The following is a 288,358-nucleotide window of genomic DNA, read 5'->3' on the forward strand; positions in this document are numbered from 1 at the left end:
CATTTCCTCCATCTTCGACAATCTGTCTGCCTTCTGAAGGTAGCAGTAGATATAGTGTTTCTTTTTGAGTTTTTTTAATCTCTCTCTTTTTTAATCGTTTTATTAGGGGCTCATATAACTCTTATCACAATCCATACATACATCAATTGCGTATAGCACATTCTATCTCTCTAAATATTCCCTGAATAGTTTTTTTGATTCACACCACACCAAAATGGCAGTTTGGGTGTCTCTGAGGGGCTCAAATTGTGTTTACTTTAAATAGTCTTTGAGGTTGGGGAACAAAAAGGACCTTGAAGGAGCAAAATCAGGGCTGTAGGGTGAATGGAGTAAGGTTTTCCAATGAAAATCTTGCAGATCAGTGTGTTAGATTAAGTTATCTAGGCAAGTGAAACCAGTGTTTCTTGCTTATGTAAGTATACAGAAAGAGATTTATTTCTATAGATAGCTCACATAGTTTTAGAATTGGGTAAGCTCAATCTAGTTCAGGTCTGTGGGTCTCATGTAAGCTATAAGTTTCTTCTGATTCATATAGCTGCAGAAGCTGATGAGCAGGAAGCTGGAAGATGAATCAGGAAGACCACAGGTTGCTGGATGCATAACTAGAGGCCAGAAGTCTGCTGATAGCTCCTTTGATCAGCAAGTGATATAAAAGGAGGTTGATGCAGGATCTGAATCCAGCAGAAGTGAGCTAACTTCTGCACACTATCTATACTGAATAGGCTACACCCTGAATGAAACTTCTGTCAATTTGTATCAAACCTATGATCAGATTAACTGTTAGACTGCTTAACTGAGGATCCCATCGTGGGGTTGACCACCCTATGTTAGATACTATCAAGGGAGAATACTGGCCCACCCAAGTTGACATAAATCCTATCACAGACAGCTCTTGTTACTCTTGAAAAATGAGCAGGTGCATTATTGTAATGGAAAACATTTCTTCTGTATAGCTTTCCTGAATTGTTTCTCACCAATGAAGTTTTCAACTTTCTTAAAACATAAGCATAATAAGCCTTAAGATAGGTCTATGCTTTTTGAGAAATATATCAATATTGTCTCTTTGCAGTCTCCACCCAACACAACACCCCCCAGCAAAAAACCAAACCAAACCCAGTCTCTATAACTTTATAAGTTGATCTGACACAGGTTACTCTTTTGAATGGATCTTAATTTGAAGATAACCTAATGATATTAAGACAGATGTATTACTGAGAGAACTTATTTACAGCCATCTTCTGACTGTAAAGTTATGTTTAAACATTTTTTTGTTTGGAACAAACCCATGCATATATGAACTGGGGCCTTAATAGCAATACTTTTTAAAACTTACCTCTCTCTCTCTTTCTGTCTCTCTCTCTCTCTCTCTCTCCTTATGAATTTCTTTCTCTAGAGGACCCAAAGACAGAATTTAGGACTACCTTTTCATCTCCACAACCCAAAATCTATAGGCTGTACAAAGGACTCAAAAACTTACTGCCATCAAGTCAATTCTGACTCATATCAAACCTATAGGATAGAAAAGAACTGTTCATGGGTTTCCAAGACGGTAACACTTTATGGGAGTAGAAAACCTCATATTTCTTCCAAGGAGAAGTTTGTGGTTTCAAACTGCTGGCCTTGTGCTTACCAGCCCAATGCATAACCCAAGGACAGGCAGACATAAATTGTATTTCTCCCTTTCCCAAGTGTTCATAGTCACAAAATTGCAGAGACCAAAAGGACTGTCACAATCATCGAGTTCAATTTCTCAGTGTTTCAACAAATACTTTAATGGAAAGGCTTGGCTGCATAAAATAAGAGGTTAGTCAACATTCCTTGCAGTGCCACTGTGCCAGGAATTTGGAGAATGACAAGCTTCAGTAGGAGCGTCTGGCCTCAGAAGTTGTAAGTACTTATGGCAACAATTACCGTTCTACTCACTTCTCTGAAAGAGTACACTTCCAAGTAGAATCAAAAAACAATTTGTATCTTCAATTCCCACCCTTATTCTTCATCATACCAACATTCTTAGTCCTTAGTTCAGATTTGACTTATCGTCTTTCCTCATTCAGTCTCAGATCAAGGTGAAGTTGCCCAGGTCCTGAAAAGGTAGTGGAAACCTAATCAATGAATTTCTTCTCTTGGTACTTCATTTGTGAAAAGGATCCAGACTTTTGATGTGTCTGTGGATGATATCTGACCCTCAAAGTCCAGGTTTTCAAATGAGAAAATTAGCAATGCAGGATCTTAGGAAACTCTTCTTGCTCCAGGTGCCCAAGAAACAAAAGGATAATGCATGAACATACCATTTCTATGTAAATAAATAAATGAAAATGTTTCCAGATATTTTTGATTCTCATGCATGCCCAATTTGATGTTGGAATCAGTCCATGGACTTCTGAGAGTGTATATGCTTCTTGGTTGGAGGTGGCGGCGCATCCCTAGGCCTGAGATGTTACTGCTTGAGGGACAGAAGCTTGAAGCTATCATCCAGGATTGACCTCCTGTTACGCCGGAGCTTTCTTTGTCTATGTTGGTAGCAGACCACTCCACCAAGACTAATAGCAATAAGTAGAAGGATGATACCTGTAGCAATCAAGGCAGAGGCCACCATCTCGATATCCTTTATGGGGATCTGCATGCCTAGCATTCTCACATTACCTTCTGCAATGTCTCCAGAAATTGCTGCTGAAATGGAGCAAGACAAAAATGGGCATTATGGACAAGGAAAATATTTTTAAATGCATCTATCCCTCACAAGAATAACTGGTAAATACATATTCAGATATTACAGGGAATCAGCCAAACAACATATTTTTGGATGGGTCTTTAGGGATTACTGCAGCCTCTTTGTGAATATGTATAAACATATTTTTAAGGACTATAACTGAGCTGTTTAGATTGAAGGAGACAAGGATATGATTCTTCACTCACTAAGCCTTATTTTATCTTTCCTTGTTAAAAGTTGAATTCTGTCCCATTTAAAGATAGTTTGAAGTTCTAACCTCTGTACCTATGAATGAGACCATTTGACAAGAGGGTTTTTCTTTTGTTAATCCACTTTGAATAGACACAGAGATACACAAACATGGGAAGATCCTACATGAGGAGCTATCTATAAATGAAAAACTTCCCTGAGGTACCAGAATCTGAAAGAGAAAAGGAATCATCTTCTAACCAGAGAGCTTAGCCCTGTTGACACCTTGAATTTGGACTGCTAATCCCTGAAACAATGATATATTAAATTTCTGCTTTTTAAAAAATCTACTCATGATATTTTTGTTATTGTAGCACTAGAAAAATAAGAAACTCTCATAAACCTGCTCCACCCCCAGACACATTCTAGTCCTCTGTAGGGCAGTTCATAAAATACTAAACCAAATCCTTATCTTCTCCAAGCACAGAAGAAAAACCTCTTAACTAAATTGATGACCTTTAGAATCTCTCCAAGTTCTCACAACTACCTGAATTTTCTTTGTCCAGGACAAATAGCATAGGGAGTGAAGCACTATTTGGACCCAGATTGTGTAGGATGAAAACTTCTATTTTCTTGCAGAGTCTAAATGACTCACCCCAAAGGTTAAGTAATTTGATACTCATAGGCAAAGGAGGAGTTTAGAATGTTTGTTCTAAGGTAACACTCTCCCTGTAGGGAATTGATAACTGTACTGTAGCTAATTAACCCACAACCTAGCAGGACCCATATATTTTTTCCTCTTGTACATTATATTGGAGGTGAAGACAACAGCTTCCAACTAGGAATGAGACTGCTTCCCCCAAACGTAGGTGATTGAGAGTATGTACACATCAGATAAAATAAACCAGCTGAGAGAAGTTCAGCTTTTTCCCTCTGGCTTCTGAAGTCTTACAGAAATTTCAGGATATAAGACTTGTGATATCAACTTTCTGGTAATGTGTGTTCTATTTTCTAGACACCCTACTCCCTCCCCCGACACATATACACCACATACTAATTAGTCTGTGCATCAATCTCCCTACCTTCTCCAATCTCTTTGGTGATAGTGGTTATAGTGTTTACGGATTCTGAAAAAGAAAAAAAAGGCATGATGTTAGTTTTTATTATTATTCATACATATTATGAGGCATGCTGTGGGAGATCAGTATTATTTGGGGAATTTTTTCTATGGTAAAGAAAATAAAATAAAGGTGCATAGAATTAACTATTTGTTAAAGTCAATATTTGTACACCGATTTGATTTTGAGAGGTGGCACAAAATATGAACAAGAATACAAGCTTGGGATTCCACAATGCAAGTTACACTTCTGCCATTATTTATGTATTTATTGGTATTTCCTTTATTCTTATTATTGCTGCCTTCTTTCTTTTTCAACTCTGACTTTAGGAAGCCTCTGTTCCTTATCAAACATACTCCCTACATATTTAATGTCTTCTCAGAATACGTCTTTGTCTTCTTGATTTATTGAGATTGGACTATTCTCTCAGGATTTTGTTTCTTTTACATATTTTCAGTAGTGTCTTAAGAGTATTGTTTCTCCATCTTTGTTGAAACACAAATTATTTGCCCAGATAAGCCACAACCATATCTTGTTACTTTTACCTAGCAGTTTCTATCATTCATAGAAGCCTTTGTTACTTCACTTAGAAACTTATCCTTTTCCTTTAATTCCCACCGTGAGCGTTGACTCATACAATCCTTATGCCTCACATATTCGAGAACCCAGAACACCAATTAATTTTATTTTTACCAACTATTCCATGGTTACATGGACTTTGCTACCCAGAATGGGTACATTTAAAATATATCATCTAACACCCACCTTCTATCCTTTATTCTATTACACCTTTCTTCCATTACCCCACATTAAGATCTTTAGCTTTTACCTCTTCAATTTTCCCCAATCTATTCTGGTCAGGCTAAACTCCAACTACTAACTAAATTTCACGTTTGTTTATTAATTGAACTACCAACTCTCCAGGAGTGTCACAACCATATACTTAAATATCAGTAACTGCTTTTCCTGTATTTTTGTCTGGTGTGTTGGTTGCTACTGTAGAAAAAACGCGTATAGAGTAGTATTCCTTGCACCCAACTACAATTAAGTCATTGATGCTGCCTAGAAATAATGTTTACTTACCATGATCCAGAGTGTAGTAGGTTAATAATTAGGGTGCTAATCACAAGGTTGGCAGTGCAAACCCACCAGTTGCTCCAAGGGAGAAAGATAAGGCTTATAATATCAAAAATCCTAAGGAGCAGTCATGTAGGGTCGCTATGGTTTGACTTAGCTCAATGGCAGTAAGTGATGGATAGAGTGACCATATGAAAACTTTGCTCCACTCATAGTCTCTTCCTCAAACTTTCACTCTTATCAGATGATGCTGTCTCCTCTATTACAGAGCAAATAGAGATCATAAAACAGCAACTCTCTTTTTGTCAAGTCTCCCACTCCAATCTAAACATTGATCTTTATATTTTCTGTCTTCTCTCTTCTACAGTAGAAAAGATTACCTCCTCTTGATGTTCACTAACAATTCATCTTAGCTCTTGTTCTCATCTGCTTCTGCCTCACCAGAAAGCCTATTAAACAATTAGTCTAATCCTTCTTATCTATCTTTAACACACCTCTATGATGGACTTGTTAGCACATATAAAATTGGAGTAGCGTCAAATTATACCACAACAAGGAATAAACAAATAAAAAGAAAATAGATAATATTTATAGGCTGGCTCATTTTAATTCATATGGAAGGAAGAGATCACTTATCTATGGGATGTTCCATATTTGGAATAACCCATTACATATGGAGATATCCTGATGTGTTGAATCTCTAGCATCTTGTTGTTATTAGGTGCTGCTGAGTTCATTCCAACTCATAGTGACCCTGTGTACAACAGAACAAAACACTGTTCAATCATATACCATCCTCACAATTGTTATGTTTGAGCCCATTGCTGCAGCTACTCTGTCAATCCATCTTGTCGAGGGTCTTCCTTGTCGAGGGTCTTTCCCAGGGATATGTCCTCCTGATAACATGCCCAGAGTATATGAGATGATGTTTTGTATGGAGCATTGTGGTTTCACTTTTTGCAAGATAGATTTATTTTCTTTTTGGCCATGCATGGTACTTTCAATATTCATTGCAAATACCATAATTCAAATACACCAATTCTTCTATGGTATTCTTTATTCAATGTCCAATTTTCATATGCATATGAGGCAATTGGTAATACGATGGCTTGGGTCAGGTGCACTAGTCCTCCAAGTAACATCCTTGTTTTCACCACTTTAATGGAGTCACATGCATCTCTTGATTGCTGTTTCCATGAGCATTAATTGTTAATCCAAGCAAGATGAAATCTTGATGTTACCTATTTGTCCAATTGTGACTAAAAGTACTTTTCCTTATATTAGGTTGTAATCCATTTTGGAGGCTGAAATTCTTGATCTTCATCAGTAAGTGCTTAAGGCTTCCTTGCTTTCAGCAAGCAAGGTTGTGCCATCTGCATATTGCAGTATGTTAGTATGCCTTCCTCAAATTCTAATGCTGCATTCTTCATCATGTAATCCAGCTTCACTGTTAGCATCGTGATGACATCTCAATTTATCTCTTTATTTTGGTTCTTCTGATTTAGAGAACACAAAAAGTAATTATGTGCAGCTATGCGGATTTTGGGAGCTCTGGTGGCATAACTGATTACATATTGGGCTACTAACCACAAGGCCAGCAATCTGAATAAATGAATAGCTCTGACAGATGAGGCTGCTGCTCCTATAAAAATTTACAACTTTTTAAACTCTAGGGAGACATTCTACTCTATTCTATGCGGTTCAAATTACCCAGAAGGAAACAAGTCCCTTTGTGTGTACCAGGAGATTCTAGTGGGTGTCTTACTAACAGAACTTAAGCTGGTGTCTAAAGAAATTGCTCCAACTCATCATTCTCCATAAAAAAAAATAAGGAAAAAGTTTTTTTCAATCTGATAACAACTTTTTCTGGGGTATCTATAAGTTGATAGTCATTTATCTCTTTCTTGTCTTTCCAGAACAGAAAGAACTATCATGCAAAATCCCTCCAAATTAAATCAATTTAGAGGAAATGCTAGAATTCTATTTATTCTCCTTAAGGAAAATAACTCATTGACAAAATTCTTGAAATAGTGTTTCTAACGAATTTCTAAAATAAATGTGTACATAAATGAAATGCATTTCAATGGAAGTAAATCTGAGCTAGGTATTGCTGAATAAAGCCCAGCCAGATTCAAGCTAGGTCAACTTATGTGAACCCAATAGCTATCTAAATGATTAGAGAAGAAAAAGATGGCAAAGATATAATATGATGGAAAATATTAGTGGAGGAATGCTAACTTTTGGAATCAGAAGGAGGAATACAAAAACATTCTTGGGATCTATTCTCTGGGTTAAAGTACTTGAAGATGGTCCATCTAAAGCAATATGACTTTACCTCGTGGCACAACAGTGAAGAGGGTCTCCATACCAGCATGAACATGGTCAGTCACGTGACAGTGCATCAGCCATGTCCCAGGGTTGCTGGCTACCATCTCTATAACCTCAAAGGTCCCTGGGAAGAGATCCACCACATCTGCCCGGTAGGTTTCTCCATTCTGTAAGAGAGATTGGGGGTAGAATAGATAAAATAAGCATAAGGACAATACTTCAGAGTTTATAAGACCTAAAATACTGGGTTGTCTACCTGATAGAGATAGAATTCAATATTCCTAGATGATACAGTAGTTTATGGAATTGTTTTACCTCCTATATTTTCTTAAAACCTCCAAAGTAAATGCTTTCAATTACCATTTATGAAGCTCAAAACTAATATTTCCAATCTTTTAAAAAGCCTAAAATCTAAGAATTTGTTTTAAACTTTGACTTATAAGAAAGAGTCACAGAGTATTTCTTTAAGAAGAGGGGTGGGGTGCTTCTTTTTTCCTCCTTCTTATCACATTTATCAGTACTTCTAGATTTCTAAATTTACATGAATGTATGCAACTCTTTCCCTTATGCAAAATGCTCTTTAAAACTTACATTGATCCTTTAATCAAGTAAGCATAAGTCTGATACCAAAGCCAGACAAAGACTCTACAAAAACAGAAAATCACAGACCAATATCACTCACGAAATATAGATGCAATATTTTTCAACAAAATTCTGGCCAAGAACATATTAAAAAAATTAATCATGACCAAGTAGAATCCTTACCAGGGATGGAAGGATGACTCAATTCTAAAACAATAATCAATTTAATCTACCACACAAAAATAGAAACCATATGATCATATCAAATAAATGCAGAAAAATCATTTGACAATATACAACACCCATTTACAATAAGAGCACTCAATAGGATAGGAATAGAAGGGAAATTCCACAACATAATAAAGACACTATATGAAAATCCAAAGGCTAATATCACATTCAATAGGGAAAAATGAAACCTTTCCCCTGAAAATGGGAACTTGACAAGGATACACTTTATCACCATTCTAATAAAACATCCTGCTGGAAGTCTTAGCCAGGACCATTTGAAAACAAAAAGAATACAAGGAAATATATGGTAATTGGACAAAGAAGTAAAGTTGTCGCTATTTTTAGACTATATGATTTTATATATAAAAAACTCCAAGACCTCCACTAAAAGACTGGTGGAAACAATTGAGTGATATGGGAAAGTAGCAGCATACAATATTAATAAGCAGAAATCAATTTATTTCCTATAACCACTTAAGAGAGCATGATAGCCTTGTTATCATGGAAAGTGTATTGGAAATAAGATTATTGCGTATGCGATTAAGTTAAAATTTGATATAGCACTATTTTTACCCATTTTACATTTGTTTTCCTTTTTATTATTCTCTGCCTTATTTTTGACTGAGGTTTTTTTCTCATTTTTTATTATTATTTTTTAGTATCTCTTTCTGTATATGAAATACAGGATAGGTAAATCTATAGATACAGTAATTGGATTAACGGTTTCTTGACAGGGAAGGTTGAAGAGAAATGGGGAGCTACAACAATAAATATAGGAAAGAAGATGATTGTGCAACACTTCTTAATATGAATTAACTATTGAGTTATATGATAGTGAATTATATGCCAATAAAACTATTAAATAAAAAAGAAAATAACATTTACATTAGCCACACAAAAAATGAAATGGCTGTGAACAAACCCAATCAAAGAAAACTACAGAAAATTATTACAAGAAACTAAAACAGATCTACACACATGGAAGAATATCCTGTGTTTATGAATAGAAAAGCTTAATATTGTGAAAATATCAATACTACCTAACACAGTTTACAAATACAACATAATTCCACTCCAAATGTCAATTTCATTATTTCAATAAGTGGAAAAATTACTTACCAACTTCATATAGAGAGGGAAGAAACCTAGAATAAGAACGAAGTAGGAGGCTTCACACTAACCTATCTCAAAACCTACCTACAGAGTCATAGTAGTCAAAGTAGCTGATATTGCTAGCCATAGTAGACAAGATAGGTGATATTGGTGCAATTGTTCGTAATACACTTATGGAACAAGATAGAAAGGTCAGAAATGAAAGCATCCACCCACAGGCAACTGTTTTTTTAAATATCAAAAGATCATTTTATTGGGGACTCTTACAACTCTTCATATATTGACTGCATCAGGCCTGTTTATACATATGTTCCCTTCATTCATTTCTAGCCTTTTACTTTCTACTGAACCCTTGGTGTCAGCTCCCTTTTCCCCCTTGCTCCCTACCACCACCCTCATACCCTCTTGATATATTGTTATTATTTTCATATCTTACACTGACCACTGTACTCTTCCCCCATATTTTCTGTTGCTCTTCCCCTTGGAGAGGAGTATATGGTTATGTGTCAAATGTTGTAATCCATTCCCCCATTCTCCCTTGCTTTCCCCTCGTTCTCCTTATCAATTCAGACTAGACTGGAGCATGTACACAGGTATAGAAAAGAGATGGGGGCTCACAACACACAGAATCCAGGAACAGGAGTGGGAATAGTGATACAGGAAACCAATTTTTTACAGAGCACCAAACAGTAACAACAAAAATTCAATAAGAAAGGGCCATCCTTTACAATAAATGGCACTGAAAAAACTGGATCTTCATCTACAGATAGAAGAATGAAAAAATATGCTTACCTCAGTCTCAAAACAAAATGAACTCCAGATGGATTAAAGACTTAAATGCAAACCCCAATGCTGAAAGGATTATCAATAAGAAAATTGGGACAAATTTATGGCCCTTTATTGCATGGCATAATAAGACTACCAAATGTAATAAAAGAAGCACAGAATAGAAGTCAAAATAGATGACTTGGACCTATTAAAATTAAACACTTATGTACATCAAAATACTTCATCAAAAAAGTAATGGACATGGGACTAATTATTAAAGTATATAGACTTCTGCAACCTCTCAATTATATAAACACCAACAAGTAAAATGTGTGAAAAGGACACTAACAGATGATTCAAAATAGACGATACTTGAATGGCTAAGAAGCACATGAAGAAATACAACAATTAGCCATCCAGGATATAAAAATCAAAACAACAATGAGATTTTACATTCATGATAGCCAAATTTAAAAAAGAGAATAACAAATGCAGGAGAGGTCGCAAACAGACTGGAACTGTTGCACACTGTCAGTGACTTTGTAAATATATACAACCAGTGTGGGAAGCAATATGGTGTCACCTGATATAACTGGGAATAGCAATACAATGCCACCCAGCAATACCTTGGCCGGGAATATTATCACCCCCCCCCCAAAAAAAAGAGAGACAGACACAAACAGCTAGCCCATGTTTACTGCAGTGCAGTTCACAATAGTAAGAACTTGGAAACAGCCTAAATGCCCATCAGTAGAAGAATGGATAAAGATGCTCTGGTACATATACACAATGGAATAATATGCATCACTAAAAACCAGCAATGCAATATTGAAACACCTCATGACATGGAAGGACCTGGAGTCCATTATGCTGGTTGAAGTTAGTCAATCAAAAAAAGATAAATATTGTATAATTCCCCTAATATAAGGACAAACACCAAGACAAATTCAGGGTTCTACTCTCAATTCATGTAATCTAATCAGATCTCACAAGCAATGAAGTAATGAGCTCACTTAGTGGCAATGAAACGTGTGTCACCTAATTTATATATACATAATAAAAATCAGCTCAACAGAGACTTCACTTCAACTAGTGTCTTTTTTTTTTGCATGGGGAGAGAGGCAGAAGATCATTCAGTTGCTGCCATACAACATTATGCAAAGGTCACCACAAACTAAGTTATACCTACAAAATTGATAAGCAGACTTTGCTAGATATTCATGTCAAGATGGAGGAGGAATGTATTTCTTAGAGACAGTGATTGCACTATTGGTGGGTAAATCAGGTGAAGCAACCTCCCATGGGGAAAAATGCACTTACTAACAATTATACAGGAACCAAGGGGAGAATATGATTCAAATTCTGCTCCTAATTGGACACTTTTGACTTAGTTTTATTACAGCACTTAGTGATCCATGTCATGTGCTGCTTGGATTTTAGACTCTGTCTTTTAGAGGTGTTCAAAATTTCATAGGTCACAACATAAAGTGTCATGGTGGAAATAACACTAAGTGAAACTGGCTTTATATCAAATTCACCTGTAGCAGATTTAAGGAACTGAAATGTTCCCTTGGACTTAAAGCTGAGATGTCCTAGCGGGAAAATAAGTAAATGATTGCTATCTCACACACCGTCCCCTAGAAAAAGAGGAAGGAAAATACCAATCACAAAAGAAACAAGATGACAGCAACCAATCAACATTCAGAATTGATAATACTGAATGTGAAAGGACTAACTACACCAATAAAAAACAAAGAGTTACAGACTGGATTAGGAAGCAAGATCCATCAATGAACTGCCGTTAGGAAGCACACTTTAAATTTACAGACTGGGAGTCAAAGAATGGTGAAAATTTTACCAAGTTAATAACAATTTTTAAAAGCAAGCATGGCAGTAGGAATTTCCAACAAATTATAATTCAAGGTAAATGACATAATGATAGGCAAAATATACATTATATATTGATCAAGGGATCAATAGACCAAGGACACATAGCCATAATAAACATATATGTGCCCAATGAATGACCCTCAAAATATTTCAACTAAATCCTAAAGGAAATGAAAAAATAAATCACTAGATCAACTATAATAGTAGGAGACTTCAAAGAAAGATCAACAGGAAAGAAACTCAACAAAGGCATAGGAGAGCAGAATAACACAATAAAAAATCTAAATCTCCTAGATATTTACAGAATTCCTATAGCAACAGTAAAAAATACAAGTTATTCCCTACCCATGGCTCCCATTCTAAAATAATCTTTATGCTAGGCCATAAAGCAAAACTTAACAAATTCAAGCACATAGAGATCATTCGAACCCTCTTTGCAGAACAGAGTGCTGTAAAACTGGAAATCAACAATAGAACCAATAGGAAAATAACACGGACAAACGTATGGAGAATCAACAAAATACTTTTCAAAAAAGACTGGATATTAGCCCAAGTAAGAGACAAAATTAGGAGACTCCTAGAAACAAATTAAAATGACAACACAACATACCAAAACCTATGGGACATACTAAAGACACTTATCAGAAGTCAGTTTATAGCAATTAATGCACAATATTGAGAAACCACTATCAAAATTAACAAAAAGAAAGATCTGGAATTACAGATGAAACAGCTGGCATCAAAACAAATCCAAATGAAACAAAAAGAATAATTACACAGTATTATGAAAGACTATTCTAAAAAATTAATAATCTAGAAGACATGGAAAAACACATAGAAATAAACACTCTTCCCAAATTGATGCAGATGTACACCAATAATATGAACAGGCCCATAGCAGAAGAAAAAATAGACAAGGTCATCAAGACACTCCCAACCAAAAAAAACCCAGGATCAAATGGCATCACAGGAGAATTCTACCAAGATTTATGAGAAAAGTTAAAACTAATTCTACCAAGCTACCATAACCCTGATAACAAAAGGAGGCAAAGACACCACTAAGACAGAATACACCAATATTCCTCGTGAAAAGAGACGCAAAAATTCTCAATAAAACCTTGGCCAATAGAATTCAACTACATATAAAAAAAAATACATCATGACCAAGCTAGATTCATACCAGAGATTCAAGGATGGTTAAATATTCAAAAAACAATGTAACCTACCACACAAAGAAGAAAAAGTATGAGAACTCTATGATTATATCAATTGATGGAGAAAAACATTTGAAAATATCCAACATCCATTCCTAATAAATACAGTTAAAATACAGGAATAGAAGGAAAATTCTTCATCACAATAAAGAAAAACCAACAGCCAATATCACACACAATGGGGAAATGTTAGAAATATTCCCACTGAATATTGGAACCCGACAAGGATGTCTCTTATTCCCACTCTTACTCAACATTTTGCTGGACATCCTGGAAAAACCATAAGACAACAAAAAGACATTAGTGGATTACAACTGGGAAAAGAAGAAGTGACAATTTTGCTATTTGCAGATGATATGATTCTATATAGAGAGAACCCCATGGTGTCCACAATATGATTGTTGGAAACATTTGAAGAATTTAGAAAAGAAAAAGACAAGATTTACAAGCAGAAATCAATTGGATTATTATGTATTAGGGATGAGAATCCTAAAAAATTCATCAAGAAAACAATATCATTAACAATAACCTCACAAAAGTTAAAACGTCTAAGAATAAACCTAACTAAAGAAACGAGACCTGAGGACTCAGGGGAAAATGGTGATTCAATAGGACTCACCCGTCGGGAGCTCCTGCTGCCAGACCAGAAAATAGGGAGGTAAGGTGAAGGAAAAGGGAGGTGGAATCCTGAAATAAAAACTAGAGTACTAGGGTTCCTCCTGAACCCCTTTTTGAGTGTGATTTTTCACTTACAAATCAAACCAAGCACGCTCTAACATGCTCTAGCTTTGGTGAGCCCATGGGTGCCAGCTGAATAGTTCCTTGTGCCCTTGCCGGGAACAGCGATTTCTCCAGGCTGACACTCTAAAGGGGACAGAATTCCAGACACGAGGAGAACCCCGGAGCTCTCCATGCTGTTGGCTACCTTGAGCTCACAGGCTGGGGAGTGGAGGAGGTGTGTAGCCATATTTTGGAGTAGGAGACAAAGCAGATTTTTACCTGAGGTAAATCACGGTGTGGGAGAAATAGGTGGATGGTGGGTGTCCAGGGAGTGAATTTAGTTCCAATTGGCCGAGAAGGAAACAGCCCCCCTGATAAGCTGGATCTCACCCTCTGGAAGTCAGCGTAACAGCCCCCAAATCAGAGCACATCACAAGCATAATATAAAAAGAGTGAAATATATATTATTGGTTAAAAACTCAAACCCGTCTTGTTGTTCAACTCCCAGGAGCACATAGACAGAAGTGAGGGAGGGCCTTAACATAAATCAGCATAAGAAGAAGCCTAGCTAAGGAATGCCAGCACTCAGCTGGGGGGGGGGGGATGAATGGAGGCTTTTTACATAACAAAGACCTGCTGTACCTAGTCTCAGCTTCAAACAGCACGGAGCTGCATCCCAGAGACTGTGGGAGACAATTTAATCTGATTCTATTTTAGCCAGGGGATAAAAAATAAAATCCTCTGATCTAGTATGACACCAGCAGTCTAGATAGGACAATAAGCACAGGTTCCCTCTCAGTCATTCTACACATAGCTGGGGAGGTCCTGCCTGTCTTGGGGCCCTAGACGGGGTTGTGGGAACACCCTGCTCACCGCCTCTGCTGCACTGCTACATACAACAAAATGCAGGTATAACAGTGAACTCTAGCACTCAGTACCACGGCAGGAACTGATGCCTGGCCACGAGTGTGGTCTCGCCTTTGAAAGTAATCCCACACAGCATCTGTGGAACCCTACATGAAACAGTTACACCACCCCACTATCTTGAGGAAGAGTGGGAATTCTTCCAGCCACACGGACAGGTAATCAAGTCTCAGTTATCTCCTCACCAGTCTATTTCTTCTCCCTTTATTCACTTGCCCTTCTATCTTTCCGACTGAAGTCAGTCTCAATGAGCTCAAATTTGAGTTGCTTTTTTTCTCTATCTCATCTTTTCCCCTCTTTTTCTCTCTTTCTCCTCTTCTCTCCCACTCTCTCCTATCATATGCCCCTAATGGCATCCAGGTTACTACCCTCCGCTTCAGGCAAATCAACCCAAATTGCAGGAGGAACTCCAGCCTACCTTTCGTGGGAGTGCTGTATACCACACAAGGCAACTGGGACAAAGATTTACACCGCACTATGCTGCTGAGGAAACCTCCGTCAGACCTCTACGACACTCTCATCAACTAGGGCAATTCTGCCCAGCACTACTGAGTCCTGGCATTAAAAGGGCACACCAAACTGCCATCATGGGGCAGGGTCTAAACCCCTCTGGCCCCACATTCAAGCAACCAGGATCACCTATCTCTTTATCTTTATTTCCTCCTTCTCTCTCTCCTCCCTCTTTACCATCACAGCCAATATTAGTGAACACAGTTGGGGTTTTCCCCCTTGTTTCTCTTTTTCCCTTTTTCTTTCTTTCCTCTTTCTGTCTTTCTTCTCTTCACTTTTCTCTCTGCTTGCATGATTCTCTCTGCTCCCTCTTATTCCTTTCACATGACACTGCTGGTTCCCAGACCCATGTACTCTGTCAAGGGAAAACCTTTCCTCCCAGTGGGCAGCCTGACCCCTAAGACAGTTTTTCACACAGGATGAGTCAGTATTACACACAGCACAGGGTCAGCTATTTCTGTGACTATTTTTAATATTCTCTCTTCTTCTCCTTCCTTTTCTCTTATTTTCTTTCTTTCTTTCTTTCTTTCTTTCTTTCTTTCTTTCTTTCTTTGTGTTCTTCTTTCAGGTTATTTCTTTTATCCTCTTCTTCTAGCTCTTCTCTATTTCCTACCACAGCCTCAGCAGATTTAGCTCTCCTTTTTAGTTGTATTCTTTTCGTTCTTTCTTTCTTTTATTTTTTTACTATTTAAAATTTTGCTTACTCTGTGAATTTTAGTTGTGTGTGTGAGTGGGTGTCAGTTTGCTTGATATTAATGCTCCGGTCTGTGTCTTCCTCTTTCTCTCCTTTTCCTCTCCCTTCACTCTCTTTCCTGTCACAAGCCATTAGCAGCTTCCAGGCCACTACCCTCTGCCTAGGGCTACTGTGAAGACCCAACTAGGGGAGCTCCCACTTGCATTTATTGGCTTGGGAAACATCTGGAAAATTCACGCTGGTCCTCGTCCACACAGCAAGCAGCAGGGGGTTCTCTAAAAAAAACAGTGGGGGCATCCCCAGCCTAAATCCTGAGGAGCTACAAGTGACTGGGGGAAACCCCTGACCACCACTTGTGGGGCTCCATGCTACTGTGGGAACATCCACCCAACCTCCAAGGCGATCTCTGTCTACGGTAATTCCCCTGCAAGCTACAGAACTCTACACCAAAGAGAGTATACCTGCACGCCCCCCTCAGCACTGCAGTTGCAGAGAAAAACACCACAGGCCAGCTGAGGTGCTCCAAGAACTACGAAGCCTACTTAGAGTTTGGCCAGGGAAAAAACGCCCCCGTGGGCCCACAACAACCCGATCAGTGTCACATGAGAGGAATATCCAACACACATTCTAAGTAGCAGAATACTGGATGGCTAGGATAAGAGTGAAATCACAGGAAGATATAGCGATAGCCTAACCCTCAGAACAGCTACCAGCAGGTAGTTTATAGGAGTACTCATACGAATCCCCCAAGAGAGAGCCCAGGGATTTTTGACTCAGGAAAATGGCCCCAGCCTCCTGTAAAACAACACCTAAACAGCAAGCAGTTCTAACAGCTTCAACAAAAAAAGCAGGAAAAACAGAAGACAATGCCACAAGAAGTCATGAACTTAATGATGGGCATAGAAGAAGCAGATATTGACCTGCCACAAAATAAATTTTCAAAATGCTTCTTGATGTCGTAAAGGATATGAGGGAAGCAATGCAGAAAAAATATGAAATGATAGAGGACATAAGGCAATGCACCAAAGGGAAATACAAGAGCTAAGGGACGAAATAACAAAATCAAGTCACAAATTGACAAACCTTGCCAATAGGCTTGAGGAGGCAGAGAACTGCATCAGTGACCTAGAGGATAACCAAGCCGACCCCAGAAAATGAGAAAATCAGTTAAATAAGACAATCAAAGAAGCTGACAAAAACTTGAGAGTCATGTCTGACGCTATGAAAAGAAACAATATTAGAATAATTGGACTACTGGAAAAAGACACAACACAGAAATCTAAATAAAAATAGCAAGGGAATACTTAAAGGAAAACTTCCCCAGCTTAAAAAAGGAAAATTAAGCAACCATACAAGAGGCTAAAAGAACACCAGCCAGACTGAATCTCAAGAATCACCAAGACATATAATTGTCAAATTATCCAACTATGAGGAAAAGGAGAAGATCATAAAAGCAGCTAGGGAAAAGCAAACAGTCACGCATAAAGATACCCCAGTGAGAGTATGTTCAGATCTATCAGTGGAAACGATGAAGAGGAGGGAGTGGAGTAACATATTCGAAAAATTGAAGGAAAATAACGCAACCTCCAAATACTTTATCCAGCCAAATTATCTATTAGGATAGATGGAGAAGTAAGAGTCTTCCCAGACAGGGACATACACAAATAATACATAAAAAGAATCCTAGCCCTACAAATGATCCTTGCCGATCCACTATGGGCAGAAGATCAATACTCACCGAGGGCAAATAAATGACCATCATTTAGAACAGCTCCACTCATAGGGCAACAAAGAGGAAACAGCCCCCAGGATAGCATCTGCTCAATAGTGGAAAGAAGGCAAACATAAGCCACACACACAGAACAAGCGGATAAGATAGGTAGATAGGAAAATATCCAACACAAAAGGTACAAGATGACATCACAGAGTCCACAGAATATCAATGGCCTGAACTCAGGCATGAAAAGGCAGAGGCTAACAGACTGGCTCAGGAAACATACCCATCGATCTTCTGCCTTCAGGGCACTCATCTAAAGCTTACAGACAAAAACATGTTGAGAATTAAAGGTGGGAGAAATATATACCAAGCATATGGTAATGCAAAAAAAAAGCAGGGTAGCGATCTTAATATCTGACAAAATTGACCTCAAGATACAGGCCATAACAAGAGACAAGGAGGGGCACTATATAATACTCAAGGGAACAATAGACCAAGAACCAGTGAGCATAAAAACATATATGCACCCAATGAGAGACCTGCAAAATTCCTAAATCACACACTCCAAAAGATGAAAAAGATTTTGCAGGCTCCACAGTTATAGTTGGCGACTTTAATACATCGGTCTCTGAAAAAGACAGATCATTGGGAAAGAATCTCAACAAGGAGGCTACAGATCTAAATAGCACAATTGGACGACTTGACTTGATAGATATTTTCAGAGTTTTCCACTCACATGCAAATAAAAACTCACATTCATTTCAAGCCCACGTGGCACATATTCGAAAATAGACCAAATGCTGGGACACAAGTTGAACTTGAGTAAATTGAAGAACATAGAGGTTATACAGACAGCTCTCTGATCATTGCACCATAAAGCTGGAAATTAACAGGACAGTGAAGAAATGAAGGGTAAAAAGTTGGAGGATGTACAATTTCCTATGCAAAAGGTGTGTGTATTGACCCAGATAAGAGATAAAATCAGGAAGTTTCTAGAAACCAATGAGAACGAAAATATGATGTACCAAAACCTGTGGGAAACAGCAAAGGCATTTATCAAAGGAAGACTGATAGCAATAAATGCACACATTAAAAAAGAAGAGAGACGTGTGGATGATATACTGACACAAAACTTACACGAATTAGAGCAAAGTCAATATAAAAACCCTACTAATATCATTAGGATAGATATAATAAAAATCAGAGCTGAGCTACAAGAGAGGGAAAACAAGAAAACTATGAAAAAAAAGTAATGCCGCTAAAAGGTGGTTCTTTGAAAGAATTAACAGAATAGATAGACCATTGGAAAACCTAACCAAAGAAAGGAACAAAACGGCATTTGTAAGGATGAGGGAGGAAACAGGGGATATTAAAACGGACCCCAATGAAATAAAAAGGATAATTACACAGTGCTATGAAGGTCTATAATCTAACAATTTCAACAATTTGGAAGTAATGGAAAAATATTTGGAAACACAATCCCTCCCTAGACTATCCAAGATCGATGTCAACAACGTAATCAAGGGATTACCAACAAAATAAATCCCCCAGGCCAGATGGCTTCACAGGAGAATTCTACCAAGCATTCAGGGAAGAACTGAAAGCAATCCTATACAAACTCTTTCAGAACATAGAAAAGGACAGAAAACTCCCAAACTCTTTCTACGATGCGTGTATAACTGTGATACCTAATGAACATTGACGCAAAAATCCTTAAGAAAATTCTGGCCAATAGAATACAAAAGCATATTAAAAAATAATTCACCATGACCAAGTGGGATTCATACCAGGGATGCAGGGATGGTTCAACAAATGACAGACCATCAGCCTTATTCACCACATTGGCAGGAAAAATGATAAGAACCACATGATAATATGGATAGACGTGGAAAAAGTATTCTACAACATTCAACACACATTCATATTTAAGACACTTAAGAAGATAGGAATAGAAGGAAAGTTCCTCAATATTATACAAGCTATATATGAAAAAACCAACAGCTAATATGGTACTTAACGGAGAAAATACTAAAACAATTCCACTGGAAAAGGGGACCAGACAAGGATGCCTCTTGTCCCCACTCATATTTAACATCGGACTGGAGGTCCTAGCTAACAACATAAGACAAAGGAAAGATATTAAAGGTATTCAGCTGCGGAAGGAAGAGGTGAAATTATCATCTTTCGCAGACTCCATGAGTCTATATATTGAAGATCCCTTAGGCTCCACAAGTGGAGTGTTGGAAGCAATAGAGGAATATGGCAGAATAGCAGGATACAACATCAACAAACAAAAGTTGATTGGACAGGCTACACAACAGGCAAGATGACAGAAGAGATAATTAAAAAGGTAGTACCCTTTACAATAGCCAAGCACAAATTGAAATACCTAGGGATATACCTGCCCCCCAAAAAAACAAAACGAAAGATTTGTATGAGGAAAATTATAAAATCTACTTCAAGAAATCAAGCGTGACCTCAACAAATGGAAGAATATTCCATATTTGTGGATTGGTAGACTGAATATAGTAAAGATGTCAGTTCTGCCCAAGGAACTACATAAGTTCAATCCTATCCCGATATAAAACCACCTTCCTTCTTCAAAGAATTGGAAAAACTGATTACCAACTTCATATGGAAGGGGAAGAAGCCCAGAATTAGCAGAGAACTCCTCAAGAAGAAGGACAAGTGGGAGGGCTTGCTCTACTAGATTTTAGCACGTACTGTATGGCCACAGTAGTCAAAACAGTGCGGTACAGGAGTAATGACAGATATTCAGACCAATGGAAAAGAGCTGAAGACCCAGAAAAAAAAACGTCAGCATACAGGCAACTGATCTTTGATATAGACCCCCCAAATATTAAATGGGAGGCAGATGCCATCTTCAATAAATGGTGCTGGAAAAAATGGATATCTACTTACAGAAAAATGAAGCAAGACCCTGACCTCACTTCATGCACTAGTATAAACTCAAGCTGGATCACAGACCTTGAGATAAAACCCCAAACAATTAGGGCCATTAATGAGGGAAGTGGAACAAACCTGAGAACATTGGCACAGGGAATATATAGGCTATTAGAAATAGGGAAGTATACAAATACAGAGGAGTCACAAATAGACAAGTGGAATATACTGAAGATAAGATACCTGTGTACATCAAAAGAATTCACCAAGAGAGTAATAAGAAAGTCCACAGACTGGAAAACATCTTTAGAAACGACACATCAGACAAAGGCCTTATTACTAAAATCTACAATACTTTGCAAGCTTACAATAAGAGAGAAAGTAATTGACCATGAGGAGGTGGGCAAAGGATCTGAACAGACGTTTCACAGAATCAGAAATCCTAAGGGCCAGTAAACACATGAGAAAATGTTCCCGATCATTAGCCATAAGATAAATGCAAATCAAAATAACTATGAGATACCACCTAACACCCTCATACAAACACTCCAGGGGTGAGGTCCAGGTAGTATGGCAGGGGACAGACCAAATCCAGCATTACATATGGTAGCCAACTAAAAAGGGGGTGGAAGGAGGAAAGGGGAAAAAAAAGGATGTGTGATGGGGGAATAGAGCGCTGACCCACCCAAGGGGAGGGTATTGTTTGTGTCTCCACAGGGAAAGAGGGACCAGACTTAAAGCCAGTGCCAGATATATGCATGCAGGGTGCCGGAAAGGAGTGGGGAGACAGAGGAGGGGTCTGAGGGTTGGCCCCCATACCAGCTACGTGGACAACTTCCCCTCACCCCAGAAGAATTTACTTGAGAGGACAGAACTGAAGCTGCATCTAGGGGAGAGGGGCATGTCTGATCAGAGCAAATGGGAGCAAATGAAGGGGGAGGAATAGAGAGTGTAGCACATCCTGGCCCATAAGGCCTGGAGGATGATATCCGTGCTCTTAACAGGCAAGGGACAGAGTGGACAATATGGCTGACCGCACTGCGAGACATGCTTTGTCCCTTGATGGCCCAGGGCCCTAAGGGGAACAACACTGGAGACTCAGTGTCGGGACTGGCCCAGACTGACCCTGTGACACTGAGGCAAACTCCTAAAAGCGCTCAGCAGAGCAAACGTGGGCGCAGAGCATGGAGACCCAAAGGGAGTAAAAAGACAGACTCGGGGGCCAAAGCATGGTACCCCATTGTTCCAAACTGAAGGACATGCCTAGAGATAAAAAATCAGACCCTGATCTTTTAAAATTTTTTAATTTTAATTAATTAATTCCTTTATTGGTAATTGATTTCCTTTTTTGTTGTCACCACTGTGTTCTCCCTCATCGCATATCTGGCTATGGCTTGATTTTTGGTGTGTATTATTGTCTCTACAGATCTTTCTAGATAAGATAAACTGGATGAATAGTCTGGAGGAGAAAACAACGGAACCAATGGTTATGGGGGGACACAGGAGAGGGGGAGGTGGGGGTAAGAGGGTGGTACTGACAAACCCAGGGACAGGGGAGAAACAAGTGATCCAAAGTAAGTGGCAACGAGGGTGTGAGAGGCTTGGTAGGGATTCAGCCAGGTCAAGGTAACCGAGAGAAATTACTGAAACGCAAATGAAGGCTGAGCATGATAGAGGGAAAAGTGGAAAGTAAAAGGAAATAGAGGAAAGAACTAGGTGCCAAAGGGTATTTATAGAGGTCTAAAGACTGGAATGTATATATGTAAATATATTTACATAAGAGTATGAGGAAATAGATCTATGTGCATATATTTAAAAGATTAGTATTAAGGCAGCAGATGGACATTGGACCTCCACTCAAACACTTATTCAATACAAGAACACGTGTTCTATTAAATTGTATTCCCGGATGCACACCTTTCCGACACAATTGCTGAGGAAAAATGTGTGCATAAGCAAATGTGGTGAAGAAAGCTAACGGTGCCCGGCTATCAAAAGATATAGCATCTGGGGTCTTAAAGGCTTGAAGATAAACAAGCGGCCATCTAGCTGAGAAGCATCAAAGCCCACATGGAAGAAGCACAACCGCCTGTGTGACCACGAGCTGTTGAAGAGGTCAGGTATCAAACATCTAAGAACAAAAGACCATATCATTATAAATGTGGGTGAGTGCAGAGTGGAGACTCAAAGCACATTGGTAGTCAAGTGGACATCCTCTTACTGAAGGGTTTTGGGGAGGAGGTGAGCCAGTCAGGGTACAGGGTAATAACGATGAAACATATTACTTTCATCTAGTTGTTATATGCCCCACCACTATCATGATCCCAATTCTACATTATAAATCTGGTTATACCAGAGGTTGTACATTGGTACAGATAACAACTGGAAGCACAGGGAATCCAGGACAGATGACCCCTTCAGAACCAGTGATGAGAGTGGCGATGCCTGGAGGGTGGAGGGAATGTGGGGTGGAACAAGGAAACTGATTACAAGAATCTACGTATGGCGTCCTTCCTGCGGGATGGACAGAAAAGAAGAGGGTGGGGGAAAACTTGGACAGTGTAACATATGACAAAATAATAATAACTTATGAATTGTGAAGGGTTCATGAGGTATGCTGGGAGTGGGGATTGAGGGGAAAATGAAGAGCCGATATTAAGGGCTCAAGTAGAAGGCAAATGTCTTGAGAATGATGATGGCAACAAATGTACATATGAGTTTGACACAATGGATGTATGCAAAGATTGTGATTAGAATTGTACAAGCCTCCAATAAAATGATTTTTTTAAAAAGAAAAGAAACAAGACCTGTGCTAAGAAAACTATAGAACATATTGCAAAAAACTAAGAGACCTACACAATTGGAGGAATATTCTGTGTTCATGGATTAGAAGACTTCATATTGTGAAAATGTCAACACTACCTAATGTACAAATTGAATGCAATCCAGATAAAAATCCCAACATCATTCTTTAAAAAAGGGAAAAGAAGCTCAGGATAAGCAAAGAATTTTTCAAAAAGAAGAACAAAGTAGGTTGTCTTATACTACTTGTCCTCAAAACTTAGTACATAACCACAGTAGTCAAAACAGCCTGGTACTGGTGTAATAATAGATACATAGACCAATGGAACAGGACAAAAATCCAAAAAATACAAGCATTTACCTACAGACAACTAATTTTTGACAAAGGCCCAATAAGCATGCTCCTCTCAATAAATAATGCTGGAAAAACTATATCCATTTGCAAAAGAATAAAACAAGACCCATACATCACCCTATGGTAGTTACATAATCTCATGTCAACTTGAGGATCCTATGAGTAAAAGTGTGGAATCTAATTTGTCAATCAGGTCACAGCCTGAGTATGCCTACTTTGGGGCATGGCCTTTTCATGAGGATTCTGTTGAATGTCCTCTTGCTCTCTGCCTTGGTCTTCCTGTTTATAAGCCATGGGAGACTTGCTGAGACCTGGAAGAGCTTGCTCTCTGCTTCACCTCCCTGTTGATGAGCCACTTCAAGTCACTCTGAAGGCAACCAGAGCCCTGGAGATGTGTCCACCACCACTGGATCTACAAGACTTTGCACCCACCACCCCACAGCCTGTGATATTCCTGCAACCATTGCATGAGATTTCTTGAGTCTTAAGAAGGATTTATGCTCGAGTATTGGACTTATGGACTAACTTCAGACTTATGGAACTGATTTGGACTGGGCTGGGGTGTTTTCTTAATATACAGTTATTCTTTGATATAAAGCTTTGGATTTGTTTCTGTAGTTAACCTGGTCTAACACATACACAAACAAATTCAAGGTAGATCAAAGACTTAAATGTATAACCCACAGCTATCAGGAGCTTCAGAGATAAAATTGGGACAAATCTAAGAGACCTAGTTCAGTGCATAAACTGACTACCAGATATAACAAAGGAAATACACACCATGTCCAGTGACATTCATATACGTGTAAAGCAGTATTTTATATCAATATGTAATTATTTGAGAGAAGACAAGTACATGGCTATTGGTAGAATAAAGGGGAGGACAACTTCCAAATAGAGTAACAAAATGACTAACAATGTTTTTAAGGGCCCTAAGTGGGAGTATCTCTGGCAATGTGCACCTAATAAACCATATTGGCCAGGGTTTCTGTACACACCCTTGGGACCCAGGCCAAGTGCCATAGAACATGGTAGGTGGACCAACAAACATTGTCTTAGTACATCAGTGTCCTACTTGCTGTATTGAGATTCGCATTATTCTCACAGTTCGGTGATTGACTTTGTCAGTGAAAATTATAAAAACATTTGCCTGACAACTAACTCCCATTGTGTGTTTAAATAGCATGTAAGGTTTTATTCTGTACAAGCAAGTAATTCAGGTATTGCAACATGTGGTTAGCCTACACTGATTCAATCTCCTTCTCTCAACAGTGTTTAAAAAATTTAGCCCCACGGGATAATCAATGACATTAATAAAAGAGGAGCCTTATGCACCAGGGAGATGCTTGATAAGATTTGATAACAAATTAACAATGAGGTCTCCAAGCAGAGCCAGAGACAGATTAAAAATATTGATACAGGAATAGATTTTGGGCTCTCAGTTAATTCTAGCTTCAGTTTAAGAACAATTTGTTCTTATGAGATGGCTCTGCTTGATACTCGCCCTTATGAATAAAATTCAGAAGATATGGTTGCTATAGCAAAGTGTGGTGAAGATATTACTTGGTTTCTTGGTGTCCAGCTATCTGATAGAATAGTGCCTGAGGTCTTAAAGGCTTTTTTTTTCTTGCAAAAAAACAAACAAACTACCATCTAAATGAGATGTCAAATAAGTCCACATGGAATAAGCCTATCAACACCTGTGACCTAAGTATTGTACATCTAAAACTGAAGGAGGGAATAGCATCAGAGCTTCAACTGACATTTGTTAAATCTACATGAGAAATAAATTTCTGGTGTTTTCTCTTTAACCATAACTGAGGAATGGAAATAAATTGGTTACCAAGCAGAATATTAGAGAGATGAGTATGGTAGAATAAAAATGACAAACATGAGAAGACAGTTCTGGAGCAAGATGCCGACCAAGCAGCACACATGGCAGGGACGCCAAAGAGACAAAAGAGAGGGTCTGCAGCGAGGGATATCCTACACTTCCAGACCTCAGGATTCTCAGCATAGAGATAAGTAGACACAAATATATTAAAATAAAAGAACAGCAACCTCTGATGATAGACTCCTACTTATCATCAGCCATCAACACTAGCCAGCTGAGAACAGATTCCCAAATCTCCTGACCAAATTTTCCTGGTCCAGGAACTAGCTAGGTTGGCAGAGTGGCTGAGCTGCAAGGGCATAGCTCTACAAAACCAGCAGGGGGCTGTCTCAGTCTAAGTCAAGCAAACTTCAATCTGATACCCTCACAACCCTAACTCCCCAATAACAGGCATAGCACATGTCAGGGGAGCTCCAGTTCCATTTGACAAAATTAATTCCTCTTACCTGATGTACAGTTTTGCATGCCTCACTTCACATCTTAAGACACTGAAAACGCTTAAAAAAACAAACCCCAAACCTTCTTTGGGTAACACTTCAAACATACCAGGGACATTTTAAAATCTATTTGCATAACAAGAAGAAAATTCAACAGCAGTGTTACAAAGCACAGGCATGGAGTTTGGGCCTGAGACAAATATACAAAAATGCTTGACACCATGGATGTATGTATCGATTTGGATCAGAGTGGTATGAGCCCCCAATAAAATGATTTTAAAAACTCTAACTCTCTCTTATATGCATATGAGTTTCTGAGGATTTGTTTCCTTAGCTTACCCAGACTAACACACTACCAGACACTGTACCCAACTGATTAAAAGACCTCTGCTTAACATAATCCTAACTTCCCCCCAAGACAGGGCTAGATCCCAGCAGTTATTTTGTTGGTATTGTTGTTCTATCATCCCTATACTCTCTTTAAAACAAAATTGTGCAGTGTTCTTATAATTCATCCTTAATTAGGACTTGCCCATATGTTAGTACATGGGAGGTCAAGAAAAAATTATTATTTACATTTTTTGCTGCCAGTGTAATCTGTTTGTTTTCCTGTCCCTCAACAAATTATCAATCCTGAAGTTAGCACTCACATCAGAAAAAAGCCCCTGGGCAACACTTAAAGCCAAAATAAACATACTTTCCTGTTTCTTACTCGAGCGTTATTATCCTATTTTTATTTTATCTTGACCTTTACTTACTTAATTTTAATATCTAAACTTTTATTTTATAGACTTTTACAACTGTTTTTGTTTTCTTTCTTTTGTCTTCATCAATTCTCTTCATTTTCATTCTCATAAAACCAACAGCTGACTTTTTCCCTTTCAAATATTATTGTCATTCCTCCTCATTTCAAAATAGGTATTTTTGTTTAATTTCCTTTCTTTTAACCTACCAAATAAAACAACCATATCCCTCCTTTATTTGTTTACCTTGCATTTCTTTCTCCCTCCTCTAAAACTTACTTGTTCCATTTTGGGACTTCCCTCCAACACTTAATCTAGCACTCAACCCCAGATGCTTAATATACATTGTCAACAAGATTGCTCCTGCACCACCTAACAGAGTTAACTACTCCCACATAACCCACCTCCCTAACACCCTGAGTAGCTACATAAAGATGTCAAGAAAATGACAGAAGATAAAATTTTACACACACACACACACACACACACACAAACGAGATAGATAGATAGATAGATAGATAGAGAGAGAGAGAGAGAGAGAGAGAGAGAGAGAGAGAGAGAGAGAGACATGACCTAACATAAATCAGACCTAAATGAAATGCCTGAAATTGACCAGGCTGTGGAATTACCCAAAATAATTTAAATGATTGACAATTGTGACCATACAATAAATGAAGGCTGAGTCTTAGAAGAAAAGTGAAATAATACAAAAGCTATAGAAGAAAAACTCCAAACAGAAACATAAAAGTCAAACACTATAACAGCAGAATTACACAATACTATAAAAGAACAGAAAAGTAGATTTGAAGAAACAAAAACATGAATTAGTGAGCTTGAAAACAATCTACAGATTCCAAACTAAAAGTAGAATAAAGAACAAAAAGTTAAAAGAGACTGACAGAACTTGAGAATAGTGTGGGACCAAATCAATAGGAACAACCAGTGCCATAGAGGGACTCCAGGAAAATAAAAACAACCCCCCAAAATCACACAGAGAATAGTCCAAGAACTCTTGCAAGAAAACTTTCCTCGATGTCTAAAGGAAGAAATATAATATTCAGGAAGTTGAAAGAAACCCAAATAGGAAAGCTACCGAAAGGAAAACTCCCCCTGAATATTGTAGTCAAAATATCTAACATTATTGACAAAGAAAAAATCCTAAGGGAAATGAGAGAAAAAAGAACAATTGCATACAAAGGTTCAGCCATTAGAATAACCTCCCATGTCTCAGCAGAAACTATGCAAGCAAAAAAATAAAAATGGAGAGTCCTATACAGCGTCCTGGAGAAAAACAATGGTAAACCTAGAATCTTGTACCCAGTACAAATGTCACTTAAATATGACGAAGAAATAAAAGTATTCCATGACCAGGAGAAATGACAAGAACTAACAAAACGAGACAAAAACTACAATAAATACTTAATAAAGTACTATGGCCAAACAACACACAAACCTGAAACCAACATCCAGGTCATTTATTCACAAAAAACAACACACACGGAGCAACATCAAAAACGACAAAGATGTAAATAGTGACACAATGGATGGATGTATATATTGTGATTAGAGCTATATGAGACCCCAATAAAATGATTTAAAAATTAATAAAAAGAAAACAATCACATGACAATAACCATACAAAAGGTAAAATTTGTAGGGAAAAACCTAACTAAAGAAACACGAGACCTATACAGAGAAAACTACAGAACATTACTACAAGAAACCAAAAGAGATCTACATAAATGGAAGAATATCCCATACTCATAAATAGACTGACTTAATATTGTGAAAATGTCAATCTATCCAAAACAATCTTCAGGCACAATGCAATCCCAATTTAAATCCCTAATACATAACTTAAAGAATAAATGTAAGAGCCTATTTCAGAGTATACATAGACTCCCAATTACAATGAAGGAAGCACACACAGGGATATGACAGGAACGTGCTAAAATTACATTGCTTATGCACATCAAAAGACTTCAAAATGAGATTAAATGGACAGCTGACAGATTGGGAATATTTTTTCCCAATAACACATCAGAGAAGTGGCTACTTTCTAAAATATACAGAACCCTACAAAAGCTCAATAAGAAAGCAATAAACAACCTTGTTAAGATATGGAAAAATGATATGAACACATAGTTCACTAAAAGGTAAATACAAATGACTAGCAAACACATGAAAAAATGCTCAGGATCACTAACCATCAGGGCGATGCAAATTAAAACCCAAATGAGATACTACTTTACACCCACAATGGTAACCCAAATCAGAAACAGAAAATGCAAATGCTGGAGAGAATATGGAGAGATTGGAATTTGTATAAACTGTTGGTAAACTTTAAATACATACAACCACTATGGAAAACCATATGGTGACACTTAAAGTAATTGGAAATTGAAATCTCATATGATTCAACAGCACCACTATTAGGCATATACCACAAAGAAATAAGACACACAATAAGAGTGGATGTATACTCTCCCATATTCATAGCACCACAGCAAACAATAACAAGAAACTGGAAGCAGCACAAATGCCCAACAGTGGAAGGATTAATGAAGAAATTCTGGAATGTACACATGATGAAATACTATGCATCCCTAAAAAACATTGATGTAAGCTTGAAACACCACGTGACATGGAAGATCCTGAAAACTTTTATGCTGAGTGAAGTTGATCACAAAAGGACAAATAATGTAGGAATCCATTACTATAAGGAGAAACGTCAATTAAACAAATATTAGAGACCAATTCCCAAGCAAAAGGGTACAAAAACTACCTACTGACCATAAACCATACATCACCCCTCCTATGCACACCTCGTAAGAATCACCTTGAAAGAGACGACTTCTCATTGGCTGTGGTCACTCCTTCATGATGGCTGTTACAAATCAACAGTACCCCCCAAGGAATGAGAAGAGAACCTTATTAGAAGATCTAAAGTTAAGACCAGGGAAGGGGAGCATCTACATTTGCATGTGGTGGATAAATGGGGCAAAGAAACCTGACATTGGGATGGGATGCTAAACTATAATTGTAGGGAACTCAAAGGGACAATAAACCCAATTTTATGTTCCTGGCTAAACACTACAAATATGTTTCTACCCAACCCTTGGTGAACCATGCCATGAACTGAGTACTATGACATTATAGGAAATCCCCAAGCGCCACACCAGAAGGACTCAATGTAGAAGCCCCACTGAAATGAACCCTACCTTAAAACTACCTTTACCCTTGGACTTAGGACTGAATTACTCTGATGGGAAAGGAAGCAAAGGATGGGCACCTCCAGACTGTGGAAATGGCAGTCATTGGACCTTGCGTGAGATCGCTTGCTTAGTGGTGTCCAATAAAACGAAACCAAGGACCACCATATATTTAATACCTCAATCATCCTCTCCTTTCATTACTATGACTGGTTTCAATATGATAGGCAATGATCTGTGCTTGTAAAAACTGATAGAAGAAATTTTCCCCTAGCACCAATCTCCATGCTCAATGTAAATTAAGCTCAAACAATTGAGAAGTCAATCTGTAAAAAGCAACAACTCATGTATCATGGCTCAGAGTTGGACTATATTCACATAAAATCCTCATATAAACAGTAACTTAAATTCTATGCCATTGGAAAAATTATTGATGTGATCAATGCAATTGCCTTATACCCCTGGGGGATGATTGACAATGTACTTTTTGTTGCATCAATGTATTTTTTGTTTACTTGATTTTTGTTTGTTTATTTTATTATTGTTATGTTGTTGGTGGTTTTTATTTTTTCTCATAATACAACCTCCAAAGTAAACCAGAATTTCATAACCCATGGTCAAGCAGATGGATTCTGGGCTCCCCATTTTTTCTAACCCCAATACAGGAACCCTTAGTTCTTATAACATAGCCCTGCTTGATATTTGTCCTCATAAAATGATCACTGAAGATAAGGGTACTTCAGCAAAGTGTGGTGGAGACAGCATATGGTGCCCGGCTACCAATTGGAATAGTTTCTGGGGTCTTAAAGGATTGTATTCAATCAAGCAGCCATTTAAATGAGGCGTCAACTAAGTCCACATCAAAGAAGCACATTAGCTAGTGTAGTGCAAAGATGACAATAATTTAATCAAAATATGATAAAGGGAAAAGTGTCAGAACTTAAATTGTGAACACCAATTTTTAGTAGATTATGGAGTACAGTGGGAGCTCAAAATCCATCTGCAGGCTACCCAGTCAGATTAAATTCTGGCAGATCCCTTCTAGTCACAGGCAAGGGACTTAAACAGCTTTACTATCAGACAGATTATTTTAAACTTGACATGGTAAATTGAACCATAATATAATGATACTTGACCAGTTGCCTTCCTCTTGACCTAACCTGAATTTGCTCTAGGCACAAGTATTTCTTGCATGTTCCATAACAGAAAATTCTCTAGCTTTTAAAATATTGATAGTAGTCTTTTCTTTCTTACTCTTTATATATTTTTTATCTGTATATTAGGATATCATTTTCTTGTTGCTGTTTTGTTTTTGCATCTTATTATTTTTGTTGAGTTTCCCAGTTTGTGAAGTTCAGGAAAAGTCAATATATAGAGACAATAACTGTTGCAATGGTTTATTGGGGATGTGAAGGGGGTTGGGGTGTAGAGGGTGAGGGAATTAGGGAGCAAAGTATGAATGTGGGGGGGAGGGAACATTAAAAGTGATTATGATAATGTGTATAAAACTTAAAAAAATTAATTTACCCATGGAAATAGATGATATGTGAAGACTATATCAAGAAAACTACTAAAGACAAAGAAAAGAAAGCAACCTTTACCAATTGTTACCATGGGTGAAGGAGAAAGAATTGTTGCTTAGGGAGCATTGAGTTTATTTTAATGGTAGTGGAATAATTTGGAAAATGACACCACTAATAGTTGTACAACACAAAGAGTATAATCAATGGCAGTGAATTATACATGTAGAGGTTGTTGAATTGGAGAATGTTTTCTTGTGTACAGTTGTGCCACAATTAGAAAAAATAAGTACATGGATAACAATGTGTACAAGAAAGATGAAAATGTTCTAGAATTGAATTTAGTAATAATTGTACAACTCTTCTTGATAAGATTGAAATTGTATGACATGTGGGTGAAGAGCTAATAAAACTTTTTTCAAAAATAAAATGATAAACCTGACTTGAACAGGTAAAATCTTGTCCCTTGATACATTATGTGTTCGATGTGGTGTTCTATATTTTCTCTGTGTGTGTGTGTTTCATATTGGTGTTTTCTCTGATGTATTTTGTCATTGTAGATATCCTTCTTTAATCTTTTAATTTTTTCCCTGTTTTTCTGTACATGAAACCCTGAATTGATGAACCTATAGAGACAATAATTAGATTGAGGGTTAAAGAGGAAGAAAATGTTTTTAAACTGATTGCGGTAGCAATTGTACACTAATACTTGATATGATTGAACTCTGGAATGGTATGATGTCTGGATTATCTCTTAATAAAATGATTTGGAAAAAAGAGAAAATAATATTATTTACAATTAAAAAAAAACAAAACTTACTGCTATGGAGTTTATTCTGACTCATAGTGACCCTATAAGACAGGGTAGATAACAGCCCTTTTGAGTTTCCAAGACTGTAAACCTTTGAGAGAAGAAAACCTGTTCTTTTTCCTGAGAGGCAGCTGGTGACTTCAACCTGCTGACCTTGTGGTTAGCAGTCCACTTCTATCCACTATGCCAAGAGTTGCCGCACTGAAAATGAAATATTTGGTAATAAACCTTCAAATGAAACCAAAGACCTGCACAAAGAATACTGCAGAACACTATTAGAAGTCAATAGGAGACTTACACAAATGGAAGAATATCCTATGTTCATGCATAAGATTAAATTTTGTGAAAATGTCAATAGTAGTCAAAACAATTTAATAATACAACACAATTCTGAGCCAAGACCCAATTATTGTTTAGAGAAATGGGAAACCCAATTACTAATTTCATTTGGAGAAAGAAGAGACCTAAGATGAGCAAAAAACTTAAAAAGAAGTGTAAAGTAGGATATCTCACGATGTAATATCTCAAAACAGCCACAATACTTAAGACATCCCAGTACTGTTACAATAATAGATACATAGACCAATGGAGCAGAATAGAAAGCCAGAAAATAAATCCATCCACCTACAGGCAACTGACTTTTTGACAAAGGGACAACAAAACAAAACCAAAAAAGCATTAAATGGGAAAGAAACAGCCTCTTCTACAAGTGGTACTGGCCAAATTGGATCTCCATCTGCAGATGGAGATACACCTTATCCCATGCACAAAAACAAACTGAGATGGGTCAGAGAACTCAACATAAATCCCAGATTATAGTGATCATCAATGAGAAAATTGGAACAACTCAGGGCATACACTTGCAGGGTATACATTTACTACAAAATATCATAAAGGAAGCATGACAGAAAAAAATAGATGCCTGGGATCTACTAAAAATAAGACACATAGGTAAATCAAAGAATTCATCAAAAGAACAAAAAGATCTGTGCCCTCTGTGCGAACTCAGGCTGTCGTCATGGTTTTCTCTGAGGCGGCCGGCTGTTGGAGCTCCCTGCTTTGGCCTCGGGTGTTGCTCTTTGGAGACTCCATCATCCAGGGTACAATACCAGATGGGTCAAAGTCATTCTCCCTAGAATCATTGGAAAGGGTAGTAGTCTGGACCGCCCAGAAGCAGTTACTGTTTTCTTTGGTGCCAATAACAGTGCTTTAAAAGATGAGAATCCTAAGCAACACATCCCTCTGGAGGAGTAACTGTACAATTTCAAGAGCATGGTGCAGTACCTGAAGTCTGTGGACATACCGGAGAACAGAATGATCCTCATCATCATGCCACCGCCTCTTTGTGAGACAGCGTGGGAAAAGGAGTGCATCCTACAAGGTTGCAAGTTAAATCGCCTAAACTTGGTTACTGGTGAATATGCCAAAGCCTGATTACAAGTAGCTGAAGACTGTGGGACTGATGCACTTGACATGTGGACCCTGATGCAGGAGCACAATCAGGATTTCTCATCCTTCTTATCAGATGGACTACATTTGTCACCAAAGGAGAATAAATTTCTCCTCTCACACCTGTGTTCTCTATTGGAGAAGAAACTTTCTCCCCTGACGTTGCTGATTCCTTACTGACGAGATGTAACAGAAGCAAATCATGAACCAAGTCTGCTCGTAGGTGGGGACCACTAGTTGGTCCCAGAACTGGCTAGTTAGGATGCCAGTCCCCAGGACTGCTGGTGCACAAACAGTCCCTGAGGACCAACCAAAAAACACTTTTCCCTCATGACTCTATATTTGCAACCAATATTAATAAAAGCACTAGGATCCCCCCCCCCCAGGGAAACTTTATACCTGGGGGGAAAAAGAACAAAAAGAGAGCCAACAGATTGGGGGAAACACTTTAGCAGAGACACAATGAACAAGCATTATTTCTAAAATATATAGACTTCTGAAACACCTCAATGAAAACCCCCCAAATAATCCAATGAAGCAGTGGGCCAAAGACCATGAATGGCAGTCCAGGACTACAATATATTGACTATTTTAATTCCCTCCTGGATTAATTATGACATGTATTAATCTGGTTCTGCCTTTATGTATGAATGCTATTGAAAGTTTTGCCCTACCATTAACTCCTATTGTTTTTGTAAATAGTGTCCAGTTCCGTAACAATTTAATGTGTACAAGTTAACAATTCATGTATTGCAGTTCATAGCTGGCCTATACTTGTAAAATTTCCGTTTCTCAACAGTGTTTTAAGTTCCATACAATCGGCTAAATTAGTGACAACATCAATAGAATTACCTTACGTTCCATTGGGGTAGTTCATAATGTTGTCTATCATAAAATAATAATGATGTCTTTAAGGTGAACCACAGAAATATACAAACCATAGATGGATTTGGGGATTACACCTAACTACAGCCCCAATCTAAGAAAAGTTAGTTCTCATGACATGACCCTGCTTGATGTTCACTGTCATGAGGAAGTCACTGAAGATATGGGTGCTACAGCAAATTGTGGTGAAGAAACCAGTTGGTGCTCAGCTATCAGAAAGAATAGGGTCTGGGGTCTTGAAGACTATTTTTAAAACAAGCAGCCACCTAAACTCACATGGACGAAGCACACAAACCTCTGTGACCCAAGGATTGTAAATATTAAAATCCAAGACCAGACAAAGGAACTATATTAGAGCTTAAATTCTGGTACCTAGTTTACAGAAGGTTATGGATGACAGCTAAAACAGACAATCCTTTTGCAGCATCCCCACGTGGAATAAGACTCTGATGAATACCTCCTCACCATTGATTAGAGATGTGAACAGCCTTGGTATCAGTCAGAGCACATTGGAAAGTGAGTTAATTCTGATAAACCTTGTAGTTAGGTTAAAATTGAACACCTTATCATGTGTTCTCCGTTTTGACCCATTTCAATTTGAATGAGTTTAATTGTTTTTCTGCTTTTTCTTGGATTGAGATTTTTCTGTGTTTTATTTGGCTATTGTTTGCGGAGTTGCGGGTAGGTGTATGTTTTTATTTATATGACATCCAGGTAGGAAAATAAATCTGTAGAGATAGTAACTGAATTTTTAGTTTCTTGGGATTATGAAAGGATAAGCTGGGGGAAATAAGGAGCTAATAATAATGATTATATAAATAAAGAAAATGTTTTAAAAATTGACTGTGGTAATGATTGGACAACTCTTTTTAATATGTTTAAACTATTGACTTATATAGCAAGTGAATTATATGTCAATAAAACTGTAAAAAATAGCCTACATTGGTCCTTGTAGCTCAACTGAAGCTCTTGTTATAATGGATTGAGTATTTTCAGAGATTCCACTTGTTCTTGAGATAACAACACATTAAATCTGGAGGTCTTGACTGAGTCGATTATGGCAGTTTCTTCAATCTCTCTCTTTCTCTCATATGTAAATAGTCATTGTTTTCTTCCTTCCATATAAGTGAAAGCTATGGTGTAATGGGAAATAACTGACCTATAAATATAGAGTTAAACTATAATCCACAGCTCAACTTTTCATGTATGGGGCTTGCTCTTTTACATATCCATCACCTCATTCTTTGTTATTCCTTTCCCCCTCAATGGCTATATTCTCCTCTAACCATCTCTGAGGAATTTGGCTCTCTTTTCAACTTACCCTATACAGGAAGCTCTCTGCATGGAAGTGTACAGTATGTAGGTCAATATCTTGGCCTATGGCCAACATATACCAGGCCACATGATCTCCTTGGTACATGGTAAGACCTCTGAGGTTGGCATAGAGCTTTCCATTGATAGCTGTAAAAAAAGAAAAGAAAACTCTTACATATCTTCTTTTGATTATCTATTGCCACTGTCCTGTCATCTCTCATGATAACAATGACCTCCTAACTTAACTTATCTGCCTGTCCCTTTCTAATCTATCTTCCTTGTGTTGGAACACCACTGACAAATGGTATTATCAGATATATCTTCCTAAGCAACAAATATGATCATGTCAGACTGCTGCTTGAAACATTTTAATACCTCCCTCCTGCTCAAAAGATCAGGTTTAGTTAACAAAGTTCTTTAAATATAAGTCCAAACCACCTTTTCATATTCATTTCCCTTCCCAAACATTCCAAACAGTGTGATCACTTTACCATGCTCCATATGTTGCAAGCATGTCATCTCAATCTATACTCATGTTTGTGAGCTTCACTCCCAGAAACCCTGCTTCTGTGTCACCATCTTTACAAAGCCTCGTCAAACATTCTCATTTCCCAAGAAACATTTTCTAATACCCTAGTTACTCTCAATCATTCTCATTTCTTTTGTCCTCCTCTATTTATGAACTCCTCCAGCCCTGTCTCTATCACTCTTGTATTTCACCAAAAGTTTCCTTCTACTTTCAGCTATATTACACTGTGTAGACACTTACATCTCCACTTAAACAATAGGATCTTACTATGTAGGAAATGAACACATATGCACTGTAATATTATCATTTCCTTACTATAATGTAGTATAATATTATTATAAAATTTTCTTCAGAATACCCAGCAGATAACTGAGTCTACAATAAATGTTCAAAACAGTTAGATACAGCCCTGGAATTCAAGTTGATATCAATACATAGGTCTATTACTATTCTTCCTTCAAGGTCACATATTATGCTTCAAAACAATCAAACCATTCACTAGCATGCGTTCATAAAGAAAAGTAATTTCCACTTTGCTCCTCAAGAGGATAAATAAAAAGGAAGTTTTCTAGTCTCTCATTGTAATTATCCCTACCAACTTGTGAATATGAGAAAAAGATAAACATGTTCAACTCAGCCCCTTTTAGATATTTTCTCTCCAAAGTAAAACAAAACAAAACAAAAAAACCACCTCAGGAAGAGGTGTCCCCTCGAAGTAGTTTACAAAGTAGTTTAAGGGTATGTATACCACTAAGCTTAAGGGACTTTCCTTTGCTGTGGTATAATGAAAAATGAAAGCAGCTGTAAATATCCATAAATAATTGGAATATTGATTGTATGGAGCATGAATCTAAGAAAATTGGAAGTTGTCAAAAATGAAATGAACTGCATAAAGATCAATATTCTAGGACTAGTATTTTGGCAGGTGCATTAGTCTGGGTTGACTAGAGAAACAATTTCATAGACACTCATATGTGTATAAGAAAGAGCTTTATATAAAGAGTAATTGTACATTAAGAAAACATCCCAGCCCAGTCCAGGTCAAGTTGATAAGTCTGATATTAACTCATATGTCCAGTACCAATCTATAAAGTCCTCTTCACACTAACAAAACACATGCAATGACACTGAATTCAGGGAGATCACAGACCAGTGGGTGGTACAGTGGATCCAGTGGTGTTGTAAGTATCTTAGTGCTGGCAGGGGTCTCCATGTGGCTCCATTGGCTACAGAGCTCTAGTGTAGCTCCATATGTCTTGTCCGCAGGAATGTCTCACAGGGAGCGAGCATGAATCTCGCCCCTAGCGAGCTGTTTATCACCTCAGTGCTTCCAAAGGAGGTCATAAAGCTGAAACCTGATTGACAGGCTAAACTCCACTCCTTCATTCGTAAGTGTCAAATTGACAACAGATTATGTAACTACTGCAGCAGGAATGAAAAACTTAAGCGGTATGGTGTCCAATCATCAGAAAGAATATATCATAATCTGTCTTGAAGTAAAACACTGTCTATGAAGGAAGGATAATCATATTTCTATAAAATAGCGCAGTGAGTACAACTATTCAAGTTTATGTAATAGCAATTCAGTCAATGATGGTGAATTTTAAGATTTCTACCAAATTCTTAAGTCAGAAGTGGAAATGTATTTCAATTTTAATTGAAATGCACTTCAATTAAAGTGCATTAATAATTACTAACAATTGGACTGTGAAATTTAAAGATAAAAAGGAAGGATCAGTAGTTGAAAATATGACATTGGTGATAGAAATAAAGCTAGAGACCACATGAGCAAATTTCGTAAGATTGAAGATGTATTCATTGCAAATATTTATTTTCAATGACATAAATGGCAACTATAAAAATGGAGCGCATCGGAAGGAATACACAGGAATCAAATTGACAATATGTACATATCTATGCAAGAGACTTTGTAAAGGTGTGATATCATTGACTAAAATAAAACTGGGTTCAATTTCAGAGCAGACAATCAATTGCTTTATAGTCCAGGTTGAAGCTAAAGAAAATGAAACAAGTCCAGGAGAGCAGAACTATGACCTTGAGTATAACCCACTTGAATTTAGAGCTAATACCAAGAAAGGATATAATGCATTTAACTCTAATGATCAAAGATCAGACAAGTTATGAGATAACATCAAGACATCATACATAAAGCAAAAAGTCAACAAAAAAGACGGGAAAAGAAAGAAATGATTAAAGCAAATTTCAGAAGAGACTCTCAAACTTTCTCTTGGAATACAGTAACCAAATAAATGAAAAACATTAATGAAGAGCTGACCAGAAAATGTCAAAGGAAGCTTGAGAAAAAAGAGTGAAGTCTATAATAAAATACTGAAAGACAAGAAGCATGAAAACCAAAGGGATGAGAGCGTGCTTAACATTTTCTCAAGCTGAGAGAAATGAAGAAAACATTCAAACCTCTAGTGATAATATTGAAGGATGCTATGGGCAAGTTTAGAAGATTTGGTGCCAGAGGTTCAGCTTGGATTCAGAAGAGGACATGGAAGAAGGGGTGTCATTGCCGATGTCAAATGGATATTGGATGGAAGCAGAGAATGCCAAAGATTGTGTTTCCTTGACTATGCAAAGGCATTTGACTCTGTGGACCATAACAAACTACTGATAGCTTTGAAAACAATGCAGAACATATTGACTGGCATTTCATCAACTCACAGAAATTTGTTTTTTACCTAGGACGTCAGTGCAGCCTATATTTATTCAATACCCCATTGTCAGGAGAGATCAGTCCCTGGAGAATGAGATCATGCTTGGTAAAGTAGAGGGGTAGCAAAAAAGACAAAGGTCCTCAACAAGATGGATGAACAATGAGATGTCTTCAACAATGGGCTCAAACATAAGAACAATTGTTAAGATGGTGTAGGACTGAGCAGTGTTTTGTTTTGTTGTGCATTAGGTCAGTATGGGTGAGAATTGACTTGATGGTACCTAACAACAACAGCATGGGCAAAATATTGAGCGTTATAAGAAGCATCAAAAGAAGATTGAAAGAATACACAGAGTCACTGATTCAAAAAGAATTGGTCAGTATTCAAACATATCAAGGGGTATCATACGATCAAGAAACAATAGCATTGAAGATAAATTACACACATTGTTGGAAAACAAGGCTCCAGAAATTGATGGAATATCTATTGAAATGTTTCAATAAATTGATACAGAATTGGAAGCACTCAATAGTTTATGCCAAGAAATTTGGAAGACAGCTACCTGCCCAACTGCGTAGAATGTGATGTTACGGATATTGTGTCCCTTCCAAATAAAGGTAACCGAAAAAATGTAGAAATTATCAAACAATATCCGTAACATCACATGTAACTAAAATTTTGCTGAAGACCATTCAACAACAGTTTCAACAGTACATTGATGGGGAGAGCCCAGAAATTCAAACCTGATTTAGAAAACTCAAGAAGGAGAAGTATCATTGTTGATGGCAGATGGAAAGTGACTGAGAGCAGAGAATATCAGAAAGATGTTTGCTTGTGTTTCAATGACTATGGAAAAGCATCCCACTGTGTTGTTTATAACAAATTATGAATAACATTATGAAAAATGAGAATTCCATAAAACTTTTATTGTACTCCTAAGAAACACGCACATAGACCAAGAGGCAGTAATTCAAATAGAGCAAGTGTATACTGAATAGTTTTAAATCAGGAGAGGCGTATTTCAGGGGTATACCTTTTAACCATACTTGTTTAATCTGTGTGCTGAGCAAATCCTCTGAGAAGAATAAAGAATGTGGATTAGGATCGGAGGATGGCTCATTAAAAACATAATGTACAGGTGGAATAAATTTGCTTGCTGAAAATGAAGAAGACTTGAAGCACTTACTGATGAAGATAAAAAACTACAGCTTTCAGTATGGATTACACCTCAACATAAAGAAAACTAATATTCTCACAACTGGGCCATTAAGCAGCACTATGATAGATGGAGAAGATTGAAGTCATGTAGAATTGAATTTTTCTTGGATCCACAATCAATCCTCATGGAAACAGCAAAGAAATCAACTGATGAATTGCATGGGGGCAAATCTGTTACAAAAAAACCCTTTTTTAAAATATGAAAGAGCAAATAGTCACTTTGAAGTGACCTAACCCAAGCCATGATATTTTCAATGGCTTCTTAAGCATGTGAAAACCGGGCAATAAATAATGAAGATCAGAAAAGATACATTTGAACTATGATGTTGGTGAAGAATATTGAAAATATTGTCAGAACAACAACAAAAAAACTGTCTTTGACCAAGTACAACCAGAAAGCTCCCAAGAACTTTAGATATATACCAGGAGAAACCAACCAGTCCCTCGAAAATGGCATGATGCTTGGAAAAATAGAGGACCAGCAAAAAAGAGTTTGGTAGTCACCTAACCTGGTGTCAATTTAAGGATTAAGAGTGTAGGGGTGGAGTTTAGGCTGTCAATCTGGAGATGGCCAATTAGACTTCTGCGCGGGCACGGCTTTCTCCTGAGAAATCTGGTACTTTCTTCTTGGAGGCAGAAGCCACCTCTTTCTCTGCTACTCCCTGGGAGACATTGCAGAAGACAAGCCATATGGATGCAACCAGACCTCAGAAGCCGGAGAAACCACAGCACTGAGATGCTTACAACACCACTGGACCCAAAGACTTTCTACCCACTGGCTTGTGATCATCTTGCATTTAGATTCATTGCATGTGTTTCATGAGTCAGAAGAGGATTTTATAGAGTGGTATAAGACATATGGGCTAATATCAGACTTATGGCCTTGGACTGGAATGGGTTGGGATGCTTTCTCAATGTTCAATTCCTCTTGTACATAAACCTCTCCCTTATATACATATGTGTGTTTATGAATTTGTTTCTCTAGTCTACTCAGACTAACACAGAGAGCAAGACCTTGAAGAAATAGATTTGGCATGGTAGCTGTAAGAGTTGACTCAAATATAACTACAATTGTTAGGATGGTGCAGGATTGGGCACTCTTTTGTTCTCTTGTACTTATGTACAAGGCCACTATGAATTGGTATTAACTCTATGGCATCTAACAACAAGAATAAGAACAACAACAACAACAGAGGTGTTTTCATTCCCTATTTGTCCTGAGCCAACTATGTGTGTGATTTGAGAAGAACCTAAAACTCATCCTGTGTAGTCTGTTCAGCATTTGTTCTAATGCTAATAACCCATATCTCTACCTTAGGGAAAAACTAACATCTGTGCGACATTGAGATACTACATTTTGAGTTTTACTAGAGTCATTATCACATATACAATTAATTGTCAGATAAATAATCTTAGGCTAGAAGGGATGGTGAAAGATCACTTCACACATTCCACTGCACGTAAATTATCCTTTGTATTTGTGTCTTCTCTTGCTTTTTATAAACTTCACAGATCAATTCATACAATCATAAAACAGTTATTCTTTGTATCTAGTATAAGTATATGCTGAGATTCTTTCCTCTAATTCTTTCATGTGTAAATTAAAGCTTTGATTTTAAAACAAACTAAAATAAGCTGGGTTCCATTGAAAAAGCAGATCTTAGATTCAGAATGGTAATGAAAAAGATAATGTGAGACTAAACTCAAGACTGAAATAGTGGGCCCTGTGGTAGCAGCTCAATATATAACTACTGTACTATATAAAAATATATGCCAGCAATTGGGCTGCTAACCACAAGATCAGCAGTTCAAAACCACCAGCCACTCCATGGGAGAAAGACAAGGCTTTCTATTCCTATAAAGAGTTACAGTCTTGGAAGCCCACAGGGTCCGTTCTATTCTGTCTTATAGGGTCAGTATGATTTGGAATCTCAATGGCAGTGGTATATAAATATAAATTTCTTCCAAAATGTTTATACAGGCTCTGAAACTTTCACAGAACTGAAACCCCAATAGCTGGGATGCTTCCCTCAGCCAAATACAGAAATGAATGTTTCAGGAGAAAACCAGCCTTCTTTCTGGTGTTTCTTTAAGTCTCTCTCTGCTATGACCTGAGAAGATGATGAATATATTGGAGTACTAGTTTCACTCTCTTTCAAATTTCCCACCTTGTAATCTTCTCTGGAAATTATGCTCCATTTGATAATAGTGGATCAATCAGATTCTATCCCAACCAAACAGTGAAAAATTCTTTGGAGAAAGGTAGGCTCTTGTCTACAGACCATGCATTTTGTTGCTCTCCAAGAAATCCTCATCTTGTAGGTTGACTTGGTCTGAATTCCTTGGCCCATGAGTTGCCACATTCTCTTCCAAATACCATGACTGGTTCTCATCAAAGATCAAGAACAACAAGGCAAATTCTCGATCCATGTCACTTCGTCTTCCATGGGACCCCAAGATGCCCCTTCGACAGATGGCCAAGGGTCCTATCAGGCCACTATACATGTCCTGGGGGAGAGAGAAAGAGCTTTGTTTTTGTCTCATGGATGGTAGTTCAATCCAGGAAGCCAGTCTCACATGCAAGCCCACTGGGCCTCTCAGCACTTCATCATAATGTAAGCATTTACATCATAATATAAGCATTATAAACACATTTACTCCTGAAGTTCATTGAAAAACTCATTTATTGCAATTCATGATGACACCAGGAATGTCAGAGAAGACTGTTCCAAAGCACAATGGCTAATTTTTTTCCCAAATCATTTTATTGGGGACCATTGCAGCTCTTATAACATTCCATACATCAATTGCATCAAGCATATTTGTACATACGCTGCCATCATCATTTCCAAAACATTTTCTACTTGAGCCCTTGGTATAAGCTACTCTTTTATCCCCTCCCTCCCCTACTCACCCACCCTCGTGAATCCTTGTTCAATTATATATTGTTATTGTTTCATATTTTACACTATTTTCTCCCTTTACTCACATGCCTGTTATTCATTCCCTTCAGGGGTGGTGGTAGTGGTGGCTATATATCCAATCTTGTGACGGGTTGCCCCTTTCTCACTTTTCCCCTCTCCTGACCTTCCCCCTACCCTCATGATATCACTACTCCCTCTACTGTTCCTGAGGGGTTTATCTGTTCTGAATTCCATGTGCAGAGAGCGCTTCTCTGTCCCAATGTATGTTCTCCGGTCTAGCCAGATTTGTAAAGATAGAACTGGTTGTGTGGTGGGGCAGTGGGGAGGAAGCATTCAGGTAGCTGGGCACCATCAGCTTTCTTCACCACATTTGCTTGTGAACCCATTGTCTTCAGTGATCATGCCGGGTAGGTGAGCATCTCAGACTGCTGAATTATTGGAATACAGTGTTCTTGTGTTAAGGGAGTACTTGTGCAGGGGCACCCATATGGGCTTTTTTTTGCTTCCCTTCTAGATGGCCACTTGGTTTAACTTCAAGCCTTTAAGACACCAAATGCTATATCTTTTAATAACTGGGCACCATCAGCTTTATTCAACACATTTGCTTATTATTTTTCTTCAGCAATTGCGATGGAAAGGTGATCATCACAGAATGCTAAGTTATTAGAACAAAGTGTTCTTGCACCATAGCATTTTTATTATAGCTTTATAGAACTACTAATATTTTTCTATATTTATCTATCTCTTTCAACTAGACCAAATTCTTTGAAGGTGGGAATTACATCCTACATTTGAATTCTTCAAATCACTAAGAAAAATGCTTAAACTATAGTATTTAATAAATTATTGCTGAATGAATGGCTAGGTAGAAAACCAATTTCAGATGAGGAAACAGTCTGGTAGACTTGTCTGAAGTCATTGGAAAGGCAAGATAGAAACAATTAGAGACTATAGCCTTAACCTCCTAACAGTCAATCTAAGGATTTTAAATACGAGATTATAATCCCTTAGGGGATCCAAAAAATAGCAGCAAGGAAGAGAATCCTCAGTACAAAAATATCTAGAGTCACTTCCTGAACCATTTAAATAAATATGATGTTTTCCCCCTGAACCCTGCACTCTATCTCTCTAGGATAGGTTTATTATACCTGTTTAATAACTTCTTGTCAGGAAACTTTCCTATCTCTGACATGCACCTACAGACATCACATTTTGTTTTTACCTTTATGGGATTTACTGCAGAATAATAAATCCAGGATACACATGCAGAGTCATTGGGTCCAGGTCCAGATCTCTCTGGTATGTTCCACTGGTAAGTGATCACCTCACCTAGGAAAGGTAACAAGGGACCTTTACTTGGATGGATCCAGAAAATGCTTCCAATCCCCAGGTTTCTTTAAGAGGTAGTAGTAGGTGTATCCAAGCAATTCTAGCTCTGTTACACATTATTCCTACACCAGTTTCCTTTTATTTTATTTTTGTGACCTTTCTATTCTTCTTCTGGAGACATCCTTAGCCTTTTTTGCTTACTCTATTCTTAGAGTTCTAGCTCCAGTTCTATAGGAAGGCAGCCCTGCTACTGTTTTCTCTGCTTTGAATGGCATCCCTCTTTTAGATATTTCTCCTGCTTCCTTCTAAAGATAACTCCTTTACCCAGAACCCTTAGGACCTCTGCTTTCTTTGCATACTCTCTTCATAGAATCTTTTAGTCACTTTTATCATGTCAGTTATAGTCTATGTATTGTGACTCATATTTGTATGTGATGTAAACATAATCATGGATAGAGTAAAGGGGGCAAAGAGTAAAAGGGGAGAGTAAAGGAGAGGGGACATAATTAAAAAAAATTTAAATGTAATTAAGCACCCTGAGGGAATCACTGGACTTTGGGAGCTTAGGACCAAAATCTTAGGTAACATCTGGGTCAATTGGCCCAATAGATTTAAAAACACACATTGTTATACACTGTTCTTTAGTGAGTAGTTACTGGGTTATTAAATACTTTGAGTGGCTATATAAGATGCAACTGTTTTTCTCTCGCTAGCTGTAGAAAACAAACAAACAAAAAGGAGTGAATAAAATCAATGGTGCATTGAAATGATTAGTCTAAAGGATCATGTGAATCTCATCCTTCATGAATGACTGAGATTAACAAACTAGATGCTTCCAGTCTACCACAACTGGCACCTCCTTCTGGGGTCCTGGATCCAGAAGATCCTGGACAAGTTGAAGAAAAAAATGTAGAATGAAATTAAAAATCATAAAAATATTAGACACATTGGTCTGATAGAGACTACTGAAATCCCCAAGAATATGGCCCTTAGATAATTTTGAAGCCTGGAGCTGAACACACCCTCAGTGATTATCTTTCAATCAAAATTATACAATAATAGCTTTGGGGACTGTATTGGCTATTTCAAGTCTGATAATCATGCTATGCTGAAAATTATATATTTAGGAGGAATGGCATCATATTAATAAAAAGACATTTCAAGATCTATCTTGAAGTACAATGCTGCAAGTGATTCATATAAGTTCACGTTGAAGTTGAAGAAAATAAAAACAAGTCCACAAGAGCTAAAATTGTTAGTAAATATAATTTCAGAACAAATATAAAGGCCCTTGGTATTGCATATTTGTCCTTACTTATTATGTCTGAAATGATTTAAAAGAAAACTAATATAAAAAATTTTATTGGGCACACCATGTACAATTAAGCAAGTGTTTCAACAACATAAAGGGAGGAAGGAATAGTGTAAAAAAGAGCTGCTAAAATTAGGTTTCCATAAATTTCAACCAGGCTGCTATAAATTTAAGATATTAAATGCAATCCTCACATTAAGCACAAAGAAAATATCTTTTAAAAAATAGAAATCGCTATGGTGCACCACAAGAAGTAAACTAAACCCAAAAGTAGGTGGTATTGGAGAAATAAAGAAAACATATAAAAGACAATATAACACACACAACAATGCAGAAGAAAGTCCTTCATTTTGAATAACTGCTTTAGTTATAAGTGAATTAAACTCACCAATTAAATGCACAGCTTGGCAAAATGCATAAAAAATTGTCCCCTAACAGTCAGTATTCTCTCTGCTTTCCCAGTCACCCACCTTGTGCCTGGAACTGGTGACCATGGGCAAGATGCTGACATAGCTCACCTGAGCCCGACTCAAGTCCTTGCTCCGGCCCCACCACAAAAATTGGGCCTAGGCACAGAAAAACCTAGCAGATTGGCTTTGATGAAACAGAGGAGGATGGGTCTAAACTACTTTACTCAGAAGATTGCCGACTTCTATGCTCGCAAACACCCTCAAATGCAATCTATTTTGAAATTCCCCCAACCCCAGGAGCCGGTGCTTATGAATGGCAACCCTTCACCTCCGCCCAGTCCATCTCAGCAAATCAACCTTGGCCCATCATCCAATCCTCATGCAAAACAGTCGGACTTCCACTTTTCAAAGTCATTGGGAAAGAAAGTTTTGGCAAGATTCTAGTAGTGAGACACGGCATAAGAAGCATTCTATGTCATCAAAGTTTTGCAGAATAAAAAAAGCAATCCTGAAAAAAGGAGAAGCACATTATGTCAGAGCAGAATGTTCTACTGAAGAACATTAAGCACTCTTTCCTTGTGGTCCTTCACTTCTCTTTCCAGACTGATGACAAGCTGTATTTTGTCCTGGACTACATCAGTGGTGGAGAGCTATAATACCATCTCCAGAAGGAGTGCTGCTTCCTGGAACCACGGTCTAATTTCTATGATGCTGAGATAGCCAGTGCCTTGGGTTACATGCACTTTCTGAATATCATTTATAAAGACTCTTAAAGCCAGAGAATATTTTGCTGGACTCACATAGTCTTGACTGACTTTGGGCTCTGCAAGGAGAATATTGAACACAATGGGGTGACATCCACCTTCTGTGTCAACCCAGAATATCTGGCTCTAGAAGTGCTTCATAAGCAACCTCACAACAGGGCCATGGACTGGTGGTGCCTGCGGACTGTTTCATATGAGATACTGTATGGCTTGTCTCCTTTTAACAGCTGAAACACTGCTGAGATGTGTATGACAACATTCTAAATAAGCCCCTCCAGTTGAAGGCAAATATCACAAATTCTGTGATACACCTCCTGGAAGGCCTTCTGAAGAAGGACAAGAAGAAGAGGCTGGGCAAAAAGGATGACTTCAAGGAGATTAATAATCATGTTTTCTTTTCTACAATTAACTGGGATGATCTCGTTAATAAGAAGATTATACCCCCCTTTAACCCAGTTCAGTGAAGAGACAGTCCCCAATTCCGTTGGTATGTCTTCCAGAAGCATTCTCATTATGGCCAGTGTAAAGGAGGCAGCTGAGGTGTTCCTGGGCTTCTCATATATGCACCCCCACCTGCATTGACTCCTTCACCTGAGCAGCCCTCAGTCACTTCTGAAAGATTCTCTGTGCTCATAAATGTTTCAGTTAGCATCACGGTAGAGCTGCCAGCTGACAGACCATCTTTAAGGAGAATTTGCACATCTTTGGAAGCTGGGAGATTGTCACTACACACTTTGCTGGAAGCTTTTTCGAAGAGTACACCTTCCAGAGAGAAGAGGTTTACATTCTCTCTCTCTCTTCCTTCCAACATCGCTCTCTGAGACAAGCAGTAGGGCAAGCACCCTGGCCAGGTAGCCCTGGAAGTACGTCAGAGGAAGGCTCTTCTGAAGGGTTATCTGGGCTGTGACACTGATAATTATAAACAGTGCCTTTTTGATGAGATCATGTTAGCTCCAAAGCTTTTCCTATCACAGAGTGTCCTTGTTCCTTATCTTTCCTCTTGGGATCTGCTGTGTGAGAGACACCATTGAGTGGTGTGTGTGATCACAGGTGGGTTGTGTTCTAAGCATCAATGTGACATTTATAAGACACTACAACGTGGGACATTGTTTCTTCCATATTTGGAAGCTTTATTTCATTTCGTTTTTGTAAGATATAAATACGTAAGTACAAAAATTTATGGAAACGGTCTTGCGATGATTTGTACTCAGATGCTTACAGAAAGCATTGCTGTTAACATTTCTTTTTTCAGAAAGGGATTTTATGGACTAATGCCTATCTATAGGTCAAAGACGTGGGTGTTTTCATTGTTTAAAATGTCACCTGTAAGATGGGAATTATTTATGGGGTTCTTTTGTTGTTGTATTTTTATTCCTGATCATTGTATGTGTTATATATATTAAAAATAGTTTGTACATTGGATTATAACATTAGGAAATTTAAACTTATAGGCTTATTTGGATTGTAACCCACCATTTTAATGTGCTGAAATTAACATGGCTATAATTTGTAAAATCCTCCCTTCCCCGCCACACAGCTATCTTTGTGTAAAATGAACCAATTTTGGTTTGCAATAAAACCTAGAAAAGTATTTACCAAAAAAAATGCCTTCTAACTCGATTTGCTAGTACTAGAAATACAATTTAGAAGCAGAAACTTAAGTATGCTGGAAGTTAAAGGGAGTAAAATACTTTATGAAAATAGCAATCGACTCTGGGGGACAGAAAAAAGAAAAGTGGGCGAAGGGAGACACTGGACAGTGCAAGATAATGACAAAGTAATAATTTATAAATTATAAAGGGTTCATGAGGATTTGGGGATCAGGGAGGGAGGGGAAAAATGAGGAGCTGATGCCAGGGGCTTAAGTGGAGAACAAATGTTTGAGAATGATGAGAGCAATGAATGTACAAATGTGCTTTACACAATTGATGTACGTATGGATTGTGATAAGAGTTGTATAAGCCCCTAATAAAATGATTAAAAAATCACAGATAAAAGAAGAAAATAGCAATCAAAAAAGAATTAGCACGACTAAATTAATATCAGACAGAATAGACTTTATATGAAAAGTTTTAACAGATTTAAAGAAGGGCATCAAAATTATAAAATTTTCAATTCATTAAGAATCTATCAAATAGGAGAGGAGTCAAGATGGGGTCCAGGTAGAATTACATATGTGGAGCTCCCGCTGCTAGACCAGAAAATTAAGAGGTAAAAAGGCTAATACTTGGAGGCTGGGTGCTAAAAATAGGCTCAATGTACTTGGTCCCCCTTTGACTTTCACACATGAAGTGATTCAAGAACACATAGAAATGCTCTAAGGTCACTGTGTCTGTCTGCGGGCTCTGCTAACCCCTCGCCAGTTCTAGAAGGACGGCGTCTGCATCCCCTTCCTGTGCACCAGTCCTACAGCCAGCAGTAATTTCCATTGACTGCTTTCTAAAAGTGTCCATAATCCCAGGTTTATAGAGAGCCTTTGAGAGCTAGCCACAAGACCTCACATCAGAGTTCCCCAAGCTGCTAGCCACCCTGCGCCTGCAGCCTAAGGCTTTTCAATTCCCCTCCCCAGCAAGGAATGGAGTTACTACATCTGCCATTCCCTTCCCACCTCTCCCCAGCTCCTCACCTGGCAGCATGGGTAATGATATATAATTAGACAATACTTTGCAGCAATCAAAGAGCTGCAGTTCCACTGAGCACAATCAGATAGAGGGAAGGGACCCAGGATGGCAGTCGGGGGCTAATTCAGATTCAGTTGGTCGCAAACTCTCCCTTTTAAGCTTGGCCCCCATCCCTAGGGGACAGTGCAGAACAGTCCTGATACCAGGGCACCTCACAAGTCCATTGTAAACAGGGGAAATAATTTTTCTTTTTAAAAAACGCTTTCAATTCCAGGATATGGTCCTGCAGAACTCTGTCCATTATCATCCATTAACAAAACAAGGTAGTGAAAGCAAAACTCCAGAGCTCAGCCTAGGGTCTTTAACATAACAAAACAGCAAAGACCAACAGGCAGTACAGCTCTTTGAAAGGCTGGAAATAGTGGACTGACAGACCAGCCAGACCCGTAGCAAGGCTTCAGGCCTTCCCAAACACAGTCCAGTGTTATACCTACAGTCACCAGCATTGCCCAGTCTCTGATGCCCCCCACTGCTGTTGGACACTGAGTCTCCATGGCACCCTGCCTACATAGTAGTTAGACCAACCACCTAGAAGGCCACAGGCAGCCCGTGAAAACATCCTTAACAATCACACAGAGCAAGAGCTAATGTCCCTTGCTCTCCTAGGAACATGGCACCTAATTCTTACAAAATGACACAGAAAAAGCAACATACTGCAAAATCCTCAACAAGAAAACAAGAATGACAAAATACAATGGCAGAGCTAATAACACTCATAGAAGAATCAGATGTGGATCTGCCACAAAAAGAAAACTTCAGAAGGCTGCTTGGAGTAATAAAGGAGATTATGGAAGCAAAGCAGAATAAGGAAGCAATGATAGAGGTGATGAAGTCCCGATAGATGGGATATAGTCCACAATAGAGGGAATAAAGTCCATGCACCAAAGGGAAACACAAGAGCTAATGGATGAGGTAACGGAAGCAAAACACAAGATCACAGATCTGACTAACAGACAGAAGAGGCAAAGAATCGTACCAATGATCTCGAGGACAATCAGGAAGACTTGAACAAATGGGACAGTCAAATAAGATAATCAAGGAGGTGGAAGAAAGCCTAAGATAAATGACAGATGCTATGAAGAGGCACAATATTTGAATAATTGCTCGCCCAGGACAAGACACAATGAAAAAGTCAAAGCTAAATTAGTGAGGGAATTTCTGGAAGCAAACTTTTCCACCTTAATGAATGAGAATCAGACACTCATACAGGAACCAGAGAGGACACAAATTAGATTAACTCCAGGACGAACACACCAAGGCATATAATAGTTAAATTATCCAACTTTGAGGAAAATGAAAATCTTAAGAGCAGTAAGAAAAAGAAAGCAGTCACAAACAATGGTACTCAGGTAAGAATATGCTCAGATATATGAGTAGAAAGCATGAAGAGGAGGAGAGAATGGAGTAACATCTTCTGAAAGCTGAAAAAATAAAATATCTGCCTGAGAATCCTCTATCCTGCTGAACTATCTATAAAGATAGATGGTGAGATAAGAGTTTTCCAGGATAAGGAAAAACTCTAAGAATATGCCATAAGACACCCAATACTGAGGAAAATACTTGCTGACTCACTATGGTCACAAGACCAACATTCTCTAAGCACACGCAGGAGACCACGATATAGCCCAACTTCACCCACAAGCCAATACACTGATAACAATTTCTAAGATAATATGGTCTCAGAGGGAAAAGAAAGCAAGAAGGAAGCCCCACCTACAAACACAGTATATTGCTATGAAGGGAGATAGGAAAACACCCAGCACAAAAGATACGAGATGACAGCAATGAATACACAGATTGTGATAATAACTCTGAATGTCAATGAACTCAATTTATCCATTAAACGACAAAGGCTAGCAAACTCAGAAAACATAATCCATAATTTTGTTGCCTGCAAGAGACACATTTTAAGCTAGCAAACAAAAATGGACCAAGAATTAAAAGCTGGCAGAAAATATACCAGGCAAAGAGCAACAGAAAAAAAGCAGGGGGGTGCAATCCTAAACTCTAACAAAATTGACCTCAAGGTGAAAACCGTAACAAGAGACAAGTAGGGGTACTATATAGTGCTCAAAGGATTAGTAAACCAAGAACTAGTGAGCATAATAAATATAAGCATGCCGAATGGGAGACCCACAAAATTCATTGAACAAACTATCCAAAAGATGAAAAAGAAATCACAAATTCAATAATCATAGTAGGTGACTTTAATACACTATTATCAGAGAAAGATAGATCACTGGAAAAGAAGCTCAGCAAGGAGGCTACAGGGGTAAACACTACAATTCGGCAATTGGACCTTATATACATTTATAGAGCTTTCCATCCAAATACAATAAAGAAACTTACTCCTTTTAAGTTTACATGGTTCATTTTAGAAAACAGACCACATGCCGGGGCACAAGCCGAGCCTGAGTAAATTCAAGCATATAGAGATTACTGAGATGTCCTTCTTGGATCACCACATCGTAAAGCTGGAGAGCAACTAGAGCAGAGAAAACTGAACAACCCCTCCAGTAGCAAAATAAAAAAAAATAATAAAAATCAGGGCAGAGTTAAATGAGATGGAAGACAAGAATCTGTATTATAATGGATTCAACAACGTGGAAGACATGGACATATACTTAGAAAAACTATCCCTTCTGATTATCCCCGATAGAGGTCAAGAACCTCATCAGACCAATAGCAGAGAATAAATAGATATGGCTATCAAGAAACTACCAATAAAAAAAGTTCCTGGACCAGACTGTTTCACATGAACATCCTACCAAACATTCAGGGAAGAGCTGACACCGATACTCCACAAATTGATCCAGAGCATAGAAAATTATGGCAAACTACTAAACTCATTCTATGAAGCCAGTTTAATTTTGATACCCAAACAGGGCAAGGATCCCCCAGGAATAGGGAACTACAGAACGATATCTCTAATGAACATAGATGCAAAAATCCTTAATAAAATATTAGTCAATAGAACACAAAAGTATATAAAGCATATCATCCACCATGATCAGGTGGGATTAATTCCAGGATGCAGGGATGGTTTAACAGCCGAAAATCCATCAATATTATACACCACCTTAATAAGAAAAAGTATGAGTCACATGATAATATCCATACATACAGAAAAAAGCATTTGACAACTTCCAACACCCATTGCTATTTAAGACACTCAAGTAGATAGGAACGGAAGGTAAATCCCTCAAGTTAATGCAAGCAATCTACGAAAAGTTAACAGCTTACAGCATAATCAATGGAGAAAAGACAAAAGCACTCTCACTGAAAGGGGGACCAAACAAGGAGGCCCCTGTCCTCTCTTCTGTTCAACATTGTACTGGAAGTCTTAGCTAACAACATAAGAAAACAGAAGGACATTGAAGATATCTAACTAGGAGATATTTTGAAATACTGCTATCTGCAGACCACATGATTCTGTACACTGAAAATCCTAAAAGCTCCACAACAGGAGTACTGAGAGCAATAGAGGAATATGGAAAAATTTCAGGGTACAGATCACCAAACAGATATATTTACATGAACCCCCCAAAATTATACAAGGAAAAGTACAGCACCCTACTATAGGTAACCAAAGGCGACCTCCACAAATTGAAGACTATCACATGCTCGTGGATCAGAAGACTCAATATAGTAAAGTTGTCAATCTTACCCTAGGCACTATATGTTTAATGTTATCCCGATTCAAATACCATTATCCTTCTTCAAAGATTCAGACACAAACACCACCAATTTCATATGGAGAGAGAAGAAAACAAGAATTAGCAGAGAACTCCTCAAGAAGAAGGACAAGATCAGAGGGCTCACTTTACCTGACTTTAACACCTACTACACAGCCACAGTGGTAAACACAGTGTGGTACTGGTATAATGACAGATACTCAGACCAATGGAAAAGAATAGAAAATCCACAAATAAAACCATCATCATATAGACAACTGATCTTCGACTAGGGCTCAAAAAGCATCAAGTGGGAGGTGGATGCCCTCTTTGACAACTGGTTCTGGAAATAATGGATATCTCCCTGTAGAAAAAAAGAAGCAAGATGTTTACTTCACCCCATGAGCAAGTACAAATTCAATGTAGATCACAGACCTGGAAGTAAAACCCTAAACTATCAGGACCACCAATGAAGAAATTGGGACAGACCTAAGAACCTTGGCTCAGTGAATACATAGGCTAAGTGCAATAAGGAAGGGTACACATATAGATATGTACAGCCTCTGTCGAAAGCGATCTGGTGATATCTACATGATCACCAGCAGTGGAGGAGAGTTCCTATCATGCCACATTCTCTCCAACATTGGAAACAATTTAATTTCCATCCATAGACGAGTGGATTGGCAAATTGGCACATACACACAATGGATTACTATGCTCCACTAAAAAGCCTCTGGTGATCATATGAAGCATGTCATTTCATGTGAAGATTTGGAGGAAATTATGCTAAGGGAAGTCATCCAATCACAAAAGGACAAGAACAACATGAGGTAAGTATAATCAGCACAGTAGGTATAGAAGAAAAGTCATTTATACAAGTTGAGGTACAGGCAGCCAGGTGGAGGTCAGACCAAATACAAAGAAGTGCATTATATTCTAACACAAAGAAGGGGAAAAGGGGGAAAGGGAATGATGAAAAGGAAGGGGACAGGGAGAAGATGGCATGAGGAGAACAGGACACTAACCCATGAAGGGGGAGAGTATTGCTTATGTCTCCACAGAACTGGGAATGGCAATACAAACCCCACCAAACCTTGAGGGCAACTTACATGGAGAAATGCATGAAAAGATTAAGCTATAGGGGCCAGCCCCAAATAGAACCAAACTTACCCCGTCCCAAGAAGTATGCAGATCAGAGAACAACACTAAAACTACAGGTTGGGGAGAGTGGCCAGCATACCACGCCCACACAGATGCAAACCAAGAAAGCAAAAGAGAAAGGGACGGTCTAGACTCCATATCAGCACACCAAACTCAGAGGATGACATGCCTACATGGAGCTACTGAAGACTGTGAGGCAGACAATAGCTCAAGGAATGTCACCTAACTGAAACATACCACAACAGAGGACAAAACTGGCGACATACAGAAGGGATTTAGTCTGGTCTGAATCCCCTTCATTGGGGCGGACCAAAAAGGGAACATATCAGATCAGCAACAGGAGCAATATCAAGCCACAAATCCTCTAAAGAGCCCCCACCCCCAAATAGACTTTAGGCTAGAGGGGAAGCTCCCAAAATTGCTCCAGAATCAGTGGTGAGACAGTCATAAAGGCTAGTGGACAGACCCGAAGTTATGTATGGTTTTTATTTTTTCTTTTAATCTTTTGTTTTCTTTTTGTTTGGTCTATGTTATTGTTCGCTTGCCTACATATATAAGATAGGCATGGAAGCAAGCTAGAGATCCTAGGGGCATTGGAACAACAGCGTTCTAGCTGAGAGGAATTACAAAGAGGTGGAAGTAGGGTGAGCATGATGGTGGGGCAGGAGCAAGGTAAAAGGAAACAGAGGAACGATCTAGGATGCAAAGCTATGGATAATGATATAAGCATATGTGTGTACATATGTAAATACATTAATCAATAAAAATAGAGGTATTGGCCTATGTGCATATATTTGGCAATACACTGAGGTACTGGACAGAGTTCATGCCCTCCTTCAATGGAAGAACACTTAATGGGTGCAAAAGCAAATGTGGTGAAGAAAGTGGGTGGTGCCCGGCTTTCAAAAGATATAGCATCTGAGATCTTAAAGGCTTGGAGTTAAACAAGCAGCCAACTAACAGAGAAGCAACAAGCCCACATGGAATAAGCACACTAGCCTGTGCAATCATGAGATATTGTCAGGATTGGGTAACGGGACTCAGAAGACCCATAACAAACAAACACAAACAAACAGACTAACAAAGAATTTATCAGACAATCTCATCTCTCTCCATCAGAACAGCTGCTAGATTTGAACTGCTAACCTGTGGTTAGCAGCCTGATGTTTAACTCACATGTCTCCTACATACAGTCTTTCTATATATCTGTATCTTATCTATCTATCTATCTATCTATCTATCTATCTATCTATCTATCTATCTATCTATCTATCTATCTATCTATGGAAGCAACTAACAAAAATAACCCAAGCAAACATTGATAGAACTAAAGGGAGAGTAGAGAGATTCATGTTAACACTTGGAGACATCAGTATGCCAATTTCTATAATGGACCTAACATTTAGGCAGACCATCAATAAAGAAATGAGAACTTGAGCAACTAAACCTAACATACATATATGGAATACTCCACCCCAAATCATATTCTTCTCTAACAAACCTGGATTATTACTCAGGAAATACCATATGTTAGGTCACAAAGCAAGCGTCAGTAAATAAACACACACATATATAGATGTAGATATACAAAAGTCCTTTTCAGACACATGAAAACAAACTAGAAACCAATAATAATAGTAAAATAGAAATTCCACAAAAATTCGGAGTGTGGAAATGTGGAAAATAAAAAAACACATTATTACACAACTAATAGGACAAAGATGATTTAACAAAGTGGATTATAAAAAACTTAGAGATGAATGAAAAGGAAATTCAATCCTATGAAAATTATGGAACTCTGTGAAGATAATGATCAGAGAGAATATTGCAGCTATGGGGGAAGGCTTTTAGTGGTATGTAACGCATGGGCCATGTTCACCTGGGATCCCGAGTACATTCTGGGGACCCAGGTTAGGTCCCAAGGTGCGAGGGGACAATGAATCCTGGATTTTCAAGGTGCACAGCTTACTATAGAGGTTGAGTCAGTGAGATACTATGATGGAACTTTTCTGGGTGAATTGGACTTTACCTCAGACACACCTGTTACTTGAGGACTTAAGTTGGAAAATACATGGTACCTGAGAAGATAGCTGTACCAAATTTGGTGAACTGATAGGAGGAAGACAAAGAATGTCTTCCTGCCCCATGGTCAGGTGATTTGGGCTCAGCTATTACTTTACTTCCCCCCTCTCTCTTCTCTCTTTCCTGCCACAGTCTCAGGGGGCTGTTTTTTTCTCTATCTGGGTTTTTTCCCCTTCTCTTTTCTTTCACATGATACTGCAGTCCTCTAGGCCACACCCCTCCACCTATGGGCAACTCCACCTGCCCTCCACCCACCTGGGGGAGCTTCTAACTTCCCATTGTGACCTTACACATGGCTTGGAAAATCCCGCCTACCTTCTACACATTCCAAATGGCTGGAGGATTTCTCCTTCAAACAACTAGGGGAACTCCTGCCTACCCTCTAAGGTTCTCTAAGTGGCTGAGAGAACACACACCCACCCTTTGTGGTGTTCTACTTGCCTGGGAGAATTTCTTCTCACCTTCCAAGGTGCTCCATGTGACCTGGAGATCTCATGCCTGTCCTCTGCGGCCCTACACGTGACTGAAAGAACTTCCTTCTGCCTGTCACTGTACTTTAAACAGCCTTAGGCAGCTCCACCAGCTCTCTCCAGTGCTCCACACTGCTGCTGGAACCTGCGTGGTGATTTTGCCAACTAGGGAAATTCCGCCCACAATACATGGTGCTCTACAACAAAGCAGCCACACCCATCCAAATTCTGTAGCACTCCAATTGCAGTGGAGACCCCCATGTGCCATCTGAGGTGCTCTAAGCCTCTGTGGGCCACACCACCAGGGTGTACTGTGAGATCATGCAGTGCAATGCCATCTTTGAACCCCACAACCACCAGACCAGAATCCCCTGAGAGGACCATCCAACTTGCCCTCCAAATAATAGACTATTCATTCACCAACAGATTTGAGGAGGCAAAGAATCGCACCAGTGACCTGGAAGATAACCAAGCAGACTTCAACAAATGGGTAAGACTCAGAGAAGCTGAAGAAAACCCGAGAGCCATGTCTGATGCTATGAAGGGGATCATTAGAATAATTAGACTACTGGAAAAGACACAACAAAGAAGTTAATGGCAAAAATAGCGAGGGAATTTTAGAGGAAAACTTACACAGTTTAATGAATGAAAACCCAGGTAACAATTCAGGTGACTGAAAGAACAACAGCTAGACTGAATCCAAAGAAGTCACCAAGCTATATGATAGTGAAACTAAGCAACTTTGAGAAAATGGAGAAAATCATAATAGCAGCCATGTAAAAAGAAGCTGTCACCCATAAAGGTACTCAAATAAGAACGTGCTCAGACCTGTCAGCAGACACCATGAAGAAGAGGAGAAAATGGAGGATGAAGAACTCTCTATGGAAAAAAGGAGTGGGAACATACCCAGATCAGACATGAAATTAAGAGAATGAGAATATGACATACAAAAGCCTTTGAGACACAACAAAGGAAGTTTGCTTCCTTTGCTGAGAAGTTTGACAGCAATACATGAGCACATAAATATGGAAGAGAAACTTATGCTTGACATACTGACACAAAACTTCCAGCAATTACAGCAGATTCAAAAGGACAATCTTACTAATAGCAACAACAAAAAAAGAAATAATAAAAATCAGGGCTGAGATTCATGAGAGGGAAAACAAGAAATCTATGAAAAAAATTAATGCAACTAAAAGTTGATTCTTTGAAAGGATTAACAGAATTGACAGAACAATGGAAAACCTAACCAAAGAAAGGAAGGAACAAATTTCAATAGCAAGGATGAGGGATAAAACATGGAGCATTACTATGGAACCTAATGAAATAAAAAAATATTAGTACATAGTGCCACGAAGACCTGTACTCCAATGAATTCAACAACTTGGAAGACATGGACAAATAATTGGGAAAACAATCCCTCCCTAGACTATCCCAGATGCATGTCAAGAATCTCAACAGATCCATAGCAATAGAAGAAATAGACAAGGTTTTCAAGGGATTACAAGCAAAAATTTCCCGGGGCCAGATGGCTTTACAAGAGAATTGTATCAAGCATTCCTGGAAGAATTGACACCAATCCTTTACAAACTCTACCAGAACAAAGAAAAGGACAGCAAACTTCCAAATATTTTCTATGCAGCTAGTATAACTCTGATACATAAAGCAGACAAAGATCCCACAAAATCAAGAACTACAGATCAATATCTGCAATGAACATACATGCAAAAATCCGTAACAAAATACTAGACAAAAGACTATAAAACTATATCATAGAGCAGGGATGGTTTAACATAGGAAAGACCATAAGTATTATTCACCAGATTGACATGAACAATTATAAGAACCACATGATAATATCGATAGATGTGGAAAACATTCGACAACATCCAACACCAATTCCTTTTTAAGCCAGTCAAGAAGATAGGAATGGAAGGAAATTTACTCAATATAATACAAAATATATATGAAAAAACCAACCACCAATTTGGTAGTCAATGGAAAAAAGACAAAACAACCCTATTGAAAAAGTGGACTAGAAAAGGATGCCCCTTATCCCCACTCTTATTTAACATTTTATTGGAGGTCCTAGCTAACAACATAAGGTAAAGAAAAGACATCAAAGGGGAAGAAAGAGGTGAAACTATCATTAAACGCAGATGATATTATTTTATATATGGAAAATCCCAGAAGCTCCACATGGGGAGTGCTGGAAGCGATAGAGGAATATGGCAGAGTGGCAGGATACAAGATCAGCAAACAGAAGTCTATCTGAATGCTATACACATTGGACAAGACCATGGAAGAGAAGATAAAAAAGACAGTACACTTCAAAATAGCCAATCACAAATTGAAATATCTAGGGATATACCTGACTAAAAGAACCAAAATATTTTTACAAGGAAAACTACAAAACACTATTACAAGAAACCAAAGTGACATCAACAAATGGAAAAGTATCCCCTACTTGTGATTTGGAAGACTAAATACAGCAAAAATGTCAGTTCTGCCCAACGCACTCTAAGTTTAATGCTATCCCGATAAAAATATCATCATCTACCTTTAAAGAATTAGAAAAACTGACTAACACTTTCATATGTAAAGAGAAGAAGGCCAGAATTAGCAGAGAACTCCTCAAAAAGGAGGATAATTTCTACGGTTTGCTTAAAGTGTGGCATTGGTTGTAATGACAGATACTCAAAACAATGGAAATGAAGTGAAACCCAGAAATAAAATCATCAGCATAGAGACAACTTAACTTTAATGAGGGCTCAAAAAAAAAAAAGAGGATGCCCTCTTCAACAAGTGGTGTTGGGGAAAAAAAAAGGATTTCTACCTGCAGAAAAATGAAGCAAGACCCTTACCTTGCGCCATGCACAAGAATAAACCTAACGTGGATCACAGACCTTGAGGTAAAACCCCAAACTATGAGAGTCATCAATGAGGTAATTGGGACAAGCCTGAGAACTTTGGCTCAGGGAATACATGGGCTATTAGAAATAGAGAAGGACACAAAAACTCGGAGAAATAACAAATTGGCAAGTGGAATATACTGAAGATAAAACACCTGTGTACATTGAAAGAATTCGCTGAGAGTAATAAGAGATCCCACGGACTGGGGAAACATCTTTCGCAAGCACACATCAGACAAAGGTCTTATTACTAAAATCTACACTACACTACAGTAACTTACAATAAGAAAATACCTAACTGCCCAATGAGGAGGTGGGCAAGGGGCCTGGACAGAAGTTTCGCAAGGCCAGAAATACGAATGGCCAATAAACATATGAGGACATTTCCCTGATCATGAGGCATAAGAGAATTGTGGACTATAACATCCAGCACCCTCAAAGGTAGCCCAATTCAAAAAAATCAGAAAGTAGAAGTCTTGGAGATTCTCTGCTGGTGGACTTCTAGGTATGTACAGCAATTATGGAAATCAATTTGGTGATATTAAAAACAGATGGAAATAGAGCTACCATTTTATCCAGCAATATTCGGCATATACCTAGAAAAGGCAAGAAATAAACCACAGCCAGACATCTATACACAATGTTCATATCAGCGCAGTTCACAATTGCAAAAAGTAGAAAACAACCCAAATTTACATCAATGGATGAATGGATTAAAAAACTGGGGTACATATAATCAATGGAGTACTATGCATCCCTAAAAAGCAGTGGTGAATGCATGAAGCACATCACCACATGGGTAGAATTGGAGGAAATTTTTCTAATTGAATTAAGCCAAGCAAAAAAGGATGAGTACAACATGGGTCCACTGAGGTAAGCTTAAAAATGCAAAAGGGGCATAGGGAAAAAGCTACTATAAACATACAGTCCTGTGGTAAGGTCCAGGTACTATGGCAGGGGCCAGACCAAATTCATGGTTACATATGGCAGCCAGTGAAAAAGAAGGGAAAAATAAAGAAAGAAAATACATAGATAGCAGGAGAACAGGGCACTAACCCACCCAAGGGGAGGGTACTCTTTATATCTCCACAAGGAGGAACCAGACTTCAACCCGGTATGCCAAGACGTGAATACAACATACCAGCATGAAGCAGGGAACCGATAGAGAGGTCTGCGGCACTGGCCCCAATCCCAACTACGTGAACACTCTCCCCCCACCACCCTCTGAGAAGAATGTACTTCAGAGGACAGCACTGAAGCTATTGCTGGGGAGATGGTGATAGGAGCACACAGGATCAAACGAAGAAGGAAGGACAGAGAGTGGAACACATCCTTGCCCACCAAGCCCCGGGGGCAATATTCCTGCTCAGAGTAGTCAATGCACAGAGAGGACCATAGTGCTGGCCCCACCATGAGACACGATGTCCCTCACTGAACCATAGAGCTACAGGGAACAACAATGAAGACACAGTGTGGATAATTGTGTCCATTCTGATCCCATCACACTTGGGTGAAACACTGTGTGTAACAGAGCAACAAGAATACAAAAGATATACTTGGGGTCAAGGTTTGGCATCCCATGAGATTCAACCATAATCCTCAAGGTCAAGAAACAGACCTGGAATTATTTAGACTTTTATTTATTGTTTTATTGTTGTGGTTGTTTTGTGGTTTTGTTTTCTTTTTTTTTGCTTTGTTTTTCTCTGTCTTCTTTTTATGCTTACTATTGTCTCTGCATGTCTCTCTAGATAACATAGGCAGGATAAAAATGCAGAGGAGAAAACTACGGGACCAACGGTTCTAGGGAGGCATAGTAGAGGGGGAGGCAGGAAACGGAAGGGGGGTGCTAACAAACCCAGGGACAAGGGAGCAACCAATGATCTAAACTTGATGTCGAGGAGGGCATAGGATGCCTGGTGGGGCTTGCTCAAGGGCATGTAGTGGAAAGGAATTACTGAAACACAAATGGAGGTCAAAGCTGATGGTTCCAGGCTATCAAAAGATAAAGCATCCTGGTTCTTAAATGCTTGGCGATAAACAAGTGGCCAACTAGCTGAGAAACAGCAAAGCCCACATGGATGAAGCACACCAGTCTGTGTGTGAGATATGGATGGGATCAGGTATCAGACATTAAAGACCCAGAACAAAGAATCATATCAATTTGAATGAGGGGGTGTGTGGAGTGGAGACCCAAAGTCCATCTGTAGACAACTGGACATCCTCTTACAGAAGGGTCATAAGGAAGAGAAGAGCCAGTCAGGGTCCAGTATAGAACAGATGAAACACATGACTTTCCTCTAGTTCTTTAATGCTTCCTCCCCCCACCTTGATCATGACCCCAATTCTATCTTACAAATCTGGCTAGATCAGAGCATGTGCACTGGAACAGATAAGAGCTCACAACACAGGCAATCCAGGACAGATAAACTCCTCAGGAGCAATAATGAAAGTAATGGTACAAGGAGGGGAGGAAGGGGAACGTCAAGGGAGGAAGAGGGAACCAATCACAATCATCTATATTTAACCCCTTCTCAGGGGGATGGACAACAGAAAAGTAGGTGAAGGGAGACAGCAGTTGATGTTAGACATTAAAAAAATTATAAATTATCAAGGGTTCATGGGGGAGGAGGAAAATGGACTGATACCAAGGGCTCAAGTAGAAAGAAAATGTTTTGAAAATGATGATGGCAACTTATGTACCAATGTGCTTGACACAATGGATGGATGGATGGATTGTGATAAGAGCGGTAAGAGTCCCCAATATAATGATTTAAGAAAAAAAAGATATGTATTATTCCAGCAAACCTGTCTCAATCACTCTGTTTTATTTGGTTTTTGTTTGCTCATATTAGGGGTGCCATAGAGGTGCTAGAATCTTGGGTGTTACCCTCTTAAAGTTATCGTACAGGTTTTTATGTTTTTCAGTAAATGAAACCCAGGATTGATGAACCGTTTTGTCTAGTAAGTAGAATAAAGTTATGGAGGGGGTGGGATTCAGGGGAGGGATAAAAGGGAGATGATGTCAAGGAGCACAGGAAGGAAAACATCTGTTTGGAAACTTATTTGGAAGCAAGGGTACAATTCTGCTTGATGTGATTGAACTATGGAATGACATGACGTTTTTTTTTAGCCCCCAAGTAATATTAAATGAAAAGGACTACAACAAAAAGTCATAGACCCAGGAATGTATTTTGGGCTTAAACTAAATCTTAGATCCAATTTAAGAACAATAAGTTTTTACATCATGCGCCTGCTCAATATTTACCCTCAGGAAGGGAACACAGAGAAAATTGGTGCTATAGCAAAATGTGAAGAAATTTGATGGTGCCCGGCCATTAGATAAGCTAGTAATTGGGATCTTGAAGACTTGTCTCCAAACAAGGAGCCATCTAAGTGAGATGTCCACTAAGTTCACATGGAAAAATCATAACATCATCAGTCACCCACATATTCAGAATCATATAATCATTAGTCAAAGGAGGGATTAGTATCCAAGCCTAATGTGTGAGAATCTGGCTTGCAGAAGGCTATGGATGACAGTGGGAGCCCAAGATTCATTTGTGGAAGCACATAGGAAATAAGCCTTGGATGAACTCTTTCTATCAACAATTGAGGGACAGGAGGGAAATGGTTACTAAACAGAGTGCATTAGAGAGTTGAATATATAAAATCTAAGGCATAAAATTTTATTATTAGTAGTATTAGATACTTTTATTGGGGGCTATTACATCTCTTATCACAATCCATATATTCATCCATTGTATCAAGCACATTTGCGCATATGCTGCCATCATCATTTTCAAAGCATTTTCTTTCCACTTGAGCCCTTGATATCATTTCCTCATTCCTCCTCCCTCCCCCCCCACCCTTCCTCATGAACCCTTGATAGGTTATAGATTATTATTTTCATATCTTACATAATCCTTTGTCACCCTTCACCCACTTTTCCATTGTTTGTCCCCCTGGAAGGGGGTTCTAGGTTGATCCTTGTGATCGATTTCCCCTTTCTCCCCCCACCTTCCCCTAATCCCCCCTGGGAACTATATTCTCATTGTTGGCCCTGAGAGGTTTCTCTATCCTGAACTCCCTCTTATCTATAGCAGTGTGCATTCTCTGGTCAAATCCAATTTATAAAGTAGAATTGAGGTCATGACAGTAGGAGTAAGGAAGCATTGAAGAACTAAAGGAAAGTCATGTGTTTCACTGGTGGTATACTGCACTCTGACTCACTCATCTCTTTCTTGTGACCCTTCTGTGAGAGGATGACCAATTGTCTGCAGATGGGCTTTGGGTCTCCTCTCCATGCCACCCCCTCAACCTCATTCACATTGGATATGATTTTGTTCTGGGTTTTAGATGCCTGATAGCTGATTCCATTGAAACCTTATGATCACACAGGCTGGTGTGCTTCTTCCATGTGGATGTTGTTGTTTCTTAGCTAGATGGCTGCTTGTTTCTCTTCAGGCCTTTAAGAACCCAGACACTATATCTTTTGATAACCAGGCAGCATCAGATTTCTTCACCACATTTGCTTATGCACCCATTTTGTCTTCAGTGATACTATCAGGATGATGAACATCACAGCATACTGGATTATTAGAACAAAGAGTTCTTGAATTGAGGGAAGACTTGAGTCAAAGCCCAGTGTCCATCTGCAACCTTAATTCTTAACATATAGATATAAGTACATAGATCTATTCCCCGCTTGTTATATAAAAATATATTTATATATGTACATACCTGTACTTAAACCTCTATCAAGGTCCTTTGCTTCCTAGTTCTTTCCTCTTTCCATTTACTTTCCTCTTGTTCCACCATCATATTCGGCCTTCATTCAGGTTTAGTAATTCCTCGCTGCTACATTGCCCTTGTGCCACAGTAGACATCCTATGCCTTTCTCTCCATTGATTTGAGCTCACTTGTGTTTACTTGTTCCTTGGTTGGTCTGCCTCCCCCCTTCCTTTCTCACACCTCCCCTTCTCCTGTATTCCCCTGGAACCATTAGTCCCATTCTTTCCATCTTCGAATTGTCTATCCCGCCTAACTTTCTAGATAGACATGCAGAGAAATCAATAAGCGCAAAAACCAGGCAAAGACAAACAAGACAAGAAAGGAAGTCAAATCCAACAAAACAATAACAACAAAACCAAAACCAAAATAGCAACAACAAAGAGAAAGCCAGTGACCTAGTTGGAAAAGCCTATAAATAGTTCGTCTGTTTGTTGGCCTTTATAAGTGTTTGCCAGTCGAGCCTGGTGGGGTGTCACACTGTGTCTCCAAAGTCTATTTTTGATATTCCCTTGGGATTTCATTACCTTGCTCCCCTTGCTGCTCTGTTGCATGTCCTTAGTGTTTCACCCCAGTGTGATTGGGTCAGATTGGGCACAATTCCCGCATTGTGTCTCCAGTGTCGTTCTCCCTAGCACTATGGTACAGTGAAGGATAGCGTGTCTCGTGGTGGGGCCAGACATATGGTTCTCTCTGTGCTTTGTCTGCTCTAAGCAGGAATATTGTTCTTGGGGCATGGTGGACCAGGATGTGTTCCCCTCCCTCTCCATCCATCTTTGTTTCTCCTGTGTGTTCTAATCAGACGTGCTCCTCTCCGCAAGCTGTAATTTCAGTGCTGTCCTCTGAAGTTCATTCTTCTGGGGAGCAGTGTCCACATAGTTGGGATTGGGGCTGGCCCCACAGACCTCTCCTTTGTTCCCTTGGTACATGCAAAGATTTAATTCTTAACTTGAATAGTTAAAATTTTGTCAGCAGATCCCCCCTAGGATGCATGCTGGACCTGATCTGGTTTCCAAAATTTTCTGTATAATTGGTTTGTATTGTTTTATTGGTTCATATTAGGGTGTATTTCAGAGGTATTATGTCATTGGGGGTCACCTCTTGAAGTTATATTATACCCCCAACTTTTCAGTATATGAAACCCAAGATTGATGAACCTATAGAGACAGCAAGTAGACAAAGGATTACTGGGGGAGAGGGAGCTCAGTGATGTTGGTGGGGTGAAGGTGAGATGATGTCAAGGAGTCCATGCAGAAAAAGAATGTTTGGAAACTAATAGTGGTAGCAATTGTACAATTTTGCTGGGCAAGATTGAACTATGAAGTGATATGATATCCGTATTAAATCCCAATTAACACAAAATTGAAATAAAACACAACAGGAAAAATGAATAACTCAAATGAGTAGCCTGACTTTAAACCCTGAGAAAATAGAGAAAACTAATTCCAAATTCACCAAAATAACAAAAATTAGAGTGAAGATAAGTTATATGATAATTGAAAACTTGATCAATAAAACAAAAAGTGGATTCTCTGAAAAGTTCAATGAAGTCTACAAACGTTTAGGTAGACTGACAATGAAAAATAAAACAGGGCAGATACAAGAAAATAATTAAAATTAGAAATTAAAGTCGCAATCTTACTAGAATCTAAAAGAATAAAATACTTAGGAATAAACTTATCTTGAATCTATAGGACTTGTGTGATGGAAAATAATGAAACATTCCTAAAAGAAACTAGTGAGGCATAAATAAATAAATGGAGAGATAACCCATGTTTGTATGTTAGAAGATGATGTCATTAGAATGTCCATATCATACAAAGTTATCTACAGATTCAATGATTTCCATTTCAATATTTCATCAGTATCTTTTGTAGCACTGGGAATGACTCAAATTTATAAAGAATTGCAAATAACATATTGAAGATTTTTTTTTTGAAAAAAAGAAGTAAAATAATCATAACATCTGATTCCAAAACATACTATAATGGTAATCAAGAGTGTGGTACTGGCATAAGAATAGACAAATGTATCCCTGGAATATAATTGAAACTCCTGAAATAATCTCATATATTTATAGCCAGTCTATATGCCAGGTCTACTACATAGAAAATAAGAGTCTATGAACAAATGGTATTGAAATTACTGGATCTCCATGTGCAAAACAATGAAGTTGAACATGTACCTAAAATCATATGAAAAATAACTCAAAAGATATCAGTGACATGCACTAAAATCATAAAATTGTGAGAAGAAACAGAAGGAAAGTTTTAAGACCATTTTTTTGGACAGTGGATTCTAAAATATGAAACCAAAATCATGAGTAACAAGATATAAGAGATGAATTAGACATAATCAACATGAAACATTCTTTGTGTGCAAAAAAATTGACTTTATCAACAAAATGAAGAGATAGCCTATGTAAAGAACTCCAAACCTCTAAACTCAGAGTCATCAAATCTATTCTGACTCATAGTGACTCTATAGGATCTACAGGTGGAACTTCCTGTGTAAGTTTCCAATGCTGTAAGTCTTTATGGGAGTAGAAAATCTCATTTTTCTTTAGCAGATCAGCTGGTGGTTTTGAATTGGAGACCTTGCAGTTAGCAGATCAACATGTTATCAGTACACCATCAGCGATCCTAAAGAACTACAAAAACACACAAAAACTGACTGCGATTGAGTCAATTCTGACTCATAACCACCCTATAAAACAGTAGAACTAGTCCTGTGGATTTCAGAGAATGTAAATCTTTACAGGAGGAGGAAGCCTTGTCTTTCTCCCACAGAATGACTGGTGGGTTTGAACTGTGGGTCATGTGATTAGCAGCCAAAGAGTAACACGCTATGCCACCAGGTATCCTAAACGCCTACAAATCAACAATAAAAGGCAAAAACTCAATTAAAAATAGGCACAGGTTTGAATAGACATTTATCTAAATATAATACTAGAAAATTGGACTTGCACATGCAGAAAAAACATAATTTATTCCACACATCATACACAAAATGAATTAAGAACATAAATGTGCAAACTAAAACTATAAAAGTCTTAGAAGAGAATACAGGGACAACACTCTAGGGCACTCCGTTTAACAATGAATTATCCAGTTATATATCTATATCTATATATATAGATACAGATATATATTCAAACAGAAAAAGACAAAAGAATCAAATAGCACCTGATAATTCTTTAAAACTTTTAAAAGTAAAGTGTTCATCAAAACAATGAAAAGAATAGTGACAGAGGAAAACTACCTACAGAAACTATATCTGGTAAGAATCTAATACCCAAAATATTTATGAAACTTTGACAACTTAACAAAAAGGAAAATAACTCAATCATCAATAGAGCACAGGAATTGGATATCAAACTGCAGCCCAAGAAGACAAAATACTATAATTAAATATATAAAGACCTGGAGTTAACAAACCAAAAATGAAGAACACACTCAGCACATATTAAGCTGAAAGAATTTAGGGGAAAAAAAATCAAGCCACAAGTTGCTGTATTGAAAGATTCTATGAGCAAAATAATGAACGACAAAGGAACCATCAAAAAAAGTGCAATGAATCCGCAAAGTAACTATACTAAAAGGAACTAGATGGCATTCAGTCATTTCCATTGGTAGCATATGATCAAAGACCAAAGGTAACGAAAAAAGAAGTCCAAGTTGTCCCAAGACCATTAGCAAACAACAAGGCTGCAATAAATCATGGAACACCAATAGAAATTTTTCATTAAGCTGATGAAGCACTGGAAGCAATCACTTACCTATGTCAAGAACTCTTGGCCAACTGACTGGAAGAGATCTATTTTTGTACCCATGTCAAAGAAATAACGTGAAAAATATAGAATAATATTAATATCACAGACAAGTAAAGTTTTGCTGAAGATCATTGAACAACGATTGCAGCAGCACATGGTCAGGGTGCTGCCAGAGATTCAAGCCAGATTTAGAAGAAGATGTGGAATGGGTAATATCATTAGTGACATCAGATGTATCTTGGCTGAAAGCAGAGAATAACAGAAAGACGTTGTGTTAGTCGGGTAAAATAGACAAACAATTCCACGGAGACTCATACGTGTATAAGAAAGATTTTTAGGTACAAGAACAATTGAATATTAAGAAAACATACCAGCCTAGTCCACACCAAGTCCGTAAGTTCAATATTAGCCCATATGCTCAATACCAATCTATAAAGTCCTCTTCAGACTCATGAAAACACATACAATGGTGCTGAATGCAGGACAATCATAGGTCAGTGGGTTGGAAGTCTTGTGGATCCAGCTGCATTGTAAGCATCTTAGTGATGGCAAGTATCTCTACTTGGTTCCTCCAGCTCAGGGCACTAGTGTAGTTCCATGTGTCTTGTCGCTGCAATGTCTCCCAGGGAGTGAGCAGAGAGAGGGAGTATCTCCCACCTCCTGAAAGGAATACAGGATTTCCCAGAATCCTCAGGAGGAGGCAATTCCCACACAGAGGCCTCATTGACTATGACCTAATTGTCAGGAGAGACTCTACCCTTTCACTCTTAATCCTCTCAAATTGACAACAGATATAACTACCACAGATGTTTACTTATGCCTTATTGACTATGCCAAGGCATTCGACCATGTGGGTCATAACAAACTATGGATAGTCATGAGAAGAATGGGAATTCCAGAACACTTCACTGTGCTCATGGTGAACCTGTACATGGACCAAGAAGCAATTGTTCAAATGGAGCAAGGGAATGGTTTAAATTCAGAAAAAGTGTGTGTCAGGGTTATAACTTTCAGCATATTTATTCCATCTGTATTATTAATAGTTAATCCAAGGAACTGGACTATTTGAAGAAGGTGTCATCAGAATTGGAGGCATGTTTTGTAACAACCTTTGATAAGCAGATGAAGCAACCTTGCTTTCTGAAATCTGGGAGGACTTGAAACTTGCTGATGAAGATCAAGGACTTCAGGCTTCAGTATGGGTTACAATACAATGTAAAGAAAACTGCTGGACATGCGGACCAAGGTGCTGGTAGCCTTATATGAAGAACTAGAGAAACCAAATAGTGCTTTGATGTTTTGAAGCATCACTTAGAAGTTTTAACCCAAGAAAATCTAGAAACAGAGCCTAGAATTGGCAGAAATGAAAGAGAATTATGAAACTATTTTAGAGGAAGATAAAAAATTGAAAGTAAAGCTTACCCAGTATGAGCCAACTCAGGAGGAAAAGCATTCTTCTTATTTCAAAAGATACTGAAAATGGTTTTGTATGACATAAATATATAATCCTTTATATACCTATAAAATATATATTACATAATATATAATCTTTTCTGAACAGCTGCTATCAAACTCTTAATCTGCTAAATTCATTTATCACACTCTGTTATAAAGACATACTCAGAATCATCAATAAACACTCAATCTTTCCTTGGGATAATCCAAAGTAAACCCTGAAAAAAAATTCTGAAGACAGCCATGTACTTTTCATTAACTTAAAAAGTGTTCTATTAGTCTGATTAGGAATGATGGTCTTGGCTACATTTTAGCGTGGAACTAGTCTGTAGGACATGAGCTCAGGTACAATTATTCTTCAAAATTAAGATGGCACTGTTCTGTATATTCCATGTAGGCAGCTCGAGAGAGATCTGTGTGATGTAATAAGATGCTTTTGCACAGGTTCCCATGAACCCTCTCTGCTCTTGTTTATATAAGGCTGAACGAATAACTCCTCCTTGCCATCACTGCCTTAGATAACTGTGGTTGCCAGTCTGAACTCTGACACCACGTTCCCTTTCTATGAAATCATCCCTTTCTGATCATGTTGTCTTTCTTTACTCTGTCTTAGTGGTCGTACTTGCAACATTTGTCTTTCTGTATTAATTATTTTTCAATTTGCTCTAAAACCAGTTATCCTGATGGAAATTTAGCTAACTTTAAAAAGGATCACACTGTCCCTTTATTCTTAGGAAAATTTCTTAGTAAGCACAGAACTGAGGCCATAAGAAATTTTAGGTTCATTCCTAAATTATAATGAGCCATATATTGTGGGAGGTTACAGTTTGCAGGAATAATTATTTAGTGCTCCCCCCCCCCCGTAATATTTTTCTAGCCTTGAATTCATTTTATCTTCACTCTCCCTGGGAAGTAGGTAAGGAAAATAGGAGGGGTGGGCAGATTCTGGGTACTGTAATTTTAGGCCAAAGACTGATATTAATACAAACCATTTACTGATTGTAGAAACTTGGGCAAGTCAGTTAACCCCTTTGAGAGTCACCTTCCTCATCTGTGGTGGTTACATACTTTTATGTCCGTTTGATCTATAAAAATGTAGGGTGGAGTCAATCAGGTCACAACTTGCTGGTGTCTCCTTGTGGAAATGGCATTCTCATAACAAGGATTCTGGGAACCTCCCCTGTATCTGCCTTCACCTTCCTGCTGGCAGATCCTGGTTGCTACCAGAGGCCTGTAGATACATCAACAGCCATTGAATCACCAGGATTTTGCATCCACCAGCCTGTGATATTCCTGCATTCTGCATCATTGCATGCAGCTTTATGATTCTGAAGAGGGACTTATGGACTAGTATTGGACTTATGGACTTGAGTTGGACTGGACTAGAAGGTTTTCTTTATATACAATCACTTCTTGATATAAAGCTCTTTATTACACAAATATGAAAGTCACTAAATTTGTTTCTCTAGTCAACCCGGTTTAACACATCATCTGTTAGATAAGAAAAATATCTGTGCTACCTACCTCACAGGGAGGTTGTGCGGGTCAGATGAGAATGTATGTGAAAGATTTGTAAATGGTCAAACACTGTCAAAAATTAAAAGAAAGCCCAAATCCTCACACCTGGAGCAATAGTTAACAATGATAAGTGGATAAGAGATTGAAGTTGTCAAGAATTTCATTTAGCTTGGATTCACAATCAATACTAATGCTGCACAAGACCTTTCTAAAATGAAGGAAAGCAAGTATGAAGAATAAAGTGTACCTGACCCAAGCCATGGTATTCACAATCAATACTAATGCTGCACAAGACCTTTCTAAATTGAAGGAAAGCAAGTATGAAGAATAAAGTGTACCTGACCCAAGCCATATACATGAGACAGTTTGACACTGAGTAAAGACCAAAAAGGATTGATGCATTTGAATTATGGTGTTGGCAAAGAATACTGAAATACCATGGACTTCCAGAAGAACAAAATATCTCTCTTGGAAAAAGTCAGAATAGTCCTTGGCAGTGAAAAATAATATAATTTAGGCATGCTAGGAGACGCCAGTCCCTGGAGAAGAACATTATGCTTGGCAAACTGTAGGGGGCAGCGAAAAAGAGGAAGACCCTCGATGACATGGTGACTGCAACAACGGACTGAAACATTAAAAATGTGAGAATGTTGCATGACTAGGCAGTATTGAATTATGTGTGCATAAGATCCCTATGAGTTGAAACAACTTAACGCACTTAATAACAAGAACTTATACAAAATATATACAATAGATATGTAAGTAGATGTGAGAGTTTATTAAATGTTAACAGGTGAAGTTTATTAGAGGAGGAGAAGTGGAGTCATTGTTTAATGGATCCAGAGTTTCTGTATGGGGTGTTGAAAAATTATGGAAATGAACAGTAGTGATGGGTGCCCAACATTGTGTTCATAATGCCACTGAACTATACACTTAAAATGATTAAAATGTAAAATTTTTGTAATACATATTTTACCACAATTTTATAAAAAAATCAAGACTAGATGTCAAATGACATTCACAGTACCAGTTCTTTAATAGAAAACATGTCCACTAAGCCCCATTGTAAATCTGTCCTAACAGATGAGTTAAAGAGAAAACCCTGTGCTTCCTCTTTCGTCTTTTGAAACTAAGGTTGCTAGTTTCCAATGTGTGTCCTATTCTAACTCATTCATCCAGTTAACCCAGTTTCAGACTGACACAGATTAATTTACCACATTGAAATATAAGGAGTGCTGAGCTGAAAGAAATAATAACTTTCCATTAGTAAGATATTTTCTCCAAAATATCTTGAGCTATGACTAATCAGACTAATAATTTATCTCTTATGAGGAGCTGGTTAAAAAGTAGGGTAGAAGGTAGAAATGTGAGTCATAATAGACCAACTGTTATTGACAAAGGCAGAAGGTTTGGTCTGTTTCAAGGATTTTCATTCTACTCTATTGATCTGTTTATTAGATTAATTATTTTTGGTTTTATGACCTAGATCTTCATATACATTCTATCTTCCCCTACATGTGTGCTTGTGTCTATTCGGTCCCCACCTACTTAGAACATCATTGATTTTGCATTTTTATTGATAAGGTTCATAAAAAAGTAAATGTTTAAAATCAACAGTCAATTCTTTTTTTTAATTAAGTACTTTTATTGGGGACTTTTACAGCTCTTATCATAATCCATACATCCATCCATTGTGTCAAGCACATTTGTACATATGTTGCCATCTTCATTCTCAAAGCATTTTCTTTCTTTTTTTAACATTTTATTAGGGGCTCATACAACTCTTATCACAATCCACACATATACATACATCAATTGTATAAAGCACATCCGTACATTCTTTGCCCTAATCACTCTCAAAGCATTTGCTCTCCACTTAAGCACTCTGCATCAGGTCCTCTTTTTTTCCCTTCCCTCCCCGCTCCCCCCTCCCTCATGAGTCCTTGATAATCCACAGATTGTTATTTTGTCATATCTTGGCCTATCCGGAGTCTCCCTTCCCCCCCTTCTCTGCCATCCATCTCCCTGGGAGGAGGTCACATGTGGATCCTTGTAATCAGTTCCCCCTTTCCAACCCACTCACCCTCCACTCTCCCAGCACCGCCCATCACACCCCTGGTCCTGAAGGTATCGTCCACCCTGGATTCCCTGTGCCTCCAGCTCCCATATAGCTGCCAATTCTTAAATCTCATTTACTTGCTTATTTCATTGTATTAAGTATACTTTCCTTAATTTCACTAACACAAAACAAGTTAAAACTGTAAAAGTACCTGTTAACATTCAATGTAAACATATTTACACATTTTAAAAATCTATAATCCAGAGATATTACCCATAGTACTCCATTGGAATACCAAAGGGCTTATTATCTCATAAGCATGTTTAAAAAAATAATATATTGATTATAAAGCAAATTACACCAACTGAAATGGTATTAGGCTAATTCTAGAATGGGCCTTCTGTTGATCACTTAGAATCTTGATTGGTCAGAAATTAAAACCCAAGAACGTAAATTTTATAAGCACATGAAATTTACTTAATATGAAAATAAGCGGACCCTGGGAAGATGGTGCCAAGATAGCATATCCCGGCTAGAACTCCCCTTGTGTGGCTCTGAGATCAACAAGTGAGGAGGCTAATTCTGGGAATTTAGAAGTGGGGCCTGGATTCTTGGCACTCCAGGTATATTTTAGACCTCCCTTTCTGATTTTTCATCTCTGGAGAATAAAGCTGAGCCTTCTACAGTCTTCTCTCTCCCTTAGCTCAACAGGTGTCATCAGGGCTGCTAGTACTAGCCTCCTCACCTTTCCCCTGTCTCTGTGATCTGCCAGAATATCCTTTAAGTGGAGCTCCCCTTTTTCCTGGAGCCCCTGGCCTCCTTCCCTTCCTCATGGACCCCTGGGAGTCCTTGGGAATGGACCTTATGGCAAGCAAAACAGAGCCTTCATAGTCTCACTCCCTTATCTCATCTCCTTTAATGGCCACCAGAGAGAAACTCCCAGCAAACCCAATCAGAGGTCCCACCCTGGTAAGCAAGGACCACAACTTGACTCCTTGTTGGCTACAAGAGCATCTTCGATTTTATTCCCTGTTTTTTTAAGGAAAACTCCCCCCCTCCCCACCCCCCCCCCCCACACTACTCTTTTTCCCACCAGAGGAACTGAAACTCGGTATGCCAGTGTGTTTCAGCAGCTCTCCTTCCCCAGCTAGTCATCTTATGGACATTGTCTTTGGGAGGACCTCCTCCTGATTGGAAGTGCACCTCCACCTTGACCCTCCATTCCAATAACCTATTTCCATCCTGTACCTGGCATGACAGGCAGCAGACAGTGCTGAGTGGTGCAGAAATCCAATACTGCTGCACAAAATAACATTGGACTTCCCTCCTTAAGTACAGGAAAATAATATACCAGCCAAAATGAAGGCCTTTATTTTAACTATAAACAAAATAACAGACTGGTTGCACTCTCCCTATAGTATATACAGGGTCGATAAGTGACTCTGGTAGATTTCTTAATATACCCCTCAACTACCCCACCCACCATTACCTCAAGACCCCACACCACCTAACTCAGTAAGCCACACTGTCTTATGATCTACCCAGTAATAACACACCTCTTATAATCTTCTCTTACAAATCATCAAACATTACTATATTTAAAAGGAAGACTTTCTGTGGTTCATACTATCACTTAAAACCCACTCTTGAGCACCCATCTCCTATTCATACTAACCCCACTCCCCACCTCCAACTATCACTCCTTCTTCATCTCCACACAATACAATTTTCAGCTCCTATATGATCCCCCCTTTCTAGCTTAAAGAGGAGGCCCTTACACAACTCGGAATCCTATGCATCATCTACCACTGGATCACTATGACATGCAAAAAACAGCCATCAACAGCTACCACAAAAAAAAACAAAACACCAAGAGAAACAAAGGTCAACAACTAAAAATTATCCAGAAGATTTTTCTGGACTACACAGAGAGAAAAAAAATCATTGAACTGCCAGAAAGAAAATATAGGAAGATACTATTTAGGGTCATACAAGGTATCTGGGGATTAATCCTGAAAACAAACAAAGAAATTGAGATACTAAAAACTTCATACCCAAAGGAAACTCAGAAATTAAGTAATAGCTAAAGAAACAAAAATCACTGTACAAGATCTGAGCAACAGAATGGAAGAAAGGGAAAATCAAATCAGTGAATTCGAAGACAACCAAGCAGACTTCAGCAAATGAAAGAAACCATCAAACAAAAAAAACAAAAGAATCTGAAGAAAGCCTGAGGATGATGTGGGACGTCATGAAAAGAAATAGTATTAGCTCATTGGTTTTCAGGAGCTGGAAGAAACAAACAAGTCTACTAATAAATTAGTAAGGGAATCATTGGAAGAAAATTTCCCCAATATCACAAAGAAGGACACAATAACCATCCAGGAAGCTGAGAGAAAACCAAATAGATTAAACCTCCGCAAAACAACATCAAGACATACAGTATTCAAATTATCCAACTTCAGAGAGGAGAGAATCCCGAGAACAGTTAGAGTAAAACAAAGTAGTTACATACAAAGGTAAATGAAACTGCTGGAAGACAGCACTGAGATAGAGTCCTCTGCCTAGAACTCCTCTTGTGTGACCCAGAGATCACAGGTAAAGAGGCAAATTCTAGGATTTCAGGCACAGGATCTGATATCTCAGCAATCCAAGAATATCTTAGACCCCCATTTCAGATTTTTTGTCCCTGGACAGCATAGCTGAGTTGACTGTCTCCTCTCCCCTCTCCCTCAACGGAGTTGATGGGGCATCGCGTGCCAGCCTCCTGTTCTCTCCCCTAGCCCTGCATGTAGGGATCCCTCTCCCTTGGCTCTGTGACCCACCAGTACAGTGGGATATCCCACATCACACTATCCCTCAAGTGATACCCCTGTTTCACCTGGAACCCATGACTTCCTATCGTCGTGGACCCTTGGGAGCTCTGGAGGCTAGAGAGATCCTCTCTCCTCCCCTTCTTCCAAGAGTCCAGCTCTAATGATTGCCACATAAAAGCTCCTAGATTATTTAACTAGAAATCCCACGCTCAGTAAGCCAGGAGCACAACTTGAACTCTCCGGAAGCTTCAAGAATATGTTAATTTTTACCCCCTTATTTGCTTTTTCAGGGGAAAAAAATTCTCACAAAACTTTTTTCTGAACAGAGGAACTGGAACCCAGTATTTCAGCATGTCTCAGCACCTCCCCCTCCCCCAGCTAGGCATCTTGCTGACACTGGGACTTACGGTCCTTAGCAGGACCTCCTCCTCATTGGAAGCGCCCCTCCAACTTAGCCCTCCATTCCAATAGCCTATTTCCACCCTGTGGCCTGGAGCGAGGGGCAGACAGCACTCAGTGGTACAGAACCTCAATTATGCCCACAATATAACACGAGAGTGGGAACAGGGAAATGGTGTGTTATTGAAATAAAAGCCTTCTTCTAAAAACATAATAACAGGCTTTCTGAACTCTTCCTCTATCATATATTGGGATGAAAATGAACCTGATAAATTTCTTATTGTACCCCTCACCAACACCAACCACCACTGGCTCAAGACCCTGCTCACCCACCTCAGTAAGCCACAGTCTCTTATAATCTACAAAGTAATAACACATCTCTTATACTCCCCTTTCAATTAATCAAAAGTGACTGTATTTAGGACCCATGCAAAAGCAACAAAGAGAGGGATATCTTACATCTCCAGACCACAGGATTCTCACATTAAGATAAGTAAATATAAATTTACTAAAATAAAAGAGCAGCAATGTCTGCTGATAGAGTCCCCTTTGTCATTGGCCCTCAACACTAGCCAGCTGAGCTCAGATCCCCAAATATCCTGAGCGAATTTTACAGGTCTAGGAGCTACCTAGGGTGGTCGTGGCCAATCTTGGAGCTACCTAGGGTGGTGGAGTGGCAGGGACTAACCTGTGGTTAATAAAAGTACAAGTAGGATAAAATGTATATATATGCACATATATAGTATTTTTTGCTTTGAATTTAATTTGTTTGATTTCTAGTTCCTTAATACATCATCAATTCAAAAACTTGGCACCCAAATCAGAGCCAGTGCTCCTGGGCAAAGCTTAGAACCCAAACAAACATATATTAAAAGTTCTTAGACTTTTTACTCTAGTAACATTTTTTTATGATTTAAATACTTTTGCCTCTTACCCCTTATGCCTTTAACTTTAATATCTAAACTTTTATATCATAGCATTTTTGTCCTTTATTTCTCTTTCTTTTCATCTCATCATACCTTTCTTTCTGTCTCATCCTCATAAAAACCAAAAGCCACCACTAGTCTTACAATTTTTAAAAAAACAAATCTTTGATACAAATGAGAATGATAACATAACATATCAAAATATTTGGTCCAAGAAAAATAATAATCGACAGACATGGGAAAAGAGGAGAAATTTTAAAATGGCACTGTAATAGAGAATCTTCAAGAACAGGAATAAGGACAACATAAAGTTCCTAACAAAAGAAGCAAGGGCATCATAAGTATCAAAGCAGAAATAAGCATATGGGAAACAAACCAAAGAAAAAATGGGAAAATTTAACAAGAAGCTGGTTTTTTGAAAAGACTAACAAAGGAGAGAAAAAAAGAAATTATGCAGATACCCAGGACAAGAGATGAAAAGCTAGACATTACAACAGATATAAATGACATTAAAAGAATAATAACACACTACTATGAAAAACTGTATTCAAACTTTCCATCTAGAAGAAATGAACAGATACCTAAGAATACATCACCCACTCAAATTAATGCATAGATATTGAAAAATTCAACAGACCCATAACAAAAGTAGAAGTAGAGCATCCCATTAAGAAAATACCAACCAATAAGAGACCAGGGCCTTATTGTTTCACAGGGCAAGTCCACAAAGTATTCAAAGAGTGTCTGACATCAATGCTAGACAAATTATTCCAGAACATAAAGACACCAAATTCTAAAGCCCATACTATAAAGTCAGTATATCCCTGAAACCAAACTAGGCAAAGACCCTACAAAGATAGAAAAATCATACACCAATATTCCTCATGAATACAGATGGTAAAATCCTCAAAAAAAATTCTGGCATATAGAATCCAACATCATATTAAAAAATAATTCACCATGACCAAGTGGCATTCATTCCAGGAAGTCAAGGATGGCTTAATATTCAAAAAGCAATCAATGTAATCAACCACATAAACAAAGGCTAAGAATAAAAATCATATGTTTGTGTCAATAATGCAGAAGAGTATTTAACAATATTCAACATCCATTTTTTAATAAAAAACTAAAAAATTAGAAAAGAAGAGAAATTCAACATCAAAAAACCATGTATTAAAACCAACAGCCAGCATCATGGTCAATGGGGAAAAGCTAAAAACATTTCCACTGAAAACAGGGAACAAACAAAAATGTCCCCTATCATCAATCTTATTCAACATAATGCTGGGAAATTTAGCTAGAAGTTTCAGACAACACCAACAACAAATAAAGGGAATACAAATAGGCAAAGAATTAAAACTGGTTATTTGCAAATGATATGATCCTATGTATATAAAACACAAAAATCTCCACAAAAAGCATAATGTAAACAATTGTGGGATGCAGAAAGGTAGCAAAATACAAAATTAATAAATTCCTCTTCAGACTCACGCAACACTTGCAATGATGACAAGGTGCAAGAAGATCACAGGCCAGTGGGTGGAAAGTCTTGTCGATCCTGTGGTGGTGTAAGCATCTCAACGCTGTCATGGGTCTCCAGGTGGATCCTCCAGTTCACAGCTCTGGCTGCATCAGCACTGCTCCATCAAGTTCGCCGTCAGTAATGTCTCACAGGGAGTGAGCATGTGTCCCACCTCCAAATGAGCTATTTATCTCCTTAGCGCTTCCAAATGAGATCATCAAGCTGTGGCCTAATTGACAGGCTAAACTCCATCCCTTCTCTCTTAAGTCTCAAATTCACAACAGATTATATAACTACCATACTAACCATCAGGGAGATGCAAATGAAAACCAAAATGAGATACCACTTTACACCCACAATGCTAGCACAATTAAAAACAAAACAACAAATGCTGGAAAGATACTAAAGCTCACATACACTATTGGTGGACTTGTAAATACATACAACCACTGTGGAAAATGACATGGTGATACTTAAAACAACTGGGAACTGAAATCCCTTTGGATCCAGTAATACCACTATTATGCATATACCCCAAAGAAAGAAGAGACATAGTGGAGGTATGCTGCTGTCCCATGTTCACAGCAGCACAGTTAACAATAGCAAGAAACTGTAAGCCGCACAAAGACTCAACAGTGGAAAAATGGATAAAGAAACTATGGTACACACAATGGAATACTATGCATCCCAAAAAACCAGTGAGAGCATGAAATACAACATAAAAAGGATGGATCTAGAAACCTTTATGCTGAGTGAAGTTAGTAAATCACTGAGTTAGTTAGTTTATTGTGCCAACCGAACTGATAAACACCTGTGGGATTAAGTAAAGGGTGGAGGGAAAAATGGCTCAGTGAGCCTCGCCTTTCTAGTTCTCAGGCCTCTTGCTTTGTGATGGTTGGACCAGGATGCAGCTTCCTTAGAAGTTCCCTGCTTCAGTTTGCAAGGCTGACTTCCTGCAAGACATCCTCAAGGAGAAGCCTCATGGACCTACCCGATGCAGCCCTGGGTGCTTGAGCACCTGTGTGGAGACCCCTGCCAGTGCTGAGATGCATACACATTAACTGACTCGGCTTTCCTCCTGCAGTTGGCATCATTGCGTCTGTTTTGTGAGATGGAGGAGGTCTTTGTGGATTGGTTTTGGTCATATGGGTTAATGTTGTACTTGTGGGCTTGGGCAGCACTGGGTTGGGATGTTTTCTTGATGCAGAGTTATCCTTTATATAAAGCTTTCTATTATACATGAGTTTCTGAGGATTTGTTTCTGCAAAGTACCCAGACTAACACAATCACAAAGGACAAATAATGTATGAATCCACTACTCTGAGGACAAATTCAAATTAAACAAACCTCAGAATTAGAGTTAGAGACTAATTCATAAACAAAAGGGGGAATAAGCTACCTACTGGGCATGAACCATACATCACCACCTTAAGTGCCCTTCATAAGAATCACCTAGAAAGAAAAGACCTCACATTGGCTGGAGTCACTACATCAAGAAGGGCGAATACAGAAAAGACAAATTATTTGATGCTGTAAAACATTAGGATAAGGTTGTGACAAACCAACATACCCTCCACAGGAATGAAAGGAAAACCTTACTGGAAAATCAAGTTAAGACCAAGGGAGTGGAGCATCTACATTTTAGAGGAGGCACTGATAGTTCTGTTGGTGGATATTGTGTTAGTCTGGGTAGACTAGAGAAACAAATCATAGACACACATATGTGTATAAGAAAGAGGTTTATATACGAGAGCAGTTGAATATTGAGGAAACATCCCAGCCTAGTCAAGATCAAGTCCATAAGTCTGATATTAGCCCATATGTCTGATACCAGTCTCTAAAGTTCTGTTCTAACTCATGAAATACATGCAATGACGCTGAATACAGGAAGATCACAAGTCAGTGGGTGGGAAGTCCTGTGGATCAAGTGGCGTAAGCACCTAAGCACTAGCAGGGGTCTCTACATGGCTTTTCTGGCTCCAGAGATCTGGTTGCACCAGGGTAGGTCCTTGTGGCTTCTTCAACTCCCAGGGTACAGCGCTATGTGTCTTGTCAATGAGCATCGTCTCAGGGAGTGAGCTGAGAGAGAGAACTGTCTCCTGCCTCCAAAGAGGAAAAAAAAAGGAGTTCCCAGAATTCTCAGGAGAAGGCCATACCCACACAGAAGCTTCATTGGTTCTATCTTGATTGACAGGCCAGACTCCACTCCTTCATTCTTACTCCTCCCAAATTGACACCAGATTATGTAAACTACCACAGTATGGTAGGTAAATGGGGGCAGGAGTGTGAGGTGGGAAACAACCTCACATTGGAAAACGATGGAAAACAACAATTGTAGGAAATCTAAGGGAACAATAAACCTGATTTTATGTTTCTGGGTAGACACTACTTATATGCTTCTACACAATACCCAGTGAACCGTGCCATGGAAAAAGCACTATGATGACCTTCGATGCAGGTCTTTTAGCAACATAGTACCACCCAATGGTCACATGAGAAAGATACAACCTAGAAGCCTATTGAACAAAATGTACCCTCACTCAAAACTACCTGTACCCTTAGACTTAAAACTGAAGGATTGTGATGGGTGAGGAAAGAAAGGGTGGCCACCTCAAGATTGTGAACATGACAGTCATTGGACCTTTGGTGGGATTCCTAACTTAGTGGGTGTCCAATGAAAGGGGACTCAGAGCTACCACATATTTAATATTCAATGCTCCAGTTACATTAATATCACAGGTATTAATCTTTCAGGCAAGGATCTGCAACTGTAACAATTGATACAGGAAACTTTTCCCTACCACTAATTCCTTTGCTCAGTGTAAACAGATTTGAAGCAATTGTGAAATCAAGTTGTACTAAGCAGAGCTTCTGTATTACAGGTTGGAGTTATACAATACTCATATAAACTCATATCAGCAATATCTCAAATTCTATGCCATTGGAAAAATGCAATGACCTTATAACCCAGGGGGTGATTGGCAATTTTTTTTTCTGCCTTTTGTTTGTTTGCTTTTGGTTTTGTTGCTTTTGTAGGTGTTTGTTTTTGTCATAGTATGATTTCCAAAGTAAACCAGAGTTGTTCATAACATGCAGACAAGCAGATGCATTCTGTGCTTCCACTTAACTCAAGTCCCAATCTAAGAAAGGTTAGTTTTCATAACATGGCCCTACTTGATACTCATGTTCATGAAATGATGACTGAAGTTAAGGGTGCTACAGCAAAGTGTGGTGAAGGAAGCAGATGGTGCCCAGCTTTCAATTGAAATAATATCTGTGGTCATAAATGTTTTTATTCAATGAAGGATCCATCTAAGTGAGGAATCATCTAAGTCCACACAGAAGAAGCACACTAGCCTGTGTGATCCAAAGTTGACAATAACAAAATCCATATATGTAGAAGGGAAAAATATCAAAGTTTAAATTGTGAACAGTCAATTTGTAGAAGGCTATATGTAAGACAGTCTTAGGCCCAAATCCATCTGCAAGCTATCTAGTCAGATTAAGCCTGTGGTAGCTCCCCTTTAGTCACAGGAAAGGGACTCACACAGCTTTCCTATCAGTGATTATTATAAACTTGAATATGATGGGTTGAATCATGGTGTAATATGATACTTGGTCAGTTGGCCTCCCTCTTGACCCAACCTGAATTTAAACTAGGCTCAGGAATTTCTCACCATTTCCAGGAAAAAAATCTCTTCTTTGGCCTTTTACATATTGATGGTGGTCTTTTCTTTATTATACTTTATTTGTATTTTTATTGATGCAGAATTATAATTATTTCCTTCTAGCCATTTAAATTTTTTTGTTTCTTACTGTTTTTGTTGTGTTTCTCAGTTTGTGAAGCATAGAAGTGGATGCAAAGAAACAATAACTGACACATTTTTTTCAGGGCTGTGGAGGGGGGATGGATGACAGGTGGCGAGAGTGAAGAGATTTGGAAAACAAATAATGGATACAGGAGAGAGGAGGTAGCACTAGAAATTACTGTGATGATGTATATACAACACTTTTATAAATTGATTTAACCATGGAAATGTATGCTATGTGAATATTATATCAATAAAACTACTAAAAAGAAAAAGAAAGAAAGAAACCAAACTTGATCAATGGTTATCATGGTTGAAGGAGAAAGAAATGTTGCTTAAGGGGCATTGAGTTTATATTAATAATGGTGGAATAATTTGGGAAAGGAAATCAATAATGGGTGTATAACATGAGGAGTAAAATCAATGGCACTGAATTATACATGTAGAATTTATGTAATTGGAGAATGTTTGGTTGTGTATATTTTTGCCACAATTAGAAAAAAAAACAACTTCATAAACAACAGTGAGTACACAGAAGAAAAATATGTTCTAGAATTGAAAGTGGTAATAATGTTAGAACTCTTTTTAATATGGTGGAATTACTGAATTGTATGTCATATAGATGAATTTCTAATTAAACTGTTAAAAAACAAAAACAAAGGTAAACAGATGTGAAGAAGCTCAGTTTCCTCTGCAGAAGCCATGCAGGAAAGTAGAAATTGGAACAACATATTCCAAAATTCAAAAGATAAAAATTGTCCACTAACAATTCTATACCCAGCAAAGTTATCCATCAAATTGAAGGAGAAATAAAAATATTCTCAAATAAGTAAATACTTAGAGAATTTGTAAAAACAAAATCATCATTATCAAATCTATTCAGTTCTTTATGGTCAGAAAGTCAACAACTGCATCACTGACATACAAGACCACCAAAGCATGAAACACCACCCAGAAATCAGCGTGTAACACCACCCAGAAACCATACTGATAGCAGTATCCAAAATAATATAGATCTAGCAGTGAAATGAGGACACGAATAAATTGGCATATCTCAATAAAAAAGTAAAGGTGGGGATGGGTAGTAAAATATCAAGCACAAATAATACGTGGTGACAGTGACCAATCAAGATTTATAATCAATAACTCTGATGTCAATGGACTAAACATACCAACCAAAGAGGAAGAGTAACAGACTGGATTAGGAAACAAGATCTATTGATCTGCTGCTTTCAAGAGACACACCTCAAACTCACAGAAAAAAATAGCCTGAGAGTCAAAGGGCAGTGAAAAGTTTACCAAACTAATGGCAATCACACACAAAAAGCAAGGTTGGCAATATTAAGCTCTAAAAAATATACTCAAAAGTACATGATATGCATAGAGACAATGAGCATAACATAATGCTCAAAGGATCAATAGACCAAGAACACATAACCATTATAAATATATATGTTCCCAATGAAAGACTTTCAAATTCATCAACAAATCAACAAAGAGATGAAAAGAGAAATCACCAGATAAACAAGTAGGAGACTTCAATATGCCTTTTTCAAGGAAATATAGATCAACAGGTAAGAAACTAAATAAAGAAACTGAAGAGCTGAACACAATTGAACAACTTGACCTCCCAGGTATTTACAGCGTTCTCCAAGCAAGAACAAAAAAAACCCTCAAAACCAAAAAAATGTACTTTCTTCTCCAATGTAAATGGTTCATATTCTAAAATAGATCACATGATAGGACATAAGCAAGGCAAATAAATTCAAATGCATAGAGATCACTCAAGCCATCTTCTCCAACGAAAGTGCCATAAAACTGGAAATCAAAAATAGGAAGAATTTTTAAAAACAAAAGACAAGCAGCTGGAGATTCAACAATACACTACTCAAAAAATCTGGGTATTAACCAAAATCATAGGTGAAATTAGGAAGTTCCTAGAAACAAATGAAAATTTAACAGTACATACCAAAACCTAGGGATACAGCAAAAGCAGTTACCAAAGGTCAATTTTTAGCACTTACTGCACACATGGAAGAAAGAGGAGAAAATAATTTATAATATTTTAACACAACTCCGACAACTAGAAAAGGGTCAAAAGCATAAACACCCAAATAGCAAAAGGGAAAAAACAATAAAAATTCAACAAATTTCATAATCTACATGACATGGACAAATACCTAGAAAATACTCTATTTTAAATAAACACATATGAATACTAAGAACTTGAACAGACCTATAGCAAGGAAGAAATAGACAAATTCTTGAAGAAATGCAGAACCAAAAAAAGCCAAATGGCTTCACAGGATAATTCTATCAAATATTCAGAGAAGAGCTGACACCAATTTTACACAAACTATTCCAGAATCTAGAAAGGGACAGGAAACTCTGAAACTCATTCTACAAATCAGTATAATCCTTATACCAAAATCAGGCAAAGGCCCCATTCAGATAGAAATATACAGACTGATATTCTTCATGAACATAGATCCAAAATTTCTCAAGAAAATCCTAACCAATAGAATCCAACATTATATATAAAAAAATCATGACCAAATTGGATTCAAGGATAATTCAACTTTCAAAAACATATAATTCAACATTCAAAAACATATAAAAATAAGAACCATATGATCGTATCAATTGATGCAGAGAAAGCATTTGACAATATTTAACACCCACTTCTAATAAACGCTCCATAAGGAGATAGGCCTAGAAGGAAAAATCTTCATCACACTGACGGCCATATTTGAAAACCAATAGCTGATATTACACTCAATGGAACTGAGAAAAGCTGAAAACATTTCCACAGAATAAGGGAGCCTGACAAAGTTGTCCTTTAGCCCCATTCTGACTCAACATTATGCTGGAAGTTCTATCTGGAACCATAAAGAAATGGGAAAATATCAAGGGAGTATAACTGAGCAAATATGAAGTGAAACTTTCGCTATTTGCACAGGATATGATATTATTTAAAGAGAATCCTAAGGAGTCCACAATAGGATTGTTGGAAACAATGGAGGAGTTTAGTAGTATAACAGAATACATGATAAACAAGCAAAATTCAACTGAGTTCTTATATACTAATGATGAGAATTCCAAACAAGAACCAAAGAAAAATACAAAGACTTATACAAAGAAAAATACAGAACATTTTTACAAGAAACCAAAAGAGGCTACAAATGGAAGAATATCCCATGTTCATGGATAGGAAGATTCAATATCATGAAAATGTCAACATTACTGGAAGCAATCTACAAATTCAATTCAACCCTGTTCCCAATAACATTATTCTTTAAGAAATGGAAAAAAATTATTACCAACCTCAGATGGAGAGGGAAGAAACCTACGATAGGCAAAGAACTTCTCAAAAAGCAGAATAAAGTAGAAGGTTTTGCACTAGCTGACCTCAAAACCTACTGCACAGCCCCAGTGATCAAAACAGCCCGGTGCTGGTATAATTGTATATACATGCACCCACAGGACAGAAATCCCAGAAATAAAAACATCTGCATACAGACAACTGATTTTTTTGAAATTAATCATTTTATTGGGCGCTCTTACAGATATCATAGCAATCCATAGTTCAAGCACATCAAGCAGTATTGTATAATTGCTTCCACAATCAGTTTCAATACATTTTCTTTCTTCTTGAACTCCTTGATATCAGCTTCCCTCTAGCCCCTCCCTCCCTCACTACACTCCCCTGGAACCCTTGTTATAGATTTCCCTTATAATAGGCGTTTTTTGCGTGCCATATTTCAGACAACTTATTTTTTACAAAGATCCAATAATAATTAACTGGAAAGGGTATGCCATCTTCAATAAATGCTGAAAATACTGTATATCCAACTGCAGAAGAAGGAAACAATACTCATATCCCACCCCATGCACAAGAAAACCATCAATGTTGATCAAAGACCTAAATGTAGAACCTACTCCTATCAGGATCATCAGTGAGAAAGGTAGTACAAATCTAAGTGCCCTATGACAGGGCATACACAAGCAATTAGATATAACAAAGGAAGCCCACAATGTGGAAGACAAAATAGATTTATAGGTCCTATGAAAAACAAAACACTATGTACATTGAAAGATTTCGTTGAAAGATTAAAATGAGAGCCTGTAGATTGAGAAAAGATATTTTGCAATGATCGAACAGACAATGGATTAATTACGAAAATCTACTGCATATTTCAAATCTACAACAAGAAAAAAGAAAACACCAAATAACCCCAGGAGAGTTGGAAAAAGGACCTGAACCAATGATATACAAAGGATGATAACTGAATGGGTAATAAACACATAAGGAATGCTCTCATTCACTAACCATCTAGGAAATGCCAGTCTAAATAGCACTGCGATACCACATAACACCCATAACCATAGCCCAATTAAAAAAAACGGGGAACAATAAATACTAGAGAGGGTGTGGAAAGTGGTGGGCTTGTAAATATGTATAATCACCGTGGAAAGCAATATGGCAATTTCTAAAAGTGATGTCAGTAAAAACACCATATGATCCAGTAATATCATTACTGGATGCATACCCACCTCTGCCTCCCAAATAAGAAACAGGTCATGAATAGATGTTCATTGTAGCAGAGTTCATAATAGCAAGAAGCTCGAAACAGCATAACTCCCAACAGCAGAAGATTGGATTAAAAAAACCAACCTCTGGTACATATACACAATGGAATAGTACACATCTCTGACGACAGAGGTGAATCCATGAAACAACTCATGAAATGGAGGGGTCTGGAAAACATTATGCTGAGTGAAATTAGTCAAACACAAAAGGAGAAATATTGTATGAATCCACTGCTCTAGGGAGAAACCACAGGGCAGGCACACACTCAGGCTTTCAGGACATCCAATCTGCTGGCTAGGTGGACAGACAGCGTGAGACTGGCACCAATGAATCATACACCATCCTCTCTAGGTATGTATCTTGAAAGTCACTTAGGCAGAGGTTTCCTCACGTCAGCTGGGATCAAATTGGCAAGGGAGGGGATGTTGACTACTGAGTGAGTGGCTGCCATGCTAAGTTATGATGAGTCCCCCTGGACAGGTAGATAGATAGAGGGATGAGGGATACTGATGTTCCCATCAAAATAAGTCAGCAGAGGGGAAACGAGGCAGACATGTCTGGGGGAACACAAGTGAATAATTGTTGGTAGAAAAAGACTGAGGATCAACCTCCAAGTGAGGGGAAAAATGCCTAAAAATACTTTTAAGGACTCTAAGCGAGGAGTATCACTGGTAGTATTGCATAAAATAATCCATATTGTCCCTAGTTTCTGGGAACACCCTGGGGACCCAGGCCAAGTGCCATATAACACCAGGGCATTGAATCCTGAATCTCTGAGGATCACAACACACTCCAAAGGCTGCACCAGAGAGATCTGATTTGGAAACTCCACTTGGTGAACTAGACTCTACCTCAAACACATTTGTAACCTGAGGACTTAGGAACAAAAATTCATGGTGTTTGAAGAAGCAGAAAACAGTTGTACTAAGAGTATTAAACTATCGATAGTAGACAATCGTTGACTTACTACATCAATGCGTTATATGTTGTATTGTGAGATATATATTATTCCAGCAAAACTGTGACTGACATTCTCAGTGAATATTGTACATTTTTCTTGACAAATATCTCCCATTGTTTATGTAAATAGCATCCTCGATGAAAGGACTTATTCTGTACAACTTGAATAAATCGGGTATTGCTATATGTAGTTAACCTACATTGGCCCAATATCTCTCTCAACAGTGTTTAAAAATTTTTATATGGAGCTAATCAATGACAATAATAATGAAATATCTCCTCTCCCCCTACCCCGCAAAGGAGATGATCCTTAAGACTCTCTACCATAAATTAGCAAGTAGGTCTCTAAAGGTAGCCAAAGACAGATTTAAAAGATAGATCCAGTAATGGGTTTTAGGCTTAAATTGGATTTGAGCTAAATCTTAGCTCCAATTTAAGAACACAGAATTCTTATACCATGGTCCTACTTGATACTTGCCATCAGAAAGGGAACACAGAAAATATGGATGCTATAGAAAAGTGTGGTGAAGTAATTGGTTGGTGCCCAGTGATGAGCTAAAATAGTGCCTAGAGTTTTAAAGTCTTGTGTCCAAACAAGCAACCATATAAGTAAGATGTCAACCAAGTCCACATGAAATAAGTAGGTCAATATCTTGGACTGAAGGATTGTAATCATATAGTCCAAAAGCAAAGGAGGGAATTCAGAGCCTAAATTGTGAGATTCTGGTTTTCAGAAGTCTATGAATGACAGTGGAAGCCCAAGATGCATTTCTGAGATCCACAAAGGAAATACAGATCTGTTGCTTTCTCTCTATTCATAATAAGGTGATGGGAAGAAACTGGTTGCCAAACAGAATATATTGGAGGGATGAATAGGGGAGATCAAAATGATGAACATGACTTGAACAGTTAAAACCTTGTCATTTGATCTCCCTCTGATGCAAGTTGGGTCTAATCTGGCTTTCAACATTTTCTGTTTTTGTTCTTTATATTGGGGCTTAGCTCAATGAATTTTGTCACTGGGGGTGAACTGCTTGAATTTTTGTTATATATATTTATTTTTATAAAATTTCTGGGTTTTTTTGGTATATTAAAGCAAGAATTGATGAACCTATGGAGAAAGCAAAGAGCATAATGGTTCCTGGGAGATACATTGTGGAGGAGGGTAAAGGGGAAGCTGATGACAAGGTGTTCAAGAAAGAAGATAATGTTTTTTAACTGATTATGGTATCAATTGTACAATACTGTTTGATGTGATTCAACTATGGAATGATATGATATCAATATTAGCACCCAATAAAATGGTTTTGGAAAAAAAAGAAAATAAGTTTATCATCACTTTCGAGGAACATTTTGCTACCCTACATTTATCTTCTTTTAGCATTATACCTGGTACTTTCCTCATAATTATGAAGGTGGCCAGGGTTTCTGTAAATTTCAGCTTTTTATTCAGCCTATGTAATTAATAAAAATCAGTTCATTTAGTATAATGTAAGACAAGTGTGCTTATGCTTCATCCCATCTTATCTCAAAGTTGAAGTTGTTTTGTTGTATTTATATTGGTCTGTCCTCAAAATAAAATAAAACGCATCTATTGATACTTTTGTAGAGATGGCATTACAACTATAAACTGACACTTTCAAAGCCGAGCAGGAGAAGGAACTATTCCTTAAGTGTGATCCTCACTGTATTTGACCTTCACTGCTCTGTGACATCAACTTGGCAGAACGCTGACATTTCAGAATTTATAAAGACTGTAAACAAATTTAGTTTATTTTTCATTTTCTTATTTTTTTAAAAAATCACTTTGTTGGGGGACAAGAGGAAAGTAAAAGGAAATAGAGGAAAGAAGTAGAAGGCAAAGGGCATTTATAGAGGTCTAAATACAGGCATGTACATAGGTAAATATATTTAGGTATGAGGATGGGGAAAATCTACATGCATATATTTACAGGTTTAGTATAAAGGTAGCAGATGGACATTGGGCTTCCACTCAAGTACTCCCTCAATGCAAGAGCACTTTGTCCTATGAAATTGGCATTCCATGATGCTCACCTTCTCAACATGATTGCTGAAGACAAATGGATGCATAAGCAAATGTGGTGAATAAAACTGATGGTTCCCGGCTATCAAAAGATATAGCATCTTGGGTCTTAAAGGCTTGAAGGTGAACAAAGTTACTTTTTAAAAATGCAAAAAATAATATGTCAAGTCTGTCATGTTGACAATTGGACATATATTCACATGCAGGAGAAAAGTTCAGATTTGTATCCGGCAATGGTAGCTTGCATATATTTATTATGATGAACACATAGTTGCTGAACCTTTAGACTGACAGATATGTATTAAACTACTTTTCATACTAAATCATAGCTATTGTTTAGTTCTATTTGAATAAAAGCATGTAAGCCTTAAACAAGCTAAGCATACTGGAAACTATAAGCATGTAAGAATCTACAATGCTCTATAAAACAATCCAATATGTACAAAATACAATGATAAAAGGAAGGAACAATTACAGCCCTGTAAGATTTTAAACTAAATAGTGCACAGATATGCAATTTAAAACAGCAAAGTCAAATTTATCTAACATTTTGAGAACAAAAGGTAAATTCTATCAACACAATGTTTAACAAGAACATAGAAAAGGAGATTTTCTTTGGTGGTATAAATCAGATCATCAAATCCATGAGACAAATTCAAGTGTCCTGTCATTAACTTCTGGAGAACTTTTCTAACTTCTCAAGAAATCAACTCTAACCGTTGTTTAATGAAATTATTTCTTTACATTAAATCATAAGCAGGGTAATTTTCATATACTTCTGCAAATCTGCTTAATTGTGACTTCCTCAAATTTAGCACTTTCCAATAATTTCTTTACTGTTTCTTTTAACTATTAATCTGTGGTCATTTACTCAGTTTCTTAATTAAAATTTCACTATCTAAACTATTCTCAGATTCACTTTAGTTTTTTTTTTTTGGAAATGTTTTGATTCTTCTTTGTGGTGCTGCCATCTGCTTTCTTTGGTTTGCCCCAACAATTTATTGGCATATAATCCATATATTATGAAGTTCAATAATTTAACCTCGCCAAGAAGAGTTGGACAACATCACCGCAATCAGTTTTAGAATATTGTCTTCAATCTTGTACTCATTTTTATTACCTCTCCATTTTCTCCCAAACTCCCTTGCCATACTCCAGAAGGACCATTAGTACTGTTACTCTCTGTAGATTTACCTAACATGGATTTAATATACAGAAAAACATTTTAAAAATCTAACAAAAATAAAGTAAGTCAGATAAAAGCTTCAAGAGAAAACAAAGCAGAGCACTGACCCATAGTCATATAGGGGACAACACTGAAGACACGGTGCAGGAATTGTGCTTAATTTGACCCCACCACACTGGGGCCAAACACTAAGGGTGTGCCACAGAGCAGCAAGGGGAACAAAGCGATGAAGTCCTCAGGGAATACAAAAAATAGACTTTGGGGCCAGGGTGTGGCACCCCATCAGACAGAACTGGAAAACACTCCTAAAGGTCAACAAATAGATCTGGAACTATTTATAGGATTTTCTGTTTTGGGTCGCTGGTTTTTATTGTTGTTTTATTTTGCCTTGTCTTGTTTTTGTCCTTATTATTGTCTCTGCGTGTCTATCTAGATAAGATTGGTGGGATAAACAACCCTGAGGAGAAAACAATGTGACCAATGATTCTGAAGGGGACACAAGAAAGGGGGAGGTGGGGGAAAGGAAGGGGGGATGTTTAACAAACCAAGGGACAAGAGAACAGCAAGCAATCTAAAATCGATGGTGAGGAGAGTGTAGGATGCCTGATAGGGTTTGATCAAAGACAATGTAACCAAGAGGCAATGCTGAAACCTGAATGAAGGCCAAACATGATAGTGGGACAAGAGGAAAGTTAAAGGAAATAGAGTAAAGACATAGGAGGCAAAGGGAATTTATAGATGTCTAAATACAGGCATGCACATATATAAATGTATTTAGATATAATGATAGGGAAATAGATCTATGTACATATATTTATGTTATGTATCAAGGTAGCAGATGGACATTGGGCTTCTACTCAAGTACTCCCTCAATGCAAGAACACTTTGTTCTAATAACCTGACATTTGGTGATGCTCACCTTCCGAACACGGTGCTGCAGACAAAATGGGTGCATAGCAAATGTGGTGAAGAATGCTGATGGTGCCTGGCTTTCTAAGATATAACATCTGGGGTCTTAAGATAAACAAACGGTCATCTGGCTGAGAAGCAACAAAGCCCACATGGAAGCACACCAGCCAGTGTGATCATGAGGTGTTGAAGGGGTCAGGGAGAAATTGATTGGTGTAAGACATGAAAAATAATAACAATTTATAGATTATCAAGGGTTCGGGAGGAAGGGAAGGTGGGGAAGGGAGGGGAAAATGAGGAGCTGATACCAAGGGCTCAAGTAGAAAGAAAATGTTTTGAATGTGATGATGTCAACAAATGTACACATGTGCTTGACACAATGGATGGATGGATGGATTGTGATAAGAGCTGTATGAGCCTCCCATAAAATGTTTTAAAAATAAAAGAAAACAAAGGAGAAAATATTAAAAACTAGAACTAATTTAAATGGATCATGAGGAAGATCAAATGATTGGGTGCTAAATTTTAACCTAACTGTATTTCCAACAATCTACTTTCCAATGCATTCTGCATGTCTGCCTTATTAACATTAGCACTTTATACAGTTTTTTTATTTTTAGAAATTGCTTTCAGTGTTTTAGATGTCTTTTTGATGGCTTCTCTTCAATTTTTTATCTTCATGGGAATACTTCTGATTTTTCTTTTCATCTTCATCACTACTTGGTTCATTTGATAGAATTTCAGAATATTTGGTTCATTTGGATTTTCTTGCCATTCCAGAACTGTTTTGTTCCCTTTTGCTACCTTTTCTGGAATATTTTTCAGATTTTGGCAATAGCTATCCAGAGGCCTTGGATGCATTAAGAAATTCAAGATACACTTCACCAATTCACTATTTACACCTGATCTCTCCAATCAAGAACCTCACAGATGCTATTCAAAATGGAATTTCTGAACTTTATCAACATTTCATCTTTTTATATTGGAAAATTCCTTTTTCAAACAGCCACTGAACTGACCTACATTCTTCTTTAATGTGGACACTGTTACTGGTTTGTTGTAAAACAGTTTGTATAGATTTCTAAGTTAATCAGTTTTCTTCTTACTCAAAAAGAAACATGTCCCTTTTCAGTTTCATAGTTTCTGTCCCTTGCCTTGTGCAATTGTTCTCTGTATAAGGTAGAGACTAGAATTTTCTTTTTTTTCCCTTCAGTTTGTCATATTGTTTTTTTTCTTCCTTTTTTTAATCGTTTTATTAGGGGCTCATACAACTCTTATCACAATCCATACATACATCATTTGTGTAAAGCACATTTGTACCTTGCCCTCATCATTCTCAAAACATTTGCTCTCCACTTAAGCCCCTGGCATCAGGTCCTCATTTTCCCCTCCCTCTCCTCTCCCCCTCCCTCATGAACCCTTGATAATTTATTATTTTGTCATATCTTGCCCTGTCCAACGTTCCCTTCACCCACTTTTCTGTTGTCCGTCCCCCAGGGAGGAGGTCATATATAGATCCTTGTAATCGGTTCCCTCTTTCCAACCCACTCTCGCTCTACCCTCCCAGTATTGCCACTCACAGGGATCATCTGCCCTGGATTCCCTCTGTTTCCAGTTCCTATCTGTACCAGTGTACATCCTCTGGTCTAGCCAGATTTTCAAGGTAAAATTCGGATCATGATAGTAGGAGGGGAGAGGGGAGAAAGCATTTAGGAACTAGAGGAAAGTTGTATTTTTCATCGTTGCTACATCACACCTTGACTGGCTCGTCTCCTCCCCTACATCCCTCTGCAAGGGGATCTCTAGTGGCCGACAAATGGGCTTTGGGTATCCACTCTGAACACCCCCACCTCATTCACTTATGGTAAGATTTTTTTGTTCTGATGATGCCTTATCCCTTCGACATCTCGTGATTGCACAGGCTGGTGTGCTTCATCCATGTGGGTTTTGTTGCTTCTGGGCTAGATGACTGCTTGTTTACCTTCAAGCCTTTAAGACCCCAGACACTATACCATTTGATAGCCAGGCACTATCAGCTTTCTTCACCACATTTGCTTATTCGCCCACTTTGTCTTTAGCAGTTGTGTCGGGAAGGTGAGCATCATAGCATGCTGATTTAATAGAAGAAAGTATTCTTGCATTGAGGGAGTACTTGAGTGGAGGCCCAATGTCCCTCTGCTACCTTAATACTAAATCTAGAAATATAGGCACATAGATCTATTTCCCCATCCTCATATACAAATCATTTGCATATGTACATGTCTTTATCTAGACCTCTATAAATTCCCTTTGCCTCCTAGCTCTTTCCTCTATTTCCCTTGACTTGCACTTCCAACCTCTCTTCTTTCTTCTTGCCTTCGATGATTAGACATTTTCTTTTCTCTTCCTCTTCACTTTTACTACTTAAACTAAAACACAAGCAAACAAAAGACTCCAAACTCACTGCCATCAAGTCGATTCTGACTCATGGTGACAGGCTAGAACTGTCCCTGTACATTTCTGAGTCTGTAACTCTTCATGGAGTAGAAAGCTTTGTCTTTTTCCTGTGGAGGGGCTGGTGGTTTTGAAGTACTGATCCATTACACCCCCAGGGTTCCTATACTACCTAAATCAACCTGTAATTTGAATGCAGTCCCTATCAAAATTCATAGAAGTAACAACGTTCTTTGCTGAATTGAAAAATCCATTCCTCAATTTTATATGGAATTAGTCAAAGCAATCTTGCAAAAGAAAAATAGAGTAGTAGGACTCTCACTTTGTAATTTTAAAACATATTCTAAAATGCCATGATTAAAACTGTCTCATGCTGGCAAAATTATTTTTTTTGGTTCACAGTATCATGCTATTTTAATTGTCACACTTTTGGAACATGCTTTTACATGTTATGCTGATTTTCTCTTGGTTTACCTGAAATAGCTTGGCTCTTCTTACCCAGATATTTTAAAAATCATTTTATTGGGAGCTCTTGTGGATATTTTAACAATTTATAATTCATTTAGATCATGCATAGTTATAAAATAGCTGCTATGTTATATATATGTTATAGATTATTATTTTTTTCCAGCTTTAAAAAAACATTTTATTAGTGGCTCATACAACTCTTATCATAATCCATACATATACATACATCAATTGTATAAAGCACATCTGTACATTCTTTGCCCTAATCATTTTCAAAGCATTTGCTCTCCACTTAAGCCCTTTGCATCAGGTCCTCGTTTTTTCCCCTCCCTCCTCACTCCCCCCTCCCTCATGAACCCTTGGAGTCTCCCTTCCACATGTGACCTCCTCCCTGGGAGATGGACAGCAGAGAAGGGGGGGAAATTATTATTGTTATTATACACCATCCAATATACCCACTCGCCTACAATTCTGTTATGTGTTCCCCTTGACTGGGATTATACAGTCATCATTACTATCAGCTCCCCCTTCTTTGCCTCCCCCAATCTCTCTCTTCCTGTACACTCAGGGAATCATTACTCCCAAAACTGTTTCTGAAAGGATATCTATCTTTGGTTTTCATGCATCTAATGATCTTATTTATACTCATGTCTAACTAGGCTAATGTGGTAAGACAAGAACCATAATAGTGAGGGGAGGAATTATTTGTAGGAAGCATCCGGCTGATCAAGGTGTTTACTAATGGGTGACTATTTAGTCCCCTGCATCTCTGTGTCTCTGCAGACAAAAACATTGCAAAATGACTGTTATTTGTGACTTTGCTGCTAAAAGCATTGAGGGATAACTCAATTATTTATGATCTCTTTGAGGCTCTCTTGAATCTTGCATATCCATGTGAATGTCTTTGAACCTAGTGCTTTTATTATTCTAAGGTTTAGAAACTGTGACTAGTTAAGTAACATTTGCATAGATAAGAGTTTAGGAATGTTTATGTTCTTTGATGTTTGTTTTGTAACCAATTCCCTTGTGTAAGAAAAGTATATAAACCAAGCTTCAAATACACTTGGCACTTCAGTCCATCAGATTTGTACATAGCTCTTTCTTTTCCTAACATCCGCACGCCTCAGTTCAAACCCAGCTTGATGCAGGATAGCTGGTCTAATCCCCTGAAATTATTAAAGAACTAAAGGATAGCTGTGTTTTTCATTTATGCTATACTGTGTCCTGGAAAAAAATTCCTTCTGTGTGGCCCTTCTGTGAGAGACTGACCCATTTTTTCAGGTGGGTTTTGGGCCTCCACTCAGTCCATGTTCCTTCACTTCTATTTGATTGCATTTGGTTGTTTTTGAACTTCTGATGGACACCTTCTGACCACAGGCTGGTGTGCTTCTTCCATATGGGCTTTGTTGCATGCTTGCTCGATGAGTGCTTGATTGACTTTAAGCCTTTAAGACCCCAGACGTTACATCTTTTAATAGCTGGGAACCATCAGTTTTATTTACCACATTTGCCTTATGCACCCATTTTGTCTTCAGCAATCGTGTCGTGAAGGTATCACACAGTGGCAGATTATGAGAGCAAACTTTTTGTATTGAGGTAAGATTTGAGTAGAGGTCCAAAGTCTATCTGCTTCCTTATTGTGTGTATATATATAAGAAGGGAATGCCATAGGATTGAAGCAGAGGTGCCATACATCATTTGTTTACTCATTAAGTATCTGCACTTACCAGGTTCAGCTGCCATTTGAGGACTATTGCTAGATTCTAACACTCCATGGGCATGCATAGAGTAGGGGCGGCTGGCATTATTCTTGAACACCACGGTAAGGATATCACCAACTTCTCCTCTAAGCAGTGGACCTAATATATGAAAAGGAAAAAATTCTATTAGTGGAGGAGAGGAACAAGCAAGAAGTATTAAATAAAGTGATGTTCATGGGGTTTTCCTGCCCACAGGATGAGGAAACATCAACAAGAGGTTGTGCCTCCAATTTTCCCACCCAATTCTCTATATATTAAAACCAAGGATGTAGCAAACCAGAGCTCTGTATAATCATTAATGATAAGGAGTTAAAGCTTGGCTTAAAATACAGAGTTACTGAGGTCTTTTCAGCGGCCAATTGGTTCTTTACGGTCCAGGGCAAGAATAAGAAAACACATTGGCTCTTTAAAAAGTGGTATCACTTTTTATAGTATTTCATATTCTTAAATTACACCTGTTCTTAGCATTTATTGAAACTTATAACCAGAGACACGTAAATATAGAGGTCTGTGAACACCTAATTCAATTTGCAGCAAAATTAATGAATTCCCCCCTTTGAGTTATGCTTAGTATGATTAACTGGAGTCCATGATACATGAATCAGTGCTTCTTTAAATGGAGGATTTATAAAGTATGACTATAACTTCAATAAACTATAAGGAAAAACTGATAATGGGGGAATTGGAAGGTCTTCCTGATATGACATATCTGGAGCAACACCGGTTTCTTGATGCTAAAAAGGAAGAGAAATTCCATACCCAAAATTCCTAAGTGTTTTTCTGGTTCTGTTCTTGGCCGAGGGATCTTGAATGTACCATCAGTGTATTCTCTGAATATAGCTTTTTTGTATTTTGATCCCAGGAGTCCATTCTTATTGCTCAGGAAGATGTGACTATAACTAGAGGAGACAAAAGAGTAGTATAAATACTTGACCCTCAATTCCTCATTTTTAGAAATAGAGAATATAAGTCTGAGAAAACTTTATGTTGTATATAGAAAAGGAAGGGGACATACTAATGCTAGATTGCTTACCACATTGGATGCATAACCATGATTAAAGATAGGAGGTTTCAGTATCTATCGGTGTTTCCTTGGCTACCTATCCTTCACTTAGGAATCTGAAGTACTGTTAATATGCTAAGTACTGCTAATATGTTAGGAGTCTTGGTGGTGTCGTGGGTAAGCATTGGGTTGTGATCCGCATGGTCCATAGTTCAAAACTACCAGCAGCTCTGTGGGAGAAAAACGGTGCTTTCTACTATAGTAACGAAGTTACAATCTTGGAAACTAATAGAGGAGTTGCCATGAGTCAACATAACCTCGATGACAGTGAGTTTGGGAGTTAATATGTTAAGTGCACTAGACTTTAGTCAGGAGCCCTGGCTGTATCTTCAGCCTTTAGGATATCTTACATGAAATGAATTTGATTAAAAAACAAAATACTAGGTGGTAGGAGAGTACTAAGTGCTACTGCTGCTGGGTGGGCAGGGTAGAAGCAGAAATTACATGAAACATTACAGGTTTTTCTTTATGTGATGCTTTCCGGATTAAAAATTGTGTTAGGCCAGATTGACTAGAGAAACAAATAGAGAAACACTCATATATGTGCATGAAAGCTTTATATCAAGAAGTAATTATAACTCAAGTAAACTTCCTAGGCCAATCCGACTCTTTAGACTTGCACAGTCACACATAGTGAATCGGTGGAAAAATGGTACGACACCATGGTGGAAACATGATAGGATTCCAGTACCTCTCAGGGTGGCCAGCAACAGGAAGGTGAGGGGGAAAGAAAGAGGGAGAGGCCCAGTGTCTCACATCCTTATACCATCAAGGAGTCTTCAGGCTGCAACTTGATTCACAATTTAAACTCTACCCATTATCTTTTTACAGGTGCCATGTTGGCACACATAAAAATATCTAGCACACAAATATTTATTATTTGTTACTTATTTATTTATTATTCATTTTACCATTTGATATTCCTAGCAGCCATCTAAGATAGGTAGGTCCTAGAGGTGGAATCAATAACCTGGAGGTGAAAAGACTTACCTACTATGACACTGTCAGCCAACTAGGGAGCCAAACTAGCTGGTCCTCCTTCCCTCCCTTCTACCCTCCATTCTCTAGAGTCACATTGTTTGAACTACACTACATAAATTTTCAGATGAGTAAAACACAGTTGAAAGAAAGGAAGTCGCTTTTCTCAGGTCTCAGAGTAAGTTAGTCAGAAGATGTTGTCCTTCAACAACCACAAATGAGTATACAACAAAATCTAGAAATGGGCATTGAGAGCACTGCAAACAACGTTTTTAGTGCTAAACTGTATTTCCATTCTCTCTTCCTTCTTGTTTGTTCAATAATAGAGTCATGTAGATTTTTAGATGGACATATGTAATGGGTTGTTACTCACAAGGTCAGCATTTCAGAACCACCAGTCACGCCTTGGGAGAAAGATTAAGCTTTCTACTCCCATAAATAATTACAATATCAGAAACCCACAGGTTTCTACGCTGTCCTATAGAGTTTCTGATTTTGAATCGACTTGATGGTAGTGAGTTTTTTAAGTTTTATTGGCATATAATTCACATATAATATGCGTACAATCACATCAATCATCAGTATAATTAGTTTTAGAATATTTTGGTCATTCTTGTACTTGTTCTTTGCCCCCAGTTTTCCCCCAAATTCTCCTTCCATACCTACAAGGAACAATTAATCTAATTACTATCCCTATAGATTTAGTTATCCTGGGTTTCATGTATAGAAAAATATTTTTTAAACTAAAAGATTAAAACAGACAAAACCTCAGTAGAATATAGTAGTGAGCACCTGGAGACCCACACCAGCGTTGTGATGCTTCCACTGCCACTGGATCCACAAGACCACCTCCCCACTGGCCCATGATCTTCCTGAATTCAGCATCATTGCCTGTGCTGCATGAGTTTGAAGAGGATTTTATGGACTAGTAACAGACATATGGGCTAATACTGGACTTATCAACTTGATCTGGCCTCGGCTGAGAAGCCTTCTCAATATACAATTGCTCTTTTATATAGAGCTCTTTGACATATCCAGAGACATATGAGTGACAATAGTCTTTGACTTAAACAGCACATCACAACAAGATGAATGTATAAATAGACACGAGAACCCTGTTGTTTTCCAGGCATTAAAGATACTTAAAAAAAATTAAAACAATTCTATTTTGCTCAAAAAAAAAAGAATATAGTAGTGAGTTTTGATGGCTGTCTAACAAGATTTAAAATTTCCAGCCTATCTTGTAGATAGTTATAGCCATATTAAGCTCAAAACAAAGAGTTATACAAGGAAGTAATGTATACAACATTCTTGTAATGTTCTTGCAAAAACTGCTGATTGTCTTGGATTTATTTCCACAATTTTGACAGTTGCTAATGGCTGAAATTGGAATGAACATCTTGATCCTAGAGATAAAAGTATTAAAGGTGGCATAGTTCACCTAACATTCCTGGATCATTTGTTTCTATACTCTTATTTGAGGAAAAATAAATTTCTATCTTATTTTTTATTTTTGTGATTTTTGTTTGGTGTCATCAAGTAGGTACTGACCCATTATGACCGTATGTACAACAGAACAAAACACTGTCACTGACACCATTGTTCTTCATGATTGATTTTGCAATGTCCTATTTGATCACGAATGCCACACACCATTTGTCTTGATAATGGTATTCCTATGACAGTAAATCATATGATTTTCTTTGCATTTCAGTCCATTTTAGCTCACTCATGCCTAGGATATCAACCTTTATGCATTCCATTTAATTTATAATCACTTCCAAATTTCCTAGATTAATACTTTGCACATTCCAAGCTCCAATTATTAGCAGATTTTTGAAACTATTTATCTCTACCTTGAGTCATGCCACATCAGCAAATGAAGATCCTGAAAGCTCCATTCCCACGGTCAACTCCACCCTGAGAAAGCAGTTCCTTCTCAGTCATGTTTCAAGTGCACTCTAGCCAGAGGGGCCCATCATCTGTCATGACCTTGGCAATGTTCTGCTTCCATTAATTAGGCCTTCAGTATCTCACAATATTTCGAACCTATGCATAAGACTTTCAGCCTCTAACATCCTCCGAAGTGAGGACCTGAGTTTTCCTTCATTGTCTGTCCTTAGTCTGGAATCTTCCCCTGAAACCTGTTCACTTTGGGTGACACTGCTTGCATTTAAAATGCCAGTGACATAACTTTCAGTATCTCAGCAATACACAAGCCTCCACAAGTAGGAGTCCTCAAACTATGGCCTGCGGGCTACATGTGGCCCGCCAAGGTCATTTATCCAGCCCGTTGGGTGTTTTTGCCCCCCCCACTTTTTTTACTTAAAAATAAGATATGTGCAATGTGCATAGGAATTTGTTCATAGTTATGTTTTTGTTTTTAACTACAGTCCGGCCAGCCATCGGGTCTAAGGGACAGTGCACTGGCCACCTGTTTAAAAAGTTTGAGGACCCCTGCTCCACAGTATGACAAAATAACCGACAAGTAGTGGCTATCTTATTTAAGCACCTTTATTTTAGACTTTTTCTGCTACACAGCTTAATCTGTACTTTAGTGAATGAAATGTCATTTTCATAAGATATGACTGAATTTTGGGTGATTGTCTCATGAGTAAAATTATCTGTAAATTTTAGGTCCAAGAAAGGTTCTTCTTATAAACTAGATGAAGTAAAGCAAGACTAAAGAAAATTTTCAAGACCCTTATAACAAAGCTAGAAGAAACACTGAGCTGGACCTTGGAAGATCTGCATTTTAGTCTCTGCTCTAAAAATCTGTTGATGTTTTCATCATTATTATTAGTAACATTAAGATATATTAGTTTGTTATTAAATGACCTTAAACATATCCCTTCTTTTTTGATTTCCAATATCCTCATCTGTAAAATAGTCCAGAATCTTTGAAAGTGTGATCTTTCCTTTTGTGAAACCTTACCTTTCCTTTTCAGACTGGTTGTGCCATTCCATTTCCCAGCTCCTGTCAGGACAATAATCCCACTCTACTTCTTCTGCCATGATGAAGTAGATTCTTGCAGCCTGGTAGTGCTGGCGAGGGGTAGCATGGTGGCCAGGACATAGAGAGACATTGTAAATTGCACTCATCCCTGCTTCCCGATGATTACCCTCTTGGCAATAAATCTCAAATATTCCTAAGGGAGGAACAGACAGAAAAACTTGACTCAAGACACCCCTGGAAAGTGTTTGGACCTGTGTAATCCCCACAATTGTTCCTAGCTTGAGCCCATTTTTCAGTCAGAGATCTTTCTATTCTTAAAGCACTTTACAGTTAAATCACATGGTTAAGGCCAAATAGACTAAGTAACAGTTGACATTTAGAGAGATTTCTTTCAAAGAGTCTATAAATCAGATATTTCTGAATTTTAAAGTTGAGTTAGGTAAAACAATAAAAGACACAAGAAACAGCAGTCCAATTGAGAAGGAAGACGATTAATATTTTGGAATTTTTATTAGACATCTTTTGGACATTCTACACTTTCCTAGTGATGAATGAGGAGATTACAGCACACAACTGTTCTAGAAGTAAAGCTGTCTCCTGATGCCTAATCTTATAGACTGGGTTTCCAAGTGGCTTTCTCAACAAAGCAACAAACACAGAATGCCCCTTCATTTCTTTAAAATGTATCTCTAAAGATGTTATCAAAGTTTATTGAAAAATGGATTATTGCAGATGTGGTTAAGTTAAAATTTAATACCTTATCATTTGATCTCCCTTTTGATTAATTTTAAATTTGTTATAGTTTTTTAATACTTTCTCCTTTCTTTTCAATTGAGGTTTTTCTCTGTTTTACTTTGTTACTGTTAGGTATTTTGTTTTGTTGGTATGTTTTTCTGTATATAAGATCCAAGATAGCTAAATCTAGAAAGACAGGAACTGGCTTAGTGGTTTCTTGGGGCTATGGCATGTGTGTGTGTATGGGGGGGAATGAGGAGCTAATAACAATGAATAAAAGAAAGAAGAAAATGATCTAAAATTAATTATAGTGATGACTGTATAACTCTTCTTGGTATGATTGACCTGTTGAATTGAATGATAAAAAAGATGATGTGCAAGGATAAAATCAAGGTGGCTCACAGACCTTGATGTAAAACCCCAAACTATTAGGGCCATCAATGAGGGAATTGGGACAAGCCTGAGAGCTTTGGCTCAGGGAATACATAGGCTACCAGAAACAGGGAAGGACACAAACACAGAGGAGGCACAATTTGGCCAGTGGGATATACTGAAGGTAAAACACCTGTGTACAGCAAAATAATTCACCAAGAGAACCACAGAGTGGGAAAACATCTTTAGCAATGGCATATTGGACAAAGGTCTTATTGCTAAAATCTACAACACTCTGGTAACTTACAATAAGAAACAAAAGAAAACAAAACTAATTTCCCACTGAGGAGGTGGGCAAGGAACCTGCACAAACAAGGGCAGAAATCCTAATGGCCAATAAGCATATGAGAAAATGTTCCCAATAATTAGCCATAAGAGAAATGTAAATTATACCATCTAACACCCTCAATGATAGTTCAATTAAAAAAAATCAGAAAGTAGCAAGTGTGGGAGGGCTGGGATGACATAGGAACTCTAGTCCACTGCTGGTGGACCTGAAGGTATGTACATCTGTTATGGAAACTGATTTGATGAAATCGAAAACAGATGGAAATCAAGCAACCCTATGACCCAGCAATCTCCCTACTGGGCATGTAACTGGAAGAGGCAAGAAACAAAACAAGGCCAGACAGCTGTGCGCCAATGTTCATCATGGTACAGTTCATAATTGTAAGCAGTTGGAAACAACGCAAATTCCCATCAACAGATGAATGGATTGAAAAACTGTGACACATAAATACAATGGAGTACTACTCATCGCTAAAAACAGTGATGAACATATGAAGCACACTGCTGCATGGGAAGAATTGGAGGAAATTATGTGAAGCGAAGTATGTCAAGCATAAAGGGTTAAGTACAACATGAGTCCACTGAGGTAAGCTTAAAAATGCAAAAAAGGGCATTGGTGAATAGCTACTATATACATACATTCCTGGGGTGAGGTCCAGATATTATGGCAGGCCAGACCCAATCCAGGGATCTATGTGGCAGCCAACTGAAAAGGAGGGGGGAATAAAAGGAAAAAAAGATGGGTAATGGGGGAACAGGGCACTAACCTACCCAAGGGGAGGGTATTGTTTATATCTCCACAGGAGAGGGAAAGAGGGACCAGATTTCAACATGGTGCACCAAGACATAAATGCAACATATCAGCATGAAGCAGTGAATCAACATAGAGGTCTAGAGGTTGGCCACAGTCCCAACTACATGGAACCCGACCCCCACCCCCAAAGAATGCACTTCATATGATAGCACTGAAGCCACAGTTCAGGGAGAATGGTACTTCTGATCAGAGCAAACAGGAGCAAATGATGAGGGAAGGCAGGAGAATGGAACACATCCTGACCCACCAAGGCCTGAGGACGATATTCTCCCTCAGAGCAGCCAATCCACAGAGAGGATCACGGGACTGGCCCCACAATGTCTCCCACTGACTCATAGTGCTACGGGGAACAACACTGGAGACACAGTGTAGGAATTGTGCCTGATATGACCTCACCACACTGGGGCAAAACACTAAGGGTGTGCACCAGAGCAGCAAGGGGAACAAAGCAATGAAGTCCCCAGGGAATATCAAAAATAGACTTTGGGGCCAGGGCATGGTGGTACCCTATCATACTCTACTGGAAAACAGTCCTAAAGATCAACAAACAGATCTGGAATTATTTAAAAGCTTTTCTTTCTTTACTGTTGATCTTGTCATTGTTTTCTTTTTTGTTATATTTTGTTTTGTCTTGTTTTTGTGCTTATTATTGTCACTGCATGTCTATCTAAATAAGATAAGCAGGATAAACTATCCGGAGGAGAAAGCAATGGTACCAACAATTCTGGGGGGGGCACAGGAAAGGGGGAGGTGGAGGAAAGGAAGGGGCGTGCCATCAAACCCAGGGACAAAGGAACAACCAGTGGTCTAAAATCGATGGTGAGGAGGGTGTAGGGTGCCTGGTGGGGCTTCACCAATGGCAATGTAGCCGAGAGGAATTACCTAAACCCAAATGAAGGCTGAACACGATAGTGTGACAAGAGGAAAGTAAAAGGCAAAAGAGGAAAAAAACTAGGGCACAGAGGACATTTATAGAGGTCTAAATACAGACATGTACATATGTAAATATATACTTTATATATAATGATAGGGAAATTGATCTATGTACATACATTTATTTATCAAGTATCAAGGCAGCAGGAAGACATTGGGCCTCCACTCAAGTACTCCCTCAATTCAAGAACATTTTGTTCTAATTACGCAGCATTCTACGGTATTTACCTTCCCTGACATGATTACTGAAGACAAAATGGGTACATAAGCAAATGTGGTGAAGAAAGCTGAGAGTGCCAGGTTATCAAAAGATATAGCATCTGGGGTCTTAAAGGCTTGAAGATAAACAGGCATCCATCTAACTGAGAAGTAACAAAGCCCATATAGAAGAAGTACACCAGCCTGTGTGATCATTATGAGATCTCGATGGGATCAGGTATCAGGCATCAAAGATCCAAAACAAAAATTTATGTCATTGTGAATGAGGGGAAGGGCGGAGTGGAGACCTGGCCAAAGTCCATGTGCAGATAATTGGACATCTTACAGAAGGGTCACAAGGAAGAGATGCCTCCGTCAGGGGTGCAGTACAGCACTGATGAAACACACAATTTTCCTCTAGTTTTTAATGCTTCTTCCCTGCCCTCCCCCACTCAACTATCATGACCCAAATTCTACCTTACAAATTTGGCTAGATCAGACCATGTACACTAGTACAGATGAGAGCTCGCAACACAGGGAATCCAGAACATATTAAACACCTCAGGACCAATAATGAGAGTAGCGATAAAAAGTGGGTAAGGGGAAAGTTGAGGGAGAAAGGGGAAACTGATCACAATGATTGACATATAACCCCTTCCCAGAGGGACAGACGACAGAAAAGTGGATGAATGGAGAGAGGTCAATGTAAGACATGAAAACATAATAACTTATAAATTATTAAGGGTTCATTAAGGATACAGGAGGGAAAATGAACCCATGACTCAAGTAGAAAGAAAATGCTTTAAAAATGATGGCAACATATGTACAAATGTGCTTGACACAATGAATTTATGTATGGCTTGTATAAGAGCTGAAAGAGCCCCCCCAATTATTTTAAAATGATAATGTACCAATAAAAGTTTTATATATAAACAAATAATTAAATTATTAAATGATAAGAGGGAAAATAACACAATGGGTCTCTTTCACTCCTTCATAAGCCCCTTGAAAGAAAGAGTACACATTTTTATTTCCTTGTCAGCACATAACTCATCGCTTTCTATACCATCTGATCCATCAGTAAATCCTCTAAACTCCCCCTTCAAAATTTTCCCAGTCCATTCCTTTATTTACATTTCTGTTGTCAGTTTCCTCATCCAAAGAACCACCTGGAAAACTGAAATAGCCTCTCAATTCTCCTCTTTGATTTTTTCCCTTGTCCTTTTTAACTATTCTCCATATAGAGGCCAGGGTGCTCTTTTACCAGTATAATCTATATAACATTGTTCACTCGGTTTAAACATTCAATTCACACCGAGAACTGTAAAGTACTGTATAATATATTCCTTGTCACCTTCATATCATATCAGTCTTCCCCTATTTAACTATGCTCCAATAATATCAGCCTTCTTTTTGATGATTGACTAAGTTAGGTTTTTTTTACCACTTTAGGGCACTGATATTGGTCCCTCTCCTTAGAATACTTTGCTCAGAATGGTTCACATAACTCTCTCCTCTTAATTATTTATGCCTCAGCTTAAATTGATATAGAAGTCTTCCCTGAAATCCTCTATGAAGCGATGTTCTCAACACCGTATAATGTCATTGTATTTTAGGTACTTCATAGTAGGTATCATTACCTGAAGTTGTCGTGTTCTTTACTTATATGTTGTTACGGGGTTATTTGAAATTTCTAGAGAGCAAGAATCATATCTGTCTTGTTTATATTTCTGTCCCATTCTTAACACATAGAAGGATGTGATAGGTAGGTTTATTGTACCAACATGACCAACGAACACATGTGGGATTAACTGAAGGGCGGAGAGATAAATGGCTGGGCGAGACTTGCCTTTCTTGCCTCTTGCTCTTTGATCATTGGACCAGTGTGCAGCTGCCTTAGATTGTTTTCTGCCTCAATTTGTAAGCTACACTACCTGTGGAACACCTAACCCGTGGACTGTGTCGTTGTAGTTTGAGCTTCCTCTAAGACCTGCTTCACCATGTTATTGGAGTATACAACACTTAAGCTGGGGACTGTTGGACCCTGTCATCTCACTGACTGTTGGTGACTTGCCTTGCTGCCTGTGGCCGGATAGCTTGAATTGCTCTACAGAGTACTACCCGGTGGCCCTCAAGACTTAAAGAACTGCTGTCTCACAAAATTGAGTTGCACTGAGCCATTTGTACTGTTTTATAGATTGTTTATTTCTTATGATATATATATATATGTATATATTCATTAGTGTACTGATTTTGTTTCTCTAGAGAACCCTGTCTAACATAAAGGGGCACAATATATGTGTTGAGTGAATTAATGTATGTGTGAAAAATTATTCTATATAATGTCTAAAGTCATGGATTATGGTTTGCTTTGAAGAATAAAGTCTTACGATTCCTTGAGAAGATAAGAATAGGTAGAAGAACTGTCATCATGTGACTTTGGGCTAGTGGCATTACTGGAATATCTTATTTAAACTCTCCTTTTCAACACTCTGTTGACCTTGGCTCCAATGCCATTACTCTCGCTTCTAAATCTTCACCTAAAATGTTTGCCACTTTTCTGTCTCTATTTTAATGTCTCTTCTTCCCCATACCTCTTAAATGTGACTTCTGTCTTAGGTTTTCTTTCTTATCACTCTACATGCTTATGGAGATCAAATTTAAAATATAAAATTATCTCTCCTTAGCCAGGTTTCTCTTCCCAGTTTTAAATTTCTATCTACAACCACCTAGTATGAAATATCCACCTAAATTTCACTAAGAGCTTATAATATCAAATGCCCCCCAATTGCAACCTGAGGATTCTGACCAACTTCTGTATTTGCTCATTTTGTTAATGACCATTGAACAAACTGGAAACAACTATCCTTCTTGTGCAGATCAAAATGAATTTCTTTTCATTTTCTCCCAAATATCCCCTAACTATTCCCCTCTTTTATAATCCCACAGCCTGCATCCATTGACAGACCCTCACAGTCTTTCACAAGGGTCACCCTCTATACCTTCCTGGTTTTATTCCTTTTGACTCAGAGCTACTTTTATACTATTCCATAACAAACTTAGAAAACTGAAAATATAATCCTGTCACTCATCATTTTAGTAAAAGAAACCTTTGCTATATTACTATTCCCTAGAAATTCTAACTCCTCAGCAAGGCCCTTCAGAATTGGGATCTTGCTTCTCCATTTTTAGACATTTATATTATTCTTAAACTTTTGATGTTTCTAAACAGGGATGCTTTTAACATTTTGGGTGAGCATTATATTCATTGTATTGGATCATACTGTGGAAAGTTTTAATATCTTTAAATCTCATCTTCTAAATACTATTGCCTCCTTTACAACTTCTTTGACAATTGAAATTACCTCCACACATTTAAAGATGTCCTTCATCATACCTTGGGATTGGAACCATTTAAACAAATCAGTGAGTTAAAATTATTTTCCAGATAAACACCTTTTTCAAACCTCTTGCGACATGGTCCCTCTGCTTATAATGCCATTTTTCATGATCCATTTCCTTTCTTTCCTGGAGAAAGTTTATTAATTCTTAAAAGCTCAGTTTTAATGCCTGCTTTCCAAGGGAAGATTCACTCCAACAATACGCAGATGTTTTCATTGTTTTTTCCTTTATAATAGTTATTAGTACATATCACCATGGTAGACACATGAAGGATGTTTATATACCTATCGCCCTTTTATATGTCAGTTTGTTACACTGTGGTGGCATATGTATTGCTGTAATAATAGAAGCTATGCCACTGGTATTTCAAATTTCATCACATTAACCAATGGTTAACACATTTCAGTGAAGCTTCCAGATTAAGAATAGACAATAGCATGTGTCACATTGTCCACTTACAGGAGCAGACTGCGACAGAGAACATTTCTGGGGTCACATGGGAGGGTAGGAAGCAGTGCAGTCTGAACCCCCACAAATGGAGCGAATCAAGAAGGGAGCATGCCTGGATTAACAATCCGGCGGAGAAATCAATGGGACCGACGGTTCCAGGAGGACATGGAAGAGGGAGAGGTGGGGGAAAGGAAGTGGTGTTAACAAACTCAGAGACAGTGAAAAATAAGTGATCTAAAATCGGTGGTGAGGAGGGTATAAGAGGCCTGATAGGGTGTGAGCAAGGGTAATGTAACTGAGAGGAAATACTGAAACACAAGTGAGGGTTGAGCATGATAGTGAGACAAGAGGAAGGTAAAAGGAAATAGAGGAAAGAACTAGGAGTTGAGGGGAATTTATAGGGCTCTAAATACAGGTATGTGCATATGTAAATACACTTTTATATGATGGTGGGGAAATAGATCTAAGTGCATATATTTATAGATTTAGTATTAAGGCAGCAGATGGACATTGAGTCTCCACTCAAGTACTCCATCAGTAGAAGAACACTTTGTTCTATTAACCTGGCATTCTGTGATGCTAACCTTCCTGGCACAATCACTGAAGGCAAAAGGGTGTATAAGCAAATGTGATGAGGAAAGCTGATGGTGCCCATCTATCAAAAGAAATAGGCTTGAAGGTAAACAAGTGGCCATCAAAAGACCTGAAGGTAAACAAGTGGCCATCTAGCTGAGAAGCAACCAAGCCCACATGGAAGAAGCACACCAGCCTGTGTGATCAAGAGGTGTCAAAGGGATCAGGTTTCAGCATCAAAGAAAAAAAATCATATCACTGTGTGTTCACCTTCCCAATATGATCACTGAAGGCAAAAGGGTGTATAAGCAATTGTGGTGAAGAAAGCTTATGGTGCCCTACTATAAAAAGATATAGCATATGGGGTCTTAACGTCTTGAAGATAAACAAGCAGCCATCTAGCTGAGAAGCGACAAAGCCCACATGGAAGAAACATACCAGCATGTGTGATCATGAGGTGTCGAAGGGATCAGGCAACAGGCATTAAGGGAAAAAAATCATATCATTGTGAATGAGAGGGGAGCATAGATTGGGAAGCCAAAGTCCACTTGTGGGCAACTGGACATCACCTTACATAAGGGTGACGGGGAGGAGATGAGCCAGTCAGGGTGCAGTGTAGCAATAATGAAACATACAACTTTCCTTTAGTTCTTAAATACTCCCCCCGCCCCCCCACCACTGTCATGATCCCGATTCTACCTTACAAATCTGGCTAGACCAAAGGATATACACTAGTACAGATAGGAACTGGAAACACAAGAAATCCAGGACAGATAAACCCCTCAGGACCAGTGGTGAGAGTGGTGATACTGGGAGCGTGGAGCAAAGGTGGGGTAGAAAGGGGGAACCGATGACAAGGATCTAGATATAACCTTCTCTCTGGGGGACAGACAACAGAAAAGTGGGTGAAGGGAGACGTCAGGCAGTATAAGATATGAAAAAAATTGATAAATTATCAAGGATTAATGAAGGAGTGAGGGTGGGGGAGGAATGAGGAGCTGATACCAAGGGCTCAAATAGAAAGCAAATGTTTTGAGAATGCTGATGGCAATAAATGTGCAAATGTGCTGGACACAGTGGATGTATATATGGATTGTGAGAAGCATTGTATGAGCCCCCAATAAAATGATTAATAAAAAGAAAAAAGAAGAACAGACTAAGAAAGGGAATAGGTGGTTAATTTCTGAGGAATTAATTGAAGATTTTATGAGTAGTGGAAAAACACTGTCTTATATGATGACAGTTGATAAGTCCTTTAGGTTGAAGTCAATCAAAATACAATTGAGTAAGTGCTGCATTTTCAGAGTAGAGTGGGACTTAATGAAATGTATGAAGAAAATCCAGCTAAAAACATCTATTAATAGGAAAAACCCAATTGTAAGAACAATGAAGTTAGGAAGCTCTGAAGTCATCAAAAATTAAATGGATTGCATGAAAATCAATATGCTAGGTATCAGTGAGCCAAGATGGACTACTATAGAATTGAGCATTTACATGGTACACTATATCAGGAATGACAACTTCAAGAGGACTAGTGTCCTGCACATCATCAAAATATCTATTCGCAATGGTGGTAGTTACATAATTTGTTGTCAATTTGAGGATTAAGAGTGAAGGAGTGGAGTTTAGCCTGTCAACCAGGTAGCAGCTTAATGGCTACATTTGGAGGCACTAAAGAAATAAATAGCTCACTGGAGGCAGATAGAGGTTCACTCCCTGTGAGACATCCCTGTGGAGAAGACACATGGAAAGAGGCTGATGGAGCCAGACCTCTGGGGCTGGAGAAGCCATGTGGAGACCTTTGCCAGCACTGAGATGTGTACAACGCCACTGGATCCATAAGAATTCCATCCACTGATCTGTGATTTTCCTGCATTCAGCATCATCGCATGTGTTTCATGAGTCTGAGGAGGACTTTATAGATTGGTATCAGACATATGGCTAATATCAGACTTATGGACTTGATCTGGACTGGGCTGGGATGTTGTCTCAATATTCAACTGCTCTTGTATATAAAACTCTTTCTTATATACATGTGAGTGTCTATTAATTTGCTTTTCTAGTCTACCTAGACTAACACAACTACCCACAAGATGAAATATTTAAGAATAAACTTAATCAGAGAAACAAAACATTTATACAAAAACCCCACAAATCACTAGTATAAGAAACCAAAATAGATCTATATAAATGGAAGAAATTACCATGTTCATAGATAGGAAGATTTAACATTGTGAAAATGTCAGTATTACTCAAAGTGATCTATAAATAATCCAGTCCAGATCCCTGCATAATTATTTAAAGAGATGGAAAAACTAATCAACAACTTTACATGTAAATGAAAAGATCCAGGATTAGCAAAGCAGTGCTAAAGAAGAACAAAGTAGGACAACTGTCATTTCTCAACCTCAAACCTACTGCACAGTCATAGTTGTCAAAAACATCCTGTTACTAGTATAATGAAAGATACATAAACCAGTAGAGCAAAATAGAAAACCCGGAAATAAATCCATATACTTATAGACAACTAATTTTGTCAATGGACCGAGAAAACTTTTAATAGGGAAGAGAAAGTCTTTCAAACATGTTGTTTGGAGGTGGGGGGGGGGATATGGTCACAAAATAGATAGGAACGTGGTGGGAGTATCTGTTTCACTTTTTACTATTGGTAAATGAGTGTGGCCTTCGTTTGGTGGTGAGAGGCCTGAAATTCTAAAGTGTACATTGATCAGCTCTGACAGAATGCTAGAATTTTTTGCCGGCTTCAGTGCACAAGAGTCAAGATAAATTTCTGCTTTTGCTTGGAACCTCTGAGAGCTAAAAAAAATTGTATTTGCATTTCCAGGGGCCATTCTCAATGTACCCTTTAAGGGTACTCCAAATTCCCTCAGAAGGAATTTTTTTCCCCTCCAGAGCAGGACGTAGTGTTTTATTTCACTCTTGGGGAATTTTGTAAAATTTTTTGTCCTACCAACTCCTATCCAGTAGAGAGTGAGGGCTGTGGCCACTTGTCTGTATGGTAGAAGATTGCTATCTGGATTGAGACACAGATAACCTTACAGAACAGTAAGGTGATGTGGAAGCCAGGAGACAAGAGACTTCTGATTTGGGGGAGCAGGGGCATCCTGGTCCCTCAGCAGTAAGTATATAAGAAACTCCTGAATTCTGGCCCAAAGAAAGATGTCTGCATCTGGTGGGTATGGTCTGCCTAAGGAAGAGAGTCCAAATGATTCTAGCAGGTTACTTATCAACCTCTCACCACCAAACTATTACTAATATAATTTAAACTCTTCTCCTACCCCCATCCATGCTACACACCCAATCTCATCACTACTTCCTCATGTTGAAAACAATATGACTTTCTGCTCCTATATGATCTTTCTCCTCTAATCCAAAGAGATAACTCCTTCACCAAACCTACACACCATCTACAGCTAGATGACTATGCCATGCACACAGTAGCCAACAGCAATAACCACAATCATTCAATATAAACAAAGTCAACAGCTGAAGATTATCCAAACTCAATGGAATACAGAGTGGCAGGAGGGTGGAAAGCCCTGGAACTATCAGAAAGAGAATACAGGTGAATGATGTTTAAGACCACACAAGAGCTCTTTGGATCAATCCAAAACACAAAGTTAGAAATTGAGATATTAAAAACCTCACACCCAAAAGAAATCCAGAATCTAAACAATGAAATAAGAGAAATAAAAATCAAGGTTCAAGAACTGAGCAGTAGATTGGAGGAAAAGGAAAATTAAAACAGTGAACTCAAAGACAATCAGACAGATTTCAGCAGATGAGAGAAACTATCAAACAAAAATGCAAAAGAATCCAAAGAAAGCCTGAGGATGATGTGAGACACCATGAGGAGAAATGATATATATCTCATTTGAATACAGGAACAGGAAGAAACAAATCGATTTGCAGATAAAGTAGAAAGAGACTTCATGGAGTAAAATTTCCCCAGTGTCAAAGGAGGATATGATAACCATCCAAAAAAGCATAGGTTTGGTTCCAAGTATATTTTGTCCTAGAAAAAAAATCAAGCCATATAGCAGACACATTATCCAATTTCAAGGAAAAAACCTTGAGAGCAGCTAGAGAGAAAAAGACAGTCACCTACAAAGGTAAACAGATAAGTGCAGACTTCTCTGCAGAAACTATAAAGGAAAGAAGACAATGGAGCAATATATACCAAACTTTGAAAGAAAAAATCATGCCAATCAAGAAACCAATATCCAGCAAAGCTAGCCATCAAATATGAAAGACAATTAAAAGTATTCCCAAACAAGGATATATTTAGAGAATTCATAGAAACAAAACTAACATGACAAAAATATTAATTTGGACCACTATGGTCAGAAAACCAACAATAGCAGCACATAAATTTAAGGCCACCATAGAATACTGAAAATAGAATCTAAAACAACACAGATCTAGAGAATAAACAAAGATATGAATAAACAACCTCCACCCAAAAAGAAGAAAAATACCAAATACAAATAATATAATATGACAAGTAAAAACATTTAGAATTCATAACTGAATGTCAGTGGACTAAAAGAACCTCTCTGGAGACAAAGAGTAGGAGACTGGTTTAGGGAACAAGATCCCTTAATCATCTGGCTTCAAGACACACACATAAAAACTCACAGACAAAAATAGACTGAGAATCAAAGGATGGTGAAAAATTTACCAAGTCAATGACAACCAAAAAAAGGCAGGAGTGATAATATTAATTTCTGATTAAATATATGTAAAAATAAATGGCATCATGAGAGATAAGAATGGACACTACATAATGGTCAAAGGATCAAATCACCAAGAACATATAGCCACAATTAGTATATATGTGCACAACGAAAGATCCTTGAAATATATCAACCAAGTCCTCAAAGAGATTAAAAGAGAAATAATCAGATTAACAATAATAGTAAGAGACTTCAATATACTATTCTCAAGGAGAGCAATATCAATAGTAAAGAAACTCAATAAAGAAACAGTAGAGCTAAACAACAAAATCAAACAGCTTGGCATCCTGGATTGTTACAGGTACTAAAACTAATAGTAAAAAATGTACATGACACATATTTAAAAACAGACCACATGCAAATAAAGCAAGCCTTAACAAATTCAAACACATAGATATCAATCCAATCATCTTCTTAGACCATTTTTCTGAAACTCAACAATAGAAAGAACAAAACCATAAAGACAAACACATGGAGAACCAACAACACACTACTCAAAAAGATTAGTTATTACTCCAAATAGATGAAATTAGGAGGTTCCCTAAAACAAGAATGATAACACAACATGCCAAAATTTAAGGGGCACAGCAAAAACCATGAGATGTCAGGTTATAGCAATCAATACGTAAGGAAAAAAGAGAAAGTAATTTTCAACACTGTTTTTCATCAACACCTAGTAATTTTCAACACCTCTAGCAGTTAGAAGAGGGAAAACAGCATACACCCTCTGAGATAATTAACGTTTCTTGTGTCAACATTGTCAATGAATACATGTGGGAAAAATTGAAGGGCGGAGAGATAAATACTTCTTGATATAAAGCTCTTCCTTAAACATATATGAGTGTCTCTGGACTTTTCTCTAGTCAACCCAGCCTAATACAGGAAAGCTCAATATTGTGAAAATTTAAATACCTAAAGCAATCTATGCATTCAACACAATCTCAATCCACATTCCAATATCATTCTTTAAAGAAATGGAAAAATAATTCAAACTTCATATGGATACAGAATAAGCTGTGGATAAGCAACAAACTTCTCTAATAGAAGAGCAGGTAAGTGGTTTTGCACTACTTAACCACAAAGCCCACTACACAGCCGTAGTTGTCATAACAGTCTGGTACTGGAATAATGATAGATACATAGATCAATGCAACAGGACAGAAAACTCGGAAATAAAAGCATCTGCCTACAGACAACTGATTTTCAACAAAGGCCCAATAAATATAAAATAGGAAGGAGATTCTGGGTTCAACAAATGATGCTGGAAAAACTGTTCATCTGCAGAAGAATGAAACAGGACTCATACCTCACCTCATGCACAAAACACGAACTCAAGGTGTGTCAGAGACCTACATGTAATACTAAAAGCTATCAGGATCATCAACAAAACAATTGGGACAAACATAAGGACCCTAGTGCAGGGAATACATGGACTACCAGATAAAGCAAAGGAAGCACACGCAGTGGAAAACAAAATAGGTGATTTGTACCTATTAAAATAAAACACTTATGTAAATCAAAAGATTTCATCAAAAGAATAAAACGAGAGTCTACATTGGGAAACGATATTTAGCAATGATATAATGGACTAGGGACTAATTACTAAAATATACAGAATTCTGAACTACCACAACAAGAAAAAACAAACACCACTCTTAAAAGGTGGGCAAAGGATTTCAATAGACAATCCATAAAATACAACATCCAAATGGCTAACAAGCATGTGGCTGCTTCACTAGCCTTCTGGGAAATGAAATTCAAATCATTGGTGAGATACCACCTTATATCCACAAAATAACACAATTAAAACAAAACAAAACAAAAAAGAGAACAACAACAAAGAGAGAGAGAACAACAAATGTGGAGAGGGTGCTGAGAAACTGGAACCCTTATTCAATGCTGGTGGGCTTCTAAATATGTACAACCACTGTGGAAAGTGATATGGAGGTTCCTACAACAATTGGCAATAGAAATACTACATTGGGGGAAGGGGGAAAAAGAAATACCACATAACCCAGCAATATAATTGCTGGACATATACCCCAAAGAAATGAGAAAAATCATCCCCTGGCTATGGGCAAAGAGACTCCTGATGTGTGTGCTTTTATATCAGTCAGGGGCAGAGCAGACTGGCAGCCCTTTGTTAATCCTAGCTTGATGCCTAGATCATGGCCAGAGCTGTTTCATGCCTAGGGCACATTAAAAAAAAAGAAGAAGAAGAAATGAGACAAATCACAATGAGATGTATATTCCCCCATGCTCCTTGCAGCACAGTTCACAATATCAGGAAGTTAGAATAAACCCAAATTCCCATCAGTTAAAGAATGAATTTTTTAAACTTTAGTATATACACACAATGGAATAATACACATTCCTATAAAACAGTGATGAACTCATGAAACACTTCATGACATTGAAGGCTCTGAAAATCATTATGCTGAATGGACTCAGTCAATCTCTAAAGAACAAATACTTTATGAATCCACTTCTGTAAAGATAAACACCAAGTTGAAGATAAACTCATGCTTTCATACAATGCAATCCATTGACCAAGTCTCCAAAGAAACTCAGTAGAAAGCCAGACTAGTTCCCATGATCATGAATGAGACATTCTCTCTCTCTCTCTCTTTTTCTCTCTCCTTCTCTGACAGAGGAGTCCTCACTTCAGCTGGGATCATATTTTCAAGAATGGGGGAAAGTAAGATGACCATTTAGTGGCTGCCATGCAAAAATGTAATGAGGTGCCCCTAAATCAGAAGACAATCCTACCTGAGTGATAAATGCTACTGATTGGAAAATCAAGTCAAGAGTAGGGAAGGGGAGCATACACATTTTGTCGAATACAAGTGCATCTCTGTTGGACCCCAAGGGGTGAGTACCATTGGTACTATGCTTCTAAGAAGAAACTTTGGTCCGAGTTTCTGTACACCCACATGGGACCCAGGACTCCTGCCATAGAATCTTGGAACATTGGACACTGGCTATTTGAGGCACTTGATATATTCTAAAGTCTGTACCAGAGAGATGCGATGTGTAAACTCCATTCAGTGAACTGGACCCCACCTCAAACATACCTGTAACCTGAAGACATAAGAATGAAAATACACGGTGTGTGAACAATCAGAAAACAGCTATACCAACAGTATTAAACTTTCAGTAGGCAGACTAACATTTACTTATTCCCTCAATGCCATACTTGATTTATTAAAGTATGCATTATTCTGGCACACCTATGTTTGACATTGTTAGTGAATATTATTGTAAGTTTTGTCTGATCAACAACTCCCGTAGTTGAATGCAACCTAATTGATAGCATGGAAGTAAACCCATTTACCTATGATCAGTTCATCTTGGAAAAAGCACCAAAAATTTTAAATAGGGGAATGGATAGTCTTTAAAACAAACTTTCATGAAGCAGTAGAGGGGAGTATGTTAAAATAAAAGATGTAGGTGGGGGAGACAATGGGAGGAGTACAATACTTAAAGGCAAAATAAGTAAATACTATTATATATGCAATCACTGGCCATGAGTAGATACATGAATGAACATGAATAACAATGGCCTTGAGTAGATACATGAATATACATCCAGGTTGTAGGAGAGAGATGGAATTATATACAGGTTTTGCCTCGTGTAGATAGCTGTTTGTTTTAAGATAATCCAACCTCTGGGACCTGTTTCCTACACCTAAACAATATCCTTTCTCCTTTAACTTACCCAGTAAAAACATATCTCCCATATCCCTCTTTTACAACTCATTAAAAATTAGCACACAACAGGAAGGCCTACTAAGATCAATACTACTAACTAACACATACCCACAAGCACCTATATCCCATTTCTCCTATTGACCCAACCAACATGCCTTCATCATCTATATACAATACCCTCTCCAGCACCTAGCTGATCCCCTCACCTATACAGCCAGCCCCCTACCCCTAAAAATCACAGAATCCAATGCAGCATCTCAATTCATCCATGATGCAATGAAGAAAACAGCCAACACCAACAACTATCACAAAATATCTAGAGAAACAAAAATCAATTACTGAACATGACTAAAACTTAACAGTTTCCACAGAAGCAGCCCTTCAATTGCCACATAGAGAATCTAAGAGAATGTTGTTGATAGTTGTACAAGAATTTAGGGGATAATTCCTGAAAACAGGTGAAAAAAGAGAGATACAAAAATCCTGACACCAAAAGGAAATTAAAGAATTAAGGCATGAGGTAGCAGAATTAAGGAAAAATAGAATGGAAGAAATAGACAATTGAATTTTCGAACGGAAAGATAACCAAGCAGAATTCAGCAAATGAGCGAAGCAATCAAACAAAAAGCAAAAGAGCAAAAGAAACCAAAGAAAGCCTTAGGATGATGGGGGATTCCATGAAGTGTAACAATACTGAAATTATTGGGGTCCCTTATGGGAAACTGAGAGCAGGGAAGAGAGTGTATGTGGACAAATTCTCTATGCTCATATTTAAGGAGTTTGGGAGGCAGATTCTGCTGGAGGAAGGCCTTCACACTCATGAGTTGGAGATGTATCCAAGTCATACTCTCCCAAATAAAAGTTATCCATCACAATGTCTCCCCATAATAATGCCAATTTCAAGGTGCTGCTTGCAACAAATAGTTGCTATTCTGCTCTCAAAGATTAACTGCTTGAAAGTTTTTTGTCTGAGGATTGTCTCCCATCAAGAGCGATTAAACCACCCTATTAAGTATGGCCCAATACCTTTTGAAAAAGGATCATAGACTGTTCCCCTGAAGAAGAACTCATGGTCACGTATGGTCAAGCAACCTCAGGGATGGCCAAGGTTAGGGCATCATCTTACCTCTAGAACCTGCCTATCTTGTTACGTATTTTCCTCTCAGATATATGCCCCTAGCACATTCCCTTCCTATTACGTGTATGCTTCTAATAGAACCCCTTTTAGTGTATGTGTGTGACATAGCTTGAATGCCCAAGATTATATATGCTTGTGAGAGAATATATTCAGCCTCCTGTCTCGTTCTGATCTCCCTAGAAGAGGTGAGTCCTTTCATGCCTTCTCTGATGTTCCTTTAATTTATCCCTTAATTACACAACTGACTTTTATGACCTATTTGTTTGTGGAGGTTGGTTACTCATAGTCCCTGAGCAGGAAGAAACAAAAAAGCCTACAGTTAAAACAGAAAGGGAATTCTTAGAAGAAAATTCCCCCAATATGACAAAGGAGGATTCTATAACAATCCAGGAACCAGAGAGAACACCACTTAGATTAATTTCCCCTCAGAACACGTCAGGACATACAGTAGTCAAATTATCCAAATTTAAAGAAAAGGAGAGAATCATGAGAGAAGCTGGGGAGAAAACGTTACATATAAAGGTAAACAGAGGACTTCCGGAAAGATGGCGACGGAGTGACACATACCAGGGGGACTCCGCAGAATCCAGCCCAGGAGAGTTGCTTAGAGGGAAATTCAACACTGCTGAATCGCAGGAGGTGCACCATAAAGATAAGTAGGCACAGACCTACGGGGTTTTGAGGGACTGGGGCTTTTGGTTTACCTCAGTGGAAGCCGGCTGGGGCTTGACCTTAGCCCCGCCACTGTATCTGCTGGAGCCCGGACCATTTGGAGCCCAGCCACTGTATCTGCCGGAGCTGGGACCATTTGGAGCCTGTAGTGGGGCTTGGTCTCAACACAGCCACAGTTTTCCCCTGCCTGCCTCAGGGCAGGGACAGGACCCTTGCAGCTTCACCGGCTGGGATTGGGGTTCAGCTACATTGTTGCTTCTGTTTACATCTCTGCTCTCTATTCACACACAGCCTTGGAAGGCTGCGCAGGGGCTTTTTCACAGCACAGCCACAGCTTGCCACGCTGCGTCGTCTGAGCAGGGCCTAAACCCAAACCCTCACAGCTCCTCAGGCAGGGATCAGGGTTCAGCTACATAGCTGCTTCTGTTAACATCTCTGCTCTCTGCCCCACCCCCCACTTCTCTAAGAGCTGCTCAGTGGCTTTCTTGAGACTCTTCTTGTGGCTCAGCTGTGGCCTGCCACTGAGGCTTGGGGCAAAGAATAAATCCTTTTAACTCCAGAGGCAGGGAGTGGGACTCAGCTACATAGTTGCTTTTGCTTCCCTCGCTTCCCTATACCCCTGCACAGTCTAAAGAGTCTTACTTTTAAATTTTTCTCCTCCTCCTCATCTCTTCCCTGTTCTCTCACACTCCAATGCTGACCTACAGAACACTCCTTTTGCCCTAGGTCATTTACACCTGAGCCACACCCAGCTAGGTGAGCTCCACACTGCATAGCTAGCCCAAGGCTAGGGAAAGGCCTGCTTTATCTCCATGGGATACGCTGCCCAACTTCTCACTAGGGAATTCCTGCCTGTGTACCTGGGGGCATAAGGCAGCTCAACCAACACTTATCAACATTCCAAGCAATTACAGGAACTTCAGCCCAAGCTCTGCGACACTGAAGCAGGCAACCCAGCAGCCTTATTGGGCACTCCCCTGATTGGGAAGCCAAAGGAGAATAAAGTGGTAGGTTAATCCCATAGTAAAATCAGCTGCAGGCAGTTTGAAAAAGCATTCCTATAAGTCTCCCAGAGAGAGCCTGGAAAATGGCACCTGGTCCCTCTAAAACAACTCAACGCAAAGGGCCATCAGCCCCAATGACCTCAATGAAAAAACAGGAGAAACAAAAGGCAAAGACAGAAGATGTCCTGAACATAACAACATACATAGAAGAAGCAGACATTGGAGATGCTACACAAAGAAATTCTCAGAATGCTGCTTGGAGTCATACAGGATATGAGGGAATCAATACAGAAAAAGTATGAAACGATAGAGGAGATAAAAGCCATACTGCAAAGGGAAATACAGGAGCTTAAGGCAGAGATAACAACAAACAGTAGCAAAATCACGGTCCTTGAGAATCAATTGGAGGAATCAGAGAACTGCATCAATGACTTGGAGGACAGCCAAGCATACTTTATTAAACGTGAACAAAACTCTAATAAGATCATCAGAGAAGCTGAAGAAAACCTAAGAGCCATGTCTGATGCTATGAAGCAGAACAACATTAGAGTTATTGGCTTACTGGAGGAAGACAAAACAAAGAAGTCATCTGCAATAATAGCGAGATAATTCTTGGAGGAAAATCCCCCAGCCTAATGAATGAAAACCAGGCAACCATTCAGGAAGCTGAAGGAACACCAGCAAGATTGAACACCAAGAAGAAGTCACCAAGGCACATATTAGTTAAACTATCCAAATTGAGGAAAAGGAGAAAATCATGAGAGCAGATAGGGAAAAACAAGCAATCACATATAAAGGTTCCCACTTAAGAATATTCTCAGACAAATCAGCAGAAACTATGAAAAAATGGAGAGAGTGGGCTAACATTCCAAAATTGAAGGAAAACAACACAATTCCAAGAATACTCTACCCAGTCAAATTATCGATCAAGATCGATGGAGAAGTAAAAGTCCTTCCAGACAAGGGAAACCTCAAAAAATATGTTAGAACAAATCCAGCCTTACAAAAGATCCTTGCCAACTCAGTATGGGCAGAAGAACAAAACTCACGAAGCATAAATAAGAGACCATCACATAGAACAACCTCACCCAGAGGGAAACAAAGAGAAAAAGGACCCCAAGATAGCAATAGCTTAAGGGTTGAAAGAAGTCAAGAATGATACACACAAAAAACACAGTAATGAGAAAGGAAAGTAGGAAAACTCCCAACACAAAAGGTATGAGATGACATCACAGAGTCCGCAGATGGAGATAGTAACGCTGAATATCAATGGCCTGAACTCAGACATTAAAAGACTGAGACCAGCAGAATGGCTTAGAAAACACAACCCATCAATCTACTGCCTACAGGAGATACATCTCAAGGCTACAGACAAAAATAGGCTGAGAATCAAAGGCTTGAGAAGGACCTACCAAGCAAACAGCAATACAAAAAAAAGCAGGGGTTGCAATCCTAATCTCAGATAAAATTGACCTCAAAGTGCAAACCATAAAAAGAGATAAGGAGGGACACTATATGATGCTCAAGGGAATCGTAGGCAATGAACCACTAAGAATTGTAAACATATATTCCCCGAATGAGAGACCAGCTCCATACGTCAAACTAACACTCGAAAAGATTAAGAAAGTAATCACAGACTCGACAATTATAGTGAGTGACTTCAACACACCACTCACTGAGAAAGATAGATCGCATGGAAAGAAACTCAAGAAGGAGACTAGAGAGCTAAACTCCACAATTAGACAATGTGACCTGATAGATATTTACAGAGCTGGTCATCCAAATATAAAAAATTCACATTCTCTTCAAGCCCCTATGGCACATATTGGAAGACAGACCACATGTTGGGGCATAAGGCACATCTACATAAATTTAAGCACATTGAAATAACACAGACCTCTCTCTGTGTCCACTGTGCCATAAGACTGGAAATCAACAAAAGGAAGACAAAGAAAATAAGAGCAAATAATTGGAGGATGAATAACTCTCTACTGCAAAAGGAGTACATACTGGTGTAGATCAGAGTTGAAATTAGGAAATTTCTAGAAACCAACGAAAATGAGCACACAGCGTACCAAAACATATGGGACACAGCAAAGGCAGACACCAGAGGAAGTTTCATAGCAATACATGCACAACTGAGAAAGGAAGAGAGACTCATGATTGATACGCTGGCACAAATTTTACAAAAACTAGAGCAGAGTCAGCAGGACAATTCTATTAATAGCAAAAGAAAAGAAATTATAAAAATCAGGGCTGAGATCCAGGAGAGGGAAAATAAGAAAACTAAGGAAAAAATTAATATCTCTAAACGTTGGTTCTTTGAAAGGATAAACAGGATCGATAGACCACTGGCAAACCTAGCCAAAGAAAGGAGGGAACAAATCCCAATAGCAAGAATAAAGGATGAAAGAGTGTTCATTACAACAGACCCTAATGAAATCAAAAGGATAGTTACACAGTACTATGAAGGATTATACTCCAATGAATTCAACAATTTGGAAGACATAGACAAATTCCTGGAAAAACATTCCCTCCCTAGACTATGCTCGGTGGACATCAAGAATCTCAACAGACACATAGCAATAGAAGATATAGAAAAGGTTATCAAGGGATTACCAACAAAAAAATCCCCTGGACCAGATGGCTACACTGGAGAATTCTACCAAGCATTCAGGGAAGTACTAACACCAATCCTACACGAACTTTTCCAGAACATAGATAAAGATGGCAAACTCCCGAACTCCTTCTATGAAGCTAGTATAACTCTGATCCCCAAACCGGGCAAGGAACCCACAAGAATCGAGAACTACAGACCAATATCCCTAATGAACATTGATGCAAAAATCCTTAACAAAATACTAGCCAACAGAATACAAAAGTATATAAAAATAATTCACCATGACCAAGTGGGATTCATACCAGGGATGCAGGGATGGTTCAACATAAGAAAGACCATTAATATTATTCATCACATTGACATGAAAAACTATAAGAACCACATGATAATATCAATAGACGCAGAAAAAGCATTCGACAATATCTAACACCAATTCCTGTTTAAGACACTTGCGAAGATAGGAATGGAAGGAAAGTTCCTCAAGACAATACAAGCTATATATGAAAAACCAACAGCCAACGTGGTAGTCAATGGAGAAAAGACTAACACAATTCCAATAAAAAAGGGGACCAGCCAAGGATGCCCTTTGTCCCCACTCGTATTTAATATCGTGCTGGAGGTTTTAGCTAACAGCATAAGGCAAAGAAGAGACATCAAAGGTATTCCTCTGGGGAAGGAAGAGGTGAAATTATCATTATTTTCAGATGATATGATTTTATATATGGAAAATCCCAAAAGTTCCACAAGGGGAGTACTGGAAGCAATACAGGAGTTTGGCAGAGTGGCAGGATACAAGATCTACAACAGAAGTCCATCAGACTGTTATATACATCAGATAAAACCACAGAAGTAGAGATCAAAAAGGTTGTACCCTTCACAATAGCCAAATACAAATGGAAATATCTAGGGATATATCTGACTGAAAAAACAAAAGATCTATACAGGGAAAAATATAGAACACTATTACAAGAAACCAAGAGTCACCTCAACAAATGGAAGAATATCCCATGTTCTAGGACTGGAAGACTCAATATAGGTAAGATGTCAGTTCTGCCAAAAGCACTATATAAGTTTAATGCCATCCCGATACAATTACCCTCATCTTTCTTCAAAGAAATGGAAAAACTGATTACCAACTTCATATGGAGAGGGAAAAAGCCCAGAATTAGCAGAGAACTCCTCAAGAAGAAGGACACCATGGGAGGGCTTGCTTTACCTGATTTTGGCACATACTATACAGCCTCAGTTCTCAAAACTGCATGGTATTGGTACAATGACAGATACTCAGACCAATGGAAAATATCTGAAAACCCAGAAATAAAGGCATTAACATACAGACAGCCGATCTTTGATAAGGACCCCAAAAATATCAAATGGGAAGCAGATGCCCTCTTTAACAAGTGGTGCTGGAAAAAAATGGATATTTAACTGCAGAAAAATGAAGCAAGACCCTTATCTCATTCCATACACAAGAATAAACTCAAGGTGGATCACAGACCTTGAAGTTAAACCCCAAACTATTAGGGCCATCAATGAAAGAATTGGGACCAACTTGAGAACTTTGGCACAGGGAATACACTGGCTATCAGAAATAGGGAAGGACACACACACAGAGGAGGCACAAATTGATAAATGGGATATACTGAAGATAAAACACTTGTGTACATCGAAATAATTCACCAAGATAGTAATAAGAGAGTCCACAGACTGGGAAAACATCTTTAGCAATGACACATCAGAAAAAGGCCTTACTACAATACTCTGCTAGCTTCCAAAAAGAAAAAAAAAACTAATAGCCCATTTGAGAGGAGGTCCAAGGTCTTGAACAGAAGTTTCACAGGGCCAGAAATCCAAACGGCCGCCAAACATATGAGAAAATGTTCCCAATCTTTAGTCATAAGAGAAATGCTAATTAAAACAACAATGAGGTACCACCTGACACCCTCAAAGGTAGCCCAATTCAAAAAAATCAGAAAGTAACAAGTGTTGGAGGGGCTATGGGGAGACAGGAACTCTCATCCACTGCTGGTGGGCCTATAAGTGTGTACAGCCACTATGGAAATCAATCTGGTGATACCTAAAACAGATGGAAATAGAGTTACCATATGACCCAGCAATCCCCCTACTGGGCATATACCCAGGAGAGGAAAGAAACAAACCAAGGCCAGACATCTGTGCTCCAATATTCATTGCGGCACAGTTCACAATTGCAAGGAGCTGGAAGCAACCCAAATTTCCATCAACTGACGATTGGATTAAAAAACTGTGGTATATACATACAGTGGAGTACTATGCATCACTAAAGAGCAGTGATGAGCGTATGAAGCACAAAGCAGCATGGGAAGAACTGGAGGAAATCATGCCAAGTGGAGTAAGTCAAGCACAAAAGGACAAGTACAACATGATCCCGCTGAGGTAAGTATTTAAAAAAATGCAAAAGGGGAATAGGGTAAAAGCTACTGTATACAAACATTTTTGGAGTGGGGACTGTGTAGTATGGTAGAGACCAGATCAAAATCAGGGATGCACATGGTAGACAACTGGCTAGGAGGTGGGGAAAGGAAAATAAAAGGATGACTGTTAGGAAGAAAAGGGGAGCGGGGGTATGGGGCATTAACCCACCCAGGGGAGGGTATTGTTTATATATCCACAGGGAAAGAGGGAACAGACTTCAACCCAGTGCCACAAGGTGTGAAGGGAACATTCCGGTGTGGAGTAGGGAACCAGTGGAGAGGTCTGGGAGACTGGGCCCAGTACCAAAAATTAAGTGGATTCCTGCACCTCCCCCGAGAAGAATTTGTTTCAAAGGACGACATTGATTCTGCAGCTCCGGGAGAGGGACATACTTGAACAGAGCACAAGGGAGCAGGCGAAGGGGGAGGAGGAGAGAGAGGAGAACAGCCTGGCCCACCAGTGATGATGTTCCTGATTAGAGCAGCCAGTCCACAGAGAAAACAACATGGCTGGCTCCACTAAGAGACATGATGCCCCTCAGTGACCAATGGCGCTACAGGGGACAGCACCTGATACACAGTTTGCAAAATGCCCCTGACCTGATCCCAACACACCGAGGCAAAGCACTGGGGGAGTGCAGCGGAACAGCAAGGGAATGGAGCAGTAAGGTCCCCAGGGAATGCTGAAAGTGGACTTTGGGGCCAGGGCGGGGTGCCCCAACAGACTGGACTGGAAAACACTCCTAAAGGCCAACAAACGATCCTTGAACTAACTACAAGCTTTTCTTTCGTGATGTGTTTTGTTTTGTTCTTTGTCAGTGGTTTGTTTTTATTGTCTGGTTGTATACTGTTGCTTTGTTTTCCTCTGTCTTGTTTTTGTGCATGCTATTATCTCCACAGGTCTGTCTAAATAAGACAGGCTGGATGAACTCTCTGGAGGAAAAACAATGGGACCAACAGTTCTGGGGGTACTTGGGATAGTGGCAGGTGGGGAGTAAGAAGTGATGTTAACTAACCCAGGGACAAGGGAACAACATGGGATCCAAATTGTTGGTGAAGGGGGAGTGGCAGGCCTGGTAGGGAATGATCAAGGGTAAGGCAACATAAAGAAGAGGTATAGCTGTAACCCAGGTGGGGATGGAGTATGATAGTGGGGCAGGAGGAAAGTCAAGGGAAATAGAGGAAAGAGTTAGAAGGCAAAGGGCATTTATAGAGGTCTAGACAAATACATGTACATGCAAAAATATATATGAGGATGGAGAAATAGATCTATGTGTCTATATTTATAGGTTTAGTATTAAGGTGGCGGAAGGACCATGGGCCTCTACTCAAGCACTCCCTCAATGGATGAATACTTTCTTCTATTAAACTGGCATTCTATGATGCTCACCCTCCTGACACAACTGCGGAAGCTAAAGCGGGTGAACATGTAAATGTGGTGAAGAAAGCTTTAAGTGCCCGGCTATCAAAAGAGATAGCATCTGGGGTCTTAAATGCTTGAAGATAAACAAACAGCCATCTAGCTCAAAAGCAACAAAGCCCATATGGAAGAACACACCAGCCTGTGTGATCACGTGGTCCCAATGGGATCAGGTATCAGGCATCAAAGATAAAAAAATCATATCATTGGCTGCACACCTCCATGATACGATCGCCGAGGACACGCGGTTGCATAAGCTAATGTGGCGAAGAAAGCTGATGTTGCCCGGCTATCAAAAGAGATAGTGTCTGGGGTCTTAAAGGCTGGAAGGTGAACAAGCGGCCATCTATCTCAGAAACAACAAAGCCCACATGGAGGAATCACACCAGCCTGTGCGATCAAGAGGTTTCAAAGGGATCAAGTATAAGGCGTCATCAAAAAAAAATCTTACCATTGTGAATGAAGGGGGAAGTGCAGAGTGGCGACCCAAAGCCCATTTTACAACCACTGGAGATCCCCTCACAGAGGGATCTAGGGGAAGAGATGAGTCAGTCAGGGTGCGATGTAGCACCGATGAAGAATACAGCTTTCCCCCACTTCCTAAATGCTTCCACCACCCCCCCAACTACCATGATCCGAATTCTACCTTGCATGTCTGCACAGAGCAGAGGTTGTACACTGGTGCAAATAGGAGCTGCAGGCACCGGGAATCCAGGGTGGATGATACTTTCAGGACCAGGGGTGTGAGGGGCAATACTGGGCGAGTAGAGGGTGAGTGGGTTGGAAAGGGGGAACCTATTACAAGGATCTACATGTGACCTCCTCTCTGGGGGATGGACAAAAGAAAAGAGGGTAAAGGTAGACGCCGGATAGAGCAAGATATGACAAAATAATAATTTATAAATGATCAAGGACTCATGAGGGAGTGGGGAGGGAGGGGAAAAAAGAAGACCTGATGCAAAGGGCTTAAGTGGAGAGCAAATGCTTTGAGAATGATTAGGGAAAAGAATGCACAGATGTGCTTTATACAATTGATGTATGTATATGTATGGATTGTGATAAGAGTTGTATGAGCCCCTAATAAAACGTTAAAAAAAAAGAAAAGAAAAAGTCTTCAGATCTAGTAAGCAACTGCCTGCTCTTTGACATGAGATTGCTATGAGTTCAAATTGACTCAGTCCTAATAACAACAGCAAGTTCTTGAATCAACAAGTTCCATGAGATACTCTGTATTTTCATTTTTTAAAATCTGTATATTATATTGGAGAACATTTTTTATACTAAGACTTCTGAACCATTTAAGTCAAAGTAAATGCATTTTCAATTATGTTTTGTACTTTTCTCAATAAAAGACTTATGCTGCCAAAAAAAAGGTAAGCAGATAAGAAAAAGCTCTGACCTCTCCATGGAAACCATGTAGGAAAGAAGAAATCAGAGCAACGTATTCTGAAATTTGAAAGACAACAAGTGCAGCCCAAGAATCCTTTATTCAGCAAAGCTTTCTATCAACTGTGAAGGAAAAATAGAAATTTTCTTAGATAAGAATGTATTGAGAGAATACATAAAATAAACAACGCAACATCACAAAAAATACTATCCAGTTCTTTGTGGGCACAAAAGCAACAACTTCAACACATGAACATGAGATGACCACAATACCCAGAAATCAAAATAAGGAAAATAGCAACCAAAACATCACAGATTGAACAGAGAAAAGACAAACTCTTCACACTTATATACCACCTTATAATTGGGATAGAAAGGAAAATATTAAATGGAAATAGTAAGAAATGACAGTGTTTAATCTGCAATGAGATTTCATTACACTAAATGTTAACGAGTCAAACAGGTCCATAAAAAGACAGAGTAGCAGACCTGATTAGATGGAAAGATCCATTGATATGCTACCTTCAAGGGTCACTTCTCAAACTTACAGACAAAAACAGACTGAGAGAGAGTCAAAGGCTACCAAAATTTTACCAAGCCATGGCAATAAAAAAGCTAGGTGGCAATATTAATTTCTGACAAAATAGACCTCAAGGTATACAAAATAATTAGAGGTAAGAATGGGCATTACATAATGCTCAATAGAGTATTATGACCAATAGACCAAGAACACATAACCATAATAAACATATATGCACCCCCCAAAAGTCCCTTGAAATTTATCAACCTTATCGTCAAAAAGATGAAAGCAGAAATCATTAGATCAACAATTATAGTAGGGGATTTTAACACACTACTCCCAAAGGAAAATAGATTACTGGGTAAGAAACTTAATAAAGGAATAGACAAGGTCATCAAGAAACACCCAACTAAAAAAGGCCCAGGTTCAGATGGCTTCACAGGAGAATGCTACCTAGCATTCAGAGAAGAGCTGATGCCAATCCTACACAAACTCATCCGGAACATAAAAAGGGACAGAAAATCCCCAAACTCATTCTATAAAGCCAGCATAACCCTAATACCAAAACTGGGCAAAGACCCCACAAGGAGAGAGAACTACAGACCTATCTCTCTCCTGAATATATGTGCAAAAAATCCTTAACAAAATCCTGGTCAATAGAATCCAATAACATATAAAAAATAATAATACAGCATGATCAAGTGGGACTCATACCAGGGATTCAGGGATAGTTCAACAATGGACAATTAACATAATCCACCATATTAATAAAAGGAAAAGAATCATATGATAATATAAATTTATGCAGAAAAAGCATTAGATAATATCCAACACCTGTTCCTAATAAAAACTCTCAAGAAGATAGGATTGGAAGGGAAAAGTCTCAATACAATAAAGTTCAGATGAGAAAAACCAATAGCCAATATTACACTCAATGGGGAAAAGCTGAAAACATGTCAACTGAATAAGGGAACCCAGCAAGGATGTCCCTTAACCCAACTTTTACTCAACATTGTGCTGGAAGTTCTAGCCAATACCAAATGGCAAGAGATCAAGGGATCTCTTAATCTTTACAATTGGGTAAAGAAAGTGTGAAACTTACACTACTTGCAGATGATATAATTTTTAATATATTGAGCATCACAAGGTGTTCATAATAGGATTACTGTAAACAATAGAGGAATTTGTTACTATAGCAAGATAACAAGCAGAATTCAATTGGTTTCCTATATATCAGTGATGGGAATACTGAAAAAGATATCAAAGAAATAATACCATTCATAATACGCATGCAGAAGCTGAAATACTTAAGAATAAGCTTATCCAAAGAACCTAAATACCTGTATGAAGAAAAATACAGGACATTACTACAAGAAACCAGAAGGAATCTACACAAATGGAGGACTATGCCATGATGGTGGATTGGAAGGCTCAATATTATGAAAACGTCAATATTACCTAAAGCACTATACAGATTCAATGCAATCCTGATCCAAATCCCAGCATCATTTTCCAAAGAAATAGGGGAAATGGATACCAACTTTATAGGGAGAGGGAAGAAGCCCAGGATAGTCAAAGAACTCAGCAGAAGGAAGAACAATATAGGTTGTCTTGCACTACCGGACATCCAAACCTACTCTGGTAGTTACATAATCTGGTGTAAATTTGAGGATTAAGAGTGTAGGGGTGGAGGCTAGCCTGTCCATCAGGCTAATGAGGCCTCTGTGTAGGCATGGCCTTTGCTTGAGGATTTTGGGAACTCCTGTATTTCCTCCTTGAAGGTGTCTCCCTGTGAGACATCCCCGTGGAAAAGACAGATGGAAGGAGCTTGATTGAGCCAGACCTCTGGAGCTGGAGAAACCATGTGGAGAACCCTGCCAGCACTGAGATGCTAACAATGCCACTGGGTCCACAAGACTTCCTACCCACTGGCCTGTGATCTTCCTGCATTTGGTGTCATTGCACGTGTTTTGTGGGTCTGAGGAGGACTTTATAGATTGGTATTGGACATAATGGCTAATATCAGGCTTTTGGACCTGATCTAGACTGGGCTGGAATGTTTTTTCCATATTCAATTGCTCTTGTACATAAAGTTATTTCTTATACACATGTGAGTGTCTATGAATTTGTTTCTCTGATCCACCTGGACTAACACACCTACTATATGGCCACCATTGTTAAGACAGCCTGGTTCTGGTATAATGATAGATTCACAGACCAATGGATCAGGACAGAAAACCCAGAAATAAAAACAGCTCCATACAGAAAATTGATTTTTACAAACACTCAATAAAACATTAAATTGGGAAGCAGATTCCCTCTTCAATAAATGATGTTGGGAAAGCTGCATATCCATGTGCAGAAGAATGAAACAAGGTCCCTATTTCACTCTATGCCCCAAACCAAACTGAAGATGGATCAAAGACCCTAATGTAAAACTCAAAGCTATCAGGATCATCAATGAGAAAATAGGGACAAAGCTAGGAGTACTACTGCAAAGAATACACGGGCTATCAGAATTAAGAAACACTCAGTGGAAGATGCAATAGATTAATGGGACCTATTTAAAATAAGACACTTGTCTTTATTGAAAGACTTTATTAAAAGAGAGCCCACAGCGTAGGAAAAGATATTTAATAATTACATAACAGACAAAGGACTAGCACTAAAATATACAGAATTTTAAAAGCATACAACAAGAAAAACTAATAGCCCTCTTAAAAGATGGGCAAAAGACCTGAACAGATGATCCACAAAGGAAGACACTCAAATGGCTAATAAACACATGAGGAAATGCTCCCATTCATTAGCAACCCAGGAAATGCAAATCACAGCAATCATGAGATACCACATAACGTTATTACAGCCCAGTTAAAAGAAAACTGAGAACAACAAATGTTGGAGAGGGTGTGGTGAGTTAGGAACTCATGTCCAGTGCTGGCGAACTTGTAAATATATACAGTCACTTTTGTAGGTGATATGACGATACCTAAAGCAAATGAAAATTGCACTACCATATGACCCAGCAATACCATTACTGGGCACATACCCAAAAGAAATAAGAGAGAGATCACGAACAGATGTTTGCTCCCCCATGTTCATCGCACCACAGTTCACAACAGCAGGAAGCTGGAAACAGCTTAAATTCTCATCAACAGAAGAGTGGATAAAAAAACTTTGGTACATACACAAAATGGAATATTATGCATCCCTATAGAAACAGTGATGAAACCATGAAACACCTCAAGACATGGAGGGGTCTAGAAGGCATTATGCTAAATGAAGTTAGTCAAGCACAAAAGGAAAAATACTGTATGAGTCCACTGCAGTAGGAACATGCTGCAGAACATGTGCAAGCTCAAGCTTGCATAACATCTAGTCTTCTCGCCGGGGACCAGACAGACTGGTAAAGAGGTGGACCAGTGCCAATGAACCATACACCATTTGCTCCAGGTAAATATAGTAAAGGTCACTTGGCCAGAGAGGCCCCCATGGCACTGGGCTCAAATCGATGGGCGAGAGGTGTGGATGCTGAGTGGTAGCCATGTGTATCTGTGGTAATGAGAGAGAGAGAGAGAGAGAGAGAGAGAGAGAGAGAGAGAGAGAGAGAGAGAGAGAGAACTCTCATGAGGATAACAGAAGAAATTACACCAAAAGGGATCGATCCCAGAGGATAAACAATGAGAGAACAGAACTAGGCAACATGGTAAAATATCTAAGGAACAGAGTAGAAGAAAAGGGAAATATAATCCAAGCCAATCACTGTGAGCACAACTGACGAGAGAAAAAATCAATCACAAAGAATGAATCTGAAGAAAGGTTGAGAATTATGTTGGAAACTATCAAGAGAAAAAAACCTACATTTCATCAGAATCCTGGAGTAAGAAGAAACAAAAATGTTTACAGAGAAAATAGCATGAGAATACATGGAAGAAAATTTTCCCATGTCACAAAGAAGGAATAAGTAAACATTTGGGAAGCTGGGTAAACCCCCCCCCCCCTAAAAAAAAACACCAGATAGACTCCCAAGGAAAAATATTAGACACATCATGGTCAAACTATCTAAATTCAAGTGAAAAGAGAGAAGCTTGAGGGAAGCTGGGGATAAAACAACAATCACCCATAAAAGAAAAGAGATAAGGATAAACATGAATTTCTCAGTAGCAATTATGCAGGCAAGAAGACAATGGAGCTACTCTGTTTCCAGAAAGTAAGACATCCCCCAAGAATAAGATCTACTTACAGTTTTGCTTCTCACTGAAATATAAGGCATCCCCTCAGATTAAGACATTCCCAAAAAATAAGGCCCCCCGAAGCTGCCGTAACTCTGGACTCTGGACCGTAGCAGCAGGTGCCGCCACGCAACTCACTGTTAGCTACAGCACAGCCGGAGCAGACAGGAAGTGTGAGGTCTCTCTTAATAAAACAGTAAAACAATAAACAAGAAATGTGTGCAGTGTTCTTCTTCATGGAAAAATAAGACATCCCCTGAAAATAATACCTAGCATATCTTTGGGAGCAAAATTTAATATAAGACACTGTCTTATTTTCAGGGAAACAGGGTATGTATATCAAATTCTGAAATAAAAAACTGCCAACCAAGAATCCTTTAGCCAGTAAAATTGTCCCCCTCAAATACAGGGGAAAAATAAATGTATTTCTTTATTTTTAAAATAGTTTTATTAGCACTTCATCCACATGTCATACAATTCAATAATAAAATTGTATCAAGAAGAGTTGTACAATTACTACTACAATCAATTCTAGAACATTTTCTTCTTCCTTGTACTTATTGTTAATCATGTAATTACTATTTTTCTAATTGTGGCAAATATATACACAATAAGACATTATCTAATTCCATAACTTCTAAATGTATAATTCCATTCTATTGATTACAAATTATTTCTAGACAATATGTCAACAAATGTATTTATAGCAAAGAAAAATCTACAATATATAAAAATAAGAGCAGCATTACAAAATATACTAATGGGATTACTATGGACAGAGAATTCACAGCAGGAGCAGACAAATCTGAGACATCACACAAGACACCACTGCCAGAAAACCAACACAATGGAAGCAGCACTGAAAATAACACAGAATTAAAGGGGAATCAAAGAAAGCAACAAACAAAAGAAACCCTGAAACAAAACCGAAAACCTCCTAAAAGGGAAAAGGAACCAAACACAGCAAAATGACAGTAATAAATCCACATATATCAATAATGACACTGAATGTCAATGGGTTAAATGATGCCTACAAGAGACACATGAACACGAAGACAAAAATAAATTAAAGGTCTAACGATGTCAAGAAACTTCCTAAGCCAATGGCAACCAAACAAAGGCATGAGTTGTGATATTAATCTCTGATAAAATAGACTTCAAGGCAAATAACAATCAGAGACCAAAAATGTCACTACATAATGATTAAAGAACAATAAACCAAGAAGACATAGTCACAGTAAAAATATACCCTCCCCTTCCCCAGTGAAAGACTTTTGAAATATATTAGTCAAACCTTCACAGATTTGGACATAGAAATAGACAGTTTGACAATAATAGTAAGAGACTTTAATACACCTCTCTCAAGGAAAGACAGATCATCAGTAAATAACTCAGTAAAGAAACACAATAGCTAAACAACATAACCTGCTTGAACTCCTAAAGATACACAGAGCACCCAAGCCAACAACACAGTACATATCCTTCTCTAGCACTTATGGTACACACTATAGAACAATGGTTCTCAACCTTCCTAATGCTGCAACCCTACAGTCCCTCATGTTGTGGTGACTCCCAACCATAAAATTATTTTCGTTGCTACTTCATAACTAATTTTGCTACTGTTATGAATCAGGAACCCCTATGAAAGGATCATTCAACCCCCAAAGGGGTCACGACCCACAGGTTGAGAACAGCTGCTATAGAATGATCACATGTTAGGCCACAAAACAAACCTTAATAAATTGGAAAACATTTAGAACTTACTATCCATTTTCTCAGATAACAATTTGCTACCAAATTGGAAGATAGCAATAGAAAGAACAGGAACATAAGAACAAACACATGAAGACTGAACAACATACTACTTAACAATGACTGGGTAATACATCAAATAAGGGATGGAATTATTACATACCTAGAAACAAATGAGAGCAATTACATGACAAACCAAAACCTTTGGGACCCAGCAAAAGCAATTATCAAAGGATAATTTATAGCAATCAATGCACACGCGAAAAAGAGGCCAAAGTAAAAATCAACATGTTAACACAATACTTCAAACAACTAGAACAAGGGAAACAACATAAACCCTCCAAAAGAAGAAAAGAAATCATAAAGCTTACAGCAGAAATAAGCGAACTTGAAAACAGAAAAACAATAGAAAAATCAACAAGATAAGTTGTTTCTTGGTAAGAATTAACAATATTGATAAATTACTGGTAAATTTAATGAAGGAAAATAACTAGAAGATGCATATATCTAGATTTAGTGATGAAAATGGTCACATCAAGACAGATACAAATGGAATGAAAAGACTAAAACACTTCTATGAAATACTGTACTCTAACAAGTTTGATAATTTCATAGAAATGAACAAATATCTGAAAATTCACCATCTACCCAAATTAATGCAGACAGATATAGAAAACCTCAACAGACTCAAAACTTTTTTAAAAAAAAGAAGGGTAAATTGCTTTCATATTTGAAATGATTCCAGAATAAAATATATTAAATTGCAAGAAGAATGATGACTAGAAAAAACAAAAGAAAACTTTAGTAGGGCTGATCAAGGGCAATGTAACCAAGAAGAATTGCTGAAACCCAAATGAAGGCTAATTATGATAGTGGGACAAGAGGAGAGTTAAAGGAAATAGAAGAAAGAACTAGGAGGCAAAGAGCATTTATAGAGATGTAAATAAAGGCATGTACACATATAAATATATTTTTATATGATAATGGGGAAATAGATCTATGTACATATATTTATAGGTTTAGTAAGGAAGCAGATGGACATTGGGCTCTACTCAAGTACTCCCTCAATGCAAGAACACTAGGTTCTTATAATCTGGCATTCTGAGATGCTCACCTTCCCGACACGATTGCTGAAGACCAATAGGTGCATAGCAAATGTGGTGAAGAAAGCTAATGGTGGCCGACTTTCAAAAGATATAGTGTCTGAGGAATTAAAGACTTGAAGATAAACAAGCGACCATCTAGCTGAGAAGCAACAATGCCCACATGGAAGAAGCACACCAGCCTGTGTGATCACGAGGTGTCGACAGGATCAGGTATCAGGCATGAAATACCCAGAACACAAAATCCTGTCAATGTGAATGGGGCGGGGGAGGAGGGAATGTGGAGTGAAGGTCCAAAGCCAATCTGTAGGTAATTGGACATCCCCTTACAGAAGGGTCGCGGGGAGAAGACGGGCCAATCAGGGTGCAGAATAACACTGATGAAACATATACCTTTCCTCTAGTTCTTTAATGCTTCCTCACTCACCATCACAGCCCTAATTCTACCTTACAAATCTGATAGGACCAGAGCATGTACATGAGTACAGATAAGAGCTGGAAACACAGGGAATCCAGAACAGATAAACTCCTCAGTACCAATATTGAGAGTAGCCATACCAGGAGTGGAAGGAAAAGGTGGTGGGGAGAAAGGGGGAACTGATCACAATGACCTTCCTGTAGCCCCTTCCCAGAGATAAAGGGAGACATCAGACTGTGCAAGACATGGAAAAATAGTAATAATTTATAAATGATCAAGGGTTCATAAAGTAGGGAGGGAGGGATGGAGGGAGAGGGAAAAAGGGGAAGGGAGGGAGAAAAGTGAGGAGCTGATATCAAGGGCTTGAGTAGTAAGAAAATGTGCTTGACACAATGGATGTATGTATGAATTGTGATAAGAGTTGTATGGGCTCCCAATAAAATGATTTTTAAAAAACTTTAATAAATTTAAGTATTTTTAATAACCCACAACGTGTGTGTGTGCGTGCGTTTGACAGAGGATTTTTGTACATGGTATTTACCTCTCCAGCAGATATATCTATTGATGTTGTGGAGCATTCAAGGTGTGGAGTTATGAAAACTTCTCATACATAATCTTAAAATTAAGTCACTGGAGTTCGGGCCTCAGATCCAAAGGCTCAGGGGACACCAAAGTCAATTGGCATAACAAATTGCTTTTGTTCTTAGGTGCCATTGAGTTGGTTCTATCTCATAGTAGCTTAACATGGTCCACCAATATAATGATTACACCTTATTTTGTTGAGTAGTGACTGAGGTTTTAAAAGCTCATGAGTGGCCATCTAAGGTTCTCCATGTATGGAGGAAAAAAGAGAGATGAAAATTGAAGAGAGATAGAAAAAAAATGTAGTCCATTGGAATAATACATTACTCCATGACCCCAAGACAAGACAAACTAGATGGTGCCTGGCTACCTCTACCAACTTTTCTAAAAGGCTCACAGTAGATGGTCCTGGACAGAGTGGGAGAAAAATGAGAAATAAAATTCAAAATCATAAAAGAGGCCAGGCTTACTGGTAAGATACAAACTAGTAGAACCCCTAAGTCTATAGCCTTTGGGGTCTGGAAGTGAACTTATCCCCATGCCTCAATTTTCAGCCAAATAATTGATGTGTAAGGGGAATAGTAACACTAGTGAGGTACGCATATCTTAGAATGATAATCTATTTGAGATCAGAAGGGCAATATTTACCCAAATCCAAAGTTCAGAAGGGTCAGCAAAGAAGGAAGAATAGAAACAGGAAACACAGTGAGTAAGTGGGATACGTGATGGTACATTGAGAGGATTGCTCTTAATTGAGATGAAGCAAATATATATGAACTATTGAATGTAAAACAGATGATCTGTTCTGTAAATCTTCACCCAGTTCACTATATATATATATAATATTTATTATAATGAATTACTTGTAGGTATTTTCCCATCTCCCTTTCAATTCAAGGACTGTGCGGCCAAGGGGCTGAGAAGAGCATCACCAGAACAGAAAAAGTTCATTGAGGGGGAAGAAGACTGATTTTAAAAAGTTTTCTAGGATGCTAAACATATCTCTTCACAAAGTTTTCACACTTCAACTCCAACTAAATCTCTGAGCTCAGGATCAGCTGCTAAGGCACTTACCAGTATTGTCAGGTTGCATGGTGGCCATGAGAAAGGTATGAGGAAAAAGCATGGCTGCACCCTTCCTCATTCCCTGAAGCTGTACAGTGTTGCCCTGGAACATGACCCCATGCATGTCAGTCTCTGTACCCAGGCCAAGCAGGTGCCAGTTCACCATGTCACCCTTGCACATGTCCAGTCTGGGCAGGTTAGAGAATAGAAATCCATTAATAGCTGGAAAACAAGAAAATAAAATAGAATTGGCAGATTAGATTTAAGCACTAGCTAGCAACATGACAGTTCTGTAACATGATTTCCTACAACTTGAAACTATGAAGTCTTCCTCAATCCTTCTTCCTTGTTTTCTAAACCGCTTATAAAGAACTAGCAGATATTTTTCTCCCCATACGTATCCTTTATGACCAGTACACTCATCCAGATCTATCTCAACTCTCTACAGGTCAACTGTCACTCCACTCTGCTCCAATATGAATGTCTGCTCTAGTCCCATTCCCCTACAGCATCCTCCTCACTGCTTAGGGTTAAGCTTTCAAAAACAAACAATAAATCAGTTAGCATATTTATTTTTGAAACCTTTCAAATGTTTCTTATCATCTACAAAACAAATTCCTGACTCCTTATCAAGGCTCTTTAGCACTAGGATCCAACTGGACTTTCTAACATCACCTCCTACCACTCTTCCACCATGGGTCACATCTTGGCAACACTGAATTACTCCCCACTCCCACAACACTCCCTCACCCCTACCATCTATTTTATCTTCATTCAATCTCTTTTCCTTAGGTTTCTGTGGCACTACACTCTTCTGGTTCTCTTTTAGTCTCTGATAATTTCTTCTCCATTTTGTTTTCATTTACCATATCCTCCTTGAGTATTGAGTTCTTCAGGGTTCCATCCTCAACTCTCAATCTGTTTCTTCCTCTTCACCTTTACAATCATGTCTCTAGTTTTTGCCACCATCCTCTATGACCTCAACTCTTGTATCAGCCTCCTTCATAGTTTTTCCCCATTTCCTTCACCTGAACTGTATTTGTTTCTGCATCTCCAGGGCTTTAAACATGATAGGAACTTAGAAAACATCTGTTGAATTCTTATATGCTATTTCTTCCTCCTTGAAATAATCCTTCCTCATATGGTAGTCTGCTGTTCAGTCATCATTTGACAGTTCAAAGATAACTACCCCTGTGAAACCGTTTTATCTGTTTCCCATGAAATTTTTTCACGACCATATTCTACAACAGCATTTGCCACAGACTACAGTGATTTACTTACAAATTTATCTCCTGCATTGTATTGATCTAGCAGGAAACATATAATTATTATTGTTTTGTATATCTATGACTGCATTGGTGTTTCAGGTACCAATTGGGTACTGAATATATTCTAACTGAAATGAACTTGGCCAATAACTGTCATAATTTTTCCAGCGGATAGAATTGATTGGTTATAGGAACAAGATATAGCCAAAAGGCAATGGACTCATTCTTGCCCTCCTCCAGCTCTCCCCAAAACCAAAATTACACAGATGACTGTTTAGAGCTGACAACTTGGTGAATGTTCCCAAAATAATTGGAACTATATTGAATTTGTCACCCAGTACTGCCAGTGGGAATATTCTACTTTCTATGCCCACAGTGTCCTGATTACCTTCTTCCAAGAATCCTTTTTCTTTATCATTTCTCATTAATGTTCCCCCTGAAGTCCTATGTTACATAAAAGTTTTGTACACAATTTAGTACTTGATTATAGGCTTTCTTAGTTTATTCTAATTGTTTCATTGGTGTTATTAGTCTTATTTCATTGCACAATATAGGGAATCTCCTTACAATCTGAGATCATATATTCTATTCATTAATCCACCTACCTATTCAATTATTAGTTAACTAATTCAATATTTACTGTGTATTAGATGGCATAATGTATAAGATACAAATATAAATACACTATACCCTCTTTTAAAGGAAACTATACTGTAGTAGAAGTAAAAATCCATAACAGTTGTAAAAAGCCATGTAAAAATAACTGTAATATTGAATTCAGTATGGATTTTCTTTTTAAATACTCTGATGAAAATGCAGTAGTAGTTCAGAGGAATGTGTCATCACTATGGGCTTGAGTGATAAGATATGGAGGAGATGAACTCTGAGACTGGGCAGAGTCACAACGGGTAGAGGGCAAAGATATAAGGAAGGTCATTTCAAGATGAGTATATAGAATTGCACTGTTTTGTTTTAAAATGTACAAGGTATGCCCATGGCAGAAACAAAAGCCCATTTTGCTGTAATATGGCATGTGGGAGTAGGAAACAGAAAGAGGAAGATAAATTTATGGGTATCAGCCCAGCTTACTCCTCTCACTCTCCAGTGGATTCCTTCTTCAAGTGCTCCATCTCCCTGTATGCAACACAGGACAGACCACAAAATGGTGCAACCTAAAGATCCTGTTACTTTAAATTGAGTACTACCTCACACTTATGCAGAGTTGACTAATTGGATCAGTATTTTCATGAATGAATCATGGTTAAAGCTAGCATTAAACACATATTGAAAGTATTCCCCCCATACCATGCATCCGATTGGAGTCTTGGAATCCCTTGACATCCTCTGAAAGCAGTCGGGAATCCAACATAGCAGCTGCTTGATTGGTATTGTTGTACCAGCTCTTGTTCTCATCCAACACAGTGAAGAGTAGAAAGAATTCCTTATCCACCCCTTTCTGCAGGACCAATGGAGGGAGGTCAGATAACAGACTGACAATAGTTTAAACAGTTGTGAACTGTCATTCTGTATACCAAGGGGACCCAATTTTCTTTTCCAGATTCAAAACTAAGCCCATACTTCTTTTCCAGAGCTGCCCTTGTTGCTTTTTAGCTAATCTCAAATTGCAAGTGGGTTAAGAAAGTCATAATAAAGGGAAAACGGAGCATCAATGGGTTCAAACATAAGAACAATTTTGATGATGACACAGGATCTGGCAGTATTTCGGTTTGTTGTACAGAGGGTTTCTGTGAGTCAGAACTGACTTGAAGGCATGTAAGAACAACAAGGAGGAACTCTAATGCTGGAGGGGAAGAAAGTAAGAAAGAGATCAGGGAAATAGTACAGGATGAGTATTAAGAAGAGGAGGTACAGAGAGAATTTAGCATAAACTGGAGAGAGGAATGGGGGAAAGTGGCTAAAGGAGCATGGCATGATTTTAAGAGGAACTAAAATTAAAAGTAATTATTATTATTGTTGTTACAGCTGACATTTATTGAATGCATATTATGCTCCAGACACTGAGCTAAGCACTTTGTATAATCCAAACTCAAATTTACTGTCATTATGTCAGTTATGACTCATAATACCCCTAAAGCCCCTGTGAATTTCTGAGACAATTAATTCTGCCCTCCCCCTCCCTCCCCCCTGAGACTATCGGTTTACAGGAGTAGAAAGCCACATCTTTCCTTAGCAGAGTGGCTGGTTTGGAAATACTGGCCTTGCAGTTAGAAGCCCAATAGATTATTTTGATGAGTTATCACAAAATTCTGAAGTACCTTATCCATCATTAATTCCTTATAACAGACAATGAAACTGAAAAAAAAGAAAGGTGAAATAACTTTCCCAGAATTACACAAATAGAAATAATGAGCTATATATGAAAGGATAAAAGCAATTATTAAGGGGAACTTATTAAGGTGGACATATGAATTAAGAGCAATGGTTAGGATTCATTGATGTGAGGAGTGGGGGAAACAGTAAACAAACAGGAGGTTATGGGAGGAGCTAAAGTGGAAAGGAATATAAGATAGAGCACATGTATGTTTTGTGGAGGAATAGCATGCAAAGTAGTATGACGTCTCAAAAAATTAGTGTTTGATTCAATGGCTGTCAACCCCCCCACCCCCGTCATCTCATCTCAAGATTTAGCACACACAGAGGCTCCTCCCAGCAAACTTCCCAGGAAGAAGCCTTGTCAATACCTGTTTGCCATCTGAAGTCAATGCACCAGGCTTGCACACCAGCAGGGGACCCACAAGGCCAGAATTTGTGTCTCTTATGGGATCTGCAGCAGAGAAGTACATCCAAGCCAGACAGGCAGGATCCTGAGCACTGGGGCCAGCCTGGGGGGGTACTGTCCAGTGGTATGTTACTTTTTCAAAGGGCTTAGCCACCAAACCATGGTGAAATGAACCTGTTGATGAATCACGGAATACATTATTCATAGTGATCAAAGTGAAAACCTTTAGCTACAAACAATGGGGTAAAACTGCAAAGTTATTTTGTATTTGGAGGGGTGGAATATTGGGAAGATCCCTGGGATAGAAGTAAAGAGACCATACAGAGTTTGGTTTTCAATTCTGCCACTATTTGCTACATGAAATAGGACAACTTAAACTTTACAATATTTTTGTTTCTCATAATCATAGGACCTAAGGTATAAAAGGGACTTCAAAATGTATTTGGGCTATCATTTGAAAACATATATCTATTCTTTTATTATTTTAACCTTCACCACATTCATGGATATATTTACAGCAAAGTTATATGTACACGTTACTTCTGTTGAACCTATATGAGTATAGTCCCACTCTTCTCTCGTACCCTTCCAGCCTGTGTGTTTATCCATGTATCTACCAGTGAGTATTTTAATACAGGATTCTGTAGAAAATACAATTTACCCCTGTGGACTTTAACTCTTAAATTCCTCCCAGTGTCTTTCCCTGGCAATCTCATTATTTTGGTGACCTCCCTCCTATTGCATATTGCTTTCCCCTTCACTCATGTGATTACCTTCACATTCTAAGTTGTTTAAAAATCTGTAGTGTTTAGAGATACTACCTGTCCTCATAGTATGTTTGAGTAACTTTGATGGTTGATCAGTGTTTCCTTTGTGTATGTATATGAAGAACAAAAGAAAACATTGGAGGTGTAATTTTTTAAATGGGTATAGGACATAGTCAAATTAGAGATAATGTATGTTGTTAGTTGACTTTAAGTCAATTCGGCCTCATAGAGACCCAACGTACAACACCATCCTCATCATTGTTGTTATCTTTGAGCCCATTGCCACTCTATCATGTCAAGTCTTTCCCCCCTTTTTTTTAGTTCAGATGTACAGTTTTTTTAAACGTTTTATTAGGGGCTCGTACAACTCTTATCACAATCCAACCATACATAAATTGTGTAACGCACATCTATACATTCATTGCCCTCATCATTTTCAAAGCATTTGCTCTCCACTTAAGCCCTTTGCATCAGGTCCTCTTTTGTCCCGCTCCCTCCCCGCTCCCCGCTCCCTGCTCCCCCTGTCCGATGTCTCTCTTCACTCCATTTTCTGTTGTGCGTCCCCCAGGGAGGAGGTCCCATGTAGATCCTTGTTCCCTCTTTCCAACCCACTCTCTCTCCCCTCCCAGTATTGCCACTCACGCCCCTGGTTCTGAAGGTATCATCCGCTCTGGATTCCCTGTGCCTCCAGCTCCTATCTGCACCAGTGTACAACCTCTGTTCTATCCAGACTTGCCAGGTAGAACATGATAGTTGGGGGGGAGGGGGGAGGAAGCATTTAGGAACTGCTGCAACCATGCTGCAACCATAATGGGATTATCTTCAGCAAAATTTACCATGCATTGTAGAAAAATGATGTTATTTAATAACTTCATTTTGTTGGGTCACCTTTCTTTGGAATGGGTACAAATAAGGATTTCTTCCAATTGGTTGGCCAGGTAGCTGCCTTCCACATATTTTTAGCATAGACAAGTGAGAATTTCCAAGTACATGTTTGTTTAAACAGAACAATTGGTATACTGTCAATTCCTGGAGACTTCTTTAAACTAGTGACTTTAGAGTAGCTTGGATTTCTTCCTCATTAAAATAATTTTTTATGCACAGTCATCTCTATTGTAGGAATTTCTATAATAGCAAAAAGATGGAAACAATCAAATATCCAGTCTGTGGAGGAATGGATAAATAAATTATAGTATGTACTCTAAAAGGAATATTTTAATTTTAACTCTGTCTATGTCCTTATCTGGAGACCTGTTAACCCTTTTTTGCTTTTTAGGAATTATTTTATTCCTCCCCAGGAAATTTTTTGCTTTTTTCCCCCTGATCGAGCTGATCGAGTCAGCATATTATATTCTTGCTTAATAAAATACTCATGGCTTTGGGACTTTAAATTGATAAATATACATGATGTGTGTGTGTGTGGGGGGGATGCACAGATCCATACTGTGTGCCCTCAACCATCTAAAATTGTATGTTCACTTGTTGAAATCCATGTTAAAAGACAGGTCAAACTGTATCAAATCATCAAAATGATTCTGGATGTCTTTTGTGTTCTTTGCTTTTTGCTCTTTGATTTTCAGTTTTATATAATGCACAAAAAGTCTTGAAAAGAAAAAAAAGTGATTTTAAAAACTTGAATGGAGTTCCCTTTGCTTTTAGAATAAAGTTAACTCTGACACATACAAAAAATTAAGGAGTCCGTCAAATACTTCATGATATTAACAAAGTTGGAGGACATTATGCTCAGCCAAGTTAGTCAATCACATAAATAAAAATATTTCATGCCACCATTATTACAAAGAAAAAAGAAATGGTTTTCACACCAAAGGAAAAGCCTTTGAAGGCTATAGTGAGGCTAGAGCTGGAGGGGGTGGGGGATGGAGATGAAAGGGACAGGAAATAAAGGAGGGGAAGTAGGTTGCAAACAAAAAAAAAGAAGGAGAAAGAATGATAAGGAGAAAGAGAAGAAGAAACCACATTCACAAAATATTTACTAGGATACTGTCACGGTTTGATGAAATGAGCTGTGCAACTATATATGCTATGTTTTTACTTTTATATTCAATTCAATATATTAATAATTGTGAGTTAATACATATAGCATATTATTCCGTAGTTCAATCACATCAAGCAGTGTTGTACAATTGCTAGCACAGTTTCTAAACATCTTTTTGCTTCCTGGTCTCCTTGTCATAGTCTCCCTTTTACCACTCCCCCCACCCCCACCAATGCTGTACCCCCCAAAAAAAAAAACCCCACCAAAAAGTCCATTATTCCACTTGCTGTCCTTCCTGAAATGTTTGAATGCCAACTGATTATCTGGGGCATAGTGATCCCCTGTATTCCCTTCTATCTTCTTTGGATGTTTCCTGCACTGTTCAATATTTTACTCAGAGAATCCTTCAATATTGCAATACATGCTTGAATTTTTTTCTTCCACTATTTCAGCTTGAGAAATGCTGAACATGTTCTTCCCTTATATTAACTTGAGGTCTTTACACATTTAATTATAGTTTTTTGTTATCTCAATCCACCCGTTGGCATTTTCTATTCAGTTCTTCTACGTCACTCTTCATAGATTTGTTTTAATTTTATTCAGCTTCAACTTGAACCTGTACATGAGAAAGTTAATCTCTGATTCACAGTAAGCTCCTGGTGCATTGAATGACGATTTTGAAATTCTCAATTTCTTTTCACAGATGTAGTCAACTGACTTATTATCAAACTACAATAAAGAGCGACAAGAGCTTGCATGCTGAAAGTGAAGAAGAGTAGAAGCACTTACTGGGGAAGATCAAAGATAACAAACTTGAGCCTTCAGTATGGATAGCACTTTAACATAAAGAAAACAAATTTCTCACATCTGGATCAATAAGCAATATCATGATAAATGGAGACAGATTGGAGTTGTTAACAATTTTATTTTACTTGGATCTACAATCAGCAGTCAAGGAATTCAAACATGTATTTCATTTGGACAAATCTACTGCAAAGACTTTTTATAATGTTGAAGAACAATGATGTCACATTGAGGACTAACGTGCATCTGACCAAAGCTATTTTCATTCACCACATATGCGTGCAGAAGCTGAAGAATAAATAAAGAAGTACAAACTTGAATCATGGTGTTGGCAAAGAATATGAAATGTGCTGTAGACTGCTAGAAGAACCAAGAATTATTTTGCATTGAGTTGATACATTTCTTTAGTTTATTTTTTCACATAACATAAATTTTTGAAGAGGGCAGGTGAGAGCCCTTGTAGAATGTACTTTTATTCCAAATTTGTCTATAAATTTATCCTTTATATCTTCATTATTTAGTATTCTTTAGTATTTTTACCTAGTTTGTATCAATACTACCCACAAAAACACCCAGGAATTAATCATTCCACTTATAGATTTATCTCCCAAAATAATCATCCAAATTGCAAACCAAAATTTATATAAGCAGCCAGACATTGTAACAAGGCAGATAATATTCAACAAGACTGGAACAGCATATAAAACTACAGATAGACCTGGAGAATATTATGTTGAGTGAAAACTTTCAATCACAAAAGAATAAATATTGTATGAGACCACTGTTAGAAAGGAAAAATCAAATAAAAGATTTTCATACTAACAGAAATAGACTTTGATATTAATGGCTTTGGGGGGGAGAGCAAAGGAGAGGAGATGAAACAATAGTCTGAAAAGTACACAGTGTTAACTTTGGAGAGGGCGAAGATAGTATTTCACAAGAGGGAGAAGAGAAATCCAAGTGGGGGTACAACAAGCTATTGAGAAATTAATAAGCAGTTTAATTTAATGAATACAAAGTTGATTATTTGAAATGTAACCCCCCATAAATCACGATAAAAACTTTTTTTAAAAAACCAAGAAAAATTTTAAAAACATAAAATTCTTTATCATTGACTAAATTAATGATGCTATCAATAGAATTACCACATGCCACACTGGGGATGGTTTGTAATGTTCCCCAACAAAATGACAATGTTATTTCTAAAGTAGACCATGGAGATATATAAATATCACATAATTTATATAATATATATAAATATATGAATGGATTTTGAGGTAGCACTTAATAGTAGCCTTAATCTAAGAACAATTATATCTTATGATATGACCCTACTTGTTACTTGCCCTCATGATCACTGAAAACATGGGTGCTGAAGAAAAGTGTGGTTAATATATCGGGTGGTGCTAGGCTATCAAAAAAGTCTTAAAGGCTCATCTTAAAACTCACAGCAATCTAAGTGAGACGTCAACTAAGTCCACATGGAAGAAACACATTGGCATATGTGGTCCAAGAATTGCAAATCATAAAATCCAATAGTCGTGGGAATGTTATTAGAGCTTAAATTCTGAGCACCCCATTTTCTTCTTCTTCTTTTTTTCACGTTAAGCTCCTCAAATCGTGGAGTACTGTGCAAACACCAGGAATAAGGGAGTGCCAAGGCACTCAACTTTTGAAAAGCAGTGTTCAAAATGTTTTACCATGGGAACACTAAAATATTGACCACTTATAATACAGCGCATTCCAAGACCTTCTGGTTAGCAACTGGGAATGACAGGTACGCGGGCTTCTTTTACCAAATGCCTATTCTACTTCAAAGGTCATTCGGGTGTTCTAACATGGGAGACAGAGAAAACCCTCCATCCACCCGCAGCTGAAGTTATCGAATTACCCATCAGAGCACGTGATCACGATTGCTCAGCATGTACGGTCATTAGTCACACGGAAAACATAAAACCTAGGGCAAACTGGAAAGAGGGCAGCAATCTTAGAACGGTTTGGTCCAGCCGGACTACCAAAATCGCCTGGCCCAATCTCCCCGAGGGAGACCAACCCCAGCTAACGCACTGCGGCTGCAGCTCCAAGTGCAGAAGCAGCTCAGGGCTGGCGCTGCTGGAGACCAATAACCATAGGGCAACAAGGGCTTTGGGAAGCAAACTCCGAGGAGCGGGCGGAGTTTATCTTTGACTCCGAGGTGGCCCAGACCACCGAAGGGTCCAGACTCCTGGCACCTGACCTGGCGCGGGGCTACCGGGACGCGGGAGAGGCAAGAGGCAGAGGCAGCGCGGCCATGGGTATGCTATGACTGACAGCGCGCCCCACCTTTTGGGTGATGTTGTGCACCTAGGGACAGGTGTTGCAGGGGAAGCGGTGACAGCGCTGGCCCTCCTCCACGATCAGTCACACCCCATTTTCATAAGGCTATGGGTTACAGTGAAATCCCCAAATCAACTTGTAGGCTTTCCACATGGATTAAACCTCCAGTGAATCCCCTCTGACCATTGACCAAGTCTGTCAATAGCTTTGCTGTAAGACAGAGTGCATTGAGAAGTGGACTAATGAGATGTAGTTAGGTTGAAATTTAGCATTTTATCATTTGTTCTCCTTTTAATTAATTTAAAATTTGTTACAGTTTTATCATTTTCTGCTTTCTCTTCAATTGGATTTTTGTGTTTTGTTTTATTTGCCTTTTTGTATGTATTTTTTCTTTATATGAACTCCTAGATAGATAAAACTAGAGAGATAATAACTGGATTAATAATTTCTTTAGGCCATGGTAAGGGAGGTTGAAGAGAAATGGGGAGCTAATAATAATGAGTAAGAAAGAAGAAAATATACTAAAATTAAGTGTGGTGGTGATTGCACAATTAAATTTAATATATTAATCTATTGAATTATATGTGAGTTATGCGTCAATTAAAAATTTAAAATAAAAGTAGAATAGAAGAAAATATTGAAACAACCCTATATGACCAAACATTAGAGGATAGGGTAAATAAATTATGGCAAATCCATAATGATGTAGGAAATAGTCACAATATAATGATGAACTCAAGTCAGATCTCAACCAATGGTGACCTCATGCATATTAAGATTAATCCATTATGATTTATAGGGTTTTTATTGGTTGATTTTCTGATGTGAGTCACTAGGTATTCCTTCCTAATCTGCTTTAATCTAAAAGATCTGCTGAATCCTCCTCAGAATGATAGCAACATGAAATTCTCCATTGATAGATGATCAGTTGCTGCACATGAGATGCATTGGTCAGGAATTGAACCTGGGTCACCTGGGTGGAAGGTGAGAATTTTATCACTGAACCACCACTTCTTCCCCAGGACAAAATTTGCATAAATCATTATTCAAAATAGCAGTATATAAATTTGCATAAACCATTATGATCTAAAATCTATAAATATATGCATTTTCTCTGTACAGAAAAAAGTTATTTCAAAGTGTACATGGATAGTTATCAATGATTATTTATTTATTTTGTAATTTTGTTGTCAAAACTTTCATAATATGCATTTTAAATTAAAATATATTTAAATTAAAAAATTTATCCTTCTGCTTTGTTATATTACCATTCATTCATTCAACAAGGTCCACCAATTATAATGAATTTTGTCTCCATCTAACTTCCTCCTTCCTCATTTATTTGCTTTCTAGAGCTAGCTGCTATGACCTGCAGTCCACATTTGTTGAAAACTGCTTGCTCACCATCATTGTATACAGTGCCCTCGTAGTCTTTCTCATAAAAAACCCCATGGGGTTGAATGCTGAATGGTTGAGATGCACGATTGTAGAAGACTACCTCGATGATGTCACCCACCTCAGCCCGGATTACTGGCCCTGAAAAATGAGAAGGAGAGGCAATGAGAATAAGAATAGTGATGAAAAGAACAGAAAACAGAATAATAATAAGGGGAAACAAAGAGGAACTAAAGGTGAAACATAGAGAGTTCATGTCTTTCCAACAATGAAAACAATGTCTTCCAATGATATTGCTAGCTGCAGTATGAAAAATTCTACTTACTTGCTATAAAAGCATTTTAGATTCATTATATTTTTAAATAATTGAACATAGCTCTAAGGTATGCAGGTTGCAAGTTATTTATTTATCTCAAGATGAGGAAATTGTAGATCAGAGAGATTGAAATGACCTGCCCAAATTTACAAGGCTGATTAGTAGCAGAACCAGCATTTAAAGAAAAGGATTTCCCATACCTCACTGTCTAAATTTTATTATAATAGTTCTTACATCTGGGTTTCCTGATATGGTTATTGTCATCAAGTTAATTATATGTCATCAAGTCAATTATTACTTATAGCAACCCTAGATGACAGTGGAGAACGGTCTTAATGGATTTTCTTGAGTGTAATTTTAATGCCTATCCTGGAAAAAGTACAGTCAGAATTCTCTTTAGAAGTTTAGAAGAAAGGATGGTGAGGCTTTGTCTCCCATATTTTGGACATGCTATCAGGAGGGACTAATCCCTGGAGAAGCACACTGTGCTTGGTACAGTAGGGGGTCAGCAAAAATGAGTAAGCTTACTTATGCGGGTTGGTACATTGGCTGCTACAATGGATTCAAATAGAGGAAGGAATGTGAAGATGGTACAGGATGAGGCAGTGTGTCTTAGCCTGTCTCCAGGTTTCCCCCACTTCTTTGGTTCTCATTCACACTTCCATCAATTTTATTCTGACTTATAGTGATCCTATAGGAGGACAGGGTAGAACTTCCCTTGTGGGTTTCTGAGGTTATAAATCTTTACTGGAATAAAAAACCTCATCTTTTTCCTGTGGAGCAGCTATTGGCTTTAAACTGCTGCCCTTGCTGTAGACAGCCCAAATGTAACCTATTCTGCCTTCTTTGTTTCCAGTCTATGAATTTCATAAGTTAGAAACTCTTTACCCAAGATTCCCAGGTGCCTTTCTTCCTCCAGCTTCACCTTCTCCTGGAATGTCTCATCTTGGAAGGCTTCATAACGCACTTTCCAATAAGTGCCCCCAATTCGACTGGAACTCTTCTGGAAGAACTTATCTGACACACTGGCATACAAAGAGACAAACATCACATGATTTCATTGGGTTTCAAAACTATTTCCATGTCACTTTTGGTTCCATCAAGGTCTTCATAATTATGAAGAATCTCAAAGATCACCCAGATTAATTCATACTCGGTTAAGAAATTTCCTTTGGATACACAATGGCATGCTGCTTCTACTTGAGCCCTTTCAAGGTCAGTGAACTCATTCTTAGAAGAGGGTATGTCTTCTACAGTTGAGTAGTTTTTATTATTGGCAATTTTCTTTATAATAGGTTGAAATCTATTTGCATCTAAGTTCCATTCACTGGAATTAATTATGTCCTGTAGAGTTACATACCAGAGATGTGTCCTTAGTCAACTATATTCTGACTCCTCGTAATCAAGAATAATATTTACTCAAAATTGAAAGCCCACTAAGTTGGTAAACTCTGTAGGAGATTCTAGAAACCATACTGAGGTCCAGGCCCATACTTCTCTAAGTTACTGTAGACTCACTCTTTTGTTTCAAATTGGAGGAATAAGTATGAGTGCCCTAGAATCTTTCCCATGCCCTTTCCAAGTCATATACTCTCTCTTTTAGGAAATACTTCTTTATCAATGATTTCCTGTGAACTTTCAACTAAACAGAGCATTAACCTCCTGCTCCACCTTGCACACATCTGAATCATGAATGAAATGATATAACATGGAGAAAATCTTCCTGCTCCAAAAAGTGTAAATGAGTGGCCACAAATTAGGTTGTTTTTCCTTTCCCCACATTTCTCTGAATGTTCTATATGTTTCATATGCACACTATAGACTATGAATAAGGAAGGAAAGAATAAAGATAGTAATAACAATAGGACAGTTCAGAGTTTAAGAAAAAAACTGATGTAGGATCTGGTCCCACTTGGGCCTTCTTTTCTGAACCTGTCCTGAAAGTCTAGCAGCACCAACTCAAAATTCTGCTAGAATTCTTTTCTGGAGATATGGTAATGCCTACAAAATCTTTGCTACCAACCAAGAATAAGCCCTCCAAGATCCTATAATGAGTTGGCTAAGAACTGTCATGTAATCCTAATGGCCATTGAATCAATGCGGATTCATAACAACCTGCTGTGGGTTTCACTTTTTTATGGGAGTAGAAAACGGTGATAGTTACATAATCTGGTGTCATCTTGAGAATATTAAGAGTGAAGGGGTGGAGTTGAGCCTGTAAATCAGATCATAGCTTGATGATCTCATTTGGAGACTCTATGGAGAGAAATAGCTCACTGGAAGCCAGACCCACATGCACTCTCTGCTTTATTTTCCTGCTGATGAGACACATGGGGCTAGAACCCTGGAGATGGAGGAGCCACGTGGAGACCCAAACCAGTGCTGAGATGCGTCCACTGCCACTGGATTCACAAGACTTTCCACACACTGTCCTGTGATCTTCCTGCATCCAGCATCTTTGCATGGCTATGTGAAACTATAGAGGAGCTTATGGATTAGTACCACCATACAGGGTAATATCGGACTTATGGACTTGATCTGGACTGGGTTGGGATATTCTCTTAATATACAATTACTCTTTGATATAAAGTTCTGTCTTACACACACATGAGTATCACTGGATTTGTTTCTCTTGTTAAGCTGGACTAACACAAAAACCCAGTCTTTCTCCCACAGGGCTACTGGTAGTTTCAAATAGCCGAGCAGGTGAATCACAGCCCAATGCATAACCACTATGCTACCAAGGCTTCTACAATATAATCCTAGTAGATTGTTATTTATAACTCCTAAGTAGAAGTATAATTTCTGAGAGGGAGAGAGCAGACATGGGGTACTATACCCAGGAAAAGGGAGGGAAGACCACTGCCTCTTACCTGCCTGGCTCCCTTAAACTCTTTCCAGTACTCCCATCATACCCCATTGGGCCATAGTCCCATTGGATTTCATGGGCCTCAATGAAGTACTGTCGGACTTTTCCTGTGAGCTGGTACACGGGAGGGGCCTCAGAGCAAGACTTGACCTTGTAGAGTGCCTGCATGCCATCTAGAGGAGGGAAAAAAACCAGTATGGTGTCTTTATTCCAACGTACAGTATTTGTACTCACCTTCTCCCTTTGAATTTTTCTACCTCTTGCCCTATTCTAGACGCTTTTCCCTGCCTAAACATGGGCCACATTCTCTTTTTTCTCAAGAGCCTGTATAGGTTAGAGGGAGTCTAAGCTCTGTTTTTTTTGAAACCACCAATGACTCATTTATTAGATCTTTCTTCCTGTCTCTGCAACAGGTTATCTTTGTAGCACCATCACGTCTTGAAGTTAGGCCTTCATCCAAGACCACATTTTACGATTATGTGTAAGACTGCAACAAATCACTTACTAAATCTGAGCTAAATTCTTCTTTTGTAACTGGGTAGACGATTGAAATCCACGGTGGCAATTACATAATCTCTTGTCAAATTTAGCAAAGAGGTGGAGTCTAGTCTGTCAATCAGGTCGCAGCTTGATGACCTCATTTGGAGGCTTGATAGGAGATAAATAGCTAACTGGAGGTCAGATCCAGTCTCTCGACCTTCCCTTTCTGCTGTTGAGACATTCAGAGAGCTGGAGGAGACCCATGGAGACCCATGCCAGCATCAAGATGGTTCCATTTCCACTGGATGGATCTGTAAGACCCACTGGCCTGTGATCTTCCTACATTCAGCATCATTGCATATACTGTGTGTGTCTAAAGAGGAATTTATGGACTAGTCTTGGATATATGGGCCAATATCAGACTTATGGACTTGATCTGGACTGGGCTTAGATATTTTCTTATCATACAATTGCTCTTTTATATAAAGCTCTTTCTTATACATATGTGAGTCTCTCTGGATTTGTTTCTTTAGCCTACCTGAACTGAAACATCCACTTATTAAAGTTAGTAGGAATCATGAATCTAAAAAGATCTGTAAGTCCTCTGTTAAAGAAGCTCCAAAAATAATGGAATGCCAATACATTGGAAATTAGAAATCTGAACTATGAAAAAAAATGAGAAAAGGATATTAACTTTTTGTTGAGTATGGAATCCTTGTCAACCTGTATCAGGTGCTTTTCTTTAACCACTCTATGAAACAAGCTTTCAAAGTTCTTTTTTTTTAAGACGGAAAAACAAAACTAAAGACCAGAGCAGTTAAATAACTTGTCCAACATCATACAACTAGTCAATGCAATTGTGCAGACTTAAGCTTTTATCTTTTAACTGTGAATCATGAGAGCTCACTTTCTTCTATTAGATCCACTGTCTTAATCTCACCACCTGCCTAATCTTTTGGGTTCAACATCATGTTCTCTCCCTGTAAAATTATATTTTCAAATGATCTTATATGTGGAAAACCCCAAAGGACCCACCAAAAAGTTAAGGTTGCAAAACTAAATCAGCAAAGTACAAAAAAAATCTCAAACCAAAATTACTTCTATCCAGTCAATACCAACTAATAGGACAGAGTAGAACTGCCCCTGTGATCTTTTAAGACTGTAACTTTTTATGGGATTACAAAGACATGTCGTTCTACTGAGGAACATCTGGTGGTTTCGAACTGCTGACCTTGGGATCACAGTCCAATACTTAACTACTACACCACAAAGGCTCCAGGCAGGATATAAAACTAACTCATATTTTGAAAGTTGTATTTTTACAACAGCCATGAACAATCTGGCAACAAAACTTAGGAAAACAACCATATTTACAGTAACATCTGAAAAAATAAAACACCTAGGAATGAATTTAAACATATATGTGAAAGATTTTTACATTGAACATTAAGATGATTCTGAAAGAAATTTAAAACCCAAATAAATGGAAAGGCACTTTGTATTTATGGCTTGAAAGTCCTTGTTAACTTCCCAGTACTACCCAAAGCAATGTACAGATTGAAAATCACTCCTATAAAAATTCCAGCAGTCATTTGGCAGAAATGGAAAAGCCAATCCTCAAATTCACATGGAATTTCAAGACTTCCAAAGTAGGCAAAACATGATTTAAAAAGAGTAACAAATTCATATTTTCTTATTTTTAAATCCTACTAGAAAGCCACAGTAATTAAAACAATGTGTTACTGGTATAAGGACAGACATGTAGATCGATGGAATAGAATGGTTATTGTTAGGTGCCATTGAGGCAGTTCCAACTGACAGTAACCCTTTGTACAAGAAACAAAATACCACCCAGTCCTGTGCTTGAATCCATTGCTGCAGCTACTGTGCCAATCCTTCTCATCAATGGTCTTCCTCTTATCACTACCTGTCTATCTCATCAAGCATGGTAACCTTTTCCAGGGAATGATTCTTCTGATAATATGTCTAAAGTACATGAAACGAAGTATCATCATCCTCAAGTCTATGGAGAATTCTGGATGTACTTCTTCCAAGACAGTTTCGTTTGTTTTCCTGATAGTTATATGGTACTTTCAATATTCTTTGCCAAAACAATTCAAACACATACATTTTTATTACATCTTCCTTAGTTAATATCCAACTTTAAAGTTTTATAGGAGGCACTTGACATTCCTCACAGAGAGGTCACAAGGAAGGGATGAGTAAGGCAGGGTGAATTTTGGGTGAAGTATAGCACTGATGAAACACACAGCATTCCTCTAGTTCTTTAATGCTCCCCCCACCAAATATCATGATCCCAGTTCTGCCTTACAAACCCAGCTAGACCAGAGAATTTACACTGGTACAGATAAGAGCTCTGGACACAAGGAATGCAGGACAAATACCTCCCCCGCCCTGCCCTGGACCCATAATGGGAGTAGTGCATGAGGGTAGGGGGAAGATGGGAGAGAAGGGGGACAAAGGGGGGTTGGATCACAAGGATTGGTGTATAAATCCCCTCTCCCAGGTGGATGAACAACAGATACATGGGGGAATAGAGACATTGGAAGGTGTAAGATATAAAAAAATAATTTATAATTTATCAACCATTCACTGGGGGAGGGAAAAAAGAGGTGCTGATACCAAGGGCTCAAATAGAAAGAAAATATTTTGAAAACGATGTACAAATGTGTTTGATACAATTGATGTATGGATTTTTATAAGAGATGTAAAAGCCCCTAATAAATGATTTATTTTTTAAAAAAAGGAAAATTCTATATCTTGGGTCAGGCCGACCTTAGTCTCTAATGTGACATCCTTTATCAACACTTTAACGAGACTGTGTACAGCAGATTTACCCAGTGTAATGTGTCCCTTGACTTGTTGTCTGCTGCTTCTATTGATTGATTCTGGAGGCAAGCAAGATAAAATCCTTGACAATTTCAATCTTTCCTCCGTTTATCAGATGTTACCTATTGGTCCAGTTGTGAGGATTTTCATTTCCATTACATTTATCTCCAACGCCATTATTAAGACTGCAATCCTTCATCTTCATCAAGTGTTTCACTTCCTTCTCACTTTTTGCAATCAAGGTATCATCTGTATTTTGGAGATTGTTAACAAGCATTCTTCCAACACTGATACTTCATTTTTCTTCATATAGTACAGCTTCTTGGGTTATTTTCCCAGCACACAGACTGGAAAATTATGGTGAAAGAATATAGCCTTGATACACACCTTTTAAAATTTCAAACCACACAGCGCCGCCTTTTTCTTTCACACAACTACGTTCTACATGTGCACAATGAAGTGTTCTAGAGTTCTCATTTTTCTCAATGCTGTCCATAGTTGGTTATGATATACACAGTTGAATAATTTTGCTAATCAATAAAACAGAGTAAACATTTTTTCTAGCATTCCCGGTTTTGAGCCAAGATCTATCTGCAGTCAGCAATGATCTCCCTTGTTTCACATCCTCTTATGAATGTGGACTGAGTTTCTGGAAGCTGCCTATTAATGTCCTACTGCAACTGTTGTTGGATGATTTTCAGCAACTTTTTACTTTCATGTGATATCAATAATACTGTTCTATAATTTGAGCATTCTGTTGGGTCACCTTTTCTGGCAAAAATATAATTATAAATCTCTTCCACTCAGTTGTCCAAGAAGCTGTCTTCTAATTTTCTTGGCATAGACAAGTTAGTGCTGCTGGTGCTTTATCATCTTGTTGAAACATTCAATTGGCATCCTATAAATTCCTGGAGACTTGTTTTTGGCTAATGCTTTCAGCGCAGCTTGAACTTCTTCCTTCAATAACATTGGTTCTTGTTCATATACTACCTCCTGAAATGGTGATATGTCAACTAGTTATTTTGGGTACAGTGACTTTGTGTATTCTTTCGATAATCATCTCATGCTTTCTATATCATTCAATATTTTGTCCAATGAATCTTTTAATATAGTATCTCAAGACTTGCCTTTTTTTCTTTCTTTAATTTTTCAGCTTGAGATGTGATGATGGTGGTCTTTTTTCTCTCTCCTAACTTTAGGTGTCTGCACATTTCATTATAATAATTTGTCTTCTTGAGCTGACCTTTGAAGTTTTTGTTGAAAACTATGACTCATCATTTCTTCCATTTTTGATCATTTCTATGATCAAGAGCAAGTTTCAGTGTTTCTTGTAACATCCACTTTGATCTTTTCTTTCTTTCCTGTCTTTTAATGACTTTTTGTGTTCTCCGCGTATGATATTTTTAATGCCATCCCACAACTCATCAGGTCTTCTGTATTAAAAGTTCAACGAGTCAAATCTATTCTTGAGGTGTTCTCGAAATTCAGGCGGGTAAGATCATATTTTGGCTCTTGTGGACATGTTTTAATTTTCTTCAACTTCAACCTGAACTTACATTTGAGCAAAATTGTCTGTTCCACAGTCTGACCCTAGCCTCATTTAACTACTGGTAATAAGCTACTTCACCATTTCTCTCTACAGATGTTGTCAATTTGCTTCTGTGTATAATTATGTATAATTATCATTTATATTTTTATTAAAAGATATTGGTGATTTAAAAGTCATTGATCTTGCAAAATTCTATCACTTGATCTCCAACTTCATTTCTATCACCAAGCCTGTATTTTCCAACTATCGTTTCTTCTTCATTGTTTCTAACTTTTGCATTCCAATAAAATAATTTTCTTTGTACCTTGATTGAATGTTTTATCAATTTTAGACTGAAGACTTTGGTGAAAATTTTCATTTTCTTCATCACTATCTTTAGTGCCTGGATCATAAATTTTAATATTGATTGTATTGACTGGATTCCCTTGATTGTGATAGATATAATCCTATCACAGACAGCATTGTATTTCAAGATAGATCTTGAAATAAAATTTTTGATGATGAATGCAACACCATTCTGTTTGAATTTGTCATTCCCAGCATAGAAAACATATGATTAATTCATTAATGCCTAGGATATGGATCTTTATGTGCTCAATTTCATTTTTCATGAATCCCAGTTTTCCTAGATTCATACTTTGTACATTTTAAATTCTGATTATTAATAGATGCTTACCGCTTTTTCTTCTCTTTTGAGTCATGTCGCACGAGTAAATGATGGTCCTGAAAGCTTTACTCCATGTAAGTCATTATGGTTGACTTTACTTTAAGAAGATAGCTCTTCCTCAGTTATATTTTGAGTGCCTTCCAACATGGGGTGGCTCATCTTATAACATTAAATATGACAATGTTCTGCTATTCATGGGGTTTTCTGTGTCTGACACTGTCTCACAGTTTTCAAAGGCTAATTCCTTAGTATTAGACAGTCTATTCCTTCTCTTTAGTCTGTTCTAAGTCTGGAAGGTCTGCTGAAATTTTTCACATTGGTCAACCCTGTGGGTGTTTGAAACATAGCTTCCAGTATTATAGCAACACGCAAATTACCACAATGCAACAAATTGACGGGCACATGGTTAGAATAGAATGGAGTGTTCAGAAAATAAGCCATATATAGAGGACTGACTGATTTTCCATACTTTATCCTTTTGAATTTGGAAAACGGGTTTTTAAATAAATGATTAAGACAATCCGTTTTGAAGTTGTACTAATGAACTTGTACTGATATCATATACCATATGTGAAAATTGACTTAGAAGATAAATGACCTAAATAAAACATACTGCCAGGGAGTAAATTCTGACCCACAGTGACCCTACAGAACAGAGTAAAACTATTGCTTATGGTTTTTGAGACTATATATCTCTTCAGGACAAGGTGGCCTCATCTTTCTCCTGTAGAGCAGCTGGTGGGTTTGAACTGCTGACTCTGTGGATAGCATCCCAACATTTAACCCACTGTGCTATTATGGCACTAAATAATAGTCATACAATGGTAACTAAGAATTCAAACCATAAAATACTTGAAAGAAAATCCTGGTGCAAAATATGAGTGATAAGACCTCTTTTGGTAATGGATTCTCATGACACCGAATCATGGGGGTGGGGGGTGAAGGAGAAACTGGACTTTGTCAAAATGAAGAGCGGTTTGCGCATCAAAAGATTTTATGAAGAAAGTGAAGAAAACATACAGCATGGGGGAAAGCATTTGGTTACCATATATCTGGGAAGAGTTTAATATCTTGAAAGTGTGAGTGTAAAAAAGTTCCTCAACTCGACAATAAAATTTTTTTTAAATGAGTAAAATAAAAAAGATAAAATATATGAGTAAATGATTTTCTAAAGAAGGTATACAAATGGCAAAAAAAGCACATTAGTCATTAGGGAAATGGAAATCCACATCACAAGGAGATACCATTTCCCTTCATATCCAATAATATGGCCATTATCAGAAAAAAACAATAGAATAAGTGTTAGCAAAGATGTGGAGAATTTGGAACCTTTAGACACTGCTGGTGGAATGCAAAATGGTGCCACTGCTTTGGAGGTTCATGAAAAACCTACACAGAAACATCACATGACCCAGCAATTCCACTTCTGGGTACATAAACAGCCAAAAGACATGAAAACCGAGACTCAAACAGATACCAAACAGTGGAAATAACTTAAGTATCTATCAATAGATAAACTGATAAATCCACACACTGAAATATTATTTGGTCATAAAGAAAAATTCTGATTCATGTTGCAACATGGATGAACTCTAAAAAGATTTTGCTGAGAGTAAAATAAGTCATACTTTACTCTTATGAAATATCTGTACTAGGCAAATGCATAGATACAAAACTGTATTAGCCATTACCTGAGACAGAGGGAAGGAGGGAACAAGAATTATTGCTGAAAGGAAACTGAGTTTCTGTTTGGTGTGATATAAAACTTTTGGAAATGGATCATGATGATGGTAATACAACATGATAAATGTAATACAACATGATAAATACAACATGATAATGTCACAAAATTGTATACTTAAAATGGCTGAAATGTCAAACTTTCTGTTATATGTACAGTTATCACACAAAAAAATTAAATTAAAGGCCATTAAGTTGATTCTAATTCATAGGGACCCTGCCCCTTTGGGTTTCTGATATATATTTTTAAGAGCTGTAGCTTTCTCCTGTGGAGGGAATGAGCATGTGACCTTGAAATTAGTAGCTCAATGCCGCCAGAGCTCCCTAGTTTCCATTCACAGAACATCGTACATTAGACATTAGAAAGAAGAAACCCAGAGAGATATAACTTGTCTAGAGTTTTTTTCTTTTTCACCAACATTCCTTACCTGAAAGACCCATCTGATGGCTCCAAGCTACCTCCCTCCTCTACCCCAAAGGTCAAAAGGGTTGAGTCTTACTTTGCAAGTGACTATTTACTTGACAGCTAATTAACCAGATGCCAGACTCTTGGGGCACCATTTCAGCAGTCACAAAGGTGGCTGGAAAGACATGAGCCACATCAGTGCGGTGGCCCCGGATGGTTAGCATCTGTCCGTGGAAGAAAGCTGTGTGGACATCTACTTCATTGCCCATGCCAAACAGGTGCCAGGCCACACGCTTTTGTGCACACATGCTCATCTCTGGTAAGTTCCCAAAGACAAAGCCATTTATTGCTGCAAAGGAAAACCGGATAAATATAATCAAAATACATTTTTTTCTCAGTGGGAAAATACTTATTTGACAATAGATAAAATTAATATGCGACTTAAAAGTGGATATTATACTGATCACATGCATGATCTCATTTGAATTTTACAAATTGTCCTGGAAAACAGATATTTTCTCCTTTTTTAAATAAGAAAACTCAGACTTAAAGAGTAAAGTCAAGATTAAGTCCCAATAATCAGGAGCATTCTCTAGGATTTATTTTGTAAGTTGTTCTTTCCTTTCAGGCCTGTTTCCTTCTTGAAATGTTCACTGAACAATTGTCAAGTTAGCTAATTATCATGGCTCTTATAAGCAATTCATATAAAAATCAAAGAGAAATTTGAACTTCCAAAGCCATCTCTCCATCTCCTCTCTGAGTTTTTACTTCACTTTTGACTGTCTGACTTTGAATTTAACTGTCACCAAATAGAAGAAAATTATTCCCTTAATTATACTAAAACAAATAAACTTTTTTTTCCTCAGCCTAAGAGCTATTCCCAGCTCAGGTCTCAGAGTGTAGTTTAGGTTTGCTTTAAATTTAATTAAGATGGTCAAGTCTCTTAAGATAAGTCTCTACTCATAAGCCTAGAGTAGGATGGTTGATATAGGCAACAATTTCTTCCTGAAAAGTGTGCAAGTTTTCCACTTTGAATTCTTTTTAGAACAAAGCAGTAATAATTATATTAATGGACAACCCTTACCAAAGTGACTGTATTTATAGGGTATTCGTAGATTTTTTTAATCAACAGCCTTAGCCACTCTACATTTTAAGGAAGAGTAGCTTAATGGAATAAGCACAGCTTGTTAAACATATCAGCGTTGGAAATCCTTGTGAGATTTTAAAAGAGCCAGGTGTGTTAAAGCATATATCAAATGCTAGGTCCAGAGGAGAAACTGTGTTTATTGTCCCAGTGTGGTCATTTTCTCCCATCTCACCATACATCCTGTTACTCTCCTGAAAGGCTTTATCTTCTTTGTCCACTGAGGCAGGTTCTGAGCAGTAATTGGCGATATTATCGTTGAGGTGCCAGCTGAGATTCTCATCTACAACACTGAACAGAAGGAAGAAATCATGGTCCACATCTAGCCGCCTAGGAGATGTGTTCTTGTCCAGGGCTCCTAGGATAAGTAAGAATGATACTCTTGAGAACCTTTCTGTCCATAGCAACAGTAAGCTGCAGGGGTACTCTTAAGAAATGAATATAAAAAGAGGAGGATAGAAAATAAGATAAAGCCTTTTCCTGCTAATTTTATTTTTGCAATCCCCAGATAAAACCACCAATTAAGCTAGGCCTAGGACCTAAAATAATTCCTTCTACCAATTGTACCCTTTAATCCAGAGTAGGATTTTAGCTTGATCATATTCCTGTAACATCCAGGTTTCCAAGCCTGACTATACCATGAGCACATCCTACTTCCAACCAAGTTCTCAATATTCTCCAAACTGATGGATTCAATACTATCCACACCTTGTCTTCTGTGTTGTCTTAATTAATGTTTTTCATTATTGCATTCTTATTAGAGTTTTAATAAGAAATAAGAAAAGAATGTGAAAGGACACACATTGTTTTCAGTTTTGAAAAAATAGTTTTTAAGTAGAAAAATCATACTAGAAAGGGACTCTGGAAGGGTTTGTTACTGCTAGTAAATAAGAATGCTGATTAACATTCCTGGGACTACTGCTACCCATTATATAGATAGATAAATCACTGCTTTCCCTAGATGTTTCAAATTAGATTTCATAGCTCACGCTTGGGTCGTGTACCTCTTTTACAAGTGAGGAGAGGTCCAATTAGGCCAGTTGCAATGTCTCTTGGAGCATCCACATGAGAATGGTAGATCCAGGTGAGGCATGCTGGGTCAGCATCTGTGGGTGCATGGCTTTCTGGAATGGTCCAGTTGTAGACATGGCTACCCCCAGGGGGAACACAATCATCAGCTTTCATCTTCCCAGAGGATCCATCTGGGTATAGGGAACCTAGAACATGAAATTAGCACATTCTTAGTCACAGAGTCACTGAGAGGGAGTGTGGTAGGTCGAGAAAATATGAATAGACTAACACGTGGACACTTAAGTTCAGGCTTGGAAAGAGAGGAATAAGCTCCAGGTAGTAGTACTTCTGGCAAACTGATAAATATATTCAATCATGTAACATCTAGCCAAAGAACCTCAGACATTATGTCAAAAAAATGGGTGGAGAGGTAGCAGCCACTGGAGGAGCTGTAGTCAGGCAAAGTGCTACATGACCTGATCTAGCAGTGCCCAAGTACAAAGCGGGTAGTATGGAGGCAAAGGAGAAGAGAGAACTCCCTTCCTTCAAGCACTCATTCTGGAAAACAGAACACAGATAGGAATAAAATATTAGTTGTAAGTCACCTTAATGATCAGTTGATCAACCTCCTCATTTTATGGAAGACAAAAAAGAGTGAAAATAATTTGCCTAAAGTCATATATGTAGTTAGTGTGTATGCCAGAATCTTCTGATTTCCCACTCTATTTTCCTTATTAAATGTTGTCAGCATTATAGACAATGGACTTGAGATAGTGGCAGATACAGATGAAAAACTGTCTCCTTTTAAAAAAAACCAAACTAGCAAATGAAAACAAACACAGATCCTTCAGAAGACAGTGATATTAGATTAACACTCCCCTATAGTACACTATTTTCAAAGCACCTTCAAATACTTTATGGAAATTTCATCTCAGGATACTTCTTGTGATACAAACAAAACAAAACTCACTGCCACTGAGTCAATGCCAACTCATAGTTACCTTATAGGACAGGGTAGAACTGCCCCTGTGAGTTTCTGAGACGGTAATTCTTTATGGTAGTAGAAAGTCCTGTTTTTCTCCTGCAGAGTGGATTACCTTGCAATTAGCAACTCAATGTGTCACCACTACACTACCAAGGTTCCTTCTTGTCATAAAAGATACTCCGGACAGGGCAAGATATGACAAAATAATAATCTATAAATTATCAAGGGCTCATGAGGGAGGGGGGAACGGAGAGGGAGGGGGGAAAAAAGAGGACCTGATACAAAGGGCTTTAGTGGAGAGCAAATGCTTTGAAAATGATTAGGGTAAAGAATGTACGGATGTGCTTTATGCAATTGATGTATGTATATGTATGGATTGTGATAAGAGTTGTATGAGCCCCTAATAAAATGTAAAAAAAAGATAGATTATATTTCCACATTTCTGAAGATCAAAGTTATACAGTGCAGAACTGAAGCCAACAACCAGTCATATTTTTTTTCTGAAGAGAGAATTTGTCATCTCATATCAACGAGTGATAAAAAGCTGTCCTTTCTTTTAGTCCTTCTATGCCAAATAGTCAGGGAAAATGTGAAAATGTTATTTTTTGTGGAATGGGAGAAATAAAGGTTGGACTGGTTTACCTTCTGAGTCCTTCTCATAGAAAACTCCATGGGGGTGGATGGTATAAGGACGAGTGGCAAAATTCTTGAGGTGGACAAGCATGACATCCCCCACCTCAGCCTGCAGCACTGGCCCCAGAAAGCCCAACCACGCTGGTTGAGCCACTTCATCCATGTATGAGCTGTCCCTGTATTCCTTGTAGATAGTCTTCTGGTAAGTACTCCCTATTCGGTTCTTGTCCGACTTTAGGAAGCTTGAAGCAATTCTGAGAAAGAGAGAGAGTTACAATTAGCCAAAATATTTGAATCTCTGAAGGGTTGTTTTCCTGAAGAAGCTGACGAAAATATGCCCGCCTTTGTTTAGAGGGTTTATATTGATCAAAACATAAGTTTGTACTGATAAAAACATGAAAGCTTTAGGTTAGAGGTCACATATGTGGAAGCATATGAATCTGTTCATATTTGGTTGATTTTAATATATACAAAAGGGGCTTAATTTTACATAGTTCTACTTAATATATAGTAATGGGATGGTGATCAACTGTGGAGATCAGCTTTACCTTATTAATTCCCATTTGATGTGGCCTACTTAGTATCATTGTGCTATACATGAAAGGTCTTATAATGCAGTGTTTAAGTGCAGAGCCATGCTGCTTGAACTATGTATAAACACTGCTATTTATAAATTTTTAGGATTTTGAGTAAATTATTTAAATTCTTTTTGCAGTTTCCTAATCTGTAGAATGAAGATAATTACACTCCCTAACCCATACAGTTGCTAATAGAGACTTAATGAATTAAAATACATAAAAAGCTTAGAACAGTTTTAGCACATACTATAAGATCATTAAATAATAATTATTACTTCAAAGCATTCAATATGGGTGATTATTTAGCTTTCCCTGAAGGATATTTTGCATTACATTAAAAATTACTGTCAAAATTCTAACAAATGGTTACTACAGGCACTGCGAAGTACAACTACTTCAAAGGATTTTCTTGGCTCTAATTTTTATATAAACAAATTTCCAGGCCTTTCTTCCATGGTGCTGCAGGGTGGGTTTGAACTACCAATCTTTACATTCATAATCAAACACAAAATACTTTTACTAACCTGGGACCTAATATACATTAGGTCTACATTACCCTACATCTGAGTAATCTACATTACCCAGATTTAAATCCTATTGAATATTCATTTAATAACTGTGTTACTTGAAAGAGGCACTTGACCTGCCTGAGGCTCAGCTTTCTTGTCCATAAAATAAAGAAGCTCACCTCATTTAGTTTTTCAAAGAAAAATAACAAAGTATGTTAATTTTTAGTATAGCACCTGCCATAGTGTTATATAAGTGGTAACTATTACTGCTATTTCCTTGATTCTGAGGCTCACCTTTTTATTTCACACTTACATGTATAAGAACTAACGATGAAAGTCACAAACAGTATCTATTTTTATGTTTCTTTCATTTTTGTACTCACTGGCCTGTGATTCATGTGGTCAGCAGTTCAAAAACACAAGCAGCTGCAGGAGAAAGACTGGGCTTTCTACTACTGTAAACAGTTACAGTCTTGGAAACCCACACAGGGCCTGTTATGAGTCAGCATTGACTCAATGGCAGTGAGATTGGATTGGATAGTTACTTTTTAAAGCCAAACAATTGTTATTAAGTCAGAAATGTGGATTTTATTTTAGAATCAAGGAAATATGGAATTGTAATATATAAGGGACATTAATAGACTGAGCCACAACATTGTGGAAGAGTAAGCTATAGATGGGATAATGGCTCCTGAGTCAATCAACCTTTCCTTAGGAAACCTGTCACTGGGTAGAGGATTCAAAGAGCTCAAAAACTGTCTGTTATTATACCTTGAGAAAGGGCCCTCAAGAAGGTATCTCCTGTCCTCAACATAATGTCCCCTCCCACAATTCAAGTTCTAATACCACAAGAGATAATACCTACGTGTCATTGTCTAGAGGCTGGTTCTTGATTATATTTCTTCCTTTGGGAGCATAGTTCCATTGAACATCCTGGATGGCAAGATAATAGACTCGAGTAGCCCCATCAGTCAGTTGAGGCCACAGTGGATGTATTAATAGCAGGGCACAGAGGAAATGTCCAGGGTCCATGGTCCACATTACTTTGGCAAACAGTTAAATTGATATCTGCTGGCCTGGATAAAAGAGAGGCTTTGAATGTGTCTGGAAAACTAAGGACAGAAGAATCAGAAAATAAGAACCAAACAAAGTGACTGAGAAAGTAGAAATCAACTAGCCAAGATTCTCTGCTGTGGTAGTTATATAATTTTCATGTCAACTTGAACATTTATACAAGTGTAGGGGTGGTATTCAACTTGTTAATCATGTCACAACCTGATGGTGTGCCCCTGTGGGTGTGTCCGTCTCATAAGGAGGGCTCTGGGAACCTAACCGCCCTTCTCTGCCTTCACCTTTATGCTGAAGAGCTGCCAAAGCTTCCATGATTGTATCTACACAACTTTGCACCCACCAGCCTCTGCATCCTGCATCATTGATGTAGCAGCATCAGTCTGAAGAGGGACTTATGGACTAATTGCAAAGTTATGGGCTTGAACTGACTGGGCTGGGATGTTTTATTGATATATAATAACATTTTTATGTATAATCACATTTTGATATAAGTATCTTTACACATATAAATCTCTTTTGAGCTCATGCTTATGAGTTTCTCTGGATTTGTTTTTCTAGTCAACTCAGTCTAACACATATACTTTCCCTGATTCCTTTTTGTTCAATAAGTATTCACTGATGTGTTCACATTGGATTTTGAAGGCAAAATTAAAAATCATTTGTACTGATAATTATTTCCTCCAGAAGCAATATTTGTATTAAGTTTTTTCAGCGGTGTACAAAGAAGACTGTTCTTTGGCCCATGGACCAGGAAACAGATACCAGAACCCTGATGAAGCCATAAACTTACTCATTGTCTGAAACAAGTCACAAATTATTTCTATGCTTCTTTTTATAGTATGCGAAAGAGGAGACTCATTGTTGCCACTTCCTACTTCCAGTTAATTGTGGTTTAAAACAAATGAGAATTCACCAAAAGTAATGAGAATGCTCACAAACACGAAAATGTATCCTATTCCATGAACACAACAATTTTAAAAATTGCATTTCATTTGGACAATGGGATTCTCCATAGCAATGATAATGGAAAAATCCCAACAACATATGACAATATAGATGACTTTCAAACATAATGTTGCAGGAAAAATACACACAAAATAATATATATTATATATTTCATTTACATAAAGTTCAAAGTCAAGTAAAACTCATTTATTATGCTAGTAGTCAGAATAGTGTTTGCACTTGAGGGCAGTGGAAGGTATTCGTGACAGATATGTTCAATTTCTGAAAATAGTTTTAGAGTGTGAGTATTATACTTCAAAAGAAAAAAAAGAAACAAAACCAAATAAGAATATGTGAAGAAGCTGTTTCTAATTTCTCAGAAGAAAGATACTTTGTCCACCATCAAAGCTGTGCAAAACCCATTTCACGGTCCCAGTCCTGAGTCAGAAGCAAGCCCAAGTTTCTAGCCTTTAATTCCAGTTCAACCAGGAAGCTAGACTTCTTGGAGATGGAATAAAGCACACAGTCATACCATACATCACCCCCATCAAACTCTGAAACACAGATACCATTATCTATATAATATATTATGTATTATACTGACACATACATACACACAAGCAGACCTTCAATCTTATAGGGATGCATACACTTTTACCTATACATAGGACAACATTTATTGAATGACCATTGCATTCCTAACAATAACCCTAACAATCAGATGCTATTATTATCTCTAGATCACAAAAGAAGAAAATATAGAACAAAGGTTTAAAGTAATTTTATCATAGTCACTTGTTGGCAATTGGTATAGTTGGAACTCGAACCCAGGCAATATGGCTCCAGAATCTATGCTCTTAATTGCCATGCTAGACAGCCTTCCACCAAAGCATAATTCAATACTATAATGTAAACACACAAAGAATATGCCCATAGCTGCAGCCATATTTGGGAGGAACCATACATACTCTGAAATACTGAATGACATGTTGTTGCTATATTTCTATAAACAAACATAGATACAAAGGCAGAAACACACCAATGAATATGATGATGATAGTAATAACTCACTGAAAGAATATTACTTATAAACACTATGTTAAGCATTTGACAAAACTTATTACCATAAATACTTTTATGCAAGTACATGAGTAATAAAAAACATAAATTTAAAGGTATATACAGGAGGGTGTATGTAAAGGAAATCTCCAAATATTTACCCTGGCTAAATTCAGATATTTGAATTATGGTACTGGTGAAGAATATTCAAAGTACCATGGACTGACAAAAGAACAAACAAATCTGTACTGGAAGAAATACAAGTAGAATATTTCTTAGAAACAGGAATAGTGAGACTTCATCTCACCTATTTTGGACAATTTGTCAAGAGAGACCAGTCACTGGAAAAGAATACCATACATAGCAAAGTATAGAGTCAGTAAAAAGGAAGAAAGCCATCAACAAGACAGATTGGTATAGTGGCTGCAATAATGGGCTCAAATATGGTAACAGTTGCAATGATGGCTCAGGACTGAGCAGTGTTTAATTCTGCTGTACATAGGGTTGCTATAAGTCAGAACTGACTCTATGGTGCCTAACAACAAAAGCTGTAGATATTTTCTATGATTATGAAATAAATCTATAAATTTTCCTACAAGCTCTCGGGTTCCTCTATACTCAGCAGTCACCCAAGTGTTGGAAAACCCCAATATACAATGGCATTTACCAGAGAGAAAAGGGAACTCTTTTGGAGTTATTTTCAAATCCTGTTTGTCCCACGGACTTGTTAGTTTTATGGCTTTGGGCCATACTCAGTTACTGAAATTTACAGTAGGGATAAATATATCAACTTTGGATAAATTACCAAACTTCCATGATAGGGGCTTGTACAATTAGTGTCTAGAACATGCTAATTGCTGGTTTCTTTTCTTTATCTTCCTAGCTACAGTTTGTTCATTCAAACTACCCCACACACAACGTGCCTTCCATAGTTATGTTCTAAATTCTAACTTAAATATCAATTACTCCAGAAGTCCCAATCTAACTTCTCTGAGACAAAGTAGCACTAGCCACTGTAATGCCATCTTGTTGGCTACTCAATGACTTGTCTCTTTCTCCCTACCATCTCAGAATGTCCTACTAGTGATTTATTTTAGAATGTACTCTTACGTTCTCAAGATCAAAACTTTCTAATTAATAATTGTGTTCCTGTGCTTTAAACAGGATATTTATTTTATTAACCGGGATGTTATCATCAATGCTGTACCCTATAATGCTCATTAACTCTAAAGAATAGTAAGATTAATTTTGCTTCTGCTTCTGTCCATGTACATAGAACACAGACAGAAGTCCTAGACAAATGAAAAATGAGTTTTTGCCTTTAAAGGTGGACTGAAATGTTCACTCGGGACCGCAATCAAGGAGTCACTTTTAGATTCTCGCTGTCCGGTTAAAACCCAATAAAAGACTCTACTAAATTTCAAGACATTATAGTGGCGATCATTTACTTGAACCTGCAACACTCTCCATACCACTGTCTGGTCATAAAACTACTTACTCTATATAACACCCAAATATATTGTCATACATTGTATGGTTACTCTTCTGTCTCATTAACTGCCTTTATTTTCCATAATGGATTATGAAGTCCTTTGAAAGTAGTTGCTAAGTTTTAGAGGTCTTTGTGAATCTGTATAAGCCTTGATAATGGGGTCTAGTAAATGTGGCATAAACCACCAATTGTTCATGTTAACCCAATGTGTGTCAGTATGAAACTACTCCATAGGATTTTCCACCGTTCATTTTTTGCAAAGTAAATCACAAGGCCTTTCTATTGAGGCACCTCTGGGGTGGACTTCAAACACAAGTCTTTTAGTTAGCAGCTGTGTAGGTAGCCTTTTGTGCCATCTAGTGACTGTTGTTCCATAAACAATTAGTGTTAAAGAAACATAAAGGGGCACAATTATGCATTTTCCCACAGATGGCTCTAATTCAAATCCTGCCATTAGTTTAAAGGGTGTGTTTAGGCAAGTAACATCACATTATGATGCTTCTGTCTCTAATAGAGCTTTTAAACCATTTTGAGGTCACAGAACTGTTTGCATATCTATTGAAATATGCACAAATGCAGAATAAAAATATGGTATAGAAAGACCTCTTAAAGAACCCTTCCACCTCTCTCTCTTGTGCTGTCAATACTTGCATTCACTGATGAAACACAGGCACATTCACATGTGCCTACTTAAAGTACCACAGCAATAGCCACATTATGGTACTCATAGCAGGGAGAGTGTGTCCTTGATTCAATGAAAATCTGAATGTATCATGGAACTTCTTCAAGTTAGATTTTCAAGGAGGATTTTATATGAGACTTTCAAAGACTCCTTGATCTCATTTTCCTAGAGCAAAAACTTCCCCAGGAAGAATGCTCCACAACTGGAGAAGCATGTGGCAAACTTAGAAATGCTCCCTAGAAGACATCGGTAGAGATCTTCAGCATACAATGAATAAGCATTCAAAAGGAAGTAATCATCATTGCATGAACTAAAGGTCTAGAGATATATAGGTTCCAAAACTTATTTGCCCTACCACTCACTTTTCAGGAAGAATAAGTTATTCAGCATCCCCTAGCAATTAAAAAAATTTTAATTGTAGCATAAAATAGACAGTAAAATTTAGTATATATTTTGATCGCCTTCATTACAGCAATACCAGGGAGAGTGGGATCATTTACATTAGGAAATACTGAACTAGACAATAAAATCTAGGAAAAAATCTTACCTAGGATATGCCTAACATTTTCCACTTTATTGAGTCTTTTTCATAGCTGACTTCTTATTTAACTCTCAAAATCTGGTAAGGTAAGGATCATGCTTCGTATTTTGAATCAAACCACAGTTTTCAAATCAGACTATCTGAACAAATACACACTCCACTTCATAGCTATGTGATTTGAGCAAATTGCTTCACTTTTATATTTATAGTGTCTTTATCTGTAAAACAGAACAATAGTAGTAGTTAAATTATAGGGTTGTTTTGAAGATTAAATAAGATATGCAAATGCTTAGAGCATGTTTAAGTGCTCATGTACACAATTAACTGATCAAAAATATTAAAAACTAGTATTACTATAGATCGACGGTTCTCAACCTGTGGGTCGCGACCCCTTTGGGGGTTGAACGACCTTTTCACAGGGGTCACCTAAGACCATCTGAAAATACATAAATATTTCACAATATATAATTACATATTGTTTTGTGATTAATAACTATGATATAATAATGTTTAATTATGTTCATTATGTAGCAAATGAAATACGTCCTGCATATCAGATATTTACATTGCAATTCATAACAGTAGCAAACTTACAGATATGAAGTAACCACGAAAATAATTTTATGGTTGGAGGCCACCACAACGTGAGGAACTGTATTAAGGGGTCACAGCATTAAGAAGGTTGAGAACCACTGCTATAGATGACAAAATAAGTTCTGAAATAAAATTTCTATGTTCACAAATATATATATATATATATATCCAAAAATTCTCATATTCCATGATGTGCTCCAAGGTAAATTATTCTCTCCTTGGAAACAAGAGAGTATATTGGGAATAAAGAGAACTTCTGAGTCAGAAAAATTTACATTTGAGTCGTGTTTCAAATTGTGTTAAATTAGATAATCATATATATTATACTTAATAAATATTAGTTTTACTTTCTTCTAATCACTAGTTTCCTTTCTTTCATCCATAAGGTGGAATTTATCGTTGCTGTTACTACGGTTTTAAATTTGGTTTTGTCATACTCTAGAAGAATAGAAGAAAGAGAGAAACCATAGTTTAAATACATTGAGAATTTGCTCCAATCAGGGAGAAGTTCAATTAGCATCAAGTGAAGTCTTCTACATTCACCTTATTTTCCTGTCACCCTAAAGTCATCTGGGTCTTATTGTTAGATACCATCAATTAGCTTCCAACTCATAGGAACTCTGTGTGCAACAGAACAAACCACTGCTGGATCTTGTGCTATCTTCACCTTTTTCCTGTGTTTGAATCGATTGTTGTAGCCACAATGTCAATCCATATAATGGAGGATCTTCCTCCTCTTTTCTGGCCCTATACTTTACCAAGCATGATGTCTTTTTCCAGGTACTGATTTCTCATGATAATATGTCCAGCATCAAGCCAAGCATCCTCTACTTATATCTTACCTCCTTATCATGTCAAAGAGACCTGGACCTAGACTCCATCATCGATGGCAATTTGCATCACTATTTTTCCTAGAATGTACAAGTTGTTCATTTATGTGACAGTGGCCTTATCATTCCAGTGGCATACTGCATTATAAATTGGGCTCAATCTCACCAGGCGTTCCTTGGGAGAAAGATGAGGATTTCTGTTCCTATAAAGATCTACAGGTAAAAAAAACCTACAGATATATGAAATGCAGGATAGGTGAATATACAGAGACAACAACTAGAATAAGGTTCTGGGGGTGTGCTGGTGGTGAGTGTGATAAGGGGGGCTGATAGGAGTTCAAGAAGGAATAAAATGTTTTGGAACTGATTGTGGTAGCAATTGTACAACATTGAATGTACAATCAATATTATTGAACTATGGAATGGTATGATGTCCAGGTTTACGTCCAATAAAATGGTTGAGAAAAAAGAATTAAAAATTAAAAGATTTTCAGGCTTAGAACATAAATGGACAGTTCTACTCTAGTATAGGGTCACTATGAATTGGAATTGACTCGATGGCAGTGCATTTTGGGACTTGGTTTTGGATTTATCCATCTTGGAAACAAGTTTCAGCAGAGCTTCCAGATTAAGAACAAACTATAGAGTTGGGATAAGCTCTCTACTGAAAACCTTATGAATAAAAGTGGAACATCGTAAGATTTTGAAAAACCTCATGAATAAGAGAAGAATATTATCACATATAGTGCTATAAGATGGGCCCCTCAGGTTGGAAGGCACTCAAAATGAGTTACCTTCTCAAAAGCTTCTCAAAGTAGAATCAATCATAGTGACACAGATGGAATAAAGCTTTTGGAGCCTTCATGTGCAGACAATTAGAAGGAAAATTTAGACATTTAATAATAATTGGAAGAAGAAGGAATCTAGGAAAATTGGAAGTTGTTCGAAAAATAAAGACTGATATAACATAAATATATCATAGACATTAGTGAGCTGAAATGGGACTGACATTGGTAATTTTGAATCCAACAATCATATGCATTAATATGCCAGAAATGAAAATTAAAGAAATTGTGTTGCAGTTATTATCAGAAAGGACATTTCAAGTTCTATCTTGAAGTACAATTCTGTCTGTGATAGGATAGTATCTATCTACATACAAGGAAATTCAATAAATAAAACTATTATTCCAATTTACGCATCAACCACTAAACTACTGATGATCAAACCAGAGAATTTAACCAATTTCTTCAGCCTATAATTGATAAAACACGCTTTAAAAATGCATTGATAATTACTGGTTATTAGAAAGATGGAAACACAGAAAAACAAAAAACAAAACAAAAACTCACTGCCGTTCAGTTCATGCTGACTCATAGTGACCCTATAAGGCAGATTCTATGAATGTCTGAGATTTTAACTCTTTAAGGAGTAGAAAACCCCATAAGGAAGCACAAAAGTTGGAAAATACAGATTTGGTGATATAAATGAAGCTGGAAACTGTGATGGAATTTTGTAAACCAACAACTTCTTCACTTCAAACACCTTTTTTTTTAGCAATAAAAACAGCGACTATACATGTGGACTTCTCCAGATAAAATACAAAAAATCAAATAGGCTACATTTGTGGGAAGAGACAATAGAGAAGTTCAATAGCAACAGTGTAAAAGAGGTCAAGGACCTATTATGGAACAGATCAACAATTGTTCATATGTAAGTTCAGGTGAAGAAAACTGAAATAAGTTCAAAAGAGCCAAAATATTACCTTGAGTATATTCCACCTGAATTTCAAGAACATCTCAAAGAATAGATATGACTCATTGAACACTACTAACCACAGAAGACCTGAGGAGCTTTGGGATGACATCAAGAACATAATACAAAAAGAAAGCAGAAGGTCATTAAAAAGATATAAAAAAAGAAAAGATCAAAGTGGATGTCAGAAACTTTCTCTTAATTGTTAGACAAATGAAAGAAATAATGAAGTCAAAGAGCTGAACAGAAATTTCCAAAGAGCAACTTGAGAAGACAGAGTATTGTTATAAAATGTGCAAAGACCTAGAGTTAGAAATCTAAAAAAAGAGAACATATTCAGCATATCTCAAACTAAAAAGAAAAGCTAAAGGAAAAATTCAAGCCTTGGGTTGCCTTATTGAAAGATTCTATGAGGAAAATATTGAATGATATAGGAAGCATCAAAAGAAGATGGAACAAATACAGTCACTGTACCAAGAAAAACTAGTTAGCATTCAATCATTTCATGGTATAATATAGCCGAGAACCAATGATACTTCACATCCTCTGGGGAACCAGGACATGGGCCACAGAATACCGGGATATACAACCTTGGACCTTTGTGGTGTACTACATAATTCAACAACCATATCAGAGAAATGTAATGTGGAAATGCCACAAAGTGAACAGGGCTCTAACACAAATAAACATGTAGCCTGAAAACTTAAGGCCTAGATTACGAAAAGTGTGACAGAGCAGAAGGAACTATACCAAAAGTGTCAGCAGGCCAACTACCTTCTACTTACTACTTCAATGCCCTACTTGATTTTTTAAGATATGTATTATTCTGGCAGACCTGTGTCTGACATTGCCAGTGGATATTATTTTAAGCTTTGCTTGACCACTTACTTTCATTGTTTATGTAAATTGTGTCCAGTCACAGAAGGACTTGATCTGTGTGAGTAATCCATGTATCATGATTTTTAGTTAGCCTACACTTATTTAATCCCCCTTTCTGAATTCTGTCTTAAATATACTACCATAGGCTAAATCAATGACACTATAAAATGAAGGACCTTATGCTCCAGGGAGATGATTGATAAGATTCCCTACCTTAAAAATGCCTCTGAGGTGAACAAGAGGAAGATAGATAATAGAGACTTAGGAATAGATGTTGAGCTTGTGCTAAATCCTAGCTCCAATCTAAGATAACTAGTTCTTATAACATGTCCCTGTTTGATACTCACCCTGATAAAGGAAATACGGAAGATATGGGTGCTATAGAAAAATGTAGTGAAGAAATCAGATGGCATATAGCTATCAAGAATAACAGCAACTGGGGGTTTAAAGGGTTGTTTTCAAACAAGCAGCCATCTAAATGAGACAGATGTCAACTAAGCCCTCATGGAAAAAGCACACTAATTCCTGTGATCCAAGGAATGGAAAATATATAATCCAAATCAAAAGGAGGGTCAGAAGGCTATGGATGATCATGGGAACCCAGAATAAGTTTGCAACATCTACAAAGGTCATAAGTCTTTGGCGATTCCCCTCTAACCATAAGTGAAAGATGGAATACCCTGGTTATCAGACAGAGCATATTGGTGAGACAATTATAGTATATTGAAATGATGAATTTGGAAAAGGTCAATCAAGATGGCGCCCAGGCAATAAAAAAAATCATATAATTGTATATGTGGGTAAATGCAGAGTGGAGACTCAAAGTCCATCAGTAGGCAACTGGACACCCCCTTACTGAAGGGTTGTGGGGAGGAGATGAGCCAATCAGGGTTCAGGGTAGCAACAATGAAACATATAACTTCCCTCCAGTTCTTAAGTGCTTCCTCCCCTCCAGTATCATGATCCCAATTCTAACTTACAAATCTGGCTAGACCAGAGGATGTACATTGGTACAGATAGCAACTGGAAACACAGGGAATCCAGGACAGATGACCCATTTAGGACCAGTGGTGAGAGTGCCGATGCCTGGAGGGTGGAGGGAATGTGGGGTAGAAAGGAGGAACCGATTACAAGAATCTACGTATGGCCTCCTCCCTGGGGGATGGACAGGAGAGAAGAGGGCGAGGGGAGACGTCAGACAGTGTAACATATAACAAAATAGTAATAATTTATGAATTATGGAGGGTTCATGAGGGAGTGGGGGAGTGGGGAGGAAGGGGGAAAATTGAGGAGCCGATATGAAGGGCTCAAGTAGAAGGCAAATGTTTTGAGAACGATGGTGGCAACAAATGTACATATGTGCTTGACACAATGGATGTGTGTATGGATTGTGACAAGAATTGTATGAGCCCCCAATAAAATGATTTTTTTAAAAAGATGGTTCCCAGGTAAGCAGCACATACTGAGAGCTTTGTGCACAGTAGTCTAGTGTCCTGGTGGACTAGTGAAGGATTCTGGTGAGTGAGAGCACCACTTAGCACAGTGGTTCTCGACCTGTGGGTCGCGACCCCTTTGCGGGTTCAAAAAACCCTTTCACAGGGGTTGCCCAATTCATAAGAGTAGCAAAATTAGCGTTATGAAGTATCAACGAAAATAATTTTATGGTTGGTGAGATTACCCCAGCATGAGGAACTGTATTAAAGAGTTGCGGCATTAGGGAGGTTGGGAATCACTGCCCTAGGACAACACCTCCCCCCCACCCACACACATACACACACATCTGTCCTGAGCTGAAGGTCCTGAGATATGATCCTTGGAACATATCGGCTCTTCCAGCCGAGCACCCCTGCATGCCATTGCCACGACAGTCATGGTCACTGATTGCCCCACCTCACCCCATGGCCTGGTCTCCATGCCAGGAGCTGCTTGACTGCCAGGTGGAGACACATGCAGCTGTGGCAGGATCCCGTGTAGCAGTTGCCCACTCCCAGAGCTCCAGAAGGAGAGTGGCTTCCTTCTACTGCAGTTTCCTTCTCCCCACATGGCAGAAATCCACTGCCAAGTCGGGTCTCTCTTTCTATGCACCCAGGGCATTTGTAGCAGTTTTGGTGACCTGCAACTGGGGCGTCCAACCAACCATTGTTGCCCAAGACCCCTCCACTGGAAGCCCTACCTTCCTGCCCACTTCCACAGAGCTGAGCAGCACCAAGCTGCTCCCTTGAGCTCCCTTCCCAAGCTTGTGTGCTCCCTATATGCCCGCCTGCACCCACCAGCGCCACTACCATTCCCTGCCTGACTCCATACAGCTTGTGCCCTTCACGCTCTCCCCAGTGCCATCCTGTGCCACTATAGCACACTACAGCGTGCTACCCATCCTGGCAGCCCAGAGCACTCCCGCTGGCACCACTCCGGCTCCCTGTCTGAGTGTGTGCAGTTCCTGCCAGCTCCCTCCTGCACCTGGGGCACCCCACTACCATGCTGCTTCCTGCCAGCATCACTTCTGCACACAGGCTCAGCACTTCCCTAGCCTCTCAGGCCCATGAGGAGCAGGCAGGAGTGAATCCTTGATCTGAAGAGCATACATTCCCCCACACATAGCCTGGCTCCCGAGCCTGTAATCAGCACCCACTCCTGTGGCAGCGAGGCCTCCCGCATCTTTGCCTTCTATTAGGCATCTTGAAAAAATTTTCAATTAAACATGAGAAAAGGCTGCTAAGCATGGTCTCACTCCAGTCAATGAAACTCCTCACCACTGTCAGCCACTGAGCCATCAAGGAACTATGCCTACAGGGACTGACCCACCTCTGTAGATCGCAGGCAGCCCCCTGAAAGCATCCTTATAAGTAACACAGAGAAAGACTTCAGAGACGCCTGCTCTCCCAGAAACATGGCACCTACCTCCACAACGGGGTTGAGGAAGCATCAAAGGGCGTTATCACTCTCAGCACACACACACAAAAAGCCCAGAGAGACAAAACACAGTAGCAGAAATAATGATGCTCATAGAAGAATCAGACATGGATATGACACAGAAATAAATCTTCAGAACGCTGCCTGGAGAAATACAGGAGTTGAGGGAAGCAATGCAGAATAAGGATGCAATAACAGACGAGATGAAGTCCACAATAGAGGGGATGAAGTTCACACACCAAAGAGAAATACAAGTGCTAACGGATGAGGTAGCAGAAACAACCCGCAAGTTTACAGAAGTTATGTTTAGACTTGAGGAGGCAGAAAACTGTATTAGTGATCTCAAAGACACTGAAACAGACATCAGCAAGTGAGAAAGACAGTCAGCTAGGAAAATAAAAGAAGCAGAAGATAACCTGATATCAATGACATGCTATGAAGAGGAATAATATTAAAATAATTGATCTAATGGAGCAGGACACAACATACACGTCAACAGCTAAGATAGCGAAGGAATTTCTGGAAGCAAACTTTTCCACCTTAATGAATGAGAATCAGACACTCATACAGGAAGGAGAGAGGACATCAACTAGACCAAACCCCAAGAAGAACTCACCAAGACATGTAGTAGTAAAAATATCGAACTTCAAGGGAAAAGAGAACATAAAAGAGTAGCAAGAGAAAGGAAGTGTGTTAGACAGGGTTCTCTGGAGAAACAAAACCAGGCCACTAATCATTATATATATATATATATATATATATATTTAGATAGATGGATATATAGGTAACATAAGAAATTAAGAGTTAATTAATCTATAAAGCATTACAAATAGCTAATTGCAACTCACTTCCATGAGACAGCTAGTACACTGGCAGTCCTTCAAGTCTTGAGAGTTGCCACATAGTCCTCCATAAAGCAATTCAGGCTATCCAGCCACAGGCAGCAAACAGCAAGGGAGGTCACCAGCAGTCAGCCAGAGGAGAGGGCCCGACAGTCCCCAGCTCAAGAGATGTACATTTCAGTAGCATGGAGAAGCAGGGCTTGAAGGAACCTCAGGTTACAGTGACACAGTCCACGGGTTAGGTATCCCACAGGTAGTGTAGCTTGCGAATGGAGGCACAGAACAAGCAAGGCAGCCACACCCTGGTCTGATGATCAAAGAGCAAGAGAAGAGGCAAGGCTTGCCGAGCCATTTATCTCTCCACCATTCAACTATTCTCACATGTGTTCATTCACATGTGTTTCCTATCACAGGAAAACAGTCACATACAAGGGAACTAAGGTAAAAATATGCTCAGACCTATCAGCAGAAACCATGAAGAGGAGGAAAGAGTGAAGCAACATCTTCCAAAAGCTGAAAGAAAAAAAATCCCTACCCAAGAATCTTTTACACTGCCAAATTATCCATTAAGATAGATGGGTGATAAGGGACTTCCATGACAAGGAAAAACTTAAAGAATATGCTACAAGACACCCAATCCTGCAGGAGATACTGGCTGACTCACTATGGTCAGATGATCAATGTCTACCAAGCACAAGCAAGACCACCATATATCCTAACTCCTTCCAGAAGTCAATATGCCAACAACAATTACCAAGAAAACAGGACCTCAGAGGGAAAAGAAGACAAGAAAGAATCCCTCCACAGAAACACAGTACACTGTTATGAAGGGAGAGAGGAAAACACTAAAAATCAAGACATGATATGACAGCAATGAATCTACAGATTCTGATAATGACTCTGAATTCTAATGGCCTCAATTCATACATTCAAAGGAAAAGGCTTGAGGACTGGGTCCTAAAACATAACCCAACAATCTGTTGCCTGCAAGAGATACATCTTAAGTGCACCAACAAAAATAAACAGAATATAAGGCTGGCAGAAAGTATACCACGCAAACGGTAACTTAAAAAAAGCAGGGGTGGCAATCCTAAACCCCGATAAAATTTCTCTCAAAGTTCAAACCATAAAAAGAGACAGAGGTCAAGAGCCTCAACAAACCCATAGTGAAAGAAGAAATAGACAGGATTATCAAGAAGTTACCAACCAAAACAAGCCCCTGGACCAGATGGCTTCCCTGAGGAATTCTACTACGCATTCAGGAAAGAGTTCACACTGTTCCTCCACATAGTATTTCAGAGCATAGAAAAGGATGGCAAACTCCCAAACCCATTCTATGAAGCCAGTATAACTTTGATATCCAAACACAGCAAAGACCCCACAGGTATAGAGAACTACAGACTGATGTATCTGATGAACATAGATGCAAAAATCCTTAGCAAAATATTGGCCAATAGAAAATAAAAGTATATAGAATATATCATCCACTATGGCCAGGTAGGTTTCATCCCAGGGATCAGTGATGGTTTAACATACCCAATCCGTCAATATTATACACCACATGGGTAAGAAAAAGTGTAAGGACCACATGATAATATTGATAGATGCAGAAAACGCATTTGACAACATCCAACACCCATTCCTAATTAAGACACTCATGAAGATAGGACTGGAAAGAAAATTCCTCAAGCTAATATAAGCTATCTATGAAAAGCCAACAGCCAACATCAAAGCCAACGGAGAAGGTCCTCACTAACAACATAAAACAGCAAAAGGGCATTAAAGGTATCCAACTGGGAGAGGAGGAGGTGAACCTTTCATATTTGCAGACGACATTATTCTGTACATTGAAAATCCCCAAAGCTCCACAATGTGAGTACTTACAGTGATAGAGGAATATGGAAGAGTGGCGGGATACAAGATCAATAAACAGACGTCTATAGGTTTGCTATCTACATCGGACAGGACCATGAAATAGGAGATCAAGAAGGCAGTACCTTTCCCAATATACAAGAGCAAATTGAAATACCTAGGAATATACTTAATTAAAACAACAACAAAAAAACTTATACAAGGAAATCTACAAGACCCTACTACAAGAAACTAAAAGCGACCTCCACAAATGAAAGACCATCCTATGCTCATGACTTTGAAGGCACAAAATAGTAAAAATGTCAATCTTACCCAAAGCACTTTATAAGTTTAATGCTATTTTGATTCAAATACCCACAACCTTCTTCAAAGAATTGGAAAAACTGATCACCAATTCCATATGGAGAAGGAAGAAGCCCAGAATCAACAAAGAACGCCTCAATAAGAAGGAAAAAGTCGGAGGATTTACTTTACCTGATTTTAACACCTACTACACAGCCAGTGGTCAAACCACGTGGTACTGGCATAATGACAGATACTCACACCAGTGGTAAAGAAAACCCAGAAGTAAAAGCATCAGCATATAGACAACTGATCTTCAATAAGGGCCCCAAAAGCATCAAGTTGGAAACAGATGATCTCTTTAACAGTGCTGCTGGAAAATGTGGATATCCACATGTAGAAATAGGAAACAAGAAGTTTACCTCACCCCATGCACAAGACAAACTCCAGGTGGATCTCAGACCTAGAGGTAAAACCCCAAACCATCAGAACCATCGAGGAAGGAATTGGGAGTAGCCTAAGGTCATTGACCCAGGGAATACTTAGGCTCACCGCAATAGGGAAGGGTACACACACAGGTGAACTGGAAATTGATGAATGGGATTAATAAGAATAAAACATGTGTGTGCCTTGAAAGACTTCACCGAGAGGATCACAAGGCAACCCCAGAGACTGGGAGAGGATTTTTAGTAATGACACATCAGACAAAGGGCTTATTACTAAAATCTACAATACCCTCCTAGGCTGCAAAAAGTGGAAAACAGTTAGCCCCTGAGGAAATGGACAAAAGAACTGAAAAGAAAATTCATTAGGGAGGAGACCTGTTTAGCTATGAGAAATGCAAATTAAAACAACCATGAGATACCATCTAACACTCTTGAGGTTAGCCCAAATCAGAAAATCAGAAAGCAACAAATGTAGGAGGGGCTGTGGTGAAATAGGAACTCTCCTCCACTGCAGGTGGTTGTGTAGATATGTACAGCCACTGTGGAAAGTGATCTGGCGAAATTTAAGGAAAATGGAAATTGATGCACCCTACAACCCAGCCATCCCTCTACTGAGCATATACCCAAAAGAGGTAAGAAATAAAACATGACCAATCATCTGTGCTCCAATGTTTATTGTAGCACAATTCACAATCGCAAAGGGTTAGAAACAACCTAAATTTCCATCGATAGATGAATGGATTAGTAAACACTGTCACATACACACAATGGAGAACTACGCAGCACTAAAGGCACGGACAATCACATGAAACACATCATTTCATGGGAAGAGTTGGAAGGAAGTATGCGAATCGAGATCATCCAATCACAAAAAGGACAAGTATAACACAAGTCCTCTGAGGCAAATATAATCAACACAGTAGAAATAGAAGAAAAGACACTTATCTCACAATATATGGGTCAAAGCACAGGCAGTCCGATGGAGGTCAGACCAAACCCAAGGAGGTACATGTGAATTCAACATGAAGAATGTGACAGCAAGGAGGAGGAGGGGGAACTGGGTTGTGCAGAAACTGAGAAGATGCATGGAGGGAACAGGGCACTAACCCACCCAGGGGGAGAGTACTGGTTGCGTCTCCACAGAATTGGAGTGTGCATACAGTCCCCACCACGGTGCACCAAACCAGGAGGGCAATGTAACAACATGGAAGATTGCATGAAAAGACTGGACTACAGGGGTGGCCCCAACCAGAGCCAGTCTGGAAGTGTGTGCAGCAAAGAACACTAGACCGTCAAGTGGGGGAAAGAGACCTACTTACCATGGCCACACAGAAGTAAACCAAGACAGAAAAAGACAAAAGGACAGATAGTCTAGATTCAGTATAGCCACACCAAGCTCGCATGGAGTTGCTAAGGCACAGAAAGGACTGTGGGACTTCCAAAAACTCAAGACCTGTTGTCCCTAACTGGAGCATACAGTGACAGAGGACAATAATGGGGACAAATGGTGAGGAGACACTGTGGACTGAATCCCCCTCAGTGGAAAAAAACAGGAATGGAGCATAAGAGACTGGAAATTGGAGTAAAGGCAATCCACAGAGCCCTTGAGGAAACCCAAGAATGGACTTCAGGCTAGGAGGGGCAGCCCCCGAATCTCCCCCAGAACCAAGGGGAGGGACTCATTGGGACCAGCGGACAGACCTGTATCTATATAGGGTTTTTTGTTTGTTTGTTTTCTCTCCTTTTCTTTTTTTCAACTTTGTTTTCTTATTGTTTGGACTAGGACATTGCTGGTTTGCCTACTTATATGGGACGGACATGGGAGGGAAGCTGGGGGAGAAAGCAATGGGACCAATGGCCCTGGAGGGTCTAGGGCAGTGGTTCTCAACCTTCCTTATGCTGGGACCCTTTAATACAGTTCCTCATGTTGTGGTGACTCCCCAACCATAAAATTATGTCCGTTGCTACTTGAGAACTGTAATTTTGCTACTGTTATGAATAAGGCAACACCTGTGAAAGGTCCGTACGATTTCCAAAGGGGTTGCAACCCACAGGATGAGAATCACTGGTCTAGGGGGGAAAAGGAGGTGGGGAGAAGAGTGTAGTTAGCAGACAGCTTCATGGACAGGAGAACAACTAGGGAATGGAAACTAACATTTAGGAGGGTGTAGAGATCCTGTGGGTATTAGAACAACATCAATCTAATGGAGAGGAAGTACTAAGAGGTGGAAGAAGGGGGAAAGTGATGGGACAGGAGGAGGCAAAGGTAAACAGAGGTAAGCTCCAGGAAGCAAAGATATATCTAGGGGTATTAAAAGAGGTGTGTACTTATATAAATACATTAATCCATAAAAATAGAGGTATTGGCCTATGTAAATATATTTATAAGGCAATACACTGAGGCTGCAGCTAGGCCTTGGGCCTCAGCTCATAATTTCCCTCAATACAAGAAAAATTTGTTCTAACAAATTGGCAATTTGTGATGCTCATCCCCACTCCCCATGCCCCGCACGATCTCTGAACACAAAATGGGTGCATAAGCAGATGTGGTGAAGACAGAGGATGGTGCCCAGCTATTAAAAGATATAGCATCTGGGGTCTTAAAAGCTTGAAGTTAAACAAGCAGCCATCCAACAGTGAAGCAACAAGTCATTCACAACAAACAAAAATGCATTGGTGAGAAAGCACAAAAGGACAAGTATAACATGAGTCTGCTGAGGTAAGTTTATATATATAGATAAATTACATAATAATTTATATATATATTTATATATATAAATTTTGTGCTGAGGTAATTTATATATAAATATATATAGATATATAAATTACCTCAGTGCAAAAGGGGCACAGGGAAAAAGTTACTGTATACAAGCACTCCAGGGGTGAGGTCCAGGTAGTATGGCAGGGGCCAGACCAAATCCAGGGGTACATATGGAAGTCAACTAAAAAAGGGGATGGAGGGAAGAAAGGGGAGAGAAAAAAAAAGATCTGTGATGGGGGAATAGGGCAATGACCTACCTAAGGGAAGGGTATTGTTTGTGTCTCCACAGGTAAAGAGGGACCAAATATAAAGCCCGTGCCAGATGAATGTAGTGTGACGGCAAGGAGTGGGATGCCAGTGGAGGGACCTGAGGGCTCGGCCCCCATACCAGCTATGTGGATTACTACCCGGCATCCCAGAAGAATCTACTTGAGAGGACGGCATTGAAGTTGCAGCGAGGGGAGACGGGCATGTCTTATCAGAGCAAATGGTAGCAAATGAAGGGGGAGGAAGAGAGAGTGGAACACATCCTGGCCCATCAGGCCTGGAGGACGATATCCCCGCTCTGATCAGCCAATGGACAGAGTGGACAGTATGCCTGACCCCACTATGAAACACGCCATCCCTTGATGGCCCAGGGCCCTAAGGGAGACAACACTGGAGACTCAGAGTCGGGACTGGCCCAGACTGACCCTGTGATACTGAGACAAACCACTGAAAGCGTGCGGCAGAGCAACCATGACAGTAGAACAGGGAGCCCTTGAGGGAGTACAAAGGACAGACTCTGGGGCCAAAGCACAGTACCCCATTGGACCTGACTGAAGGACACTCCTGAAGATAAAAAATCATACCTTGATCTATTTACAGTTTCTTTCTTCTAATTTTTTTTCCTTTTAATTAGCTTATTCTTCTATGGGTAATTGGTTTCCTTTTTTGTTGTCATTGCTGTGTTCTCACTCATTGCCTATTTTGCTATGACTTGATTTTTGGTGCATATTATTATCTCTACAGATCTATCTATATAAGATAGGCTGCATGAATAGTCTGGAGGAGAAAACAAAGGGACCAATGGTTCCTGGGGGACACAGGAGAGGGGGAAGAAGGGGTAAAGAGGTGGTACTGACCAACCAGGGACAGGGGAGTAACAAGTGATCCAAAATCAGTGGCAAGGAGGTTGTGAGAGGCCTTGCAGGGATTCATCAAGGGCAAGGTAACAGAGAGAAATTAATGAAACCCAAATGAAGGCTGAGCATGCTTAGTGAGACAATAGGAAAGAAAAAGGAATTAGAGGAAAGATCAAGGTGACAAAGGGGATTTATAGCGGTCTAAGGACTGGAATGTTCATATGCAAATATATTTATGTAAGAGTGTGGGGAAACAGATCTATGTGCATATATTTATAGGTTTAATATTAAGGTAGCAGATGGACATTGGGCCTCCACTCAAGCACTTACTCAATGCAAGCACACATTGTTCTATTAAATTGGCATTCCAAGATGCACACCTTCTGACATGGTTGCTGAAAAAAAATGTGTGCATAAGCAAATGTGGTGAAAAAAGCTGACAGTGCCGGCCTATCAAAAGATTTAGCGTCTGGGGTTTTAAAGGCTTCAAGATAAACAAGAGGCCATCTAGGTCAGAAAAAGCAAAACCCACATGGAAGAAGCACACCAGCCCGTGTGACCACGAGCTCTCAAAGGGATCAGGTATCAAGCATCAAAGAACTAAAAATCATATCAGTGGGTGCCCACCTTCCTGATATGATCAATGAAGACAAACGTGTACATAAGCAAATGTGGCGAATAAACGTGATGGTGCCCGGCTATCAAAAGATATAGTGGTTGGGGTCTTAAAGACTCAAAGATAAACAAGTGGCCATCTAGTTCAGAAGTAACAAAGCCCACATGGAAGAAACACACCAGCCTGTGTGACCACAAGCTGTCGAAAGGATCAGGCAAAAGATAGAGCATCTGGGGTCTTGAAGGCTTGAAGTTAAACAAGCGGCCATCTATCTGAGAAGCATCAAAGCCCACAGGGAAGAAACACACCAGCCTGTGTGACCACGAGCTGTCGAAGGGATCAGGTATCAAGCATCAAAGAACAAAATATCATATAATTGTAAATATGGGTGAGTGCAGAGTGGAGACTCAAAGCCCATCGGTAGCCAAGTGGACACCCCCCTTAATGAAGGATTGTGGGGTAGAGATGAGCCAGTCAGGGTGGAGGGTAGCAGTGATGAAACATTACTTTCTTCTAGTTCTTATATGCTTTCTCCCCTCCCCCCCTCAACCCCACTGTCATGATCCAAATTTTGCCTTACAAATCTGGCTAGACCAGAGGATGTACATTGGTACAGATAGCAAATGGAAACACAGGGAATCCAGCACAGATGACTCCTTCAGGACCAGTGGTGAGAGTGGCGATGTCTGGGGGTGGAGGGAATGTGAGGTAGAAAGGGGGAACTGATTACTAGAATCTACGTATGGCCTCCTCCCTGGGGGATGGACGGCAGAGAAGAAGGCGGGGGGAGATGTCGGACAGTGTAACATATGACAAAATAGTAATAATTTATGAGTTATGAAGGGTTCACGAGGTAAGGGGGAATGAGGAGGGAGGAGCGGGTTAGCAGCCGATATGAAGGGCTCAAGTGGAAGGCAAATGTTTTGAGAATGATGATGGCAACAAATGTACACATGTGCTTGACACAATAGATGTATGTGTGGACTGTGATAAGAATTGTACAAGCCCCCAATAAAAATGATTTTAAAAAATGCATTGGTGAAAATGAGGAGGGTTGGAGAGGAGACTCAAAGCCCACCTGTTCACATGGGACATCTGCCCACAGATGGGTCTCAGGGAGGGGATTGGTCAATCAGGGTGAAGTAGAGCACCGATGGATCATGCAGTATAATCCCTTGAGGTCTCCTCATGCCTACAATCATGACCCCAGTGATTCTCCCACTCCGGACTAGATGGGAGCATGTACATAGGTATAGGCAAGAGATAAAACTCACGACACATGTAACCAAGGAACAAGAATAGGAATATCAATATCAAAAGGGGAAGGGGGAAGGTGGAGATAGGTGGGGAGGGAGGGGCACCAATCGCAATGGGTGGCATGTAACCACACACCCCAGCCAGGGGGAAGAACAACAGAAACCAGAGAGGAAGGGAGACTGCGATCAGTGTGAGATATGAAAATCTTAACAATCTATCAAGGGGCAACGAAGGTGATGGGGAGAGGAAAAAAGGAGCTGAACCCAAGGGCTCAATGGAAAGTAAATGTCTAGAAAAAAACAAAAACGATGGCAATATATGTATTAAAATGTCTGATACAATTGATGTATGGAGTGTAACAAGATTTGTAAGAGCCCCAAAAGAATGATCTAAATTTAAATAAATAAACAAAATTATAAATTTGAGTTAGATGGTTAAAATCTTGTCATTTGTTCTCTCTTTGGATGTACATGGAGCTTTATCAGGGTTTTAATATTTTGTGGGGTTTAAAATTTTTGTTTGTTTCCAGATTGAGGGTTATCTCTGTTGTATTTTGCTCTTGCTGGTAGCATTCTTGACACTCTGTTATGTATCTTTCTATGTTTTTTTGTATATGAAACCCAGGTTGGGTGAATCTATAGAAACTACATTGAGACTAGATATTAGATGAATAACTAGAATAAGGGTTACTGGGGGCTATGGTGGGGGAGGGAGAGGTAAATAGGGATCCAATATCAAAGAATACAAGAAGGAAGAAAATGCTTTGAAAATGATTGGGGTAGAGGTTGTACAGCACTGCTTGATATGACTGAACTATTGAATAGTGTGATGGCTGCATTTTGTCCTAATAAAATGATTTTGAAAAAGATAAAGACAAAAAGTTTATGGAAATTGAAAGATAAAATATACAGATTTTATTTCCTAAAATAAAAAAGAACCAATGATACTGATGGAAGAATCCAAGCTTCACTGAAGGCATTAGCCAAAAACAAAGCTCCAGGAATTGACAAAATAACTATTGAAATATTTCAACTTGCTCATGTAGCACTGGTAGCACTGACTTATCTCTGCCAAGAAATTTGGGAGATAGATGGATTCAGAAGAGTATATAGAACAATGCTTATCATTGCAGATGTCAGGTGGATCTTGGTAGAAAGTAGAGAATGCCAGTAAGATATTTTACTTATGTTTTATTGACTATGGAAAGACATTTGACCGTGTGGATTTCTATAACATTTAATTTTTCATATGTGGAATTTTTGCATAGATCAAGAGAGAGTTGTGTGAACAGAAAAAAAAGGGAATAGTAAAACAAACTCGTTGGCATCAAGTCAATATTGACTCACAGTAACCCAATGTACACAGAATGAAACACTGCTGGGTCCTTCAAAATCCTCAAAATTGTTCCTATGCTGGAACCCATCATTGCAGCCACTGTGTCCATTCATCTCATTGAGGGTCTCCTTCGTTTTAGCTGCCCCTCCACTGTAGCATGATGTCCTTCTCTTGGGACTGGTCTCTTCTGACAACATGTCCAAAGTATATAAGATGAAGTCTTACCATCCTTGCCTCTAAGGAGCACCTGGTTATACTTCTTTCAAGACATATTGGTTTGTCCTTTCAGCAGTCCATGGTTTAGAATCAGGGGAGTTGTTGTATCCCCACACCATATTGATTCAAGTGTTATCCTGAGTGAATAATCTGAGAAAGTGGACTATATAAAAAAAAAGGGCATGGCATCAGGATTGGAGGAATGCTTATTAACAGCATGTGATATACAGACGATACAACTTGGTTTGCTGAAAGCAAGTAAGATTGAAGTACTTGCTGATGAAGATCAAGACCTTTAATATTGATTATAAGATCAGCCTTCAATATAGATTACCACTTAATGTAAAAAACAAACTAACTAAAATCCTCACAACAGGCCAATAGATATCATCATGATGAATGGAAAAAGATGGAAATTGTCAGATTTCATTTTGTTTGTATCCACAGTCAATGTTTATGGAAGCAGCAGTCAAGAGATCACACAATACAATGTACTGGGTAAATCTGTTGCACAAGACCTCTTTAAAATGTGCACCTGACTCATACCATGGTATTTTCATTCATCTCTTATGAAAGTTGGACATTGAATAAGGAAGATTAAAGAAGAATTTTAAATATAGTGCTGGCAAAGAATATTGAAATTACCATTAACTCCCCAAAGAACAAACAAGTCTGTCTCAGAAGAAGTACAGTCACAATGCTCCTTAGAAGCAAGGACTTTTTCTCACATACTTTGGACATGCTTTCAGGAGAGACTAGTTCCTTGAAAAAGACACCATGATTGGTAAAATACAGGGTCATTGAAAAAAGAGGAAGACTCTCAAAGATGGATTGGCACAGTGGTTGCAACAATGGACTCAAATATATCAACAATTGTGAGGATGGCATAGCACTGGGCAGTGTTCTGTTCTGTTGTACATAGGGTCACTAAGGGACAGAACCAACTGTATGGCATCTAACAACAACCAACATCCTAGAAATCATCACTCAGTTGAACACAGGAATGCTGAACTATCCTTGTATCCCGATCTCCAACATCAGCAGTCCTCTGAATGGAACCAAACAAAAACCAAACACTACAATTAAGTTGATTCAAGCTCATAGACTCCTATAAGACAGTAGAACTGCTTCATGTGGGTTTCTGACTTTGTAACTCTTTACAAGTATAGAATGCCTTATCTTTCTCTTGCTAAGCAGCTGGTAGTTTCAAATGGTTTACCTTGTGGTTAGCAGCTCAGTGCATCACTGGGGCTCATAATGAAACAATCAACATTCAACTTTGGGTCTTTTGTTTTCTTTACTCTTTGTACACTTTGTTCCCTCTGTGACTCAAATAGCTCCAGATCTTGTTTTCCTCACATCCTGTGGTCATAGACCTTTTTTTTGTGAAATGGAAAATGGAGAGTATATATCATTCTGGAAACTACAAGTATAATTTAAATTCTTTAGTTATTTTCACTGTGCATGTCAGAGGTGAGGAAATTGAGACACAAAGAGAAAAGGACTAACTTGAAGTTGTGAGAGCTAGTACTATAACCTCCATTTGTGTCCAGCATACAACCAAAATGAGCTTTACAAATAATCTTTTTAAAATTCCTTGATAAAGGAAACTGAGACCAAAGGAGGGAAGGTGTTTGCTGAAACTCTTGCAGCCAGGTACTGGTAGTTAGAATTTAAACTTGAATTTTCTAAAATAGTTCTGCTATTTTGACAATAAGAGTAAGAAATAGTCAATAACTTCGTTCAGCTATAATTTATTTGCTTACTCTGTGCTCATCTGCAATTCCCAACACAAAACCAAGCATTGTCATTTTGTAGTATTTAAGCCTCCCTTTTACATAATCCTCAAATTCATCACCTCAGTAAACACCCCAACCTTTGAGACAATATGAACCACATGGTGTTTCAACAGTGAAATTAACTACTCCAGGAACTTTCCTGATGCATTTAAGCTAGTGTGATTCTGGCCATTTGAGGGAGAGAAACCCAAAATCCTATTGTTTGTGTTAACTTCCCTGAACACCCAGTGAAGTTTCCTACAACATCTTAACCACTGACTTTCTCTATCAGTGGTCTAAAAATTTCCTATGCCCAGCTAAAAGACGCTTTTAGAACAGGAAGGCAGGTGAGGTAGAGTTCAGAAAGAGGGTGGTGGTGGTGGTATTACCTTTATTAGAGAAGCACTTCCATATTAATGTCAGTAGCCTAGTTATGCTGAGTTGTATACTCCAGTCTGAGCTTCTCAGCGCCTGCTCAATCAGTAACCTGGATTACAGGGCTTTGGTTAGAAATTAAGTCCAGGGCTCCAGTTTGGTAGGACTTACTATAATGAAATGAGGGAGCTAGAGAGAGAACAGAGTTCTCTCTTCCCAAAATACTACTACTACTACTACTACTACTACTACTACTACTACTACTACTACTACTACTACTACTACTACTACTATGTCTTGTTCAGGGTTGGTAGAGTATAAAGCATGGGATGGTTCTTTGACTGTATCCAGGTGTTTTCCAAATACTGGATAGGATTTCAGGAGAAATTCCAAGGGCGTGAACTGCATTTCTGTTACCAAATCTTGCTAAAAGCCCTAGTGAAACACTATTAAGTGCTGTTAACCAAAAGGTTGGTCATCTGTTTCAGTAAAGATAAAAGTTTAGTAAAACCTATGGGATGTCCTACTCTGCCACATAGTGTCACTATGAGTTGCTTGCCAGCTGATCTCAGCTGAGAAGGGGAAGCTAATTCTCTATTCTAGTGACTAGAAAAAGCCATAGGATGAAGCTGGGAATCCCACTTGAAACAATGGAGTCCTTTGAAAAGGTTAATAGGTACTAGAAGAGGCCACATCTCCATAATTTCCCCTCTTTGTTGTGGCACATAGTTATCAGCTCAGCCTATTATTCTGATGTCAAGACTGCTTTATAATAGAAAATTTTTAAATTAGCAATAAAAAGAACTTTCTATATGCCAAACCCAATATTTCTTCATATAAAGCTCTAAAGTATCTTGGGAGATGGTATAATTTGATTCTCTATATTTTACAACTAAAGAAAGCCACAGGAAAGAATTAATTAGTTCATGTGGGGAATGTTACTGTATTAGCCTATACACGTAACAGTGTATGCATAGGGGAAAACTACATAGTTTTTTTAAAGGAAGAAGGGGATTCAACAGCTATTGAGTTTCTACTGTTTAACAGTCACTGATACTTTCTACTTTTTAAATATATGTTAACACTGCATTGCTTCAATTTTCCATCTGAGGCGACCAGCTTGAAGGTAGCCTGCATTAACAAAGGTAAACAATCTGAGAACTCAGAATATTTTGAGGTCGGTAATAAATTAAAAATTTAATAAAATATATGTCTAAAAATTACAGGCAAAAATATAGGTGAAATTGGAGTATAGTTTATTTAAAGTCCAAGTACATCTTTTCTGCAAAAAGAACTGGCTAGAGTCAAATGATCTAGGATCCAACTCCACTTTCTCTGGAAGTTAGTTGTGTGGCTTTGACTCAGCCCCTTATTATCTCTGGGCTTAATTTGTAATGAGGACTTTAAATTAAATGAGTCCTCCCAACTCTGTCAATTTTTATATCTATAACTCCACAGAGAAGGCATAGTCTAGATCAGTGGTTCTCAACCTTCCTAATGCTGTGCCCCTTTAATACAGTTCCTCATATTGTTGTGACCCCCAACCATAAAATTATTTTTGTTGCCACTTCATAACTGCAATTTTAATACAGGTTGAAAACCGCTGCTCTAGATGTTGTGAGTTAAAGGGAAAGATGTTCAAGGATGTAAAGTATAAGGAGAAAAGAGTGGATGATAATCTCCAGAGAAAAGGTTGAGAGTCAATACCTCATCAGAAATAATATCAGTTAACCACCATGGACAGGGATAGAAGGGGAGTAGATAATATGGCAATTCTACTGCCTAATAGTCTTACTTTTTGATGAAGCGATGTTGCCTGGGAAGAGATACTGTTCTTCAAGCAGGCCTGACGCATTGTCTTCTGACTTTAAGCATTTGAAGCAGTATCCAGGGAGGAGGACTTCCAGAAGAATGAGTTGGTAGGGCAAAGTCTGAGTCATTAACCACTAGATATGATTAAGCGTGTCCAGATACTTGTGAACTATAATCTGACTCAAGCCAAATGGAAATGCTAATGTAGAGAAGGGAGGAGTCGCCAGCCTTAGTTCTCTCAGAAATGCCTAGTGATCAAGTGTATGACAGCCCAGAGGTTTATTTCCTTCTTCCCACACCCAGAACAGATATGGACTTTGGAACTGTAGAGAAGGAAGTTGGGCGGGAGGGGGAGGGGAACTTATTAAGTTAGGATCCAAGTCCAAATGTTCTAAAGCATTTATGACAGGGAGGGGTAGGATGGAGACCTCTGCTCAGTCTCATAAAAGACTATACAAAGTAAATTGTATAGCCTGTCTGATAGTTAAGGATATAGGACTAAGTTTCTGTATTTGTATTCCCTGAGAATTGTCACAGAGAGGATGTATCAAACATCTGAGTGCCCACTCTGAAGATGAGACAATATTATGATTATACAACTTGACCTGATAGATATTTTTAGAGTTCTCCACCCAAATACAACTAATTCACAACCTTTTCAAGCCCACATGGCACATACTCAAATGCTGGGACACAAGTTGAGTCTGTGTAAATTCAAGCACATAGAGATCATACAGACTTCTCTCTCAGACCACTATGCCATAAGTCTGGAAATAACAAAAAGGATGACTGGGAAAACAATTGGAGGATGAATAACTCTGTATTGTAAAAGGAGTGTGTACTGTCCCAGGTCAGAGATGAAATCAGGAAGTTTCTAGACACCAAGGAGAATGATAATACGATGTACCCAAATCTTTGAGACACAGCAAAGGTAATTATCAGCGGAAACTTGATAGCAATACATACACACATGAAAAAGGAAGAGAAACACATGGTTGATATTCTGACACAGTACTTATAGCAATTAAAGCAGAGTCAACAGGACAATCCTATTAATACCAAAAAGAAATAAAAAAATAAACATGAGGTCTGTGATATAGGAGAGGGAAAACAAGAAAACTATGGGAAAAATGCAGTTAAAAGTTGGCTCTTTTAAAGGATTACCAGAATTGCCAGACTGCTGACAAACTTAACCAAAGAAAGGAAGGAACAAATTTCAATAGCAAGTTTGAGGGATGAAAGAGCAGACATTGCAACAGGCCATAATGGAGTCAAAAGGATAATTACACAGTACTACAGAGGCCTGTACTCTAATGAATTCAACAACTTGAAAGACATGGACAAATACTTGGAAAAACAATCCCTCCCTAGACTTTCCTAGATGGACGTCAAGAATCACAAGAGGCCCATAGGAATGGAAGAAACAGACAAGGTTTTCAAGGTATTACCAACAAAAACATCCCCTGAACCAGATGGCTTCACAGGAGAATTCTACCAAGCCTTCAGGGAAGAACTGGCCAATCCTACACAAAATATTCCTGAACATAGAAAAGACGGCAAACTCGCAAACTCTTTCTATGTAGCTAGTATAACTCTGATGCATACACCAGGCAAGGATCCCACAAGAATCGAGAAATACAAAACAATATCCCTAATGAACACTGATGCAAAAAATTCTTAACAAAATACAAAAGTATGGAAAACAAATAATTCACCATGACCAACTTGTATTCATACTAGGGATGGAGGGATGGTTCAACTTACAAAATACCACTAGTATCATTCTCCACATTGACATGAAAAATGATAAGAATCATATGACAATATCGATAGATGTGGGCAAAAGCATTTGACAACATCCAACAACAATTCTGATTAAGTCACTCAAAAGGTAGGAATACAAGGAAAATTCCTCAATATAATACAAGCTATATATGAAAAATCAACAGCCAATGTGGTAGTCAATGGAGAAAAGACTAAAATAATATCTCTGGAAAAGGGGAATAGACAATGAAGCCCCTGTCCCCATTCTTATTTAACATCGTACTGGAGATCCTAGATAACACCATAACGCAAAGAAAATAAACAAAGGTATTTGCCTGGGAAAGGAAGAGGGAAAATATTGTTATTCGCAGATGATATGATTCTATATATGGAAAATCCCAAAAGCTCCACGAGGGGAGTACTGGAGGCAATAGAGGAATATGGCAGAGTGGCAGGATACAAGATCAACAAACAAAAGTGTATCAGACTGCTATACATATAGGGAAACACCACAGAAGAAGGGATCAAAAAGGAAGTACGATTCACAATAGCCAAGCACAAATTGAAATGTTTAGGGATATACCTGACTAAAAACACAAAAGATTTATAGGAGTAAAACTACGGAACATTATTACAAGAAATCAAGGGTCATCTCAACAAATGGAAGAATATCCTATGATCGTGGATAGGAAGACTCAGTATACTAAAGATGTCAGTTCTGCCTAAGTTATATAAGTTTAATGCCATCCTGATGCAAATAGCATTATCTTTCTTCAAAGAATTGGAAAAACTGATTAGCAACTTCATATGGAGAGGGAAGAAGCCGAGAATTAGCAGAGAATTGTTCAAGGATAAGAACAGAGTGTTTTGATACAGTAGCTTTTTCCCAATGCCCCTTTTGCATTTACCTTTCTGTTCTTTTATATATATATACTTAACCTCAGTGGACTCTTGTCCTTTTGTGCTTGGCTTACTTGATTTAGCATAATTTCCTCCAGTTCTTCCCATGCAGCGATATGCTTCATGTGTTCATCACTGCTGTTTAGCGATGCATTGTATCTATGTACCACAGATTTTTAATCCATTCTTCTGTTGACGGAAATTTGGGTTGTTTCCAACTCCTTGCGATTGTGAACTGTGCTGCAATGAACATTGGAGCACAGATGTCTGGCCAAGATTTGTTTCTTGCCACTTCTGGGTATATGCCCAGTAGGAGGCTTGCTGGGTAGTATGGTAGCTCAATTTCCATCTGTTTAAGAAATCGCCAAATCGATTTCCATAGTGGCTGTACATACCTACGGTCCGCCAGCAGTGGATGAGAGTTTCTATCTCACCACAGCCCCTCCAACACTTGTTGCTTTCTGATTTTTTTTTGAATTGGGCTATCTTTGAGGGTGTTAGGTGGTATCTCATAGTTGTTTTAATTTGCATTTCTCTTATGGCTAATGATCAGAAACATTTTCTCATATGTTTATTGACCATTTGGAATTCAGATTCTGTGAAACTTCTGTTCAGGTCCTTTGCCCACCTCTTCAGTGGCAATTAGTTTTTCTCTTACTGTAAGCTTTCAAAGTATTGTAGATTTTAGTAATAAGGTCTTTGTCTGATGTATCATTGCTTAAGATGTTTTCCCAGTCGGTGGACTCTCTTATTACTCTCTTGGTTAATTATTTAGATGTACACAGGTGTCTTATCTTTAGTATAGCCCACTTGTCTATTTGTGACTCCTCTATATTTGTATCCTTCCCTATTTCTGATAGGCTACGTATTCCCTGTGCCAGGGTTCTCTGGTTGGTCCCAGTTCCCTCCTTAATGTCCCTAATTGTTTGGGATTTTATCTCAAGGTCTGTGATCCAGCTTGAGTTTATTCTTGTGCATGGAGTGAGGTAAGGGTCTTGCTTCATTTCTCTGCAGGTAGATACCCATTTTTTAGAGCATCCATCAAGTTGTCTTTTAAAAAGTTCAGGGGAAAACCAATTATCTATTAATTCCATTTTCCATGAACTTTTTGTATCTTTCTTATGTGTTGCAGCATGACTGGGCTGATTCCCCATAGTTTGGCAGTTCTGTAATGCTATAACTTTGCAATTATATAATGATGTAACTCTCCTCCATTATGTATTCTGATATGATAAGCCATTCAAGAATAAGAGGATTGAGTAGGATATAATATCACAATTTAATTCCCCACCCTTATCAGATGTAAGAAGTGTTTTTCTGCGGTGTGATCTGAAGTATCCTTTATCTTAGAAGAAATAAAAGGTGAGAGAAATGAATATATAAATTTTTCTGCAATTAAACCATCATATTTTGGTCTGCAGCATAATATTAAATATCTCTTCCACTTTGTCACATAGGCTACTAAAATGCTCAAGACTCAATAAAATTAATGACTTTCCCTCTTCAACTATATTCTAAAGATTCTAAGTATCCTTTTGATTTCATTGATGACCCATGGATTTGCAATTTTAATATTATTTAATTTCTGTAAATTTATTAACTTGCCTTATTCTTTTTATTATTGACTGGTGGCTTCATCCTATTATTGTAAGATTAGATGCTTTATATGGTTTCAATCTTTTTAAAGTTACTGAAGTTTACTTTGTGTCTGAAAATACTCTACACCCAACATATATTCAATGAAATAGAGAGTGTACCTTGCTACTGTTGAGTGATGTGTTCTCCTAGGTCTGAAAGATTAATATTCTGCAGGTCTTCTGTTTCTTTATTCCCTTTTTAAACTTTTCCATCCATCATCAAAAAGTGGTGCATATAATATCCTTCTCTGTCTCTTAATAAATTTTGACTTACAACTTATTGTCATATATTAACATTTCCAGGTCTGTTCACTTTGTATAACTGGTTACTTGTTATATCAAGCATCTCCCTCCCAACTTTAATGTTTGTATGTACCTGTGCTTAAGGTATGTCCCTTGTCATAAAGAGATGCCATATTTGTAGTTCAGTCTATCACTGTTTCTTGACTAGAATATTTACTCCATTTATATTCATCACAATTAATTATCAGTAGAGAATAATTTACTTCTGAGAGTTTGTTAAACCTTCCCCCACCTCCTTCTCCTGGTGAGGTTGATGGCTTCTTTGTTCTCTGCCTTCAAAGCTGGGTTCTTTTTAGGATTATATATTTCCTTTGTTATTATTATTTTGATAATTTTTAAAACCAAATAATTTAGATTCCTTTTAACACCCGAAATTCTTTCTATACCAATCATATACATTTTATTTTGCTATTGTCAATTACAATTGTGTAGGCCAGATTCTCCATCTCATTGTAAATTTATGTTATTATATGCATTCAGGTGGTTGCTTAGTGTCAACACTTTGGATTGTTGGGCTGGGATCATGTTCTTTTTCTAGGGAATTCCTTTTGATATTTTTTGCATGGCTGGTCTGGTGGCTACAAATTCCCTTAATTTCCATTTATTTTGAGAAATCCTAATTTCACCCTCACTTTTGCATAATACTTTTGCTGGATATATTATTTCTAGTTGAAAGTTATTTTCTCTCAAGACTTTTTTTAAACCCCATTGCCTTCTTGACTACATAGCTACTGATGAGAAATAACCAATTAATCTTATTGATACACCTTTGTAAGTGATATTTCCCTTATCTTGGGTTCCTCTCAAAAATCTTTATCTTTGTACTTGATGAGTTCAGTGATGTTATGTCTTGGGGTGTTTCTCTTAGTGTTTATACTACATGGATTAGTTGAGCAGAGTGGATGATAAGTTCATATTCCATAACTGGGAAACTTTCAGCAGTCATATCTTCAAAAATAGCTTATGGAATTCCTTTCTTCTCTTCTCTTTCTGAAATTCTTATTATGTGGATATTGTTTCTCTTCATGTTGTCCAACAGAAGTCTTATACCCTATTCATTTTTTCCCACTTGGTCTTCAAACTGAGTAATATCAGTGTCTTTGTCTTCTAATTCATGATTCTCCTTTCCATGGTTTCCATTCTACTTCCATATTCTTCTAAGGAGTTTTGAGTTTCTGTTATTTTATTATTAAGCTTAGGAGTTCTTAGTTGTTTTTTTATTTAAGGTTGACATCTCCTTACTAAATTTCTTGTTTTGCTCTTATATTGTTTTACAAAATTTTATTTTTTTTCAGTGTTTTCCTTTGTCATATCAAGAAACCTTAATATTAGTTTTGGGATGTCTTTGTCAAGAATTTCATGGCAATAAGTACCTGAAATATTCAAAAAACATCCTGAAGATTCACAAACTTCCACATCCTTTCCAATTCATTCCAAAAACTCTTTTCCTCTTTCCCCTCATCAGTGCTTAGTGAAGAGAATGTGTTCTGAGAGACTACTTCACACTCTGAAGGAATATAGAAGTTAACCAACTTTACAACAAACAAAACACAGAGTACAAGAACCTAGGAATAGAATGGAAGGAAAGGAAACATTGAATCCGTGAACTCAAAGAGAATTATGAAGACTACACCCAATGAGAGAAAGAATCCTACAAAAAAGCAAATGAGTACAAAGAGAACCTATGAATAATGTGAAACATCATCAAGAGAAAAAACCTGATGATAATAGCAAAATTCAAATATGATGAAGGGGAAAGTATCAGAGCTTAAATTGTGAACACTTAATGTGTAGAAGGTTAATGAGGACAGAGGAAACCTCAAATCCAGAGTATCTAGTCAGATTAAGCCTTTGGTAGATCCCCTCTGGTCTCAGAAAAGGGACACGAACAGCTTTAGCCCAAGCCCGAGATAATTGTAAACTAGATTATGGTGGATCAAACCATGTTATGATACTTGGTCATTTAATCTCCTTCTTAACCCAACCTGAATTTGCTATAGGCTTAAATAATTCTTACTTGTTCCATGACAGAAATTGCTTCTCTGGTTTGTTAATGTTGCTAGTGGCATTTTCATCCTTACTCTTTATTTTATTTTATTCTTTTTGTTCTTATTTTTATTTTTCTGCTTACTTATGCTTTTATTTTTATTGTTTATGTTAGGTTTTCCAGTTTATGAAGCACAGAAGGAGTTGGTGCATAGAGACAATAATTGATGTAATGGTTTATCAGGGATGGAAAGAGTGGTGAGGAAGGTGTGGGGAATTGGGGAACAAATAATGAATGCAGGAGGGTGGGGAGGAGCACTAGAATTGATTGTGATAATATATGCATAACTTTGTAAAAGCAACTTAATTATGGAAAGATATCATGTTTGAATTCTATATAATAAATCTTAAAATTTTTTAATCATTCTATTGGGAGCTCTTACAGATATTATAACATTCCATAGTTCGATCATATCAAGCAGTGTTGTACAATTGCTACCACGATCAGATTCAAAACATATTCTTTCTTCTTGAAATTCTTGATATCAGCACCCCTTTTTATCCCTGCCTTCCCTACCCTACCATACAGGAACCCTTATTTTATATTTTTAATTTTTTTGCCATACCTTATACAATTCAATAAATCCATTCACATACAGTTCTGTTGTTCAAGCCAATCAAGTGGGGTTATATCAATTCTATCAACTCCCTATTTCCCCTACCCCCCGCAACCCACTTTCCCATACTCTCAGGGAACTATTACTCCTGTTACTATTTTGTAAGGGTTATCTATCTTGGCATTCATGTACCGAATGATCTTTGTGGTAGATACATAATCTGTTGTCAATTTGAGTATGAAGAGTGAAGGGGTGGAGTTTAGCCTGTCAATCAGGTCCAAGTTTGATGACCTCATTTGGAGATGCTAAGGAAATAAATAGCTCCTGGAGATGGGACATATGATTACTCCCTGGGAGACATTGCAGCTAACAAGACACATGGAGCTACGTTATTGCCTTGAGCTGGAGGAGCCACTTGGTGACCCCTGCCAATGCTGAGATGCTCACAATGCCACTGGACCCACAAGACTTCCCACCCACTGGCTTGTGATTTTCCCGCATTCATTGTTATTGAATGTGTTTCGTGAGTCTGAAGAGGACTTATAGATTGGTATCTGACATATGGGCTAGTACTAGATTTATGGACATGATCTGGACGGGGCCAGGATGTTTTCTCAAAATTCAATTGCTCATGTATATAAAACTCTTTCTTATACACATATGAGTGTCTATTAATTTGTTTCTCTAGTCTACGCAGACTAACATAATCTTAAATACACAAATGAACATACATAAATCTAACATGAGATAAAATAAATAAATCCATAATAGTAAGGGGAGGAAATATTTAAGATCTAGAAGATCGTTATGTGATTCATCCGTGCAATTTTCACCCTAGATTTATCATCCTTTCTGATTAGCCCTTCGCAGAGGGACTGCACAATTATCTCACAGGTAGGTGTTGGGTCTCTAGTATATCCACACCCCTTCACATTGATTTTGTTGCTTGTTTTTGAGCTTCTGATACCTCTTTTGGTCAGCACCTCATAATCACAGTCTGGTGTGCTTCAACCATGTGGCCTTTGTTTCTTCCTTGCTAGATGGGTGTTTGTTTAACTACAAGCCTTTAAGACCTCAGATGCTATATCTATTAATATCAGGGCACCACCCACTTAATTCACCACATTTGCTTATGCATTCATTTTGCCTTCAGCGATAATGTCAGGAAGGTGAGTATCATACAATGCGACATTATTAGCACAAACTGTTCTCGTACTAAAATAAGATGTTAGTAGAGGCCCCAAGTCCATTTGCTTTCTTGTTGCATTTGCATATATGTACATATATAAACAAGTACACCTATATATATTTACATATTTTTCTTTCCTATTTTTCTTGTTTTCCCCACCTGTCCCACTATATGTTTACCCACATACACATCTCAGTAATTCCTCTCAGATACAACTCGATTTTTCAAATACAGCCAGAAAAGTTACACTCTCTTTGCCATCAATTTTAGAACACTTATTATTCTCCTGTACCTAATAAAACTATTTAAAAAGGAGAAACAACCTATATCTAATTGGAATACCAGCATAACAAGAAAATCTACAGATAAAAAAAATAAGAGAATTCATGGATAAAAATTTCCCCAATATCACAAAGCAGGAGGTGATAACTATCTAGTAAGGAGAGAGACCTCTGAATAGGTCAGACCTCAGTGGGGGATAAAACAAGGTATATAGGGTCAGAATATACAATTTCAAGGAAAAGAAGACTCTCAATAACAGCTAGGAAAAAAAAGAATTGTAACCTACAAAGGAAAATAAAAGAGATATCCATAAGCTCAGACCTCTTGCCTGAAATTATCCAGGCATTAAGACAATGGAATACCATATACTGAACTTTGAAAGAAAAAACTGCCAATCAATGATCCTTTATTCTGCAAAATTGTCCATCAAATATGAAGGAGAAATTAAGTTATTCCAAAATAAGGAAAAACTACAAGGATTCATTAAAATAACACCAGCATTATAAAAATATTAACTGGATCTCTATGTTCAGCAAATAAATAGCAGCAACACACAAACATGAGACCACCGCAATGTATAAAACCACCCAGAAAATATCCCACTGAAAATCTTACTCCAAACAATATAAATCTAGAGGGGGACAAAGACACTAATGAACCCTCCCCCAAAGAACAAAAACAAATATTACAAAGCAATAGCAACAAATATCCATAAAAATAATAACACTGAATATCAGTAAACTAAATGCACCAATGAAAGGACCAAAAGTGGCAGATAGAATCAGAAAAAAGACCTATCAATATGCTATCGTCAAGAGAAACACCACAAACTCACAGACAAAACAGACTGTCAAAGGATGGCAAAAAACCTACCAACTCAATAGCAATCAAACAAGGGGGTATTTATCTTATCTTATCTCTGATAAGATAGACTTCAAGCTGAACAGCATAGTCGTAGATGAGATTGGACAATATATAATGATCAGAGGATCAATAGACCAAGAATAAAGAGCTATAATAAAGATATACTCGTTTAATGAAAACCCTAGCTAGAAATACAACAAAATCCTCAAATATATGAAAAGAAAAATCACCAGATCCACAATAAGAGTAGTAGACTTCAAAATACTGTTTTCAAAGAAAGCTATATCAAATAAACAGAAGAGTTGAACAACACAAACAACTTAACTTCCCAGATATATACAAATTACTCTAACCAACAACAAAAATATATATACATTCTTCTCCAAGGCACATGGTACATAATCTAAAATAGATCACATACAAGGTCACAAAGTAGACTTAACAAATTGAAACACATAGAGAACATAAAACCATCTTCTCAGTGAACAAAGCTATAACACTGGAAATCAACAATAGAAAGAACAAGAACATAAATGCAAACACATAGAGACTCAACAACACATCACTTTTAAAAGACTGGGTGTAAACCTATATTAGAAATGAAATTAAGAGCTTCTTTGAAACAAACAAAAATAATAACACAATATACCAAAACCTATGGATGCAGCAAAAGCAGTTATCAAAGGGCAATTTATAGCAATCAAAGCACACATAAAAAAGAGGAGAAAACCATTTTCAACACTTTAGCATAACACCTCCAATAATTAGAACAAGAACAAAAGCATGAATCCTCCAACAACAGATGAAAAACAATAATAAAAAATAGAGCAGAAATAAATGATCTGGAAAACAGAAAAACAGTAGAAAAAGCCAACAAAACAAAAAGCTGGTACTTTGAAAGGATCAAATTTTACTACAGTAAAACAAAACAGAATTTTCAGAGGTATAGAATTAAAGATGAAAGGGTGACATCACAACAGATCCAAATGAAATAAAAAGCATAGTACTACAAGCGACTGTACTCCAAAAAGGTTGATAATCTAGAAGACATGGAAAAATACCTAGAAATACACTGCGGTAGTGTGTTAGTCCGGGTAGGCTAGAGAAACAAATTCATAAACACACATATGTGTATAAGTAAGAGGTTTATATACAAGAGCAGTTGAATATTGAAGAAACATCCCAGCCCAGCAGAGATCAAGTCCATAAGTCCAGTATTGGCTCATATTCCTGATACCAATCTATAAAGTCCTTTCCTGACTCACAAAACACATGCAATGATGTTGAATGCAGGAAGATCACAGAAGAGTGGGTGGGAAGTCCTGTGGGTCCAGTGGCATTGTAATCATCTTGGCACTGGCAGTGGTGTCCATGTGGCTTCTGTAGCACCCAGGGCTGTATCAGGGTAGGTCCATGTGGCTTCTTCTCAGGGATGTCTCACAGGGAGTCAGCTTTGTCAATAGTCTCCAAGGGTGTGAGCTGAGAGAGAGAAATGTCTCCCGCCTTCAAGGAGGAAAAACAGGGGTTCCCAGAATTCTCAGGAGAAGGCCATGCCCACAAAGAGGCCTCATTGGTTATATCTTGATTGACAGGCCACACTCCACCGCTTCACTCATAATCCTCTCAAATTGACACCTGTGGTAGTTACATAATCTCTGTCGATCAGGTCATAGCCTGATGATGCTTCTTTGTGGGAATGGCCTTCTCATGAGGATTCTAGGAACTTCCTCTTTTTCTCCCTGCATGAGCGCCACACTCTATTTGCTTCACATTTCTATTGACAAACCATAGGGAGCCATGCTGTTGGCAGTCAGAGGCCTGGAGATATGTCTGCTGCCACTGGATCCACAAGACTTTTCGGCCATTGGCCTATGATCTTCCTTCAGTTGTCATCATTGGGAATGCCTACATTAGTCTGAAGAGGAATTTATAGATTAGTATCAGACATATGGGCTAATATCAAATTTATGGCCTTGATCTGGACTGGGCTGGAATTTTTTCTTAATGTACATTTACTCTTTGATATAAAGCTTTTTCTAAAACATATATGAATCTCACTAAATTTGTTTCTCTAGTCAACCCAGACTAACACACACACCCTCCACACAATTAAGGCAAATGCATACAGAAAACTTGAACACACCAGCCAAAGAAGAAATAGAGAAAGTCAAGAAACCACCCACGAACTAAAGTTCAGGACCAGATGACTTCACTGGAGAATTCTACCAAGTATTCAGGGAGGGATTTTTAACAAGTCTACATAGACTGTTCCACAATATAGAAAGGGACAGCAAATTCCCACACTCATTCTATGAAATCAACATAACCCTGATTCCATAAACAAGCAAAGACCCTACAAAGACAGAAAACTACACAGTAACATCCCACATGAACATAGATGCAAAAATTCTCAACAAAAGCCTGATCCATAGAATCCAGTAACATATTTTTAAAAATTCATTATGACTAAGTGGAATTCATACAAAGAATGCAAGAATGGTTTAACATTAAGAAAACAATGTAATCCACTAATTAAATAAGACAGAGAATAAGAATCACAAGATCATGTGAATCAAGGCAGAAAAGTATTTGAGTAATAACCAATACTCATTCTTAATAAAAACACAAGAGGACATGTATAGAAGAGAAATTCATCCACATAATAGATTAAAAACCAAGAGCAAATATAACCTTCCCTTATCACCACACTTATTCAACATTGTGCTGGAATTCTTAGCCAGAACCATTCGACAACAAAAAGAAACAAGGAAATATAATTGGGCAAAGAAGCTCTTGCTAGGTGCAGATGGTATGTTTTTATATATACAGAAGCCCCATGTCACCAGAAAAACACTGTTGGGAACGATGAAGAGATTTAGTAAAATAGCAAGATAAAAGATTAACAAGCTGAAATCAATTGAATTTCTTCCAGTGAAAATAGTCTTGAAAAAGACATCAAGAAAAGACTACCATTTATAACAGCCACACAACTGAAGAAATACCAAAGAATAAATATAACCAAATAAACAAAACACCTGTACAAAGAAAACTGAAAAATATAATTACAAGAAACCAACAGAGACCTACACAAATGCAAGAAATCCCATGTTCATGGATAGGAAGACTCAATATTGTGATAGTGTCAATAGTAACTAAAGCAATCTATAAATACAACATAATGCCTATTCAAATCCCCAAATCATTTTTTAAAGAACTGGAAAATATGATTACCAACTTTATATGGAGCAGGAAGAGGACCAGGACAAGCAAATAATTTTATTGAAAGTTTCACTTTATTGCCAACCCCCGTTGGTTATCTAAATAGTGTCGTTACTTAAGAAAGCAATATATACAAGTCAATAATTCATGTATTGTGGTTCGTAGCCAGCCTACCCTTATATTTTTTCAATTGTGTCTTAAATACATTACTATTGGTCAAATTAATGAGAGTGTCAATTGCATGATCTTTTGCCCCATGGAGATAATGGATAACGTTTTTTAACATAAAATGAAAATGGTGTCTCTAAGATTAATCAGAGACATATAAAACCATAGATATATGAATGGAATTTTTAGCTCACATTTAATTCTAGCCCCAACTTAAGAACCAATTGTCCATATGTCATGCCCCTGCTTGATATGTGCCTTCATAAAGAGATCACTGTAGATATGGATGCTATAGAAAAATTTGATGAAGAAAGTAGATAATGCCCAGCTATGAGAACAAATAATTTCTATGGTCTTAAAGGCTTGTGTCTAAACAAGCAGCCACCTAAGTGAAGTGTCAACTAATACCACATGGAAGAAGCACACTAGCCTGTATTGCAAATAATATAATGCAAATCCAAAAGAGGGAATGGGATCAGAGCTTAAATTTTGAGCAACTGTTTGACAAAAAGCTATGGATGACAGTGGAAGCCCAAAATCCATTTGTAGGATCTACATATATATTAAGCCTCATATAATTTTCCCTTGAAGTTTATCAAAAGGGAGATCAAATAATAATGTTTTCACCACTAAAGTCAGATTTTTCATTTTAATCTATTGTAATTGTTTCTACAATACTTTCTGTCTGAAGACCAAGCTATTCTCATCCCTCAATTATGGTCACATCACTTGAATGGCGTGGTTATCAGAAAGAGAGTATTGTAGAAACAATGATATTAGGTACAACCAGGTTAAAATGTAACATGTAATTTGATCCCACTTTTGACACATTTTAAAGTTCTATCAGTTTTTTAAAAAGGGGGGAGGGGAAATACACGTGGATTAAGTCTCTGATTAATCTCATGTCCCCCTTTGAACATAGACCAGGGATATGAATAGCCTCGCTATCATACAGAGTTCACTGGAAATTGGATTATGGCAAATGCTCATAATTTAAAATCCAACACCATATAATTTGATCTCTCTTTAGATCAATTTTTAAATTGTACAACTATTCTTCATATGATTGAGCTATTGAATTATATGATATTTGAATTATATCCCAATACAATTGTTTATAAAATAAATAAATAGAAATAAAGTGAACTAAATGGTGCCCAGTTACCAGAAAAAAAATAGTGTCTGGGTCTAAAAGGCTTGTCTTCAAACAAACAGCTGTGTAAGTGTGGCATCAACTAAGCTCACATGCAAAAAGCACACCAGCCTGTGTGATGCAAGGATTGTAAATGGAAAAGCCCAAATCCAAAGGAGGGAATGGTATCAGAGTTTGAATTGTGAACACCCATTTTATGGAAGGGTGTAGGTGAAAATGAAGCCCAAAATTCATTTTCAAGGTCCACGCATTGATTAACCCTCTGGTGAATCTCCTCTGAACATAATTGAGCGAAGTAACTGGCCTTACTATCAGACAGAGAGCATTGTATAATCGATTATGGCAGATGTAGTTAGGAAAATGCAATACTTTATCATTTAATCTCCCTTTTGACCCATTTAAAGTTGTTTCAGTTTTTAATGTTTTCTGATTGAGATTTCCAATGTTTTGGCTAGTCCTTGTTTGGGCTTCTTATTTTTAGTTTACAATACTATTGTTCTTTTTAATTAATAAATCTTTTTATTGGGGCTCATACAACTCTTATCACAATCCATACAAACATCAATTGAGCAAAGCACCCTTATACATTCGTTGCCCTCGTCATTCTCAAAATTCACCTTCCACTTGGGTTCCTGGAATCAGCTCGGTTTCCTTTTTTCCCCTCCCCCTCCCTACCCACTCCCCCCTTCCCCCTGCTCCTTTAATAGTTTATAAATAATTATTTTATCTTATATTGTACTGCCCGGCGTCTCCCCTCACCCACTTTCCCATTACCCATCTCCCAGAGAGGAGGTTACACATAGATCTCCAAGATCGGTTCTCCCTTTCCACACCCCCTTCCCTCCCGGTGTCGCCACTCCCACCACCGGTGTTGAGAGGTTCATCCGTCTAGATTCCCTGTGTTTCCAGATCCCTACTGCACCACTGTACATCCTCTGGTATAACCAAGTCCGCAAAGTAGAACTGGGGTCATGATCATTGGGAGGGGAGGAAGCGTTCAAGAACTAGAGGAAGCTTTTGAGTTTCATTGTTGCTACACTGAACCCTGAGTGACTCATCTCCTCCGCACTACCCCAATGCAAGGGACGTCCAGCTGTCTACAGATGGGCATTGGGTCCCCATCACACACTCCCCCTCATTCACGGTGATATGATCCCCCCACCCCCTCGCGCCTTTGTTGTTTGAGACCTGGCCTCTGCCCTTCACCATCACCCATGTTGGTGTGCTGCTTCCGTGTGGGCTTTGTTGCTTCTAGGCTAGATGGCCGCTTGTTTGCTTTCAAGCCTTTAAGTCCCCAGACGCTATATCTCTCAGTAGCCGGGCACAATCAACCTTCACCACACTTGCTTATGCACACATTCGTCTTCAGCCTTTATGTGAGGAAGGTGATCACACAATGATTGTTTTTGTTCCTTGGTGTCTGCTACCTGGTCCAATCAACACCTTGTATTCGCTTAGGCTGTGTGCTTCTTCTCTGTGGGCTTTGTTGCTTCTGAGCTAGCTGGCCGCTTGTTTGCCTTCAAGCCTTTAAGACACCAGACGCTATATCTTTTTGATAGCCGGCACCATCAGCTTGCTTCACCACGTTTGCTTACACACACGTCTGTCTTCAGTGATCATGTTGGGAAGGTGAGTATCATGCAATGACTGTTAAGCTGGGCGAGGTGCTATTGTGTTGAGGGAGTGTGCGTGAGGAGGCCCAATGTCCATCTGCTACCCTACTACTGAACCTATAAATATATGCACATAAGTTTATTTCCCCCAAAATCATAAATATATTTACATATGTACATGTCTGTATTTAGGCTTCTCTGTATGCACTTTGTCTCCTACTCCTTTCCTCTATTTCATTACACTTTCCTCCCATCCCACTACCATGTACAGCCTTCATTCTGGTTCTAGTAATTCCTCTCAGTTACCTTGCCCCTGGTCACTCCCTACCAGTCCTCCCATCCCTTCCCTCCTCTGGTTTTGAACCACTCATTGTTCCCTTGTCCCCGTGTTGGCCAGCACCTCCTCCCTTCCCCTACCTTCCATGCTCTCATGTCCCTCCAGGACCGTTGGTCCCGTTATTTTCTTCTCTCATTGTTTGTCCAGCCTATCTTGTCTAGGTGGACCTGCTGATATAGTAATATGTGCATACAAATGCAGATGACTTTGACAGCGCTCAAGTGGCACATAAGAACATGACTTCGACAGCAGCAACACAGACACGCTGATAAGCAGAAAAGCCACTAACATACAATATTTACAAGGTAAAACACACACACACACAAAAAAAAGATAGCAAAAAAAGAAAAAAAATGCTAGTAGGTCAAGGTCTGTTTGTTGGCCTTTAGGAGTGTTTTCCAGATGAAACTACAAGACTATTGTATATGAAATCTAGGATAGGTAAATCTATAGTGACAGTAACTAGATTAATAATGACCTAAGGGCATGGCAGGTGAGGATGGGGGGAATAGGGAGCTAACGACAATCAATTTGTGAAGAAAATTTTCTAAAATTGATTATACTGATGGTTTCACAACTCTTCTTAAATATGATGCATATGGCATATGACAAAATTTTTAACTCTGAATTCTAAAATTTTTTTAAATTTCTTAAAAAAGAATATTATGCTGAGTGAATTTGGTCAATCATAAAGGACAAATGTTGTATGAGACTACAATATTTGCACCTTTTTGCAGAGCACTAGAAGTGTCCAAGAATTCCAATCTCTCACACCCTCCTCTGAATTTGTTGTTTTCTGTTTATTTGTTTTAATTGTTTTTAATTGGGCTATCCATGTCAGTGATAGCTCATCCTTTTTATTTCCATTTCTTGGATGGGTTGTGATTGGGATAATTTTTTTCAAGTGTATAATATCCATGTAAATGCTATTTTTTAATGAACTATCTGTTCATGTCCATTGCAGACTGTTTAATTGAATTATTTGGGTTTTTTTTCTTTTTAAGTACATAAGTGTATTTTTTAAGTAGGTCCCAGCTATCTATTTTGTTTTCTAATGTGTGTGCTTCCTTCATTATATTTGATAGTATGTCTATATCTTGTGATTGGGCCTGCAAATTTTCCCTATTTTCTCATTGATCATTTTTATAGCCCTGGGACTAACATTTAGGCCTCTTATCCATCTTGAGTGTGTTTTTGTACATGGAATGAAGTATGGGTCCAGTTTCATCCTTTTGCAGTTGGGTATCCAATTTTAAATTCTATACCCTTAACTAGATTCTTGATGTTATTAGAACTACCAAATATCCATAAAATTTATCTATATTATTTCTCAAGAAACTGATAATGCTGCCTCTAAACTGTACAAGTGAGTATATGTATATTTTTTGACTTCGCAATAAAATATATGCCCTAAACTAAAAATAGCTTGTTTTTTAATGATGTGGCCCTGCTTGATACTTGCCTTCGTGAATTGATAATTGAATATTGGTGGTGAAACAAAGTGTGGTGAACAAATCAGATGTTAACTAGCTGTCAAATAAAATGTCATTTGGGATGCTTGTTTTAAAACAAGCAGTCATCTAAATGAGATGGCAGCTAAGTTCACACCAGTCAGTATGATCCATAGATTGTAAATAATAAAATAAAAAAATCATATGAGGGACTTGTATCAGAGTTTAAATTATGAGCACTCGAATGACAGTGGACATCAAATATCTTTTTTCAGAGCTCCCTTGTCAATTAAACCTCCGTTTTATTTCCTAAGCCCATTCACCATGAATATGAATAGACTTATAATCAGATGGAGTGCATTGGAAAGTGAATCATTATAGATATAATTAGATTAAAATTTAACATCTTACATTTTTTCCTTGTGACTCATTTGTACTTGTTCTAGTTTTATTATTAATTTTTAAAATTTGGGTTAAGGGTATTGTGTTTTATTTTGGAATTTTGGGGTGGAGTGAAGTAGGATATTCTTTATATGAAGTCCAGGATAGGAGAATCTATAGAGACAGTAACTAGATAAATACTGTCTTAGGGTCATTGTAGGTGATGAGGAGGATTCACAGAACACTGGAACACTGAACCCTGGATCTTCGAGACACAGAACATACTCCAACGGCCATACGAGAAGGATGTGTAAAACCCACTAGCTGAACTGGGGTCTATTTCAAATATATCTGTAGGCGTGAGAATAAAATTACATGATATATGAAGGAGCAGAAGACAGCTAAACCAAGAATATTGAACTGTCAGTAAACACACTAACATTTACTAACTACCTCAATGCCCTATTTATATTATTAAGATATGTATTATTCTAGCAGACCTGGGACTGACATGGTGTACTAGAGAACTTTTAAATGAAGAGGTAGTCAATATGATGTAAAGATAGAGCAGACTGCTTTACACTAAGGAAGATAAAAATAAAGGATAGTCCAGTAGAGATTACTGGGTCCTTTGGTAGCTCAATTTCCATCTGTTTTAGATACCGGCAAATCAATTTCCATAGAAGCTGTACACACCTACAGGTCCACCAGCAGTGGATGAGAGTTCCTATCTCACCATATCCCCTGCAACACTTGCTACTTTCTGATTTTTTGAAACGGGCTATCTTTGAGGGTGTTAGGTGGTATCTAATAGTTGTTTTGATTTGCATTTCTATTATGGCTAATGATCAGGATCATTTTCTCATATGCTTATTGGCCATTCAGATTTCAGACTCTGTGAAACTTCTTTTCAGGTCCTTTGCCCACCTCCTCAGTGGGCACTTAGTTTTTCTCTTATCGTAAGCTTGCAAAATATTGTAGACTTTAGTAGTAAGGGCATTTTCTGATGTGCCATTGCTAAAGATGTTTTCCTAGTCATTGGGCTCTTATTACTCTCTTGGTGAACTCTTTTGATGTACATGAATGTCTTATCTTCGGTATATCCTATGTGTCAATTTGTTGCTTCTCTATATTTGTATCCTTTCCTATTTCTGATAGCCTATGTATTCCCTGTGCAAGGTTCTCAGGTTTGCCCCAATTCCCTCATTAATGACCCTAATAGTTTGGAGTTTTACCTGAAGTTGTGTTGTCCACCTTGAGTTTACTCTTCTGCATGGAGCAAGGTAAGGCTGTTGCTTCATTTTTCTGCCAGGTAGATATCCATCTTTTCCAGCACCACTTATTGAAGAGGGCATCTGCTTCCCACTTGATATTTTTTTGGCCCTTATCAAAAATCAGCTGTCTGTATGCTGATGTTTTTATTTCTGGGTTTTCAACTCTTTTCTATTGGTCTGCATATCTGTAGTTATACCAGTACCACACTGTTTTGACCAAAGTGGCTGAACCCAGAAGAGTCAAGAAACAATCCATAGCCAGACATCTGTGCTCCGATGTTCACCGTGGCACAGTTCACAATTTCAAGGAGTTAGAAACAACCGAAATTTCCATCAAGAGACAAATGAATCAAAAAACTGTGGTACATAATACAATGGAGTAGTATACATCCCTAAAAAGCAGTGATGAATACATGAAGCATATTGCCTCATGGGAAGAACTGCAGGAAATCATGCTAAGTGAAGTAAACCAAGCACAAAAGGACAAGTACAACATGAGTCCATTGAGGAGAGGGAGAGAGAGACCAGGTTTCAACCTCATGCACCAAGACATGAATAAAATATACCTGCATATACCAGGGAAGCAATAGAGAGGTTTTCGGGGCCAGCCCCTATCCCAACTATGAGAACACTTCACCCCCTATCCCCCACTCCCACCAGAAGAATTCACTTCAGAGGACAGAATTGGGGTTGCAACATGGGGAGAGGGGCACATCTGACTAGAGCACATGGAAGAAACGAAAAGGGATGGAGAGGCAGGTGAGGATATCCTGGCCCATCAAGCTCAGAGGATGATATTCCTGCTCAGAGCATACAACGCACAGAGAGGACGATAGGGCTGGTCCTACCATGAATCACTACGTCCTTCAGTAAACCATAGTGCTGCGGGGACAACACTGGAGATACAGTGCAGGAATTGTGCAAAATCCAACCCCATCACGCTGGGGTGAAACACTAAGGGCATGTAACAGAGCAGCAAGGGGAGCAAAGTGATACAATACCAAGGGAATACCAAAAATAGACTTTGGATGTAGAGAGTGGTACCCCATCAGACTCACCTGGAAATCCTCATAAAGGTCAACAAACTGACCTTTTACTATTTATAGGTTTTTCCATTTTTGTCAGGGGCTTTCTTTTTGCTGTTTTTGTTGTTGTTTTAGTGTTTTGTTGCTCTTGACTTCCTTTGTTGTTTTATTTGGCTTTGCCTGGTATTTTTTCACTTATTAATGTTTCTACATGAATATTTCAGCCCAAGAGGTGATGTCCTTTACCTAGATGACAGCGCTGTAGAGGACATCCTGAAGATACAGGTTAGGGAGAGCAGCCTGTCTGAATCCAGAAGGCATTGCAACAGACCAGTGATGGGAACAAAGCCATGAAGTGTCTGAAATTTCCCCATCATAGTCTTCTAATTCAGAGATCAGCACTTATTACATCATACAAACTGGTTGAAGATTATTCCCAAGAGGACCACACTGAAAGTCTAAAGGTGTAAAGGGGGTGGGGTGGTGGTGGCACTAGATTTCTTCATCCCTGACTGCAGGAATAGCAATGGGAACTTTTAGTATGCTCGCCTTTCAGACATGGATGCTGAAGACTAAAAGAGTGTATGTATTGTTAGGTTAGCAGGACTTGGAATTTGTTAGTCTAGGTACTTTAGAGAAACAAATTCACAGAAACTCATGTATAGGAGAGAGTTTTATATAAAGGTTAAGTGCACATCAAGAAGACATCCCAACCCAGTGCTGCCCAAGCCTACAACATTAACCCATATGTCCGACACCAATCCACAAAGTCCTCCTCATCTCACAAAACACACACTATGACCCTGACTGCAGGAGGAAGCCCAAATCAGTGAATGTGTAAGCATCTCAGTGCTGGCAGGGGTCTCCACACAGCTGCTCTACCACCCAGGGCTGCATTGGGGTAGGTCCATGTGGTTTATCCTTGGGGATGTCTTGCAGGAAGTGAGCCTTGCCATCTGAAGCAGAGAACTGACTAAGGCAGCTGCACCCTGGTCCAATCATCAGAAAGCAAGAGACCCAAGAACTCAAAAGGCGAGGCTCACTGAGCCATTTTTCTCTCTGCCCTTCAATTAACCCCACATGTGTTTATCGGCCAGGTTGGCACAATAAACTTTAACTAACTCACAGAATATGCAACCCTGAAAGAAAGGAGGACTGGACTAATGGTTTATAACATGTCCTGCTCTCTATTTAACATAGATATTCATCTGCTCTACATCAGGATCCCTCTTAGACTTGTGACTATTGTGTTGTTGTTGTTTTGTTTTGTTTTGTGGTGCTTATCTATCCAAGATAAGAATGGACCAACAATTCATGGGGGGGCGTTATAGGGGAGGGGGCATGAAAGGGGAGGTGGCTGGGTGGGGAGGTGAGTGTTAAGCCAATAATGATGGGTACAGTGAAACAGTAAGGGTTCAAAAATTGATGGCGAGGAGGGTGTAGATTTTCTTGTCGTGCTCGATCAATTGAACTTTATCTGAGACGAATTATTGAGATGTGAACAATGGGTTAATATGAGAGTGTAGCAGGAGGGGAAAAAAACAGAAAAAGAGGGAAAATATGCAAATATATTATTTGCTTATTTGTTTGTATGTGTATTTATATGCAAATGCAAAAAAGAAGAAGATGGACTTTGGTCCTCTACTTAAATCTTGGGGTTTACATTTAGGTCTTTAATTCATGTTGAGTTCATTTTGGGGCATGGCTAGAGATATGGGTCTTGTTCAGCCTTCTCCATATGGAAATCCAGTATGTCTTATATCATTTATGGAAGAGTGTCTTTGTCACATTGGCTATTTCTAGGTTCTACATTGAACTCTAGTTGCCTGTATACTGATGCATTTATGTCTGCGTTTTCAATTCTGAATCAATGGTCTATAGTTCTCTTGTACCAGTGCCAGACTGTTTTTACTAGTGTGGCTATCTAGTAGGATTTTAGGTCAGGTAGTGTGAGGTCTCCTACTTGGTTCTTCTTTTAAGAAATTATTTGCTTATCCTGAGTCTTTTGCTTACATATATGAAATTGGTAAATAGTTTTTCCATTTCTTTTTTTTTACATTTTATTAGGGGCTCATACAACTCTTATCACAATCCATACATATACATACATCAATTGTATAAAGCACATCTGTACATTTTTTGCCCTAATCATTTTCAAAACATTGGCTCTCCACTTAAGCCCTTTGCATCAGGTCCTCTTTTTTCCCCTCTCTCCCCACTCCCCCCTCCCTCATGAGCCCTTGATAATTTATAGATTGTTATTTTGTCATATCTTCCCCTGTGCGGAGTCTCCCTTCACCCCCTTCTCTGCTGTCCATCTCCCAGGGAGGAGGTCACATGTAGATCCTTGTAATCGGTTCCCCCTTTCCAACCCACTCACCCTCTACTCTCCCAGTTTCGCCCCTCACACCCCTGGTCCTGAAGGTATCATCCACCCTGGATTCCCTGTGCCTCTAGCTCCTATATGCACCAGTGTACAACCTCTGCTCTATCCAGTCTTGCAAGGTACAATTCAGATCATGGTAGTTGGGGGGAGGAAGCATCCAGGATCTGGGTATTCTTCATCAGTGCTACATCACACCCTGACTGACTCATCTCCTCCCCTAAACCCTCTGTGAGGGGATCTCCAGTGGTCGAAAAATGGGCTTTGGGTCTCCACTCTGCACTTGCCTCTTCATTCACTATGGTATATATATATATATATATATATATATATATATATATATATATATATATATATATATATATATATATATATATATATATATATATATATACACATAAATTTGGATGATGCCTTCTACCTGGTTCCTTTGGCACCTCGTGATCGCACAGACTGGTGAGCTTCTTCCATGTGGGCTTTGTTGTTTCTGAGCTAGATGGCCGCTTTTTCACCTTCAAGCCTTTAAGACCCCAGACACTATCTCTTTTGATAGCCGGCCACCGTCAGCTTTCTTTGCCACATTTGCTTATGCACCCGTTTGTCTTCGGTGATCATATCATGGAGGTGTGCAGCCAATTATATGATTTTTTTGTTCTTTGTGTTCTTTGATGCCTGATAACTGATCCCTTCGGGACCACGTGATCACACAGGCTGGTGTGTTCTTCCATGTGGGCTTTGTTGCTTCTGAGCTAGATGACCGCTTGTTTATCTTTATCTTTCATTTTTCCATTTCTTAAAAGAATGTATTTGGTATTTTGATTGGGATTGCATTGTATGTGGAGATTTTTTTAAGGTAGTATTGATATCGTCACAATATTAAGTCTGCCTATGCTTTAGCATGGGATATACTACCATTTTTATGGGTCTTTTTTGGTTTCTGGTCGTATGCTCTGTATTTTGCTCTGAAGAGGTCTTTTGTTTCTTTACTTAGGTTTATTCCTAAGTATTTAATCTTTTGTGTGGTTATTGTAAATGGTATTGTTTTCTTAATATATTTTTGAAATTTAGTGGCATACAGGAACAGATTTATTTCTGGTTATTAATTTTGCATCTTGCTACATTGCTGCATTCCTTGATTGTTTATAGTAGTATTTTGTGGAGACTTTGGGTTTTCTATATATACAATCATATAATCTGCAAATAGCAAGAATTTCACTTCTTTGCCTATCTGCATTCCCTTGATATTTTTGTTGTTGTTGTTTTGTCTGATGGCATTAGCTAACACATCTAGTAAAATGTTTAACAACATTTGTGATAGGGGACATCCTTGTCTGGTCCCTGTTTTCAGTGGAAAATTTCCTAGCCTTCCGTCATTCAGCTGTTGGTTTTTCATATACGGTTTTATTATATTGAGGAATTGCCATTCTATTCCTATTTTTTGAGTGCTTTGATAAAAAATGGGCATAGAATATTGTCAAATGCCTTTTATGCACTTATTGATACAACCATGTGTTTTTTAATTGATTCCTTGTTTATGTGGTGGGTTACATTTATATATATATAATATTGAACCAATCTTGCATTCCTGGAATAAATTGCACTTGGTCATGGTGAATTTTTTTATATATATGATGTTGCATTATATTGGCCAGAATTTTGTTGAGGATTTTAGCGTGTATGTCCATGAGGGAAATTGGTGTATAATTTTCTATCTTTGTGGGGTTTCTGCCTAGTCTAGGTATCAGTGTTGTGCTGGATTCATAGAATGAGATTGGGAATTTGTTGTATTTTTGTTTGTAATGGAATAGTTTGTGTAGTGTGTGTGTCAGATCATCTCTGAATACATGGTAAAATTTCCCTGTGAAACTACTTGATCCTGATCTTTTCTTGGTAAGTTGTTTCTTAATGGCCTGTTCTATTTCTTGCTTTGTTATGGATCCATAGAGGTTTTAAAAATATCTTTCTGCATTAATTTGAGTGGGTGTTGTATTTATATGTATCCCATTTCTTCTAGGTTGTCAAATTTGTTTACATGCAGTTTTCTTTTTCTTTTAAATCATTCTATTGGGGTTTCCACAACTCATCACAATACATACATACATCCATTGTGTGTTAAGCACATTTGTACATTTGTTGCCCTCATCATTCTCAATACATTTGATTTCTACTTGAACCCTTGGTATCAGCTCCTCATTTTTGCCTCCCTCACCACTGTCCCCTCTCTCATGAGTCCTGGATAGTTTACAAATCATAATTTTTTGTCATATCTTACACTGTTCAACATCTCCCTTCTCCCACATTTCTGTTTTCTATCCCCCAGGGAGGAGGCTATAGGCAGATCCTTGTAATCAGTTCCTCCAACCCTCCCTGTATCACCACTCTCACCACTGGTCCTGAAGGGATCATCTGTCCTGGATTCCCTGTGTTTCCAGTTCCTATCTGTACCAGTGTACATGATCTGGTTTACCCAGATTTGTAAGGTAGAATTGGTATCATGATATTAGGGTGGTGGCGGGGGAAGCACTTATGAACTAGAGCAAAGTTGCATGTTTCATCGTTGCTACACTGTACCCTGACTGGCTCACCTCCTTCTCCCAACCCTTCTGTAAGGGGATGTACAGCTGCCTACAGATGGGCGTTGGGTTCCCAATCTGCACTCACCCTCATTCAAAATGATACGTTTTTTTGTGCTTTGTTGCCTGATACCTGGTCCCTTGGACAGCTCATGCACACACAGGCTGGTCTGCTTCTTCCATGTGGGCTTCGTTGTTTCTGAGCTAGATGGCTGCTTGGTTATTTTCAAGCCTTTAAGACTCCAGACACTATAGCTTTTGATAGCCAGGAACCATCAGCTTTCTTCACCACCTTTGCTACAAATAAACTCAAGTTGGAGCACAGGACTTGAGGTAAAATCCCAAATTATTAGGGCCATTAATGAGGGAAATGGGACAAACCTGAGAATCTTTGCACAGGGAATACATAGACTATCAGAAATAGGGAAGCATACAAATAGAAAGGAGCAATAAATTGACAAGTGGGATGTACTGAAGATAAATCACCTGTATACATCGAAAGAATTCACCAAGAGAGTAATAAGATAGCCCACCAACTTGGAAAACATCTTTAGCAATGACACATCAGACAAAGGCCTTATTACTAACTCTACCATACCTTGCAAGCTTACAATAAGAGAAAACTAACTGCCCACTAAGGAGGTGGGCAAAGGACCTGAACAGAAGTTTCAGAGGGGCAGAAATTCGAATGGCCAATAAATATGTGAGAAAATGTTCCTGATCATTAGCCATAAGAGAAATGCAAATTAAAACAACTATGAGATACTACCTAACACCTTCAAAGATAGCCCAATTAAAAAAAATCAGAAAGTAACAAGTGTTGGAGGGCGGGGCTGTGGTGAGATAGGAACTCTCATCCACTGCTGGCGGACCGTAGGTATGTATAGCTACTACGGAAATTGATTTGGCTGTATCTAAAACAGATGGAAATGGAGCTACCATATGACCCAGCAAGCCCCCTACTGGGCATATACCCAGAAGAGGCAAGACACAAACCAAGGTCAGATATCTTTGCTCCAATGTTCATCGCGGCACAGTTCACAATTGCAAGGATTTGGAAACAACCCAAATTTCCATCAATGGACGAATGGATTAAAAAAAAAAACTATGGTACAGATATACAGTGATGAATGCATGAAACATTTCACCACATGGGAAGAACTGGAGGATATTATGCTAAGTGAAGTAAGCCAAGTACAAAAGGACAAGTACAACATGAGTCCACTGAGGTAAGCTTTAAAAAATGCAAAAGGTACACAGGGAAAAAGCTACTGTGTACAAATATTCCAGGGGTGAGGTCCAGGTATTATGGCAGGGGCAAGACCAAATCCAGGGACACCTATGGTAGCCAACTAAAAAGGAGGGAGAAAAAAAGGGGGGAAAAGCGAGAGTAAAGGGTAGCAGTGGAACAGGGCACTAACCCACCCAAGGGGAGGATATTGTTTATATCCTCACAGGGAAAGAGGGACCAGATTCAACCTGGTGCTCCAAGATGTGAGTGCAACATTCCGGCATGAATCAGGGAACCAGTAGAGAGGTTTGAGGGGCTGGCCCCAATCACAACTACGTGGACAGCCACCCATCCCCCCAGAAGAATTTACTTCAGTGGGCATCACTGAAGCTACAGCTCAGGGAGAGGGACATGTCTTTTCAGAGCACACGGGAGCAATTGAAGGGGGAAGAAGGGAGAGTGGAGCACATCCTGGCTCACCAAGCCTTGAGGACAATATCCCTGCTCAGAGCAGCCAATTCACAGAGAAGACTATATGGCTTGCCCCACTATGACACATGACATCCCTCACTGACCCATAGCCCTACAGGGAACAACACTAGACAGAGTGTCAGAATTGTGTCCTATCTGATAGCACTATACCAAGGCAAAACACTAAGGGCGTGTAACAGAACAGCAGGGGGAGCAGATCAAGGAAGTCCTGAGGGAGTACCAAAAATACACTTTGGGGTCAGGACGTGGAACCCCATCAGACTCTACCGGAAAACACCCCTAAATGTCAGCAAACAGACCTTGAACGATTTACAGGTTTTTCTTTTTCTGTCACTTTTTTTGGTTGTTGTTTTGTTGCTTTGTTTTGCTCTGTCTTGTTTTCAGTGCATATTATTATCTCTGCAGGTCTATCTAGATAATATAGGCTAAATAAACAATCTGGAGAAGAAAACAATGGCACTAATGTTCCCGGGGTGACATGTTAGAGGGGGAGGTGGGAGAAAAGAAATGGTATTAACCAACCCAGGGACAAGGGAACAACAGGTGATCCAAAATCAGTGGCAAGGTGGGTGTAAGAGGCCTGATAAGGGATTGATCAAGGGCAATGTAACCGAGAGGAATTGCTGAAACCCAAATGAAGGCTGAGCATGATAGTGGGACAAGAGGAAAGTAATAGGAAATAGAGGAAAGAAGTAAGAGGCAAAGGGCATTTATAGAGGTCTAAATACAGGCATGTACATATGTAAATATATTTATATATGATGTTGGGGAAATAGATCTATGTGCATACATTTATAGGTTTAGTATTAAGGTAGCAGATGGACATTGGGCCTCCACTCAAGTACTCCCTAAGTGCAAGAACACTCTGTTCTATTAAATTGGCATTCCATGATGCTATAGCGAGTTTTTCATAGTAATGTGTTAATATTTTTTCATACCATTTGAATCTGTTGTAATGTCACATTTTCTCCCCTTATTTTACGTATCTTCATCTTTTTAATTTTATTTTATTGGGGGCTCTTACAGCTCTTATCATAATCCATACATAGATCCATTTTGTCTAATACATCTTTACATATGTTGTCATCATCTTTTTTCAAAATATTTTCTTTCTACTTGAGTCACTAGCATCAGCTCCTCACTCCCCCCCCTTCCTCCCTGATGCCCCCTTTGCAATTTATAAAGTATTCTTTTCTTTTTTTTCATGTTCCACACCGACTGCTGTCTCATTTTTCTGCTGTCCGTCCCCCTGGAATGGGGGCCATATGTCGATCATTGTGATCAGTTCACCCTTCCTCTCTGCCCCCAGCTTAACCTCCTAGTAGCTCTGATCCCCTTATTGCTCCTGAAGGGTTTATCTGCTATGGATTCCCTATGTTTCGAGCTTTTATCTGTACCAGTATACATATTCTGATCTAGTCAGATTGGTAAGATTGAATGGGGTCACGGTAGTGGGGGTAGGGGTGGGGGCAGAGAGGAAGCAATAAATAACCAGAGGAAATTTGTGTTTCATCATTGCAATACTGCACCTTGACTAGTTCTTCTCTTCCTTGTGGCTGTTCTGACAGAGGGATGTCCAATTGACTACTTATGGACTGTGGGTCTCTACTCTGATCTCTCCCTCATTCCCACTGATATGCTTTGTGTTTGTTTTGTTTGGGGTCTCTGATGATATCTGATCCCATCGACACCTCATGATCACACAGGCTGGTGTGCTTCTTCCATGTGGGCTTTGTTGATTCTCAGCTAGAGGCCACTTGTTTATCTTCAACCCTTTAAGACTTCAGACATTATATCTTTTTATAGCTGGGAGCCATCAGCTTTCGTCACCACATTTATTTATGCACCCATTTCGTCTTTGGAGATCATATCAGGGATGGTGAACATCACAGAATGCCGTGTTAGAACAAATTTTTCTTGCATTGAGGGAATACTTGAGTGGTGGCCCAAAGTCCATCTGCTACCGTAATACTTTATAAATAAATATATGTACATAGCTCATTTTCCCTGTCATTGTATACAAATGTATTTACATATATACATGCCTGAATTTAGACCTCTATGACTGTCCTATGCCTCCCAGTTCTTTCCTCTTTTTCCTTTTACTTTCCTCCTGTCCCATTCTCATGTTCAGCCTCATTCCTGTTTTGGTCATTCCTCTCATCTACATTGCCCCTGATCAAGTTCCCCCAACATCCTATGCCCTCTTCACGATCAATTTAAGATCACTTATTCTTCCCTTGTGCCTCGGTTTATTGGCACCCCTCTCCTTTTCCTCCATCTCTCCCTCTCCCATGTCTCCCCAGAACCGTCGGTCCCACTGTTCTCTCCTCTGGATTGTTCATCCAGCCCATCTTGTACAGATTGACATGCAGAGACAATTATATGCACAAAAACAAAGCTGAGCAAACCATAACAAAAAACAAAACAAAAAATAAGTCAACCACAGCTAATAAAAGGAAACAAAAACAAACAAATAAATAAAGAGAAAAAGAAAAACCAACAGCAAAAACTGAAAAGTCATCAGGCAGTTCCAGGTCTGTCTGTTGACCTTTACGAGTGTTCTCCAGTCGAGTCAGCTGGGGTGCCACGTCTTGGTCCCCAAGTCCACCTGCACTCCTCAGGGACTTCATTGCTTTGCTCTGCTTGCTGCTCCGCTGTACAACCTTAGTATTCACTGCGATGCGGTGGGGTCAGATCGGGAACTTCTCCCACATTGTGTTCCTAGTGCTACCCCCCTTAGTATTATTTGTCAGTGAGGGACATATCATCCTGTCTCATGATGGGGCCAGTCCTGTGCTGTGATCCCTTTTGTGCCTTGACTGCTCTGAGCTGGAATATTGTCCTGAGGGCTTGGTGGGCCACAGTGTGTTCCATTCTCTCTTTCCCTCTTAATTTGCTCCTGTTCAGAGTTGCCCTACTTCCTGAGCTGCAGCGTCAGTGCTGTCTTCTGAAGTGCACTATTTATTTCTGCTTGATGCTTATGACTTATTTCCTTTCATTTAGGGGTTCATGCTGTTTTCTCTGTTCTAGATCTTGAAGGTGTTGTGTCAAGCTATACATTTTGGATTTCTCCTCTTTTTTTCATGTTTGCTAACATTGGGAAAATTACTCTTTCTGCTGTGCCCCAAAGGTTTGTTATGTTGCTTTATCATTCTAGTTTGTTTCAAGATATTGTTTTTAATTTCCAACTCTATTTGCTTTATTATCCAATCATTTTTACTACTATGTTTTTAATCTACATGTGTTTGTCTCTATGTTTCTGTTTGTTGTAAGACATCATTTTTTTAAATTGTCAAAGCATGTTTTGTGGCCTAGTATGTGGTCTGTTTATGAGACTGTTCCATATCTTTTTTTGTTCCATATCTTTTTTTAAACGTTTTATTAGGGGCTCATACAACTCTTATCACAATCCATACATATACATACATCAATTGTATAAAGCACATCTGTAGATTCTTTGCCCTAATCATTTTCTTTTTTTTATTATAATCATTTTTAAACGTTTTATTAGGGGCTCATACAATTCTTATCACAATCCATACATATACATACATCAATTGTATAAAGCACATCGGTACATTCTTTGCCCTAATCATTTTCTTTTATTTTTTTTCCCTTTCTTTTTTTACTTTTTATTAGGGACTCATACAACTCTTATCACAGTCCATACATATACATACATCAGTTGTATAAAGCACATCCATACATTCCCTGCCCAATCATTCTCAAAGCATTTGCTCTCCACTTAAGCCCTTTGCATCAGGTCCTCTTTTTTTTTCTCCCCTCCCTCCCCGCTACCCCCTCCCTCATGTGCCCTTGGTAATTTCTACATAGTTATTTTGTCATATCTTGCCCTATCCGGAGTCTCCCTCCCCGCCCCTTCTCTGCCGTCCCTCTCCCAGGGAGGAGGTCACATGTGGATCCTTGTAATCAGTTCCCCCTTTCCAACCCACTCACCCTACACTCTCTCAGCATCGCCCCTCACACCCTTGGTCCTGAAGGTATCATCCACCCTGGATTCCCTGTGCCTCTAGCCCTCATATGTACCAGTGTACAACCTCTGCCCTATCCAGCCCTGCAAGGTAGAATTCGGATCATGGTAGTTGGGGGGAGGAAGCATCCAGGATCTGGGGGAAAGCTGTGTGCGTCATCAGTACTACCTCGCACCCTGACTGACCCATCTCCTCTCCTAAACCCCTCTATGAGGGGATCTCCAGTGGCCGACATTTGGGCCTTGGGTCTCCACTCTGCACTTCCCCCTTCATTCAATATGGTATATATATATACACACACACACATACATATATTCTTTTTTTTTTTTTTGCATGACGCCTTATACCTGGTCCCTTGGGCACCTCGTGATCGCACTGGCCGGTGTGCTTCTTCCATGTGGGTTTTTTTTGCTTCTGAGCTAGATGGCTGCTTGTTCACCTTCAAGCCTTTAGGACCCCAGACACTATCTCTTTTGATAGCCGGGCACCATCCGCTTTCTTCGCCACATTTTCTTATGCACCCATTTGTCTTCAGCGATCCTATCATGGAGGTGTGCAGCCAATGGCATGATGATTTTTTGTTCTTTGATGCCTGATAACTGATCCCTTTGGGACCACTCGATGACCCAGGCTGGTGTGTTCTTCCACATATATATACTGTGTTTTTGTTGGATGCAGCATTCTGTATATGTCTATGAGGTCTATTTAGCTGGTTGTGTGTTTGAGCTCTTTTGTGTTTTCACTGAGATTTGCTTCTGGATATTCGGTCTTTTCTTGTGCGTGGAATATTGAAAACATGTTTTATTATTGTTGAGTTTGTTGAGGCATCTGTATCCTTTTTCTATTCTGTGAGGAGTTGATTCATGTAATTTGAGGGTGTTTCGTTGGATGCACATGTGTTTATTATAGTTATGTCTTCTTGAGCTATTGTTCCCTTGATCATTATGTAGTGGCTGTTCTTTTCTCTTATTACTTTGTTTGTCTTAAAATCTGTTTTCTCAGAGATTAATTTTGTTTCCCCTGCTTCATTTGGGTTGCTTTATTTAGTCTGTTCATGTCTTTGTGAGGTGTGTTTCTTACTGGCAGCATATCAATGAATTCTATTTTCTTACCAATTCTGCTACTCTGTCACCTTAGTGGTGCATTGAGTCCATTAATATTCAATGAGATTGTTGATATGTATGTATTTCTTAATGTCATTTTGCTTTATAGTTTTGCATGTTGTGTGTGAGTATGTATGTGTTTTTGTCTAGTATCATTGTTTTTACTATATTACTTTGTGGTTGTTCATGTTGCTCTGTATGTGTGTGTGTGTGTTTGTGTGTGTGTAATTGTTTTGTATGTTTGTTTCAATTTTTATGTTGCTTTTGTTGATTTTTTGGTCATATTACTTAACTGAGTATTTTTCGTAGTGCTTGTCTGGTTTCTGTGAATTCTTTTAATTTCTCGTTGTCTTGGAATGCTTTTACTTCCTCTTCATATTTGGGTGATATTTTTGCTGGGTACAAGATTCTAAGCTGACAGGTTTGTTTTTTCCTTCAGGACTCTGTATACGTGACTGCATTGCCTTCTTCCTGCCTGGTTTCTGCTGAGAACACTGAAGTAATTTTAATTGCTGACCCTTTGTAAGCAATTGCTCTTTTGTCTCTGGCTTCTCTTAAATTTTTGTTCTTCACTTTAATGACAGATATTTGGACTCCAATATGCCAGGGACTTTTCCTTTTGGGATTTCTCCTGATGATGTTCCTTTTAAATAATTATCTTTTTATCCTTCAGGCATTGAGGAAAAATTTCTTGCAGGAGTTCTTAGGTTATACTCTGGATATCTTTGTTTTTTCCTCTGGAATATCTATAAGATATTGGTTTTGCCTCTTGATTATGTCCCACATTATTCTTAAACATTTCTTAGTCTCTTTTGCATTTTTGTTATTTGTTCTTCTTTTAGATTGGAGTCTATATACTTGTCTTCAAGATCACTAATTCAGGTTTCCATCTCTTTAATTCCATTTTTCTGTTCTTTTCTAGAATCTTGCTGTTCTATAATAGTGTTGTGTAATTCTGCTATTGAAGTGTTTTGCTTTGGTGTTTATGTTTGGAGATTTTCTTCTATCTCATGTAGTGAGGTTTCTAGCTTTTGTGTTTTTTACTTTTCTCTCAGACTCTTTCTTCATCTATTGTATGAGTGCAATCATCATTGTTTTGTATTCATTAATTTTAATTCGATAGCCTATTCAAATTCAGGCATTTCATTTTAGTCTGGTTAGTGTACAGCTATTTTTGTCTCTTTTTCTTTGTGCTTGTGTGCATGTGCGCGCGTGTGTGTGTGCTAATATTTTCTGTTATTTCCTTGACATCATGGTGTAGCTATTAGGATGTTTAGGGAGGTGAGTTAATGTGAAAGTAGTTAGGTCTGTAATGTGGTGCAGTAGAATGGTGGTAGTCAGTTTATATTAAGTGTCTGGAGGCGAATGTTAGAGTAACTGTTAGTGGGAAGATTAAAATGGCAGAGGAAGTATTAGAGGACGGAGAATGAAATGAAAGGATGAAGTAGTTTAAAATAAGGGGAATTACACCAAAATACCTTGTTTTGCAATGATAGAGTAATGATTAGTAATATTTTAATGAAAAAAATTGTAAGAGTAGTGTCAGCTTTTTCTGTTATGTAGATGAAAAAGAAAGAAAAAGATTAACAAGAAAAAAGAAAGAGAAAACTTAAAGGTAAAAAGGGCTGTGAAATGAAAGTTTAGGTACTTAAATTAAAGAAGGAAAGGACAATTAACAATGTTAAATTGTATTAACAATTAAAATAATACTAAAGTAAGAAGTAGCAGAGCTATTCATGTATGTTTGTTTGGGCTCTAAGCTTTGCCCAGGAACTTTGTGTCTGAAGTGGGTGCTGACTTTTGAATTGGTGATGTGTTGAGGGACCAGCAAAGAAAGTAAAATGAAAGCAAAAGTAAAGTAATATTTTTTCTGTCCTTCACATATTCCAACAAGTAAAAAAGTTCTGATTAAGGATGAATTATAATAACAGTGCACAACTTTGTTTTAAAAGAGGAGGGTTGTATAGGAATTATAGAACACAGAGCAACAACAATACCCCCCAAAAATAAAGAAAGAACAGCTGGGGTCTAGACCATATCCTGGGGGAAAATTGGGCACAGAGGTCTTTTGAGTAGTTCGGGACAGTGTCAAGTAATATGCTCTTTTAAAACCTTTTGGTCTTTAAGACATCAGGGTAGTATTGACATTAAATCTAGGGGAATGATTTTGGTGTCTGTTATAACTGAATCCTGTATTCCTTTGATTTAAGTTACTTATTAAGGGACTAGATCTCTGGTGGACCAGATCAAATGGGAGGGTTTCTCTTTTTGGATGATGGAGGTGGCAAAGTGTGGGTCGGTTAGTGCAGACTACAACTACCCCTACTTGCATCGTCTAAGAGGGAGTAATGAAGCAGTAGCCTGTTCAGAACACAGATTGCTCATCTGAGCAGTTTGGGGTGATGGCCAGGGGCTTGAGTAAGAAGACATCTGGTAATTAGCTAGGTCTGTTAAGTATGCCAGCTGGGAATGGCTTCTGGGTCCTGAAACTTTTAGTCTTTGATTCACGGTCAAACCCCTGCCTATGATTTTAAAAACCTCTGTTGCTGTTTCATTTATATTGCTAATGTTAATTCCTTGCTAACGTGCCAGGTGAGTGTTATCTGCTAACCAGAGAAATTTTAAAAGGAAAATTTAAAAAACCTGCAAATGGCAATGCCTTAAAATTGTGAGCCTTTCAGAGCTGTACCTCAGGGACAGGGATGTGGGTGTAGTTTTGCTGAGTGGGACTTGAGCTTCCCCAACTTGTCTGGAGAGTTAGTTTGTTTCCTATGTATGCCTGCTCCAGGCATCCCTGTAGAGTTATTCTTACTCAGCTCAATATAGTGTGCTATCCCTGCTATTGGGGAGGTAGGGCTGCTATGGTATCTGGAGATTCCTTGGCTTGGTCTAGAGCCAAGCCTATTTTTGCTCAGATCGATTCCAGGCTGGTCACATAGAGCACTGCCCCTGCATCCTAGATAGTCAGGCACCGCAGAAAAGTTGATTGGGAGAGTTGGGGGTCTGTACTCTGCCAGCTTGTGCTGGAGACTGATGATGAAGTGGAGTCTATTGGCAGACATCGTTGTTCTTTTAATTTAATAAATTTGTGTATAATTATCTTTATGCTGAGGATCTTGCAGTCTGTAAGTGTAGAATATCCTTCTCTGTGGACCCTATTTGCTGGTCTTCTCTGTGTGCAACTTGCTCATCATCTTGCTCCACTCTTCTCTCTTTTTATTTGATAAAAATTGACCTTTAATCACTACTTTTTCTATGCCTCACAGGTTTGTGTGTGTTGTATTAGCATACTTGTTTGTATCAAGGAACCTCAATATCATCTCTAATTTGGACTAATATTTAGTCTTTTTAAAGTATTGTGTTGTTGAGTCTCCATGCATTTGATTTCTTGTTCTTTTCTTTCTATAGTTGTTTTACACTTTTATAAAATTGTGGTCTGTGAAAATGGTTTGTTTTATTTCTATGTGTTTGAATTTGTTAAGGCATGCTTTGTTACCTGGCATGTGGTTTGTTTTAGAATATGTACTAAGTGCACTGGGGAAGAACGTGTATTTTTTCTTGTACTTTGTAGCATTCTATCTACAAGGTTAAGCTGTTTGATTGTGCTACCCAGCTCTTTTTTTTCTTTATTGATTTTCTTTCTCATTACTCTGCCTTTATTTTAGAGTGTTATGCTTAAATATATTACAATTATTGTCAATCTTGTGATATCTCCTTTAGGCACTTTAAGAATTTGGTTGATGTCTAGAGAATTTTTATAAATTTATTATATCTATATGTTATATATAACATTGGGTGCTGATAGATTTATTATATCTATATGTTCCTACCTATATGATCTTTTGATCATTAAGTAGCATCAATTCTTTTTTCTCACTCATATTGTTTATTTTGAAGTCTATTTTATCAGACATTAATATGGCCAGTCCTGCCTTTTTTGTTGTTGCCATTAGATTCAATTTCTTATTTTATACTTTTTTGCCACCCTTTGATTCTTGGTCTGATTTTTGTCTGTGAATTTGTGGTGTGTTTCTTGAAAGCTGCATATCGATGGGTCTTGTTTCATAATTCCATCTGCTACTTTTTGTTTTTGATTGGTGCATTCAGTCCATTGATAGTTTTATTATTGATAAATATGAATTTGTTGCTGTCATTGCATAGTATTTGTTTGGTACTTATTTTTACTTTTATTGGGGGCTCTTGCAGCATTTATCACAATCCATACATTGATCCAGTGTGTCAAGTACATTTGTACATATGCCGCCATCATCATTTTTGAAGCATTCTCTTCCACTTGAGCCCCTGATATCAGCTCCCCATTTCTTCTCCCTCTCTCTCCTCCTCTGCCTCCCTCATGAACCCTTGATAAGTTATAGATTATTAATTCCATATATTACATCATCCTCTGTCACCCTTCACCCACTTTTCCATTATTCGTCCCCCTGGGATGGGATTATAGTTTGATCCTTGTGATCAGTTTCCCCTCCCCCCTCCCCTGATCCTTCTGGTACCTCTACTTTCATTATTGGCCCTGAGGGATTTATCCATACTGGATTACCCATGTTGAGGACTCTTATCTGTAGCAGTGTACATGTTCTGGTCTATCTGATTTGTAAGACAGAATTGAGCTCATGATAGTGGGGTGGAGGAAGCACCAAAGAACTAGAGGAAAGTTGTGTGTTTTTTTGGTGCTATACTGCACCATCTATTTATTCCCTATGACCCATCTGTGAGGGGATTTCAACTGTTGACAGATGGGCATTGGGTCTCCACTCTATGCCTTCCCCATATTCACAATGGGTATGATTTTGTTCTGGGTTTAGAAGCCTGATACCTGACCCCACCAACTCCTCATGATCACACTGGTGTGCTTCTTCCATGTGGGCTTTGTTTATTCTCAGCTAGATAGCCGCTTGTTTATCTTCAGGCCTAAAAGACCCAAGATGCTATTTCTTTTGACAGATGGGCACCATCAGCTTTCTTCACATTTGCTTATGCACCCATTTTGTCTTCAGCGATTGTGTTGGGAAGGTGAGTATCACAGAATGCCAGCTTGTTAGAACAAAGTGTTCTTGTGTTGAGGGAGTACTTGAGTGAAGACCCAATGTCCATCTGCAACCTAAATTCTTAACATATAGATATGAGTACACAGTTATATTCCCCTCTTGTTATATAGAGTTTTACATATGTACATGTCTGTATTTAGACCTCTATAAATGTCTTTTGCCGCCTGCTTTGTCTCTCTATTTCCTTTTATTTTCCTCTTGTCTCACCATCATGTTCAGGCTTAATTCGGGCTTAGGAATTCCTTACTACTACATTGCCCTTGATTAAGCCTCAATAGGCATCCTATGCCTTTCTTGACATTTATTTTAGTTCACTAGTTTTTCCTTGTCCCTGGTTTGTTTCTCCAACCTCCCCTTCTCCTATATCCCCATGGAAAAATTGGTGTCATTCTTTTCATGTCCAAATTATTTATCCCATCTATTTTATCTAGATAGACATGCATCTATATTCATAAATGCAAAAATCGGGTGAAGCCAAATAAAACAACAAAGGAAGTCAAATCCAACAAAACAATAACAATAACCAAAACAAAAACAACAAATAAAAATGACAAAAAGAAAGCAACTGACAAAAATGGAAACACCTAAAAATAGTTTAAGGTCTGTATGTTGGCCTTTATGAGTATTTTCCAGTAGAGTCTGAGGAATGCCACACTGTCTCCAAAGTCTATTTTTGGTATTCCCCAGGGATTTCCTCAGTTTTCTCCCCTTGCTGCTCTGTTGCATGCCCTTAGTGTTTCACCCCAGTGTGATGGGGTCATATTGGGCACTCTTTCTGCACTGTGTCTCCAGTGTTGTCCCCACGAGTGCTATGGTTTTGTGAGGGATGTCATGTCTCTTGTTGGGCTTGGCCCTATAATGCTCTCTGTGCATTTTATGATCTGAGCAGGAATATCAACCTTGGTGCTTGTTGGGCTAGGATGTCTTCACCTCCCCCTCCATTCCTTTTCATTTATCAAATGTGCTGTACTCAGATGTGACCCTCTTCCAAAGTTGTAGCGCCAGTGCTGTCCTATAACGTACATTACCCTGAGGGAAGTTGGGTGTCAACATAGTTGGAATTGGGGAAGGGCCCACAGACCTCTCTATTGGTTCCCTGGTACATTCCAGGATGTTTTATTCACGTCTTGGCACATCGAGTTGAAGCCTGGTCACTCTCCGTCTCCTGTGAAGATATAAACAATACCCACAATTGAGTGGGATAGTGCCCTGCTCCCCCACTACCCATTTATGTTTTTCCTCTTTTTTTCACCCCTCTTATTTAATTGGCTTCTGTATATATCCTTGGATTGAGTTTGGCCCCTGCCTTAGTTGCTGGGCCTCACCCAGATATGTATGTATATAGTAACTGCCCCTATGCCCTGTTTGTTTTAAGTGTACCTTTGTGGACTCATGTTGCACTTGTCCTTTTTTGCTTGGCTTACTTAATTTAGCATGATTTCATTCAGCCCTTCCCATTTAGCAATATGCTTCATGTGTTCATAGCTGCTTTGTAGGGATACGTAGTACTCCATTGTATGTATCACAGTTTTTTATTCATTCGTCTGTCGATGGAAATTTTAGTTGTTCCCAACTCCTTGCTATTCTGAACTGTGCCATGATGAACACTAGAGCACAGATGTCTGGCTGTGGTGTGTTTCATGCCTCTTCTAGTTATATACTTAGTAGGGGGATTGCTAGTTCATATGGTAGCTCAATTTCCATCGTTTTAGATACCGCCAAATTGATTTCCATAGTAACTGTACATACCTACAGTCCACCAGCAGTGGATGAGAGTTCCTATCTCACCACAGCCCCTCCAACGCTTGTTACTTTCTGATTTTTTGAATTGGGCATTCTTTGAGGGTGTTAGGTGGTATCTCATAGTTGTTTTAATTTGCATTTCAGTTTATCCTCTTCCTTACCTTTTATGTCATTTCTTTGTCTTATGTTGTTAGCTAGGACCTCTAGTATGGTGATAAATAGGAATGGGAACAAGGGTCATCTTTTTCTGGTCCCCCTTTTCAGTGGAATTGTTTTCTCTTTTCTCCATTGATTGCCACATTGGGTATTGGTTTTTCATATACAGTTTGTATAATATTTTGGAATTTTCCTTACATTCCTGTCTTCTTGAGTGTATTAAACAGGAATGGGTGTTGGATGTTGTCAATTGCTTTTTCCACATCTATCAATATTATGATGGAGTTCTTATAATTTTTCAGGTCAATGTGGTGATCTATACTAATAATCATTTGTTTGTTGAGCCATACCTGCATCCCTGGTATGAATCCCACTTGTTCATGTTGAATTATTTATTTTATATGCTTTTGTATCCTATAAGCCAGTATTTTGTTACGGATTTTTGCATCAATGTTCTTTAGAGATATTGGTCTGTACTTCTAAATACTTGTGGGATCCTTGCACACTTTAGGTATCAGAGTTATTCTACTTCATAGAAAGAGTTTGGGAGTTTTCTATCTTTGTCTATGTTCTAGTAGAGTTTGTGCAGGATTGGTGTCACTTCTTCCCTAAAGACTTGGTAGAATTCTCTTATGAACCCATCTGGCCTGGGGGATTTTTTGTTGTTATTCCCTGTGTAATCTTATATATTTCTCCTATTGCTATGGGTTTTTTGAGGTTCTTGCCATCCATGTGGGTAATCTAAGGAGGAATTTTTTCCCAAGTGTTTGTTCATATCTTCCAAGTTGTTGAATTCATTAGAGTACAGGCTTTCATAGTATTCTGTAATTATCCTTTTGATTTCATTAGGGTTCATTGTATTGTTCCATGTTTCATCCTTAATCCTTGCTATTGGAATTTGTGCCTTTCTTTCTTTGGTCTATCCATTCTGTTAATCCTATCAAACAACCAACTTTTAGCTGCATCAGTTTTTTTCCTTTTTTCCCTTTTCCTTTATCTCAGCTCTGATTTTAATATTTCTTTCCTTTTGCTATTAGTATGATTCTTCTATTGTCTCAGTTATAATTGTTGTAAGTTTTGTGCCAGCGTATCAACCATAAGAATATCTTACTTTTTCATGTGTTAATGTATTGCTGTGAGCTTTCCTCTGATGAATGCCTTTGGTTTTGGTAGATCATATTTTACAGAAGACTTAACAGTTGTAGCACCAGCTGTAACTAAGGCTCCAGGGAAGAGATCCATGCTCAATGCTGCTGTGCATGCTGCAGCAGAACAAGGAGAGCATGTAGGGGAGTTCAGTATGATGTTCCCTGTGATTGAGCATCAGGATGCCCCGGGTAATCTGGTCAGAGATCATGTTCCAATTCCTTTCAAACAGCTAAAAGAACTCAAGCTTGCTTGTGCCCAATATGCCCAACTGCTCCTTTCACTCAATCTTTGTTAGATACACTTTCCATCACGGTGCTTGCCCACGCAGAATGGAAACAATTGGCCAAAGCCTGTACGTCAGAAGGAGATTACGTGCTGTGGAATTTGGAGTTCCATGACAGTTGTCAAAATATAAGCAGCAGAAAAGTTAGTACAGAAACATCTTGACAAAGGACATTTTGCTCCATCAATTTCTCCATGGAATTCTCCTATCTTTGTTAATAAGAAAAAATCAGGGAAGTGGAGGTTGTTGCAGGACCTCAGGAGGGTTAATGATACTATGGAACTTATGAGAGCCCTGTAGCCTGATATGTATAAGATCATTTTAGACTTAAAAAGGCTGTTTTTATACCATTCCCTTGCACCCAAATGATTGTAAAAGATTTGCCATTAGTGTTCCTTCCACCAACTTCAAAGAGCCTATGAAGAGATATCATTGGCTTTTTTTGCCTCAAGGCATGGCCCCGACCCGGTATTAATGTGGGGATGAGGGCATGTTTGTGTTTTTCCACAGGATGCTGATCGAGCGCGGTGGCTGCCGGAACAATTGGTGTGGTTTGCAAACCATTCAGATGGTATTTCTGCCTCGGAGTGCTTCTGGGGACATGGCGCAGTGAGCAGTACTGGGCTTATGTTCCTGATCCACCCCTCATACATCCTGCTGTCTGGGATGGTCTGGAAATCATGGTGTGGGCTAATGACTCACGTCTTTTAGGACAGCCAGCCACAATACATATGCAACAGCCACAAACCATCTCGAATTATATATATTCAGGACATGGAGTGGGACTTCCCCTATGTGTACATAAGAGTCAAAATATCCACCGCGAGGGATGCATACAGGTGTACCAGACAACAAGAAGCAGCATACAAACAGTGCGCATTACCCTCCCTGTACAAAGTGAAGGAGATGTAATCTCACCCACTCCGCAGTCTTTTTCCCCTTGTGGACTAAAGACTCGAAAGAATAATAGAACCATATTGTGGAGATCGTGTCTCACGGACAAGCCCATCTGATACAACATAACAGACAAAAGATATATTATCAACTGGTCAGGCAATCAGGACAATAGTCAACAAAATACTAGTGAATGGGCAAAGGGGCTGTCTGAAGGACTTTGGTGGTCAGACTCAGGTTTTCCACAAACTCAATGGTGGAAAATAGGGGCTGCTTTAGGGGACATGAAGCTTATGGGCCCTTGCTCCAGACTGCAGGGAAACGTTACTGCCTGCATACTATCACCTTATGTACTTTTGGCAGGTAATATTACCATAGATCAGAATGATTCTAAGTTTAACATGTCTTGTAATAATTGTAATTTGTCTAATTGTATTACCTGGACCCCTGCAGGTATGGTCACCGCCATTTTGTATCAACCTTCTTTTGTTATGCTGCCAGTGAATATTTCTGGGCTTTGGTATTCAGAAAAAGGGTTACAGGTATTAGAAGAGACTGAAAAAGCATTAACCTGACCTAAGCGCTTTGTAGGTTTGCTTATAGCAAGTATTTTAGCCATATTAAGTTTAGTTGCTACTATTGCAGCAATTGTACTTTCACAAAACATACAAATTGCCCATTTTGTAAATTAATTATCAAAAAAATGTGACTAATGTGTTGGGTACTCAAGAAGATATAGGCAGGAAGTTAGAACAACAACTAAATGCTCTTTATGACAAGGTCATGCATTTAGGAGACTAGGCGCAGGGGCTTAAGGCCAGGTCTAGTATACAGTGCCTTGCTGTTTATACATGGATCTTGTTACACCTAAACAGTACAACAGCAGTCAGCATAGCTGGATTAAAGTGAAGAATCATCTTCAAGGTATTTGGCACAGTGCTAATGAGTCTTTAGATTTATTACAACTTCATCAAGAAATATTAGCCATAAAATATGCTAAGTCTCTTGATTTTGATGCCGCTAAGGTGGCTGAGGATGGGCTTCAGCATTTTCGAGATGCTTTCCCGTCATTGGGAAGTCTTGGAGGCCTACCTTACATACTTGTGTCCCCGGTCACAGCAGGAGTGTGTGTATTGTTGGTTTTATGCATACTCCCTATAATACTGTGCAAGGTTATGGTTGAATTAATGGCCTTAGGAACAAAGCTTCATGAATTGCACATACGCACTTTGCCCCCTCCCCAAACAGGGGTATAAGGCAGAGGCTGGATAGCCAGATATGATGAGTAAGATTGAGTCTGAGTCTCCCAACCTAAGAGAGGTCATAGTCACCTGGAGGACTGTGACTGATGACGGGACAACTCGACAACCAAAGACAGGCACAGTCATCTGCCAATGTTTTGAGTAGACATCTTTAGTAAATAAAAAAAGGGGAGATGTTGAAGGCCATTAAGACTCAGCCTTGAAATGACTGAGAAGTCTCATGACCTACGTGTCGGTGTTTGCTTATTTCTTCTGCAGCTTAACATTTTGAACAGATTGTTAAGAACAAGAACAAGGAAGTATGCAAGGTCTAGGAAAACAGGTTGTTTAATTTTCTCAAGGATGTCTGGCTTGGCAGAAGAGAGAGTTGCTAATGTGTATCAAATGTGCTTGCTTACAATGAGATAATTATAACCCCAGGTTGTTTCTGCATGGATGAAAGGAGCATGTGGAATAAACTCGGGGCTTCAGTATTCACTGTTGCCCTCCCAATACTTTCTGTCTCTCTTTTTGCCTTAACCCTCACTCCCCCTTTCAAGACCATTTGATTCATCAGCAGGCTTTGACAATAATTGTTGAGTCTGTGATATCTATTTTCATCTCTTGTGTTGTTTGATTTATGAATTTCATGGGTGTCATTGGATGTATATATAATGATTATGCTCACTGTTCTTGGTCTTCTGTTCCCTTGAACATTATATAGTGACCCTCCATGTTTCTTATTATGGTTTGTACCTTGAGCTCAATTTTTTCATAGATTAAGATTGCTGCCCCTGCTTTTTTTCATCGCCATTTGTTTGGTATATCTTTTCACCAGCTTTCAATCCTCAACATGTTTTTGTCTACAAACTTGAGATGTGTCTCCTATAGGTAGCTTATTGGTGGGTGTGTTAGACAGGGTTCTCTAGAGAGACAAAACTAGATTGCTAGTAATTATATATGAACCGTTAAATTATATACAGATAGATAATACAAAAAATGAACAGTTAAATTATAAATTATAAAGCAGTGAGACACTAGCAATCCTTTAAGTCTTGAGGGCCTCCAGTTCCTCTTCTGTAGAGAGAGCTGGGCTATATATACCTAGGCAGCAAACAGCAAGGCAGGTCACCAACTGTCACCAACTGTTGGCCCCCAGCTCCAGAGATGAACATTCCAATCGTGTGGGCTTAAAGGGACCTTAACATACGGCAGCACAGTCCACAGGCTAGGCGTCCCACAGGTAGTGTACCCTATAAATTTAGGCACAGAACAAGCAAGGCAGCCGCAAGCTGGTCCGATGATTAAAGAGCAAGAGACAAGCAAGGCGGGGCTCACCAAGTCATTTATCTCTCCGCCCTTCAATTAATCCTACTTGTGTTTATCGACCAGGCTGTCACAATAAACTATTGCAGTGGGTTATGTATTCTAAGCTAAGTTGTTAGCCTCTTCCTTTTAATAAATGAGGTCAGTACCCTGATAGTCAGTGTAACTACATCTATCTGTGGACTTTGTGATGTCAATTGGACCTTTTTTGTTTGGTGTTTTCCGCCCTACCTATCTTATCAGTTTGAATTGTGAGGGTGTGTGTGTTTCATTCTTGCCTTTTCCCCACTGTTGAACTAATGCTATCCTGGGGGTTGTTTTCTCTTTGTTACCCCCTGGATGGATTTGTTCTTTGTGGCAGTCTCTTATTTGTGCTTAGTGAGTGTTGATCATCTGCCCTTATTGGGTCAGCAATGATCTTTTGTAGATTTCTTTTTATGTATTTAAAATTTTTTTCCTTGTCTGAGAAGACTCTTACTTCTCATTCTATCTTATTAAATATTTTGGCCAGATATAGTATTCTTAGTTTTGTGGTTTTTCCTTAAATTTTTGGAACATTTATCCCACTCCCTCCGCTTCTTCATTGTGTCCACTGATAGGTCTGAAAAGATTCTTATTTGGGTAGCTTTTTAAGTGACAATTTGTTTTTCCCTAGCTGCTCTTATGATTTTCTTCTTTTACTCATAGTTGGATAACTTAATTCTTATGTGTCTTGGGGATTTCTCATTGGGATTCAGTCTGGTTGGTGTTCTTTCGGCCTCCTAAATGCTGGCCTGATTTTCATTTATTAAGCTTGTATGTTATACAGGGTTCTCTAGAGTAACAAAATCAGAATGCCAATAATTTTATATATTTTATATCTATCTACAACAGAAGAAACATTCAGTTAATTAATTTATACAGCAGTACAAATTTCTCAGTGCAACTCACTTCCACGAGACAGCTGTGAGACACTGGCAGTTCTTTAGCCTTGATGGTTGCCAGATAGTCCTTTGTAGAAAAATTCAGCCTATCTGGCCACAGGCAGCAAACAGCAAGGCAGGTAAGTCACCAACAATCACCCAGATATTAGGGTCTGACAGTTCACAGTTCAAGATATGTATATTCCAATAGTGTGGCAAAGCTGGTCTTAAAGGAACCTCAAATTATTGTGACACAGTCCATAGGTTAGATGTCCCACAGGTAGTGTAGCTTGAAAATTGAGGCATAGAACAAGCAAGTTAGCTGCACACTGGTCCGATGATCAAAGAGTAAGAGATAAGAGATGTGAGGCTTGCTGAGCCATTTAACTCTCTGCCCTGCAATTAATCCTACATGTTTTCATTGGCCATATTGTCACATTAAATGTTAACTATCTCATCTGGGGATGTTTTCCTCTAAGAATTTCCTCGCTATTTTTGGCATTGACTTCTTTGTTTTGTCTTGTTCTGGTAGTCCAATTATTCTAAAATTGTTCCTATTCATAGAATCAGACATGGCTCTCAGGTTTTCTTCAGCTTCACTGATTGTCTCATTTGACTGCTTTGCCCGTTTGTTGAAGCCTGACTGGTTATCTTTGAGGTCACTGGTGTGGTCCTCTGCAACCTCAAGTCTGTCGGAAAAGTCTGTTAATTTGCTACTGGGTTTTGTTTTTTCCTCCCTTAGGTCTTGTATTCCCCTTTGGGAAATTGCCTCCATTTCCTCTATCACTTCATCCTTTTTCTGTATTGCTGCTCTCATATCCTGTATCAATCCAAGCAGCATTCTGAAGATTTCTTCCTGTGGTAGATCAATTTCTACATTGTTAGGTTTATGACTTCTACCGGCATAGTCTTCTGTTTCCCCTGCTTGTTCATTGAGACTTTTGGGTCTGGTTGCTGTTTATGTGTTGTTTTAGAGGATCCTAAGGACATCTTCCAGAGTCAAAGAGCACTGGTCTCGTTCTTGGGGAATTTGTATGAGTGCTTCTACAAACTAACTTCATGTAATTTCAGTGGGTGCTCATGCAACTGTAGTATCTTCCTGTGGTTTCACTCTTAACCTAGACAACCAGTATTCCATTATTTGAAATATGAGTTAGATAGTCCTCTCACAAGACATTGGGTGGGTTGTTGTGGGTTCATTAGGATGGTGTTTCACTGGATGATCTCCCAGGAAGTCTTGTGGTTGGTCTAATGCGGTTTGGAGCACCCCAGATGGTGTGTGGTGTTTCCTTCTGCAACAGGACTGCCATGGAGGGTGTGTGGGTGTACCCTCCTTGGTGTAGAGCACCATCGATGACATGTTGAATTATCATATTTGGAGACATGGCTGTGGAACTTGGGCAGATGTTCCCACAGCAATGTGGAGCACCATAGATGGCTGGTAGGAGTTCCCCCAGTCGCTTGTATGTCCTTGGGGTGTAGATGGGAGTTCTCCCAGACGTTTGAAGGTGAGAACCCCAACTGCTTGTGATGTAGTGGAGGGTGGGAGTGATTTCCTTAGATGCATATAAAACCAATAACTGTGGATGGGAACTCCTTCAAATGGGCCAGCAGTGTTACCCTTGTCAAAGGAGAGTGGCCTGGATTCTGTTTTGGCTTTTGAAAGGAAAGAGGGGTGGGGCGAGAATAAAATGAGAGAACAGATTAAACAGAGACAAGAACAATATATATAAAATTAAAAACCAACTAACAAACACACCAAAAATATGCAAAGAGAAAATAAAAATAAAAACAGTCAAAAAAAGAAATCAATGAAAAGGAAAACTGAATATGTTGTGACTGTGCCAAGAAAGAGAAATGAGATAGAAGAGGGAAAAGAAGAAAAATCAAAAGAAAGAAAAAAAGAAGAAAAAATATATAGATAAAGATACCTGAGCCTTGTGCCATGCTGTTTGTAGTACTGTCTCTTGACACGTGCAACACTGCCACAGGCGGAAGGCTGAAGCTCTCCCCACTGTGTGCTGGAAGTCAGCAATGGCATCTGAAAGGAAAGAAAGGGAGAGGAGAGAAACAGAGAAGAAGGAAGAAAGAAGAGTGAAAAGAGAGATAAAGAAGAAAGAATGAAAAAGAAGGGGGGAACACAACTGTGTTTGCGTAGACTGACTGTCATAGTAAAGAGAGAAGAAAAAATAAAGAGTAAAGCAATAACTGAAGCCTGATCACCTGACCATGGGGCTGGAGAGGTTTAAACTCTGCCCCAAGGTGGTAGGTTTGTGTGCTATTTTAGTGCAGGGTCCCACTGTTGTTGGGCGGAATTTCCCTACTCAGCAAGATCACCATAGTGTCCAGACTGAGGTTTCCTTAGCAGCATGGAGCAACAGTAGAGGACTGTTGAAGCTGCCTTGTGTGGTGTGCAGTGCTCTCACAGAGGGCAGGCTGTAGGTCCCCCTGCTGTTTGGGTGTAGTTGCCCTAGGCAGGGGCCCAGAAGCCAGTAGTGGCATGTGAAACAAAAGAGAGGGAGAAAGGGAGAGAGAAGAAAGAGAGAGAGAAGAAAAATGATAGTAAAAAAAGAAATAGCCGAGGCCTCAATCCCTGACTGTGGGGCTGGAAAGTTCCAACCCTGCCTCAAGGTAGTGGGGTGTTGTGCCCGCTTGGTATAGGGTCTGATAGATGCTGGGTGGAATTACCCTCACAGCAGAGGTCAGCTGCAGTTCCCACAGGGGTGTTGAGCACTCACGATCACTCGTATTCAGCATGGCAGCAGGGGATGGAGTTCCCTCAGCCACATGTAGGGCCCCAGGACTGGGAGGGGATCTCCCAGTTATGCGGAGAATTGCCAAGACCTTGCCATCTGCATGTATGATCACTGAGGGTAGACAGTAGCTCCCCCCATTGGGCTTATGGAATTTGCCCTAGCTTGTGCCAAATCACTGATCCCTAATCATTCAGTTTGTTTTTTTTCCCCTGACCAGCTGGAATTGAATTAAATTAAATTAAATTGGCCCCCTGGATCTGGTCTCTGGGTTGTGCTCAGTGAGAAACTGAAACTGAAGCTGTCACCAGTGTCTTTGTTATGTTGAAAGCCTCCAGGCTCTGTATCTAATTTCTGGCATTCCTTAGCACAGGTTCACTTATTAAGCCAATGTTTGTTAAAGGACTTGTTCTACCAGTTTGTCTTAGATTTAAACAATGAGCCTAGGATTTGTAGTGTTTAATGAGAAAATACTTTTTTCTCCTTTTTATATTGGGCTTGTGGGGTTCCCTGATTTAGGGGCTGTCACACTGAACCCCTGAGTTGGCAATCCAGCTCATTACAGAGATTGCTTTCTTCTCAGCCAACTGGAATGGAATTTGCACCCTGGACTATGGTTGTCTACTTATTTTCTACTACACTGACCTGACTCAGGTAAAATTCCTTACTTCTTTTCAATTACTCCAAATCTATGGTTACCCACACCCACCCAGACCCCAGGCTATGAGCTCAAGGAAGCTAACAGTACAGGGGGCTCTGTTGTGAGGTCCTGTGACTAGCTTTCAGAGGTTCTCCTTGAGTCTGGGATTATGACCTCTTTAGCATGTCAGCCTGGGGAAATTTCTGGACTAGGGCACTGGTAGCTGCTCGATCCAATGCCCATGAGCACAGTACACTTAATCTAGAGAATTTCAGTGTGTTCTTAGTTCACTTTGTGAGGGAAAATTTTTTAAAAGCAGGGTTCAGGACAGACCCTAGTACCCTGATTCTAATTTTAGGACTCTGTCTCCCAGTCTCCTTGACCTTACCTCCCAGTTTTCTGGTCTGGCATCAGGAGCTCTGGGCAGGCGAATCTAACAGGATGCCATCTTCTCTCCGCTTGATACTTTTTTAGTGGGTGTTATTTGTGTCTTTGTTTCCCCTTTAAATCTGTATTGCTTTGAGTGATGTTTTCAGTGGGCTATTTTCTGGATCATGTTGTACAATGTGATTTTCTTCTGTGTGTGTGTTGATTTTCTGGCCATAGAGAGTTCCAGTTAATATTTTTTAATATTGGTTTTGCTTTTTTAACCATTTAATTTTTTTTCTTTTGGAAAAACCTTTATTTCTCCTTTATATTTGTGGATAGCTTTGCTGAATATAGAATTCTTAGTTGCCAGTGTTTTTCCATTCAAAATTTGGTATATGTTCTTTCATTGTCTTCTTGCCCATATCGTTTTGCCTGAGAGGTATGAGTTTATCATTGTTGGTTTTAATTTTTAGGTTACTCTTCTTTTTCCTCTACCTCTTCTCAAGATTATTTTTCCTTGAATTTGAATAATTTGACTACTATTGTCTTGAAGGTTTATTCCCTCTGAGGTATATCATATTTTGGGTTCACTCTGTTTCCCAGATAGTTATTCTATCCTTATTTATGATATTGGGGAAACTTTTCTTCCATGAATTCTCTTATCATTTTATTTGTAGATTTGTTTGTTTCTTCCAAAGCCAGGGTCCCAGTGAGACTTAGATTGTTTCTCTTGATGGTGTCCCACATTATTCTTATGCATATTTGAGATTATTTTGCTTTTTTAGTTGATTGCTTTTTTCATTGTCTGTACTCCAAGTAGTTGGCTTTAATTTCACTGATTCAATTTTCTTATTCTTCCATTCTTTTCATCAGTTCAAGTACCATGAGTATTTTTTTTACTTCTCTTATCTCCTTTTTAAATTTCTGGGTTTCTATAGCATGTAAGGTTTTTAGTATTTCAACTTTGTTTTCAAGGGTGATCCCCAGATCTCTGGTAGAGTAGTAAGCATCATTCTTTATACGCTCTTTCTGATAGCTGCAGAGTTTCTCTTTAGGTTATTCCATTGGGTTTTGGTTCTTTTCAGTTATTGGATTAGGTTTTCCTTGATTTTTTTTTGTGGTTACTGATATTGACTGTTGTATCCAGGGCATGGCCATACAATTGTAAGTGATGTGTGTGAAGCTATGCTGGTTTTTGTAAGGCAGGTTGGTTCTTTGGGTAGGAGGAGAAAGGCCCAGTAGAGCAGCGGTTCTCAATCTGTGGGTTATAACCACTTTGGGGGTCGAATGACCCTTTCACAGTGGTCGCCCAATTCATAACAGTAGCAAAATTACAGTTATGAGTTAACAATGAAAATAATTTTGTGGTTGGGGATCACCACAACATGAGGAGCTGTATTAAAGAGTCACGGCATTCAGAAGGTTGAGAACCACTGGTCTAGAGGGAGTTGGAAATCTTATTATTTGGAGATATGAATTGAGTGATTGAGTTGAGTAGTTAGGAAAAGTGATGGAGGGTTCATGAGAGTAGGGTACATATAAGAATAGTGATAATAGGTAAATCCAATATTTTATACACATTTAATACATATAGGAAAGGGCTTTTAAGAGCTATAACAGTACTTGTTAGTTTTTAATTTGGAAGTGTATTTCACTAGGAAATGGAGAGGGGTTCTTGAGACAGTTGTGAATGGAGGAAGTGTAGAATGTAAGGTAGTACACAGATCAACCTATAATAGAGTAAAAAGTATGCACGATCTCAGTGTCAAAAGAGATAAAGATGTGTCTGCTTGAGGTGAGTAGTTCTGAGAGCTAAAAATTCTTAGCTCTTTGAACAAGGGCCATTATTTCAGTTTCTTTCTAGGTTTATTTCCCCTTCAAATGGTCCCCTATTGTGCTCTTGGGGATTGAAGTGTGGTGGGAGGGTCTGTACCATTTGTCCCTTTGGGGAGTTGAGTGCAGTCCATAACACGGGCTTACAGTGAGAGATCTGAGATTCAAAAATGTACACATATCAGCCCATTATCTAATGAAAGAAATGTACACAGGCTGAAGGAATAAAATGACAAACTGTCTCTTTTGGGTTGGGATTTCTGAGAGCTAAATATTCATATTTTCTTGTCAAAGGGTCACTTGCAATTTCCCTTTAGGTTTCTTCCCTCATGAGAAGTGAGTGGTACCCTTGTGTGCTCTTAGAGAAAAGAATGTGCTGAGAGTACCTGGCCCACCTACTCCTTCTGGGATATGGTTTAAGCAAAGGGTTTGTGACCAAGAGGTTTTTATTCTAGAGCTGGACATAGATTATCCTATAGTATAATATGGGTATGTAGAAGTCAGCAGCCAAGAGCTTTGTCTCTGATACAGGGGAAGCCTGGTTATTGAAGTGTTAGGCGTGTGAGATACTGGTGAATTTCAACTCAAAGAAAAGAATCTGCCTGGGGTAAACATGGTCTGACAGAGAGGGTACACAGAGACCTTGGTCTTAAGACTGAAATTTATATGCAGAAAACTTTAATAAACCCATAACAAAAGAAGAATTAGAGACCCCTTTTAGGAATATTGTACCAAAGGCAAAAAAGGACACTCCCACTCCCGCCCGCCAAATGGAATCCAAAACAAAGTTATTAAAGGTTATGGAAGCCATGTTGAAAGTAGTCCAAAGCCACACAAAATAAGATCAGCATGACACACACCTTCCTGCAGTCCAAGATCCTGAGGTTAAGAAAACAGCCCATGTACCCTAGGAAGAGCACCATCAGGAGAAATAAGCTTGGACACTATGCCATCATCAAGTTCCCCTTGGCTACGGAGTCTGCCATGAAGATCAGAGATAAGGTCTCATTTGTGTTCATTTTGGATGTCATGGCCAACAAGCACCATATCAAACAGGCTATGAAGAAGTTCTCTGACAATTATGTAGTCATACTTAACATCTTGATCAGGTCTGAAGTAAAAAAAGCAGGCTGTTTGACTGGCTCCAGACTATGATGCTTTAGATATTGCCAACAAAGTTGGGATCATTTCAAATGAGTTCAGTTGGCTAGTGCTAAATATAAATATTTTCAATACATTACAAAAAGAGAAGAAATACAGATGGTCATCAAGAAATGTCCAACTCAGTAAAGCCAAGGGCCAAATGACTTCACAAGGAAATTCTATGTAGTACTTAGTGAAGAGATCTCACAATTTCTACACCCAATATTATATAACGTAGAAAAAGGCAGTAAACTCCTAAACCCATTGTACAAAGTAAGAATAACCATGATACAAAAATCAGGCAAAGACCCCACAAAATAAAAAAGCTACAAACCAATGTCTCTAGTGACCATAGATACAATAATTCTCAAGAACATTCTGGCCAATAGAATCCAACAACATATGAAAACTAATCATATCATTTGAGATTCAAACCAAGAATGAAAGGATAGTTTAGCATTCAAAAAACTATAAATGGAATCCACCACATAAAGAAAACAAAAAATAAGAACCACTCAATCATATCAATAGATGCAGAAATAGTATGTGATAACATCTGTCACCATTTCTGATTAAAAAAGAGAACATTCATTAAAAATAGGAACTAAAGGGATATTACACAACATAGCTAAAGCCACATCTTAATTGCTCTGGCCAACATAATGCTCAATGGGGAATAACTGAAAATCTTTCTTCTGAGAATAAGAACTAGACCAGCATGCCACCCTATCATCACGCTTATTCAACATCATGCTGGAAGGATCAACTAGAACCACTAGATAACAGAAAGAAAACAAGGGAATTCAATTGGGCAAAAGCAAAGTAAAACTCTCCTACTTCAGATATGATTTTACATATAGAGAACCCCAAGGACTCCACAGGAAGACTGTTGTAAAGAATTATGGGGTTTTGCAAAGCAGCAGGATACTACAATAATAAGCAGAAATCAATTGGGTTCCTATTTAGCAAGGAAGAGAGTTCTGACAAAAAGACATCAAGAAAACAACATCATTTACATTGACCACACAAAAGATTTAATATTTGGCGATATTAAGCCAAAACTTAACCAAAGAAACAAAAGTTGGGCACAAAGAAAACGACAAGACATCATAACATGAAACCAAAAGAGACTTACATAAATGGAAGAATATACCATGATCATGGATACGAAGACTTATTATTGTGAAAATATCAATACTACCTAAAGCAATCAGTAAATTTTATGCAATACAGATATCAATCCCAACTTCATTCTTTAAGTAAATGGAAAAAACTAATTACCAGCTTAGTATGGATAGGGGAGAGGTGCAGGATAGGCAAATAATCTTCTCAATTAGAAAAATGAAACAGGAAACCTTGTATTAGCCAATCTCAAGACCTAATACACAGCCAGAGTAGTCAAAACAGCTTGGTACTGGTACAGTGATAGATAAATAGACCAATGGAACAGGATTGAAACGCAGAACCAAAAACATTAAATAGAAAATGGCCACCCTCTTCAGCAAATGGTGATGGAAAAAGTGGATATCCATGTATAGAAGAATGAAACAGGTATAGGTCCTTGCCCTATGCACGAAAATGAACTCAAAACGGATTAGAGATCTAAATGTAATCCCTAGAGCTATGAGAAATTTGGAACAAACATAAGGGTTTTATTGTGGGGCATACACAGATTACTAAGCATAATGAAAGAAGCATAAAGCAGAAAACAAAAAGACTCCTGGGACTTATTAAAAATAAGACACTCGGAGAACAGGAAGATGACAGACCAGGTAAGCCACATACTCTGAGGGCTCTTTCAAACAAGGTGGGTTTGGTGTCCAGGTAGCCGAGTGGAAGGAGTCAGGTGAGTGAAAGATCCGCCTGGAATAGCACCCCACCCCCACCCCTTGCATTTGTCCTGAGCCTGGGCCTCGGTGATGCAGGATTCAATTCCTGGGACATCTCGAGTCAGCAGGCCACCACCACCGTGGCTGCGACCAGCTATAGCACAACTTCACCCCCAGACTGGGTCCCTGCACCCGGAGTCACCTGGCTGCTCTGCCACGACATGCACAGCCGTGGTGGGACCTCCTACAGCAGCTGCCCACTCATGGGGCCCTACTAGGAGAGAAGTTTCCCTTTTCCACAGTTCCCCTCTCCCCAAGTGGCAGCAATCTGCCCTTGGGCCCGGATCCCTCCATCCATTCAACCAGGGCCACAATAACTGACCTAAAATCTACTGGTGGCTGCCTGGGTGACTTCCACGGGGAATGATCCACCCCCATTGTTGCCTGGGATCTCTCCATTGGCACCCCATTTGCCCGCCAACCCGCCCCCATCAGCTTAGCTCCCGGTCCACTCCCTGCCTGGGAGGCCAGCACTGCCCATTTTCTGCATGCATGAGTCCACAGTTGGAGCCATCCAGCTTCTTCCCACTGTGATGCATTTCTGCTGAAGCCACTTCAGGCTGGGCCGCGCCAGTGCAGATCCCTGTGCCTGCAGCCAGAAGCACTGAGCCTGCCTACCCAGTGCGTTCCTTCAAGTGCAGTGGGCTGCTGCCAAAGCCTGGACCCTGCGCTACTCGTGGCACCAGCAGCCCAAACAGTGAGCATTCCTGCCTGCTAGGGAGTTTGGTGACATGGCTTAGCGTTTCCGCCAGAGCTGGCTTCTTCCTCCCTGGTGCACTGCAGGTATCCAGCACCCACCGAGAGCCGGGACTGCTAAATCTGCCCGCCCCAGCGCGTTCCTTCCGGTGCAGTGGGATGCCTCCAATCCTGGACCCTGCTCCACTGGCAGCGCCGGGCCAGACCAGTGAGGGTTCCTGCATACTAAGAAGACTAATGACATGGATTTGCATTCCACGCTGGAGCTGGCTTTGTCAGCTCTGTTGCACTGCAGGGTTTCCAGCGCCAGCAGCTTCGAGTGCCGTGCCTGCCTGCTACAGTGCGTTCCTCCCAGTGCAGAGGGCAGGTGCAATATATTTCTGTGTCCCGCTGGAGTCACTGCTGCCTGTTCCCAGCTTGGCCTATGCCTTTCTGGAGCCTGCGCTATTCACAGGGCCGGCGTCAAAAAGTTCAAGTGTACCATCCATCTAGGGAGCCTAGTGACACGGCTTTGCGGTCCCCGCTGGCGCCGTCAGTTCACTTCGGATGGCTGTCACCACTGCCGTACCCTGTGGGGTCCCTAGTACCAATTTCCAAGCCTGCCCGCCCCAGCCCTTTCCTGCTGGCATAGGAGGCAGGTGCTGCTTCCAGAGTCCCCCTCAGCATCCATTGTGACCGCAGCCTTTTCTAATCGGTGCAGGAGGCTCGCTGTGGAGGTGCGTCTCCCTCCGGTGTAGCCTTTGCCTACTGGTTTAACACTGCAGGGACCTGGGAGGTGTGTGTTCAATCTGAAGAGCATTTCCCCTTGCATAGCTCTGAAGCCCTAGTTAAGCACCACTTCCTGTAGCAGCAAGGCCTCGCCCACCTCTGCTTTCTATTAGGCATCTCCAGAAATTGAAGGGAAAAGGAATGCGAAAATTTATATACTTTTTCATGCTGGTTTTTCTGTCTTTCTTTATTCTTCTACTTTCTGTGTTTTCTTATTCTCTTTCCTCTTTCATGCTCCTTTTTCATTATTATTATTACTTCTTTTTAGCTCCTCTTTTATAGGTTTTCATTTTATCTCAATTTTTCTTTTACCTTTTTGACTATTATTATTACTTCTCTTTTCTCCTCTTTTATACATTTTCCTATTTTCTCCCTCTCTCCCTTTTTTTACTCCTAATTTTTTTAAATTAAACAAAAAGGGCTGCAAAGTGTGCTCTGACAGACCAGGTTAAAGAAGCCTTGTGGCACTCACTGAGGTTCCACCCCCCACTCCAGTCACTGAGACCTCTCACCCCTGCTGGCCACTAAGCCATCGGGGAACTCTGCCTACATGACAGTCTGACCCATCTCTATTGTAGGTCATAGGCAGCCCCCTGAAAGCATCTTTAATAGTAACACAGATAAGGGCCCCCTGGTATTCCAGAAACATGGGGCATATGAAAGGATCAAGGAAAAGTCAACAGACCACATCACTCCCAACAAAAAAACAGAGACAAAACACAGTAGCAGAGCTAACATCACTCATAGAATAATCAGATACAGATCTGCCACAGAAGGGAATCGTCAGATGTTTGCTCACAGTAATACAGGAGATGATGGAAATAACCAATAATAAGGATACAATAATAGAGGATCCGAAGTCTATAATAGAGGGGATGAAGTCCACACACCAAAGGAAACTACAGGAGCTAACAGAGGAGGTATCAGAAGTCACATACAAGGTCACTGAATTTATGATTAGGCTTGAGGAGGCAGAGAACCATATCAGTGATCTTGAGGACACTCAAATAGATGTAAGTAAGTGGGAAAGACAGTCAAATAAGAAAATTAAAGAAGCAGAAAATAACCTGAGATCAATGGTAGGTGCTATGAAGAGGAAGAATATTCAAATAATTGGTTTACAGGAGCACAACACACCACACAATTCAACATCTGAGATAACCAAGGAATTTCTGTAAGAAAACTTTCCACCCTAATTAGTGAGAACCAGGAGCTCATATAGGAAGTAGAAAGGACACCAACTAGACTATACCCCATTAAGGATATGGTTAGACATATAATAGTAAAAATATACAACTTCTAGGAAAAAAGAGAAAATTTTAAGAGCAGCAAGAGAAAGAAGACAGTCACATGCAGAGGAGCTCAATTAAGGGTGTACTCGTCTTATTATCAGATACTATGAAGAGGAGGAGAGAGTGAAGCAACATCTTCCAAAAGCTGAAAAAAACTGCCTCTCCCAGAATCCTTTACCCTGTCAAGTTATCCATTAAGATAGATGATGAGATAGGTGTCTTCCAGGACAAGAAGACTTAAAGAATATGCTGCAAGACAACTGGCCCTTCAGAAATACTGGCTGACTTATGGCCAGAGCATCAACCTCCACCAAAAACAAACAGGAAACCACCATATAGTCCATCTCCATCTAGATGCCAACACTCCACCAACAATTGCCAGGACCACGGAGTCTAAGAGAGAAAAGAAGACAAGATAGAATCTCTCTACTCAAGCACAGCACACTGATATGAAGGGAGATAGGAAAACACCCTGAACACATGACAGGGTATGACAATTATGAATTTACAGATTGTGATAATAACTCTGAATTACCAATGGACTCAATACATACATTAGAAGAAAAAAGCTGGAGGACTGGCTCAGAAAATGTAATACATCAATCTGTTGCCTGCAAGAGACACATCTTAAGCACACAGACAAAATTAAGCAAAGAATAAAAGGTTGGCAGAAAGTATATCAAGCAAATGGCAACTTAAAAAAATCAAAATCAGGGGTGGCTATCATAATCTTTGACAAAATGGACCTCAACATTCAAACCATAAAGAGAGACAAGGAGGGACGCTGCATCATGCTCAAAGGCTCAGTAAACCTAGAACCAGTTAGCATATTGGATATTTACACACCCAATAATGGTGTGGCAAATTTCTTCAATGAAATGATTAAAATTATGAAAAAAGATCTTTAACACTCCGCTATCAGCGAAAGACAGATCATTGGGAAAGAAGCCCAGCAAATAGGCCATAGAGCTAAACAATGTAATTAGGGAATGGGACCTGATATACATTTATAGAGCTTTCCATCCAAACGCAAAAATTCACATTCTTCTCAAGTTCACATGGATCATTTTGAACAATAGACCACACGATGGGACACAAGTCAAACCTGAGTAAACACATAGATATTATTCAGACATCTTTTTAATATCACCATGCCATAAAGCTGGAGATTAATAAGAGGACACCAAAAAATCAAGATCAACCAACCGGAAGATAAACAATGATCTCCTGTGACATGAATGGGTACAGGCCCAAATTAGAGAGGATATTTGGAATTTTCTAGAAACTAATGAGAATGAGAATATAATGTATCAAAAATTATGGGAAACTGAATACAATGTATAAAAAATTACAGGAAACTGAGAATGCAGTTATCACAGGAACTTGATATCATTAAATGCATATATGAAAATTGAAGAGAGGCTTAAGGCAGATACGTTAATACAAAACCTCCAATAACTAGAACAGAGTCAGCAGAAGAACCCCTCCAATAGCAAGAGAAAAGAAATAATAAAAATCAGGGAAGAGTTAAACCAGTGGAAAGACAATATTAAGACGCAAATGATAAATGCAGTTAAAAGCTAGTTCTATGAAAGGATCCACAAAATAGACTATTGGTGGATCTGACCAAGGATAGAAAGGAGCAAACATCAATAGCCAGGATGAGGGATGAAACAGGGGCAATTACAACAAACCTCAATGAGATTAAAAGGATAATCACAAAGTACTATGAAGGTCTGTATTCTAATGAATTCAGAAGCATGGAAGACATGGATAAATACTTGGAAAAACAGTTCCTCCCTAGATTATCTCAGACATCAGTAAAAAACTTCAACAAACCCATAGCAAAAGAAGAAATAGAGAGGGTCATCAAGAAACTACCAACAAAAAAAAGCCCCCAGGCCAAATGATTTCACAGCAGAATTCTACCAAGCATTCAGGGAAGAGTTGACACAAATCCTCCACAGAGTATTCCATAGCATAGAAAGGGATGACAAACCCACAAACTCATTCTACTAAGCCAGCATAACTTTGATACTCAAACAGGGCAAAGACCCCACATGTATAGAGAATTAGACTGATATCTCTAATGAACATAGATGTAAAAATCCTTTACAAAATATTGGCAAATAGCATACAGTAGTATATAAAACGTATCATCCAACACAACCAGGTAGGATTCACCCCAGGAGTGCAGGGGTGGTTTAACATCTGAAAATCCATCAGTATTATACACTACACCGAGAAGAAAAAGGATAAAACCATATGATAATATCCATAGATGCAGAAAAATATTTGACAATATCCAACACATTCCTAATTAATATGCTCATGAATTTAGGATTGGAAGGTAAATTCCTCGAAACAAGCTATCTATGAAAGGCCAAGGGCCAACATCATAGATAATGGAGAAAAGAAAAATAATCCCACTGAAAAAGGATACCGCCTGTCCTCACTTCTATTCAATATCGTTCTGGACATTCTGGGTAACAACATAAGACAATGGAAGGACATCAAAGGGATCCAAATGGGAGAGGAGAAGGTGAAACTATCATTATTCGCAGATGACATGATCCTGTATATTGATAATCCCAAAAGCTCCACAACAGAAGTACTTAAAATGATAGAGGAATATGGAACAGTGGCAGATACAAGATTGACAAAGACAAGGACCATGGAAGAGGACATCAAGAAGGAAGTACCCTTCACAGTAGCTAAGAACAAACTGAAATATCTAGGAACATATAACAACAAAAAAACCACCTATAGACCTATACATGGAAAAATATAAGACCCTACTACCGGAAACCAAAAGCTACCTCCACAAATGGAAGAACAGATTGGAAGGCTAAATATAGTAAAGATGACAATCTTACCTAAAGCACTTTACAAGTTCAGTGCTATACTGGTTCAAATACCAACAACCTTCTTCAAAGAATTGGAGAAACTGATCATCAATTTCATATGGAGAGGGAAGAAATCCAGAATTAGCAGAGAACTTCTCAAGAGGAAGGTCAAAGTTGGAGGACTCGCCTTACCCGATTTTAACACCTATTACACAGGTACAGTGGTCAAAACAGTGTGGAACTGTCACAATGCCAGACTCGCAGACCAGTGGAAAAGAATAGAAAGCCCAGGAACAAAACCATTGGCATATAGAAATGATCTTCGACAAGGCCCCAAACCGTCAAGTGGGAACCAGAAGCCCTTTTTACCAAGTGGTGCAGGAAACAATGGACATCCATATGTAGAAAAATGAAACAAGATATTTACCTGACCCTATGCACAAGAATAAACTCAAGGTGGATCACAGACCTCGAAGTTAAACCCCAAACCATCTGCACCATCAAGGAGGGAATCGGGAGAAACCTGAAAGCAATGTTCCAGGGAATTCCTAGGTTCATGGCAATAGGGAAGGGTACACACACAGGTGAACTCAAAATCGACAAATAGGATTTAATAAGAATAAGACACCTGTGCACCACGAAACACTTCACCAAGAGGGTGACAAGACAACCCACAGACTGGGAGAGGATTTTTAGTAATGACACATTGGACAAAGGGCTCATTACTAAAATCTATAAAACCCTCATCACCTGCAAAAAAAGGAAAACAACTAACCCCATAAGGAAGTGGGCAAAAGAACTGAAAAGAATTTTCCCTAAGGAGGAGACTCATATGGCCAATAAGCATATGAGAAAGTGATCCAGATCATTAGCCATAGGAGAAATGCAAATGAAAACAACCGTGAGATACCACCTAACATCCCTGAGGCTAGCTCAAATCAGTAAATAAGAGAATAGCAAGTGTTGGAGATGTTGTGGTGAAGTGGGAACCCACCTTCATTGCTGGTGGTGTGTAGATTTGTACAGCTACTGTGGAAAGCAATCTGGAGATACTTAAAGAAAATGGATATTGAACTACCTTATGACCCAGTCATCCCTCGACTGGTCATATACCCAGAGGAGGTAACAAAGAAAACACGACCGGTCATCTGTGCTCCAATATTTATGGAAGCACAATTCACAATCACAAAGACTTGGAGGCAGCCTAAGCTTCCATCGATAGACAAGTTGATTACTAAACTCTGGCACATACACACAATGGAGTATTATGTAGCACTGAAGAGCACGGACGATCACATGAAACACCTCGTTTTGTGGGAAGAGTTGGAAGGAATCATTTTAAGCGAGGTAAGCCGATCTCAAAAGGACAGGTATAACATGAGTCCCCTGAGGTAAGTACAATCAGCATGGCAGGAATAGAAGAATAGACACTTATCTTGCAATAAGCAGGGGGAAACATAGGTAGTTGGTGGGAGGGAATACTGCATCCAGGGAGGTACATGAGAGCCCAACCTAAAGAAGGGGAAAGGGAGGAGGGAGAATCAGGTGGGGAGAAACTGAGATGATGACATGGGGGGAACATGGCACTAATCCACCCAAGAGGAGAATATCGGTTGTGTTTCCACAGAACCGGAATGCGCATGTAGACCCCACCATGACACGCCAAACCAGGAGGGCAAAATAATGCATGGAGGAATCCACAAAAAGACTTGAGTATATGCCCGGCCCCAGCCAGAATCAGCCTGACCTCCACCTTGGAAGGGAGTGCCACAGAAAATGAAAATATATCGTCTGGTGAGGGAAAGGAACCCTACCACACCCAGAAGGGAGCTGAAGCAAATAAAGGGGCAAGAAGGGAGTGGAGCACACCAAGGCCCTCCAAGCTCAGAGGACAATAGCCCTGCTCAGAGTGGCCAACGCACAGAGAGGACTATATGGCCGGCCCCACTGTGAGAGGCAACATCCTGAACTGACCCATAGCCCTACATGGGATACCAGAGGAGACAGTGTGGGATAGATGTCTGAGCTGACCCCACCACACTGAGGCAAAATACTGGGGGCATGCAGTACAGCGGTGGGGGCAGCGGAGCAGGGAGGTCCCAAGGGACTATCAAGGATGGACTTTGGGGCCCGGGAGTGGTACCCTGTCAGACTCGTCCAGAAAATGCTCCTCCATATCAACAAACAGACCTTGAACTATTAACAGGCCTTTCTTTCTTTTTTTTCTTTCTTTTAGATTTTGCATGCCAGTGGCTTTCTTGTTTGTTAGTTTGTTTGTGTTGCTGCCATCGTTGCCTTGTTTTTATGTGCTAATTTGTTTGGTGTTGTCGAATTCATCCGCAATTTTATGTGCATATTATTATCTCTGCAGGTCTGTCTAGAGAAGATAGACTGGATAAACAATGTGGAGAAGAAAACTATGGGACCAACGGTCCCAGGGGGACATGGTAGATTGGGAGGTGGGGGAAGGGGGGAGGTGATAGCCAACCAAGTGACAGGGGAACAAAGAGTGGTTCAAAACCAGTGGCCGGGAGTGTGTGGGAGGACTGGTAGAGAGTGATCAGGGGCAGTTTAACCATGAGGAATTGCTGGGACACAAATGAAGGCTGAACATGGTAGTGGGACAAGAGGAAAGCAAAAAGAAATAGAGGAAAGAAGTAGGAGGCAAAGGGCATACATAGAGGCCTAAATACAGGCACATACACATGGAAATATGTTTATGACTATGGGGGAAATAGATCTATGTGTAAATATTTATAGGTTTAGTAGTAGGGTAGCAGATGGACATTTGGCCTCCACACAAACACTCCCTCAATACAAGAACACTTTGTCAACTAAACGGTCATTCCATAATACCCACCTTTCTAACACAATCACTGAAGACAAATGTGTGCGTAAGCAAATGTGGTGACGAAAGCTGATGGTGCCTGGCTATCAAAAGATATATAGCGTCTGGGATCTTAAAAGCTTGAAGGTAAACAAGTGGCCATCTAGCTTGGAAGCAACAAAGCCCATAAGGATAATGCACACCAGCTTAGGTGATCACAATATGTTAAAGGGTTCAGGTAGCAGACACCAACAACAAAAACCGTCATTGTGTTCTCACCTTCCCCATATAAATGCTGAAGACAAATGTGTGCATAAGTAAGTGTGGTGAAGAAGGCTGATGGTGCCTGCCTATTGAGAGATATAGCATCTGGGGTCTTAAAGGCTTGAAGGTAAACAACGGCCATCTAGCCCAGAACCAACAAAGTCCATATGGAATAAGCACACCAGCATGTGTGATCACGAGGGCTTGAAGAGACCAGGTATCAAGTACCAAAGAACAATAAGTCATATTATAGTGAATGAGGGGGAGCGTACAACGGAATAATTCACATCCCTAAAAAACAAAAACAATAGCAATGAAATCATGAAACATTTCATGACATGGGTGGACCTGGAAACCATCATGTTGAGTGAAATTAGTCAATCACAAAAGGAAAAATATTGTATGAGCGCACTACTATAAAGATAAACACCAAGAATCAGGCAGGTTTCTATTCTCAGGTCATGTAATCTTCTAACCCAGTCTACCAAGCAATGAGGTAGAGAACCTGCCTAGTTCACATGAACCCTTTTATATGTATATCTTAAAACGACTTCTACACAGAAGACTTCCCCTCAGCTGAGATCATTTTTTTAAGATGGGGGAACGTGAAAAGACCATTTCATTGTTGCAATAAAACATTGTGATAAGGTTGCCCCAAATTAACAGACACTTCTACAGTAGTGATAAGTGAATCTTACTGGAAATTCAAATCAAGATTGGGTGTGGGTCATGGGAGCCAAACCTGTTTCAGAGAAAGTTATTAAAATTCTGTTCATTGGTAAGCCAGATGGTGAAACCGGCTACAGGGGAAAATGTTTTCACAGAACCCCAGGGGAGAATACACCCAGTACTATGTTTCTAATTGTATACTTTTGACTTTCTATACAGCCCTTTGTGATTCAAACCATGTGCTATAGACTACTGGGACCTTAGACTCTTGTTCATTGGATACATCCCAAGGATTCTATATGGAAACCACATTAAGCAAGCTGGACTTTACCATAAACTCACTTATGACAGATTTAAGGATCTGATATATTTCTTTGGACTAAAGGCTTAAATACGCTAGTTTGAGAAGAAGCAGATGACCACTATTCCAAGGTAATGGAATTTGTGGTCATTGAACTTTGGTTTGATTCTCTTGCTTTGAGGGTGTTTAATGAATAGTGGCCTGGGACTACCATATATTTACTATTTTGATGCTCTCTTTGCTTTTTTATTACATGTATTAAACTGGAAGGCATGCCTTTGTAAATGAATGCTATGCTCCAAATCGGTGGTGAGAAGGGTGTAGGAGGCCTGGTAGGGTGTAATCAAGGGTAATGTAACCCAGAGGAATTACTGTAACCAAAATGAAGGCTGAGAATGATAGGGGGACACGAGGAAAGTAAAAGGAAATAGAAGAAAGAGCTAGGAGGCAAAGGGCATTTATAGAGGTCTAAATAAAGGCATGTACATATGTAAGTATATTTAGATATGAGGATGGGGAAATAGATTTATGTGCACATATTTATAGGTTTAGTATTAAGGTAGCAGATGGACATTGGGCCTCCACTCAAATACCCCCTCAACACAAGAATACTTTGTTCTATTAAACTGGCATTCCATGATGCTCACCTTGCCAGCATGATTGCTGAAGACAAAGCAGGTGCATAAGCAAATGTGGTGAAGAAAGCTGATGGAGCCCGGCTATCAAAATATATAGTGCCTATGGTCTTAAAGACTTGAAGGTAAACAAGCACCCATGTAGCTCAGAAACAACAAAAGCCCACATGGAAGAAACACACCAGCCTGTGTGATCATGAGGGGTCAAAGGGATCATTTATCAGGCATCAAAGAACAAAAAATCATATCATTGTGAATGTGGGGACCCAAAGCCAATCTGTAGGCAACTGGACATCCCCTTATGGAAGGGTTGGGTGGGGAGGAGACAAGCCAGTCTGGGTGCAGTATAGCAACGATGAAACATAAAACTTTCCTCTAGCTCCTAAATGCTTCTTCCCCACTATCATGATCCCAATTCTACCTTACAAATCTGACTGGACCAGATGATGTACACTGGTACAGATAGAAACTGGAAATGCAGGGAATCTAGGACGGATGATCCCTTCAGGACCAGTGGTGAAAGTGGCGATACGAGGGTGGAGGGAGAGTGGGGTAGAGAGGAGGAACCAATTACAGGGATCTACCTATAACCTCCTCCCTGGGGGATGAACAACAGAAAAGTGGATGAAGGGAGACATCGGATCGTGTAAGATATGATAAAATAGCAATTTATAAATTATCCAGGGTTCATGAGGGAGGGAGGAGATAGGAGGGAGGGGGAAAATGAGGAACTGATGCTAGCAGTTTATGTGGAGAGCAGGTGTTTTGAGAATGACGAGGGTAACGAATATACAAATGTGCTTTATACAATTGATGTATATACGGATTGTTATAAGCATTGTATGAGCCTCCAATAAAATAATTTAAAAATTTTTTACATAAATCCAACCCTCATTGTTAGTGCAAATAGTTCCCTTCACTTAAATTTTTAATCTGTAGAAGGCAACAATTCATATATAGTAGTCTGAAAATTCAGTTTGTACATGCATAGTTTCCTCATATCAACAGTGCTTTAAGTTTTGTATCATATCAACAGTGCTTTAAGTTTTGTATCATTGGCTAAATTAATGTTACTATCAAAAGAATTACCTTATGACCTAGGGGGATGATTTATAATGGTCTCTATAAAAATGATAGTGATATCTCTAAAGTAAACCAGAGACATATATAAACTATAGATACAAATGAATTTAGGGATTGCACCTAATCTAAGAACAACTAATTCTTATGACATGGCCCTACAAAGTACTTGCCCTCATGAAGAGATCATTGAATATTTGAGTGCAAAAGCAAAGTGTGGTGATGAAAAGAGATGGTGTTCTACTAACAGAAAGAATAACGTCTGAGATCTTAAAACCTTGTCTCCAAACAAGCAACCATCTAAATGAGGCATCAGCGAAGTTCACACAGAACACCAGCCTGTGTGATCAAAGGATTGTAAATAATGAAATTCAAATTCAAAAGTGAGAACAGTTGCAGAATTTAAGTTCAGAACACTCAGTTTGCAGAACACTTTGGTTGACATTGGAAGCTCAAAATCAATTTGCAGGGTCCCTACCAGATTAAGCATACATTGAGACACCTGTGTAGTCCAGGAGTGTGAATAGCCTCAGACAAAGAGCATTGTCAACAATGAAGGATGTAGTTAGGTTAAAATTTAACAGTTTATCAATTGATCTCACTTTTGACCCATTTTAAAATTGTTTCAATATTTTTTAAAAAATGAAGGGAAATTCAGAGGAGCCCTGGTGACTCAGTGGGTAACTTCTTGGGCAAGATGAGCAGTTCAAAACCACCAGTCGTCTCACTGAGGAAAGATGAGGTTTTCTACTCCTGTAAGTTTTCTACTCTTGGGAGAGGATGGAGGAAGCACTAGAAATGATTGTGATGATGTAAATACAACTCTTTTAAAAAGTGATTTAAGCATGGAAGTGAATGATATGTGAATATCATATCAAGAAAACTGTGGGGGGGGAAAGGAGGGGGCCAAGAAATCACACTTGACCAATGATTATCATGGATATAGGAGAAAGAGTTATTGCTTAGGAGACAATGGGTTTATATTAATGTGGTGTAATAATTTGGAAAAGGATATCAATAGTGGTTGTATAATGTGAAGAGTGTAATCATTGGCACTGAACTATACATGTAGAGGTTGTGGAACTGGAGAGCGTTTTGTTGTGTATATTTTTGCCCTAATTAGAAAAACTAACTATATGAATAGCAGTGAGTACAAAAAAGCAGAAAATCTTCTAGAATTGAATATGGTGATTGTTGTACCACTCTTTTTGATATGATTGAAATGAATTCCATGACATGTGGATGAAGTGCTAGTAAAACTTTTAAAAATATAAAGATAAAGTTTTTGAAAAGTCTTGGAAACTCACAGGGCCAGTTCTTCCCTGACCTATGGGATCACCTATAAATTAGAATTGACTAGATGGCAGTGACTTTTTACCCATTTTAAGTTGTTTCACTTTTTAATATTTTTTTTGATTAAGGTTTTTTCTTGTTTTTTTAGTATAATTTGTGTTCATTTATTTCTTGTTTGTGTTTTGTATGATTTTCTCTACATGAAACACAGGATAGGTAAATCTATAGAGACAGTAACTGCATTGGTAATTACATATGGGTATGGCAGGGAGAGTTATAGAACAATGGGCAACTAACAACAATAAGAGAAAAAAGAAAATATTCTGAAATTGTGGTGATGACTGCACAACTCTTTTTAATATTACTGGACTACTAAATTTTATGACATGTGAATTATATAACAATAAAATATTTTTAAAAGAAGTATAGAGCTTAAAAATAACAATAAAACTCTAAGGACTCAAATCCTAAGGAAGGCTGAAAAGAGTCAGGGCTTTTGGAAGAATGCGGGCTTATGTTATATCTTGGATGATGAAAACAGTGTAGAAGGGAGAAGTACTCCAAGAAAGAGGGAAGAAATATCTGAACAAAGGCCTAAAAGATGACTGTGAATATTGTCATTAATAAAAAATAATTTATGTCTACAAGCAATAGCAAATTGGGAGGTCAGGAGGTAGAGAATTTATTTCTGATCATATAAGACCTTGAATGCCAAGATAAGGAATTTATACTTTCATTTCTAGATCTTACAAAGGCACCAAAATCCATAAAACAGTTTTGAGAGGAAAATTGGTGATAAAAGCAGAGTTGCCAGAGCCTTTGAACAGCTCTGAACTTTTGTAGGACAACAAAGAGAATTAGGAGCTTGTTTCTAATACAAACACATCCCCCCTTAATGCCCACTGCAATATTATATTGTTTAACATTAGATGCTCTCTTCCACTATAGCAGATAGTACTCTCAGATGGCCTAATTTCCACCATGAGTTCCTGCATCCAAAGAAGAAGCCCTTTCCTTGGGCCTCAAGACTAATCTCCAGCCTTAGTCAATTAGAATTATTGTGTCATTTGAGATCAAACTAAGGGATGTAAATACCTCTAAGGGGCCAAAAATGTAAGCAGTACTAAAAGGAAAGCATTTATCATAGTTCTGATGAGAATGAGTATAAACAATAGCCATATATTTTTCCAAAGCCATTTTATTGGGAGCTAATATAGATATCATATCATCCCATGGTTCAATTATCAAGCAGTATTATACAAGTTTTACTACAATCAGTTTCAAAACATTTTCTTTGGTCTTGAACTTCTTGAAATCAGCTTCCCTTTACCCTACACCAACAGTAACCATATTTAGTTCTTTCCTTCTCATAAACTTCCCGGAACTCCTTATGGCACAGGGGTAGAGGTCATGTGTTACACTTAATTCTAGGCCCTCTGTAATGTGACTCTAGCCTATCTTTTTAAAAAACACCATTTTACTGGGAGCTCATACAGCTCTTAACACAATCATCGATCCATTGTGTCAAGCACATTTGTACATTTGTTGCCATCATCACTCTCAAAACATTTTCTTCCTACTTGAGCCCTTGGTATCAGCTCCTCATTTTTTCCTCTCCCTCTCCCACCCTCCCTCCCTCACTAACTCTTGACAATTTATAAATTATCATTATTTTTTCATGCCTTACACTGTCCAATATTTTCCTGCACCCACTTTTCTGTTGTCTGTCCCCCTGGGAAGGGGTTATATGTAGATCATTGTGATTGGTTCCCCTTTTCTTCCCCTCCTTTCCCTTCCCCTCCTGGTATTGCTACTCTCATTATTGGTCCTGAGGGGTTTATCTGTCCTGGATTCCGTGTGTTTCAGCTCTTATCTGTACCAGTAGAAAAATAGACCTTAAATTATTTTTGCCTAATGCTTTCTCACATGCTACAATGCCTTCCCAGAATCCCTGTTGTATGCTGTCACACATGCTGTATGTTAAGGAGATAATCTGAAGGCATCACTTCAATTTAATGTTTACTTATTGAGCACCTACTCCGTACCAGGCACTGGTGATACAAAGATGAAAGAGACCTGGCCTCTGCAATGCAGGAGCGCCTGCGTCAATAAGAGAGGTAAGATGCATAAACACTGACCTCTTTCACAAGGCAGAAACTCGTGGCAGCTTGCTATATTTTCTTTGTTGTGGTTTAATGAATGTATTCCTGAAAAGTTGTAAGTCCCTATGACAGGTAGATAGATTAGGGACAAATGTGGTTGTCTACACCAAATGCCTGACCTAACCAAAAGGCAGCTGGCCCTGACAGAATAAAGGGGTTGGAAAGGAATCAGGCACACTAATTAGACACCTATAAGAAAATCCAGAAGAAAGCATGTGCATACTAAGATCACCTAGGCATAGCTGCATTTAATCATGGCCACAACCTAGGCACATGACATCACACAGGTGAGCTTAAATTCAGTCATTAAGATAGGCCAAAACCCTCAACTATGCCCCCCAGCCAGTGGGGATAGGTGGGGATAAATACCAGACTCAGGGAAAGCCACTCTCTCTTTTTGGGGTGCTCTCTTGCAGTTTGGAGGTTGAGGGCACATACACATTCTTGCACTCTCTCAAGTTTGTAACTCTCTTTCATGCTCTCAGGCCACTGCCTCTCAGGCTGCCCACTCTCTCAGGCCACGCCATCTCTCCCTTGCCTCCTCACTCTAGATTTGAATTCATGCTCCAGTACTCCTTCCATGTGATTTTCCTCACTTACCTTAAGTAGCTGGAGTGGCCATTTTCAGTGGCCAACTTTTCTACGGCCTCCACCATGCAGCCTTGCACACTTTTCAGCGATAGTGTGTATTTTCTGAGACTAATACCTGAAGCTTTCCTTCCCTCATAAAAGTTACTTGGATTACAAAAGTGCTTTTTTGAATTCTTTCAGAGTCAAGAATCAAGAACCGAGGTAAACCACCCCAGGAACCTATCACCTAGAGTACAGTACTTAGAGATATCCATCTCTGGACCAGGCTAAGACTTTGGATCTGCTTGGAATGTCAGACATTTGGTACTTCTCCTTAACAGACACTAGAGGGCAATAGAGTCTGTTAAGTAGAGGGTATTGGGAATGGCTTTGTCCATAACTCCTGGCACCAGACTAGGCCAGCCTCTTCTGCCTAGGCTCTGGCCTTCCTGCCAAGTTTGCCACACAGGTTCTTTGATGATCTTTGGTGAGATGCTAAGGTGGGGAGTAGATTCAAATCCTATGTCTCTCCATCTCACACCAACCCCTCCACTCCCACCAAGCTCACAAGACCAGTGTTCTCTGTCAGAATATGTCAGACGATAGGGACCAATGTGTTTCTTCTTAGCATCACTAAAAAAACCCCGATTCCCTGTGTTTTGAAATCACCTCTGCAATATTCGTTTTTTTTGAAATGTAAGACATCTTCAGATAACCCTTTCAACCTTCCTTTCCTTCACCTATTGTCTAGAACCCAGGATCTATCCTCAGTCGTATTTACTCCCCATGGAAAATTCTGATTTGATTCTGTCTTCTTTTCTAGGGCATGTCTATGAAATGGCCATGAAAAAATGGCCATTTTTCTTGTCTATTTTTCACCTTTTCGTTACTCTCAGTTCTGGTAAACACTGGTAGAAAACATGGAAGAAGACAGAACTTGAGTAAACCCAAAGATGTTTGTAAGGTTAGGGTCAAGCTTTCTTCCTTCTCTAAGGTAACTCCTGAGCTGTGTCCTGACACATTGAATATAGGATGATTCAGGTCTACCACCCCTCTGTTTCCTCAATCCCCCAAGCTCTCAAAACCCGAGCCAGAGGGATACATTGTCAAGAATTAGGGCAGAGAGATGAGAAATTTGAGCCCTCATCTTAAGTTGCTTTTTTAAAAAACATTTTATTAGGGGATCATACAACATGTACATACATCAGTTGCTTCTTATGATTGGCAAGCTTTCAGACACAGGCTGCATCCGAGAGAAATCAGGAACTCTGTAGAAATCATAAGGATGTTCATCTTCAAGAGTGACTACTCCAGCTGTCTCTGGGAAATGATTGCTCGAATGAACCCTGTCTGGACTAGGAGTACCAGATCATCATCGAGATCAACAGTCACCATGCAAGTGTCTTTAGATTATGAGTTTCTGGCCACCAATGTCAATGATAGTGGAGGTGAAAGAGTTATCCTTCTATTACTCAAATATTTTAAATTTCACATAATTTGGATTTTTCTGTTGAGATTTAGTTTGTTAAAAGGGAGTGGGGTGGCAAGTGGGGATGGGTAGGGGTTAGGGGGAGATGGAGTCAAGATGGCATCTAGGTAGAATCACCCACCTGGTGCTCCTGTGGTTAGATTGGAAAATTAAGAGGTAAGGAGGCCAATATTGTGAGGCTGGGTAATAGAAATAGAATTCCAGTGTACTAGGGTCTGTGGGCCAGACCTCCCCTTGTGATTTTCACCCACAGAACAATTCCACAAGCTCTAAGTCCACTGTGTCTGCCCATGGATTCTCCTAAAATCTTGCCACGTCCAGTGGGATGGCGTTTGCCCACCCCCCCTTCATGAGCCCAAGATCCGAGACCCTCAGCATGCGGTAATTTCCCTAGACTGCTGTCTAATGGTGGTCATAATCCCAGTCTCTTGGAGAACCTCTGAAAACTACCCCAAAAAAACCACACACCGGAACTTCATCTCTGCTGCCCTTTCCGCTCATTCATTCCCGGGCTTTGCATCTCCCTTCCCTGCCCAGGAACAGAGTGACTACATTGGCTACATCTTTTTCCCTATTCCCAGCTCCACACAGGCACGTGAGCATGCATTTGGCCTGCCAGTGAGGATGATGACAGACAATTAGACATTAATCTGCTGCAATCAGAGAGCCCTTAGGATATTTCCCCATGCCAGAATGCACATCCCTGGAGCACAGCCTATAGAGCCCTGTAGGAGAGAGCCACTGCTGACACAGGAGGGTGTCTGGGAGAACTCAGAAGCAGTGAGCTCCAAACCCACTTGGCCAATCTAATCCCCCTTCCCCGTCCCCGGGGGACACCTTGGCACAGCCCCAATACTACAAGCCCCTTAAAAAAATTTCATTCTGAGGTTGTGTTCATTTGCAAAATCTTGAATGTAAGCCACCAAGGACCGGGTTCATTAACATAGCTTTAACATAACAAAACAGGAAAACCCACCAGTAGCAGAATTCTGAAGCATCAGCCATAAACTGATTTTTACCAGTTGGGGGCTTTACAAAGAGTCTTTGAAAGACAGTTGCAAGACCACACTACAGTAAGTTAGCAAAACAAGGCTTCCAATGAATAAGGCATTGCTATACTCCACCCATGTAGGCTATTTAGGTAGGCAACAGGAATAGACCCCATCCTCTAAGACAGTGGCTCTCAATCTGCCTAATGTCACGAATCTTTAATACAATTCGTCATGTCATAGTGACACCCAACCATTAAATTATTTTTGTTGCTACTTCATAACTGTAATTTTTCTACTGTTAGGAATCATAATATATATATATATCTGATATGCAGCATGTATTTTCATTGTTATGAATTAAACATAATTAAAGAATAGTGATTAATTACAAAAACAATATGCAATTACATATTGTGAAATATTTATTTCTAATTACAAATAAATGAAATTTTGTCTTGAAGCATGGTGCAGCATGGGTTACAGTCTTAATATAACAACAATAAACTACATTGCTACATTTTGCGACAGTATGCGTACAAATAAAAAAAACCAAAGCCTTCTGTATTTAGACTTGATAACCAACAAGCTGGAAATCCTATTTCACAAAGATATGTAGTTGGAAATGAAAGAAGAAGGCACAACATAGTCTCAGACAGAACAAGATATGACTGCAAAAACTTGATCCAGAATTTTGTAAATGGCATAGTAGAGAAATCAGTTCTTGCTGCATCGCTGTTAATAGGTTCAATGAACTCTTGTGCTATCTCAAGAACATCTTCAACTTTGACTGTGAATGGACTTCTGGCAAGTGCAAATAGGGTGTGAGGTAGATTTGGAATGTACAATGAAGTTTCGTATGCAAGCATGTACAAGTGTTCTTTCACAGAAATTATTATCGTAATCCTTTCGTCTGGTTCAATGTCATGTTTCTCAAAGAAAGCAGATAAGTTAGACAACATGAAAATTTTATTTTTCATCCATTTTTTTTGGCCCAAACTGAAATTTCATTTGGAATGATCATATCTTTTCAGAAAAATTGAGGCATGTTGCATTTCGTCCTTGCAGTGATAGATTGAACTCATTCAAGATGGCAACCAAGTAAGCTATTTTTTTGCATTTCATTTATATCACTGAAAAGTATTTCAAGTGGTGGTCTTGCTTCTGATTAAAAAATGTTTTGAGTTCATCACAAAGCTCAAAAACACGTTTTAACATTTTCCTCTCAACAACCATCTCAATCCAGTTTGAAATAGCAGAGCGCCATTCGACGCATCCAACTTGTTGTATAGTTGCAATAACAGTCAACTGTTTAAAGTGCTTGCCTTTACAAAATTGACAGAACTTATGATGCTTTTTACTACTTCTTATAACTCTTATGGAAGCATCTTTGTTGCTAGTATTTGCCAATGAATCATACAGTGAGTACCAATGACTTTTGGTGACTCATTCAGTACCAAATGTTGAAATCCAGATGGACATTTTAGCATAGCTGGAGCACCATCAGTGCAAACACCACAAACCTCTTCCAGGGAGATATTATGTTCTTTCAGAAATGAACCAACTGTGTGAAATACATCACGTGCAGTAGTTTGCAAAAAGGAAACTCATCTTTAAAGTCACTATCATTAATGTACCTCACGTGAACCAGTAACTGTGAACAGTTTTCAATGTCTGTAGATTCATCAAACTGGATGCTAAATATTGGAAGTGGAACAGATTTAATTTCCTGGAATACCTGATCAAGAATATCAGCAGACATGTCATCTATTTTTCTGTGGACAGGGTCATTGGATAAGGAAATTGTACTCAATTTTCTAACAAGTTCATCTCTGATTATAACTCGAACAATGTCTTTGGCCCATGGCAACAGTAAATCCTCAGCAATGGTGTGAGGTTTTATAACTTTGGCGATTCTGAGTGCCACCAAATATGAAGCTTCAATGGCTGCTACGTTTTATTTGTGGTATTTACCACCAGTGTCAAGTCTGGATTTCCTGAGTCCATCAGGTTTGCTTCCAAAATAGTTGGTATCCTTGCTGACAAATCTCGGATGCTTGCTATCAAAATGGCATTTTAGTTTGTTTGAATTCATAGATTTGGTTGATGGAACTTTACAACAAATAACACATTGCAGTTTCTCAATTCCTGCTGCAAATATTGAGGCAAAAACATACTGTAAAAAATCCTCACTATATTTTCTTTTCTTAGCGTTCTTCTCTACACGATCTATTGCCATGGTGTAGTTTGTTAATGAAAATAATATATAACAATAGCTTCAATAATACAAAAGTTAGTTCAGTCAATAGAGTTCATTAAAATCCCCTAATATTTACCATTCTCTGTTGTTTTTTGTTACATACATGTTACTATCACAAGGGGGCAGTATTTGCGTCAACCACAACTGAATATAAAAAAAGACCATTCAGTGTCCAGATCAAGTTCCTATGGTACAGATTTTTTTGTAGTAGTTGATGATTTTACAGTAGATGAGTTTACATTTACCCGGTAATTATAATTCATGAAGTGTTGTTTTACTTTCAATACTACTGCATTCAACACAGTAGCTGCTTTTAATAGAGTAACTGCTTTCAACACAGCAGCTGCTTACTACAAAGTAGCTGCTCTCTACACATGTGTGACTGGTCCACATAAGTACATTATGGTGCAAACTTCCATCATAGTCACCCTGCATTTATATAAATAAATTTATAAGTAAATACAGTGTGTTTGTGATGGGGTTGGTGAAGTGATGTCATCATGCTGGGTGCTAGTATGTAGGGATATCTGCATGTGGGCAGACCTTCCTGGAGACGGATAGAGGAGTGGTGTCTCAATTCCTATGACCCAAAAGGGGTCACCACCCAAAGGTTTAGAACGGCTGGCCTAAGACATAACAACATATAAGTATGGTCATTATATAATGTTTAAGGGATCAGTAGACCAAGAGCCAGTAAGCATAATAAACATATACACACCCAATGAGAGACTCACAAAATACAAGAATCAAATCCTTCAAAGATGGAAAAAAAATCATGAGATTGACAATCATGGGAAGAGACTTCAACGTAGTACTCTCCAAGAAGGATACATCAGTGGGAAAGAAGCTCAACAAGGAGGGTACCAAACTAAACTAAGACTACTTGACTTGATAGACATATTCAGAACTCTCCATCCAGCTGCAAGAAAATTCATATTCTTTTCAAGTTTAAATGGCACATATTTGAAAATAGACCATATGCTGGAGCACAAGTTAGGTTTGAGCAAATTCAAACATATAGAGATCACTCAGACTTCCTTCTCTGACCACTATGCCATAAAGCTGGAAATCAACAAAAGAAAGATAAAAAATACAAGGTCAGATGTGTGGAGGATATGAATAACTTCCTTATTCAAAAGGAGTGGGTGTTGGCCCAAATTAGAGATGAAATTAGGAAGCTTCTAGAAACCAAAGAGAATGTGAATAGAACTTACCTAAATCTACGGAATACAGCAAAAGCAGTTATCAGAGAATGCTTGATAGCGATAAATGCACATATGAAGAAAGAAGAGAAACATAATCAATAACCTCCCACAAACCCTTAAGGAATTGTAACAGAGTCAACAGAATAATCCTCGCAATAGCAAAGGAAAATAAATTATAAAACTCAGGGCAGAGATAAATGAGTCGGAAACCAAACAAATTTAAAAACTATGGGGAAATTCAAATCAGTATAAAAATTGGTTCATCAAAAGGATTAACCGAATCAACAAATCACTGGCAAACTGAACAAAATATAGGAAGGAGCAAACATCAATATCCATGTTAAGGGATGAAACAAGGGATTTAAAATGGACCCCATTGAAATTAAAGACTATACCAGAAGGGAAAGGTGGAGAGATGAGGGAAGGAAAGGGGAAACTATGGCAATGATTGATACATAACCACACACACACACACACCCTCCAGGAGAACAAACAACAGAAACTGTGGGGGAAGAAAGACAGCAGTTGGGGTAAGATATGAAAAGAATAATTTATAATTTATCGAAGAATCATATGGGGAGGAGGAAAAAAAGAGCTGGTACCAAGGACTCAAAAGAATGTAAGAGTTTAGAAAATAATCATGGTAAAATGTATACAAATATGCTTGATACAATTGAGGTATGGATTGTTTTAAGAGATGTAAGTGGCCCCAATAAAATAATCTTTAAAATTTTTTTAAACCCTAACTCTAAACTTAATCCTAACCTTAACTCTAAGCTCCCTACATCCCCCTTGCCCCCCACCCAATTAAAAGAATAATTACACAGTACTGGGAAGGACTGTATTCAAAGAGTACAACCTGGAAGACATGGAAACATACCTGGATAAACAAACCCTCCCCATATATCTCATACAGACATCAAGAACTTGAACACACCCATAACAAAAGAAGAAATAGATAAGTTTATCAAGGAACTACCAACTAAAAAACCCTGGCCCAGATGACTTTACAGGAGAAGTCTACCAGGTATTCAGGGAAGAACAGACACTAATTCTACACAAGCTCTCCCCAAACATAAAAAAGGATGGTAAACTCTCAAACATATTCTATGAAGCTAATATAACATTGATACTCAAACTGGGCAAGAATCTGACAAGAATAGTGAACTACAGGCTGATATCTCTAATAAACAAAGATGCAAAAATCCTTAATTAAATATTGGCCAATAGAATACAAAAGTATATAAAAATAACAATTCATCATGACCATGTGGGATTCATATTAGGGATGTAGGGATGGTTCAATGTTTGAAAATCCATCAACATCATCTACCACATTGTTAAGAAAAAGTACGAGAACGACATGATAATATCAATAGATGCAGCAAAAGCACATTCGAGAACGTTTAACACCCATTCCCAATTAAGACACTCAAGAATATAGGACTGGAATGAAATTATCTCAATATAATTAAAACTATATATGGAAACCCAACAGCCAGCATCACAATCAATGGAGAAAAGTAAAAATCCTTCCCATTGAAAAAGGGAACAGATGTGGTAGTTACATAATTTCATGCCAACTTGATAAATAGGTTAGAGGGGTAAAGCCTAGCCTGTCAGTCAGGTCACAGCTTGATTGATGCCTCCTTTTGGGTGTGATCTCATGAGAATTCTGGGAGTTTGCTCTTTTCCACCCTGGAGACAGGACACACTCTATCTTATTGACAAGCCACATGGAGCCACGCTAATGGCAGCCAGAGCCCTGGAGATGCATCCACTGCCATTGGACCCACAGGACTTCCTACCCACAGGCCTGTGATCTGCTTTTGGCATTGTAGTATGTACTGAATGAGTCTGAAGAGGAATTAATTGTCTGATATCAGACTTATGGGATAATATCGAATCCATAGATGATCTTGACTGGGCTGGGATCTCTTATTGATGCATAATTCTTTATATAAGTTCTCTTTTACACATATGAGTGTCAATGAATTTGTTTCTGTAGTCAACCCAGTTTAACACACCGAAGAAGCCCCTTGTCCCCACTTTTATCCAACATCATCATAGAGGTCCTTTGATATCCTGCAACAGAAGGATATCAAAGGAATAAGTCTGGGGAAATAAGAAGTGAAATTATCATTATTTGCAAATGATATGATTTTATATATTGATAACCCCAAAAGCTCCACAATAAGAGTGCTGGAAGAGATACAGGAATATGGTAGAGTGACAAGATACAGGATCAACAAGTATAAGTAAATTGGATTGCTATATACAACTGATGGGATCACAGAAAAATAGATCAAGAAGGACAACCTTCATAATAGTCAAGCATAAATTGAAATATCTAGGAATATACCTAAAAAACCTAAAAACAAAAGATCTGTATGAAGAAAACTACAGAACATTATTACAAGAAACTGAAAGGGACCTTCACAAATGGAAAAATATCCCATTCTTGTTGATCGGTAGACTCAATATTGTAAAGATGTCAATCCTGCCCAAGGTGCTACATAGGTTCAATGCAATCCTGATACAAATATTTGCATCATTTTTCAAAGAAATGGGAAAAGTGACTACCAACTTCATATGAAGTGGGAAGAAACTCAGAATTTTTCAAAGGATACCTCAAGAAGCATAAAGTGGGCATGCTTGCATTAACTAAGCATAAAAATTATTATACAACCACAGTTGTCAAAACAGCACGGTACTGATATAATGATAAATACATTAACCAATGGATAAGAACAGGAAATCCAGAAATAAAAACAGGAGAATATAGATAAGTGATCTTTGATAAGGGCCACCATCCCCCCAAAAAAACAAATTAAATAGGATTCAGATGCCCTTTTAAATAAATGGTGACACAAAAGCTTGATGTCAACCTGCAGAAGAATGAACCAAGACCCTTTCCTCACCCCATACATGAGGTCAATTTCAAGGTGGGTCACAGATCTTGAGGTAAAACCCAATAATATCAGAATCATCACGGAAAAAATTGGAACAATGCTAAGGACCTTAGTTCAGGGAATACATGAACTATCAGCAGTAATGAAAATACACACCCGGAGGAATAGAAAATAAACATGTGGGACATACTAAAGTGAAAACACTTGTGTGCACTGAAAAACTGCCTCAAGAGAGACTGAAAAAAGGTATTTAGCAATGACTTATCAGATGAAGTCTTTTTACTCAAACCCACAGAACTCTGCAATCTTAAATAAGGAAAAAAAAATAACCCACTAAGAGGGTGGGCAAAAACTTGAGCAGAATATTCACAAAAGAGAAAATTTGAATTTCCAATAAACATATGCGAAAACGTTCCTGATAGTTAGCTATCCAGGAAGTGCAAATCAAAACAATCATGAGATATCACCTAACATCCACAAGGATAGATCAATTAAAAAAATCAGAAAGCAACAAATGTTTGAGGATATGTAGTATGATAAGAACTCTTATTAAATGCTGATGGTTTTGTAGATAGGTACAACCACTGTTGAAAGTGATTTGGTGATACCTAAAACAGATGAAAATCAAGTTACCTTAAGACCCAGCATACATCTAGAAGAAATGAGAAACAGGCTACGACCAGACACCAGCAATAATGGAATCCATATGTTCTTTGTTGCACAGTTCACAATGGCAAAGAATTGGAAAAAGCCTAAATTTACATCAGTAGATGAATTATTTTAATAAACCCCACTGGTATATACATACAATGGAGTACTACGCATCCCTAAAAAATAGTGATGAAACTATGAAGCACCTCCTCTCATGGAAAGAATTAGAGCAGTTGTTATCAATTTTCCTAATGCCAGGACGCTTTCGTACAGTTCCTCATGTTGTGATGACCCCCAACCATAAAATTATTTTCATTGCTACTTCATAATTGTAATTTTGCTACCGTTATGAGTTGGGGTTTTTATGCTGAGCGAAATTAGCCAAGTTTTGAGAGCGACATGCTTGCTCAGAGCAGCTCATTCACAGAGGGGGCTGCAGGGCTCGCCTCAGCTAGAGATATAATGTCCCCTCCTTAGGCAACAGTGCTACAGAGAACTGCACTGAAGATACAGTTCAGGGAGTGAGGCCAGCTTGACCATCCCACATGGAAGCAAAACAAGATAGGTGTGCAATAGGCCAGCAATGGGAGCAAAGTCAAAAAGTCCCCAAAGAATCTTGATTGTAGATTCCTGACTCAGGGGGCAGCACTTTGCAACTCATCTGAACTTTTGGGGGGATATCCACAAAGGGGCCACACTGAAAGACTAATGGCGCAGTGGGGTGGGGCACTAGACTGCTTCATCCTTGACTGCCGGAAGTGTAATGGGATCTTGTAGAAGGTGCGTCCCTTGGACAAGAATGCTGAGGTCTAAAAGGGTGTAAATGCTGTTAAGCAAGCGGGCCCTGGGTTATGGATCGCTGAAGAAAGGGGGATTTGACTGATGGATTATAACAGGGCCTGATCACTATTTAACATAGGGATACTCATCTATTCTGGATCAGGACAACCGTTAGACTTGGAATTATTTGTATGGTCTCTTTCTTTTTTCCCTTTTTTCTTCTCTTGGTGTCTATTGTTTTATGTTAGGCAGGATAAGCAATCCCAAGGAGACAGCAATTAGATGAATGGTTTGGTGGGTAGGGGGCATGGGAGAGTAGGAGGCTGGGGAAGGGTAATGGTGAACCAATAACAACAGGGACAGCGGAATAGCAAGGGATCTAAAATTGACCGTGAGAAGGGTATAGTGTTCCTGATCATGTTTGATCAATTGAAATGTACCCGAGTGGAATAACTGAGAGGTGAATATGAGTAAACATGATATTGGGGCTGAAGGAAAGAAAAAAGAAAATAAGGAAAGAATAAGAAACTAAAAATTATAAATATAGATGTGTATAGGTAAATATATAACGATAGCTGTATGTGTGTATACATATATATCAGATGGATTTGGGGTTTCTACTTAAATCTTACCTCAGTATAAGAGCAGTTTGTTCTAATAATGTGACATTATATGATACTCACCTTCCCAACATGATCACTGAAGATAAAATGGGTACATAATAAAATGTGGTGAAGAAAGCTGATAGTGTCTGGCTATTAAAAAATATAGCATTTGGGGTCTTAAAGGCTAGAAGTAAAACAAGTAGCCATCTAGCAGGGAAGCAACAAAGCCCATATGGAAAAAGCACACCAAACTATGTGATCATGAGGTGTCGACGGAATAAGTATCAGAAGTTCAAAATTAAGCAATCAGATTGACGTGAAGGAGAGTATAAAGAGTGAAGACCCAGAACCCACTTGTATGATAATAGGAAAGTCTCTCACAGAAGGGCCACATGTAAGGGAGGATATATCCAGGTGTCAGTATAACACTGATCAAACACATACATATTCCCTAGTTCTTTAATATTTCCTCCCCTTACTATTATGGTCTTATTGTCACCTCATTAATCCTGTGAGACCTGTGTATATTCATTTGTAAAATTAATGTCGTTTGATCCATAAAATCCAAGATAGATAAACCTTTCAGAAATAGGGATAGGAGTGAGGATTCCCTGAGGGTACTAGAAGAAGAGGGAGAGGGAACCGATAGCAATGGTGACAGTATAACCTCACATAAGGGGAACAAATATCAGAATTTTAGGAGACAGATACATTGGATGGTGAAAGATATGGCAAACAGATAAAAAGATAGATAGCTATAAATGAAATAATTTAATAATAAGCGTTCTTAGGGGTAGGGTGGGGGAGGAAGGGGGTTAAGGGGAGCTGATGTCAAAACGTTCAAGAAGAAATAAAATGTTTTGAAAATGAAATTGTTCAATTGTGCTCAATGTAATTGAATTATGGATCGTTGCAATATTTGTAAGAGCTCCCAATAAAATGATATTTTAAAGGGGCGGTGTTTGAAGCCCAGATGTAGCAGTTCCTCCATTGTAATAATGATAAATTCCTTTTAAACCTAATTTGTAAGGACGGTCTAATTCAGGAAAGGGGAAGCAGGTCCATTTAGATAAGCATGGAGCCTGAAATCTTAGGAGATTCTGGTCTGACACCCTCTGGAGTAATAAAAATAGCCTTTGATGGTCTGACAATCTCTTGGGGAAATGTAGACTATTTCCTGTGAAACTTGGTCCCTTTGTCCCGTTGTTTGAAGCTTCTCTGTTCATTGTGAAATGTGTTAATTATATCCTGAATCTGTTGCAAAACCTGTTAATTATCCCACACACACATTTCCTGTCACAAATTTAAGGTATATAACTTGTTTGATTTTCACTGAAATTGTTGAAGCAGTTTTGCAGCTAGCAAATCCCACTGTTTCCTTCTATCAGCACTTTCAGAAATAAACTCAGAATTTCTTGAATCAACCTAGTCTCTGTCTTTAGCTAAACAATGATGGGCATCCCAGACCCCTTGTTGCCAACAACAGCAAAACTGTTTACTAAAAATACCCAACTAGTTCAGCGTTTGCTGACATTTTCTCTTAAACCCTGCCCTCTGCAATGTATTTCCCCCAGCTACATCTCTTCTTGGGTAGCCCAAAGTGTTCCCTTCATTGCCAACATTGGGACCCCTGTGAGTGACTGACTTTACCCTAGAAGTTTCCATATGCATTTCATACAACATCCCCTAGTCCCTAAACAGTTGCTGAAGGATACAGATTTTGATGGATATTGCTTAGTCTGTCTTTCTGGGTACTAGTACTCAATAAATATTCTAACTCTATCTTCTGCTTTTATCTTCCAAATTGATTTATTGTGAATTTCTGAATCGTCTTTGCTGCACTGACACAGGCATGTGAACACTTTTGGTTCCAATGTAAGTTGAAACTTCAAGGTCAGCTAGGTTTCACCAAGAGCTTCTCTTCAGACAAAATTAAAAAACTCATTGCAATCTAGTAAATTCCTAATCATAGGGCCCTATAGAATATTTCTGTAGAATTTCTGAGGCTTTAATCTTTATAAAAGCAGATTGGCACATTTTTCTCCCATGGAGATGTTGGTGGGCTTGAATTACTGACTTTTCTATTAGAAGTAGACTGATTTTATGACTATACCACTAGGATTTGTTTGAGGGATGATTACAAGAGTAAGTGAAAAGCAGGATTCTTCTCCTTCACCACTACACAACCTGAAAAAAAATCTATGGTCAAAACTTCAAGAGTTTTCCTCAGTCCCAGATGTCAGCTTCATAAAGCTGTTGAAAGCAGTGATTTCTACTTCTCCATTAGGCCTACGAGCCTCTGCAATGTGGCCTCCACTCAGTGTAAACCTCAGGCTCCCCCATGAAACAGCTCTGTATCCAGACCTCACAGTTTAAAAAAGAGCCACTAATTCACCCTACTACTGAGGTGTGTGTGTGTGTGTGTGTGTGTGTGTGTGTGTGTGTGTGTGGTGTGTGTGGGGAGGGTTTGAAGAGTCACACCATATTATTTTATGAAGGAAATATAGTATATAGAAGAATCATAGTTAAGAGAATTATGTAGTTTGTCAAAACATAGCTAGAAATAGTCCATAGATGTGCCCCTAAGCTGAAGCCTTTTACTTTGTCTCACAGAGTATCCTGTGTCTGTGTCAAGGCATAGATTCTCAAGGATACTAGCTAAGTCAAAGACAATTCTTATCTGAGTGTTATGAATCTTCCCCAGACTTTCCCTCTCCATTCATTGAGGGCCAGACCCTGCATACTCATCCTTTCTCCTTGAGATTTAGAGTCTCTAGTAATGCAAGCTCTATAACATACAATCTTAGTTAAAACAAAACTTTGTTTTCCATTTTTGCCTATCAGCCCACAATTTGGGTCTGTGTGGATAAAAAAAAAACTTTGTTCAGTCTGTATTAATATCCTGTGAGGACAGAGAGACAGGGAGATGGGTGTTAAAGGAATGATACCACTGCTATCATTTTTCATGCATGTGAAAATAAAACAGATTATTTGTAATCCGGCTGGTTTCGGTAATCTGACAACAGTGACTGGACAGTATGAGCCCTCTTTGTGCCCACTCAGCAACACTACCATGAAAAGGATTGGGTAGCAAATCATATTTGAATTTCCATTGGTGAAATGAGTCCCAAATCTAGGGAACCTCATTCAGAAGAACTCTGAACCACCAAGGACATTTGAGATGTTCTTGTCTTAAAGAACCTACAGATTATGGCAGAGTAGGTTTGTGTTTTGCTTTTTAGTTGTTCTTTCATAGAGTGGGAGAAAATGTGGAACACAACTCAAAACAATGAAATAAACCAAGCTTATTTGTCAAATAAAGACTAGTTGAATACCCAAATTTTCTGCTATTAGTCACACTCCAGGTCTGGAACTGAACTCATTCCTGTGACTCAATATTCAGTCAATGAATAGACAGTTCTATAAGGGTAACATGAACACTAAGGAGGTCCAAAAACCTAAAATAATCAACCGTTTGAGATAATAAGGGCAGCATTTACTCAAGAACAATATTCAGAAGGATTAAAAAGGGAGGAGTTAAATAAGAAACAGCGAGGAAGTGGAATAAATCATTTTACATTGTTGGGATTGGAATCAATAACATGAAACAATATTTACAGATGGTTAAATGAAAAACTGATCTGCTCTGTAAACTTTCACCCAATTCAGAAGTTCCCCCATAAAGAAGTTTTTTAAAAAATATACACAATGCTGTGTCTCAGCGTTTGAGATCTCAAGTACTTTGCTCTCCTCCTGTTTCAAAATTATAATCCTGTTAGAATTAACATCAAACTGACAAACTGTTGCTGTTTCCATTTAGAAGTCAAAGATTAACCTATTGCCATATGAGAGGTAGGATCCAGATAACAATACCGGTTGCCAGAACACAAAAGTTCAGAATTTAGCAGAGGCATACTTACTCTTTTTTCCTTTTGTTCTAATCTGGCAATCCTGCTAAAATTTATGAACAAACACACCTTTCTCCTAGAATTCGAGATTAATAAATCTCCTTCTGAAGGCCAGGACTAAGCTGATAATATTTTCAGCCTGAAGGGAAATTGCCCCTCCAACAAGAAAGAACAATTTGAGAACTAGACAGCCTATCTCACAGGGCAGCCTGCTCCAGGAGACACTTTCCCTCATACCTTGACTATAAAACATCCCCTAACCTGTTTTCTTCTATTTAAGTAGGTCTCTATTGGTGTCTTGTAATTATATTTTGTAGTTTTCTTTGTACAGATGTTTTGTTTCTTTGGTTAGTTTTATTCTTTGGTAGTTCTTTAGTTGTGTGGCTATTATAAATGGTATTCTTTTCTTGATATCTTTTTCAAAACTGTCTTCACTAGAAGGAATTCAATTGACTTCTGTTTGTTAATTTTGTATCCTGCTATTTTACTAAATCTCTCAATTGTTCCCAACAGTGTTTTTCTGGTGACATGGGGCTTCTGTATATATAAAATCATACCATCTGCACCTAGCAAAAACTTCTATTCCCAATTTATTTTCTTATTTCTTTTTGTGGTCTAGTGGTTCTGGCTAAGACTTCCAGCACAATGCTGAATAAGTGTTGTGATTTTGATGGACACTGCCCAGTCTGTTGTCTTGGGTACCAGTACTCAATAAATATTTTCATTCTTCCTTCTGCCAATCTTGTGAATATGCTGAATTAACTTACTTGTGACATCCTTCCTGAATCACCAACTTTGCAGGAACAATATTAATTTTAACACTCTCATATTATAAAAAGGAAATAAAGTCCATAGAGAAATGTTGACTTGTTAAAGTCACATGTGTCAAATCAATGATAGAATGTTGTAAATTCACCTATGAAGGAAACTTCTGGAGATCATCTTTGGCCTGGTAGCATAATTTTTGACATACAGGGAAAACCACTAGTTATAGAACTAGTACAAAATTGAAGGATAGGCTGAACAAAATGAAGTAAGAACATGGTCTCAGCCTTAGACGGGAAGAAAGTTAGTAGAGAGTAGAACAGCAAAAAGATGGAGAGAGATGCAGAAGAGAGGGAAATTATGAAGTTCCCTTAGAATAGTTTTTAAAACTTTGGTCCTTGAAACACTAGACCAAACAAATGTGCTACAGAAAGACAAAAACATGATCAGATAAATATATGATGTACTTCATTCTAGCTCCCTCTTAGAGATTCATAAATGTGCAGTAGAATATTAAATATTGTTTTCAAATCTTGCAATTAAGCACTTGAATGAGTTTGCACAAGTGATTTTGAAACTTACTCTCCTATTGAGACTAGTTTTTATCCGCTTCCAGCCCTGATCTTCTTCCTTTGCAATAAAGAAAACCCCAGGCTGGTTACCACCTTGTACTTCTTAAAGTATTATGATGTCATAGTTTTAATTTCTTACAACATTTTTGGTGACATTTGTCCCAGAGGCTGAAATCTAATGAACTATTGGAAAGTAAATCTAATCACTAAACATTTATTCAATATTTTATATATCCAAAGTGCTGCACTATGTACTGTGTTAGGGATGTAATAGTAGAGACAACAATTAAGGAAACACAGTCTTGTCTTCTAGAAGCTCATAGTCTGATGTAGAATATAGGAATACTCTCTGGAGAAATTCACTAACAATATAAAAGGTGTCATTGGGCAATAGGAGATAGAGGGGCATATAAACTGAAACAAGCAGTAGCTTAAGAATTATGAAGAAAAGACTATAGGCTGATTTTCAAAATATCCTAGAAAGAATCAACTTTGACTGGGCTAGGAAGTATGGGAAATAATTGAATGAAGACTTCCTTCCCTTAAAGAAAAAAGTATAAGAGCAAAAGTGGGGAGAGGGTAGACAAGGTCAAGGTGTGTTTAGAATACAAGACTGGGTAGTACCAATTCTGAGTGTTTGAGTGTCTACAATCTAAGTTTCTAATGCTGCTTTTTCAAAAAGTCATGTTGCTTATATAAGAATTCGAATGTCCCAGAGGAGATTTTTTTGGAAGGGAAATGTTAAGAAAAGAGAATAGCAGGTCAAGGAGCACTATAATTCGTAGGCTTCTTACATTTTTTTCAAGCCTATTTTCTTCCCCCTTGTGACTCCTATGAAGTGGGCAGATATATCCCAGAGCTGTTCTACTTTCCCCTGGGCCCTTTCAAATATAATTGCTCAGTTTCTTCAAGATCACAGAAAATAACCTTTGATAATTTAGTTGGTGTTCGACAAGTGTTCTTTAATCCAGCCACCATTGCATGTGTCATATCCCATCGGCCCTGGCCTGGAGTTGCTAGGCATGAGCCACGCTTGGGGTATTTGACAAACTGACACTCTACCACATGGAGTGTCCAATTCAGTTTATCAAATACACGGAGCGTGGCACTGCAGGAGGCAAGGTCAGGGGCTTCGGTGGATATGCAAGATCTTCCTGAGATGTAGTCCTGTAGAAAAAGGGAGAGAAATGAATGATGAAGCCACTCCATGAGTCCCAGGGAAGTTTCAGGGGCTAAAATGACTAGCCAACACTCCAGAATAAGGATGTGCAATAAATAGGCGTACACTTCCTAGCCAATTAAGATTACAGATTAGACTCTAGTGTACAACTGAGAACTCCTTCAACCTAGGTTCTATAGATATGGAATTTCCAGGGGGAACAAGCTTCTCTGGACTCCAATATATGTGGATAGTTTGGTCATTTCTTGTGCCTCAGAATCAGTATCTATAGGTCCCCTTCCCATCCTTCTCAGAATCTGTTCTCTGAATATTAGAGTTAAGAACACCGGCTTTTAGGTTAAGGGCTTAAATCCTAGTTTTCTACCACCTAGACAACCTACAGAAAATTATTACATTTCTCTGAGTTCCCATTTTTCACATCCACAAAATGGGTATAGTACCAACCTCAAGATTATTGTGAGAATGACATGAACTTATGCAAACAAAGTCCTATTTAAGAATTTACTATGCATATTAAATGTTTTAAAATTATGGCTCTTGCTATGAAAGGAAGAATCAAAAGATCATTGGAATTAATTTAACAGGATTAGGACAGATAAAACAGGGATAACTTGTGGCCTCACCATTATCTAACATGTTATTTTTGTCCCATCAGTAATTACAAGATTTAAGATGGGCAGCCATAAAAGGGTTAGAGATCATCTAGTCTCACACACCCAGGTTATAGATTAGGAAGCAAAGGCTCATATTGGGGAATATAATTGCTAAAACTTATACAACAGGTTTTGCCATTCACAGATATGCTCTATGCCAACTAATATACTCTCTGGATTTCCTTGTAGATCTTTCTATCCCCTTGCTCTGAATATCCCTCTGGAAAAAGAGAAAAACAATAAAGCAGACTAACCATGGACAGCAGCCTTGGCATTGCATTATTGTGCTCTTTGAACTCATACTACAGAAGAAGACAGGAGGCAAAATCAGTCTTGGAACTACTGGGAGACTCTCCTTGACAACATTTAGATTCTGCTCATAAAACTTTTTGTTCTCCTATGTCAAACTCCTCCTCTTCACAGCAGTGGCAGCTGATGTGTGAGCAAATAGCCGATCTTAAGGAATAGAATAAAAGCAGGCAAACATCACAATGTTATTGGGGATGGAAAATTGCCCCTGAGGCCAATTTCCTAGTCAAAGCAACACAGAGGGACTTAGCCTTATCTTTCATGAAAAATGTGATCAGAGTGTTTTGTTGTAGTTCTTTTGGTTTGTTGTATTTTCCCCGACACTTTCAGTAGTATTGTCCTTCCAACTTGAGATCTGGGAGTTGCATTAAATCTAAGTCCCTAAAGTATTTTTCCCACCCTTTCAATTCCTTCTATAACAAGTCAATTTAATGATAACTCAGAAGTATGGATCATTCATTCAAAGTAGAACTCATGGTCACCAGATGTAGTATAATAGAGAAAAGAATCAGAAAAACTTGGGCTATTATGTTGTCATGGTAACCAACTAGTCAATCATATCTTTGAGTAAATCTTTGAGCAGCAGTTGTCCTCTCTGGATATGGGGCAAAAAGACCTAACTGGAAGTATTGGTATTTGGTGAATTTTCCAGAGTATCTCACACAGGAGTCCATGGGTACCTTGGTTCTACCCCTGGAGATGTGGTTAGAAACCAAATAAAGAAGCTGATGCAACAGAGTTTATGTTAGGAATGGTAGAGATAGGATTTATCCCTGTCTTTTTCTATTGACCTTCATTAACTCTCAACTCCAGTGAGATCTTGATAATGTGGAGGTGTTCACCATCAGCCTTTTGAAAACCCTCTCTGAAGTTATCCACCCCAGGAAACTTGACAAGGAAAAATGAGAGACTAAAGATCCTTTAAAATAGAAGTTGAAAGGCTTTATAAAACATAGTTCCAGTAATAATGGAATGAGTCAACAATGAAGTTGAAAGTAGACTGGTTTTATTTCCCACACCTGCTGAGATGTTATTATTGAGACAAAAAGGGGGCAGGGAGGCAGATTTTATGACGAGAACTGGAAAAAATAGGATGGAAAAAGCTGTGTGTAGAAATCTGGGGATCTCAGAACACCCAAAAGGCATCAAATACCTGTTAGAGGCACTGGGAGTCCTTAGGATCATTGTTGACAAACTGCCCCAAGTATGAGGAATCTAAACAATGTCATTTGTAGGGCAGGTCTTGTTGCTTGTTGCATCAATTCTTCCAGAGTAGAGCAGAAAGAGCATTATCCTGGGAATTCTTACCCAGCTCCTGCCACAGATTTTGTGTGATCTTTGGAATGTCTCTTCCTGCTCTTTTAAAATTATATAAATTTAATATGAGACTAGGGGATAAAAAGAGTTTAACTAAGTGATATTATTTAGTGTGTCCTATATAAATCACCAGCAGCTCTCCACTCAGTGTCAACAGCACCATCCAGAGATATTTATTCAGAATCATTCTCATCTTTTCCCAAAAGAGGTCTGCAGTCTTTAAAATATGGGACGTGGGAACTGAAAGTGTCACTAAACAGCATCTATTTAATGCTTTCATTTTTCTCTTTGCAGAGGAGGTGAAAGCTGAGGCTTAGAGTGGCAAAATGACTCGTGCAAAATTACAGCAGATAAATTACAATACAAGGACTGATACCAAGATTTACAAGGTTGGAAATATCCTCTCTTATTCCCATCTCTAGAAGCTCCAGGATAAAAAGTCAATTCATTTCCTTACCCTTTATCCAGAATGCCTGTGGAGGGGGTCCAAGGAGAGTGGGATGTGATGGGCTAAGCTGCTCTTGGCTGCCTTGGATTTCACCTAAATATTGGAATAAAAAGAGAAGAAAAGTGGATGATATACCTGTCATTGGAGAGGTTCCAGGATCTTGGGAAGGGGCACAGGGTCTCTGATGATGAGCCAACCTTCAGAGGCTAGAGACAGGCTTTATACCAAGGACACAAAGATCGTGTGTTTCAAAGAGCCCTTAGTATCTCCAACAGGAAACACAGAAATGAGGAAGATAAGACTGAGGTTAGCCAACGGAAATCTGGGTGAAAAAAGGGGGAGAGGGGGAAGTACTGTTGTGAAAGCGTCCAAGGTTGCAGCAACAGTATATACTGCCAGAACCCTGCCTATCCTCCACCAATCTTCAAAAGACATTACCTTTTCTTGCTACAGAAAGCCACTGAATGTCTTAGGCTTTTCTTTTGTACCAGAGTTTTTAATTTCTAGAATGTAGAAGCTAAGATATTCTAATAAAACCCCCTATTTTTAAAAATGAGAAATTAAGTCTCTGAGGGATGAGTGGTGTGGAAGATAGTATGCAGAGAAAATAATGGCTATAAAATTAAGGTAACCAAGGAAGTGGCAATATATGAAGAAACAACAGTTTTCACAAATGAAGTCTTGAGGGGAGCATTAACAGACACTAACAAGAACATGAGAGACAATGTGACATTGTAAAATAACCCATGAGGCCTATAAATTCTATGCCTCATATGTTTTACCGATCACAAACTTCCTCTTTCTAAAAGACCGGGTTCAAATGGTTTAAGAGACATGCACAGCAAGGACACTAACATTGTGGTCCCAGCACTGACCCAACATTCAAACTAAGTATAGAGGAGTTGTTGCCACGCACAACTAGGTATGCTAAGTATACATACCTAGTAGCCCTTGCTACAGATACTATTTTGAATATTCAGACTTCACCTGGGTTCAATGCTGCACATGTACCCACTGAAAAAAGGGGTCAGGAAAGAGTTCATTAAAACATGATTGCACACACTGCCCAAACAACAAACTTTGCCAAAGAGACACATATTGATCCCTGACTAAGGTAACTGTCCAACTGAAAGGTAGCTAGATTGGAGTTAAAGGGGGTTGTCCCAAACAAATACCTAAACTAAACGAAAATTAGCTGTCGATGCTGCAATAAAGGGGTTGGAAACAAATCAGGCACATTAATTAGACACGTATGGGAATATCCTGAACTGAGCATGCTCAGACCCAAGTCACCTAGTCCCAAATGGGAGGTCCAATTGGACGCACAGACTAGGCATCAGCCACATGACATCACACAGGTATGCTTAAACTCAGCCAATAAGTTCAGTCAATACCCTCAACCAAGCCTTCCCAGCCAGTGGCGATGAGAAGGGATATAAGCAGGTTATAGGCAGGCCACAGAGCCCAACTCTCTTGTTCAGGTGCTCTCTGAAAGTGGAGGGTGAGATTCCTCTGGTGTGTAGGGGTGCAGGGGTGCACAAACCTGCATGTCACTCTTGGCCCACTCACTCTCTTGGGATTTCCAATTCTTGGTTTCACATGCTGGTTCTATGCTTCTGTTCCAATATTCCTTCCATGTATTTTTCCACACTCCCCTGAAAAGGCCATCTTCCATCACAAACTCTTGTGCAGTCCCTGTGTGGCTTGAACACTTTCCAGAGATCGCGTGTAACTTTTGAGGTTGTAATACTTGAAATTTCCCTTTCCCTTAAAAAATTTACTTGGGTTTACAAAAGTGCTTCCGCTACATTAATTCTTTCAGCATTGCAAAGCAAGAACCAAGGTAAACCACCCAGAAAACTAACACTGCTCAAACTGTTTACTTTGTAAGCTCAGAAAATGCTATTGTCCATCCCATAAAGATGGTTATAAAGGCATAGTTGTCTATGGTGTGCTTCTGCTGCAAACCTCTATATTTTAATAGATAATTTAAAGTAATTTTGACTTTCTAATCTTTCTCTCCACGCTTGTCTCCAAAAACAAATGGAAAAGCCCAATATCACAAAACAAGTTAGCAAAGTTGGAATTTGAACCAATTTCTATTAACTCCTAATCCTATGTTCATTCACTGTGTCAGATGCCTCCATATTCTAATGTACCCATTTTATATTCAATTTCTCTCCACATACAAAGACTCAAGTATATTCTTTGAATGGAAAATCATTTGTAAAATTTATTGAGAATTTTAAGATAGATATAGGAGAACATTTAATCAAGTGTAGAGTTCTTATAAGTGTGGGGCTTTGTGTAACCGAACAGTTTGCATGTCTACGAATTACTTTCTGCTAACAGTTATAACCTCATGCCACATACTAGCAGCCAGAGAGCTCACAGAAGGAAAAAATATTTCAAATATGTTAATGTAGTTATTATGTGATTTAGAAAGGTTAGGGAAGCATCTGGATTCTTCCAACCTCATATCAAAGTTTGGATGACTTTAAGGAATTTCCTCAGGCCAACACATATGGACCTCGTGGCATATTACAATAGTCAATGTCAGTCTCAATTTCATTACCCCTTGTAAGAATAATGGGCTCCGCTCTCTTTAGTTCAACTCTCTAGGCCTACAGAATTTACCATATAGCTGGCTCAGATTAGACACATGAGCAAGAGTATACCAGATTACTATGCTTTTGAATTGATTTCAGCATCAAAGAACATCTTAGCAGAGGATCAAATCCGAAGATCAGTTGGCAGGTACATGTGTACTATCACAAATGATGAATAATGGTATCCCACCCAGAACTCTTTGTTGTAGAGTCTATTAAAAAACTTTTATTGGGGGCTCTTACATCGCTTATCACAATCCATATATTCATCCAGTATGTCAACCACATTTGCACATGTGCCACCATCATCATTTTCAAAGCATTCCCTACTCACTTGATCCCCTGATTCAGCTGTCCATTTCTTCCCCCTCCCTCCCCTGGTCAGTGAGGGACCCTCATGAACCCTTGATAAGTTATAGATTATTATTTCCATATCTTACATCATCCTCCGTTGTCCCTCACCCACTTTTCCATTATTCATCACCCTGGGAAGGGGTTCTAGTTTGATCCTTGTGATCAATTCCCTCTTTCTGCCACCACCCTCCCCTAATCCTCCTGGTATCTCTACTCTGAGGGGTTTATCTATCCTGGATTCTGTGTGTTGTGGGCTCTTATCTGTAGCAGTATGCATGTTCTGGTCTAAACCCATTTGTAATGTGGAATTGAGGTCATGATAGTGGGGTGAAGAAAGCACCAAAAAACTAGAGGAAAGTTGTGTGTTTCATCGTTGCTATATTGCACCCTGACTGGCTCATCTCTTCCCTGTCACCCCTTGGTGAAGGGATGTCCAATTGTCTACAGATGGTCATTGGATCTCCACTCCATGTCCCCGCCCCCCTTTCCTCACATTCACCTTGGGCATGGTTTTGTCTGGGTCTTAGATGCCAGACACCTGATCCCATTGACACCTCATGATCACACAGACTGGTGTGCTTCTTCCATGTGGGCTTTGTTGCTTCTGAGCTAGATGGCCACTTGTTTATCTTCAAGCCATTAAGGCCCCAGATGTTATATCTTTTGATAGCCGGGCACCATCAGTTTTCTTCACCACCTTTGCTTATTCACTCTTTTTGTCTTTAGCGGTCGTGTTGGTGAAGGTGAGTATCACAGAATGCTGGATTGTTAGAACAACATTTTTTTTGTGTTGAGGGGGTTCTTGAGGTAGACTCCATTTTGCAAGCCTACTGCATCCACACTTAAATATTATAACTCCACCCATATGGGCTCAATTTCCATAATTGTCTGCCTCCTTTCATGAATAAACATAATGTCCTCACCTAAACTCCTTAAAAACCTTTCTTTTTCCCTTGTTCAATGAAACATGGTCTATATTGCCTTAGGCCTCTCTATGCCTTCCCTGGCATGATGTTTCTCTAAACATTTTCACATCTCCACTGGCAGGGTGCTTCTCTCTCTCCAATAAATCACATTGCTTGCACTGTAAACTTGGTTCCCGGTTTTGTTATTCTCACTGAGCAGGGAAAGAACCTTCATTTGGAAGCTTGCTTCAGCAACAGATTCACTAGGGGTAGGTTGTTCTGATATTCTTTTAAAGAAAATTATCTACTACCAAAAGAATTCATTGGCTTAGACCTCAAACCAGGTTTCCCAGACCTGGTGTCTAGAAATATTGAGTTCCTGTATGTTTTTGGTTCTGATTAAACAGTGGGTGGTATTTGGGGGACTTTCCTAATGAGACAGGGCAAGAGAATGAAGGTTGAAAGTGGAACAGAACATTAACAGAGTCCATGACAACATGTGGGGATTACATTTACCAAAACCTCTTGCTACCCCCCCCCCAAGAAAATTCTTGTGCCAGTGAATTTTACAGAGAATGCCATACAAGAGAGGATTCTTAAAAATTATGAGTACATATTCAGGAGAAACCAACTACCAGTACTCACCACACTGGCTGGTAAGGATTTCTTCCCCTTATGAGTTTATAAATAAAATTCTCTTGCAAGGCTCTATAGATATTGGTTACATGTTGGGCTGCTAACTGCAAAGCCAGCAGCTGGAAACTACCAGCTGCTCCACATGAAAGAGATGCAGATTTCTACTGCAGTAAAGAATTACAGTATCAGAAACTCACGGGGCAGTTCTACCCTCCATATAAGTCCACATACACTCAATAGCAGTGAGTTTGGTGTTTCTTTTTTTGTGGATGTCTTGTCTTCCAAAAGTAAATCCTTGTCTTCTTCAGATAAGAACCTGAATTCCAGTAACACAAGGATAGGACATTATTTTCTCTACTTGTGTCATTGGTATTAAATTTAACTACCTTATTTTCTCTCCCATCTGCTAAGCTGTTCTACTTTGTGGAGGAAGTACTTTTTAGCAAGTACTTTGTGGAGATAATATTTTCACATAAAAGTGTAATTAATGGGGACCAATTTGAGTCCATATCAAGTTGATGGAAGAGAGCCTTTAAAGCAAAGGAAAATTCTCAGATAATGCCATCTATGCAGAGGGCTTGAATGAAGGCAAAAGACAATGGGGTCCTTGGAGTTCTTTTTGATTCTACGAAGAAAAAGCATGCTAAGGAAGGTTGACTTTTCAGGAACAGCATAAATGTTTTCATCCTTTAGAATTGTTATTCAAATTATTGATGAGTACAGCCAAAAGTCACTAAGGCCCTCCCATTTAAAAAAATTTTAGCCTTTCCATTTTGGATATGATCTATATTAGTTATGTTTGTAGATGGGAATGAAAGAAAAGTGAAAAGAGTTGGTGGGGTAGAGATTAGTAGGCAGTGCTGGGGTCCCACACTATTAGATATGTTTATTTATTCACTCAGTGGTGGGGAGGATAGGACACTGAATTTTGAATCATAGTTTTGTGTCTTCAAACTTAGTTTACTCAGATATGTAACTCATTAATGACATGACCTTTAATCATCCTATAAAAGCTTTCTGCATTTCAGTAACCCATCTAAATGAGGTATCTCAGTCTGGATAGGAGATAGGACACAGAAACTATGTCATTTCACAGAATATGATGATGCATTTGAGAAAGGTATATAATGCTATTGTTACGGTTTTCGGTTGGGAAATACCTCAGTTCTTGGCTTCACACAAGAAAGAATTCACACTGAAACATGGTTTGAGATCCAAGTGAATTTTTATAAAGGATGGAAGAAGTTTCAGGT

At 38.7% G+C, this 288,358-nt stretch overlaps 1 protein-coding gene, 1 non-coding gene and 3 pseudogenes across 2 annotated transcripts; 3 read left to right on the plus strand and 2 right to left on the minus strand.

Moving 5' to 3' along the window:
- Positions 1–1,756: 1,756 nt before the first annotated feature.
- HEPH (hephaestin) lies at positions 1,757–193,932 on the minus strand. The gene is made up of 21 exons (XM_075538245.1): positions 193,812–193,932; positions 167,220–167,430; positions 165,277–165,521; positions 163,643–163,855; positions 162,814–162,996; positions 161,589–161,843; positions 153,807–153,975; positions 151,822–151,958; positions 150,627–150,758; positions 143,302–143,513; positions 141,905–142,055; positions 139,341–139,553; positions 102,653–102,866; positions 98,436–98,575; positions 97,644–97,775; positions 44,689–44,795; positions 42,825–43,050; positions 36,119–36,258; positions 7,430–7,589; positions 3,982–4,026; positions 1,757–2,670 (listed from the first exon to the last, which is right to left on the minus strand). The coding sequence occupies exons 2-21, from the start codon at positions 167,393–167,395 to the stop codon at positions 2,438–2,440; spliced, it is 3,483 nt and encodes a 1,160-aa protein (XP_075394360.1). The 5' UTR covers positions 167,396–167,430; positions 193,812–193,932; the 3' UTR covers positions 1,757–2,437.
- Positions 33,482–34,149, plus strand: LOC142434931 (isoamyl acetate-hydrolyzing esterase 1 homolog pseudogene; annotated as a pseudogene).
- On the plus strand, positions 46,600–47,863 carry LOC142434687 (serine/threonine-protein kinase Sgk1 pseudogene; annotated as a pseudogene).
- LOC142434688 (protein DEK pseudogene) lies at positions 91,619–95,387 on the minus strand (annotated as a pseudogene).
- LOC142435479 (small nucleolar RNA SNORA48) lies at positions 117,318–117,457 on the plus strand. The gene has a single exon (XR_012781528.1). It is a non-coding gene; the product is annotated as a small nucleolar RNA SNORA48 (small nucleolar RNA).
- Positions 193,933–288,358: the final 94,426 nt, after the last annotated feature.

This window comes from Tenrec ecaudatus, chromosome X (genome assembly GCF_050624435.1).
Source record: "Tenrec ecaudatus isolate mTenEca1 chromosome X, mTenEca1.hap1, whole genome shotgun sequence".
NCBI lineage: Eukaryota > Metazoa > Chordata > Mammalia > Afrosoricida > Tenrecidae > Tenrec > Tenrec ecaudatus.

What these genes read in the sequence shown, in the direction of transcription:
- HEPH (XM_075538245.1), bottom strand. Translation starts at nt 167,395, where the DNA reads ATGTGGACCATGGACCCTGGACATTTCCTCTGTGCCCTGCTATTAATA. An exon ending in CATGCAACCTGACAATACTG is followed by an intron (nt 102,867 to 139,340) that starts GTAAGTGCCTTA and finishes TTCCTCCCTTAG; the next exon opens with GAATATTTGAGATTTATTGC. An exon ending in CACCAAAGAGATTGGAGAAG is followed by an intron (nt 2,671 to 3,981) that starts GTAGGGAGATTG and finishes GCTCCATTTCAG; the next exon opens with CAGCAATTTCTGGAGACATT.